This window comes from Carcharodon carcharias, chromosome 9, assembly GCF_017639515.1.
Source record: "Carcharodon carcharias isolate sCarCar2 chromosome 9, sCarCar2.pri, whole genome shotgun sequence".
Taxonomy (NCBI): Eukaryota; Metazoa; Chordata; class Chondrichthyes; order Lamniformes; family Lamnidae; genus Carcharodon; species Carcharodon carcharias.
In genome coordinates, this window is record NC_054475.1 from 144,699,640 (window position 1) to 144,987,997 (window position 288,358).

A 288,358-nucleotide genomic window follows, 5' to 3' on the forward strand; every position below is an offset into this window, starting at 1 on the left:
CTCCCTTCAGAGGGTGACCCTTGAGGGCCTCGTTGCTCCCCATGAAAACATGACTCTTTTCCTCCTGTTGACCTCTATTACTGAGGCCCCCAGCTTTGCATCCGTGAACCTCGTAGCCGTCTCTCTTCCCTGGTGCTTCATCTATGTAGCTCCTACCTGTTGCCTGTGTCAGTCAGTACAGGCAGCCAGGAGCAGCTTCCTTCCTATGAGTGTAGATCTCCTTCAGGATGGGAAGGCTGTCTTTAAGAGGATCAGGCTGACTGCAATGCCTATTATCATCACATGCTGCTTGGCGCCCTTTGGAACACTTAGGTAACCAGCAGCACAGGCTCCACATGGGCCAATGCTGCAATAATTTAAATAAGGAGGAAGCACACAGTTTGCATGCTGTCTGCCTAAACGGGAAAAGCAGTGGGCAACTTGTGTGTCGTGGCCCTACACCCAAAAATGGGCCAAATGGAATTTTTAGTCCTAGGAATATGAGGAATGAGAAAAGACAATTAAACCCAACAAGCCTGCCCCTTTTAAAGGTAAAAAGCAAAATAGAGAAAATGCTGGAAATCTGAAGTGAAAACATAAAATGCTGGAAGCACGCAGCAGGTGAGTTACCATCTGTGTCTTGCCAGCTGTTAATTGCCCTGCTGTGTCCAGCTTTTCTGTTTTGTCCCTTTTCAAACACATTGAGTAGTCAGATTAGTAGTGGATTAGTAATCACTGAGATTTTGTATGACATGGATTGCGTGGTAACAACAGCTGGAACTATGAACATTATGATGCAACTGTATTCCTGTTTAATTTACTGGGAGCTGTGCTGTGAGAATTACATTGTAGGTGGAAATGCGTCTCTAATGATGCAGAATGTGAATTAGGAGGATTGTTACGTGACACAACAGGCTCATAACATTTTATCATCAAATGCTTCAAAAGTATCCTTATAGTAACTATATGTATTGTCCCTCCCTCCTGTCAATCATCTATCATGTGATGCGATTACAGGGGTTTCGACCAATGAGCTCATTGCATGGGTAATCCTGTGGGCAGGGCTTCTGACGGATGGATTGCATCTGGCGTGCAAATACCTCTACCAGCTAATAAGGTACGCAGATGTCACATATGCGGAGGAAATCATGGAGCAGACGTTTGTAGGTTCAAAGAGGCAGAATGCAATTATTGCCACAGGAAAGGACACCTGGTTAGGTAGTGCTGAACGAAGGATAGACAAGCAGCAAAACAACAAACAAGTCTGATTGAGCTAACTGATACAGCAAAGGCTGAGGCTGCTACTACTGATGTGTATTCTCTGTATCATGTGACTGCTGTTAAATCTGCTCCCATTACAGTGACAGTGCAAGTGAATGGCAAGCAACTGCAGATGGAGGTGGATACCATTGCTTCAAACACTGTTGTTGGGGAGCACACATTCAAGTACCTCAGTGAAGGGAGTCAGCTACTGACACTAGAGCTGAGAACTTACGCTGGAGGTCAAAGACATTGCTGCTGTCCCAATGTCTGCTACAAATAACAGTCAGTCCAACTGCCTGTGATCCTTGTAAAGGGGGAGGGGCCTAGTCTTTTGTATTGAGATTGGTTGCAGAAAATAAAACTTGACTGATCAGGAATAATCAATTTGAAGTCCGATGGAATTCCAACCAGAAGGAAAGAAACAGTAAAAACTGGGAAATAAGAATACTGGTCCGAACTGGTCTTGTATACCTTAAAATGGAACACCAGTAAAAACTGAGGAATAAGTGTACTGATTCAAACTGTTTTTTTCCTCTTGGGCAGAGCTCTTGAAGAAGTATGACACCGTTTTTCAAGACAAATTGGGAAAACTGAAGGACATGCAAGCTAAAATACATATCACTCCCCAGGCAACACCACATTTCTTCAAGGCCAGACCAGTTTCTTACTCAACTAGAAGAAAAAGTGGAAGCAGAGTTGTGGAGGTTGGAAAACCTGGGAATAATTCAGCCTGTCCAGTTTTCTGAGTGGGCCGCACCCATAGTCCCAGTTGTCAAACCAGACCAGACTATACATATCTGCAGTGACTACAAACTGACAGTCAACAAAGCAGCAAAGTTGACAAATACCCCATTCCTTGAATCGGTGACTTGTACGCCAAATAAACTAACCATGAGTAGTAAAAACAAAAAAACTGCGGATGCTGGAAATCCAAAACAAAAACAGAATTACCTGGAAAAACTCAGCAGTTCTGTTGAAGGGTCATGAGGACTCGAAACGTCAACTCTTTTCTTCTCCGCCGATGCTGCCAGACCTGCTGAGTTTTTCCAGGTAATTCTGTTTTTGTTAACCATGAGTAGTGCCTATCAACAATTGGAATTAGACAGCATGTCGAAAGAATATGTGACAATTAATATCCATAGAGGCCTCTGCCAGTACACCTGATTACCTTTTCGAGTTTCATCAGCATGTGCTATTTTTCAGCGAACCATGGAGTCTCTTACAGGAACTCCCTCCCACGTGTGTTTGTGTACTTGGGTCACATTCTCATCACTGGAATGACTGAAGCTGAACATTTAGCCAACCTTGAGGAAGTGCTGAGAAGATTTATGGGATCAGGCGTGTGTTTGAAGTAAGAAAAATGCACGTTTCAAGCATCGGAGGTAACCTATCTGGGTCACAGAGTGGATGCTAAGGGGTTGCATCCTGTTGAAGACAAGGTCCAAGCAATAAAAGATGTACCATCGGCTTCTAATGTGACAGAGTTTATATCTTTCTTAGGTATATTTAATTACGACAGCTGTTTTTACCTAATCTACCCACTGTACTGGCACCACTCCACCTGTTGCTGAGGAAGCACCATCGCTGGTCATGTGGTTCACAGCAAGAAGAAGCTTTTGTGACAGCGAAGAAACTTCTTCATTCTTCATGCTTGTTGATACCCTATGACCCAGTGAAAGAGCTAGTGTTGACGTGTGATGCTTCTCCTTATGGCATAGAAGCCGTTCTACCTCATCAAATGGAGGACGAATCAGAAAGACCCATTAGCTACATGTCAAGAACACTTTCCCAAACTGAAAAGGGCTATTCTCAGTTGGAAAAAGAACGATTGTCAGTTGTATTTGGTGTCAAGAAGTTTCACCAATACCTACACGGACGACATTTTACAATTGTGTCTGACCATAAGCCACTGACAGGTATGTTCAATGAAGACAAAGCTATTCCGCCTATAGCTTCAGTGAAAATCCAATATTGGGTTTTGAAGCTATCAGCTTACGGGTACACATTCAGGTACCAGCCTGGGTCGCATACAGCCAATGCAGATGCACTTAGTTGCCTTCTGTTATGGGGTAGAATTGTCAATACACCTGTTCCACAAGAGTTAGTGTTATTGTTAAATTTCTTAAATTTCTCACCTGTATGTGCTAAACAGAACAAGAATTGAATGAACAGATACTCAGTACTGTAAAAAGTTCAAGACTTTCTTTTACAAGGATGGCCCAGAATACTTGTGCCTGATGATTTATGACCATTTTATTCCAGAAACACTGAACTAAGTTGTCAAGATGAAATTTTGCTGTGTGGTTCAAGAGTTGTGGTCCCATCACAGGGTAGAGAGTCACTCTTGGCAAACTCCACAGTGCACATCCAGGCATATCGAAGATGATAAAAACAAAAAACTGCGGATGCTGGAAATACAAAACAAAAACAGAATTACCTGGAAAAACTCAGCAGGTCTGGCAGCATCAGCGGAGAAGTAAAGAGTTGACGTTTCGAGTCCTCATGACCCCTTCACAGATGACGGTTACCGACGATCCCGAAATGAGAGCCTTGGCCATCGGCCTCGTAGAAAGTATAACGGACGCTTTACTAAATGAAAGAAAGGTTGATCAAACTGGTAAGCAGTCCAGGAACACAGTAGCTCGCCCAAAAAATGGAAGCAAGAATACGAAGGCAAAGAAAAAATGGGCAGCGAAAAAGGCACAATTTAAATCCACACAGTTGGTGAAGTTGCTGGCATGTAGCTACATTTGGTGCCAGGAATAGACAGTGACATTGAGAGCGTGGTTAAATCCTGTTCCCTTTGCTTTGCCAGCAACACCAGAAGTACCCGTTGCAGCTCCTCTTCACCCATGGGAATGGCCTGGTCGACCTTGGGTTAGATTACATATTGACTATGTAGCACCGTTTCTAGGCACCAAGTTCCTACTAATCATCGATGCACAATCAAAATGAACCATGATCCACACAGCAAGGTTTGTACATTCCATGTAGGCGACCTTGTGTACATGCATGATTTAGGAACTGCAGGAGCCATCATTTCAGAGACTGGTCCATTATCTTTTCAAGTAGAAGTCGAAGATAGAATTGTATGTAAACACATAGATCATATTCAGGCTAGAGAAGCATCCCAATAAATGACAGATCAACCGGTGACTGAGGTTTCGCTGCCAATTTCTGAAGTGTGTGAGCATCCTAGAGCTGATATTCCAGACGTATCCAACAAGTTGCTGACTACAGACCTGCCCATTTCCAACAATGTGCCTCCTGGTGCAGCTGCAGATCCTGATCATCCTGTCCAGGAACCTCCTTCGGTAGAGCAACTCCGCTCTAACTGTCTTTGCCAAGACCCTCAGAGACTTGATTTGTAATCACCGAAGACTACAAATGTTGGCTGGCTTTTCTGACATTTTTAAAAATTATATATATAAGAAACTTAAAGGTGGAGTAAGTGTAGTATCTAGGTGTATTGTCCCTGCCTCCTGGCTATCACTTATCATGTGATCCGATTACGTGGGCTTTGACCAATGAGGTCATTGGTCAATTCTGTGGTTGCGGCTTCCAATGGAGATATCGCAAGTAACATGCAAACACCTCTATATGTCTCCTTAACAAAGTTTAGCCTTTTCTTCAACAAACCTGCTGCTCCATCAAGTCATTACAATTCTTATATCTTTCTCTCTAAATTTTATATATTGAGGTCATTAATTGCCCACTTAAGGGCCTCAATTGGGGCAAGGGCAGGCATAGGCCTTGCCCGCCATCCCCTCTGTAAAATTGCAGGCAGACTAGAGGTGGGCAGGAGGGCAATTTGGGAAGTTTTACAGGCCTGCAAACCCGCCTGCTGTCAGGAGATAATGAATGGAGCCAAGCAATTGTCCAACTGGAGTAATGTTTAAATCGGAGAGAAAATTCTTCTTAAGCTACTCTCAATCATCTCCTGTTCAAAATGATGCTAAAAACAGGCCAGGAGTGGGTAGTACATTCAAGCAGTGTTCGTGACAGATTAGAACCAGAGGTGGGCTTATCTCTGGTGCCTTCTTATGTGAAATAGCTTGCCTAGTCTCACATGTGAAGAATGGTCTTTAGGGCAAGTTTAAAGTACCACAGGATGCTGGTGTCTAGTGAATAGGTCAGTGTCTTTAAGGGAGAAAATTGATGGTACACTCTCTGGAAATAAACCATCAGCAGCCTGCCAGGGTAGCAGCAACATACCCTTATGTTGGGTTTGGTTTACACTGGTGCGCTTTCCGATTTCATAATTCAAGACAATAAGCTGAATTGTATCAATGTTTGACTATCAACTTAGAATATTAGAAACAGTATTAAATTGTAGCTAATAGCTGATTTTTATTATAGCCAGAGAAAAAAAGAAGGATAGTAGACATCGCAATCACTCCCATTAGTTACAGTTTGATGCTTCGTACAGCTCCCACCCCACCATGGGACACCCTCACTTACCTGGCCCTGCATTCTGGGACTTTGAATCTGGGGTCTTGCTTGTAGCCCTAACACTGACCACTGCTGCTGCTGGAGCTGCTGGGACAACTGAGCTGCCAGCCATTCCAATTGGCCCTCAGGTTTCTGAGGCAGAAAATCCTCTCAAGTGTGGAGTGAAAGTCATGTCTCCAGTTAATTAACACTCCTTGGAGCATTAAAAGGCTGTGAGGCAGCCTCGATTGGTGGGGATGTGTTACTCACTGACTTTCTGGGTGGAGGGGCCTGCCCCAAAGCTCAGATCAAATGTGGATCAAATCTACAGTTCAGAATGTTTTCGCACCTCATGTCAGTTCTGTCTCATCTGAATTGTTTATTTTTATTTTTAGAAATTTTTTTTCAAAACTGTTATAAATTGCAGATAAAGGTCAGGACCCAATTGACAGTTATTTATCCAAAAGGTGGACCCACCTGATTAGCATATGAGCTGCTGAGATTGGGGCGTCAGTTGGAATCTGCCAACTTTCATTGTTTAGTCTCATACAAAGAATGATCACTTAGGTAAAGTATTAGAGAGAAAAATCATACAGTATTATAAGGCCAATAATGCAGCCCTTAGTATCCAAAGCACAGCTGTGGACCACCATGGGCATCACACACGGTCAGACCCTGAGCCACTACTCAGAATCTAATACAGCCAACTCCCATTGTTCATGGGGGTTCCGTTCCTATGAAATCTTGTGAAGGGTGAACTTACACATGTGCAAAGATGGCACATGCACAACGCACACTTTCTACATGGGAAAGACATGGGAAAGGTGAGAGTTCAGCATTTTAAATCATGGATGAGCAAAGTTTTGGGCCCATGAACGGAGATTTGGTCTACGTACACATTCGTGTGGGTAAACGAATTCCCAACAGAGGGGGTTGCGAATGACAGGAGTTGACTGGGTATAATGTGTTTGATAAGTGAATAGAGATTGTACATGCACCGCACAAGGCTCTTTTATCCTTATTGCTTCACAAGCTGAAGGCAAACCCAAGGAGCGCATGAACAATCTTACAGATGCTGTGTGCCAATGTGAAAGAGGTACTGCAATGCCTGTCCCATTATTTGTTTTGAATGTCAAAAAGTTTCAATATTTGCCAGCTATTCCCCAAAGTTTATCTTTTCTGTAGCAGTTCCAGAACAAGGTAATTGCCTTTATCAATGTAAGCTTCAATGTTATAAGTTCAAGGAGATCTGAGCATATACAATAGCCTCCTTAAAGCTATCCAATATCTACAACTCAGCTAATGTTGTTATTGGATGTAGCTCAATATTTGATGTTCATCATAACTCAATTTTTTTTTCCCTGTCTCATGGTATTGACTAAAAGTTAAAGTTTCTTTTAGGATTATACACATTTTTTGTTTATTCATTCATGGGGTGTGGCCATTGCTGGCTAAGCCCGTGTTTGTTGCCCATCCCGAATTGCCCTTGAGAAGGTGGTGGTGAGCTGCCTTCTTGAACTGCTTCAGTCCATGTGGTGTAGGGATACCCAGTGCTGTTAGGGGCAGATTCCAGGATTTTGACCCAGGGATAGTGAAGGAACATGAAGAGCATGATTTAGCTACTCACCATGTCGTTGTACATAACTGTCTTCATGAACATGACAAAGCATTTACCAGATGACTCCACCTCTAAGTCAGTTAACTAATTAAGACAATGGGCTGAACTTTATGTGCCCCAACAGGTGTGTTTCCTGTGGGAAGCACATAAAATTACCATCACCTTCCCATCAGCCCCAGAGCTCACCATATTAAAATGACCATTTACGGGTCAATCAGGCTTGTTATCAACCTAGGCCCAACTTTCTTCAGTTGCTTCATCATTGACCTTTGTTCCATTATAAGGTCAAAAGTGGGGAAGTTCACTGATGATTGTACAATGTTCGGCACATTCGCGACTCCTCAGATACTGAAGCAGTCTTTGTCCAAATGCAACAAGACCTGGACAATACTCTGGCTTGGGCTAATGAGTGGCAAGTAATATTTGTGTCATACAAGTGTCAGGCAATAACCATCTCCAACAAGAGAAAATCTAACCATTGCCCCTTGACATTCAATGGCATTACCATCACTGAATCCTCCACTATCAACCATTTGGAGGATTGAGCAAAAACTGAACTGGACTAGCCAAATAAATACTGTGGCTATAAGAGCAGGTCAGAGGCTAGGAATCCTGCGATGAGTAACTCATCTCCTCACTCCCCAAGGCCTGTCCACCATCTATAAGGTACAAGTCAGAAATATGATGGAATACTCTCCACTTGTTTGGATTAGTGCAGCTCCAACAACACTCAAGAAGCTTGACACCATCCAGGACAGGTCAGCCCGCTTGATTGGCACCCCATCCACAAACATTCACTCCCTCCACCGCTGACACACAATGGCAGCAGTCTGTGCCATCTACAAGATACACTGCAGGAAGTCACCAAGCTCCTGAGACAGCAATTTCCAAACCCATGGCTGCTTCCATCTAGAAGGACTGATGGAGTTGTAGGTCAACCAGATTGGCCAGCAGCTCCAGAGGGCAGGACATCTGCCCCAATGAGGGGTGGAAGTCCCACTCAGCCTTGGTCGATGAGCCCTGCAGTGCTTTATTACTGTGGGGCTGCAGGGCGTGTTGTTGGTTTCCGGGGCGGGTGGTGCATGCCATCTGCCCCTTCCCCCAACCCTTATATTATTCAGCCCAATGTTACATTTCCACAAAGCCCAGTGCTGATAGATAGTTGACCAGTTTGTTCAGAAAACAGTCTCATTTGGAAACAAAACCTTATGTAAATTATATACAACTCAGTCAGAGATCAATCCCTGATCATCCATAATCTGTAAGGCAACAGCAGTTGCTTATGTGGACTTTATAACAGATGAACCATACAAAGCCCTATTTTTGCTATTACATCATTTACAATTACATGCTTCCTGTACAACTTCCACTTTAAAATTTGAATTTATGGTTACAGTTTCATTAATTTATTAAAGTAATAGCCAAACACAGCCTACACAGGAAACCCAGCTTCTTAATTGCCACATGGCCAACTGAGTAAGTGTGTGTCACCGCTGATGCTGAATCTCCCACGCTATGTTGTATTATAATGCATTTTTTATGTTCTTAAGCTAATCCGTAAGAAAAGTTTTATGAAGTAAGTAAACCATTCACAGCAGACACAACTGGCAATTACCCCTCACTTCAATAATCACATCACTTTGAATTTATTAATTTACAAACCAGCTAAAGTACAGTATGACAATTGCACTTTGATATGTTCTTCACAATTCATATTCAGTAGGCTCTGTAGCATATATTGAATAGACTGTTCTAAATTTGCATACTCTTCCTGTATCTATGAGTTATGATTTAATAAATTTAAAAGATTGTTCCACTTCACATAATAAAATTCATAAAATATTTGGACAGGTTTCATCTTAATAAACTGAGCAGCAGATAGTCTGAATTCATTTTTATGTCATTGTGCTGAAATGGCAATGAAACTGGCATGACCCTGTGGCTATCTTTTCACTGATGTAGTTATCAATACATCACTCTGGTAAGTGCTGAGACTCTGTTACATAAATTCTCCAATTCTCCTATGTGGTGCATAGAAGCCTTCCCTTCTGCACTATGCAGAGGGTCTTGTAAATGGAAAGCATATAATAAGAATATTGGCCAGAATCTTCCACTCTGGAGTCTAAGGTGGGGGGGGGGGTGGAATTTTCCACACCCGCCCGCCTCAATGGGGCCGGAAAATCCTGGCCAAAGTTTGGTCTGGAAGTGAGAGTGATTCCCGCTATGGGACGGAATGACTGACCACACGCAATCTTGCGCTGTTCAGCTCATTACATCTGTATCCACGAGGAGTTCACTGCTAACCCTTCCTCCCTTCTTCAGCCATCCTCCGTGCAACTTATACAGCCACCACCCAGTCTCAAGCTTAGGCTGGCATTTACAGACAATCCCCAAAGAGGGCAATGCAGCGGCAACTCACCCTTATCGTTGAAGAAGTCTGCCAGATGCACACCACTTCTGTGCAGTTGTGAATGTGAACACTCTAATTTCTTGCTGGTGAGGAACTTAATTTGGAGGGGGAACTTAGTTCCGGTGAGGTGGCCTTTTAATGAACATGCAAAAGGGGATCGTGCCATTGTTTATCGGGAAGTTCTACCTGCCTTTAGCCCACCTTTAAAATCCCGAGAACTTAATTGCTAAAGTTTATCCTGCCACCGGGAAACTGATTTCTGGCCTCCCACCAAATTAAGGTTCCCTGCTCGCCAAGCTTCCCGCTGAAAGATTCCACCCGTTGGCTCTGACTTCCTCATTACCATCAGCTTTACAGCATTATTACAGCCAAAAATTGAATAAATTTGTGCTTAGTGCAATATGCAGCTTATGTGAGTTCCCTTCTCTGTTTTGATCATCCCAAGCTCCCGGAGGAATAATTTGCATTGGACTGCCACTCCCTGGAGACGCTGTGCTGAGGAATTCCCTGCTTTTACACCACATGCTGCAGTAGCAGCTTGACAGCTGTGCAGGCACGGCTGCTCCCCCAGTCACCAGATTCAGGCAAAAGTGACGGGTTTGGGAGACTTGAAAGGTTCCCCCAGGCATTGCTTCCAGTTTCAAAACTATTTCCATGGCACCTTGAAACAAAGATTAACTCAGTTGCAACCAGGACTGTCTCAGTTGCTATGAGTCCTATGACAGTCACCATTCTGTGACTGCTGCCTCCCACAGCCTCCCACAGGGATGGTGTGAACCTGCTGCTCCTCACAGATGGAAAATGGAATGTGATACTCAAGAGTTACCATCTGTCTCATTTTGCAGCGTCTGGCTTTTGGATGCTGGGTCTGGAACTTGCTGAAACGCAAATTCGGAAACCAAGAACATTTTTTTTTAAACAGAATTTATTTTACTTCTGTGTTTTATGATGTGGAGCCATTAATTATTGGGGCAGTGAAGGATTTAAATTGATTTTCATCAGTGGGACAACAAATATCAGAGGCCACATGTGCTGTGCCTGACCACATAGCGGGGTGAATCATGCCCGAAGAGGGTACCAATCGGTGCGGGGGGGTTGGGGTGGTGGAACACGACAACCTCGGGGGCTCATCTTTACCCCCAGGGTAGCTATGTTTACAAAAGGTGAGCATGAACTGGGTGGTGTTGTATGGTGTTTGACAAGTTTTAAGTAAATCTTCATAGTCTTAAGTAGGGTAACTATATGTATTTATTAACTGCAAGAACTATGTACATATATATGCAGTAAAGGGTTCAAGCTGGGAGCTGTCTCCATGCTTACTTGTGTACACGGCCCTGTCCAACATGAGACTGACCCTTAGGTGAAGGTCCTGTGTTCCCTTACATCACTGTATGAGCAGTACTGTACTCAGTCCCATGTTAACCCTATATGTGCCAGACCCTTATACTACAGGTGGACATGACATCCAGCCATTGGGCACATACCCACAGAAGAGAGAATGTAATAGCACAAACACAGGCCTTAATGGCCCTAGGCTATTCAAAGTGGCCCATGAAGCACACTTAATTTGTACCCTGTTATGACCAAAAAAACTGCTCCCTAATATCTGTTCCAATTTGAGCTCTATAAAATAAATGTATTCAAACTTCCCCAGTAACTTTATATTGAGACAAGAACTTACAATGCTTCTCTGATGGCCTCATCATTGTGTTTTTTATGGGGAAACTACTCCAGGAATGCAAATTGCACACAACAATGGCACCATTTGCCTTATTCATTCCTAAGATTGACAAGTCAATATTTACTGCCCATCTCTGATTTCCCTGAGGCAAATTAGAGTTAACCACATACTGTGGAATTATAGAATTATAGAATAATTACAGCACAGAAGGAGGCCTTTTGGCCCATTGATCCTGTGCCAGCTCTCAGCAAGAGAAATTTATCTAGTCCCACTCCCCAGCCCTTTCCCCAACCTTTCTGCAACCTTTCTCGAGCAAAGTTACATGTAGATAAGCCCAAGCTGGCATTCAGGTTCTCCCCTGAAGGCCATTAATGAAGCGTTTAAAAAAAAACATAAACCCCCAGCAGTTTCCATTGTTCTTCAATATCATAACTTGCCAGAGTGGGATTTGAGCTACCATGCCCGTGATGCTTAGAACTCAAGCCATAATCCTGCTCCTTTCCATGAGCGCAGGGAAAGGTGCCAATCTTTGTGTTAATGCCAGGCTTGAGGTTTCGTTTCATGCCTGTATCTGATTTGATACTCATATAATATGAAGCATGTGTAACAAATTTACAGTGCCTACAAAGTAGTATGTGAATGAAATAAAGATGTGGATTAAATTGCCTTGTGTAAAGGTAAAGCTTGAAGAAGTATGCATGAAAATGTATAATTGCAATGATAAACACAGTTTTGTGCAGCCACAAACACTGTTTTGTTCTAGTGTGTTTTAAATTAAATCCATGTATGAGCACCCCACAAAATGATAGCTCATGTCTTCAATCACAAGCAGCTTTGGCATTGTCAAACCCTGCTGAACTGAGGAAATTACACAGCAATCTCAAGGACATGCTTCATCTGTAAAGGCAAAAAAACCCAATAATTTTGAAAGTTTTAAAACTAAGATAATAACAAGTAGGTCACATGTAATGTCTTTTACCTATAAATTTAAAATGACAATAAGGGGTAGCCTCATTATGCCTACACCGAAACTGGCATGGCCCTGGTTCAGGCATGCTATTACACTCTTAAATTTGATATTATTTATTAAAACTTAGCATTTTTCTCCTGAAATTGCAACAAGCTATTCTTATAGATATAGCAGCATAAATTGAATTCTATGTTTGGGAAATATATAAGAGGAAAATGCATATTTTATAGAGCTTCCAGATTGTCAATAGCAGCAAGAGGGCTGTAAAAGAAAACTGGCAGAATATTACAGATAAAATAACTCCTTCGAGATAGGTAGTTTGAAATATCATGGGAAATAAGGAGAAGGCAGAGGCATTAAATTAACTCTTCACATCAGAAGACTGGACAAAGCCAACCTTCAGTGACTGTTATTCTCCAACCGGTAATGGATGGACAATTTACTACACATCTGGTATGAGGAAATTCAAAGCATTAAGTATCTACCAAGCAGATGCCCGAATGGCATAAACCCCAGAATTCTCAAAAATATGTATTGAAATAGTGGAGCCTTGGTTTAATAATTCACCTGAAGATTTGAGTATTTTCAATGAAAATCATAGAATCATAGAAAATTTACGGCACTGAAAGAGGCCACTTGGCCCATTGTGTCTATGCCAGATTAAAATTAAATCAGAAAACATATTTTTTTCTTAGGCCAGGAATTTTGGGATGGTGGCGTTTGTCTTCCCGCCATGCGAGGAGTTGTTGGAGAACGCATCCCCACCGATACTGTCTGACCCACAGTCATTTAACACTCACATAGCCCCATAGCAAACTCAAGATAGGATAAACTCAGAGGGTTAGTTTATTTGCACACACTCAAAATGTGGCCGCAGGGTTGCTACATAGCCCCCTGTACACTCAGACAGTAAGAGAGGGATAGAGAAAGAAAGATTTACAGGGCAAAGTCCACAGAGAAAAGAATCATTGTTTCACATGAGTCCAGAATCCAGAACCAAAGTCCAATGGTGTATTCCTTCACAGAGGTCGGCAGGTTGAAGACTGATGCTGGGTAATTCACTTTTCCAGTAGAGGTGACTTCCACGCTGAGATAGGCATGTCTTGTAGGCAGTGGTACAGAGGTTCCAGTAGAAACAGTATAAATGGGGTCAGGCATTCAAACCTGGGCAGTGCCCCTTTACTATGCTGCTGCTGCTATGTAGGTGGAAAGAAGACAGACTGAGCTTTGCAGCTCCACAAGGCAATATTATTGGTTCCCCCGGCTGGGATTCATGTCCTGGGACTCCCGGCTCTCCACTTAGGCTTTGATAAAGAGTGTGTATCCCTTTGCCTGGGTTCCTGAAATTATTCATAGCCCAACCATTAACGGGAAGTTGTGGGGTCCTTTGTCCTAACAGTTGAATTGGTTCCAATTGGCTAAGCCTAGCTTATGAAATGTAGATGGCCTTTTTTATAGTTCCCTTTGAAATTGGTTTCTGCAGCCCACAGAGGGTGATTGGGTCTCTTCAGAGATAACGAGGGTAAGCTTCTTCAAATCTGCCAAATAACTCCTTTTGTTCAGGATCACACAGACAAAGCTTCAGCCATTTTAAAAGGTTATTGTACAGTTTTTTTTAATTTTAGAAATTACCATGAAGATATGTATTATATATAAATATAGAGTTTGAGGCCTTAGCCTCTGACAGAACCGCTAGTTGTACTTATTAAATTTAAGAAGTCATTATGATATGATAGGATTCATTTGAGGATGCTGAGTAAAGTAAAGGTGGCCATAATCTTCCAATTCTCCTTAAATAAGGGGGTGATGCCAGAGGACTGGAGATTTGCAAATGTTTCACCCTTGCTGAATATTTCATTTGGTGGGTGCACAAGTCAGTCGGCAGTTTACCCACTGACAATTAAGAGGCCTACTAAGGCCCTTAATCAAATAATTGAATCCTATTTTTCGCTAGTGTCCAACCTTACAGTTGGCGGGCAGCCGAATCAGCCAGGCAGCCTTTGGATTTTTATGAAACCTTATTCAAGGGCAGGATGAGATTTCCAGCAGCAATTAACAAAAAATAAACATTTCTACACATCATTTTTAATATGTTCCTGTTCATGTGACTGAGTCACATGGGCGCAGATGTGTTTCTCTCACTTATAAAATCTTTATTTTTGTAGTCACAATTCTTCAGCTCCCTGAGGCAGTCCTGTGCCCTCAGGAAGCTTTCAGTGCGTGCTCCCCCTTGCATGTGCAGACTTTTGCCCTCGCCCTCCTCCTGCCCCCACCCCAGCAGCGCCGAGCTCCTCAGCGCGCCTTTCACACTGGCTGGCTGTTAATTGGCGTACTGTTTGCCGGCCACTCCCGGGCCCACCCGCTGTGCCCGCCCGACAACCAGAAAATCCTGCCCCATGAAACAAAGGGGCAAGTGGCAACATGGATATCAACTTGGCTGATTGACAGGAAACAGACAGTATTGGTGAATGTTTTTTTTGGATTGGAGGAAGGTATATGGTAGCGTTCCCCAGAGGTTAGTCCGAGGACCAAGGCTTTCCTTGATACATATTAATGACTTAGATTTGAGTGTGCAGGGCACAATTTCAAAATTTGCAGATGGCATAAAGCTTGGAAGTATAGTGAATTGTAAGGAGGATAGTGTTACGATCCTTGGCCAGGCACCCCACCCCCTCCCCCAGTGTCGGTGGGATCCGGTTAGTGCGCAATAGTGTTTTGCTTAAAGTAGTCAAATTTCAAGATTCAACACACCTGCTTTTGGAATAAAGGCACAAGATTCCATTGGTTTTGAACAAACAAAAAACAAACTTTGCTATACAATTTCAGAAGGATAAAACAAGTTACAAGAACTATCTTACACTGTAACATTCAGGGTAAGTATGAGGTACATGAGAATTAACAAATTGTGGTTGGACATACCACACTACAGAGTAAATGATAATAGCAGCCAAAATTGATTCCATGATTTCTCAACAAACCAGTGTCCCACTGAGAGTCTTCCAATCTTACTGAAACTTTGTCCTTCTCATGAAGGTGTCCAATCTCCACCTTTGAAGATCACTCCTCGGAATTCTCTCCAAAAGTCGCTCCCACTCACCTCAATGATCAGTCATCTCCTAGAGTTTTAAGCTTGCCTTCCAAGATTCCTTTCCTCTAGTTCTCTGAGCACATTCAAGCTCCACCTTCCAAGCACACTTTCAGATCTTTGACCATGCCAAGCAGAACACCACTGCTTCAAAGGGATACCTTTGCCCCGATGGCCCGCTTTACATAAAGGCTGCTCCCCGCAGCTCTTTCTTTACTTTAACTTAACTGGGACCTTTGCCTACATCTGTATCTGGCACATCCGCTGGCTGACTGCCTGAAACCGACTGCCTACGAACAATAGTTCACCGACCCTTGAACTTAGCTCGTGACCTATCATAATGCTCCAAGATGGTCTCACCCGTGTTATGAGGCAAGAAAAAAAAAATGGATTTCATGACAATAGTTATGGACTTCAAGAGGACATAGACAGACTGGTGGAATGGGCAGACAAATGGCAGATGAAATTTACTGCAGAGAAGCATGAAGTGATTCATTTTGGTAGGAAGAATGAGGAGAGGCAATATCAAATAAAGGGTATAATTTTAAATGGGGTGCAGGAACAGGGTTTTTATGTCCACAAATTGTTCAAGGTGGCAGGGGATATTGAGAAAATGGTTCAGGATTCTGGGCATTATAAACAGAAACATGGAGTGAAAAAGCAAGGAAAGTATGATCAACCTCGGAGGGATGTCAATTACGTGATTAGATTGGAGAGACTGGTGTTGTTCTCCTTAGAGAAGAGCAGGCTGAGAGGAGATTTGGTAGATTTGTTCAAAATTATCAAGGGTCTAAACAGAATAGATAGAGAAAAACTGCTCCCATTGGTGGAAGTGTCAATAAACAGAGGGTTTAAGGTGATTGGCAAAGGAACCAAAGGCAACATGTGGCAAGTGTTTATGATCAGTGAAGATAGTGTGGTGGAGGCAGGTTTGATCATGGCTTCCAAAAGAGAATTGGATAAGCACCAAAAGGGAAAGGATTTGCAGGGCGATAGTGAAAAGGTGCGGGGTGGGACTATCTAAATTGTTCTTGCAGAGAGCTGACAAAGACTCAATGGGCTGAATGGCCTCCTTCTGTTCAGTAACTTTCAATGGGTGGAAAAATGGCCAGATCATTTTTGGGTCTGGAACCTGACTCTGAATGGCACACCTGAAATTGCTCCTTATCAGTACAAACCAATTGTTATCCCACCTCCGGGCTCCCCGACCAGTTAGGGAGGGTGGGCAGGATAGTGCACCAGCCAAAAGAAGGGTTTCTGTTTAAAGGAAAATTTTACTAGCATTTGGATTTTTGCAGCTGGAGCAAACAAGAATGAAAAAGCAACCTGGGAAGGCTGCTCTCTGGGTCTCCCGCTCTTACCTGAAGGCCCTGTTATGGGATCTGAAGGGCTGCAGTGAGATGATCTTTCCCAAGAATGGGAGGAAGAGGACCACCTCTCCAATCAAGCAGACATGGATGGAAGTAACCGAGGAAACCAACAGTAAGAGTGTGCTTCCTCCAACATGGAGACAGTGCACCAAGAGGATCCAGGCCCTCAGGATGGAATGACATGTGTCACGACTGGTCCCCGGACGAGGTCCCCAATTTGTTACGACTGGGGCTGAACTGCAGTTTTGTTATGATCTTGGGTGAGGAGGAATGAGCTGGCTCCCCTCTTTATTCAAGCCCCTTGGTTGGTCGTAACAAGGTTAATTTAAAAATCCTTTCCCCATGGATACCTTTTCCCAGTCCAAATGTATTTACTTTTATTAAGAAGCCCATTTAACCAGGCTTTCTTGAGTCAAAGAAAGAGTGAGTTTATTAGTTACTAAAACCCAAGAAAAATAATAAAAACACAATACACATACACACAGATCAGAAATGAGAAGCTAAGAGTCCAAATAGAAGTTAAAAAAAATATACAAGTCAATCCTTTTCTTGTCTGCGAGGCATTGATGGCGATACATTGAGATGGGTAATTCCACTAGAGATGACCTTGGCAGATTCACAGTTAGTTGGAGACACCTAGCCTGCAGAGTAGCTGAAATGGCTGTCCTATTTCCTTTTTGATTGTAGCTTCTGTTGAGTCTTGCCTTCAGCAACAGAAAGAGAAAGAGAGACTTAGCCTGCAACTGCAACTTCTTGTTATGGTCATTCTCACAGCACACTGGTCTGCAGCTAGCTTTTTAACTCATTTTTTCCTGTGTATTCCAAGAGATGAAAAAGTGATGTCTTGCATCCATCTTGTAACTATTTCTACATTCTGAGATATCAACCGGAGATGAATTTTTGGGTGACTGCTGAGATGTGCAAATCAATCTTTTGTCTCCGCAACCGCAGATGATTAAAGTTCAGTCTTTTTCCTCTTTCTTATCTCCCTTTCAAGTGTCCCTGCTTGAAGAAGGCCAATACACCTTTCCAGGTGTGACATTCCCTGTTCTCTCAGGACCAGTTGGTCAACTAAAATCCACGTAGATATTTTACATGGTTACTTTACATTATTAGGCACCTATTTCTCTGTGTCTTTGCTTGTATTTCTTTAAAAAAACACATATCTTCCTTAAAATGTTCAATACGTCCATAAGTAACTCATGGCTGTAATCTGCTTTTCATGACACGTGAGTGGCACACTTTCAGGTGCCAAGGCCCACATTTCAATTTGTCTAGCATTCTCCTGCACAGTATTCCTCAGGACAACAGAGCTTGCAGCTCCATTCATTCTACTCTCTTCAGGCACCTCGCATCCCCATATCAACAGCCAATTCTCAGTTTATTGTCCCCTTATACTCATTTCTTACAGTCATCCTCCCCACATGGTGTCCTTCCCTCCTCTGCTCAGAAGCCGTTATGACCACTCACACCTCCCTACTTTCTCTCCTTGCAGAAGAAAGCACACAATTTGGTGAGAGACAGGAGCCGGGCAGGAGAGGGAATTGGTCCTCTCCAGTGACAGGCACCTTGTTGGCCATTTCAAATGTGCATTCACTTGCTCCACTCGGAAGGAGGTCTTCTTCTAGAAGGCTGCTGGTGTCAGCTGTGAAAATGCCATGAGAATTTGAGTCTCCTGAGATGCTGGTGCTAAGAGATGTTGAGAGCTGATCCTCTGCCTGTAAACCCTGTGTTAGGGTTCTCACCTTCTTCCAGCTGGATCTTGGTGTCCATCCCCTCTGCCTTACAGAGGGGCATACATCTGAGGCGAAAGCAGCTGGTGTTGCTGGTGCAGTTAGTGGTGCTGTAGCCTGTGCTCCTGACCCTCAGCAGAGATGGAGGTGGAGCTGTATATGCCACTCCCATCCTGTGGTGAAGGCTGGCAACAGGCAAATGCAGCTGAAGGTGAGTTGAGTTCTACAAAGGCAAAATACCTTCCAAGGAGTTGGCACTCATCTGTCAAGAAATGATTTCACCCTCTGAGAGAATAAGTGCTTTGAACAGTAGCCTCTCACTTGCCTATGGCTGGAGTTTCACTGATCAAATCCTTTCCAGCCTGTGAATTTTCCTGAAGAAACTCTTCCTGCTGTGCACTCACCTCAGTGACCCTGGTGATTTGCTGGCAGAGGTCAGGGAACATGTTCCATGGCTGGGATATCCAGCATTCAGGGCTAAATCACCTCACAATTAGTTTGTTAACAATTCAGCAACTTCTCAATAACTTACCTAACAGATTCGAGGGGATCCTAAGCTCACCTTCAAAGTCACCCCAAGGAAAGCTAGAAGAGGGTGGGATCACACTGGGATCCCAACTTGATGCTAACTTACAGGACTTTCCCATCCTGCTTTCTCCTGAATCTGCCTCCAATGGGCTGGGACAATCCTGTCTTGTGACCCTATTCCAGGATGTCATTGCCTATTGTTTCAGCAAATTCACCCAAGTGACTGTTCTTCATAATAAATGAGCATAGACATTTATTGAGTTTTGGCATTGTGCCCATTACTGCTAAGCCTGATTCTGTGTTCACCTGTCATCCACATTTTCCAGTAGTGCTCACTGGCGAGTGATCAGATTGGAAACATTGCCAATTTTTCTAAAGACAGGAGTTCTATAATACGAGATGTACAACCATGAGATGATCTTAATGGGACATTTCTAGGCACAGGACCGAACATGGCTTTGTACAGTACCAGAATTGAATTTGGTCACCTCCACATGTACTCATGACAACTCACTTCGGTTGCTCATTCAACCTATCTCCTTATAAATCTAATCCAAGAAGGTAGCCTCGAAGTCTTTTAGAGCTGATCCACTCTAACTTTAAAAAGACCATTTCATGAACACATTGCCCGAGAGCACAGCAGCCAGGCACATTCAATACTGCCAACTCCAGCATGATGCCACCACCAAACACATTTTCTGCTCAGCCCCCGTCATCATTCCGTAGGGACCGTTTGCTCTGGGACACCCTGGTCCACTCCTCCATCACCCCAACACCTCATTCCCTTCCCATGGCACCTTCCCATGCAATTGTAGAAGGTGCAACACCTGCCCCTTTACCTCCTCCTTCCTCACCATCCAAGGGCCCAAACTTTCCACTTGCACCACCTTCAATTTGGTTTACTGCATTCACTGCTCCCAATGCAGTTTCCAATGCAGACTGGGTGACCGCTTTGCGGAACACCTTCGGTCTGTCCGCAAGCATGACTCAGACCTTCCTGTTGCTTGTCATTTCAACGCATCATCCTGCTCTCATGCCCACATGTTTGTCCTTGGCCCTCTGCAATGTTCCAGTGAAGTCCAACGCAAACTGGAGGAACAGCACCTCGTCTTCCGATTAGGCACTTTACAGCCTTCCAGACTTAACATTGAGTTCAAGAACTTCAGACCATGATCTCTCTCCTCCATCTTCACCCCTTTTTTATCCCTTCGCTTAAACTTCATTTTCTTTCCACTTATTTTTATTTTTATTCATTTTTATTTTTATTCATTGTCTTATCCCCTTTTTTTATCCCATTTTCGATCCTTTTTTCCCACCCCCACGAGGGCCATCTGTTACTTGTTCATGTTATTCTTTTCAGAGTACTTACCCCTGTTCTGCTATTATCACATTCTGCTTTCTTACCTTTATGCCACTATCAGCACCTTTTTTAGCCCTTACCACTACCATTAACACTCCCTTTGTCCTTTTGTTCATGACACCTTTGTCAATCCCTCCTTTGCCCCCACCTATCGCTGGCCTTCTATCAAGCTTCACCAGCTCCACACACACACACACACACACACACACACCCCACCCCGCCCCCCCCAACAAACAAATTCAAGACCAAACTGGAAACCCAAACTCAGTCGGGATCTCTGCTATTTTGGAGCACAGGTTAAAGAACGGAGATGGTGTATTTGCTGTTATCTGTGTGCCAACTAAAGAAGAGCTGGTCTACTCAGAATGGAACTTGATGGTCATGCAGTGTAGTATCTAAACCATTTGCTAGTATTTAAAAAGAACCGGACAAGTCAGTAATTAGCTTTCTTTTTATGAGGTATTTCATGGATCCACAAAGTTATCATGAATACTAAATGGCGGTGGCATGATTCCAAGTTAATATTAGAATGTGGCGTGTTATGAAAATTGTGAATAAACAATGGATATTGGGTTCATGGCTATGGACCATTTTGTACTAAAGGCCAAGATAAACATATGGGCTAGAGATAGACTTCTGCCATCGAGATATGGAATACTTCATTCCAACCCTATTCAATACTACCTCATTGTACAAAAATAGATCCAGCTGACAACCTGGGCAGAACTTTCACACGGGCTTTGGGACCCGGACATTAGGACTAAATGCAGGTCCCAAGCCCGCACTAGCTGAAAGGTGATCAGCCGAGCAATCTACCTTGAAGTGGCCTCCTAGATGGCCACCTCCGTGCTTGCTATCCTATTAAGGATAGCATGTGGAGTCCCAATGATGAAGGCCCAATCACAGGGCCAGTAACTTTGGAATCATGACAGCTCTATTGGAGGCTGCACTTGAGCGCAAGAGTGCCTCAAGATGGAGACACCCACAGAGGTATTAATATAAATGAAAATTCTCAAGGAACCAAGCTAGTAGGACACTCAACGGACGGGTAAACCTCTCGGACAGAAGCATTTGGGCTGCAGATGCAGCCTTTCCTGTCTTGCCAGACCTGTCTTTGGAGCCTCTGGCTCTGATGGCCCCCCTCCCACCCAGCCACAGTGGGGCCATCTCCATGGAGCTGGTGGTCTCCGTACACAGCGAAGGGATCACTATGCCACCGACAAAATGTCGGCGAGGTCAGAAAATGTTCCTTAATTGGGGCTTTAAGTATGCTACAAAAACAAAATATTGCAGATGGTGAAAATCTGATAGAAAACCTGAAAATGCTGGATATGCTCAGCAGCTCAGGCTGGCAGCAAGTGATCAAAACCTGCTACATTTCTACCTTTCTTCAGTTTTGATGGAAGGTCATCGGCCTGAAACGTTAACTCTCTTTAAGTATGTTAATTGCAATGGGCAGGTGACTCGCTTCCCACCTTTGCCTCTGGGTAACTTCCCCGGCAGCAGGAATGTGTCAGGGAACCATCCCGATGCAGCACCCTGCTATTTACTCAACCTCTCCCCCACCTCTAAGCCCGCCACCGTGGGATCGCTTTCTCAGAAGGCTGAAGGATTGCAAAAGAATGAGGTGCCCTCCCACTGAAACTAGGGAATAGCAGAACTATCTGATGGGTCTTTAATTGTGTATGCAATGCTTTACTTGCTGGTCCCTGAACCTCTGGTGAAATATTTAATATTAGTAAAATGATAACTTGCAGCGTGAAGCATAAAAGTTTTAATAGAATAGCATGAACAAAGGCAAATTTAATGAAGCCCACTGCTAGACACAGCTTTCGTTTTAAAGCTCTGTAGGTTTCCTCCAAACCACAAAATGAACATTTTCTATGGGTGTCATAGACAGGAGGATAATATAGTATTAATGTATTTATTTACTATGCATAGAATTTCCTGATAATTAACTGTCACTGTAGTAACAAGATCATTATCATTAATCTTCTTGTTTGTATGTTATTACATGTCAAGGACAATGACTTTCAGAGTCTGCAGCTGCACTGTCAGCTTCTGCATAAAATCTACTCAAAACCAGAATAATGCTACAGCTCTACATCAAACAGTGTATTATATACACAGGTATCATGGAGCTATCTTAGGCTATAGGTATGAATGCAGGATTTACAAGCTAGTTATGTTTAAGATATCTCTAACTTAAGTAAAGTGAATGCTTTGGATGGGGAGATGGTGATCATACTAACTCTGATCAGAGACAGGCCCATGTGATTTGGTTATCATGGGGAAAGAAACCTAAACTGAAATGTATTGAAAATCAAGTAACAGTTTCCATATCTTGACACAGAGACATGGAGAGAGAGAAAGGGAGAGACAGCCGAAGAGAGAGAAAGAGAGAGTGAAGGAATGAGAGCGAGACGGAATGAGAAAGAGGAAGCGAGGAGGTGAAAGAAAGAGAGGGAGAGAGAGTGAGAGAGAAGCAACTATTGATGTCAAGAGCTGGAAAAGACACTTTTTGTGTTAGCAAGAAGCAGGATGCTGATGAGAGCTGGTTCTCTGTTCGAAGAGAAGAGAACATAAAAGATTGGACTTTTGGGGATTTAAGGAATAAGGAGTTGCCAAAGTAGGCCTTGCTATTGGAAGTCCGTTCTGAAATTATCAGACTGAATGGAACTATTTTCAAAGGACACCGGAAGATTCGATCTGGTGTAGCAAGAGAAGTGAGCCTGCTGGATGCTGAGAGTGCCTTGGGACTTAATTTTATATTGATAACCATCTGCCAGAAAGGTGGCATACAGTAAAAACATGTCACACAACCTATATCAAATAAACTAATTAGTTAATGCCAAAGTGCCTTTTCTTTAAGTTGCTGTATTATAGTTGCTTGTTATGTAGTGTTTGATCTATGTTGATTTTAGTTTGTTTTTTTATAGTAAAAGTCTTAAAATGTAAGATCTTGTCCTTTGGTAATTTCTATTGATTGCTAGGAAATTCATTTCTTTTTTTAAAAGTTATCAATTTCTATGGGTTTCGTACCACTATGATATTGTCGGTTGTGTGTGAATATCTATGGTAATATGAAAACCACTGGTAGGGAGTACGGATATTTATATTGTAAGTGAGACTTCCATTTAATGCAAAATGTGCAACTTTACTTGGGTGCATAGCTGCCTAATTTAGTTTCACACCAATGACGCAGTAACTGCAACCAAAGCAAAACAAATTTTAGCAGTAGGAATGGTGACTTGCATTCATATTGCATCTTTCATAAGCTCAGGACTTCCCAAACTGCTTTACAGCCAATGAAACACTTTGAATGCATAGTCACTGTTGTAAAATAGGAAACTTGGCAGACAATCTGCACCCAGCAAGGTTTTACAAAGAGCAATATGATAATGGCCAAAAAGTCTGTTTTAGCAATATCAGTTGAAGGATAGATATTAACCAGGACACTGACGAGAACTCCCCTGCTCTTCTTCAAACAGAAACATTAGATTTTTTTTGTCCATCTGACAGGTTGCTACTTTGGTTTAATGTCTCAGCTGAAAGATGGCACCTCCTACAGTGCAGGAAACCCTCAGTACTGAACTGGGGTGTCAGCCCAGAATCATAGAATCTTTACAGTGCAGAAGGAAACCATTCAGCCCATTGAGTCTGCACTGGCTGTCTGAAGGAGCATTCCACCTAGTCCCACTCCCCTGCCTTATCTCTGTAACCTTGCACATTATTTATTTTCAGATAGCAATCCAATTCCTTTTTGAATACCTCAATCGAACCTGCCTCCACCATCCTTTCAGAAAGTTCATTCCAGACGCTAATCACCCTCTGGGTGAAAACATTTTTCCTCACATCACATTTACTACTTTTGCCAATTATTTTGAATCTGTGCCACCTAGTCCTTGACGTTCTCTTGAGTGGGAACAATTTATCACTATTTACCCTGTCCATACCCCTCAGGATCTTGAATAACAATCAAGTCTCCTCTCAGCCTTCTCTTCTCCAAGGAAAAGAGTCCCAACCTTTCTAATCTATTCTCATAGCTACAGTTCCTAACCCCTGGGGGAGTCATTCTCATGAATTTCGTCTGTACTCTCTCTGATGCCTTCATATCCTTCCTCAAGTATGGCGCCCAGAACAGGATACCGTACTCCAGATGAGGCCAAACTAGTGTCTTACACAAGTTCAACATGACCTCCTTACTCTTGTACTCAATGTCCCTATTAATAAAGCCTAAGATACTATATGCTTTATTAACTGCTCTCTCAACGCGCCCTGTCATCTTCAATTGACCTATGTACATATACACCGAGGTCCCTCTGTTCCTACACCCATTTTAGAGTCTGTCCCTTTATTTTATACTGTCTCTCCATATTCTTCCTGCCAAAATGGATTGCGTCACACTTGTCTGCATTGAACTTCGTCTGCCACAAGTCTGCCCAATCCACTAACATGTCTACGTCCTTTTGAAGCTCAAGACTATCCTTATCACAGTTGACGATTCTTCATATCATCTGCAAATTTTGCAATCATGCGCTGCACACCACAGTCTAGGTCATTAATATATATCAGGAAGAGGAAGGGTTCCAACACTGACCCCTGGGGAACTACGTTACAAACCTTCCTCCAATCTTAAAAACAATCATTTATCACTAATCTCTGTTTCCTGTCATGCAGCCAATTTCTTATCCATGTGCCTACTTGTCCTTTTATTGCATGAGCTAGAATTTTGTTCACAAGTCTATTGTGTGGCACTGTATCAAATGCCTTTTGAAAATCCATATACACCGCATCAGCAGTGTTTGCCTTAACAATCTTCTCTGTTACCTTCTCAAAAAATTTCAGCAAGTTAGTTAAACATGACTTTTTCTTAATGAATCCATGCTGGCTTTTGTTAATTATTTTATTATTAAAATTTGAATTTTGTAATAATTACAGATAACTCCGAAATATTTTTCACGAGTCATTTAGTTTTTATCCATCCTTTTCCTTCAATTTTTCTCTTTATCATGCAGTTATCTAAATAGTACATGTAATAGGAAAAGGCAGATGGCAGGGGTGAAATGAAGGAAACAGAACAGTATTAGGGCCTTAAACAGGATGATTTTAAGAGTCAGGAGTTACATTGTGGGGAATTACAGGCAGAGGCCCTTATCCTATGACACAGCATACAGACTGTCAATGTGTTTGTGGTGGCAGCCTTCCATCTCATAAGACAATGGTTTGTGCGCTGGTGGTCAATACTGTGTTAAGCATTGCCTGGTGTGGCTGAGGAGCTCCACTCTAACATGGCAGTCTCTGTCGCATTTGCTGCAGAGGAAGGCAGTGGGCTGAGAAGGTGCACAATTCGCTGGCCTCTGTTCACTCTGGGCCCTCTTCTCGGTCAGCTACCTTTTCATTTCTGCTCACCTCTTCCAAACAGTCAGCTTCCAGAGATCATGGCTGTCAGCAGCTGTCTCCCAGTTGTCAGTGTCAATGTCCGCCATCTTCATATCATTTGCAGGTGTCATTGTGGTGGAGGTGTGGAAGCCTATGAGGTTGTGAATCCAGTTCACTGTACTGAAGGTCTTTGAGTAAATGGCTGTCATCCATCCAATAAACATGGCTGAGCCAGCACAGATGCTGTGGTTTAGCAATGAGTGCATGCTGATGGAATTAGCTAACACCAGGACCTCTGGGTTGGTGACCTTGTCTTGCCAAGAGGTGTTGAGGATATGTCTGAGGCAGCAAAGGTAGAAGCTATCCAGTCTTTTCTCCTGCCTAGCTTATATAGTCCAGGTCTCACCACTGTAGCAGAGTGCACTAAGGATGCAGGCTTAGTAACTCTTTCGAGTACAAACACATTTCCATCTGTTCCTATTCAGATGAAGTTACATTGTTTCATAGTTTGCCATTGTGAGATTTGAACTCTTGATCTTGGGGTTGCAAGCCCAGTACCATAACCACTTGGCTATTTAGGCCAAGCATGCAGGTTTAGTAGACTCACAGTTTGGTGTTCTCAGTCAAGGTGTTTACAGCACAGTATCACCCTATAAATAACAAACTTTGTTTTGAATACAGGTCACTTAATTGAAGCACTTAAAATGTGAGTGTGGGCAGAGTTCATTTGAATATCTTTCATTAAACATAGCTATTCAGATTTACATGAGGTGCATTGTTAGTAAATGGTAATTACTCTTTGGGGATCATTTAAGCTTTGAACATCTGTCACCTTATGAGTCATGACCTATTGTTGAGGTGGAATGCATAGGTACCATACAATTCTGTAATGGGCCAGTGTACACTGTGGTATTTATAATAGTACTTAAGGGCTAAATTAAAGCCAGATGATAGCACTTAAGCAGCTATTATACTCCAATACCTAGACAACATGGCTTTCATGTTAGAATTGTATATTTAAAAACAAACCCAATAAGAGCTGCAGAGTGGTAGCTTAATTCATTATCAAAGATCCCAGGGAAAGCATCGAGGTCCAAAATGCAGGACATTATCTAGGCAGAAAAGAAAAATTGAGCTGAATTACTGTTATTCAGGAAGAGCAAGTCAATTGAGAAGTGGGAAATCTGGTGACTTTGCCAAAGAACAACGTCTATATGTAATTTTAGCTTCAAACTATGATTTATTGCTGAATATGTTTTATAATGTTTCAGGCTTAATAATACTGAAATTTTGAGATGTTAAGTGTGGTTCATTTGGACAAAAATAAAAGACTGCACATGTGGGAAATCTGAAATTAAAACTGAAAATACTGAAAATAATCAGCAGGTCTCACAGCATCTGTAGAGAGGAGAAGAGCGAATATTTCGGGTCTGTGACCTTTCATCAGATCATTAGAACCCGTCTTGTGGCTTAATTGGATATTTGTGCCTTTTGCATGTGTCCATTCCAATCTTTGTGAAGGTCCACCAAGAAAATACCTGGCAAGATACAGGCCAGATACAAATAGCTAAACTGATTTACTTGACAAAAATCAATGATAACAGTCAGAATTGGAGGCTTGCCCAGACCAGCCTTGCTGCGTACTCAGAACCAGAGAGTTCCCAACACGATGGGTTTTATTGATTACTGAGATTAGTTGCTTATTACTTATAGGATTTGATGAAAATTAGCTTTTTAACTGCCTTTCATCTCAGTGCTTTTTTCATAAAAAGATTGTGTGAATAGATTTTCCATTAAAATACAACCCTTAAGTATAACTTTTACACCCCCCCCAAACCTTTTCTGTGGAAAAATGGTCATAAGTCACAAAGCCAGAGTGTCAATTAAACAACAGGCGGAACTAATGAATGGAATTCATTAATAATAAATAATAGAAAAGAAGCTTAAAGCCGTTATTTTATTTTTGTGTAGTCCTTCGCACTTATTGCTTCATCTCCCATGAAATATCTGGCCTCTCACTTGTGCCACACACCATATTCGGGTCTGTCTTCAGGCATTTGATCAGTTGAAAAGTAACAGCATCATTTAATGAATTTGATTGAATCGCACTAACTGGCACAGGCATCACATAATCAATATCTCAACCTTCAGAGGCTAATGTGCTTTGAAACATTGTAGCAAATGAAACCAGTGGCAAGTATTTGCCCTTGCGACATTCTTTGGATTTGTTAGAGGGAAGTAACCATTCTAAGCAAATGCCTGCTTGGGCATTTTCAGAGGTACCTGCCCTTTTCTACAAGCAAATCTTGGAGCAAAAACCACTGCAAATTTTGTGTTGAGCTCCTAAAGCATTGATCACATAAGAAATAGGAGCAGTAGTCAGCCATGTGGCCCATCAAGTCTGCTATGTCAAATTGTTGATGGACCTGAACCCATTCCTGTGTTCATTTAATGGGTGAGAATTAGACTCTGTAACAGGCTTTTTTAAGGCATTACACAGCCTCCTAATGTTGCAAAATGGCATCGGAAACGCTTATGCATGCTTCCGATGGCAAATATGTCAGATGCCATCTTGGTAAAAGAGTTTGTGCAGATGCATCTAACAGCCTTTGGCAGCACAGGCAGAGTATGACATCAATCAACGTGTGATGTTGATTTGATGCCACACTGGCATTTCTGAATGCAATGCTCCAGCCTACAACCTGTCTTAACTTTGCACTGCTGAACACTATGTTAAACAGCATGAAGGACCTTACATCTCATTTTCACACCATCACTAAGACCACCTGTTTCCAGCTCTGTAACAACACCCAACTTCATCCCTCTTTCAGCTCACCTGCTGCTGAAAATCTCATCCATGTCTTCACTCTTGACTCGCCTATTCCAATGGACTCCTGGCCAGTCTCCCACATTCTATCCGCCGTAAGCATGAGGTCACCCAAAACTCTGCTGCCCATGTCTTACCTTGAAGCAAGTCCGGTTCCCCTATCATCCCCGTGTTCGCTGACCTACATTGGCTACTGGTTAAGCAGAGTCTTTAAAATTCTCATCCTTGTTTTCAAAGCCCTCCACGACCTTGCCCCTCCATATCTCTGTAACCTCCTTCAACCCCGTTACCCTATGAGAATCTGCCCTTCTCTAATTCTGGCCTCTTGTGCATTCCCAGTTAAAATTTCTCCACCGCTGGTGGCTGTGCCTTCAGTTGCCTCGGCCCCAAGCTCTGGAATTCCCTCCCTACACCTCTCTACCTTGTTTTCCTCCTTCAAGACACACCTAAAAACTTACCTCTTTGACTAAGCTTTTGGTCATCTGACCTAATATATCCTTATGTGATTTGGTGTCATGCTTTGTTTTATAATGCTCCTTTGAAGTGCCTTGGGACATTTTATTATGTTAAAGGCACTATATAAATATTAGCTGTTGTTGTATTTAATAGGATCATAAACTACTTACAGGTTAGTCGCTGGACTATTTCTTCTGGCTGATGATGAAATTGTATGTGTTTTTAGAGGAACATGGGGATAGGGTGGAAAACGAAATTGATGTGGAAGTTCAACTGTGATCCCACTGAATGGCAGAGCAGACTTGATGGGCCACATGGCTGACTACTGCTCCTATTTCTTATGTTCTTATGTGATCAATGCTTTAGGAGCTCAACACAAAATTTGCAGTGGTTTTTGCTTCAAGATTTGCTTGTAGAAAAGGGCAGGTACCTCTGAAAATGCCCATGCAGGCATTTGCTTAGAATGGTTACTTCCCTCTAACAAATCCAAAGAATGTCGCAAGGGCAAATACTTGCCACTGGTTTCATTTGCTACAACGTTTCAAAGCACATTAGTCTCTGAAGGTTGAGATATTGATTATGTGATGCCTGTGCCAGTTAGTGCGATTCAATCAAATTCATTAAATGATGCTTTTACTTTTCAACTGATCAAATGCCTGAAGACAAACCTGAATATGGTGTGTGGCACAAGTGAGAGGCTGGATATTTCATGGGAGATGAAGCAATAAGTGCGAAGGACTACACAAAAATAAAATAACGGCTTTAAGCTTCTTTTCTACAAAATGCCGCTTTAATTTTCTTCATAGCAGTTTGCACTGGCTGGTATTGAACCAGCACAAATCAAATAAAACGCTAAGAGAAATCAGACACAAAGTTGCGGACACCCTTGTGCCCTGACATTTTCATGTTGCCTAATAAGTAAACTAATGAAATTGAATCTGTACGAGTTCTGTTCACACTGTATGGATACTGACATAAGTCTGTCTTATGATAGCGTACGCTTATCTCTTTGTGTCTTCTGGACACCTACAAAAAGAGAATGAAGAGCACAGAATCTCAGCTTGGTCAACATCCTACAGTTGGACAGGAATCAAGGCCTAGAGGCCTCTGGAGCAACAAGTCTTCCAAAAGCTACAGGTGAAGGGCAGGCAGGTTTAGAGTAAAGGACAATTGTTGCTACCACAAAGAGTTTTTCCAACATTTTCAATGCCACTTGAGGATCAGGAGAACATGCCAGGTGCAGCACTAGGCATACCTAAATCCATCTTGGTCTCCTCCTGAAGTTCCCACCATCACAGACACCAGTGTTCTGTTAATTTGATTCACTCCACATGAAATCAAGAAGCAGCTGAGGGTACTTGGATACATCGAAGGCTATGGACCCTGACAACATCCTGTTTTTTAAGTATTCGCCCTCTTCACTCAATTCATGCAGCACTATGGCAACGCCCAAAGGTTTTCTATCTTCCTAGCATTATCGGCTGCAACTTGCCCTGAAGCAGTAACACTGCAGACACCACAAAAGATTGTGCCTTGAAAATCTCTACAAATTACAGTGGTCCAAAAGAGAAGGTATGTTTACCTGCCATTTTATATGGACAATCAGTGCTCAGTATTGGGATGTGTGTGTGTTTTGGGGTGGTAGGGGTGATTTGTAAGGGAGTCTTTCCCACCTTATGAACTTCAGTGTGAGACTTGCTTTACATAACTTACATCAGAGAAGGGGGATTTGTTGCCTCTTCCTTTCTGTCAAAATAGCACCTGCAAATCGGAGGGGAAATCACTGGCAACTACCCATTCACACAGTTCCACAGAATGTACCTAGAACAACAGTGCCTGTCTCCATGCACAGAAATATAAACAAGACCATTCCTGGTTAATAGCTTATAACAGATGTCCATTCTTTTGGAATGGGGGTGCTGGATTGTATATGTCCAGATGGTAAGTGAAGTCAGGGCCTGATTTTCCAACTTGCTCTTGTTAGCAACGAACACTTGTATAATCAGATTGCTGCCTCTCTTTATTAACATTTCAGCTTATATGACAATTCATTATAAATACACATTCCCATTAACCTTCTCCCAAATATAACAGTAATGAGGCTGCAGATCTGATGGTTTGACAGCTTGGTTTCAATGTTTGAATTTCATTTTGACTACTCCCATCAGCCATGTTATGCCTGCAGTGAAGATGCAGTAAATCTGCTGATGGAGAAGAGTAGAATTGACATAACAGGCTTGATTGTTTTATTGCCAACTTAGCCTATTATGTCATGTGACCAATTTGCAGAAGGAGTTTCCCTCTTCACAGACCCTTAACATTTTTAACTAGTATAACAATTTAATAATTAAATTAAATGTTTTTTAACGTGTAAAGTTACAAAGTCATGCAATTACAACTGGTTGTAGATCAGGCTACCTGACTCACTGATGCAAGAGCGTCACCAACAGGCATTTAGTGGCACTGCAGGCTTAGTGCAACTTGAGAATAAAAAACACTTGCAAATGAGGTGGGTCATTTAACCGAAATGACCAGAAGGAAAAATCTTCAGCCTTTAAACAGATCCAATTTAGTATACATGCCTTTCCAGAATGTTGTAAATTAAAGGATTATGGGTATGTTATTTTAGATGGCTTCTCTTCCCACTCCCGCGCCATTACCTCAGACAACACAGCACCAGTTTCTACCTGTGCACTGATGATCCCCAGCTCTTCCTCACCACTAACTCGCTCAACATCTTCATTGTTGCTGAATTATCAGACTTTGCCTCTGACATCCAGTACTGGATGAGCAGAAATTTCTTCTGATTAAATATTAGGAAGACATTGTTTTCAGTTCCTGTCTCAAACACTATTCCCCAGCCACTGACTCCAATCCTCTGCTTAGCAACTGCCTGAGAAGGAGCCAGGCTATTTGCAACTTTGGTGCCATATTTGACCCTGAGATGAGCTTCTGACCACACATTCACTCCATCACTAAGACTACCCCTGTAATATCGCCTGACTTTGCTCCTACCTAAGCTCATTGGCAGCAAAACCCTCATCCATGCCTTTGTTACCAAGCTTTAGGTTATCTGCTCTAATATCTCCATATGTGGCTCTGTTTTGCTTTATTTGCTCCTTAAAGGCACTATATAAATACAATCTGTTATTGTTGATGTGATTCCTATGTAGTAACTGAAATCTATAGTGATTGCAGAAGCCAGTTTTTGGGACTAACACAATTGTTGATTTTTGTTGTCAATGATTTGTGTTTGAGCAAATTAACTGCTGCACATACTTAAGGCAGGACTGGTGGGGTACCAGCAGCATAATATCACAATATATCTTCTAAAGCTTGTGTTTTCTAGGCTCTCCAGTAGGTGGGGACGGTTGTAACCCTCTGTCAAATAATCTGACCTGCCCTTTGGGGATTATTCGGGATTAATGTGTTAAATCAGCCAAAAGTGGTCAGGTAGGCATGGGGTTTATACCACGCGGTTTATCATGAAGCCATTAGAACAACAAAGAACAAAGAAAAGTACAGCACAGGGACAGGCCCTTCGTCCCTCCAAGCCTGCGCTGATCATATTATTTAGGAGCTTTCAACATTGAGCTGAATTACTAAAAAACAGCAAGATTCAAAAGCTGGAAAATCAGCCAATTCGTCAATTCTACAAAAACTGTACTCCTGCCTTAAGTGTTCATTTGAATTTTACCCTTTCAGCACACACTGTGCATTGAAAGATATGTGTTTCACAGGTGGGGTGTTTCACATTTGATGGAACAGCCTTGTAGGTGCATGACTGGTCTTGTCTACTCCAGTCTGTGCTGCTGCAACCAAGTGGCTCCTGGATGCAGCCCTTGTATTAACTGTTTGTATTCTGGGTGCAAGGTTTTTCTTGCAGTAACCAGCTGTTCCCTGGATCTATTAATAATACCCTTGATGGATTGGACACACTTCAGTGGTTGCAGGCCTTGACTGAATTATGCCTTTGGTAAATGCTTCCTGAATTGGCTGCAGACCCCTGTGTGACTTTTGATCCCAATGACACATCGTAGTTCAGCTGACAGAAGGTCACCCTCTATAGTGAGGTCAAACCAATTGTCGCTCTTAGTATTCCAGCAGCATTCACTGCTGTCAGCTGCTTACCCCATGACTTATCAACTCTCTCCTAATAATCTGGCTCAGGACCAATAGAAAATCACTATATAAGTGATTGACAGGCTGAAGTGTGCCAGCTGCTGGTGGGAGTCAAACTCATTAAATCAACATAAAGCAAGCATCTCAATTATTATTCCTCTGCATTATTGCTACCACCGCCTCATAATTAAAACACAGGGAATCAAATTGTAAAGAGATGCTTCTCCAGCTGGATTGTTAAATAAGGACCCTAAACCTCATGACCCTTTCTTTTAAAGAAGGAGTCTCCTCAGTTGGATACTATTAAATATCAAATGATGGCAAAGTATTATTATTATTACTTCTGCCACTGTTATTTTGCTGTTGGGAATGAATGCATATGCACTGATTTGACCAGAAATTTGTACAAGTGTTAGATTTGTTCAGGACTATATTCATTTCACAGGATTTTTCTAGATACATGATGAAGTTTAATGGACAATTTCTTCAACCTGATGAGAATTGTGCCAGCCTATACAAACCACTACTTGTCTGGATTCCTGTGACAGTGAGAGCCCTGTTGACCTCACTGAAGTGATTTGATTCTGCCTTGAGCTTAGATAGTGAGTGTTGGCAGGCTTTTTAACTACAGAAAAAGTCACAGCTGAGACCACTTAAGTCCTCTCCCATACAGCCCAATATTGGGTGGGGATCATTTCTATAGTTCTTTACTTGAGAAATGTGTTCCAAAAAGAGCGGGTGCAGCTGAGCGAGATAGAGATCATAAATGTTTATCTCCTAGTTTCTAGTTCGACAGTTTTACAGCACTTTGTTTTAAGTCTGCATTTTAAAAAAAAGTTTACCTCTATGATTCATTCTTTTCTCTTGACCTGACAATGCGCAATATCTCCTATCTCAGAACAACACCCCTATTCCATCTTCCCTTTTAGATGCTTTCATGAGTTGTCAAGTGAGTTCACCAATATAACAGTACTTTGTGGCCAACTTTGTGCTGTGTGTGCATACGTACTAGGAACTGGACTTAGTTACTTGAAAACACATTTCATATAAAATTATTCTAGCTGACAGAGAATCTTGCATCCTATCAGACACTGGGCTTGAATTCAAATCTGTATTCCAGAATCATAATAAAATAGTAGGGTGTTGATTGACTTGTTGCTCATGTAGAGTGCAACTGGATCGTTGGTGTGGGGGGATAGAGTGGGCGAGGGGGTTTGGGGGAGAAGGGTGGGGCAGAGGGGGGAATGGGGGTGGAGGGGTGGTGGGGTAGTGGGGGAGATTGGGTGAAAGGGGGTGGGGGGAAGTAGGGGCGAGGCAGACATGCAGAGATACAGGAGCGGAGAGAGAAGCTTACATCACCCACCTTTGGGAAGAGCAGCCGGAGAGCTGGAGCTGTCAACTGCTCGGAACTGGCCCCCGCTGAGTTCGAAAGGAGAGTGAAAAGAAACAAATTGTGACATCACAGGAAAGAAGCAATCTGATTGGGTGGAGAAGAAGCTAGCTGTTTGGTGAGTATCTAGTAAGTGTGTAAGGTTTATTCTATTCCTAAGGTTTAGAATAAAGTAGGAACTCTACTTTTTGATAAGGTTTATTAAGTTGGGCCAACTAAAATAATTTTCTACTTGGATAAAGCAGCGAGAGTTTGGGAGATAAAACAGCGAGAGTTCAGGGGATAAAACAGCGAGAGTTCATGGATAAAACAGCGAGAGTTTGGGGATAAAACAGCGAGAGTTCGGGGATAAAACAGCGAGGGTTCGGGGGATAAAACAGCGAGAGTTCAGGAGATAAAGCAGCGAGAGTTCAGAGGAAAAAAACAAGAGTTTGGGAGATAAAACAATGAAAGTTCAGGAGGTAAAACAGTGAGAATTCAGGAGCTTTTACCTCCTGAACTATTGCTGTTTTATCCCGTGAACTCTCACTGCTTTATCCCCTGAACTCTTGCTGCTTTACCACTTGAACTCTCGCTGTTTTATCCCATGAACTCTCGCTGCTTTATCTCCTGAACTAGTGACCCAGATGAGCCCATGTGCAGGAAGTGTCACCAGCTGCACAAGCTTGAGCTCCGCGTTTCGGAGCTTGAGCAGCGGCTGGAGTCACTGAGGTGCATCCCTGAGGCAGAAAACTATGTGGACAGCGTGTTCAGAGAGGTGATCACACCGCAGGTTAGGGGCAAGCAGGGAATGGGTGACAGTCAGGCAGTCCAAGAGAAACAGGCAGGTAGTGCAGGAGATCCCACTCACTAACTGGTTTTCCATTCTGGATGTCGGTGAGAGTGATGGATCCTTGGAGGAGTGCGGCAAGAGCAAACCCGTGGCACCACAGGTAGCCCAGCTGTACAGGAAGACAAGAGGAGGGGCAGTACTGATAGGGGATTCTTTAGTTAGGGGAGCAGACAGGCATTTCTGCAGCCATCAACGTGACTCCAGGATGGTTTGTTGCCTCCCTGATGCTAAAGTCAAGGATGTCATAGAAAGGCTGCAGGACATGCTTGTGGGGGAGGGCAAACAGCTAAAGGTCGTGATCCACAATGGTACTAATGACATAGGTAGGAAGAGGGATGTGGTCCTGCAATCAGAATTTAGGGAGCTAGGTAGAAAATTAGCAAGCAAAACCTCTAAAGTAGTAATCTCTGGATTACTCCCAGTGCCATGTGCAAGTGAGCACAGAAATAGAAGGATAAGGCAGATGAATTCATGGCTGGAAAGATGGTGCAGGAGGGAGGGCTTTAGATTCCTGGGACACTGGGACTGGCTCTGGGGGAGATGGCACCTGTACAAGCCTGACGGGTTGCATCTGAACAGAATTCCTTGCGGGTCATTTTGCTAGTGCTGTTGAGAAGTGTTTAAACTAATTCAGCAGGGTTGTGGGAACCAGGAGAGAATATTAGAAATCAATACTAGGGTGCATGGAAAGCTATGAGAGGCAGATAGCACTAAAATAGAGAATAGTAAGTTAATAGATGGAGTCAGAGTAGGGGAGCAAGTAATGAAGTCTAAATCAGGGTTACACTGCATGTATGTGAATGCACAGAGTATAGTTAATAAAATTGGGGAGTTACAGGCACAGATTGCCTTGTGGGATTATGGTGTTGTGGTGATAACGGAGACCTGGTTAAGGAAGGGCAGATCTGGATGTTAAATATTCCTGGTTACAAAGTGTTCAGAAAAGTTAGGGAAGGGGAAAAAGGAGGAGGGGTGGCGTTTTTTGTTAAGGAGAGTATTGCAATACTGGAGAAAGAGGATGTGTCAGAGGATTCAAGGACAGAATCAATTTGGTTAGAGCTAAGGAATAAGAAGGATGCATTTACATTGCTCGGTGTAATAAACAGACCACCAGCTAGTGGGAAGGATATGGAGGAACAAATCTGCAAGGAAATTACAGAAAGGTGTAAACATCATAGAGTAGTTATAATGGAGGACTTTAATTAACCGTATATAGACTGGGATAGTGGTAGTGTAAGGGACAGTGAGGGATAAGTGTTCCTAGATTGTGTTCAGAAGAATTTCCTACAGCAGTATAAGTACAATCCCACAAGAAAGGAGGCACTGCTAGACCTGGTTCTTGGGAATGAGATGGGCCAAGTAGATCAAGTAACAGTGGGGGAACATTTAAGGGACAGTGATCGTTGTATCATAAGGTTTAGGATGACGGTGGAAAAAGATATTGGTCAATCCAGAGTAAGAATAATCAACTGGCAGACAGCGGACTTCAATGGGGCAAGAACAGAGCTGGGCTGGATAGACTGGAACCAAAGGTTGGTGGGAAAAATGGTAGCTGAACAATGGGCTACTTTCAAAGAGGAGATGGTTTGGGGGAGGGTGGGGAGGGGGTGGTGCGGGGTCATGGGGGGCAGTGGAGTGGAGTGGGGAGGGGAGTGATTGGGGGAGTGGGTGGGGGTGCGGAGAGGGGGGTGGTGGGGATTGGTGATGGGCTAGGGGGGCAGGAGTTAATGTCCTCAGGGCTGTAAATAGGCAGCCTTGGTGATGACTACAATGTCCAATTTGAAACTTAGATTTGGGTCAAAAATTAAATTGACAAAAATGTTGGTCAGGTCAGACAACGTCAATCTAGGATAACAGGAAGGGCAGAAAGCTGATTGAAGGAGTTAAAATAGGATGTGATGGGCATGGAACCAGGAGCATTAAGTCACTTAATGGAGTCACTTATGGAGAAAAGGAGGTTGATAATGAGAACAGCTGGTTTCAGGGTGCGCATTGTGAGAAAAGAGGATGATGACAATTGCCAAGGGCAGAGGGACAGAGCCTGAAAAGTTCCATTTATGGTGACAGACATCCAGCACTAGGTCAAGCAGAGGAAGATATGTGTTGAGGAGCCAGGACTGAAAGGAGATTGAGGGTGCAGGAGGTGGATCTTGTAGAGCAATTGGGCTTGGTGAGGTTAAGGAAGGCATAAGAGGAACACCAGAACATAGGGATTTGTTGGGATGGAGAAGAGTAGCAGGTCCATCAAGCCTGCCCCATGCCATGATAACCAGATTATTATGGCAAAACACTTCTCCTTCACACCTCCCCACGGCACACACACACGCACACACACACACACACTGACCATGATTGGCACCCCATCCACAAATGTTCACTCCCTCCACCTCAGAAGCACTGCAGCAACTCACCAAGGAGGTTGTAGAACTGGGAGCAGTGTAGTGCAGCCACAGACTGGGAAGATGCTGTAAGTGGGTGCACAGGCTCTAGGCTCCTTCAACAGCACAAACCCGCGACAGATGCATGGGAACACCACCACCTGCAAGTTCCCCTCCAAGGCACACACCATCCTGACTTGGAATATATCACTGTTCCTTCACTTTCAACAGGTCAAAATCCTGGTACTCCCTTTCCAATAGCACTGTGGGTGTATCTACACCACATGGACTGCAGCGGTTCAAGAATACAGCTCACTACCATCTTCTCAGGGGCAATTAGGGATGGGCAATAAATGTTGATCTAGCCAATGATGCCCACATCCCATGAAAGAATATTAATAAAATGAGGTCAGGGGTTGATATGGTGACAAGAGAGGGTGGATGCATTTGCCAACATAAACTCTGCTGATTTTCTGAGTGCCCATCTGCTCATTAAAAGAAATTGGAGGATCCACCAAGATCAGTGATTTAGACTTTAACTCCTCTAATGATCCTGACATAGAGAGCCTGATTTTAATTCTGTGCAAGCAGATGGGCTTTAAGTTGGCTTAAATCATGCCCAGAATCTGTGCACCCACTTACAGCATCTTCCCAGTCTGCGGCAGCACTAGACTGGTCCCTGCCTTAGCAGAAGGTTCTAAAACCTCTTTAAAATCCTTCCTTTTGAAAGCTCTTTCTCCCCCATCCCTAATGGGGGTGGTGGTGGTGGGTGCAGGTGGGAATCATGGAGTGATAAACTGCGAGGCCTAGGACTGCTCTTGACCTTAAGGGATATAATGGGAAAGAAAGTCCGGGAGTTTCCTGATTCTTCAATTCTTGACATAACGACTTCCCAGTATAGTTGCAATCTTCGGGCATGAATTCTGAACCATGGGATTCATATGTGGTTGTGTGGATCAAATGGTAGGCCTCATCTCTACTTGGCCAAGTTAAAAAGTTTACCAGAAGGTATCTGCTAATCCAGAGGTCCTTTGAGGTATGTCAAGCTGTGTGAGGGGAGCAAAAAAGAATTGCTGGAGTGATTGAAGGATAGTGAGTGGGGTGAAATTAAAACATTTTTTCCAGATTGTTGAATTTTGTGTGTTTATAATGTTACAAAAAAAATTCTGTTGGTGGTGGGAACTGTCATGTTGGTTGCAGTTAGGTTCTGGTGACATCCCTGTGAACTGTTTTCCCTTTTCAGAATAATGTCTGGTAAAAAAAATATTTTGCACAGATGGAGCTTACCATATGTGGTACAAAAATGAATTGTAAAGAGAGCAAATAAAAACCCAGTTGACATCTTTTGATGCGATTTGCTGCATAAAGCACTAAAGGGGGGAAATGTGACTGAAATAGTATAGTAAGGTGAGTAAGGTGGCCACAGTGTGGCAGAGTTGTCTCACTGAAACTCTGTTAAGCATTACAGAAGCTTGCTTCCTGCATCGCTGGCTGTAGTCCAAATCTCGCGATTTAGCGTAGCTGCAAGAATCGTGAAAAGAATGATATCATCTTGTCCTGAGGTGAACTTTCATCTTTGACCTGATTCAAACAACATTTTTTTTAATAAGCAAGCGATTGTATTCAAAAAGAATACAGGACAGTTAAAGCACCAGCTGCTTAAGTACAGAGTAAGGATGAATAATTGAACAGCAAAGCAAACACCTCCTTCCATTATCTAAACTAAGACAAATGCCACACAAAAACATGTATTCTATTTAAGGTAATGGTTTAGTCTGTAATTTTTGTCTGTATGTTCAACCGGAGTCCATTGCTGGATCAAGCATGAACAGCCTTTTCTGTTTGCAATGTGAATTATGATAAGTTTTGTAGAGGTTCAATTTGTTTTAAAATGTATAGCTTCAGAAGGGGTTGTGAATGGGAACGATACTCCCGTCGACCTGAGGACATTTTCAGCATCTACGACTGCATCACCATGTAATGCCACTTGATGGCCCTTTAAGGAGTTCTTTCTTGATTGCAAACTAATAAAATTTGACCTCATGCAGTCACTTTCACTGACGCAAGAATTCAGCAGCCAGTTTCACAAGGAGGATGATGTCATAAAGACACTGTAGTAACAGCAGTAACTTTCGCTGTTCCAAGGAGGTGCATTGCTGAGGTGACGTCAGCTTTGAGCCTGACACTCTCCCAAATGTTAGCACAATCTGCTGGGTTGCCCATGTAATGTGTGGTGCCTCCCACAGTGCTGGCAAATACAAACAGTCTGCACCACTAATCAAAGCATTGAAGGAGACCATTTGGCCCATTGTGCCTGCGCCAGCTCTTTGAAAGAGCTATCGAATTAGTTCCACTCCCTGTTCTTTCCCCATAGACCTGAAAATTTCTCCCCTTCAAGTATTTATAATCATATAGTTCTGACAGTGGTTCTTCTACCAATCCTGAGGCTAGTTCCTACAACAAGACAAACAAGACAGTGCAGACAATCTGTGGTCCCTTTGCTCCCACTGGCAGTACGTGCCTCTTAAAGTGGCTGTGGAGTTCTCATGTCTATCACAGTGCTGCACTCAAAGGCGGGGCTGTTCATCATTGGAAACACTGTAGTAGGGCCATTAAACACCCATCAGTGCCAATCACTGAACATCTCTTGTGGATCAGGGCTTTGAGCCCACAATGAACATTATCACAGTGTGTCTGGGTTAGGGACAGTGTAAATCACAACAAACAAACTACAAGTTCAATACTCATGCCAAATAACAACATTAATATTGACTAATGCCTAGTATTTGAACCCTTTTGTCTTTAATTACTCGAAACAAGTTAAATTTCTCACCAGAGTTGTACGCTAGAAAGAATCAAAATGAGTCACCAGATATAAAGATCCCTTGTAGTCTCTCCTGTTTGAACATTACTCCAAACAGACAAGGACAAAACGCTGCCCACATTAACAAAATATTTGCATACCCTTTGATTTGGTCCCAAAATAAGTGTGAGAAGACTTTCAATAAGGCTGGTGGATTATTTGAAAATCAGAGAAACGTTTACTGTGATATGTTGGCTTTAAAGTTTATAAAAGAGCATCTTGACCTCACAAAAAATCATTTTGAAGGACAAAAGATATCCATGTTAAATTCAGAATAGCAGCAGTCCTGAGATGTGTTATCACTTTTATGACAATGCTCTGTTATTCATGGGTTTTGGCTGTGAATAGTGTGTACCACTGGTCCAAATGTTTACACTCTGAATATGAATCTGTACACCATCATATGATAAAAATGTGAAGGAGGCTCCTTTGTTTGAGGTAATACAGCTACAAAAATAATGGAGAACTTGCCCTGTTGCAGTTTTACAATTTTGTCGGTAGATGGCAAAACACTCAGAGCTGATGGCAGCAGATGGACATTGGAGAGTCCCACGGTACTTAATGTTAAAAGAAATCTGTTACAAAGAGGCAGAGCTGGTTAGAAGAGTTATCAAAATTAGCGGCATGAGGGAGCTGAATTAACATCAGTCAATGCAGGACAGGCTGAATAATTGGCTTTTTAACATTCCTTCATATATTTCATATAAGCATGACAAAGCATGAAACAACAAAACGCCATTGGCCCTATTAAGCTCACTCCTTCCCCAGAACAGGGATAATTTGCTTCATTAGAGATTGTAGCTTACTGATGTAACTACGAGAGAAAGTTTTGCGAATTTTCCCTGCCTCAATACAGGTTGTGATTTTGATTGATACTTACAACTCTGTTATTCAAACCTGCTCAGTTTCTTCACACAGATAATTTTTCTGTGGTTATAACAATGCAGAACAATTGTGTATAACGATCTTTGACCACACTTGGTGCTTTAGCCTTCAAACCTATTTTGAACTAGTAATTTTCACTGCTTTTGTGCTCATGGTCCATGTTAAATAAGGAAATCCGTAAAAGCTACGTTTTGATCCACTCACTACATTTGCATCTTTAGCCTTGAATGACCTGTAGAAACACAGGAAGTACATTTTTAAAGGTCAAAATTCCAAATTTAATTGCCATGTATCCGAGTTGTAAAACAAAACATCACAGTAAGTTAGATAACTAGTTTAATTTCTCTGAACTACTTATATACAGCTGAAATGCTCTGCATTTGGCACACTTCTAGAGACAACAGTAGAATGTAGGATATAAATATGATACATGACTGAACATAAGAACACAAGAACTAGGAGCAGGAGTAGGCAATTCAACCCCTCGAACCTGCCCCGCCATTCAATACGATCATGGCTGATCTCATTTCGGCCTCAACTCCAATTTCCCGCCCACTCCCCATAACCTTTCAACCCATTATTAATTAAACATCTATCTCCTCCTTAAATTTATTCAGCGTCCCGGCATCCACTGCACTCTGAGGTAGTGAATTCCAAAGGTTCACGGTCCTTTGAGAAAAGTAATTCCTCCTCATCTCTGATTTAGATCTACCACCCCTTCGCCTAAAACTATGGCCTCTCATTCTAGAATGCCCCACAAGGGGAAATATCTGCTCCACGTCTACTTTGTCTATCTGCTTTAGCATCTTATATACCTTAATGGAATTGGTGAAACCTCTAGAGGTTAAGTATCCTTTATCCGAAACCCTCGGGGCTGATTGCTTTTCAGATTTCAGATAATTTAAGTTTTCGGAAACCGCATATGGGCCTAGGCCTACTAACATTACAATGGCTGAAGCCTAGGCTAGCTATAGTCTAAAGTAAATAAAATGGCTAGAAAAGTAAGATGTACCACTGAATAATAAATACAGGGTGCAGTCGACAAGGTTCGTGTCAGCTCAGGTCACAGACTTCCCGCACTAAAGGTCGATGAGGCTAAAAAAGTTTGGATTTTGGATGTGTTCTTGAATAGAATGCACGGTTTAGTCAAGCAATGGAAATCCACTTTGGAGCAGGTTGGAGACTTCTAAATGTTCAAGACTGTTAAATAGACAGGGGATGCAAATAAAGTGCCTGGTTAGTTTTGTTTCCCAGTCCGCATTGAGTTTGCTGACCTCAGTCTTAAGACTGTTACAGCTGACTTCAGTACCCTTGGGCTAGAAAGGCTTCAAATCAGCACAGAATTATGCTGCAGACTGTTATCCTATGATTACTGCTGAAAAACACACTTGTGGATGTCAAATGAAAATAGGTTTGAACTAGGCTGTGATGATTACCCTCACTCCACAACCTGTCACAAATGCTAACATTACCCATTTTGATTCATGTGCTTTGCAGACACCTAGGGCAGAAATTTAAAACCTGCGGTCAGGTGTGTGCCTGACCCAATCAGCGTAAAATAGCACGTGATGATGTTGGACGAGCGTCCAGATGTCATCGCACACTTGCGTGATATTTCGGTTGGCGGGCAGGCACACGAGTCAGCAATTAAGAGGCCTAGTAAGGCCATTAATGTATCAATTAAGAGCGATTTTTCACTGTCCGTCCAGCCTTATGGTTGGCAAGCAGGCGAATCGGCCAGGCGGCCTTTGGATTTTTGAGGAAACCTCATCCGAAGGTGGAATGAGGTTTCCGAGATCAATTAAAAAAAAAGTTTTGATAGCATTTTCATTATCTATATGTTCAGGTGAGTGAGTCCTTTTTGGGGACATTTTTTTACAGAATTTCATAATCTTTACTTTTGTTTTTAAAATTCTTCAGCTCCCTGAGGCAGCTGTCTGCCTTCAGGGAGCTTTCATTGCGTGCTCCCCCACATCCGCGTTGACTTCAGCGCTTGCCCTCTTCCCACCCCCACCCTGGCAGCACTGACCTTTTCAATGTGCCTTTCACGCTGGCTGATTGTCAATTGGCCAGCCAATGTGAAATTGCAATGAGGGGGCCGATTGCAGGTGGTGGCCCGTTTCCTAGCTGCTTCCAAGCCCACCCACCACACCCGCCTGACAAGCCAAAAATCCTGCCCCTAGATAATGTACTGAAGGGCTCTTGGCTGTTGGTGTCAGCTGTGACTCAGTTGGTAGTACCCTTGCATCTGAGTCACAAGGTTCTGGATTGAAGTCCTACTCCGGGGCTGAGCACAAAAATCAAGGTGGACACTTCAGTGAGCTCCCACTTCCGATAGAGATGGCAATGTCAGAGGTGCCATCTGTCGGATGAGACATTAACTGAGGCCCAATCTACTGGCTTGGGTGGATGTAAATGAACCCATAGCACTATCTTGAAGAGAAGCAGGGGAGTTATTCCAACTTTCCTGACCAATATTTATCCCTCAATCAACATCATTAAAACATTTTCTGGTCATTATCATATTGCTGTTTGTGGGAGCAAGCTGTTTGAAAATTGGCTGCCGTGTTTCCTACATTACAACAGTGACTACACTTCAAGAATACCTCATTGGCTGTAAGGTGCTTTGAGATGTTTGTTAGTTGTGAATAGTGCTATATAAATGCAATTCTTTCTTTTTTTTAATCTGTGAAGCCAAATCTCAGCAGGGTTCAGGGTGGGGGGTGGTGGGGTGGGGGTGGTGGTGCAGAAGAATAGGGGAAAAATTTGGAGGAAAAGGAATTATATCAAAGAAACAGACATTGTCAGAATGCACAAGCTCTCTCCATACCCTGGTCATTGCATATTGATTTTGAACATTGTGATTCATTGATCAGCACTTTATTTCACTAACATTTCTGTGAAGTTTAATTTGCTTTCAAAGTGGAAATCTGGAATTATCACCCTCAAAGGCTGCTCAAGTTAAGTCAATTGAAAATTCCAAAACGGAAATGGATAGATTTTTTGTTAGGCCAAGGCACTAAAGGTTACGGAACCAAGGACAGATAGATGGAGTTCAGGTACAGGTCAGCTGTGATCAAATTGAGTGGGGCACAACAGGATTGAAGGGCTGAATAGCCTACTTCTGTCCCTATGTTTCTAATTCTTTTGAATACAATGACATTACAGCAGCAACACGCCAGATCATGAGTTAGAGAGGGAATAATTCAGTGGAGAATCCATCTAAAATCAGGAGCACTGATTTATCCTAATCCTATTCTATTTTTAATTGAATAAGTTTATGCAACTTTTAAAGCTGATTTATATCAGATTTTGATGGAAAAAGGAAAGCCAGCTGAATTGGATAAATATACAGAGAAGTTGCTATTGCCTTTGATCAGAGCCATTGTCTTCTGGTGACCATTGTCAAACTCTGGTTCACTACAGGGGATTTCAGAATTTTTTTCTTTTGAGTGCTGGATTCTGCGTTTCCTCTGTTTCCTGTGATTACTGATAATCTACGTCAGAATTACTCCAAATCAGTGCTGACACAAAATCCACCACTTAACCTGCTATGTGTAATTTGCCTGATGTATTGTCAAACTGTGGTTAGCTATCAGTCAACATTGGGTCTGCTCCAACTGCCAAATTATGATATAAAGAGATCAATGTGATGTACTGGAAAGGTAATGCTGAAGCAAAAAAAAGATTTTGTACATGAGATAACATTTGCACATTAATGAAGCAACCAATTGCAGTTTTTGGGAAAGAAATGCTTTTATTATGAGTATAATTATTATTTAGGGAAGATGGTGGTGTAGTGGCATTATCACTAAACTAGTAATCCAGAGGCCCAGGCTAATGTTCTGGCAGTATGGTTCAAATCCCACCATGGCAGCTGGTGGAATTTAAATTCATTTAATAGATTTGGAATATAAAGCTGGTCTCAGTAATGGTGACCATCAATTGTCATAAAAACCCATGTGGTTCACTGATGTTTTGGGGAAAATCTGCCATCCTTACACATTCTGGCCTATATATGACTCCAGGCCCACAGCCATGTGGTTGACTCTTAACTGCTCTCTCAAATGGGCTAGCAAGCCACTCAGTTCAAGGGCAATTAGGGATGGGCAACAAATGCAAGTCTTGTTCAGCAATGCCCACATCCTATGAAAGAATTTTTGAAAATTAGGTCATATGCTTTCTGTTCAATGAAGGGAACTTGTTTCAAGTCACCTGACATTAACTCATGGTTTACTTCTTGACTGCTGTTCTGCAACCAATTGAAATGCAGGGCAAAGAAACAGCCTTTGAATCCATCGGCATGGATACTGCCATCTAAGATCTCCAATGAATTGCTGGTTAATATATGGCACCAGCAAATCATGTGCTTATTAGAAGCTAGTGATTAAAGAAAAGTAATTATATCAATGCACTCCGGCTGCTGAAGGATAATTACAGAGTTACAAACGTTTGACTTCAAGAAACATTGGAATGAAAGCAATATGAAAATTAAGGTATCTGTAATAGATAGCATATATTTTACTGATGGTTCTGGGTGGAAAAGCTGGTGTCATGGACACTGCCCACTCTCCCCTAGCTCTGGCCAAGTAAGTCTTCTCCTGCTACATAGGATCCATGATTTTCCAACTGAAGTCTACAGGTCCTCGAGGACCCATGGAATCATCACATTACAGTTGGATTTCTATCAAAAGGCATCAATAATTATAATAGATTAGTATTTCAAGCATAATGTTTTCTTTCGTCAATGTCAGTAAGGTTGCCAGAAAGATGACATATTCAGACATCAGCCTGCCTTTGGATTCCACTGCAGATTTTTTTTTATCAGGTTTACCCCCTTAGCCTTCATCTCCCCTGAGGTAGCTACAAGGTGGTGGAGTTATTTGTCCATAGCTGGGAGTTTGGTTCATGAATGCAAGGGCATGTCCACATGCTGGTGTTTAGATAGAAGGGATTCACTTTTCCTCACACTCTAAACATTTAAATTTCCAGCTTCAATTTCTTTCAATTGGGGATTTTTATATTCATCAGACTAAGGACTAGCTACTTGAGAAGCAGCTTAACCTTCATGGTTTTTTTTTTCTTTCACAAAATTTGAGCATCGCTGGCTAGGCCAGCATTTATTTTCCATTCCTATTTGCCCTTGGGAAGATGGTGGTCAGCCACTTTCTTGAATTGCTGCAGTCCATGTGGCGTATCTGCACCCACAATAACCTTAGAGAGGGAGTTCCAGGATTTTGAAAATGAAAGAATGGTGATGTAGTTCTAGTCAGGATGGTGTGTGGTTTGGAGGGAAACTTGTAAGTGGTGGTATTCCCATGCTTCTGCTGCCCTTGTCCTTTGAGGTGGCAGAGGTCATGAGTTTTGCAGGTGCTCAAAGTGACTGGCAAGTTGCTGCAGTGATTCTTTGATATGGTACACACTGCTGCTGCTGTTTGTTGGTGGTGGAGGGAGTAAATGTTTAAGATGTGCCAATCAAGCAGGCTGCTTTGTCTTAGATGTTGCCTGACTTCTTGAGTGTTATTGGAGCTGAATTCATCCAAGTAGAGAATATTCCATCATACTCTTGACTTGTGCCTTGTAGCTGGTGGAGCAGCTATGGGAGACAGGAGGTGAGTTACTCTCCACAGAATTCCCAGTCTCTGGCCTGCTGTTTTAACCACAGTATTTATATGGCTGGTCCACTTCAGTTTCTGGTCAATGCTAACTCCCAGGATATTGATGATGGCAGAATCAGCAATGGTAATGCCATTGAATGTTGAGGGCAGATGGTTAGATTCTCTGTTGTTGGACATGGCCATTGCCTGGCACTTGTGTGCACGAATGTTATTTATTACTAATCAGCTCAAGCCCGAATATTGTCCATGCCTTGCTGCATGTGAGCACAGACAGCTTCAGTGTCAGAGAAAAACAAAAACAGAATTACCTGGAAAAACTCAGCAGGTCTGGCAGCATCAGCGGAGAAGTAAAGAGTTGACGTTTCGAGTCCTCATGACCCTTCAACAGAACTGAGTTGAAGAACTGTTGAAGGGTCATGAGGACTCGAAACATCAACTCTTCTCTGCCAATGCTGCCGGACCTGCTGAGTTTTTCCAGGTAATTCTGTTTTTGTTTTGGATTTCCAGCATCTGCAGTTTTTTGTTTTTATCTCAGTGTCAGAGGAGTTGGGAGTGGTACTGCACACCTTGCTATCGTTAATGAATTTCTCCATTTCTGACATGATGGAGGGAAGGTCATTGATGAAGCAGCTGGAATGGTTGGACCTAGGTTACTTTTGCAGTGATGTTCTAGGGCTGAGATGATTGGCCTCCAACAACCATCTTCCTTTGTGCTAGGTATGATTCCCATTGACCTCAACTTTGCTAGAGCTCCTTGATGCCACATTTGATCAGATGCTGCCTTGATGTTTCGGGCAGTCACTCTTAACTCACCTCTGAAATGTAGTTATTTTGTCCATGTTGGACCAAGGCTATAATGAGGTCAGATGCTTAATTGGCACCTCTTCCACCATCTTAAACATTTACTCCCTCCACCACCAACAAACAGCAGCAGCAGTGTGTACCATATCAAAGAATCACTGCAACAACTTGCCAGTCACTTTGAGCACCTGCAAAGCCCACGACCTCTGCCACCTCAAAGGACAAAGGCAGCAGAGGCATGGGAATACCACCACTTGCAAGTTTCCCTCCAAACCACACACCATCCTGACTAGGAACTACATCACCAAAACTGAGTATCAGTGAGCACATTATTGATGCATAAGTGCCACTTGATAGCACTGTCAACCATACCTTCCATCGCTCTGCTTATATCAAGTGTAGATTGATGGGACAGTAATTGCCGGATTGGATTTGTTCTGGTTTTTTTGTGGACAGGACATACCTGGGCAATTTTCCACATTGTCAGGTAGATGCCAGTGCTGTAACTGTACTGGAACATCTTGGCCAGGGACATGGCTAGTTCTGGAGCATATGTCTTCAGTACTACTGCCGGGATGTTGTCAAGGTCCACAGCCTTTATTATTCAAAATGCCTTCAGCCATTTCTTGATATCATGTGGAATGAATCAAATTGACTGAAGATTGGCATCAGTGATGCTGGGGACCTCAAGAGGTGGCCAAAATGGTTCACTCGGTACTCTGGCTGCAGATGGCTGTAAATGTTTCAGCCTTGTCTTTTGCACTGATGTACTAGGCTTCTCTATCCTTGAGGATGGTTTTCCTCATAGACCCTCAGGATCAGACCTTTGATTTGATCCTTTGGTTGGATTGCTCAGCTCTGTCTATCACATGTTACTTTTCTAATTGGCATGCAGGCAGTCTAGTTGGCATGCACTGTAGCTTCACCAGGTTGGCACCTCATTTCAGGTATGTCTGGTGCTGCTCCTGGCATGCTCTCTTGCACTCCTTATTGAAACAGGGGTTGATCCTTTGGCCTTATGGTAATGGTGAGGAATATACCAGACCATATTCAATACAGATTGTGATCAAGTACAATTCTGCAGCAGCTGATGGCCCACTGTGCCTCATGGATGCTCAGTTTTGAGCTGCGAGATCTGTTCCGGATTGATTCCATTTAGCACAGTGCTCATGACATAGTTACATGCTAGCTACATGTAGAATCCATTAGAACAAGCATTCAGCAGATCAGGACCACCTATCCACTATGTAGAACAGTTGATGAGTTTATCTCAGTAAATTTGCACCTATAATAACAGATATGCTAATGTGCCATGCATGTAGTTCCTAGAAATTCATGTCTGGAAACATGGGTCTCTATCTGCCAATTGACCTGTCTTGAATGCACTATTTCATTAGAGAAATATTGATGTTCTTACTTATTTTGAGAATTTAATGTTTGGAACTATGGTCTTGAGCATTGACTACTTTGCTCCTTCCCTATTTAGCCCAAAACATGGCATGAGCAAAGCTCTTTCAGCCAATCAAGGCTATGCTGTCCTCTCACCATGTGCAATCTACCTTAATAACGATTATATTGAGTGTAAGTTAATGGAAAAATATCTGCTGTCACTATGTACTCAGTTAATAATGTATCTTTGAATCACTCATACCTGCCAGTTGACATCCAAGACAAAATGATACTGATAACCATTGATTCTGTTAAGTCTTCGGCCTACTACTCTTTACTAATAGACAGGCCTAAACTGGTGGTGCAGCAGTGCAGGAATAAAAGAAAAGAAAGTTTATAAAGGAAAGTTTAAAATAGCTTTTTCTTGTGATCACTAAATGGCTTTAGTCCTGTACCTTGAAACCAGTGTCTGTCTTAGTAATAGTCCCCTTTTATACTAGAGTTTATCATGAGAAATGCATCAAGTTAGATGTCTCTATTTTCTATGTGAGATTTAGAGGCAGGAAAAATTCCTTAATTAAGGTAACAAAACTCACAAAGTTACATTGCATTATTTCTGCCTCACTCTGTTAATATGATCTAGAGTGTTCATGAATTAGCTACTCCAAAATGAGGAACAAGCCAAAGGACCAATTAGTATTACTGTCAAAAGAATATTTCTTACTAATCTTTTCAGTTTTCACTGGAGAAGGTGTGTATGTTATTTGCCACTGGATTGCTTCCATTGTTCATGAATTTAAAAGCACTATTGGATAAAGAACTATTTAATTATAGGATTGAGGTTTAGGAGCTAACTATACAGGTAAATGACTAATCCACATCAAACACCTGTTATTGCAAGTAGGAGTTGTGCGTGTTAGGCATTTGGACAAGATTGAAGATTAGACATTTGGAATTGAAAGATATCCAGACTTTTAGTTTGTTATCTTTGGGGTTCGAACAGTATTTATGCATAATATTCTCTTAGGAGATTAACTAGAGTCCATAATAGGGAAAATTGTGCATGGTGTATGGAAGGAGTACAATTGAGAACAGTGACAATGTAAAGATGTAGTCCTGCAAAACACTATCCCTTCTGTTAGTTCCCTCAGGTTCTCATGGGGGAATAGGACCTCATTCTGATTGAGCTAAGTTAGCTAAGATCCACCAATTGCCTTAAATTTAAAATTCTCATCTTCATATATAAATCCTTTTCTATCTCTGTCACCTCCTCCCACCCTGCAATCCCCTCTGCAGCTCTTCATTTTTGTTAATCTAGTCTCTTGTGTCTTGTTCCATTATTGAGAGCATTCCTTCATCTCAATAGATCCACAGCCCCTAAATCCCTCCATTCCTCCAAACCCCTCTCTTTCTTTAAGGCCATCCTAAAAATGCTTCTCTTTGACTAAATGTTTGACCACCCCTCCTAATATCTCCCTTTTTGGCTTAGTGCCCATTTTTATATATTGGTTTGCATTCCCTTACGTTTGGTATGCTGTATGATGGATCTAATTAAGATCAATAGATCAGGGTATCAAGGCTTATGGAGTTGAGATACACATCAGTCATGATCTAATTGAATGGTATAACAGACTTGAGGAGCTGAATGGCCTACTCTTATTCCTATAAAGGCATTTTATAAACTTTTGTTGACCGTATCTAGGAGAACCCACATTTCTTCTTGAAAATCTAATTTCCTGTTCTCACGGTGTGTGTCAATTTTCCAATTTAAAAAATCCTATGTTCCCATTATTATGGAAAGACTATTCACTCCCTCCCACCAGTTGTGATGCTGCAGCAGCTCTGTCTCACACCTTGCAGCTGATCAATCTGCACTAAAGGAAACTGCCATAAGGCAATCAAATCTTCTTTTTGTTCTTAAATTGCTCAGATTTTGTTATTTAGCTGTAAATAGCTAATAGTATAATACAAAAATACAAATAGAACATATGACTTTTAAGAGTGGGATGAATTGCGTCTCTGCACCATGGTCCAATTATTGTTCTCTCACCCTATTTTGTCTGAATACAACACTTAAGCTTTGACTCCTTGTGAGTCACTCCATGACAAGCGCTCATATATAAATAAGGCTGAAATCACAACTGGCAATATTGAGGAATGAAAGGAAAACTAACCTTGCATTTATATAGTGTCTTTTATCACCTCAGTATGTCTCAAAACACTTCAAAGCCAATGAAGTACTCTTGAAATGTAGCCACTGTTGTAATGCAGGAAGCACAGCAGCCAATTTGCACATAGCAAACTCCTACAAAGAGCAGTGTGATGATGACCTGTTTGTAGGTGTTAGTTGAGGGATATATATTAAACAAGGAAAATTCCACTGATCTTCTTCAAAATATTGCCATTACATCTTTAGCATCCACTTCAGAGGGTAGACTGGGTCTCATTTGAAAGAGGGAACCCAACCCAGCACTACAATGAAATATTCATCCAGGTTGCTCCAGTTTCTTAAGAGGGATTTGAACCCATAATCCTCTAACTAAGAGGCAGCAGTGCTACCACTACAGTTGACACCCATATGACAATCTTACATCCACTATTTTAATGGAGCTGTTTATTCATTTGGTTTAAATGGAGCAGTGAACTATTTAAATGGTGGACAGATAAAAACTTGCAAATACATTAACGGTTCACTGCCATACAAGGGAAGTTTTAACATATGAACAAGTATGAACATATGAACAAGGAGCAGGAGTAGGCCATTCAGCCCCTCGAGCCTGCTCCATCATTTAATAAGATCATGGCTGACCTGATGGTAACCTGAAAGCTGCATCCTACTTACCCTCGATAACCTATCAGCCCCTTGCTTACCGAGAATCTATCCACGTCTGCTTTAAAAATATTCAAAGACTCTGCTTCCACCACATTTTCAGGAAGAGTTCCAAAGACTCATGACCCTCTGAGTGAAAACATTTCGTCTCATCTCTGTTTTAAATGGGTGACCCCTTATTTTTAAATAGTGACCCCTAGTTCTAGATTCTCCCGCAAGAGGAAACATCCTCTGCACATCCACCCCATCAGGATCTTTTTATATGTTTCAATCAAATCTCCTCTTACTCTTCTAAACTCCAGCAGGTGCAAGCCTAGTCTGTCCAACCTTTCCTCATAAGAAGACCCACCCATTCTAGGTGTTAGCCTGGGTAAACCTTCTCTGAACTGCTTCCAATGCATTTACATCCTATATTTAGATCTATAATCCACTGTCTATATTGCTTAAGTAATATAGTTAGATGCCCCAATCCATGACAATGGGCACGATAATCAGTGTGAGGCGACCGCTTCTGTCTCCCATCAGTCACATAATTTAGGAATGCCTGACTATGGTTCTAATGGAGCCCTTCCACCTACCACTGTAAGATTTCACAAAGCCATTCCCAGATGATCCAACACGCTTTCTACAAGAGCATTTAAGAGACCCCCAGCCTAGTGCATCAATTCCACTCAATGTACTCTCTCGTCACTGTGGCCCGCAAAGTGGTTCGAACCATATTTCCTGGTCGGAGAGTTTAAATTCCTGTTACATGTTTGATCTGAACTTTCTACAGTTTAAGAGGCCCTTGTACTGAGAGGACACAGCTGCACGCTTACATTGCTCTGCTATCTTGAGACCGATAAGAACAAAGCTGGGTTGCGCCAGACAGGGGTGACAGCTCTGTCATTCCTCTTGGGGTTTGAAATGAACGTCCGACTTTTGGTGCTTTCACGGGGCTGTCCTGGGGTATGGCCACTGTGATTGTGAGGAGTTACCACAATCCAAGTGAAAGATGACCTTGTACCGTTTGAACAGGTTGTCTCAGCTCACGGCAGAAGCATCTTCACAATGGATGGATGTAGTCCCGATTGGGGGACTCAAGAGTGTTTTAGCTCCTTCTCGTATTCTCAGTTGTGCGGAAATGATGAGATTTACTAACATTAAAGCATTTATTGTAAACCCATTCTTCTGAGGGTCTTGAGTGACTGTTATTTTGCTCCTTTGTCACGGAGAGTTAGATCAATAATCATTTCAGAGTGAGAGCAATGGCTGTTACGTCTAATTCGGTGATTTGTAACGCGGTAATTTGCATAATTCTGGAAATTACCTCAGAGAAATTACGAATTTGATTCAAATGTTGGCATTAATATTAACATTAAGATTAAACACGAAAGAACAGAACAATCGGTTTAAATGAAAATGCATACGAGGCTGGAAGAAACGATTAAACATCACAACTGCCGGAGAGGCTTATCTTATAAAAAACGTCAAAACACATTTTTAAAAGGCCGGTTAATGTTGGGCCATCTATCTAATTGTTCGGAAAAAGCACAGCACAATGAAATTCATAACATCATTCAGGAACAGATTTGTATAATATATATATATATAAAACGTGAGAATGAGTAGGGACCCCTTTTAGGGCCTCGTTGGTTGAAACTAAAAACAGAAAAATCTCCACTCCCTTTGCTGCAGCCAGAGATTTTTTTGTGAGATATTAAACAGGCAAGGAAGGAGCCCCTTTCTCTGAACGAATCAGGCATTGCTAATGCTGCTTTTTTTCCCCGAATTGTGATCATGTAAATCTTTTTTTCTCTAAAATTAAGGTGCAGAATCTTGACACGTGGTGGGGAGATGGTTTAGACAGTGGTCACACCTACATTACAATTAGTGTTTAATCGCTGCACCGCAGACTCCTTAACATTTGGTCCCCAGCCTCCCCTTTCTGCTGACTACAGGGCTCCTCCAGGGTCCCAAAGCCCATCGGCACGCTTTGGAAATTCCAGTATTCGGCAGAAGGCGAGCATGGAGTATTTGGGGTCAATATGTAAATCTGGGAGAAGGAGGGGCGGTGAATCAGTGTGGGACAGGTCCTGTCATGTTTATTTTTTTAATGTCGTAGTGTCAGCATTGCAGGAGCCACAAGACTGAGCCCCCATCAAACAAACTGGTTAGACACTAAACTCTCCACCATCCGCTTGGCGGGGGGGGGGGGAGGTGGGGGGTGGAATTACAAACCTTCCATTATCCGCATGAAATGGCACTGGGTAAACATTTTTAAATAGGGCGGGATACTGCCTCAGGTGTCTTTGGCAAAAGGCCAGTAGCCATTTCAAGAAATGCTTTCCTGTTACAGCTCGGCTTATTGGAAAAGTGAGGCGCAGTATTTGGGGCGGGCGGGACCAGAACCTGTTCACTGACTGTGATTATTCTGAATAAGGAGAACCCCTTTACTTTAAAGTGTTCAACAAAAATGATAAGACAGTATTGTCTACAGGTCACTGCAGCTGAAAGTCATTTCACATGAAGCACCTTGAAATTTTCTGAGGTATGATAAGGCCTTTCCTTCAAAAATATCAGCAACAATCCCCTCAATTAGAATCGAACCCATCAGGATTATTTTCAAACGGAAGAAATATCGTCCACCAACTGTCTCCTTCGGTTTAATTATACAATATTACGATACAACAATTAACTCAATGTACTAACTGGTAGAATTACGTCTATTTTGTGCACAGTTTTGTGTTTTAAAAAAAAACCATTTTATTCGACCCATGCGTGGCGCTGGTCCACGAAACAAGGATCCCTTGCTACACTCGGGTTGTTTCAGTGGATGACAAACTTGACTCGCACTAGGACCCGACGAATCCAACATTTCCACAGTGGTGGGTCTGGCTAGCCCGAGCGCAGACAACAAAAGCAGACTTGGATTGTCTCTTTCTCTCTGCATCCACACCCTGTCCACACAGCACATAATTTGGTGAGTTGCTCCTTTGCTTAAGTAAAAAAACGGAGGGGAAAAAAAATCGCAATCTATACCTATCTCTATATAGATATATATGCACTATTGTTGTAGCACTTTTATCGAGCTTGGGGTTGACATTCTGCAGTAAGGTATTGACTCGATGTGAATTGAGAAATGATTTATTCAGTGTCTCTGCAATTGATATATGGAGACGATAAGATTTCTCAAATTCTATTGTACAGTTCGTGTTCATTCCCAGATGCCCGGTATTTTCTCACCTTCTAAATAGCCATTCCATAGAATTTTATTGGATTATCTGATAAGAATTAACATTTCCCATTCAATCAATTGTAAATACATATTGCAGACTGGCGTTAATAGACAATAGTACGTACCTTCCCTTCAAGTAAACCGCTGCACTTTATTAATACCATTGAATATGAAAGTGTGTCTAAACGTACAGATCTTTCAATGAGCGTTGCATATTTTTTCTGTAACTATGCGATGTTTAGTAAATCGCAGTAATGCATTCCCTTTGTTAAGATGCCTTTGACAGTAACTGTTCAGGCGGCTTTTTACTGATTCATTTATCGCTCCTTTTTTAACAAGTGTTTAATATGAGCCTTCCACACGGTGTGTTTACTTACCTTTTCTTTTCAGAGCCGTTCGTGAATAATACATTTTATTGGTAAACCGTTATATCAGATTCACAGTACATAGCAGGGAGAAGCCCCTCCCCAGGAATTGTTACCTTAATGCACGGGGTCAGGATAAATTGCTGCTGGTGTTACTGCTTTCTAATTGTGACTGCGATTACACGAACAAAAGGATGGCTTTCGCGATTTTTTTTTTAAAAAGAATTGTGTTCCAAGTGTTGGGCCACTTTTGAGGATCACTTGCTGGTTTGCAGGGTTGGAGCGAGAATGACCACATTTTGCATTTTTTTTTAGTGGAGGGTGTCAGTTTGGTACTTTGTGCTACCTCCCTTAGGCAATGTCACCCACAATCAGTCCCTGGGTCTGGTTTAGCACAGGTCAGCATTTCTACACTGCCCTACCAAGTCCCCTCCATTTTCAATCTCGAAACAGCACCTCTACTGCACCAACGTGACATTGCCGCTTCTCACAACAGCTAGCCTAAGGCAAACCTGAACGAACCGCTATTACCAGATTGTGTGTTCGTAATTTTAGTGATCCTGGAGCGGGATAGGACTCATTTCTTGGCCCGGTCAGGTGTCACAAAGAAAATATTTTCTACCCATGAACATGAATTGATCCTGAAGTCATTCCCACATGAAAGCATGCCTTTGGAAGTAGAAAGTTTACATTAAAATCATGTAGTTGTTCTGACCATATTTTAAGAGGTTTAGTAGTTTTTTCGAATCATTGACTGTGGGCTATATTAGCAATTCATTGATAATGGTACTGGTCAATTTTCATTGTCTGAAGGATTATTAACAACTTGGGTTTTAATCTACTGAAAACTTAGCCAAGAATGGATGTGAGCCACCCAAACCAAGAAGGTCCCCATTCAATCTCTGATCTGTATTTTAAAAATATTTTAGCATAGCACCAATTAACATCAATGTTCCCAACCTAGAGAGGGAGAAACATCAACCAGGGTCCTCACTCTAATGTCAGTTGGAAAGTGTAAATTGGGTGAGTGGAGGAACAGGTTTTTTATGCCATCCCATTAATGTATTTGCATGCCCATTCTCTAGGCACAGATGAAGGTTGACCACTTAGATGAGGTACCAGTACAACCCATGTATCAATCTATCCCTTTAGGACAGGGGAAAAAATTTGAGGGGAATTTCAGATGACATCTACATGTATTCAATACCGATTTCCAATCCCAGTCAAAGTCCAGTGTGTTCAATACTGTATGTATGGCTCTGTTAAATGGAAGTTGGTTAAAGGAACATAGTGCATTTAGGAGTTGGATGAATCCAGAAGAGGCCAGGACTATTTTCATCACGATATTACACTAAAGCTATATACCCTGTAGGTAAGTCTAGTGCATTGACTATCAGATTATTAGATTGACTCATCAGTTCTTTGTTTTCCAAATGTATCTTTAAGCATCAGCTTGGCTCAGTATTAGCACTCTCATCTCTGAGTGACTTCAGGAGCTGAGCGGATAAACTAGGGTGACCCTTCCTTTCAATGCACAGGGGATTCAATATTGTTGGATGAAGTGCCACTAAGACTCTGTCGAGTTGTGTTGGTCTGTTCAGGTGGATGTAAAGTAAGGGATTTCTCCTGGTGACCTGGTTAATGTTCGTCTCTCAACCATCATTACAATAGGCAGATTAATGGTCATTCATATCAGCTGCAGTTTGTGGGACCATTCAAATTGGCTGCTATGTTTGCCTACATAACAATAGTGACTGGACTTCAAAGGTAATTGATCGTATAGTGTGTTGAAATGTACAGTATGCCCTTGGGACTATATGATAAATGAAAGTCCATTCATTTTCAAAGAGGATTGCTGTAATGTTCCAATTTCATGAAATGCCATTCACATGAGGGCAAATTATTCTCATGAGGAAAAAAAGCTCTTAACGGAGAGTGCAGGGCAGGGGTAAACACTAGGGATCGTGAATGTGTATCCTGGATTAAATGATAACTGATTTCTACCTGTTCAGTTTATTAATGATATGTGTATTTAAAGAATTCCATCTACTGATTTCTGTCTAGCTATTTCAGTGGTGTAGGTGCATTGTTTTGGGAGTTTTATGGTGGATAACATTGGAGGGGATGTGATTAATGTGCTTGTGGTCTGTTTACTGACTAATTATGGGTTGTTTAGTTTCCTTGGTGTCTGAAAATGGAGTCACCACACTCAAAAGATCCAGTCCCACCATAAATTCAATTTTCTGATTTCTTCTATATATTAAAAACATGTTTCAACAGAATTTTCCTATTTAATCTAAGGTCAGCCATTAATGGTTGAATCAATGAATGACCTCATCACTAAATGATCTTGCACAGGCGAAAACAAAAGAGAACTTTATTTTAATTAAAACATTTCATAAAATTAAAGGGCCTTTAGAACGTTATTAAATATAGGCTGATATAGAAGATTAACTAAAAGAGAAGTTCTCAAATGCTTTTTTTTGTGAACTTTATTTTTGTTCAGTTAGTACAGTTCTGGAGAATGGAAAGCCTTCTCCAATCAGGAATTGAGTACTGGGTATAGCACAGCTAAATGCAATGCAATGCAGAGCAAAGCTCCCTCTACTGTATCCTAACAATGTGGCTCATTAGAAATCTATTGCTCCAGTGTAATATTTCCATTTCTAACACAAGTCTCCTGTGGTCTTTGAGTAAGATTGCCAAACCTTTTTCTATGGAAAGAACATATATAGTGTGGGGATAAAGATGGTGCCAGTGATCCCTCCCCAACTTTAATGCATTTTCCCAGTGAATGAAAAACGTCCACCGAAATCAGAATTATGAACCAGCTATTGGAGAAGTGTTTTGTGCATTAGGCCATTTAGAGACCAAGGATTTTCTAGATTTTCACAAACTCTTGCTGTGTGTGAGCTTGAGCCTTATGTCTGTTGCAGGTTTGTTTGACCTTCAATTCTGACCAATTAACCGAAGTATGTTCCAAGATAAAGAGCTGGATTTTGGCCATTTTGACGAAAGGGACAAGACACGTTACTCAAAGGGTTCAAGGATGAATGGTTTACCCAGCCCCACGCACAGTGCTCATTGCAGTTTCTACCGCACCCGAACCTTGCAGGCCCTTACCACTGAGAAGAAAGCCAAGAAGGTCCGCTTCTACCGCAATGGAGATCGGTACTTCAAGGGCATTGTGTATGCAATATCTGCTGATCGCTTCCGTTCCTTTGACGCTCTACTGGCAGACCTGACCCGAACCCTGTCTGACAATGTGAACCTGCCACAGGGAGTTCGCATTATCTTTTCCATTGATGGGATTGGGAAGATTACCAGCCTTGATGAACTGGAAGAAGGTTAGTACCAGCCACCTTAGTGTAAGAGCAGAGCTCATCTCCCCTTGCATTTTTCAATGTTGTTCTCTTTGGCTACTTAAGGTGAATATTGCCGGATAACTGATGTTTGCTTACGCATAAGCATTTTATACCAGTGTAACAATGCAATCTATGAGAGGTGCTTTGAGATCTAGTCATATGATCTAATTTTGTTCAACTTTGCATAATTTAAGCACAAAATCTAGCTGCCTGACCAGCTTGAATTTAAAAGGGAGGATTTTCATAGCTTGGTTGAGTTGTAATGTTATAAAGCTTCATGGTAATAGCTGGAATTTTGACTATTCTTCTCAATCTTAGCGTTAAAACCATTCCTATCCCTACACTTATGCTTTCTTTGCACCAATGCTGAAATTCCTAATAAAGTACCAAAAATGCTATTGGGTTGCAGATTTCTGTTTGCTACAAATTCCCACTTTTGTATTGATTAGTGACATTGTTACCTAAGTATCTATATATGATGGACTTTGATTAGCAAGTTCAGCTTTCTGTACAGGGATTATAATGTATTATTATCTTTATTATTATGCATTTATCCATATTATTCACTGGCTGGGTAATCCTATACCATTTATTTTAATAACATAATTTCAACCTTGGTAGCTGCATTACCAATTTCACAGAAATTGTAAGGAGCAAGTTCCAAGGTCACCGCAATGATCCAATCTCCTTAGTGAATCACATTTGAATAAGATAGCAGGAAAAATAAGTCATCTGGTTGAATTGTATAATTCATTCCTAAAATGTTGGGCCCAGGAAAGATTTTCAAATTTGCGTTTCTTCCCATGTAGCATTGGGGTGGGATTGTGCATTTTATTTCAAATTGCTATTGTTAGGGATTCTAAAGAGCAATCCTTGACATGTTGAGAAAGGGTAAAGTGTTTAAAAGAGAGACAGTCAGTGTTAAAAGTAACCTGTCAGCCAGTTTCTCACATTTGCTTTCTGTTTCCATTATCAACAGGGCCAGAGTTGATCTGCAGTTGTGAGGATGACTTCCTTGGCTGCCTCTTGTCTGATACATTGGGAATAGAATCCTGCTATCAGCAGGGTGTGACCCCAGCATTGCATCATTTACTTGTTTGGGTGGCTAAACTGGCACTGCACACCAGCAGCAGCTGTGTAATAATTCCATTCAACATACAACTGTGCCCAACACATTCCACACCATAAGGAACTGTGTTAGCAAAAATATTAATAGCTCTTCTGGCTAAAATTAGTTTGTTAAAACTCTATGATTTAATAGTTCAAGTTACAATGAAGGGTTTCCTGGGTGTAGCAATTTTTGCTGGAGGGAGACAAATAAATTTTACTGAGTAATTGTGTCATAGATGAGCTTCTTCATTATGACTAAAGACTGGGAAGTAATCACTTCGTACTCTCAGTGGGATCAGCCTAGAGAGTGGCCATAACCTTTTTGAATTTGCTCTTGCCATTGGACAATAAAGCCACTCTTTCAGCCTTATTTGATTTGGAACTCCTGAATCAATCTTGCAGTGTAACAATACCTTGCTTGTTTAACTGTGTTTTGTGTCTTCATGGTTGTGTGCAAGCGAGGGAGCAAACAAAAAGTGAACAGAAGTGAATTGATCACTAGCAATACAAGTAGCGACATTAACGCTGACTGACTAACTGATCAGACAGTATCTGGCACCTCAGGATTCACCAAGTAATCTCTCTATCAAATCAAGTCATGTGAGTGAATAACTCCTCGATTAAGATGTGCAGGTTATTGGTACTCTCAAATTCATAAAATTATCTTATTGATTTGAGTGCTGTTTGGCGTTAACTTTGGCTTCACTTGACAATTGACTGAAGTTCACAACAAAGGCTTGGTCATCAAAAATTACAGTCCATGCAGAGATACAGACAGTGAAAAGCAATGTGACCTATACATGCCATCATGTTAGAAATGTTATTACATTTGGCATGCTCTGTAGGGAGTATTGGCCTGAACCCAAATACCACTTATTATCCAGTCTTTGAAAATATCTAATACTTTGGTACCATTTTTTTATTGGAAATATGTGTATGCTAGTTTCTCATAGATAAGAAAAAGATAAGATAAAGTAAACAGGATATGAATTTCCCTACACAACAGTGTAAGTAGTGTTAATTGGGTCTATGTGAATAGCTCATTCTACATTAATTTCAAGTTAGCAGGTTAGGATCATTGTGCAATACAGTAAGATATTTTATACATGCACAGAAATCACTATCACCATGAAAAAATAAATATGAGCTCCCTCACAAAGCGTCTATTCCCTCATCAAGACAGCCTATAAGTGCACCTCTAGCATGAGGAAAGTAGAATATAGTGATTGGGCAGGTGTTCCTGACTGAATTGTAACCAAAAGGAGAGAAATTATGGAAAATTAGTGAACCGCCCTATCTATTTCTATTCATCCTATTTAGAATAAAATTGAGAGCAGAATGTGGGTAGAGCTGATAGCTTTGTAAGCGACTATTTAATAGCATCTGTGTAAAGCTGTTTGGCCTACATTCTGCATTAACTTGTTTGGCCTTCATTCTGCATTTGCTTATTTATGCGACAGCTAACCACTTTGTTAATTATCTCATTATGAATTTATTTTCTTTGGAGACATGATTAATCTTATAGGCTTTGTTCTGCATTTAATCCTGGAAGCTATGAGTGCCTGGGCTCAAGAGTCTGAAAAGGACTGCCTTTTCATTAGGGAACTTTCCTTGCTAGCAGAGAATTTTTATATTAGTTTGCCATTGCTAAACAAGATTGATGATTATTCACATTTCACGCAGCAGTTAACAAGATTACACTTAGCCATCAGTGAAGGCTAGAAAATAAATACAGTACTTAAGGCAGTCAATTTAAAATACCTCTGGTTCTGCTCCCCTAATTGGTTAGTGGATACTTGCGCCGGCCGGTTGGATTTGAGGTTTACAGACCAGCAGATTTGATCCCTCCACTGGGCTGAATTAGCTGGGCTCAGCTGGTGTGGCAGTAGTGGCAACATAATTGGTCACAGCGCCTGTGGCCTAGAAAAGTGAGAAAGATTAGTCAGGGTTCCCATTCCTTGGCTCTGACTGTTAACCTATAGTGAAATGTGTGCACATATTTCTGGATGTTGACTGAGGGCAGAGTTGAACTTGGCTACCCTATGACTAACAATTCCTATGATTGAGTATTCTGTCACCACTAACTGTCCTAATTCAAACATGGAGAATAACCACTTAAGTAAGAAACTAGAGACCAGGCAACACCTTTACCAACAACTGTACCCCAGATGAGTTGGCATCTTTTGAGGGGGGGGTGGGTAGAACTGAAATAAAGACTTCGTAGGGTAACTGTGAATGTCATTGTGTGCCAGTAACCATGGAGGTCTAACAGCTAACATATGAAAGCTATGTAGTGTGTTTCATTCAAGAATGCAAGAGTATCAAACACCGGGTAATTTAAATTTTTTGCAGCCCTTTTTGCTGGCATCAGCTATTTTAGTTGTTGCCTCCTATATTTCCTGAATCCAGATTTGGTCTTTGCTGTTCTCATGTTTGTAAAATACTAATAAAAAACACATGAAACTGACAGATTCTGGCAAGATCTAGCCACCCTATTTAAAAATGGAATTGGTCAAGTAACAAATGAGAATAAACTTCAAAGTGGAACATATAGGCAGTAGATCATTCTGCACTCTGAAGAGGTTTTTCAGTAGACACATTGGAAGAGTCAAAGGATTAAATGAGTAATTGATATGTCCCTATGGTCGTTTGGTCAGCAATAGAATCGCTTTACAGGCATTACTATTTCAAAATGTGCGTATGTGTTTTTTAAATAACAGCTTGAATTGTTTCTCTTTTTACTCACCGCTGCACCACCCCTCCCCCAAGCTAGCATTTTCTGTTTTCTTCCCGTGCCTAGCCACTCATGTCAACTTTACCTCAGCCAGGAGAAATAGGCCATCAAAGTTTCTGGTCTCTATTACTGCTGCCATTGCTTGAGCCATTAAAGTTTTTATGGCTGATAACTTAGGATGGACAGAGTTAGCAACGCAAACTATCTTTTCTATTGCTCTTTTCAGAGGTTCTCTTTTGCTATTGGAAAAATGGGACTCACTCCATGCCTAATACAGTGGGATTGCACTATTATGAATCCATCAGTTTACAATAAGCATTTCTCCACAGTTCCCTGATGACTCAGTGCATAATGTGCACTACCAGTGTAGAACTAAACTATGTAGACCAGGAAAATCCCAGAATCAGCCCTGGTGTTCTGTATTAGTTGATCTCAGCTAGAGTGATGATAAAGTTCCTTCAGTTGGCCTCAGTAATTCTAGGGCAAGGAAGAGGAAACATACAGCTGGAATTCCTAGTTATGGTTACTGCCTGTTAATGACTGGAAGTTGCATAGGATAAGGACACAATTGGATTGGGCTGTGATATCTTCTAATGATCCTTGGACACTCGTTACCTGGAACATTTGGCTGTGACACTAGACAGTGGCTGGTCCCCATGGAACTTTAAAGTAGGACTAGTTTGGAAGGGATAAAATAAACAACAATCCCAGGGTATATAGAATAGCATAAGCATGTCTTTGGAGGGATCAGCCACTGTGGATTTCTGATGTTACCTTCTCTGACTTTCCAGCAGCCCAATAAGGATGTGCAATGTTTTTCTCTATTTGCCACTTTTTCTCAATGGCCAATGTTACGGCCACGTGAGGAGGGTAAAAATGACTCCCTTATGATACCACTCCAAGTCTGACCTTAACAGGGTTTTTGTGAATTTATAAGGATGAAGGTCTTAAAACAAAAATAAATTAAAAATCAACTCAGGTAAACATAAAAACATTTAAAAAGGTAAATTCATGCTCGACCTTCATGAGATACTCTTATACACACACATATACACACACGCAAGCATGCAGAATTACAAGCCATACAATAGGATGTTGCTCTTTTTGCTAAAAGATAAAAAAAAAAACAAGAGTTCACTGTTATAAGTCCTTTGCAGGTTTCTGTGGCCATGGCAGATTTTCCTCCATGATGATCTTGAAATTCCAGGAGTTAAAGCCCATGTAAAACTGCAATCGTCAGAGACAATTTATTTAAAAAATATAGCCCATCTTTTCTAGAGGTTGATGATTTTGCACCTGAGGTGCCTAGCGATGACAATTCACTATCTCTGTGCTGGATTTTATTAACTGTAACAGAGATTGGGTATTAACTTGGGAGAGAAAGGGCATGGGAGAGTATTACTGCCTCAATAACACGTTCTTCCAGACTCCTGTTTTAGCAGCTTGCATGCTGTATTAAAATAAATTTCAACATTGGTTATTCTAGTCACATGACCTCTCTCCCCATAATGATTCAAGAAGGTCTGAACAAACTGTTGCTATTGTCCCATGGCCATTAGCTTCTGAATGTTTCTTATCCACCTTGATGAGATAGGAAAAAGATCTTCCCATATAGATATTGTCCTGGTAGACTTTCTGTGTCTGCTTGAGAGGTAGCCTTATAGAAATGCAAATGTGAGCTCCAGTACAGTTTCAGTAAACTTTTTGAAGTAGTTCTTGGCAACAGCAGGTGACTTGTGGCAGCCATTTGTCTTTGCTTGCTTTTTAAAAAAGTCCTTTTTGAACAGTTCAATATATGTCGATGAAATTAAAGATTAATACCACCAATGCACAAGTCACATCGTTGTGACACCAGTCAAAGCGGGTAATGAGTTATATTTCAAATCAAGACTGAGGAATTGCAACTTATTACATGGCCACTTCATTGCTGGTTAGGCAAACAAACTAATCTAGACAAAAAAGTTTTCGTTTTGGCAAGAAGTTGCCCAAAGTTACGAATGGCGGAGCAGACTGGGTGGACCAGATAGTCTACTCCTGCTTCTATCTCTTATGTTCTTATGTTCTAATGCAGTATATTAAGTAGGTCTGCCCCAAAGGCACAATATAGTTCTAAATGTTAGTTAATTGAAAATGGGCACAAATGATATTTCAGTTCAGAATTCAGCTGTTAAGTATGGGGTTACATAAGGCTTTCTTCAAAGTCCCAACTGGGATCAGAAGCAAAACAGGAAGCAATTAAGTATCTGACACAGAGATATGCGCACTGAGGTCACTGGTAAAATAGCGAGATGCTTTAATAATCTCTACACCACTGAAAAGTAAATCCATTTGTATTTGGAATTTTCAGCCCTAGTCAGTATACACAGATTTCATAAACATGTTGCTGGTTGGATTTTGTGGATGGTTTCTCCCACACTACAGGTGACCTGCCAAACCATGTTGTTTGAGAAAATTGACAGTGCAAGGCAACATTTCCATCCAATAAGAAAAATATTGCAGATGCTGGAAATGTTAAATAAAACCAGAAAATGCTGAAAATTCTCAGCAGGTCTGACAGCATCAAGGACCTGAACTCTGTGTTTTTCTCTCCACAGATGCTGCTAGACTTGCTGAGTATATCAGCATTTTATGGTTTTATTTAACATTTCCATCCACATGTGTTGCAAAGAACCTGACCAAATGAATCCTGAGTTACATAAAAGTAAATTCTGATTGGCGATGAATTTCAGTGCTGATGTGATGCCTGGTTTTGGGCTGTATGTCCTAATGCCTGGTGGATCTTATCTAACGGCACGTCCCTTCGACTGTTCACAACAGGCAGAGTACTAACTTTCCTTAACCAATCCGTGCTTGCAAAACCCAGAACGTAGGCTTAGATTTTCTCCACTACAGGGAGCCTCTCTGTAGTGACAAAAATGGCAGAAGTGCCCAAAAATTGCAAGTCCTGCCCCTGAGCATGGCACTTTCCATTTTCACTGGGCAGCGATGGTGCTTCGCGTTTAATGCTTGCACATTTCAGGGAGGCAGATGGCCATTTAAATCAGCTGCCTCCACTCAAGTCAAGTTTGGTAGCCCAGGAGTGTGAAACCCGAAGTGTGAGAGTAGATCTGCTAAGGGCAGTTGCCAACTTTATGGATTCATTTGGAGAGGCAAGGTACCCCTTTGGATATAGTCCCCAGACATCTTTGGGGGAGGTGAGGTGCCTTTTGTGGGAGCTAAGGTGCCCTTTGGGGAAGGCCAGGTGCCCTCTGAGCGAGATAAGGAGCCCTTTTAGAATTGTTAAAAGTAGGCATAAGTGTGCATAAAAGTGAATAAACTCGTTAACTGTCAAACTCATTGGAACTGTCAATAGCCGTGTCAAAATCAACTATCAAAACTGTCAAAAGCAACTGTCAAGAGGACCTGTTAAAAGCATTTGTCAAAGGGGAGCAAGCTGTCAAGGCATTTAAAAACCCTGCCCTTTAAACCTTTGAAAAAAGTATCTGGGATGTTTAAAAAAATCATTGCTTGCTATTTCACTGTCTGTTGACATTAAATCTGGGGGCTGCTATTGCTGAATTACTGCTGCATGACTGATTTCACAACCATCCACTATGGCAGAAAGGTACTTACCATTTCACAGTTTGATTGACGGCTATAAATGGTTATAGATCCCTTGAAGTGGGGCTATGAATTCCAATGCTTGTTGTTATAAGGGACTCAGGGAACGTAAATGTAATAACTGCATTTTTATGAATGAGAGTGTTTATTTCAACATAGTGAAATCTGCAAAAGATACTTAGAACTTGATAGAACTTTCCTTTATCTAATTTCTGCATGAGTCTTGAGGTCTTCCCATGGTGGCTACTGGGTAAGTTGGCATGTTAGATATAAGGATAAAGGGTGGTGGATGGGGGAGGGATGGGTTGGCATGAGTTGGCACTCAGTGCCATAGGGGCCATAAAGGGTCATGGGATGGGAACAGGGACATAGGCTGACATGGAAGGTATGAAGGGGCAAGGAGACTAGGTACAGAGGCATAGGTTGGCTTGGAGGGTATAAGGGGACAGGGCAGTGTATACAGGGGCATGAGTTGGAGGCCATGAGGGGGCATGGAGGTCAGTATAGGGGCATAGGTTAGCATGGAGGGTATGAAAGGTTATGGGGGGTGGGCACAGGCATGAAGTGGCATGAGTTGACATGTATTGGGCATGGGGATTGTGTGGGGTAAGGGTTGAGAGCTGGAGGGATGTTTCATGTTTTATTGTATATTAAAACATTTTGGACATAGTGCTGGAGCCCCAAGGCAAACCTTCCAACCAGCCTATCCCCACACCCAGCATCCTCCTCACTACTCCCGAGGTTTCCCATCCCGACTTCTAATCTAGCCTGCTCCTTCCGGACTGAAAATCTGACATTCGTGCAGCCCTTTTTAAAAGTCAGGTTCACGGACCCAGGAATTCTGCCTACCCCGCACAACCAACTCACAGGTAAAAATTCAGGCATAGTGTCCAACATTAGATGTGATTCTGCAATTGGGCAAAACTCACTAAACAATCCTGATTTTCCTAAGAATTACGCTAACAATCACTTTCAGATTACAAGTCAGATTTGCAATGTGGCTCACTTCTGCATGATATGCCCTGTTCTTTGCAACCAGAAAAATCACGTCCAGGCATTGTGCCTTTTTCGACTAAACAAAAGCTTGGGGTCAACTGTTCCCTGGTGCACTCTCCACCTCTACCAATCAGAGTCTGCTTGCCAACCAATAAGCATGCTTTTCTCATACAGTATAAATTGTTGTTCCCTTGGAGATTTGATGTTCTTGTGAATCTGTCCTGATGAGTGCAAGATGAAAAGCTTTAAAAGGTCTCTTTTTTCAGCAAAACTAGAAATGCAAATTTAGGGTATTTGTATGCTGTGTTCTTTTGACCAATTGTGCAAAGTGGCCTGTGACATGATTCAGTGTGTGTTGCAAGCTTCAATAACCATTTTTATGTAGCCATACTGATTATTAGGCCTTCATTAATCCAGACCTGGTCATATCAAGTGTTAAGCTAAAACCAACAATTTAGAACATTTTTTCTAGGTTTATTTCAGTAGCAAATTTGACAATGCACTTTTCTTTCTGTTTAGGGGAGAGCTATGTTTGCTCATCACATGACATCTTCAAAAAGGTGGATTACACCAAGAATGTAAATCCCAATTGGTCTGTGAATGTCAAAGCTTCTGGTACCCAGAAAGTGCCACAGTCCCTTGCCAGTGCCAAGCACATGACTGAGGTCAAAGAAACTAAGGACTTTGTTCGCCCTAAACTAGTGACTGTTATACGGAGTGGAGTCAAGCCACGGAAAGCAGTGAGAGTTCTGCTCAACAAGAAAACAGCACACTCCTTTGAGCAAGTCCTTACTGACATCACTGAGGCCATCAAGCTGGAGACTGGGGTAGTGAAGAAGCTGTACACCTTGGATGGCAAGCAGGTGAGTCTCGCTGTTCCGTGAGCAATCAACCAGTACGAGGTGAGCTATAAAGCCTGTTATGTGTGCTGTACTGGAGAACTGAAATAGGCTGGTCAATTGGTGGATGAAAGCTGCCCTTCATTCAATTGACTGCCTTATTCTCACTTTTCCACTCAGAACATATATAGGTATGTTTTTGTTATTGTAACAGACCACTTATGTTTTTGAAAGTCTTGTAGCACTAGTCATATAAATCAGGATGTTATGAAAGCCTCTTCCTACAGATCAGTGAATGAGTGAACACCTTTAAAATCCTCTTGGATAAAGTTATCTAACTTTGTGCATGGGAAATAATGTAGTATCTGAGCCAAGAACTCCATTTATTTGAAATAACATTATGGTTACTAACATCAATTGATTACATGGGAATGTGCAGTGAAACTCTTGAAGGTATCTTTATGAATAATCATATGGGAACCTCAAAAGTTTGAAATAGTGAGGAGTTATATGAATGCATGACTCTGTCTATTAGTTTCTTAAAGGTCCAAGGTGGGGCAGATAGTCAAATTATGCATCATTTTACATACGAAAAATCAGTTGGGATGCTGTGAAACAAGTGACAGTGTCTATTGGGGCAAAGAGGCTGTTGATTAACTCCACAAAATATATAGCACTTGAGAATCTGCAGGACTGTTCACAGGAATGACCAGATACAACAAGCATATGATTGCAAAGAAATTGACCACCAATGGAGAAGATAATGCTACAGGTGAGGACAGCCCCTGATGACTACTCAATTTTGATGCATGAATTGATGCATGTTCTTAGTCTTACTTTTAATTTTAAAACTTTTTATTTAATGTGTCTATGAAGTCTTGTGCCTTGTTTCAGTTTCTCTCACATTTCTCCAAACCTTGCATCAGCTGCATCTAAAAACATGGGTGATACACTGCTTCCGGTCTCTGTGTGTATTAATCACCAGGAGACTGTAAGATCTGGTGATGGTGCAATCCCCCTCTGATGGATTATTGCATGTACACAATTTGCAAGCCTCTCAACTATTGGTCACATATGTATGGGGATAATTTAAGTTAACAGTTGTGATTAAACTGCAGACATCCAAACAGACATGAGTAACTGTTTCCACTTTATATCAGATAAACACTGCTAACTGACGTTACCAAGATATACTATTCATTACCACACTCCCGAATATAGAATCGCAGTGAGTGGAACTCATTCAGCTTTGTCCTTGACTCTACATTCAAAGTTTATATTGGGATGTGTGGTATAATTGCCAGCACTTGAGGCTATTTCAAGATAACGAGTACAATAAGAAGGGACAATGGGTTTCATAGTGGAGTTGCTTATTATATATTGCTGACCTTACATTTTTTTTGTTTGCTCATCAATTTGAAGATAAACGTTCTTCATATTTCTCACCCGGCTGTGTATCAGTTTTGGTTGAGGACCTGCTCTCAGGCCTTTACTGTTCTGACTTCATTATTGGGTACGTAGAAACAGCCCAGGGATGGCTCAGCTGAGTTTTCCTTCCCCCTATATGAGACTGGCCACCTTCCTATTGTGACATGGCTGAAATGGGGAGCTTAGTGTCATGGAGAGATCAATGCTACATATACCAAGTGTCTACGCGCCAATCAAAAATTGCTACCTGAATTTGAAGACTGGCTAAGTAGCCAGACTGGCTGTGCTATTTCCTACCAAACAGATAGTATAACTATAATGACCACGAGCAACAGAACAACCGAGAAGTTCTTCAGTATAAACCAGGTATGCCACTTCCTTTTCTTCCACATGTCGTTGGTGTCTCTTCAAATAACACACAGACCTGGGCAGGAACATTACAAAATAGCCATGCCTGCATGTCTTTACCATTGAGGGATCCTTTTGGAATAAGGAAATTCTGTAACTGAAACTTGAGAGAGATGATTTTCCTGTTTTTGTGAAATGCACATAAACATCAGAAGAGGGTCTCCTACAACTCCGGTACCTTGTTTGAAATGACTTTTTAAAGGAAGTTACCATCTTCAGTGCTGTTCATACTCTTTAACAAAATGACATGCATAAATATTGGGGAAAGGTGGCCCAAATGTTGTACCTAAATTTATAACAGCTATAGCAATTTAGACTGTGATTAAATACTGCCACAACACAAGAAGTCATCCATCCAAATCTAGGAGTGTTACAAAATGAAAAGTAGATTCAACAATTGAAGCCCTCACCATTCAGGTAGAATAAGCAATGCCTGAAACAGCTGTGATAATCAGCGGAATTCAAAGTGTTGTGCAAGATGTCACTGTTTTACAATGCCTTATTTCTCACTTGTAAGCATGTAATTTGAGGATACAGCACTATCATTACAATACCAGAGCTTTTCATTTTGACACAAATCAGTCTTTTTGCTAAAGTATATAAAATTTCTGTTTAGCAACAGAGTAGTGAGGTTATACAGAGCACATTGGATGGGTCTCTAAAATCATTGCCAGACTTTCTCACTTACAATTACAAACCTGCAGGCCTAATTTAATCACCCCTGCTCATTTTCCACTAAGTCTCCAGTAGTGGTCTGAATTGCAGAAATTATGCAAGTCCACTTATATATCTTCTAGAAAGATCTCAGCTGTTCTGAGGAGCATAAAGTTTAGTGGTAAGTTAATTAAGGACATGCTTTGTGGTACTGTCTATTATTGCTGGAAGAAATCTTTACATGAGATAGGAAAAAATATCATATGCTTCCTGTTTCTTGTAATACCATTCACATATGCTCACAGTATTAATTTTGTTTCTGCATTTGTGTATGAGTCATTCTCTGTATTTAAAAACAGAAACACTCTGAAGTTCAATGTATGCACCGGATTTTATGGTAAATGCACCATGATGTCATTGAGTCGGGTTTGCAGACAGGGACTGATTGGGAGTGTTGGTCGGTACATTTGTTATATCTCATATTTTGGGTATTTATGCATCATTACTGAGAATGATGAGTTTAATAAGAGAAAACCGGAGATTTTGAGTGCACCATTAAAATGCTCACGCCTTTGTCTGTTTGTGTTTTGCATCCACCGTTCGTGATGTATTGCATGGAGCAATGTTGTAGGACAAGCTCTTTCCACAGTCACAGCTCTGATGTTATCGGATCTCGGAGAGGTGTATGATCTCACAATTTGGGTGGAGGAAATGGTGATGAGCTGAAATGGTGCTTTAAATATAAAAACATTGCCTATGATGGATTGCAGGTACATGTGCAAACTGGAGCTTTCTTCATCTCCCACACACTTGTGGGGTGTCCCAATTGCTCACTAATATACTAATATTTAGAGTAATAGACAATAATTTTTCTTTACTGTAATTGGAGCCGTTTGGTTAAATGTTCTGTGGTGATTTTATAACACTGCAAGGAGTACTTTCAGAGGTCTCCCCAATAACAGAGTAACTGCTTTAATGGATGGGCTGAACTAATAGTTAGAACTATCCTGTGTGCAATGTCTACAGGATTAATAGCTGCTTACATGGAAAAGGCGCATTAATGTCTCATGTAGAAGGGAACATAATATACCTGAACTGTATATAGTATAAGAGTGCCATGTTAAATGATTCTTTGATGTTTTAAAGGCAACAAAAAATATTCATGCAATCATCCATTTTGTCAAGGACCCTTCAGCTGATACAAACATTTTTGCTTATAATGTTAATGAGGAACAGGTGACAGCATTTTCAGCTATGGATAGAATGCTGGCAGTTTTTCTCAGTGGAAAAACTAACTTCTCATTTTCATCAGAATACCCGGATTTCTGTTGTAAATAGCCAATGCAGTACCTGTGTGGGATGAACAGTGAGGTGTACATGCCATGGGGAGATTGTGTTGGGAGGAGGTAAGGTGGGGCTGCTGTTTGGGGAAGTTTCTCTAAAGCATAGAGGGTGGGGGGCCTTTGGTAAAATAGTACAAATGGAGCATGTATTGAATAAGTTCTTGGAAGCACCAGGAACTGGTCTTTCTCATTGAATTGAACCAAAAAGCATTTATGAATGAGCATTGTAATGTTGTGTAGCCAGACATCATAGTGCAGAAATCCCCAATTCAGTTTAGCTCATTAGTAGCACCCCAAGCTCTGAGTCAAAAGATTGTAGATTGAAACTCCTCCCCTGAACTGGAACAAATAATCTAGGGTGACAATTCATTGCAGTACTGAAGGGATTGGAGGTGCTATTTTCTGGATGAGGTCGTAGACTGAGGCCTTGTCTGCCTGTTCAGAGAATATAAAAGATCCTTTACCACTATTTGAGAAAAAGCAGTGAGTTCTCTCTGTATCCTGGCCAACATTTGTCCCTCATCAGATGCCACTGTAAACCAACTATCTGGTCATTTATGTAAATGTGCTGCTTCTGGGACTTCCTACATAAAGTGATTGTGACAGATTTGCTTACAGAACCACTGTGACTGCATATTAAAAGTAATTCATTGGCTTTGAATCACTTTAGGACATCTCAAAGAAAAGTACTGCATAAATGTAAATTTGTTTGTCCTTTCTTCACGTAGGCAGTAATTAGTCTGATTATATTTCAACAAATTAATATAAAGCTATTCTTGAGTCCATTGACTCGCCCACATTTTTCATTAGACTCAAATACTATGACAAGGTTCCAGTGCTGATGTATGATCTGTTGATTCTGTAACTCTCTTTGGCAGCCTTCTGTCTTGTGAGACAATGCTGGTCAACTGTGTTAAACACATGGTGTGGCTCAGGGGCTCCACTCTGGCAAGGCAGTCTCTGCTGCATTTGCTGTAGAGGAAGGCAGTGGGCTGAGAAGATACATGATTTGTTGGTCTGTGTTTTCTCTGGACCCTCTTCTCAGCCAGCTGAGCGTTACGTTTCTGTTCGCCTTTTCCAAAGCCCTTCCAAACAGTCAATTTGCAGAGCCATGGCTGTTGGTGTGACTGTCTCCCAGTTTTTAGTGTCTGCGATTTTCATATCTTGCCTGCAGGTGACCTTGCCCAGCAGGTCATGACCCAGTAGCCAATTCACCCTACAGAAGGACTTTGGCCATTATCTATCCAATGAATATGGTGGAGCCAGTGCAGACGTTGTTGGCATAGCAATCAGTGTGTTAGTTCCATCAGCATACACTCCACGATCTCTGGGTTGGTGACCTTGTCCTGCAAAGAGTTGCCAAAGATATGTCTGAGACAGCGAAGGTGGAAACTTTTCAACCTATTCTCCTGCTTAGCATATGTAGTCCAGGTCCCACCACTGTAGAGGAGTGTGCTGAGGTCACAGCCTTGGTAGACTCAGTCAGATTGCTGCTGTTCCACATTCTTACTCAGCTTGGACATGACAGCTGCAGCTTTTGCAATACGCATGTTGATTTCAGCATCAAGCGACAGATTGCTGGTGATTGTGGAGCCTAGATTCTGTGAATAGGGTGTATTATCATGACACCTGTTTGGCAGACCTTTTCTCTGGGGAGAAAGAAGAACTGTATTCTTTTCTTACCTTCAGTCATATGTGATGCAAATTATATTTAAATGCAGATTAAAACAACCTGAGTGGAATTTTATGGCCTCATCGTGGTGGGGGCATAGCTGTAAAATGCGGTGAGCTGTTCAAAACTCCTTTGAATTCAGTGGGACCGGAAAATCCCACCGGCGGGATGTGCTGTAAAATTCTACCCCATTTATTTGTACAGGAAAGGATAAAGAGGTGCTCTCTGTAGTGACTTATAAGTCACCTGATTCCCCATTTACTTTACCATGCTGCCATCAATGGTACTTCCAATTTTAGCTATCAGATAAGATGAAATGGCTAAGGAAAATAATGACAAACTATGCCTTTAAAATAGTTAACATAATGGCACACATATGTAGTTTTATATTGCTCAGTTGAGAAGCAATTCTTCTATGAGCTCTGCAAAGTAGAGTTGACAAATCCCCTTGGTGACATTTTCAGCTTGGTACCACTCCAAGTATTCATCATTCCCCAACAGCGCTGCTCTGCTCTTTCCCTAAATTTGTTTGGAAGCTGATGAAAATGAAATGGAGAAAGACCCAGTTTTGGTTTTGTATTAAAATGCTGCACAAAGATTCACTTCACACACCTAGTCAGTTGCTCCTAGTCCATCATTCAATAATAAATGAAGCTCATGAGGAATATTTTTCCTCATCTTCCAATTCTAAAGACAAAGTAAACATGAATACAAACTTGTTCCTCTTGCTAAAATTTTTGCTAAGAATTTCAGAGAAGGATATAACTCATACGTAGCTTGAGACAGAACCAAACAACAACTTGTATTTATCTAGTATCATTAATGTAATAAAACATCTTAAAGCAAAGAGGCATTATAAAGCAAAATATAACACTGAGCCAGATAAAGAAATATTAGTGCAGATGACCAAAAGCTTGGTTGAAGAGGTAGATTTTAGGGAGTGTCTTAAAGGAAGAAAGTGAGGTTGAGAGGCAGGTGATTTTAGGGTGGGAATTCCAGATGTTAAGGCTTTGAAAGCTGAAGGCATGATCACCAATGGTGGTGCAATAAAAATCAGGGATGCTCAAAAGGCCAGAATTTGAGGAGTGTGGATATCTCAGAGGGTTGTGGATTCGAGGAGATTAGGGTTAGGGAGGGGATTAGCCATGGAGGGAGTTGAAAACGAGCATGAAAATTTAAAAATCAAGATTTTGCTTTACCGGAGCCACTGTAGGTCAGTGGGTGAACGGACCTTGTTGTGAGTTAGGAAATGGGCAATATAGTTTTGGATGACCTTAAGCTCTGAGGAGGATGATTCATGGACCTGAACAATGCAAACCTGTTATCTCCACATAGGGATGAAGCCATGTAAAATTCAATGCCATCAAGTTTGAGTGTTGAAAGGAATTTGGCCATTTTGTAGAATGGCTTTTAAATAAAGTTAGGCTTGTGACATCAGTGATGGTAGAAAATCAAGCTAATTTAAATTAGCTTTTGAAGAGACCATTTCTTTGAGAAACAACATAGTGATGTAAGTTATGAAAGACAGGAAAATTGTGGGGATGGAGGATCTTCAAGGTACAGTACTCCCCAGCAGGTAATCCTGTCTATCTGTAGACCTCTATCAGAAGATAATGATAGTGCTCTTTCCTCTTCAGAGTCTCTCTCCACTTTTGAAAATGTTATCAAATGTTTCAGTGGATGTCTAAAATCACCTGTGCCTCACCCATGTAGACACCTTCATACCAAGTCTAGGTAGTGAATATTGATATGCTATTTCACTACTGGGGTATCACATCTTAATTTGATCCATTTACTCTATGGTGTCTACTTATGCACATTTTTTGGGAAGGATGACAAAGTATGAATCCTGTCTACAGTCTCTTCGCCACCTTTAGTCTAGGGTTACAGGGAACAATTGCAGCATCATGACTGCTACCATGGTTGTTATCACTCTGAAACAATTAAATTGGAGACCTTCCTAACTTGCATGGTTAGGCATTGCATCTGATGATGCATTTACCCATTCCACTGATTACTTTGAAGAATTTGCTAGTGTCCTATTTAAATAAGATAACTAATGAAAGATGCAGAATTAAAGAAATATTTTAAGTACAGTTTAGCCTCGAACAGAAGTAACATGGATAGAAAAATGGAGCTTAATGATTGGGAACAACCATCAGAATAGATAAGTAGCAATTATTCTGCTTGTAATGAACATTTCAATCTGTTTTATGCTACATTTGGTTAAAAGGGATAATTAGCACACAAGAAAAGAGTTTGAACCTCAATCAACACTCATAATAGATTATATGTGATTTTGGGGGGATAGTTTTACATCTATTTTTAAGTAAACTGCTTTGTTTTATTCACAGCTCGAGATGTATAACCCATCCATAGTCTGATACATTCTCCTCCATAGCTTTATATGGAATTATATTTTACTGAATGGTACAACAATCTCTGAAAGCAATAAAGGGAGAGATCTGTATAATTACTGATGTCTCTGTGGCCACGTTTTAGTATTTTGAACTATTGGCTTGGAGGCAGTCTGGGAGGAGACAACTTGCAACTCCCCTGATGTAATGTCACGTTTGGGATGTGACTAGATTATCCCTAGTCACATTATTACAGTAGCCAATTAGTGGGGAGAGGAGAGAAGAGGGTGTCAGTACACAGTGTTTGTTTGGCTGCATCTAAATAGTTGTTCAAAACGGTTGTGAGGAGTGCCTGGGAGTCACTAGTACATGTTTGGGTCATGGGATTATTCAATAGGATATGCTTCCTCTTTAGGAATTTCAAAATAATTCACTAGTTAGGTCTGGAGTGTATTAATTACCTTGAATACGGCAGTACAATTTGCTATCTCTTAAAATTACATGAGGTGGGAGCTTGGGTGATACAAATCTATGTAATGAAAATCATTAACTACCGGTGGCAGCTGTGCATCCTCGATCCTTCCTTATCATCCAAGCATTTGGTGCTGTCTCACAAACATGTTTGACCTCAAGAAGCTTTTTACTGCATGTGAGAATATGACTAGTTAACCCTGTCGGTATAATTCCTATGACTATCCCCACAAAGGGATGCCAATAAAGAGTATTCTCTTATTTAGGTGTCTCCCACCCAAGTACATAATAGTGTGTACACGCGTGTGTGTGTGTATGCATGCATGTGTGTGATGTCACACATGGAATATTAATCTCTTTACTGCAAACTATTTTTAGCCTTGTGACCCTGATGACTACCTCCACTGATTTTCTATACAGTTTTCAGAAAAAAAGCAGTAGATATAAAATATAATTGCTGTTGGTTATTTGCAATACCCTGTCTTTTAGGAATGCAGAATGAGATTAAAGACTAGATGCTGGCTGACAGTGAAATTGTACACTTGAAAGGAATATCCTTTATTTCTATGTAGGAGGCACTGGCTATCTTTACTGTGAAAACACCCTTAAGCTGTATTTAACTTAGGGTACTGGGGCTACTGGGAGCCCTGACTTTGGTGGAAGCACAGCTGCCTTCAGAAGTACTGAAACCCATCTGAAGAATTGATCTTGACCTATGGAGACAGCAGTAACTTGTTGGCAATATAAATGTGGCTACTGGGGCAAACAGGCTGGACACTTCAGTCCCTATTCGCAAGCTAGTGATTTGTTTTATTTACCTTTTATTAGTTTGTTTGAATCTTCCCAACCATGAAGAAGGTAGAGCAACCAGAACATTGTCACAAACCAGAAAATTAATGCTCCCAAAATGATTGTAATTATATGGCACTTTATCAATTGCAATGAAGCTCTCAAATCTCTTCACATAGTGAATAACTTTGAAACACTGAGATTGTTAAGTTGATGAATAATTGTCTGAAGTCAGCTGCTTTCAAGTTGTTGATGCTGTAGACCCTGACAGCCTACTTAAGTGGTCCTATATTATTAAAGCACTATTGGAGAGGGATAATAATCCTCCACTGTGAGCAAAGAATAGAGTACAGTAGTGTAATTGTTCTCACATTGATTTTATTGTGTCTGCTTCTTTTTGGTGCAACAATTATTAAATTCAGTTTTGAAGATTGCCCTCAGATTGCCTCTACCTCTCTCTGGGGTAAATGCGATAAAAGAGAGTTCTTGACATTAGGGATGCCACTTTTCACAAGAGATGCCTCCTTCCACAAGTTCACATGGGAGAGAATAGGATCAGGGCAGGTAATAGGGCCATGGTTTGACCAGATTTTCTTGATAAAAATACATTGAAAACCTTAACATTGATAAGTCGTGCACCAAATCTTGAGATGCAGAAACAAAAAGAATGGGGGGAATGTATTTTAAAGAGTTTTGGTACAGTTAAATTATGAGGACAGGTTGCTTAAATTTAGCATACATTCCCTTGAGTTAAGAAGGTTAAGAGGTAATCTAATCAATTAAATGATTCAATAGGGTAAACATAGAGAAATTATTTCCTCTGAAAAGGCTGTGGATGCTGTGTCAACTGAAATTTCCCAGACTGAGATCAATAAAGTTTGTTAGAAAAGGATATGAAGGTATATGGAACAAAGGCAAGTAAATGTGAGTTGAAGTACAGATCAGCCATAATTAAGGGGGCAAGTGGCCTGCTTCTGCTTCTATTTCATATTCCCTTTAATCTAACTGAATGGCAGAAAAGGTCCAAGAGGCTGTTTGGCCCACTCCTTTTCTTATGGGCTATAACTTCCGAGCTCCCCAGTGTCAGATTTAGGGATACCCCAAAGATGCGCTGGGGGAATCCCTCTTGGAACTTCACAGGTAAAGCTTTGCATTGCAGATTCCCAGAAGTGCCCCCTGACCCGAGGATCCAACCACCCCCCCACACCCGATGTCTGCCCAGCCGCACCTGAGGTCTGACGCCCACATCCACCATCCGAGGTCTGACCTCCAATCACCCCGACCTCTGCTGGACTGTGACGCTGGGTCTCGAGGATGGCTGCAGTGCCTGGATACAGTACAACAACAACTGGACATTATACAGTGCTGTTCATGTAGTAAAATGGCCCATGGTGTTACACAGGAGCATTCTCAAACGCCAAGCCACATAAGGATGAGCCAGGACAGGTGACCAAAAACTTGGTCGTAGCAGCTGATTTTATGAAGTGTTATAAAGGAAGAGCGAGCGAGAGCTACCTTCATTGTGATGTTTTTGAGATAGTTTTATGACTGTGTGTCAGTGTTTGAATAGAGAGCAATAAGACCTCATTTTAGAGTAGTATTAACCCTGATTTTTGGGGAAGCCCAAGTATGCCTCTCCCCTGTTCTCTCAAAGAAGTCCAGGGTGGCCTAGGTATGCAAGGGCTTATAATGCTTGGATTCTCTTCCAGTTTTTACTGTGCTCCATTTTATTATGTGCCTTTTTATCCTGCAGGCTTGAGATTTTGTTGGTTTAGCAAGTGCAGACAGTGACATGCAGTGAGTTTATCCTGTCTGATACTAAATAAATTAAATAAAACAAGATCAGCTTACAAAGATTTCCTGTGTTGAGTTCCTTTAAGATTTTTCCCTGACTGTAGTTTGTTGTAATTTGTTAATTGTACGTTTTCCATGCTGCACCATGATGAAGTGTTGACTACTTCATTGTCTCCATTCCAAAATCCTAGAATTCCTTACCTAACAACATTGTGGGAGTACCTTCACCACTCAGACTGCAGTGCTTCAAGAAGACCCATTACCACCTCTATAACAACCAGGGATGGACAGTAAATATCAGCCTTGACAGCGATACCCACATCCTGAGAAAGAATTGCAAAAAAAATTCCCTCATGCAGGACTGCATGGTCTCAGCTTTTATTAATGTTTAAAATAATTCAACAGGTTACAGATTTATGCCTTGTGTATTTGGAGTGGATTCTTGGCATTGAAAGCTGTGTTTTAACTATACTTTAGCAGTTTTCTTCTGGTTAACTGTCTTTCAGATTTTGCACCTAAGTGCTTTGGATAGTTTTCTCTCACCGTTTTGAATAAACATTTTCATTGCTTGGTCACATATAAGACAATACTGAATATATAGGGGTTTTAATGACTTTGCCAAGAAACAGCTGATCCCCATTGTAAGCGGTTTCAACACCATTGTTCAGCAATTCGGGCAAGACAGTAAGAATTCCCCCTAAAGCTTTCAGTGACCATTATTAATCCTTGAATGGCACATAAACTACAATCTCTAGGCCATAAATCTAAAATGAACAGGCTCTGTTTTGAACAATGTGCAAAATTGACCTTTAGTTAGTAAGTAGGGAAATGTCTACGAGGAGCCAGCATTGTGAGAAGACTCAGGCCAATGAGACCGCATTACTCTGCTCTTAAGATCTTTACTTTTTATGCCTGTGGACTCTCCTAGGCTCTTCTTTGTTTAGAAACATGGGTTTTAGTAATATACCGATTACATTAATAATATTTCATTGAAAGGTTATGTTTCTCCCTCTACAGACCTGTGTAGGCATTATAACACTTAACAACAAGCTAATTTGACAGTGATTCATATTATAAATACTGCAGGAGACCCAGTCTTTGAGAAGCAACAATAGTCCTGTGATTGGATTATGTTTGCCAGATCTCTGGCTATGATGTTCATGTGTATTCTGTACATTGTTGACAACTTTCAGGCCAAAGATTTTGTCTAAATTGTCTGTCTTAGAGCAGAGATCCCACAGAGTCTACCTCAGGCTGGCAATGTTCATTATGCTGGACTCCTTTATCTCCACCGATGATTCATTCCTGGATACATAGTATGGCCAACAAATACATTTATTCCAGGGGCAGAGACTACAACAATCAGTCCGAAGAATATTCAGTTGTTAAACGTTTGCTGGCAAAACTAAAGTTAAAAAAGTCACATGAATTTTTGTGATCAAATTGTCATGTCTAGCAGTTATTTTCTCTGGTGGATTTCTTATTGTTTTCTCTTCACAAGACAGTGCTGTGGTATGGCTCGTTGGGTCCCTGTACACTTTTGTACATACTCTAGGGAATTTTAGTTGATTTCAAATAGGATCGTGGTAAAGCTATCAAACCAGTGCATGTTGCATGACCTGAATATTTTTAAAAATAATCGCATTTATATAGAATCTTTTACAACCTTAGGATGCCCCAAAGCCCTTTACAGCCAATAAGATGTAATAACTTGGTAATAGGAAATGGGGCAACCAATTGGCATAGCAACACCCAACAAACAGAAATATGGTAATGAGCATATAATCTGCTTCCGTGGTGTTGGTTAAAGGGTAAACATTATCCAGGAATTCAGAGAGAACTTCCTTACTCTGATTCAAAGTAGTGCCATGGGACCTTTTTATGTCCAATTGAAATCCCAGGCAAGATCTTGGTTTCATGTCTCACTGAAAGATGAATTTAAGTGAATACCATCTTTGCCCATCTGCCACTGCTGTGTTTTAGTTCCAATTTTATGGCCACTTTCTTTTTTGAGCAACAATTGAGCTAGTGCCACTGCATCTGCACAGAATACCACCTAGTGAGGTGTTCTTATTTCTTTGCTGCAACTGATAAAGAAGCTGATTAGCAATGTAATTTGCTGCCACAGGCAGGCTCACTAATCAGTTTGTACAGGCAGCAGAGTAGCTTTGCAGTGCAGGCATAATTGACTACCCACCTCCAGCTCCCACCTTCACAACCACCCCAGGGGGAGACCCATGAGTTGCAACATTAAAATAGCAAGTAGTACTGCTGTAAAATCTGCTTTGCCAGATTAATGGAGCAGATTTCATAGCAAGCCAAGGCACTTAACACCAGCTTCTGTTTGATGTAGTTCTGTGGTATATTAACTTGGCCATGCTTTCATTGCATGAACCATACAAAAGAAGGGCTTCCTGTTCCCATTTTTTCAGAACCAAAATCAAGAGCAGAGGTGAATTCATGCCAAAAATGGGAACAGTTGGAGGGAGGGAGTGCTGCAGTTTACAGCGACCTGTCACTGAATCATCCTGGAGAATTCAAGCAATGGTGTATCTCTTTGTCTAAGCTTCCTCATGGGAAGACCTGGAAAACAGGCGTTGACTAAGCCAAGTATAAGGCATTGAACTTGGACTTTTTGAACATTAAAGTGTTTGGCGCATTGAAAGCTGGCATGTGTAAATCCTTCCACCATGCCGAAAGCAGATACCCATCCTGTAGCTGATGAGCAAATGCTTGGGATGTTGGAAACCATTGTCTGGAGGTTAGGTAGTGAATACAGGCTCGCATATCCAGGACTGGGTAACAATCATACTGCAGTTGCAGATAAACAAGTAGCCACTTCTGAAATAAAAGCAAAAAACTGCAGATGCTGGAAATCCAAAACAAAAACAGAAACAGAAATACCTGGAAAAACTCAGCAGGTCTGGCAGCATCGGTGGAGGAGAGCACAGTTGCCGTTTTGAGTCCTCATGACTTGTTGAAGGGTCATGAGGACTCGAAACGTCAACTGTGCTCTCCTCCGCCGATGCTGCCAGACCTGCTGAGTTTTTCTAGGTATTTCTGTTTTTGTTTTGTAGCCACTTCTGAGGTTCTACACACCCAGCTGGTAGAGGAGAGTATAATGGAGTATTCTGTGTGTTCACTTTGTGGTCAGGAGGATGCTGACAGTGCTTTCAAATAATTTATGTTGAGCCATGCAGCTTACCCTGCCTTTCATGAGGAGCTCCTGGTACCTTCTGTCTATCTAAAATCCATGTTTGTAGTTGTCTAGCAGCCAACCAGTAACTAAGTTCCAGGGGCAGAGGAGCAACTGTCTCTTTGGGTTTAAGGACTCCCAAGATGACAATTCAGAATCAAGTTGATCTTTTGCAGAAAACTATAATTGGCCTCCTGAGGTAAGTGAATCAGTAGTGCTCGAGAACACTGACCAGCCGGCCTAGGGAATCTGGAGAGGTAGATCTGTCACTGGGGGCTGGGGTACTCCCTGCTTGGCTCCAGCAAATGATGTGATACCTAAATGCTCCTGGCCAGACATACAAAGGAAACCTTTCTAGTACTTTGTGCAGAGAGGCTGAGCAATACCCCAGAACACACTTGTGGATCCCCAAGTTATGCCTGAACTCAGGATTCTGGTTAATAGATGGCCATTCTTCATAGGCAAAGAGAAAGTCCTCCTTTAGAATTGAGAAAAAATTGAAAAAGGCTAGAAAACTGAAGTAAAAATTGAAAATGGTGTAACTTAAAAAAAAAAAATTCTTTCATTGGATTTGGGTGTCACTGTCTAAGCCAGCATTTATTGCCCATCCCTAAATGCCCCTGAGATGCAAGTATGCAATTAAAAAGAAGGTGCTTGCATATCTATTGCACCTTCATGACATCAGGATGGTGCTTTGCAGCCAGTGAAGTGCTTTTGAAGTATCGTCACAGTTATAATGTAGGAAATGTGGCAGCCAGTTTGTGCACAGCAAGCTCCCATAAACGTCAATGTGATATTGACCAGATAATGTTATTTTTTCCGTGATGTTGTTTGAGGGCTAAATAGGTCCTTTAGCATCTGTAGAAAGAAGGAATAGGTTATTGAAGTTTCAGCTTCTGATGAAGAGCACGCATGCATCTCTCTTTCATTTTGCAGATGGTGACTGGCCCCCTGTGCATTTCCAGCATTTTCTGGTGAGACATTTTAAATAAAACCAGCTTAGTGAGAAATGTGAAACACAAGTTTTCATTCAAAAAGATGCCAGAAAACTCTTGGGTTAGTGTAACTGGGGATTGTGGATTTAATTTGTTGGCAGTAGCCCATCTTTGAAACAGAATGGATCTGTGTCTTTCCCTGTAATGATACAAAATATCAGAACTTCACTGGTTCACCTTTAATGCTTTGAAGGTGTTCAAAATATTTTTGAACTGTATAAAATCACTTCCATGAATGATAGCTCTCGTTGAACATTTTGTCAAGCTTCTTTTATAAATAAGCTTGAACTCCAGCCTTTCAAATTAACTCCTTTTCACTTGTTTAGCACTTGCAAAAGGAATTTGCTGCACATTTCCTTTACATTATGTTTAGAGTCATAGAATTGTAAGTACGGAAGGGGGGGCATTCACCCACCATGCCGGCATTAGCTCTCTAACAACCATCCATTTACCATAATTTCATTCCACTGCCCTTCCGCATAATCATTTTACAATTTTTTTTACAAAAATAATGGTGTGCTTCTTTCATTATTTCTGCTAAAGCTTTTAATGTAACAATTCCCTGCATTAAAAACCTTCCTAAGGCCTCCATTCAATCTTTTGATGACTAGAGCATAAATTTAAGAAATTCAATCAGGAGAAATAATTCTCTCCTATTAACCTTACTGAACACCTCATAGGGCAGAATTTTATATTTGGCATGCGGGGGCAGGCCCAACACACTGGAACGTAAAATGACGCGCGGTGACATCGGGCGTGTGTCCTGACGCCATTGCACTGTCTCACGATAATTTGTCCAGTGGGTGCGCTCCAGAGGCAGCTGCATGCCTGCCAATAATTAAAAGGCCTATTAAGGCCATTAATGAGCTAATTAATTTCAAATTTAAGCTGCCTGTCCAACCTAACGGAAACTGTTTCCTGAAGCTATTACAACTGAAATAAAAACTTTATTTGAAAAATGAAAGCATGTCCCATCACAGTCACATGAGGGGACATGTTTCATTAAAATTTTACTGTATTTATTTATTTTCTTAACGATCTCTTCAATCTCCCTGAGGCATCTCTGAGGCAGCTCCACGACTACTCCTGCCGAGCCCGCCCAACCAATGAAAAATCTTGGCCATAATTTTGAGCAACTCCATCAAGCTTTCTCTTAAAATCCTTGTTCTCGTTTTCAGTTTCTCCAGCCTCTCCTTATAACCAAAGCGTGGTGTCATGTTAGTCAATCTCTTCTTTATCCACTCCATGACCTTAGGAACTTTCTGTAAAATAACCTGCTGAAAATTGGATGCAAGGTTCTAATTTCAGCCTCTATGTCTCTGTTTGCAAAACCTAGGTTCCATATGTTTCTCCATTGTCATCAACTTGTTTTTCTAATTTTAATGATTTGTGTCTCTGAACACCTATTTTTCTTCACTTCTATATTTTTCAAACTTTCGCCGCTTAGTAAATAGTCTCTTTCCTTGTTCTTACACTCAAAATTTATCACTTCTCATTTCTCTGTGTTAAATTATACTCGGCATCTCTCTGCCCAGTCCTCCTCACAGTTAATTGTGCTTGCTATTTCTATGTCATCTGCAGATTTTATCGACAAGACTCCTATAAAGCACTTTTCAAACCCCTTTTGAAAATCCATATACGTGGTATCTACTGCATTTTCTTTATCAACATACTCAGCTATTTTTCAATGAATTTTGTTAGATATGACTTTTCTTTGATGAATTTGTACTGTCCTTGGTTAGCCAATGTTTTTTTTAAGTAACTTTTTTTTAATCCCTTTTTAATGTCCTTTTGAAGTTTACATGCGAGGTTAGGTTGAATAGTCCATAGTTACTAGGTCCCCAAAGTCTCTGTTCAGATAAATTTTTCTGCAGTTTGTATGAATACATAGCACTGAAAGTTTAATAAATACATTTATAAATTGTTTATTTTTATTCAAAAGAATCCAATTGCAAACATTTGAAGGAAACACATTAGTTACTAAATTATTCAACAACCATTAAAATGTACAGTGCCTCAGCATTGCTTAAAGTTTTGTAAAATACATTTTACAAACCCCTGAGTATTGAACAGTACTCTTGGTGAATGTTGCTCTGTTGAAAGTGCTCTCTGCTACAATCACGTTCTATAATGCTGATTATGAAATCAGATATTAAATTATGTACAGATCAAAGACCACATGTGCTGCAGTAGATATACAGCTATATTAAAATTAAGTTGCTTCCTTTGAAAGGAATTTTGATTTCTGCAGAGACTCTCGACATTGCTGTGATTCACTTTGAAGGTCCTTTTCTGATCTAGGCAGCGTTAAACAGTTAAAATGTTCTTGCCCTCTGGAGGGGAGGGGAGGTGAGCATCAATATCCATTTAGTGCAGGGAGGTGACCAACAAAGTAAATAAATGCTTAACAATATTGCCAAAACAGTAGGATGCAAGTCAGAGAAGAGAATCGAGCCCAGGAAGATTCCTAGAGAAGAACTAATAGACTGCTCCCTGGTTAAGGGAAACTGATCTATGCATTAAGTCTACAGAAGCAAGGTCATTTTTGATCTGAAGGGAGGTGATGGAGAGGATTCCTTGTAAAGTGTATAAGATGTTAAATTAGTACAGTAAAGGTAAATCCAAGGTAGTACATCTTGCTGATGATTGCACAATGTTCAGCGCCATTCGCGACTCCTCAAATACTGAAACAGTCCATGCCCAAATGCAGCAAGACCCGGACAATATCCAGGCTTGGGCTGACAAGTGGCAAGGAACGTTTGCACCACACAAGTGTCAGGAAATTCTCTCCAGCAAGAGAGAATCCAATCATTACCCCTGGTGTTCAATGGCATTACCATTACTGAATCCGCCACTATCAACATCCTGGCAGTTACGATTGACCAGAAACTGAACTGGACTAGCCATATGAATACTGTGGCTACAAGAGCAGGTCAGAGGCTAGGAATCGTGTGATGAGTAACTCACCTCCTGGCTCCCCAAAGCCTGTGCACCATCTACAAGGCACAAGTCAGGAGTGTGATGGAATACTCTCCACTTGCCTGGATGAGTGCAGCTCCCACAACACTGAAGAAGCTTGACACCATCCAGGACAAAGCAGCCCACTTGATTAGCACCACACCCACAACCATTCACTCCCTCCACCATCGACGCATAGTAGTAGCAGTGTGTACCACCTACAAGATGCACTGCAGGAATTCGCCAAGGCTGATTAGCCAACACCTTCCAACCACTACCATCTAGAAGAACAAGGGCAACAGAAAGATGGGAACACCACCACCTGGAAGTTCCCCTCAAGTCACTCACAATCCTGACTTGGAAATATATTGCCGTTCTTTCAATGTCATTGGGTCAAAATCCTGGAACTCCCTTCCTAACAGCACTGTGGGTGTACCTACACCACATGGACTACAGTGGTTCAAGGACGCAGCTCACCACCACCTTCTTTAGGGCAGCTCGGGATGGCAATAAATGCTGGCCCAGCCAACAATGCCCACATCCCAATAATGAATTAAAAAAAAAGTACTTAAGCCATGTCCCTTGCTTGTCCTTTGAGACAAAGATGACCATGCTCATCAACTCAGGTATTTGGTAGGGTTCTGGTAGGTGCATAGGTGACTGCTAAGATCCATACCCAGAAGGTTCTCCTGCAAATAGAACAAGATACCACAGCCAATTGTGTTTTGGATGAGTTGCTGGCTTGAGATTTCCTCTCCTTGCGTTTTCTCTCTGCCTCTGATACGTGCTTGCTTTTGAAGGAAGCCACACCATTTTTTATTTGGTTGTGGTAAGTGCAGCGATCCTGGGCAAGCTTCCTCCAGGACTTGAAGTCGATATCAAAACTCCTAAGTGAAGTTTTCAGAGTGTCCTTGTAGCACTTCCTTTGACTGGCATGAGAACATGTCCCAGACTCGAGCTCTCCATAGAAGATTCACTTTGGTAAGCGAGTGTCAGGCATTCTGGCTACATGACCAGACCAACTCAGTTGTGACCATCTCAATATGGTGGATGTCTGGAATGCCAGCTCAGGTAATCACCTTAGTGTTTGATATTTTGTCCTGCCATCTGATCTTCTGAGGTCATAATTAAGTTGGAAGAGCCAAATTAAGCTGCTTCATGCATTTTGTATTGAACTAGAACAGGATAAGCTGCTAATGGCGACCATATCATCCAATTTGGCTGTGGACCTACTACAACACACTTGCATTCTCTTGCTGAATAAAACCTTCAGATTTCCTCCTGTGAAGGAAGATTGAATGAGTTTGCATTCATGTAGAACATCCCAAGTACTTCACAATGCAATAGCTTGAAATTCTAATCACTGTTATAATGTAGGCAAATGTGGCAGCCAATTTGTACACCAACAGGCCCTACAAACAGCGAAGATTTTGATTCAGGATAAATATTGCCTGGCACAACAGAAAAGCACCCCAGTACTTGAATAGTGTTGTGGGATCGTGTACCATTCGAGAGTTCGGGCAGAGACTCAATTTAATGGCCGGAATTTTCCTGATCCCTTGGAGGAGGCTTTTCAGGGAAGTATCAGAAAACCCATTCAGGACAAATTTCCAACCCTTTCCTGCCTCCAGGCAAGTTTTCCAGGAGCAGGCTGCCACCTGAATGATAGCTTACACTATGGAGCTGTGCAATCAGTCTGTCCAATTAAGGCTCCAGTCAAGAGCCGTTATCCCACATCTATAAAAATTTCCTGTTTCAGATGGGCCCCTCACTGAGTCTGGAGCATGGCAACTACATGGTGATAGCCTCCTGGAGGTAGGTTGGAGGGCCATTTATGTCAAATCCCCAATGATGGAACCGCAAGGCTGAAATGAATCAAGTGTCTGGACAATTTCTGGGTCCCAACCCTGCTGGTCATCCCAACCCAAATGTCTGCAATGGCATCACAATCTCTCAGGAGCCAGACAATTAAGAGGCCGCCTCCACATTCACCGTAGCTGGGGCCACAGTCAATCCAATGGAGGGGACCTCTACATACTGATGGTGCAGCAGCTCTAGGCTCTTTCTTTCTTTTTAAAAATATTTCACAGCCATTTTGAGGCTACCATGTGCTTCCCTACCGGCTTCAGCAACCCCACCTCGCTCTCTCTGTAGGGATGCCGGCCGTTCAGCGTGACAGGCCATCTCATCAGACTTCCTGCTTCACAATCCTGCCTACTATCCTTAATTGGACAGTGATTGCAGAGGTGGTTTCTTTAATTGTTTGACTCTTGTAAGATTGTGGTGCTATGCGGACATTTGGCACCAGCTGGTTTGGGGCCCAGAAATGTCCAGACACTTGAATCTTCCCAACACAGGAATCAATCTACCCAACATCTCAGTCCAAGGACATGACTTTCAACAGATCAGCACTCCCTCAGTACTGTCTAGGTTATGGGCTGGATTTAATGGTAATAGCAGGGTCTCACCACTGGACCTGCTGTGCTACTAATGGTGGCCACCCATCCATAGGAGTTGCTGGCCATACATGAAGGCCGGCAGCTCAGCAGTGCCATCAAAAGAGGTGGATGTTGATGTGACTGAACCTGGAGGAAGAGAGCGCAGCAATGGATGTGCACCCTCACAGTCAGGTATATGGGGCCTCCGGGCCCTGGGCCCAGTCAGACAGGACTTAGCGAGGGGGGGAGTGAGGTGGGGTTGGTAAGGGCAATTGGCGCTGCTGCCACAGGGGCGTCTGTTGCCCTGGGGGGTAAGGGGTGTGGGCTCCATAATGCCCAAAATGGAGGTCCACACTCCATCCTGTAGCATGTCAGGAAGTCACTAAGGTTTCCCTGGCAGACTTCACACATGGTAGAGACCTCCTCCATCAGCACACACACACACACACACACACACACACACCCCCACCCCCCCCAAAATAAAATGGCAGTGGAGATACAGAGTCCCTTAATTGGCCACTTAAGTAGCTCAATTAGGCTCTGGGCGGGAAAGCTGTTTGCCACTTTTCCCACCGCTGACAAAATGGCATGCCCCTAGTGCCTTCCCATGTTGCCTGCATTCTCACCCCTCAGCTGATCCAAAAGGCTGGTACATTCCAGCCCTAATGTGCTCAAATCTCACTTTCTGTAAATTTCGCTTTTGAAGCTTAATTTATACTTTCAGACTTATAGTTTGGAATGGGATGGAGTCGAGTTTTCAAGATCAAATATATTGAAATGCACAGTATTGGAAAGCTCCACATGCTGAGCTCTTTAGCTTGACTGTGCCAGCAAAGGCAGGGTGGCAGCATGGAGACCCAGTGCTTTCAAGGTGGTGGTTGAGTCTTGAAGAGCTTCTGCATTGACAGAAGGGTACAAGTAGGTCACCTATCTGTTATCCCTTAGCCAGGAGCGGTGCATGGCATAGAAAGGCAAAAGGGTAGGGGAAGAAACAAATAACTGAACAATGAGTGACAGCTCATATAAATATAAGTCTGAATGGGGTTATCCAAATGTAAGATGCACCCTTCCTCTAATAATAAAGCCAGAATCTGAATCAGAATTTGCACAATTTGATATCTTTTAATGTTACCATTTTTCCCCCTTTTCCAATCTTCTCACTTTCTCTGTGGAAGGTTATGATTTCCCCTGGGCTGTTGAATGAGGAGTGCTGCTACACCTGATTGGAGCCCCTTCCTGTCTGTGTCGAGCATTCAGGAGTAAGCCGTGTTCAGTGTAGGTCACTCAATGACAATCAGGATTGATCTTTTTACTGATCTCTCTTGCTTTTTTGGGTCATTACAGCTAAAGTGTACCCCCATCACTGCCCCTGCTATGCTCAGCTAACTCAACACAAAGTGGCAATTGAGCCTAGCTCACTCGTACGCCACATGGCACATTTTCTTTACCCAGTAAGAATACTGATGTGCTTAAATTCGGTCCATGGCTTTTGCACAGCTTGTGTTATGTTAAAGAGTAATGGTGAAGTAATGAAAATTACCCCCCTTTCCCCCAGTTAAACCACAGGGATGTCTAGGATAAACTTGCATTACATCATTTTATTTGTGTGTCTTGAGACAATGGAGGAGTGATCTGGATATTCCGGGAAACGGAAATCATTCCTTCCTTTTTAGTCACCCTGACCAAATAGCCAAAATTCTCTGCAGCTGCTCCTATTGGATGACAGTGTTTTTGCCACCAAAGCAAACAGCTAGCTGCTAAAATCAGGAGAAGGGACCTAGATTGATCAGTTGAAGTTTTGCTGTGGCTTTTACGTTTGTCACTGGGAGGTGAGGGTGAGGAAATGAGTATTTCACACCTGCCGCCATGTTCTGAAATACAGCTGTGCTCATTCTTTCATAATTACTTATTCCATTCATTAACAGAATGCCTTTTCTTGGCTTCAGCCTCTTACTCAGAATGGTTCTTTTCCTTATCTTTTTGGCTTTGAGTACTGATGGTTTTGTTCTTGCAATCAGCTGGTTCAATTGTTACCACTGAATATCAATAAGTTGCTGAAAGTGACTATGTTAAGCTCTGTTGAAGAAGAGCTTTATAACATGCTATTTAAAAGAAGTGTGACTGAAAGATGGGAAGTGGACTGAATTTTTTTAAATCACTCCAGATAATCTTATAACTGTTTCTTGAAGATTTCCCCAGGTTCTAGCTCCTGGAGCCAATTTGGCTATATTTCAAGCATGGTATTGCTGTGCTGAACAGCACTTTTAACAAGAGATGTGTTTTGATGCATTTTCATTTTGACAGGATGGAGACAGACAGGGCCCTCCCTTGCTGTCTCATTCGCTTAACACTCTGTGTCACTTTCACTTCCCTGCACCGCCACCCACCTCCCCACCCAAACTTCCATCTCCTGCTCTGATTTTTTTTTTCACTGAATGCAGGCTGTCAGCTTGTTACTAGGAGACAGCATCTGCAGCACAAAGAGCTCAAACTGAGTAAGGTCAATAATGTCAGCCTTGCTAGCAGTATATGTGTGTGTGTGTGTGTGTGTGTGTGTGTGTGTCTATGAATGCATGCAACCCTCTCCTTCCCTCTGCACCCTTCCAAAATTAAAAATATTTGTAATCAAAAGTTGAAAAGACTCACTTTGCACTCTGGGAACATTTGAAAATAATTACTTGAAGAAAAGGTATTTTAAGACCCTCACCTCCACCCCTCCCCACCCCTGCCATGCCATTATTCCTGCCGATCCTGTAGTTTATATTATTTTTGAGGCTGAAATGTGTAAGTAATTGAATCCAGTCGCATGACTGAAAGTGTGAATTATGTTCCAGCAGGGTTACTGACTAACTCTAACATATGTTATTGTTCATTCAAATTTGAGATATACTTGATTTGAGTTGTAGGGCAAATGTCATGGTAAATTGAGAATCGCAGATTGGTTCATTTAAAACTCATTTGTCCAGTAGCTGAATTTTGGTACAGTTCAGAATAGGTCTATCTTGTTGATGGAGACATTGACATATAGAATCATAGATGTTTGCAATGCAGAAAGAGGGCCATTTGGCAAAACATGCCTGAGCAATCTCTTTGCTTCATCAAACTAATCCAACTGCCCTGCTCTCTCCATAGTCATTCCTCCATGGTATTCACTACCAATGGCTCCATAATAGATTTAATCTTCAAATTAACTAAGGGACTTCTTTCTGACATAAATAAGTTCCATTCAGTAAATCTTTAGAACTGTTTTTATGCCCAGTGGGTAATACTAAAGGGATATTTTTGTGATAACCAGCTGTATGTCAGTTTAGCTTCATTGGTAGCAATTACCTCAGGTAATTATGGGTTCAAGCCCATTCTAAAGGGCTGAATTTTTAATTTAAGGTGACATTCTAGTATTGTAGTCCTGCTTTGCTTGCGAGGGTCTTCTAAGACTGATTGTGTTTGTTGCTTCTGGTAGTTTGGACATACTTGACACTGTTCAAGGAGACTCTTGGTCAGCATTCCTCTTCTATAACACCAAAAAACAGGTGGGCAGCTTCTTATCTTTATAGGGTGGCTGCAAGAGCAGGTCAGAGGCAAGGAATTGTGTGACGAATAACTCACCTCCTGACTCCCCAAAGCCTGTCCACCATCTACAAGGAGTCTGATGGAATACTCACCACTTGCCTGGATGAGTGCAGTTCCCACAACATTCAAGAAGCTGGATACTATCCAGGACAAAGCAGTCTGCTTGATTGGCACCACATCCACAAACATTAATTGCCTCCACTGCAGAGTAGCAGCAGTGTGTACCATCTACAAAGTGCACTGCAGGAATTCACCAAGGCTTCTTAGACAGCACCTTCCAAACCCACGATCGCTACCACCTAGAAGAACAAGGGCAGCAGATAGATAGGAACACCGCCACCTGGAAGTTCCCCTCCAAACCACTCACCATCCTGAATTGGAGATATATCGCATTTCCTTCATTGTCGCTGGATCAAAATCCAGGAACTCCCTTCCTAACACCACACGGACTGCAGCAGTTTAAGAAGGCAGCTCACCACCATCTTCTCCAGGGCAATTAGGGATGGGTAATAAATGCTGGCCCAGCCATTGAAGCCCACATCCTGTGAAAGAATAACAGAAAAGAAAAAAAAATTATGGGACAATGCCAAAATAGCTGTTGCTTTTGCTTGTGTACAATCTGCCACACTTCAAAGCAATTTGACGTGAAATGGCACATTATAATTTTGCCCCAAATTTTCAGTCCTCTTTAATGTACCTTTATGAAAAAAGGCCTTTTTTCATGTAATTTGAAACTTGGGCTGGTTCTACCATTGACCAGTCAGGCAATCAATCCACCAGTCAGTATATGTGTTTAATGCTTCTTTTATATATAATTGAAAACTAAAGAGCATAAAGCCAAGAATTCCACTTCATAATCTTGTGGGCTACTAACCTTTGGGAAAATAGTCCCGTGGGAAGTGTTGAATCTGCCAGTTCACCCCTGTGGTACTGGATGGAGTGGAGAATGCTTCTCCAGTTACTTATATATTGAAAGCAATATTGATTACCCAGTCATAAAATATGATGTACTATACAGCAATACTTAATACCATCTGAAAATAAGGTTTCCCGCTATTAATAAGGCAAACTTAGCGCACCAAAGCAGAAGATCCTTTTTACAGAAATTGATTTTTTTTTCAATTTAACCATGCTTATTAAAGCAAAACAATTCTTGTTGATTTGAAATGACCTTAATCATTAAGGCTTAATGCAAGTCAGTAATGAAAGCAAACATGATGGACGAAACATAATAGTTCCATCAGCATTTGAAGGAGAAAACATAGCTTAACATTTTCATCTGTAGCAAAATTATTCTGTTGGAGGATTTTTACCTGAAATATCAGACAGATCTGGTGTATTTCCAGCATTTGTAGCTTCTTTCTCCCTTTCCAGAGATTCAGTTGTATGTCAGATATTTGTGTGAATATTCATTGATAATTTATTGCAGTGCTAAAAGTAAGAGAGGAGGATAACTACCAGTCCTATCTGTCAACAACCATCACCAGTTTCCTTTCTCACCATTTTGGAAGATGACCCAAACTACATTAATGGTTTGCAATCATGTGCAACATTAAATGGAGAAAGGACTTTGGTTTAGGGCACGTTGTTTGATTCATCTGCCAGTTTTATTTTCAGGGTCATGAGTAAAGATCATGCAAGCTTGCCGGAAAAGAAGGGATTGAGAAGTGACCTTGTAGAGACATACACGAGGTCCTTGTTTGCAGTTGCTCGATTTGAGGATGATGTTGACTCAGGGTCGTGAATTTCTGCCTTGGGTCATCACATGATTGAACAGGCCGATTCTCAACCCGCAGATCTTTGGGTGCATGGGGCAGGCCGTCCCATGAGGTAGTGGGATCTGGAGTGCAGGATTTACTTCCTTTTTATCTCTGCCACTGCTCTGCCTCATCATTAAGACTTTGGGATTCAAAGCATGATGCAGTTTGATGGACAGATTGTTGCCATTCTAAATGCTTGGTAGCAAGCTTCTCCCAGGGCAGGATTTTCCCACCCCGTTGGCGGGGGGGGATGTTGAAGGGTGGGCACGCACAGGCGCGCTTCCGATTGGCGCCCCCTATTGGGAGTGTGGCGCCATTTTATGTGGGTGGGCCCAGCGTGATGTCCGCAGGGAAGGGCTATGCGCTCCCTGTGCGGGCGGGAGGTGGAGGGGAATCCCAAAATTGAGAGTGCACTCTTTCGCGCATGCGCACAAAAGAGTGCACTCATCTCCCTGAGGCTAAATGCTGCCTCAGGGAGATCGGCTGTTCTGTGACAAATGTGAAAAAGAGAAAAAAAATTCCTGACATGTCCCCTCATATGACACTGTCACATGAGTTGGGACATGTCCATAATTTTTACAAAAACTTTAATAAAATTTCTTAAAACCTACAAGAAACCTCATCCTGCCCGTGGATGAGGTTTCATGCTTTTTCTAATTCCTGTCGGGGTTCCTGGCTGACCTGCCAACCTTGAGGTTGGATGGGCAGGTCCTTTAATTACTTAATTGACTCTGTCAATGGCCTCAATTGGCCAATGACAGGTCGGCGGGTGTGCAGCTGATTTTGCTGCGCCCCCGCCTACCTGAAAATTTAAATGAGGCACGGTAATGTTGGGAATTCTACCCGACGTCACCGCGCATCAGTGAGCAGGCCCCGCCCCCACTTGCTGATGGCAAAATCCTGCCCCCAGTCATTAATGTCAAAGCTGATGCGCTTCAAGAAGAGCTTCAGAGTGTCTTCAAAGTGCGTTCTTTGCCCTCCCCTGGAATGTTGGCCAAATGAGAGTTGAGAAAACAGGACCAGACAGGGAAGACACTTTCTGGCCATTCAGACACAGGCCATTGAAGTTGATTTTTCAGGAGTTTTGCCTGAATGCCTGTGGAGCTGGCTTCAAGAAGGACACCAGCGTTTGTTTGACTCGTTCCCTGCTGAATCCAGAGGATGCAACATAGGTATTGCTGATAGAATTTGTCTAGCACTCTCATGTGCCATTGATACACAGTTCAGGTCTCACTGCAGGACAGGAGTGTGGGACAACAACTGTTCCGTACATTTTGTTGACTTGGAGAGGTCTTTGTTGTTAAACACTCACTGTCATAGTTTGTAGAAGGCTGTGCCAGCCCAGCTGATCCACTACTGGATCTCTTTGTCAGTGCTGGCCTTCTGAGAGAGGTGGCTGCCAAGGTATGGGAAGTGTCAATGTATTCCAGAGTCACTCTTTCAATATATATGGGAGGTGGAATATTTGGCTGACCAAGTATGGGTGGATGTATGAGTTTTGTTTTGGCAACATTCAAGGAAGGCCAAGTTGCTCGTATGCAAAGTTGACGAGATCGACTTGTAAGTCTGTTGCAGAGTGGGCAATGATACTGTTGTCATCCGCAAACTTTCAATCATGTATATTCATGATGGCCAGTTTAGCTTTGCCACAGAAGCGGTTGAGGTTAAAGAGTTTTCCATATAGATGGTACTTAATGCTGACACCAGAGGCAGTTGATCTTTGATGAGATGAATAGCCTCTGCCAGGTAGCTTGTGAATAGTAAGGAGGCTATCACACAGCCTTGCTTGACCCCAGTCTGGGTTTTGAAGGGGACTGATTCAGGTCCCCCCACTCAAGACAGTTTCAGTCATATCATCATGAAGCAGTTGTAGGATTATGATGAAGTTTCTTGGACATCCAAATCTTTGAAGCACAATCCACAGAGCCTCACGATTGATAAGAGGTAGGTTGTCTAGAATAGGCAGATCCAGACAACAATTTGAAACTAGACAGAGACACCAGTGCAAGCAAAAGAAAAGCAAATTTAAAACTAATTTCAGGAAGCTCTTCACATAATGAGCGATCAAAAAATAGAATAGACTTGCTGATGGGGAAATGGTGCAACCTTTGTGAATGGAGTTGAGGGTTATATGACTTCATTGTTTTGCAATTACCTTGCTGAAATGATGTACGGTTGGTTTACTGTTCTTCACTGCTAGCATATGTAAAAAAAGGAACTTGTATTTTTATAGTGTAACAACACACTCCATGGTACTTCACAGGAGCATTATAAAGCAAAATTTGATTCCAAGTCACATCGGGAGATATTACGTCAGACGGCTAAAAGCTTGGTCAAAGAGGTAGGTTTTAAGGAGTGTCTCAAAGGAGAAAGGAGAGCTAAAGAGGCAGGAAGTTTTGTGAGAATTTTCCAGAGTTTAGGGCACAGGCAGTTGAAGGTATGCATGGCCACCAGTGATGGAGCAATATTAGATATTTGTGTGAATGTTTATTGGAAATAACCTATTACATTGCCAAATGATAGAGAAAGGAATAATTGTGTCCCCACACCATCATCAGTTTCCTGTCTCACCATTTTAGAAGATAATCTAAACTAATGGATTGCAACCATTAGCAATATTTGGTACAGAAAATGTTTATTGTACTATCACTCATTTAGTTAACCAGCTAAAAAGCCAACAGTTCATCTCAGTTTGGAAGCATACAGTAAAATATAATTCGCACCAATCATGCTGACAGCATGATAAAATGGCAGATCATTCCTATGGGATTTTGCAGCCTGATGTAGTGACATTTCCTTTAACACAGCTAATGCATACCAAAAAATTGCACTGAATTTTCAAAATGAATTCTCAGGGTAACCACTCAAATATTTCAAAGTAAAACTGTTCTAAAAGAATTACAATCTACAGTATTTTAATTTGGCAGTAAATATGAGGGTTGTACACTGATGGTTTGAACTTCCATTATTTAGATTGTATCCTGTAATGATTGTGGCAAATTATTGTAGCTTGATGAGGGTTTTGCTTTCATCTACTGTAGCTGATGATGAGAGCTTTATAGGAAGTGGTACCTTTCTTGCCAGTTAACTCTTGTCACGGTTTCTCATTGCCTGTTTCTTGTTGCCCTCAGTGGCTCATCGAGTGTCCTGCTATGGACCAGTGCATGTAACATTGCAGTGTTGAACTTCAAAGTGACTTGCAAGTTCAGAATAATTCCAATTTCCAATGGAAATTTCCAAGCTTTATTTGTATTGTTAATGCCACTTTGCTGATGCTAAACATTGCTGGTCTTGGCCAAAATTAATTTAGTGCTGCTGAGGAAACTCAGTTGAGGGCTTTACTTATGTTGGAACCGATGTGTGTGGTACATAACATTGTAGGATGTGAGTTGGCACTGGGAAATCAGCCATATCAGTGTGTGGAAGCACTGAAGGAAGGCCAGATGCAAGCCCATGAAGGGGAAGAAGAGAAAATGAGAAGGATTTAGCTTTTGCTACTCTTGAGCAACTCCTAAAACCCAGTTTCATGAACAGCACTGACAAATGCCTCAGAGCAGGTTGGCACTCACCCTCACAGCTGAGGAACCCATTGCACAGACGAACCATTACTCTTCTAAAAAAAAAACACCCTTAGAAGATGGATTTTGCTGCCTATATATATAGAAATATACCTCTTTTTTTTAAATGAAAGGTTATTCTCTATTACCATTCTTGTTAGTTATTGAGCCCTTCCCCTCCTCTAGAGCTACAAACAGTCCCATAATACTTGGATGATATTTGAGGCCCAATGCCCGTAAGTTGGAGGCATTTCTCTCCTAAGAAAGTTTGGTTTGTTAACCCTCAATTTACTGTCTTTGGCCAAGGTTGAAGCTAATTGATGTTCTAAATTGATAGGAGTAGATGACGGGTTAGTGAGAGTACAGTCATGGGGCTTGTGGCATCAGTGGCCAGCTGTTTTAAGCAATACATACTTTTAGCTAGTTTTGAACCAATTGTATCAGCAGTGACTTGTAGGAACTGGCATTGGAAGAATCTGATACCATTTCATTGGTTCAAATGAAAAAGGCCAAACAACTGACAGTGTTATGCCCATCCCTGTGTAGCAGGAAAAGACAGGCCACCTGCTTCCAAACATCAACCAATGTCACTGGGATTGTGTGGCTTACATACCTACAATTCGCAAATAGTCATCATCTCAGTCAGGACTACAATTCCCCCCACAAAGAGAGGGAAGTACTCGCCCACAAATAGGGAAGATTGAAGCAAGACTTGCTGAATGATTTCATCGATGTGCAATGAAAATAAATCCCGAGGGGAACTTTGGTTAGATCGTGCTTGGCCATTGGGTGTAGCATTAAATTATCAGTTTGAGTGTGTTTTTATTTTTGTTCGATATTTATCACTCAGTTGTTATTTGTAATACGCTACACTTGACGTGAGCATCAGAATTAATGCCTGAATAGGAAAAGCTTTAAGGTGGATTGAAACTAGAAGTTTAATAATTTTACATTGGTTCTCAGTTGACTGAAGCCCGCAATCTGTAATCTAATTCACTCAGGAACTGTTATGTTTTAATGATAATTGTCAACAAGTCTGAAATTATGCCCCAATCATTAATCTTTGAATTTGAAGGCTATTGGTTGTTCAAGTTGGGGAGGACACTGAAGATCATAGAGTTGTAGGCCAAATGAAAATAACAAAACCACTCAAAAAATGGAAACCAGTATCGAGGAGTGATTTTAAAGGTTGTAATGTAGCCACAGCTCTTCAGGTAACAGTGAATTAACTGTTAGAGTTTTGGTCTTATGGTTCCATGTTGTCATCTTGATCCTGTGATTTAACTTATTGCTTTGTCGTTCTTTCCAGGTATCCATTGTTCTTCATTTATAAACCTTGATACTTTGGGTAGAGGAACAATAATGTATTCAAGAATTAATTTGATACTGGCGGGTAGCATACTATATTGTTTTAGTAATTTTCAACACTGTGGATAATGCTTTCTTTCTCTTCACTTCAAAGTTTCTTATTACAGCAATCATATTGGTGGCTGTAATGTGATCTTATGCCTACTGCCAACCCAGTGGAGATTGAGATTTTCTTTCTGAATAGCCTGTCCCAGAACATTACCTGCCTGAGCGCTCCCTAAATGTTGCTGACTGTTCCCCTTTAAATTTGTGTTGAGTGCAACACATGAATTGGGTTGTGGTATAATAATAAATACCTCTTGTATTGGTGGTCTATGCATGAGCCGAGTCTAATTGAAAACAATGAAAGCATTAATTATTGCCATTAAATTGAGCTGTCACCTCAATACTGTTCAGACAGAAAGTGCATTATCATTAAAATGCCTTAAGGGAGAGATAATTGCCACAGCAAAAGAATGAGCACTGTTAAAAATACGTAAATTATTCGTTAAAGCATTATGTGGTATATGTGCTGTGGCATATCAAATGCTTCAGCATTGTTTGAGCAGCTGTTTCGTTGACCAGACTTTGGAAATGTATAATATGGAATAACGAGAGAAACCATTGAACATCTATTTAAATGGCAGAAGAAATAAGTAACTATTTGAACTAACAGTTTTTATTCTTAGGATAAAACCATTAATAGACATTGGATTCAAGCAGGCTTCACCATGGGGTGGTGATGGAATGGGGAACCTCCCAGGATTTCAGTGTTTTATCCAAAAGACCACACTTTTGCAAGCACATTAATCAATGTCATGCCTGCTAGCAAGGGGTTGATTTTGGCTGTCACATTGACAGGTTTGTAGTAGATTACGTCCTCCCTTCTTAAGAACGCAGTTGCTATTTTCTGCTAAACACCAAGACCCTGATCAGCGTATTCTTTAAAATGGCATTCAGTCAATCTATGTCAAAATAAATGCTGGTTGGTGGATCCTCTTTTTGAAACATCAGGTGGAATTTAACATTCCTGACCCGGATCCCGCCCACTGGTTGGAGAACCACTGGGAAATTTCTGTTGGGGAGGCCATTGGCCAGTGTCAGGCCTTCCTTGGGATTTAGGGCCCCTGTGATGGAAATCCTGCTTGCTCAAAGCTGCCAGCCAATCAGAGGCCGGCAGCTGTCCATTGTCAGCAGTGCCTTCGGGAGCAATGGCTGCTACTAGTAGTGCCGCAGGAACATCACCAGGGATCATCGCTGGATCCCTGGACTCAGGTGAGTGAGGGCATGATAAGGGTTTTGGGGAGGGGCTCGCAGGAGTGGGGGAGCATGAGGCCGAAGGCAAGGGCAGGGGTGTGGTTTTCAGTGGCCACCCTGCTTTTGAATGCTGGGTCCCTCGATTGGGCATTGGTTGTCTGACAATGAGGGACTACCTCTGCCTCAGCAGGCCGCTGGCAAATCCAAAAGGGTTTGCTGGGTGGTCTTGAGGCATAGGAGAGTAGTGCAACTCCCATTTGAACCCTGAACCACCACTAAATTTCAGTGGCCTCTGGGATAATTGGTGTCAATTGGCTCATCAAACAGTCTATAGGCATTGATGATACAAAATTTGGAAGCATTGCAATTGCAGATGCTACAGAACTTGGAAGCATTGTAAACTGTGAGGGGGACAGTGTGGAACATAAAACGGACATAGGCAAGTCGGTGGAGTGAGCAGATAGGCGGCACATGAACTTCAATGTGGAGAAGTGTGAGGTGATTTATTTTGGTAGGAAGAACATGGAGAGACAATATAAAATAAGGAGTATAAACCTAACGGGTGTGCAGGAGCAGAGGAACCTGGATGTATATGTGTATAAGTCATTAAAGGTGACAGGACAGGTGGATCAAGCAGCGAACAAAGCATACCGTATCCTGGGCTTTATTAATAGGGGCACAGAGTACCAGAGTAAGGAGGTCATGCTGAACTTGTATAGGACACTACGAAGACCTCAGCTGGAGTATTATGTACAGTTCCGAGCATCACACTTTAGGAAGTATGTGAGCGCATTAGAGAATGTGCAGAAGTTTACAAAAGTGGCTCCAGGGCTGAGGAACTTCAGTTATAAAGATAGATTGGAGAAACTGGGACTGTTCCCCTTGGAGAGGAGAAGGTCAAGAGAAGATTTGATAGAGGTGTTCAAAATCATGAGGGGACTGGGCAGAGTAGATAGGGAGAAACTGTTCCTGCTCACCAATGGATTGAGAATGAGGGGGCACAGATTTAAAGTGATTTGCAAAAGAAGCAAATGCGGTATGAGAAAACTTTTTTTTTCGTACAGCGAGTGGTTCAGGTTTGGAATGTACTGCCTGGAAATGTGGTGCAGACAGGTTCAATGGAGGCATTCAAGAGGGCATTAGATAATTATTTAAATAGAAACAACATGCAGAGGGAAAAGGCAGGAGAATGGCACTAAGTCTATGCTTATTCGGAGAGCTGGAGCAGACACAATGGGCTGAATAGCCGTCTTCTGTACCATACCAATTCTGTGATTCTGAGAGTCTGCAAGTGGGTGGGTTTCCCCTTCCTGCCTACAACTTCATTGCGGAATGTTTTCCCACTGCCAGGAGACTGGCATGTTGTCGTCTTCCACAAGTAAGTGGGCCTGGCTGCCATGTTTCCTGGCACGATGGGCTGGATTAAATTACCTCCGTAATCTTTATAAACCAGTATTTGAATGGCCTGCCTAGAAATTTCTGCAATGTTGTCCAGATACCATGACCACAATGTTCATGGTCCTGGCAAGAAGCATGGCAACAGGACAGTTGGGATGGGGCTCAATTCCACCTGGTCACTTTGGCAAATGTAGCCAGAAATGCCAGAGCTCATGCAAGTTCAGCCTTACTTGTCCTGAGCACGGGTATACCTGAATGCTAGGATCAGCTCATAACAGATGTGGGGTGCGTGGCAACCTGAAATGCTGGTTTCCAACAGCAATCAGAAAGTTGGTTTTAAATTCATCTTAAATTTTGAATTCTCTTGAGCCAGAGTGAATGGAGTCCCACTTGCAAACTTATGGTTTCCCTCCAATGGGACAAACATCACCAGGTTATGCAATAAAAAGTATGGGTTGCACTAGTCACCTCCTGGCCGCCAGTTAGATACCCCAACCCCAGGATTTGGGATGGCATTGGAACCATAGCTGGCTGACAACAGGATGACCCATCCCACTGCATCTTCAGCAATGGAGCAGGGCTACTGGAAATTGTTGGGCCTAAAGTTCTTACTTTTTTTCTGAAATACATGCCCGTCCCATCCCACCTCCACTGCCCCAAGGCCAACCTTGCTCTATTACCTTCTCTGAAATGAACACATTATTAAAGCTTTCAACAAGTAATTCACTTGCCCCACCAAAGCAAGCACCAAAATTCAATTTATAAATTCATCCCTGTTTGCTCTACCCAGTCAGAATTGGGCAAAGGTGCATCTTAGTGTGCATCTACAGTACTAGTTTAGCCCTGATATTGAATGGTATCACTATTGCTCCAATGAAACACTTTTATATGGTTAAAAACCTGGTTTGAAGGTCAGAGTGCTCCAGTGTGGAGTGGAACTTTCCTTTCCGACGAGCGTCACTCTACTTCTCTGTGGTGTCAGATTGGTTTCAAGTTGCATTTGCCTCAGTGTGAAACCACTGCAGTCATAATATAAAAGAACATTTAACCATCATGGTCTTAAGAAGAGTTCATCTGTCTCATATACTGCTTGATTTGAAAGTTCTATCTCATGAGATTAAATACCCTTCAACTCTCTGAAAAAGTTTGAGCTTTTCGCCATGTATATTAATGATTTGGAAGAAGGAATAGAGAGCTGTCTACCCAAGTTTGCAGATGATACCGAGTGAGGAGATACAGTTAGTTGTATCAATGGTAGAAAGAAGTTACAAAAGAAAATGGTCAGATTTAAGTGAGTGGGCAGAGCTATGGTGGATGGAATTCAAAGGGAACTGTGCGGTCATCCACTTTGGACCTGAGAGAGGTAAATTGGATTGTTTTCTTGGTAGTGGGAGACTAGGAGCTGTGGAAGTGTAAGTCACTAAATGCCAGCGCCCAGGTAAATATTGGCTTTCATTTCAAGGAGATTGAAATTCATAAATGAGGAAGTGATGCTTCAGTTGTGTTGTTCGTCCTTTGAAGTAAAGATGACCGTGTCCACTATCTGGGGTGCTTGGTAGGGTTCTGGTGGGGTATGTGCGTGACTGCTAAGCCCCATGCCTGGAAGATTCTGCGGCAATCAGGACAGGATACAGCAAACAATTGAGCTTTGGACGGGCTGCTGACTCAGGATTTCCTCTCCTTGCATTTTTCGCCTATCTCTGATATGCACTTGCTTTCCAAGGAGGCCACACCTTTTTTTATTTTAATGTGCCAGGTGTAGCAACCCTGGATGAGCTTCTCACAGGACTCATGATCGATATATAAACTCCGAAGTGAAGCCTTCAGAGTGTCCGTGGAGCACTTCTTTTTGACTGCCATGAGGCTCAAAAGATCTGCATAAAAGATTTGAAATAAAAACAGGAACAAACCAGCAGATCTAGTGGCATCTATGGAGACCGAAACAGAGTTAACGTTTTGATTCAGCTCTGCTGATGTCAGCCCTGCTCTGAAGAAGAGTCGTAAGGACTGGAAACCTGGAAACACTAACTCTGTTTCTCTCCACAGATGCTGCCAGACCTGTTGATTTCTTCCAGCATTTTCTGTTTTTATTTCATGTTTTCAGTAACTGCAGTATTATACTTTTGCTTCTATAGAAGACTTGCTTTGGTAAGCGAGTGTCAGGCCAGGCCAATTAAGGCTTGCCCAGTAGCGCTACCTGTGCGGCTAGGGGAGAAGGGAGAGTCGGGGCCTGCGCTCTTTCGCACATGCGCGCCTCGTTTTGCGGAGCTGCCTCCGGGAGATTAATTTCATAAAACATTGGAAAAAGTAAAGTAAAATTACACAGACATGTCCCCTCACATGACATTGTCACATGAGCTGGGACATGTTTATGAATTATGATAAAATATTTTATTTAATTAATAAACCCTTCATGAAACCTCATCCTGCCCTTGGATGAGGTTCAATGAAAAATACGAAGGCCGCCTGGGCTCTTCCAACCTTAAGGTTGGATGGGAAGCCCTGACAAGTACTTTAATTAATTCACTAATGGCCTTAACAGGCCTTTGACAGTTTGGCGGGCGCACAGCCAACTCCGGTGTGCACCTGCCGAACTGAAGATTAGAATGATGCGCGGTGACATTAGGACGCACGTCCGACGTCACCGCGAGTCATTTTACCTGTCTGCATGTGGGGCCCACCCCTCGCACACTAAACAGAAGATTCTGCCCAAAGAGCCTTAAGCAGATCCCATCTGGTCTACTGCACTCAGGTTTTGGCACTTCTCCTCAGAAACGATATATTGGCCTCGGAGGGTGTACAGTGCAGATTCACCAAAATAGCACCAGGACTTAAAGAGTTAAAATATGTATATATTAGGCTAGTGTTACTTTGATTTCAGAAGGTCAATGGATGATCTAATTCAACTGTTTAAAATGGTGAAGAGATTCAATAGGGTAGTTACAAAAAATTGTTTTCTTTAATGGGGGATATCCAAACAAGAGAGTATTATTTAAAATTAGAGCCAGGCTATTGAGGAGTAAAATCAGGAAGCACTTGTTGAAACAAAAGGTAGTAGAAATCTGGGATTTGCTCCCCCAAAAGGCATTGGTCTACGGAAATTTTCAAAACTGGGTGTGATAGTTTTTTGTTGGATAAGAAGGGCCTCAAGAGATATGGTAATTAAATGGTAGAACAAACTCTGGGGCTGAATGGCCCACTTCTGTTCTTTTTAAAAGAGAGGGGCTTTTCTAAAGCAAAATGTATGATTTACCAAATAATGTAGGGTTTACAGGATCCAATGTGTAATGCTGAATGAACCCCTCCCCCTCACAGTTTTGCTTCAGTTTTTAAAATTGTTTTAATAATAAACAAAATGCATCTAAACTCACAATCCTCATACCAATCATCTGGTACTGCTCGGGGTTTCACACCAGAACTGCCTTCAGGGTCTTTTGTCTTGGTTCATTTATCTTCAGCTTGGCTGGGCAACTATAAAACCGTAGGAGCGTTATGAAAAGAGTAATTGCGGGCGCTTGTGGCCCTGCCAACATGATACAATATGCAGCACTACTCTTGCAAACATATAATGGTGTTTTAGCAGTTTAAGATTATTCTCTTAATATCAAACAGATAGGAAATTTGTCAATGAGCTGTGATCAGGCTCTGTTTGATTTCCCAGCCACCGCACACTCCCATACCCCAAACCATCACCCCCACCCCTCAAAACATTGTGAATAAGTTGTGCTGCTTGCTTGGTGTAGCCCAAGCATTATGTATACATGCGGGGGTGTGCTATCTCAAACCAGGAATTGGCTGCTTTGTAATTGGGGACATGCTTGATTGCAGGGTAGCAATTAAACCATGTGAGGCAGTTCAGCCAAATTATGAATCATTACTCTTTGTGAAACTGCAACAAAAAACTACAATTGATCCTTAAGAGGCTCACTGTGTGACCTTTGTGCAAATGCAGATACCGCACCAGTTGAAACGAGTCCTAACTGAATACGGTAAGATGATGTCAGGACTGTCTGAATACAGGGGATGGATCAGTGGGGAATTGGCAAATTTCTCTCCCAACTGTGACTAATTCTGCCGCCACTCTGCTCAAGTTTGGTTTTGGAATCTGATCTTTAGAATTCAGAAATCCTGATCATGGAGCAGAGCAAGGGATCCCTGGCCAATATTCGCACTGTGTGACTAATGAAGTAACAGGCAGACCAGCATGTATGCTGCCTAATTTTGTTAAGACCAAAGCCAGATATGATGGGAAAGGCACAAAACAATGGGTTGATGGAACCCTGCTTCCTGTTTTGTGATTTACTTTGCTAATAGTGGAAATTCATCAAAATGTTAATTGCCTGACTCTGCATCTTCAGTCAGAGCAATAAGTAACAACAAAATGACATTTATTTAATAAAAGCAGACTTTTGCATTAAACAAAATTCCAGTCATCCCACAGAAGCACTAGATCATCGATTCCAAAACCAACTGAGTGGTATACCTACATGTAGTTAGGTTTGCGCATTCTTTATGGTTCTGAGCAAGCTTCCAATGGGAAAAAGCAGGCATTTTGTTAAGTATTATTTGGGTAGAATTCAATTTCCCAAATGATTCTGAACCATTTGCACTGAGTAGGTGGAGCTGGTTGACCCAAATTTGGCAAGGGATTTATCAGGACTTTGGTCCACAAGTCAGTACCGAGTATTTTGTGGCATTTTCACAGCTAACCATATAGAAATATTTTAATGCAAAAAGGAGATAGGAATGGAATAACAGAAGACATCTTTAGATACCCTGTGATCTTATGGAACATGGAAAAGTCAACTGCAAAATGAGCTTGGTCAGATTTGATAAGCAGGTACTGTAATGGTAGATTGATATGCGGTTTTATGCCTTTAGGGATTAAGGAATTGGTTGATAACTGTTTTTCTGTGGTTATAAACCATTTTGATGACTCCTAATGGTATAAGTTGTACCGTGCTGCTTTGAAGGAGTGAGATGTGCCGAATGACCTAAGTGTTTTCTCTAATTTTTAAGCCTGTACTCCTATGCTCATTGTTCAAGTTACTTTACTTTTTACTTCAATCTTATCAATACTATCATAATTATAAAGAATTGTACCAAACTTTGCCTTATAATTTTCCTCAGTGAAAATTAAATTACTGAGCCTCACTGAACCTTTCTTCATAACTTATCTCCCATAAAACCTAGAATTATCTTGGTCACTCTTGGCTGAATTTTTTCTGATGCATCTGTTTCATTTTTGAAGTATGCTAAGCTAAACTGCACATTTCACTCCAGAACTGGCCTCATTATTGATCTATAAAGTATCAGTATGACTTATTCTGATTTGTAAACCAATCCTCCTCAGCTGCACCCCATAACTCAATTGACATATTGAAAGTGACTTTGTATTGACCAGATGTCTTCGGTACATACTGAGTATTCTGTCCCAAATTCTTTTCTCTATCATCCTTTGCCAATGGGGGCTCTTTTCAAGTTAGGAACAGGCAACAGAAAAGATGTTTCTATGTGTATTACTGTACATTTATCCAGATTAAAGCCTATCTTCTATATTTCAGTATACCTATACACTGTAATTGCTTCAGTCTCTCTGCGTATTGGCCAAGCTTCAATCTACTCAATGCTTACCCACATGGCTTTGAGTGATCAACAAATTTCATATGAATGTAGCCATCGTTGACAAATATCATGACTGACAGGAGACCCAGAATAGTTGCTTGTGAACATGATTAGTTACTTTTTGCATAACAATGCAATTTTCATTTTTTAATAATCAAATTCTGTCCTCTGATAAGCCAATTCTCAATCTTTTTGGACATTTTACCATCAAATCTAGGAATCCTATCTTTCCAAATCAAATTTTGCATGGGCAGTGTTGTTAAATTTTTGGGATGTAATTTTTTTTTAGTAATTAGCCATAGGCATCTCTCTCCATTAGAGAGAGACAATTGGTTACATATAGTTCGCGAGGCACCACTCCACAAGCTTGGGGAAAGGCAAGGAGGCAGACCTTTGTGAATTTTTAGGATGAGCAGACTGATTAACACCGTTTTCTTTGCAGTTTTGAGGGACAGCCCCCATTACTCTGAATAAATAGTGAATCTCAGCTGGGTTAGCCAAGGGGGGCACTTCTCCCGTAGGTTAGGGAGTAGGAAAATGAGCTAGGGTTCATGCTCTTGATTGCTGTTCAATCTCCTTTGTATGTTTGCATGTCAGGGAAGAACAGGCTCAGTGAAAAGATATTGGATAATATACTGGAGGGCAGGCAAGATGTGATTTTTCAGCCTCCCAGCCCAAATTTAATACCCTTACCATTGCCCTCATTAAGATCAGTCAACTCCGCATAGATCAAGGTTAAAACCCAGGATCTTCCTCATCTAGATAAAAAGAGAAAAACGAAAATGCTTTGAACCTGAAATAAATAGAAAAGACTGGAAATAGGCATATGTCAACATGTGTAAGGAGAAGAGACAGGTTAGTTATTTGGGTACTGACTTTACATCCGAGTCACCACACAGTTATTCCTGCTGTTTTAAGAAAGGCCACATACTGAAAAAATTAAACTTTATTTCCATTTAACGGAAGTTGGTAGCCCTGTTATGTATTTCCAGCATTCCCTGCTTCATCTTCCTCGTTTGTGTGATTGAGTACTACAGTTGTTGGAGTATTTACTTAATGAGCAGTGAAGGGCAATGGGGAAAAAATGACTTCTGCAAGATAAGTGTGGAACTTGGCAGGATTTTTAGTGAAAATAAATGGTGTGATTGCCCAAAAGAGAGCCAAGTTGTAGTTTCGGTGGATTTTAGGGGAGTTGAAGGGTGGGAATAAAACTCAAAGTGGAGAACAACTCTAACTCAGAAATGGGAAGCCAATTCCTACGGAGACCCCTGAAGGATTTTACACATTGCGTAGATGAGCCATACATATGTGGTGGCAAGTTTGATGCCTGGTCTATTCTGATTTTAGCTGATCTCAAGCATAGAAGCACTAGGTATTCTACAGTTGGCCTCGATACCTGATGGCTAGAGTGGGAAAAATCAGGCATGGGTCCCATAGTTGATTATTGTGCAGAAACCTTTGCTGGACCTGTATGCATGTGGATATTGAATGAAGGCAGACTAGGCTTAACTGTGATGTCCAGTTTCCCCCTTCTCCATCTTGAGTGAAAATTCTGGTCATCCTAGCACTCAGACTTAAAGACCTGAAGATGACTATAGCCTGTCTAGTGGTGTCCAGAAAGGAGCCGATGCTTTTAAGAGGAAGGGGGAATTAAATTGCCAAGAAAAGCAACTTTTAGAAGCAGCTTTCCCACCTACTTAGGAAAGTACCTGTGGCAGGAAGAGAACAATAGATGGGATGAAAGACCTATTTTCAAATATTGACTGACTTGCTGTGTGTTTTAAGTTTACAAAAGTGAGATATCTGTACTCCTCCAATTGTAGCCTCTTAAGCATTCCCAATTTTAATTGTTCCACCATTGGCCACTATGCTTTCTGCTGCCTGGGCCCTAAGCTCTGGAATTCCCTCCCTAAACCTCTCTGCCTCTCTACTTCTATTTGCCTCTTTAAGACAGCCCCTAAAATCTACCTATTTTGTCTGCCTCAATACCTCCTTATGAAGCTCAGTGTTAAACTTTATTTGATAATGCTCCTGTGAAGCACCTTAGGAGGTTTTACTATATTGAAGGTGCTATATTAACAGAAGTTATTGATGTTATTGATATTTACTAGCCTCTGGAAGTTGCACATATATATGTAGGAATATTATTGACAGATTTACTCCATGGTACAGATGTGTCCTTGGCTTTTAGCTTTATTCATAGTACAGCAGCTCACATTTTTAAGCCTTAGGGTGATATTTGTGTATTTGTTTAACAGACTGCACTCAGCATTGGAATATTGTTCAAAGCACAGATTTCAGTGATTTCTTGAGGATCAGTTCTCGCCTGTCTCCTCTCGGCCTAACTCGGGCACAGTTCCGTGGGCGTCCTCTATACCGCAAAGTGCTGGCCACTGTACATCCATGGTTTGATAACTTGCTGACAGTCCCTATCAGGACTTACACACAAATAAGTGCTGACCTAGAGTACAGTTCCATGGGCATCTTCTATACCACACTGCAATACCACTACACTTTAGAAAGACAATATTAACATAAAGGTAAGAATAATGGGGTTTGATTGGGCCTTGGCACTGACAGATTTTTTATATTTTTTCATCCATGGGAATATCAATTTCCAGTAGTAATTTTGGCTGACAACTTCTTTATAGAAATAAAAGGCTTAGTAGACCCTTCACCTATTTCCTGCTGCCATTTCTGAATGCAGGAGCGGTAGTTTTCTGAATGTTAGTTGAAAACCCCATTTACTTTTGTAATGACCAATTTTCAGAATTAAAGTAGGGTATTTCTGCAATTTATTTTTCAATAAATATTAAAGAAGATTAGGCTTTGACTCCTGTAATATAATAGGTTTGTTTGTATCTTTTGAAATAAAATGAGCTCATCGGTTCATTGAATTTCCTGAGTCTCCAGTACAGATGATTAGAGCAACGTATTTTACACTTTAGTCTGTCACTTTTGTGTGAAAATTCAATTAATGGAATTGAAACGTGTAGATTTGTACATCCAGTCAAGTGGAGAGAATGCTAATATTATATTGATGATATTAAGTCCTGATTCCAGTATTCCAACCTTGGGATGAACATATTTAATTCATTTATTTCCAAGAGGAAGAACTGTAGCTATGAGGAAAGATTGAAGAGGTTGGGACTGTTTTCCTTGGAGAAAAGAAGACTGAGGGGAGACTTGTTAGAGGCATTCAAGATGCAGAGTAAATAATGAGAAATTGTTCCCACCCAGGGGAACATCAAGAACTAGAGGGCACAGATTCAAAATGATTGGCAAAAGGAGAAAAAGTGATGAGGAAAAATATTTTCACCCAGAAGGGGTTGGAGTCTGGAACGAACTTCCTGAGGGTGGTGGAGGCAGGTTTGATCGAGGTGTTCAAAAGGGAATTGGATGGCCATCTGAAAAAAGAGAATGTGCAAGGTTATGGGGATAAGGCAGGAGAGTGGGACTTGGTAGAATGTTCTTTCAGAAAGCCAGTGCAGGCTCGATGGGCTGAATGGCCTCCATCCGCACCATAAAGATTCTGTGAAAACCCTTTTAAGGAGCTGTTTGTGGTGCTGAAAATGTGATTTATTATAGCTGTTTGCTTGGATGATATTGACTCTGAGAAGTAATTGCTTTTTTTGATCAATTTGATATGAGCTCACTATAGATTCTATTAGTCATATAAGAGATGTGATGTGAGGAAGGAACGGTGATCAATGTCACTGCTTTCATATTCTCACCTTTTGATGAATTGTATGGCATACAATTTATCCTACCGTCTGCCAGGAACAAGGCCCAATTAAACCCCAATATTCTTACCTTAATGATAATATTGTCTTTTTAAGGTGTAGTGGTGTTGCAGATGGGGAGCTTGGGGTTTGGCAGCAATATGGGGAGTGGGGGGTGGGGTGCTGTGGGGGAGACATGCAACATTTTTCGTAAATTCACAAATCTAGAAACACTGTGGTCAGGAAGTAGGACTATCCTCAGCATTAGGGATGGTATTGAGGAGGGTACTGGCATCCAGAGCACAGGGATGATGGGGATGGGGTGGTGGCAGGGGTTCCTAGACTGTGTCATTGATAGGGGTGAATTGAATGTCGACTTGTATTGGGGAACACTGAAAGAAAGTGATCTAACTAGATTTGGGGCATGTGTCAATGTGGATGTGTCCAAAGGTCCTAGAACTGGCAGGAGTGCTTCTGGGAGAATAGAGAGGGGGTCCTGCAGTATGGGGGATAGCTACAATACCTGGAAATCCTGGAAAGGAGGCTGCAGTGTCTGGAATCACCAAGGCACAATTATTGAGCTTCTCTTGGGGGTGGATTATAGTGGAGAATGGTGGAATGTGATGGGCTGTAGGGTCAGTGTAGAGATAGTCTAACAGGGCTTATGGAGTTTGGGATTGGAGAGGTAGTTGGATTAGCACTGGGAAAATGGCCCACTTTTTATAGTATTCAGGCTCGTGGCACTCTAAAGTGGGCAGACTCTTCCATAAATATTCTGCAGGTTTGGTCCGAAACTTAACTGGACCAGCTATATAAATAGTGTGGCTACAAGAGCAGGTCAGAGACGGGGAATTCTGCAGAGAGTAACTCATCTCCTGACTCGTCAAAGCTTGTCCACCATCTACAAGGCACAAATCCAGAAATTAGAGCCATCCAGAACAAAGCACTCCATCCCCCATCGTAAGTGTTCACTCTACCCACCACCCAACCCACAGTGGCAGCAATGTGTACCATCTACAAGATGCACTGCAGCAAGTTGCCAAGGTTCCTTCAACAGCACCTTCCTAACCTGCAACCTCTACCACCTTGACAGATGGGAACACCATCACCTGCCATTTCCCCTCGAAGCCACATAACATCCTGACTTGGAGCTATATCATCATGTAGCACCATATGGACTGCAACTGTTCATGAAGGTGGCTCATCATCATCTTCTCAAGGGAAATTAGGGCTGGCAACAATGTTGGCCTTGCCAGAGATGCTCACAGTCCATTCCTAAATAAAAAATGGCAAGTATGATTAATGGGTTAGTTTGAGTGTGAAGGACAAACATGATTACAGTAAGTAAATGGTTTCATACAGAAGCTATTTTATTCAGTTTTTAAAACCTGCATGTCATTACAAAGAAATGAATGTATAAAGATAAATAACTTACTAATAACTCACTGAGTTATCACAGCCAACCAGAAGATTAAAGTGTCTCCTTTTGTGTCTCCTTTTAACTGATTCTCAGCATAAATGTTTATTGCCCATTGTTGCCCTCAATGTTAAATTTGTTTAAGGTGACACAGTGTGTGGTTGGAGCTCTACAACATATTTTAATAATGCTTCTTTCCAGTGCTATACTTGATTGAAAGAAAGAAATGCATTTATGTAGTATCTTTCACAACCACCAGACATCCTCAAGTGCTTTACAGCCAATCAAGTATTTTTGAAGTATAGGGTGGAATTGTCTCAGATTTGCACATTGCCGTAAGGGCAGGAAATAGGACGTTTTACCCGCTGGCCACAATGACGGGTTTTTGCACCATATCATCTCAGTCTCACCTCATGAATCATGCATTCCCAGGAAACATCATTTTCACAGCCACCTGACTGCTTTCTCACACCGGGCACCATATTTAAAGTGCAACCATGCGCACACCTCTCAGTGTTTCCATCCCAAGACTGTTGCATAGAAGACATGGCCCCGAAAGGCAAGAAGACTGCAGGCCCCTGATTCAGTGATGCATCCCTGGGATGCTTTCTGGTTACTGGTGGAACCTGCCACGATGTCCTCCACCCTGCTCTGGCCGCAGGAGGCCCCTCAGTGTCACCACTCTGGCTTGGAAGGCGATGGCAGTGGTGAAGGGGTTCACTATCCTGCACAGAAAGAGGATGAATTATTTCATCTGTGCTGCCTGCATAAGGCAACCATTTCATCACTCTAAATTCACACACAGAAGCCCATCACACGTTCACTGGCATCTCACTCATTGCCAGCTCAAGGGACATCAGCACTCAGTCTCTCACACACACCCTCACATCTATCTGGCCTCATCTCCTCTGGAGACTGCCTCCTCAGCCCTCACCCTCTTGAGGCCACTTGCACAGATCAACATGTGTCCCCACACACACCCTGGGATGCCCCCCTTCCCCAGTAATGCCCTATCCCTGCAGCCTCTTTCCTTGCCTGAGGCCAATTCTCCCCTTTCCCCAAGAAAGCTTTAGCCCTGCAGCCATTGAAAAGTCACCCCCACCTTGCAGCTGGTCTCGTAAGTAGAGACTTGCCCATGAGCCCCTCTAAAAGTGATGTGGTGCTGCCTGCGGAGCCTGGCACTGATGACCATCAGTGCTGCCTGAAGCAAGGTAGGCAAACAAGCCTCAAAGTCCCGAGGGAAGTGCAGCTCACCAAGTGCATGTCGCTTATGTTTAGTTGTGAAACATGTCAGCGTGCAATCACTCCGAAGTGCCCTGATGATCCAGTGTAGGGGGGATGATTCTGGTAAGCAGGGTTTATAATGATATGCAGCTGTATTACGATGAAGTTCCCATTATCCAGTGACAGGGAAGGCAGCCTGCAATTAACCGGTGGAGTGGATGATCGCAAACCGATTTTTGGCCTTCCCGCCATATTGTTTGCTCGCCAATCTGCATGGAAAATTCTGCCCATAGTCACTGTTCTAATGTAGGAAGCGTGACAACCAATTTGCACCCAGCAAGCTCCAACAAACTGAAATGTGATGATATGCAGAATGACATTGACTGAGAGATAAATATTGGACAGGAGGCTGGGGATAATGCCCCTGCTCTTCTTCGGAATAGTGCCACAGGATCATTTGCATCTACTTGAGAGGGCAGAGAGGCCCTCGGTTTAACATCTCATCCAAAAGACAGCACCACCAACAGTGCAGCACACCATCAGTATTACACTGGAGTGTCAAGCTAGATAGTCCCCTGGCCTGCGACTTGAATGCATAACTTTCTGACTCAGAGGTGAGAGTGCTACCAATGAAGGGATGCTGTACCCATACTGGTCAGATCTTCTTGGTTCCGCAGGAGTGGGCTTCAAGGCGAGATTGGGAAGTTTTTCAGAGAAATACGCAATGGGCTAGTGGCCCAACATGTTCACCCCTCGAGGCCGTCTTCCTGGAGGGGATTCTGCACTAGCAGAAGTTACCTGCCCACCAGTGACAGGATGCTAGTGTTCATCATTGAATGTCCATTTATGTGCTGATTGTCATGCTGCCGCGATTTGAGAGCGAAGGTGACTAATGTGGCTGGCCTTAGTGAGCTTTCGAGGGCCCCTGTTTCTACCCCCTCAACAGAGCCTTGGCCATCAGTGGACCACAGCTGCTGCTGCCAGCCATCCTGTAGAGGGGTTTCCCCTCTCCCTGGGGTGGTCTCGCAGCTGTGACCCTCATTTGTTTTATTAAAGGTCAAACCTCTTCAGAGGGTGCATCAAGATGGGAGGCGCTATTGTGTTCTTCTTTCGGTGATAGTGTCTACCTCTCTTGGTGGGGCTGCCAACTATTCAAAGATGTGGGCGCTCTTAATTAGACAGTGGACCTAGAGACAGCATTGAATTAGCTGCCTTTGGGAAGATCTTCCAGGCAGGTGCCCTCACAGTCAGTCAGAGTGGGGGGTCCCGACTCCAACTCATCCTAAGAGCCGAAGATTCTTCCCATTGATTGATTGATTGAGAGTAATGAAATCATTTGTCCCTGATCAGGAAAATGGGCTTGAATGACAGGCTGTATAGGTATGTACTTTAGTCAAAATAACAGTTATTATAAAGCTCGAAAGAATTCCTAATCCCTCTTTGAAAACTGACAGGAAGAATGACATGATGGAAAGAAAAGAAAAACGGCGAATATCAATATCAAATTAGAAAAGTGTTAGAAAGTTTGGAGCTTTCAGAGGGTTTATGCCCAAGTGACCCTGAGTTGAAAACCAATTTTTAAAAATTGGTAATCTATGTACTACCATGGTTTCTGAACTTTTTTGTTCAGGTTTTGCTGCTTTGCCCATCAGTTTTTCCCTACTGCTGCCGACTAACACCATCAATCAGCTGAAGTTGCCTGTGCAGTGTTAACTTACAGCCCAGGAAGATTTGAGGGACCTGCAGCAGTTTCTAGTAGCATTCCTGCCTCTGGTGGAATAGCAATACAGCTAGTGTTGAGGTGGTTCTCTGCTCTTTGAGTGGCTTTATTTATATTACAGTGTCTTCTCTTTGACATGATATAACTTATTCACTTTCAGTGCTGCTTAATCAACTTGCTGCGATGGGTCAGCTTGATTTTGTTTGAACATGTTGTCTGATGCTGCACAAATTAAGCGTAACAGTATGAAAAAAGCATGCAGTTTAATTTTAACACATGTCCTTTCTTATTCCATGGTTCATTGCTTGCTTACATATCCCATGTTTTGTCATTGTCTAGTTCCTGTTTCAGGAACTGATATAGTTTGGCAAGGATAGTCAGCAATCAAGCACGGTTGTTACCTGTGCAGTCCAGCCCATAGCATCCTAATGAGCTGAATGCTTGTTACCTGAGTTATTGCAGTAATGGTAGGGGAGTTTGGTATTTGTTGATCTGTTCTGTTGTATTTTCTAGGAGATGTTGAATTGCGTTCACTACCAATTTTATAAGCCAAAGGGACCAGATCAATGGAACTTAAACGTAAATTGTTTTGAGCTCTACAGAAAGACTGGTGCCATGTTATTAGCAGAAGTACCATCATTCTGAGTGCATCAGGTGTATTACTATGTGGTAACATTTACATTGTTGTAGGCTGCTTACAGCGCTTGAACTGATCAAAGCAAGTGCTGGGGTGTACTCGTGATTTGGCATGGACACCTGTGCAATAAGAAGATGCAATTTCATGGCTGAAATTTACTCACATTTTAATGTTCAGGAGGAATGTTGAGCAAAGACATTTGGTTAGCGGTGTGAGTCATGGTCATTGTGGAACCTCATCGTGATCTTCCAGTTTAAAATAGCATCAGTAGGGCCTGAGACCAACTTCCAAGTAATGGCATGCAATGAGGATCAGTGAACAGAATCACAGTGCAGAAGAGGCCCTTCAGCCCATCGAGACTGCACTGACACGTGAGAAACACCTGACCTACTTACCTAATCCTATTTACCAGCACTTGGCCCATAGCCTTGAATGTTATGACATACCAAGTGCTCATCCAGGTACTTTTTAAAGGATGTGAAGCAAACCGCCTCCACCACCCTCCCAGGCAGTGCATTCCAGACCGTCATCAACCTTTGGATAAAAAAGTTTTTCCTCACATCCCCCCTAAACCTCCTGCCCCTCACCTTGAACTTATGTCCCCTCGTGACTGACCCTTCGACAAAGGGGAACAGCTGCCCCCTATCCACCCTATCCATGCTCCTCATAATCTTGTACAGCTCGATCAGGTCGCCCCTGGGTCTTCTCTGCTCCAACGAAAACAACCCAAGTGTATCCAATGTCTCTTCGTAACTTAAATGTTTCATCCCAAGCAACATCCTGGTGAATTTCCCCCTCCAGTGCAATCACATCCTTCCTAAAATGTGGCGATCAGAACAGCACACAGTACTCCAGCTGTGGTCTCACAAAGGTGATATACAACTCCCAACATGACCTCCCTACTTTTGTAATCTATGCCTCGATTGATAAAGGCAAGTGTCCTATATGCCTTTTTCACCACCCCACTAACATGCCCCTCTGCCTTCAGAGATCTATGGACACACACGCCAAAGTCCCTTTGTTCCTCATAACTTCCTAGTGTCATGCCACTCATTGAATGCTTCCTTGTCAAATTACTCCTTCCAAAGTGTATCACCTCACACAGGTTGGATTATGATTGTTTTCATTTGGGGAGTGGCAAGGAGTAAGAAAAGCCTAAGCTGAATGTGTTGAGTCAAGTAATATAATGTAAATTAACTCTCTTCAGTTCCTTACTTGCTAACAATTTCACATAATGGTGTTCGTTCTGCAGTGAATTCTATCTAGATTTAACTCCAGTGTGAACGTTTTAGTGTAAATGCCTTATTTCAGGAAGGATAGATTACCTTGAAAACCACCCATTTGGAAATATCTGGATTTTCTATTTGACTGCATCCTCTGGGTTTGCATGGCAGTGCTGATACCAGTTCTTTGTAATTAGTTCATAGATGTTATTTCAAAATGCATCAGAGCGTAAAAAGCGATGGAACTGGGTTCACTCTTTAGCCCTTTAGTTTCCCTTCATGGGCAAGAATAGTCATAACTTTTAAACTGCAGTGGTTATTTGTTGCACTTAGCTTTGAGCTTCAGCAGCTCTGTCTAAAGACCTAGCAAAAAAAAAACATTTGCAACCCTAAGGGATCAATTGACTCAAGCATTAAACTAGCAGACTGGCAAACTGCAACAGCAAAAGCTGTATAGCTGCCATTTGGGATTTGGATGCTCCATTAGCTGGGCATATTTCTAGGAGTCATGAAAGAAAGGTCAGTTTTACTGAACATGTTACTGCAAATGGTCGTATACTAAGCAGAAGTAGGGCACAAAGACTTTATAACTTAAGTGTTTAAAGGCTAACTGGGGCCAAAATTAGGGACCAGCTACAAACTCTGCTGGGAACTTGATAGGCCTGGAACAGGAATAGCCTCCACCTGCCCTTTACTCATGCATCCATATCAGAGGGAATGAGGACTCTCAATGCTGAATTTCTATACCCTGGCCAGTTAAAACTGGTTGCAACAATGCAAACTGGTACATTGAGGGAAAAGAAGTGTACTGGCCTCTACACTGGCACAGTTGGGCCCCCGCTGGTTACCATGTTAGGGACTGAGCCTGAAGCTGATGAATACCTTTTTGAAAGAAAGAGAAAGGTCCTCTTCCAAAAGTCGGGGTGTCCCAGGTGTGCACTGCAGATGTCAAAGGTTTGCTTTCTGTGGCCCTTCCCTCTGCCTTGTAAGCAACTGTTTTCTGGGCCTTAACTCTTGTCAGATTATCAAGTGTAAACAGTTATTGAACTTTTGATTGAAATACATGACTTTACCAGCTCAGATGTGTCTAATACGGGTATCTGGTGCTCAATATTTTATTTTGGGAAATCAGGTATCTGGCACATATGGAAACACTTCACCATTATTTAAGGGGCTCCAAACCAAGCGACAGAGTTTCTGTTGTGCCTAATTTGTGGTATATTCTCTCCACACAGGGAAACACTCCATAACCCTAGAGTTTAGATGGCATTTAGCAAAGCCTAGAATTAGGGACCCTTCTAAATGTTTGCAATGACTGTGCTGGAGTTTAGTTAATTAACTTTGTGCAGCCAGCTTCACTACTCCCAAGGGCAGTGTCATTGAATATATTCAAGGCTGAGTAGGACAGACTTTTCATCTATCAGGGAGTGAAGTCTTATAGGGAGCAGGCAGTAAAGTGGAGTTAAAACCACACTCAGATCAGCCATGATCTTACTGAATGGCAGACAAGGGGCCAAATGGCCTACACCTGCTCCTATTTCTTAAGTTCTTATCAGAGCAGAATGAAGCTTTCCATTGATAACCCAACTGGGACTAGTCTACCAATTAGGATAGTACTATCCTGGAAGCCAAATTATTAATGATGCCCTGGAGTGCAGCAGACCTGTCTTGCTCAGGTATCAAAGTAATATATCTGGATGTATAGAGGTAACCTGCTGTGAACTTTAATTACAATGCATGTTATCACCATTGTCTACCCAATCAACCACAAATTAGATTTATAGATAGCCTTTGCCTAATAAAACACCCCATGCACATCACAGGAGCATGTTCACAAAAAGACACATCACACCTTCTTCTTCCTTGGAAAAACTCAGCAGGTCTGGCAGCATTGGCGGAGAAGAAAAGAGTTGACGTTTCGAGTCCTCATGATCCTTCAACAGAACTTGAGTGAATCCAAGAAAGGGGTGAACTATAAGCTGGTTTAAGGTGTGTGGTGGTGGGGGGTGGGGTTGGGTGGGGGGAGAGAAGTGGATGGGGTTGGTGTGGTTGTAGAGACAAATAAGCAGTGTTTGTCCCTACAACCACACCAACCCCCTCCACTTCTCTCCCCCAACCCAAACACCCCACCCCCCGCCACACACACACACCTTAAACCAGCTTATATTTCACCCCTTTCTTGGATTCACTCAAGTTCTGTCGAAGGATCATGAGGACTCGAAACGTCAACTCTCTTCTTCTCCGCCGATGCTGCCAGACCTGCTGAGTTTTTCCAGGTAATTCTGTTTTTGTTTTGGATTTCCAGCATCCGCAGTTTTTTTGTTTTTACACTTTCTTCCTTCCCAGGAAGCAGAATCATCCCAATAACAACTTGCATTTGTAATGTAGAAAAGTACCTCAAGGCACTTCAAAGAGGTGAATTCAGTTGAAAAAAAACCAAGATGAATTTGAACCCTTGCTGCATGGACAGTAAACATTAGAGGCCTGAAAAATCCTGCATGATCCTCAGCTTACATATATTTATATATATATAAAACTTCTTTAGCCAGAGAGTGGTGAATCTATGGAATTCATTGCCACAGAAGACTGGGGAGGCCAGGTCATTGATTGTAGTTAAGACCGAGATAGATAGGTTCTTGATTGGTAAGGGGATCAAAGGTTACAGGGAGAAGGCGGGAGAATGGGGTTGAGAAACTTATCAGCCATGATTGAATGGTGGAGTAGATTAGATGAGCCAAATGGCCCAATTTTTGCTCCTATGTCTTATGGTCTTATGTCACTGTAAGATGTGTGAATGCAGTATCGCCATTTTCTTGACCAAAGTACAGTCACACCCTACCACACTAGGTAGTCATTTTGACTTTGTCTGATAATCTAAAATGAGCATTATTAGATCAGTTGCCCATTGTACATCATTCCAAATTTTTTAAAGTCAATGGAAATATAAATCAGTACAGATGTATTATGGGCAGCTGATCCAGTATTATTCATTTTACACTCTCGCCAAAGGTCAAATTGACCTCTATTGATTGGTATTAACACCAGCAGAACATATGGAGCTTGTACTCTTGATAGTCAACAAACCACGGATATACAGATCCATAGGAACGTAGGAACAGGATTAGGCCATCTAGCCCCTTAAGCTTGTTTTGCCATTCAATGAGATCATGGCTGATCTGTGATTTAACTTTATACAGTTCATAAACTATGGTTATGGAAATAACTGGTTTTATGAGCCAGTGGACCTTTTCTCTTTGCATGCTTTCCTATGCACCATGCTGGAATTGACCATCCATGGAGGTGAGTAATTAGCTGCGACTTCGTTAGAGATGTCTTCATGGAGACGGGTTATTCAGAAAACAACCTTTTTGTTTTACATTTGTCTGTGTTCATGGGCAGAAATTTTTGCTTGGCAGCTGGGTGCGTGCCCGACCCACTTGAGTGTGAAATGACACGTGTTGATGTCAGCCAAGCATGCCGCCATCAATGCGCAGTTGTGCGATAATTCGGTCGGTAGGCATGCGCCGGAGCCAGCAGCATGCCGTCAACAATTAAAAGGCCTGTTAAGACCATTAAGTTATCAATTAAATTAATTTTTTCTCTGCCATCCAATCTAACAGTTGACGGGCAGGTGGTGGCCTTTGCATTTTTTTGGAAACCTCATCCACAGGCAAGATGAGATTTCCAAAAACAAACAAAAATAAAATAAAACCTTTTAATTTTTCATTAGTAACAAGATCCTGCTCATTTGACAGAGCCACATGAGAGGACATGTTTTATTACATTTTTTATTATTTTTATTTTTTTAAAATAACTCTTCATCTCCCTGAGGCAGCTCTGTGCCTCAGGGAGATTATAAAATGCTCACTCGCACGCATGAGCAAAGTTCACACTTGACTGGCTTGTCCTCCTACCCCTGCCTGGACAGGCAGCGCTACGGCTTGCACTTCACGCTGGGTGGGCCTTAATTGGCTCGCCAGCGTGAAATCGCGGTGTGGTGCCAATCGCGGGCAGCAGTCGGATTCCTGACCGCTGAGCCCCCTCGCCAAGAGCAAATTTCTACCCCATACTCCTGTGATCCCTGCAGAGACTGAGAACATTTTAAAAAAATATTGAATTTTCAATGACTGACTGAAAGGATCACATGAAAAGATTTCAAGTTTAAAAACTTTTACTGTAACAAACTAAAAGCAATAATATGTAAACAATATTCAGTAGGCAATTTATTATATAAACTACAGAAAAAAAAATTCCCATTTAGCTTTAACACGACTGAAAATCTCCCACTATGGTTATCCTTTACACTGTCCCTTAAGTCATTCTGCAGGAACCAGTCTAAAGCTGATCTTAGCTCCCGATGGCTTGCTTCATTTTTCAGTTTCCAGCTGGATAACTTCTAATCCCAGAACTGACTTTAACTGCGGGTATTACATCCTCTAGCCCAAGCTAGGTGAATCTTCCAGCCTCCTTTAAATCCTCATGAACTCCGTCACTTCAACCTGAGCATAAGCTCCCATCTACATTTTGTGTGATGACCCATAGAGTCAGCATTTTCTCTGCTTCAGGTGCAGAACTGGTTTCCTCTATTTCCTGCTCTCTGCCTCGCAGATTGTTGCAGACTGACTTTTATCTGTGAAGGTTCAGTGATATTTTGGGGGACCCGATACGACAATAGCTTTCATGGCAGTGTGAATCATATGGGTTTTTTTATCCAGGTGGAAATGCTAACTAGCTATCTTCTAGATCCCCAATGCCATTCTGTCTCAGAAATAAAAAGACAGTTTAAAGTATAACTGTTTATAAAACCTGACATTCCTAACACTTCTCTCTGAGTCTTGGAGATTAAGTCTATCCACAGTCAGTAGAGTTGCTTTTGCCCATGTCCAAAGGTGTGAACACCTTGCACTTTCTTCCCAGTAAGTCAACCTGGGCATCTCTTCACACAGCAACCAAGCCATCCAGGCATATTGTTGGCAGAATATACCATATTGTCAATATACTACATTACCTTAAATTAAAGAGAGGGTCCCAAAATACAAAAGCCTTGTAAACTTTGTATTCATAATGATATACAGCTTTACTTTACAAACCATTCCTTTCCTTTCCCCTCTTAGGCCGGGATTTTCCGTGCCTGCCAGTGTTGGGCATGTTTGGTGGCATGAACGGACAATATGGCGAGAAGGGCAAAGATCGGTCAGTTTGCAATCATTCTCTCAGCCCACCCACCGACGGTGGGTCACCTATCCCGCCATCGGATGTCAGGAACCTCATACATTAGCATATCATTATAAGGCCAGCCCGCCGGATTCATCCCCTCCCCGCCCCCACTGGATTGTCCGTGGCCATCTGTTTCACAACAGCATATATAAGGCGTGCACTTGGTGAGCTGCTCTTTGCTTGGGGCTTCAAGGTTTGTTTGCCTACCTTGGTTCAGTCAGCACTCACGGTCATCAGCGCAGGTTTCACAGACAGCACCACATCCCTTTTAGGGGGGCTCACGGGTAGGTCTCTGCCTACCAGATCAACCATATATGGATGGTTTTTCAATGGCTGCAGGGCAAGGCCTTGCTTGGGGAAGGGAGAGAAGTGGCCTCAGGCAAGGGAAGAGGCTGCAGGATGAGAGCTATACTGGCGAAGGAGGGTAACACAGGGTGTGGGGGAATATGTTGATCTGTGCAAGTGGCCTCAAGATAGTGAGGGCTGAGGAGGCAGTCTCCAGAGGAGATGAGACCAGATGGAGATATGAGGTTGTGTGTAAGAATGGGTGGTGATGCCCCTTGAGCTGGCAGTGAGTGAGATGCCAGTGAATGTGTGATGGGCTTGAGTGTGAGTTCAGAGTGATGAGATGGTTGCCGTACCCTGGCTGCATGGATGAGATCATTCATCCTCTTTCTGCACTTGATGGCCAACCTCTTCTATGCAACATTGGCACTGATCACCACTGCCGTCGCCTACCAAGCTGGAGTGGTAATGTAGCTGCTCTTCCTGCGGCCAGGGGCGAGGGTAGAGGATATCACAATGGGCCTCCACAGCATCCAAAAGGCACTCGAGGGCTCAGTCGTCTTGCCTTTCGGGGCCATGTCGTCTTTGCTGCAATCCTGGGCTGGAAGCACTGAGTGTGGTTGTACTTTAAATGTGGTACCTGGCGTGATGAAGTGGTGAGGTGATGGCTCAACAAGCAAATCAGAGCCCAGCCGCCATCAAAACGGCGTGTATCCTGGGAATGTATAAGTAATGTGGCAGGTTTGGGACGAAAAGCTGCCATTGCAGCAAGCGGGTAAAACGTTTGTTTACCCGACCACTATTGCACTTAGTTTGCAAAATTAGATCAAAATCAGCTCATAAAGATTTTATTTTTGTTTTCCATTTCAAGAACACTCTGCAAGAGGAGGTATAGCATTAGACCATGAGTGATGATCTTTTCAATTATTTTGGTGAAATTATTGATGTTTCTCTTTATGTACACTTGCATCTACAATTTAGCCAAATTACTTGAGATTGCCTGCCCCTTCTTGCCTCATTCAAAATATTTGTACTGTTTTCCAGGGAAGATGTTTTAGGCTGAAGGTCCATTATTGGAACTTTGGCAGATTAATGTAGAGCAGTGTGTAGAGGATTTTGAGTAAGCTGATGGACTATTATTTAATGACTTCATTTGATGACCTGGATAAGTGACAAGTATGATAATTGTGATGTCTTAACAATAATAATGGAGGTGAATTTTAATCAAATAGCACACTTGATTTACAATGAGAAAGCACCACAGAGGTCAAAAGGTGCTGTAATTCATGACTAACATGGAATTTTGAGGTCTTTATGTCATAGCTAGGCAGCTGAGTAAACAGCAAGATTTTGTCTTTTTGACTTAAATACTTAATATTTTTATGATCCCAGCTGATACTACCGGACAAGCCAGATCCCAGGTTGGAACCTGGCTTGATAGATCCTAACTTTTATTTTTTGTTTAGAAACGTGGAGAGTGGCTACTGAACGCATTCACAGGAGTCTGCTGATGAACTTTTAACAAAAGAATAAAACATTTATTAAACAAGATGAACTATATTACAACACTCCTTCACCCACAACTATACCTTTACAGATATATACAGATTCGAAAGGATAATACAAGTTACAAAAGCTATCTTAGACTCTAATGTTCGTACACAGTCTATGTAAACCAATAGGTGACTTGTGGTCAGACACACCCCACTCTGTAACTAAATGACAGATGCCACCTCAAACAAATGCTAAGCATCCCTTATCAACTCCCTCTGGAGGCTTGTCACACTGTGAGCCAAGTGGTCTCACTGAACTCTCTCTTTCACATGAGGGTTTCCAAGCTCCACTCTTGATGTCCTCGCTTTGGAATCTTCTCCCAAATGACACTTTCTCTCAGAGAAGTCTTCCACAAGGGTTCACCTCCAGGGTTTCGAACTCTCCTTCCTATGTTCCTCTCTCTAGATCATCATGGGCATTCAAGCTTCTTTCCATGCACGCTTTCTCGGATTCAGCCATGCCAACAGAATACCTCTGCTTCACATGTCCATTGTAAAGAGTTACAGACTTTCAGCTGTCCTCTTGGATCTTCTGGCTTCTTGTAAGCCTATTTTTGCTTTAAGTCTGCATTGTGCAGCTTTCTCCCTTTAAACTTGGGATTCTTTCTCTGCTCGTCACTTTAACTTTACTAAACAGGATCTTGTTCCAAATTCCCATCTTTGTCCTTTGACTTGACTTAAAGGGCTTCTTGGACCTTTCTCTTTTTCCTTTAGGACCTGCTCCCTGCAATTCCCGTACCCAGTACACTCCTGACACCTTGGTATTTCCCTTGAGATCAGAACTCAGTTGACATTCACTGTTACTTTAGCTTTAGAGCAACTCATCTAAGATTCTATTCCTCAGCAGTCTGCTAGTATGTCAGCTAGAGACTTAAACTGCTCCCTCCAACTTAGAGCAGAATGACTAACTGAACTCAAACTACTTTTCTGTTTCTCTGTCTACCTGTGTGGGCCTCCTGTTGCTAGGCAACAGCCCAGTTTTTTTCTACCTTGTGTTTGTTTTAACTTCCCTGAAAGAGGTGTAAACCTAATTAAAATGCGGGCATCTTTAAAAGTGAAACTAAACCTCAAGTTCTCCCTTTCTTAACACACAAATAGAGAAATACAAATTAAACTTAAACTTAAAGCTAAACTCATTCCTAACACCCACAAATACCCATATAGCTTACTTAAGCTAACTCTAGTTCCTAACAATATGGATGTGTGGGAAAATCAGCCACATATAGCTACTAAACTATGCATGTAGAGCAGAGTTTAATCATGAAATGGGAGTCATGCCTGCTGGCTAGAGAGCCAGCAAAAGCCTTGCATCGCTTCCTTTAGGGAAGGCCTGCCATACTAGGTGATAGTCAGGCACTTAAATGGCCAGCAGCAGGCCTTCCCAGGGGTCAAGAACCCAGAGGGTGGGAATCCTGCACCCCAAGAGCTGTCAGAGAATAAGAAGCTGGCAGCTCCTCATTACCATCAGTGCCAACAGGGGAGTGGTGGTAGCTGACAGTAATGCAGGATTAGTGAGGGATCCAGGCCACAGGTGAGTAAGGTCTGGGTGGGTGTCACGGAGAGGGGCTTAGCTGACTGGAGTTGGGGGCAGAGGGTATGGAAGGAAGGGCAGGTGGTAGATCTCGGTGGATTTCCACCCCTCGCTCTCTTTCTCTCCCCCCCCCACCAAAAACGTATCCTTGATCCTGGGGAAAGCCCACCTCTGGCCACTTAAGTGGCTGACTGGCAGGCTTTCCCCAAAAGAAGTGACATTGTGCTTTTGTTGGCTCTCCAAATAGCGGGTGAGACTCTTGTCACCTGGATTAAACTCCATCATTTTATTACAAAATTCATGTACAGTGTGACTGAATTGAAACCACCTCTCTTGGCATAAGATTTACCAATGGCTATAGTTGTGGGAAAATTATGGCTCTTCTGTCTGAGTCTTAATTCTATTTGCCCTATTCAGGAAAAGAAATCACACTGTCGCATTCTCAAATTGATCTCCCCAACCACTGCAGTACCCTCTACTGATACTGCAGCACTGCCGAGCCAATCAGAACTGTCGTCTATGTGCACTGCAGCATTGCCTAATCAATTATTCTTCATTATAGTCTAGTCCAATACCCTTATGCCTGCCTAGTCTTTTATTTCCTTCTACCTTCCCCCCCCCTCCCATTTCTTCTCATAACTTCACTTAGCCTCCATTTTTGATTTAGTTTCACCCCCATTCCTGTGATCCTGTCTTCCCTCATTCTCTCCCAGCCCAAACATCAGGTGGTCTAGTTGAACCCTGTTAAGGCCGGGAAGTTGAGGTTCCTACAGACTTTTTTTAATCTTAGGATTTGGATTGGAGGGCCATTAATCATATTGTTCCACTTCTACCAAAGCATTCAGAGCACTGGGTCATTTTAATACATATACACTTTAATTTGCTCTGTCCTCCAGGCATCATCTGTTTTATGGTGTTGCTCTATCACTTCAGCATCTTTCATAATTATACACACTTGACAACATTGATATATACAGGAATCAACACTTTTTTCTTGTTGCCTTGGGAACAACCTGTTTCCTGTATGCTTTTAAACCACTTGCAGAAAGTAAGATGCCTATGGATAGGGAAATATTGTAATTTCAGCTTTTTTTAGAATCCTATAATTTAATAGTGCATTGACTTGGCAGCAATTGTGTTAAAAGCATCAGAAATTGTCTAACGTGGTTGTAGTGGAGAACTTTTCCCATATTTGACTACTGTCTGATGCAGCATTCAAGCATGCTGTGCTTCTGGACCACAGGCAAAAGACAATTTAATTATCAACAATGATTGCGCAGCCACAACAGAACAAATTTACCTAGTTGAAGCCTTCAGTGTGGGCTACGTGAAATTTGCATAAAAGATGAGGAAGAATGGAAAGGTCAAAAAGCTGTTAATTTTCATACTTATTTATGCATAGCCGAACGCTACCATAAAGATATATGTAAATCTACAAAATTTGGAAGAAGTGATAGATGCAAAAAGCTTACGCAGCCTCAGAAAAGCTGACAAGTCAAAAAGAAAACTATACACAAGTGGAAAATGCTTTTAGTAAAGGCCTATGACCAAGACCACTGCTACAAGGTGATTGAACAATTTGCATTTCATTCTATTGTAACTGAATTTCAGGATTTTTATTTGTGTTTTGAGGATCGCATTCTGAAATCCAGGTTAGATTGCAGCGCAAACTGAAATGCAGCAGCCTCACATCGCCACACTGGAAAATAAGTAGTTTAGCTTGGTGGGCCAGGGAAGCTCTCCTGCACCTCTGGACCCACGAGGAATGCTGGAAAGGCACTTAACTGCTAGATCCAGCAATCCTTATCTCCCTTTAGTTGTTATGATTCCTGAGGCCTGACAGGTATCAAATTTAAAATGGGAGTAAAATCTGCAGGTCACTGGCTCATTTGGAGTAGATTGATTGCCTGCTTCATTCCATCTCTCTTAAACTGAAAATGGATGAGTATGAGGTGGTTTGAGTTTGGATTTGTGATTTCTTAACATTTTAATATTCCGCCTGACCCAAATCTGCCCAATTTGTGGGTGAAAGGGATAAACTACCCCTTATTCTCAAGCTAAACCAAACTCTTCACAACTTAGTGTCCTATTTGACCCCACCCTGAGCTTATGTCCCCGTGGCCTCTTCATCACAAAGACTGACTACCTCCAGCTCCATAATATTGTTTCCCCTAATTTCATTCATTTTTTAAGCTCCTATGAAGCACCTTTTGATATTCTGCTACATGAAAGATACTATATGATATAAAATATATAATATAGATATGTTTTAGTTTTTCTTATTTATTTTTTATTTTTTTATCCTTGTTAATTTATATTCTCCCTACTTTAAAAATGGTTATTTTTCTGCCAGTAATATAAACAGAAAGCAAATCAAGGACCTGTAATTGAAATATTTATTATATGATGATGTGATGTTGCAGTACATTGACACTTATTCTACTGTTAAATAAATAATTATGTCCAGTAAGTCTGTGATATGTGTTTTCTATTTATTACTGATATTGTACAATCTATATGAGATCTTACTTGAGATCTGGTCTATAAATTTTATATATATGTCTACATGTAGGGTAGGATCTGAAGATTATCAAGCTATACCTCACATATCCTGCCCTTATTTTCATGCAGAACTGCAAGTGAAGATTAACACCTCATAATGCATTGCATACTATTTCTTCTGTGCATCTGCTGAAACATCACACATACACAGAGGAGATAACTCTCAAATTGTTGGGCCTACGTTCTTGGCAATGTACTGGTATGTATATGCTGTTGCCAAGTCCTGTTTTGCTCCCTACCAGCTCTGTAATAGTCCCATCAGTCCTGATATGTAAAGCCTGGCTCTGCTGACTTGTTTGTCGCAGACTATTCTAAATAGGAGGCTTCCACCACAGAGACACTAATCTTTTTTATGTTTTCAATCCTAAGTGTTGTCAATGAATTGCTTTCCATCAGCCTCAAGAGGATCACATAAATGGTTTATCTACTTCTTAAAAATTTCTCTAATACCATCTGATTGGATTCAGTAATCAGAAATTTTCAGACGTTTCCATTTCAACTGTTATCACAAAATGCTAACCCTAATTCCTAATTGGGGTCCTAAAACTAACCTTAATATGGTGAATTTGGCTGAAGGAAGCGGTGCAGAGGCTGCCGTTTTCAGAGGATCAAAGTTTTTAACCGCACATTTAGCTTTAGTGTTAAGTTACTCATTTCACAATGTTCAGCATACGCCAACAATGACTGACACGCAACTCCCATGGTCTTTTTTCCCCTTCATGGATCACATTTCTACAGCTTTATTCTCCTTCTTTGCCTCACCCTGGTGAAAAGGAACTGATGTCCCTTCTGTCTTGCCCTATTTCAGAACTGGGTTCAAAACTTTTCGAAGGCCCAGCCAGTTTTGCTGCTAAACAACACAGACTGAGAAAACCCCACATTTGATTCCTGCTGTGCATTGGGTTGGCTGAATTATTGAAGATGGTAATTGAGTGCCACAGTTATCCTCAATGCCCTTGAGGGAGAAACAACCCATTGACTGCATCTCAAAATGAGCACACAAAGATGTCAGTTGAGAACAGTGTGGGACTCAGCACTGCATCTCACCACTGCCCCCCAGCCATGATTGAATAGCCTTCCCTCATTCAATCTCGGTGTTCAAACATAAACAGCAGCTACCTGGTTGAGGTGCTGGTTGGTATCTTTGGCACACTGTCCATCATGAGTGTGGCCTACAGGAAGAGAGGAGTGTAAAATGGAAAATTACATGTACAAAATACAATTTCTGAGGTTAAGGCAATTTTGCTCCTGCAATTCTGGGCTTTTTCTGGGTTATTGGAGAGTGAGCAAGCAGAGGAAAACTATGGAAATATAGTATAGTAAACATTCCTACATAAAAATGATGCATGCCACATAAAATGAGCTATATTGTACACAAATTCACTAGAGAACAACTTTAAAATTTGCTTCCTAAAATGCTTCATGTTGCTGATATTTGGAACTTAAATACAAATTTCCAAGGATTTATCTTGTTAATAAACTAGAGCACTGCTTCTTTATTCTGCCCTGCTAAGCTCATAGCGTGCCTTGCTTCAGATCATGCTGTGCACCCCGTAGTAAAACGGCAGAAGCCAGGCTGTGAGCATGTGCCAATGACAGATGGTGACGTGAAGGTGTGAAATTGGTCATAAATAGAGGGGGAGAGCCAAGCTGGAGTACAGCCAGTGGAGGTACAATGAGTGGCACAAGATGGGCAGTTGCACTGGATTGAAGACACGTGAACAATTTGTGCAGTATTTATGAACCACTCACGGGGCCAGATGAATAATCAGCAGAGAAACCCCATGGGCTTGTAGATAATTGTGGGGAAATGACAAAATATGTAATTAATTAAGTGCCATAATCAGCTTTAAACTGTGTAATAGTTTAAAATAAATCCTTTTTTTTTTCTTACTATGTAAATTAGAGAACTATACAACATGGGCAGAGAAAATATTACCACACTCTCGTAAGAAGTATCTGTGATTAGGTACCAGTGATATTTTTTAAAAGAAAAAAAATCAATTGACTTATTGGGCTATAAAAGTACTTCTTAAAGTTTTTTAAGCTGAAAACCAGCAAGAGTTATAAATCAGCAAGAGTTATAAATCATACAGATTATTTGCAAAGTGAAGGAAGCGTAATTTCAGTTGCAATTCTAGACTGGTGGGATGTATCAGCAATGCATTATAACTTACAATATCTTAACATGCACAAGGAAATGAATAGGAAAGCAATTTGAATCCCTGTCGAGAACAAATTATTCTTGATTTGAATGTAACAGCGGTCTGTATGAGACAATGTTCAGTGCCCTAACTAAACTATGCTCCTAACAAGTTATTATAGAATCTCGTATCTCATTATCAGTTAACAATTCTCATTTTCATTTGTCCTTCTATGTTTTTTCCCACTAAATATTCTTGTCATTTGCAAAATCTTCTGGATGTTGTTACTGGGCATAACAACAAATGAGTTAAAAAGGCATCTGTTTTTATGCATAAAACAAATCTTAATTTGAGTTTAAAATATGTCATTTATTCGAAATTAACTATTATTTTATCAATAAATTAGCAAATGAACGTTCACCAGAATGATGCACCCATTATGAGCAATAAAACACAATAATGTTGCTGTTTATTGCAGGATAAAACCCATGGTAATACCATTAGATGTTAATGTTGTTTAATCTCAGTTTATTGGCTGTACCAGCCATTAATCCTTTTTTTCTGTTATTAGATCTGACTGCAGGATTGTAACTATGACGTAAAACGAAGGGTTATCTGACTTAATTTATCAATAATTCCAAGAGGTTTTGCCATGCCAACGTTCACATGATGTTGTGTGGTTTGTGGGAAGACCATTGCATTAAAGTCCCCACAGGAGTTTGATTAACAACATAAACTCTTTCATTACAGCAAGATAACAATTGGTGTTGAATTAGATTTTTGCCACCTTTTTGCCAAAGCGCAGTAGGACCCACAGACTTAGTGATGACTTGCAGTTGTTGCCCAGGCAACCATCTTGCCTCTCAGGAATTTGTAGTACCTGGTTGCCTTTTTTTAAAAATGTTGTTCTGGATCTACTTGGAAGCGTTGCACAGTGGAAACTATTAAGAATGCAGTACATTATGTCCACAGCAAACCCAGTAAAAAGAATGAAATGAGAAAAGTTAATCAAGTCTTCTGCCTTCAAAACCAATGTACATTCTACTCTATCATGGTCACTAGTGGCCCTCTGGGGGCTATAATGCAATGGTCTTCCCACCAACCACACAACAATATGTGAACATTGGCACTGCAAAATATCTTCAATTATTGATAAATTAAATCAGATAACCCATAGTTTTATCTCAGTTACAATCCTGTGGTCAGATCAAATAAAAACAAAAGGGATTAATAGTTGGTACAGCCAAAATATTAATCACCCAAAGTAAAATTATGTATAAAATGTATAGTTCTTGATTCTTAATGGTGATGATGCAGGACAACAGAATATTCACGCAGTCTCACATTTTCACAATTCACCCTTGGTTTTCTGATCTCTACAGAGAACAACTTCTCTACCCCAACTTCCCCAGTAGAATACAAATACAATCTTTGTCCCACTTGGTGATCGGATTCTTCATCTATCTCTGTAACATATTCCCAAATCACATTCCCAAACAGATATTTATCTAGTCCCCAGTTCAATATTCACAAAACTGCAGAAAGAAAAAGTTATTCTAATCACTAGTCTTCATTTCTGATCTCTGTCTTCTGGCTTTGTTCTATTTATACAACATTAAGTTAAAAGTCTTTGTATTTAAAAACCTGGTTGATGTCCTCCCAACTTTTCTCTAATGAAAAGATCTGCTCTGAGTGTATCCTCTTAACTTAAAACATTCCTAGTGGGCTGGATTTTATGGGGCACAGAGGTCCCAGCCCATTCTGGCGGGTTGCCCTATAGTCATTTAATGGCCGTTACATTGTTAAGTGGTTTACAGCAGGACTTCTGCCCCCATCTGGGCAGGAGGTCATGTCTCTTGTCCCAGCAGTGCCACTGGGAATGGTGGGTACTCTTGGCACTGCATCCAGTCTCCAACGATGAGGAACCATGGAAGTGGAGTTATAGGTAAGTGGGGGTGGTTTCCAGAGGGGCCAGCCGAGAAGGCCCCAGCAAGGGAGGAAAGGATGTGATGGTGGGGTAGATAGGCCAGGGTGGAAGGGGAACCGAGGGGGGAGGTAAAACCTTGGATGGGGAAAACTCCAATGGGTCCAAGAGACTTGTTAAGGAGGACCCTGCCCTTGCTTGTTACCAGCCTGCAAATTGAATGCTGCTAGGCTAGACGTTTAGCATGGGCCTTTCCCACTGCAGGTTAAATCCCAGGGGCGGCAAGATGAGGCCCCTAAATGGCCATTAAATGGCCTACAGGCGGACGGGCAGGCATCCTGACTGTTGGTCAAGTTACGGTGGGCGCAGGAGTAGGCATTGGGCACAACATCAATGTCATTTTAAGGGCACCCCCGCCTGCAAATCCCCCCCTCCCCCCTCTGGGTGGTGAGGCAGGGGGGTGGTGGTGCTGTAAAATCCAGCTCTATATTACTCCTCTGATGAACTAGTTTTTTAAAGAGATAAAAAGTTGCATAGAATTTCAAATGTGGCCTTATCATTGCAGAGTGCAAAGAATATCTTGATTGACTCAAACTGAAATTCCCTTGAGAGCTATTTTTTGGTCCCTTTTATTTTAATTGGGTACTTTTAGTGCTTGATCAATCATATCCAGACAATTGCACCTCTTCTGCCTTTGCTAATGGGCATCATTTTAGTATCTACATGTGTTTGCTATTCATCTGCCATTCCTTGTCCCAGCTGTATAACTGATCCAAATGCTTTTAAATGTTGTTTGTTTCCCATTATTTCTCACCTTGTCACATAGTTTGATATGAGCAGCAAATTTTATGATATAACAAGATATGTTCCCCAACAAACCAGTAAACAAGTGAACAGTTGGGAACCTCAGGCAGAGAACAAATTATTGTAGAATTCCACAGACAGCTTTTTCTATTTATCATTACCTTCTGTTTCCTATTGTTGAGCTATTTTTCAGTGTAGCTTACTAATGCCCTTAATTCTATGATATTTAACTGACGTATTGGTAACTTTACATTACAACTAGCTAAATAGACATGTATTAGCTAAGACTGATTTATCACTATAACAGCATTTGGTAAGATCCATTAGAAGGCATGAAATAATGATCACTCAGTAAGATTGTAAAATAGATCCAGGCGCAAACAGACTTCCACTAAACCTAATGGCTTCTGGGAAAAATAAAAGAAAATTGCTAAATTAAAACTAATCCCCTGACCTGTTCATTTCAGCATGTATACAAAACGATTGGCAGGTAGGGTTGTTGGGAATGAACATTGGAGTTGAGCAAAGAGGGTACGGAAGCAGAGTTACTTCTTGTCTAATGGGGTAGGAATTTCCCACATGCTTCAGGACCCCAACGTCAGGACCAACTGAGGGTCCCAAGCCTGCATTTTTTTGGGAGCCAGATCGGCAGAGCTATTCCCCTAATTGGCTGACTCCGAGGTTGCCTTCATACTAAGGAAATGAGCGGGCTCCCAATCCTGCCAGCCCAATCAGAAAGCCAACAGCTTTAAAGCCTGGGCAATCCTACTGGGAGAAGTGGGCATTGCCAAGGCAGGTAGGAAACTTCAAGGTGCCTCAACATGGAGGCAAAAGAATAATTATTTAAGAGGGGGGAAGGCTCTTTGGATCGGAAAGGGAACCCTCTGATTGGATCGTTGGGGCTGCAGGTGTGGCCTTTGACTCTCCCTTTTTGGGGGATGGTGGCTCTGTCTGTGATAGCCCCCAGACAACCACAAGAAGGCAGCGTCCATTAAGCTGGTGTTCTTCCTATGTGGCAGGGGGTGGGCTACTTCACCAACAAGCCTCTAATTGGGCCTCTAATTATGTAAATTGGCTGCCATCTCCGTGGTGCAGTTAGTTGATCGGCATTCCTGCCCACCCTTGGGAAACTTCCCCAGTGGCCGGAATGTGCCAGGGAGCCATTCTGAAGCAGTTTCTCACTATTTTCCCAGTGCTGCTGCCTACAAGCCCATCATCCCTGGGCCAGGCAAATTCAGTCCTATGGTCTGTTGCCTCATTGTTACAATTGGATAGTATATAGTGCATTCTGTCATTTTTATGGTATTGTATAAGCCCCCTTTCACAGCTGCTAGCTGCTAACATTTTCAAAATGCACTCTTTAGTGTATTCAGCCTGGGCTCTATCTTGATTGAAGGCCTGACAGTCCAGGGCAATATAGCATACTGTGCTTGTGTACAAGTAAGCTGACTTTGCCACATAATACAAGGTCAGCACATTTCCATAATTTTGTGGCACCCTAGGAAAGTTTCTCATGACATGCACGGAGTGCCAGAATGGCGATTATGAAGGCCATAAGACATCGCTGTGCTGCTGGCTGCCTTTTGTGCAAACATATTATCAACTCCATTGTATATTCAATTGGTGCAACAACTGTCAAGTGGTCTTGTATCATGACCAATGCTACAAATTTACCCGGCATTATTAACATTTTCACGTTGGTAAATGACGGTTAGCGGCTTGCCCCAGGGATCACTGCTTGGACCATTTATATGATTGATTTGAGTCTGGGCAGAGGAGGAATATAGATGTTAATGGCATGTGACATGGTATGTATCCTTAAGTAACAATGCCCCACAAGGACATGGAAGTCAAAATAGTATTTCTTTACGGATTTATTGTTCTAATGTTTCAATATAACTTTGTTTTGTCTTTGCCCATATCCTCTCCTACTGATTCTTTTTTTGTCCTCAATTAGTCATCTCTTTATTTCCAGTCAAAGTAACCGGTAGTCTATGTGCACTCAATCAGATAAATGGTAACTTGACAAATTCAGAAAGCAAAGACAAGGAAGTCTCTATGGAGCCAGGCGGTGGACGGTGGCAGCAGTCACACCACTTAACCTTTTGCCGTGACTCGGATTTGAACCGAGCTTGCGACGACCACAACGCAGAGTACTAACCAATATACGATCACAGCGCCACACATTATTGCTTCTGTTGTTGCTAAAGGAATTAACTATCAGAGAAGTGTTTAATTGGCCTATAATCCATTACTGCCTATTTTATGCATCTGACCAGGATACATTTCTATCCATTATACTGTCCTCCTTAGATAATCAAACTAGGTGTGGTAGAGCAATTATTTGATTCTATATATTCTTCCTAAAGAAGATGTGTTTGAAGTTTTTTTTATAAGTTCTTTATTTCCCCCTGCACTGGGACAGTCACTTTCATAAAGTTTAGAGCCTCCTGGTTTATCGTAGAAATGCTCAGTGTGAATTCTGCCCTTATAGTTCTGGATGCTGCTCCTGGACTACCTTTGGCACACCTCTCATCAAGTATTTCAATGAATATCTGGGAGACGCTACATTCCTGAATGCATTTTCCGGCTCTGTTCGGTTGCTTGTATTGATTTGTGAAAGTCAGTCATTTTGAGTAGTGCTGAACTTGCCCTGCGAGAGAGAGACACTGAAGTTTCACCTCGATCTTCTTTGCATATACATATGCGATTCTTTCTAAAGTTCCAAAAATGAAGAAACATGGGAGAACTGCTTGTATTGGGAACAGAGGAACAGAATTCTGGCGCTTGCTCAAAACATGAGTGGTTGGTGACTATGCCATTGCAGCTTTTTGGATTTCAGTAAAGTAGCTCTTATTATGGGTTTCATTTTGTCACAGTTGAAGTATTTCTGCTGGCAATAATGTGCTGACAACAAAGTGAAGGCTTGGAAAGAGCAATCTTTGAATAAACTGGGGGGTGGTGGGGAGTATGGGGTTGAGATAGAACAATGATCCTGCGTATCTTTTAGAAAGGATACCTAAATTCTGCTATTAAACTGAAGGGATTAAGATCAGGAGCAGAGACTATACGCTGACCGGAGAAAACCTCTTCTGATCCATCATTTCAGTAAAATGCAGAGTGCAACACAAACTCACTGATCCACTCAGGCTAGTATCAGGCTCGACTGACTGATCCGTCAGCAGAATTTGGTAGTAGATCACTGTCTCAGTGCTTAATTTTGAGCCCTGCTAAAGATTACCAACAAAGGCATGAGGTCTTTGTTGCCTTGTTGCAGCTGCTGGTGTGGAAATGCTGCTGTATGTGTTAGTCATGAGGTGGGGGTGGGGGTGCTGGTGGGTGGGTACATACTGAAGCACTTTGTTCGGGGCAAAACATTGGAGTTGTACCAACTGGGTCGGTTAGACCCCCAAGAGTTTTCATTGCTGACTAATGCTGTGACTGCAGAGACTCCATACACACACACACTCACTCACTCAATGTAATCAGATTTCTGGCTGTATGCCCAGCCCTCTGCAAACCTCTCTGGTGTGGTGCTCAATCAAAGCACCATCTTTGTTTTGAAGTCCCCCCCACCAACCCCCCCGCCCTTTATGGATAAAGGAATCCTTCCTTGAATACTTGCAGCTGATTGCAAATAACTGATGACCGAAACCAGGAAATTATCGATATCAAGGCCCTGTTCAGCTATGGGTGTTTGTTTAACCTCTGCGAGCCATGGTAGCGATCTTTCTAAATGAAAAGCATATTGCCTCCTCAGCTTCTCAGGAAAAACATGCTGGACTAAACATTCAAAGTTGCTTCCTATAGGAACACGGATACCTTATTTTAAAATTCAGATCATGTATTCACTGCAGCTGTTTTACATAAAAGATTTATATTTTCTTGCTGCAATCAATAATTTCATTTCCTTACCCGGTTCTGTGATTTAACTAAATGGGATTGTTGCTGGTGGAATGATGATCCTTCGGGAATCAATGGCACATGAGGTCATTGAGGTCAAAATTTATTTCTTTAGAGGATAACTGTCATGATATTTCAGTATAACTTAGTTTTTTGTCCATTTCCTCTCCCCCTCCCAAATCCGTCTGGCTCTACAGCCACTCACCATTACCTCTTCCAAATAATCATTCTTAATGTGCGAGTGCCAGGAGATTACTGATCTGGTCTTTATCTGCACATAAGCACTTTCCAGTAGAGAGAATCGGGTAATAATCGGGCAGGAGCGTGGCAGAATTTTCCTGTCCTTAGCCCAAGATTGCTGAGGCCAGTTGTAAGTGCATAAACCACTTCCCCAGCTGAAATCTAACAACACAAACCAGGGATTGTGGTCTGTATGGCTTTAATACCATACCACAGTGCAATTATCCACAAGCAACTGGGGCAGTTCAGATGGAATATACTGCTGACAGGGCTTTGAATGGTCCAGTGAACTTGGATTTACCAATATCTTAACTAATAGTAGGAATTTTACTTCAGTTTTTTCAGTGAGGCTCAAAAGATCCGATGAAGTATATAGATTGTGATGGGAAGTAAAGCTCAAATAGTGTGAGAGTTTGAACTTGTAATGTACTGCTTCAGATGGAGGTTCAGTTAGGTATGGAGATCCTGTGAGATGTTTCTATATTGGGCTTGCTGTTGCTAAATGGATGCTGGAATGCAGGTCTGGAGATTGTAGTCAATAAAATAGTAAAATTAGAATGCATGGGATTGGGGGAAATATACTAGTATAGATTGAGAATTGGTTAACAAACAGAAAGCAGAGAGTAGGAATGAACAGGTCATTCTCAGGATGGCAGGCTGTTACTAGTAGGGTACTGCAAGGATCAGTGCTGGGGCAGAGCTGTTCACAACCTATATACAAGATTTGGATGTGGAGGCCAATTGTAATATTTCCAAATTTGCTGATGACACCAAACTGGGTGGGAACATAAGCTGTGAGGAGGATGCAAGGAGGCTTTAAGAGTACTTGGATGGGCTATGTGGATGGGCTAGAACATGGCAGATGGAATATAATGTGAATAAGTGTGAAGTTATTCACTTTGGTAGAAAAAACAGAAAGGCAGAATATTTCTTCAATGATGAGAGGTTGAGAAATGCAGGTGTCCAAAGGGACCTGGGTGTCCTTGTTCTTGAGTCATTAAAAGTTAGCATGCAGGTGTAGCAAGCAATGAGGAAGACAAATAGTATGTTGGCCTTCATCGCAAGGGGAATTGAGTACAGGAGTAAAGATGTCTTGCTGCAAAACATAGAGCCATGTTGAGACCTCACCTGGAGTATTGTGTACAGTTTTGGTCTCCTTATCGAAGGAGGAATATACTTACCATAAAGGGAGTGCAGTGGAGGTTCACCAGACTAATCCCTGGGATGGTGGGATTGTTTTATGAGGAGTGACTGAGGAGACTGGCTCTGCATTCCCTTGAGTTCTGAAGAATGTGGGGTAACCTCATTGAAACTTACAAAATTCTTACAGGGCATGACAGGGTAGATGTAGATATGATGGTTCCCTGGCTGGTGAGCCTAAAACCAGGGGACATTATCGCAGGATAAGGGGTTGGCCATTTAAGACAGAGGAATTTCTTCACTCAGAGGGTGGTGAATCTTTGGAACTCTCTACCCCAGAGAGCTGTGAAAGCTCAATTATTAAGCATGTTCAAAACAGAAATCAATAGCTTTCTGGAGACTAATGACATCAAGGGAGATGGAGGTAGCGCAGGAAAGTGTTATTGAGGTAGCTGATCAACCATAATCTAATTGAATGGCAGAGCAGGCTTGACGGGCTGAATGGCCAACTCCTGTTCTTATGTTCCTTTGTCAGTGGGCAGCACTGCTCAAACTTGAAGTTATCTTTGAGGAATGTTTAACGAAAATGTCTTCACACAGCAGTCCTTGCAGCAGTTTTGTAATGCAAAAGCCAGTGCAGGCATGGTTCAGAATTAGTGCAGGTAACAACATGGTTTTGTCTGTTTTTGGAGAGGGGCTCTCAGTGTTGAGCTTTGTTTTCACAAAGCTAGGAGATATTGCTGCTGGGAAATTGAACAATTTTCCACTTTTTCGATTAATTGTCAGCATCAAGCATTCCAGCTAGGGATAGAGTAGCATTAGGCTAAAGCTTTTTTTTTAACTTAACTTCCGAATCCATTGGGACAGAGTTCACCATCGCTTGCTGAACAGATTTGACATGCCAGGATCCACTTCTACAAAGCATTTTTTCTCTGCACCGTCAGTAACCACTGGAGACAACTTTGAGAAATGCTTGTCCTGATTACAGCTGTCTTTTTATGCACGCTGTCATACCGCTAAATATTACAGTTGATCATCCCTCACTGCACCATCTCCATTTCCCACACTGTGGTTTCTGAATGTAGAATTATAGGTTTTGGTACTGAGGACCTGTCAGGGTTGATGCTGACTCAAACTTATTTCACCTACTATCCTTCCTACCAGCAAAAAGAGGGTGCTTTCCACCTAGGCTGGATCCCAATCCAGGAAACAGTAGATTTGTAGCCTACGATGCCACTTAATTTTCCAAAGACGCTGGGCTCGTGTGACAAAGCTGGTTTGTTGACATTCATTTTGTAGAGCATTCACTTTACTGAATAAACACAACAGCCTCTCCGGTATATTATTTTATTACTGTTTTCAATCACTGCCTTTTTTTTTCGCAGTAACAAAATAATTTTTTTACTCTTTGATCTGTGGAAGAAAATATTGCCTTTGGGGAAAGAACTATGAAATGCCTTTTTTATTTCTGCCCAGTCATCTTTACAAATAAGATTTTAGCAAACATTTTAGGCTAGACATTAAATCATTTGTGGTAATATTAAATGGCGTTGATATCTTTGTGAACTAGCTTTGTTGTGAACTGATTTTGTGATATATTGCTTCTTCCAGTGAAAAGCAGAGATGCAGGAGGAACATGCTGTTAAAGTGCTGCCACAAATGTAATGATATAAATTTTTACATAATGCAGACATCTTTCCTGTAATACCCATAATATCCAGGGAGCTCAGTAAAAATTGTACTCTCTTTTTATGAGAATCCTCTATTGTCCCATACATCATGTAATGTTGGGCTGTTTAAGCCTGAAGATCAGCCAAAATGACTGCGTTTCTGTTTCCAAGTTACTCCTCCTTGATTTAAGTCAGCTTTGAGAACTCCTAGAACAGGCACTTTGTGGGCGGAACTGTCTCAAATTTGCAGGAAGTGCAGTAGTGGGTGTGAAAGAAGTTATTTTACCCACCGGCTGCACTGGTGGGTTTTTGCAGCGTATTGTCCCATTCCTGGCATGCCCCACCTCACTCAATAATGCATTCACAGGAAATGCTCCAGATTGCTGGGAGGCAGGCTCGGATTTGGCCACCATCCGTGACCTCAGCGCCACTTCGCTCCAAGCACCGTATTTAAAGCGCACCAGAGCGCAGACTACTTCATGTCTTCAGAACAGGACTGCTCCAGGCACCAAATGGTCCCGAAAGCAAAGAAGATGGCAGGTACCATTCTGGGGCGTCTGCTGTACGCAGTGGAAGGCTGCCTCGATGTCCTCTACCCCCCACTCTGGCTGCAGGAGGTCACCAGAGTCACCAAACCGGACTGGAAGGCAGTGGCAGTGACAGTCAGCACCACCAGAGCACAGGGGAGGTCAGCCAGCCAGCGCAGGAGGAAGGTGAAGGCTGTCATCTGTTCCGCCAGGGTAAGTCAATCACCTCATCACTCTGAACTCACCCACTCTTTAAACCCATCACACATCTACAGGGATCTCACACCTCAAGGGACAACACCACTAACTCTCATGCACGCTCTCACATTTCCGTCAGGCTGATATCCTCTGGAGCTCACATTCTCATCCCATCTATGACTCCGCTCGCCACACAAACATTCCACTCAGTGCCATGCATCCTGCTCACGCTCTCACCATCTGTTTTCATGCAGGAGAAGCTGGCTCACAACAGCAGGGAGAGTTCCCAGACCAGACGTGGAGTGGTCCACAGTAGGCCCCTCACTCACTTTGAGGAGCGTTCCATTGCATTGAATGGTGAGGACATGGATCGCGCCTGCAGTGACAGTGAGGTTGGCAGCGACCACCCACGAGAGGATCATCTCTCTCTCAACGCATTGTGAGTTCTCTCTCTCCTGCTTTTGACTCTGCTGCCATGCACTAATTATCTCCACTTTGGTTCACAGGGAGCTCTGCTGAGAAACCGATGCTCTCAGTCCCTGAGCTCGATCCACCTCCAGCCAAGAGGACACTTTCTCCATTAAAAAGCTGGAAATAAGCAGCCTGGAAGACCCGTCACAGTGCTTACCCACACCCTCCACCAGCGCAGACACACACACCTTGGTGGGACCTAGATCTAGAGCGGGCTCGGATTCGCGATCTGGTAGTCAACACACGGACACATGTCTGCAGCAGGAGGAGGCACTTGGAGGACTGCTGGGGAAGAGGCATCTGACAGATCCAAGTCAGATAATGAGCTTCTGGATTCGGCCTTCCAACTCATCCTGGAGAGTCAGCAGAAGGTGTGGGAACATCACACAGAGCTGGTGGAAGCCTCAACAGAGAGGCACTTGAATTGGAGGAGTGTGTCCACCTGCTCTCTGATGAAGTGGTGCCCACATGTGCATGTACGGAGGTCTCCATGGGAAGGATGATGGACGTAATGGAGACCCTGATCCAGCAGAATGTGGAGATGCGCTCAGGCCTGCACTCCATTGTGGGAGCCGTGGGTGAGTTCCTGTAATGGTAACAGGAGAGGGAAACGGGACACCCATTCAGGTGCTCCTTCCCCTCAAGGACTCAGGCTGGGGCACTTGGGCACCCGAAGGAAGGAGCTTTGGCAGCTGGACATCACTGGGTCATTCACTCAGGAATCTCAGAGGTTGTTCGCTCCCTCTGAGTCCCCTTTGCCTGTGACCCCCTTAACCTCATCCTCTGTCACCGCAGAGGGAGCATCTGGCCTACAGATGGACAGCCAAAGCAAGCCGGGGCCCTCAAGGTCTCGGCTCTCCAGGGGATGTATGCCAAAGTCATCAGAGGCAACAGAGCCAACCATTGCACAGACTGTCTCTAGCTCTACTGCAGATGTCAGGGCATAACTTACAAGCAGTGGTAGGCCTAGAAAAGTTAAGAAATCCTGATCACAAGTGGTTGTATGGGTAAACACATTTTGTCACTTTATAATCTGAAAATATATCTGCTTTCACCAAATAATGTGTGAAGTTGTCTTTCCGCTTCATTGACAGGCCCTGCAGCAGCACCCCCCCCCCCCAAACCACCGTGTCTGATGGGGCCTTTCGGAGACTCGTGCAAGCATTCTCCCACGAGCCTTCATCCATCAGAGTCAATTCAATGTCCCAAGCATTTTCAATGCTGCCTACTGGGGTTATTTTTCATTTGTCCATCTGAGCTGACCTGCATCTCTGCCCGCCCTCTGACCACACTCCCATGCAGCGCCCGTGTCCATCCAAAACAAGGCTCCGCTTGCTTTCGATTTTGACAATCTTGGTAGTAGTGAAGTATACTGTTAGCTGCTCCATCCTTTCCCTATCCCAGTCACCCATATCCTATCCCCCATCACTGTTGACACCACCCCCCACCACTGGATTCACCTTTCACCCCTCCACCATCACCTACCAACCTGAACCCTTTCCAGGATATCCAGGTGAACATGCGTGTTCCCTATCTTCCTAAGCATCCCACCCCCATCCACTTTGACCTCCCAGCCAGACCATCTCCTTCCCACCCCCAGGGACCATATCTGCCTCCGAGTCCCCACCTTCGCCACCCCTTCTACTGTTACCGATGCACCGTCACCCTACCAGCTCCCCCTGCCGCCTGCTGCCTCTCATACTCACCATTTCCTCCTATCACACCCACCTTGAGTTTGTCCCCAGGAGGCAGTCATTGGCTCCACCGACCCCCCCCCCCCCCCCCCCCCCGACCCTTGCTCCTTCCTTCACCTTGCCCTTGCTCCCCCGCAGACGCCGCCTCTCTTCCCTCCTCCCCCTCCCCTACTGGACACTTTCTTCTCCCAGTCAAACCTAGACCTCCCTCTCCCACTTGCAGCTAGATCTTCCTCTTCCCCTCCCCCACCCCCCACCCCAATCATCCATAGCAGCCCATGGCCAAGACCGTGTTGTTCCGAAGCATCAACAGAGACCTCCCACCTTCCGAGAACTGTTTCGCGGTGGAGCCAAGTCCATGAGGATCCACCCAGCATGCAATGCACGTGTTCCTCCAGGGTCCGGTAGCTGTAGGGCTCCATCTGTACGTCACACTTGTCCAGACTGGCAAAAAAGTAAATCTGGCATGGTTGGGGGGGATGGGGGGGTGATAATTCTGGCTGGGCCTTACTTTGCATCCCTTTCATGCTGGCCTCCAGTGGGATTCACGTTCCGCCATGGCGGACACCATTGGATGATTCCACTGTGATTTAACACCGACGTGAAACCTATTTCTGCCCCTCACGCCAAATTGGCCCCCCTAACCGCCAAGACGCCGGACGCCAGTGGGACCAGACAATTCCACGCCATGGGTTTAATGTTTCCACAACTCTGTTTCTGCCAACAAGTCCAAACTCCAGCTTTAGCAGGTAGTCACTGCTGCTGTACTAGTTGAATATGATATCACCTTTAAAACGGCATTTGTGGTTATGTAATTGAATAGCTGGGACATACATACACAGAGGTCCCAGGTTTGATCCCTGCTCTGAAGCTGACTTTGGATGCAGCAGCAGCAGGGGCACTGTGATTGGCCTCAGAGTGCTTAGATCGGGGTGAAAAAACCTGCACAGTGCCCAATCTTAAGAGTATATGTATGAATATTTAATGAGTACTGGTCTGGGTCCTCTGTGATGTTTGCCCATGGTTGAATAGCCTGTCAGCACATGGGCTTGAATTTTCGTAAAGATGGAGAGCCTCTCCCCAATCACGAAGATGGCTGCGGAGGTCTGGATCCAGAAGACCTGCCCCCAAACACGGCATCTACCGTTTTTGTTGGGTCGGGGTGGGGGACTTTGGGAGGGAGGGAGGTTCTAAATTGCACATCCATGGTTCACGGAGCCTGGAATTGTCCCGACTCTCCATTCCTGACCTGGGAGCAAAAATTCAGGCCTTGTTACCAAAACTGACATTAATAATTGTCAGTCATGTGAAACAGATGCTTGAGGAGTTGTATATTAGCAAGTTCTTTAACTCATGCGGAGTCCACCAAATAAACTCAATTAACAAAATGAGGGACAAAATAAACACAGCCCCTAAATTAGGGAACTACAAAACCAAAGACAAAATTTAAAGGAAACTTACAAACATCAAATCAAGATGTGATTAAGTAGCAAGTTCTTTAGGGGAAGGGAAATAAAAAGGAGACAATTGACAAAATGGGAGAGAGAAATGCACATAGTAGCCCAAATCTGGAAGTCCAGCCCCTTAGCCTGGCTCCTGCTATTTTTGCAGGGGTGGGGTATGAATGGGGTTGGGTTCTAAATTGCATATCCGTGGGTCATGGAGGCAGCTGTCCATATAAATCAGCAGCTGCCTCTACTCATAGGTGTCTGATATCTGAAGTGTGCAGCGTAGGCCTGGTACGAACGAGTCTGAACCTTGTGGATTAGTTTGGATAGACAGGGTACCATTTCAGTGAGGTAAGGTACCCCTTTGGATATGTTCCTAGGACAACTTTGGAAGAGGTCAGGTGTCCCTTGATGGATGAATGGTAGCCTTTCAGAGAAGTAAGGTGCTCCTTTGGGAAAGGTAATCACATGCTTTGGGAGAGCTCAGGTGTCCTTTGGGATTGTTAAAATTAGTCATGAATGTGTGTAAAAAGTGCATCAACTCATTGGAGCTGTCAAAGAACTGTCAAAGTGGTCAAAGAACTGTCAGAACTCCTTAGAACTGTCAAAGCTATCAAGAGACTCAACTCTCCTGGTCTTTAATTTTTTTTAAAAAAATGTGTGGAACTTTAAAATAATTTCTGCTTTTTCACCTTCTGTTGACACAAGAATAGAAATGTTTCTTTTCACATGCGATTAGTTGAAGGAATCTCAATGCAATGAATGATTTTTTGATCATGAGAATGTTTTTGTGAAGTGATGTCATCATTAGACACTATTTTATGTCAGCATGGCTCCTGAGTTTTCCCCGTGGTGGACATTAGATGAGTTGGCATGGAGAGTGTAAGGGCAAAGGTTGGTGAATGTCGGGGGGGGGGGGGGCTTCTTTAGCATGAGTTGGCACAATGTTGGCAGAGGGGCTATAAAGCGCAAGGGGATGAGAGTGGGGGACATGGGTTGGCATAGGGTCCATGGGGGTTTCTAGAGCGGCAGATAATGACATGGAGGTATGAGGGGCCATGAGGAACAGGTGGCATGATGGGTGTGGGGACATATGGGGGTGCTACAGGGGCACGAGTTGGGATGGGTTGGCATGGATGGGGCAAGGAGAGTGTGTGCGGGTTGAGGGGGGTTGATGGGTAACCGCTGAAGGGCTGTTTTTTTTTCAATCTTTCACACAGTGCCAGGCAGAGAGGCAGGACTTCCAGTCAGCCTGCCTCTGCACTCCTTCTGGGGGAGGTAGGTCTGACTTCTAATCTAGCCCAGCACCCCTCCAGGACAAAACTCCCAAATTCCGGGCGAGTTTTAGCCCGGTTGAGCTAGCGGAGCTGGAAAATGACCCAACTCTGCACTCCCAACTCGGGAGCGAAAATCTGGGCCTATGGGTGGAATTTTACAGCAGCCGGATTTTACGTTCCCGCTGAAGTCGATGGATTTTAGAATGGCTTGTGGGGGCGGGGCCATAAAATTCTGTGACCTTTTTCAAGGCCTTGACAGCCTTTTCAAAGTATGTTTCCACATGTTTGGTTAGAATATGCCTGAGGCTTAACCAGTTATTTATAAAGGTTTATCAAAATGTCTTTGTTTTTGTATGCTATCCATTTACTTATAAATCCAAGGATCCCCTCAGCTTTAATCGCCTTTTAATCTCCTCTCACAACTCCAAAGATTTGTGTATGTGAACCTGAATGCCTCTCTGTTCCTGCACCCCTTTAGAATGGCACCATTTAATCAAATTTATTTATGCATTTTGGAAGGAAAAATTATAACTTTACACCTTCCTGTGTTAAATTTTATTTTATTTTACTTTTTATCCTTTCACAGGATGTGGGTGTCGCTGGCTAGACCAGCATTTGTTGCCCACTCCTAATCGCCTTTGAGGAGGTGGTGGTGGGTCGCCTTCTCGAACTGCTACAGCCCATGTGGTATAGGTACACCCACCGTGCCATTTCGGAGGGAGTGATTTTGACCCAGCAACAGTGTAGGAACAGCAATATATTTCCAAGTCAGGATGGTGCATGACTTGGAGGGGAACTTGCAGGTGGTGGTGTTCTCGAGCATCTGCTGCCCTTGTCCTTCTGGGTGGTAGAGGCCATGGTTTAGGAAGGTACTGTTGAAGGAGCCTTGGTGAGTTGCTGCAGTATGTCTTGTAGATGGTACTCAATGCTGGTGGAGGGAGTGAATGTTTGTGAATGGGGTGTCAATCAAGCAGGCTGCTTTGCCCTGGAACGTGTCGAGCTTATTGAGTGTTGTGGGAGCTGCACTCATCTAGGCAAGTGGTGAGCATTTACCACCTGTATGCCCATTTCATCAGGCTGTGTCTTCCTGAACATAGCCCAAGGCTTTGAACATTTAATTGCTTCATGCTCAATTCACATACTGTCAGCACTGCTGTTCTCCAGAGCTCTTCTCTAACTAAAACTAATAGAGGTTTCAGAGGATAAAAGGTCAAGAAGGGGTTGGTCTGGGGCTGTTATTTTTCATAGTGCATAAATAAATATGGTCAGGCATCATTCTTGTCTGTAGAACCTGTGTGGGTACAAATATTTACATATGCAAATGTGTCTGTATGGTGTCATTCACAATTTTGCATCATTATAATCAAAGGCTGATGGGAAATTTTAATTTATTGCTGTGGCTAAACTAGGCAATTTCTTTTTTAAAACCATCATTAAGATGTTTGTTGGCCAGACAATCTCAGCCTTCAGTGTTTAAGCTGACCAGCTGGCAAAATTGCATGTCTAGAGTTGCAAACTATAAGAAGATGTCTGAAGATGTGAAAGATACATATGTAACTGTGAAGCAGTTCAGGCCTGCATGCAGCAAGACCTTGACAACATTCAGGCCTGAGCTAATAAACAGCAAGTAGCATCCATGCCATACAAGTGTCAGGCAATGACCATCCCCAACAAGAGAGAACCTAACCATCCCTCATTAACATTCAACAGCATTATCATCACTGACACCCCTAACATTCACAACTTGGGGGGGTTACCATTGACCAGAAACTTAACATCACCTATCATATAAATATTGTGGCTACAAGAGGAGGTCAAAGGCTAGGAATTCTGCAACATGTAAATCACCTGGCTCCCTGAAGTCTGCCCACCATCTACAAGGCACAAATCAGGAGTGTGATGGAATACACTCTACTTTCCTGAATGAGTGCAGCTCCAACAACACTTAGAAGCTCAACAAAGCAGCCTGCTTGATCCACCAACTCAAACATTTACTCCCTCCATCACTGGCAGCAACTTGTCAAGCCTCCTTCAACAGCACCTTCCAAGCCTGTGATTTCTGCCACTAGAAGGACAAGGGAAATAGACATATGAGAACACCACCACCTGCAAATTCCCTTACAAGTAACACACAATCTTGACTTGGAATTATGTTGCTGCAACCTTCATCGTCGCTGGATTAAAAATCTGGAACCCTCTTCCTAGCAACACTGTGGTGTACCTGCACCAGATGGACTGCAGTAGTTCAAGAAGGTGGCTCACCGCCCCAAAAACCTGACCTGGTCACTAATATCCCTTTAGGGAAGGAAATCTACTGCCCTTACCTGGTCTGGCCTACATGCGACTCCAGACCCACAATGTGATTGACTCTTAAATGCCCTGTCATCAAGGGCAATAAATGCTGACCTAACCAGTGATACCCATATCCCATGAATGAATAAAAAAAATCACCACCTTCTTGAGGGCAATTAGGGACAGGTAACAAATGATGCCTACATGCCATGTACAAATTTTTAAAAAGTTAGCTTTTATGCTATGTGTACAGAGGAAGGACTTTTGATCTCATTAATGTGACTGTTAACATCTTATCCGCCCTGATAGAGAATAAACGTTATCTCGCTATTATACTCTCTGAACACAATTATCAGGAAATGCTTGGCCACAAGGCTAGCTAGTGTTGGAAATGCCAAGTTTTACTCTAGGAAATTTTCTGTCGTTGACTGTACCATTGTACTGAAGGAAGTTTACTTCACATCTAAATCAGAGTTTTCTTGGCATGGGGATGTATGATGAGCCCCAGTGTTGACTGTGGAGAGATATTCCATACGTGTTACTTACACCCCTCATCTTGCTAAGCATAAATATCAACCATCATATTAAAATCATTTTTTTAAAAAAGAGAATTCTTTTTCTGTATTTCAATAACTAACAATGTCGTGATATAGTTAGAAATAATCATGTTTACTGAGCTGCTTGCATTTTGATTTGTAGGTGTAAATCAGGAGCGCAAACTTGTCATCGTTGCTTGAGTCGCTAAACCAAGTTACTAAAAATGGTACCTGTAGGATGATTTTTTTTTTGTCTGAAGCACAGTGTACAAGCTCTCCTCCAAATCTGATGTAACTCAATCCAGAGAGGTAGATGCAAATTAACAGAGCCCTAGTTTAGTCTAAATGTTTAACACCTAAATGTGCTAGTGTTTAAGTAGTTAAGTTTTCTGCTGCCTTCCCCAGCAAGGACCTCCTCATCTACGAGGGAACTGGCCTGCAGGGTCACCTATAGTTAAGTTGGGAGAATGCTGGCCCTCAGTGACAGATTCAGAAAGAGGAGTCATGAGGACTCGGAACGTCAACTGTGCTCTCCTCCGCCGATGCTGCCAGACCTGCTGAGTTTTTCCAGGTATTTCTGTTTCTGTTTTTGTTTTGGATTTCCAGCATCTGCAGTTTTTTGCTTTTATCTCAGCATTTAATCAAGTACTTCAGAGAGTAACATGGGCAAATCTGTTAATGAGCAAACCAACAGAGGATTAGTGGGAAGTCTGCAACAAAAGAATTTAATGTGATGCAGAACCAGAATGTACCCCAAAGGGGTAGGAGCTCTTCTTGCCAAGATAAGGCAACCTTGGACAAATAAAGAGATAATAGACACTGTAAAGCTAAAAGAAAAAGTCTACAAAGATGCAAAAAATAGTCAGATTGCGATAAATGGGAAGATACAAAGAGCAGCAAAGAGTGACATAATAGATAGCAAGAGCTACAAAATGGGAGGGTGAATAAAAGCTTGCCAGGAACATCAGAATCAATATAAACGTTTTTGCAATTTCATTTAAAAAAAAGGGCTGGTTGGAAGCAACATCAGTCGCTTTAAAACTGGTATTGCTGGTATTATCGGTGAAAACAAGGGAAGGGCGGACATGCTGAATACTCACTTTGCACCAGGACTTACCATAGAGAAAGAGGTCTGGCTACCAGACGGCCCAGGTAACTAATATTGGATCAGATTCCTGGACTCAATCAAATTAATATAAGAAAAATAACGGTAATGAAGAAAATAATGGCATTAAAGAGTGACAAATCTCCAGGACTAGATAGTTTCCATCCCAGGGTTTTAAAGGTATTCGGGTAAGAACATTGCAGATGCCATAGTTATAATCTTCTCAAGTTCTTTTGATTCAGAGAACCCTGCCTTTAGATTAAAAATGCATGTCCCTCTGCTGTTTAAGAAAAATGATGGGGGTATACCAAGGAGCTATAGACCAGTTAGCCACCATCTGGTGTTGTGAAGTTATTAGAGTCTATAATTAAAAATAGGGTGACTGAACATCTTGGAAATTTTCAGCAGATCAAAGAGAGCCAGCATTGATTTGTAAAGAGTATGTTATTCCTGATAAAGCTGCTTGAATTTTTTGAAGCGGTAACTAAAGTAGTGGACAGGGGAATGTCTGTAGATATTATTAACATAGACTTCCAGAAGGCGTTTAATAAAAGCCCTCATAAGAGATTGTTATCTACAGTTGAAGCTCAAAAAATTGGAGGTAAATTACTGACCTGGTGAGGAAATTGGTTTCACAGAGGAAACAGAGTAGGAATATAACAAATGCAAAAGAACTTCATAATAGGACAAAAGGGCAAGATAAGTATTTTAGGCCATTTCTGGGCAGTTTTTCTTAAATTTTTCTGTGTATTTTAATATTGCTGGCATTTAGGCTTTCATGAGCCAGTGTTATTTTTCTGTGTCCAACAGGAATCCTGTGAATTGGTCTGTTCATAGGAGGAAAACCTACAGGGAGATGCCAGAAAACTAGACTACCTGCTAAATGTTTTGTACCTTTCTACCGGCTGCTTCACTTTGGCAGACATACTGTTGGTTGAGGCTACAAATGCATTGCTCTCATCTACATACCTGGTCATCTCTTCAAAAAATTCAATCAAATTGGTCAGACATGACCTCCCCGTAACAAAACCATGCTGACTGTCCTTGATTAATCCCTGACTCTCTAAATGTAGATTAATTTTGTCCCTCAGAATTGTTTCCAATAGTTTCCCCATCACTGAGGTTAGACTGACTAACCTGTAGTTCCCTGGTTTATCCCTTCCTGCCTTCTTGAATAACGGTACCAAATTGGCTGTCCTCCAGTCCTCTGGCACCTCTCCTGTGGCCAGAGAGGTATTGAAAATTATTGCCAGCACCCCTGCTTTGTCCTCCCTTGCCTCACTCAACTGCCTGGGATACATTTCAACCGGGCCTGGAGACTTATCTACTTTTAAACCTGCCAGACTACTTAGAACCTCCCCCCTTTCTATGCTAATTTCTTTAATTATATCACAGTCCTTCTGCCTGATTTCCATACCCATGTCGTCACTCTCACTTGTGAACACTGACACAAAGTGTTCATTTAGAACCCTACCTATGTCTTCCAGCTCCACACATACATTAGCACTATAGTCCTTAATGGGCCCCACTCTTTCCCTAGTTATCCTCTTACTCTTAATGTACTTGTAAAATAACTTTGGATTTTCCTTTATTTTACCTGCCAATGTTTCTTCATGCCCCCTTTTTGCTCTCCTAATTTCCTTTTTAATCTCCCTCCTACACATTCTATACTTCTCCAGGACCTCCGCTGTTTTGAGCCCTCAGTATCTTCCATAAACCTCCCTTTTTCTCTTTATCCAATCCTGTATATCCCTCGACATCCAGGGTTCCCTGGGTCCATTGGTCCCACCCTTTATCTTTACTGGAGTATGTTGGCCCTGTAATCTCCCTATTTCCTTCTTGAATGAGTCCCACCGCTCTGACACAGATTTCCCTGAAAGTAGCTGCTCCCACTCCACTCTGGCCAAATCATATCTGACCTTATTAAAATCAGCCTTCCCCCAATTTAGAATTCTGATTTCTGGCCCATCTGGTCCTTTTCCATAACAATCTTGAATCTAACGGAGTTATGATCACTATCTGCAAAATGGTCCCCCACTGATACCTCTACCACTTGCCTGGCTTCATTCCCTAAAATTAAGTCCAGGACCTTGTCTCTTGTAGGACTCTTTTGTAGGACCTTCTACGTACTGGCTTAAGAAGCTCTCTTAGATGCATTTTTAAGAATTCCACTCCCTCTAAACTTATCACACTATGACTAACCTGGTTAATGTTGGGGAAGTTGAAATCCAAATGCTATTCTGCAAATGACAGTTGATGCGAGATCAGTTGCTAAATTTAAAACTGAGATTGGCAGATTTTTGTTAACCAGAAGTATTAAAGGATATGGGAGAAAGGCCCAGTTGGATTGCAAATTAGCCATAATCTCATTGAATGGAGGGACGTGCTCTAGGAATTAAATGGTCTTTTCCTGTTCCTATGTTCACCCTTTCAGGTTGCATTATTAAGCCCAACTGGCTGGTCAGTCAGTGCCCTGGAGTATTGGTTGGTTCACATGTTGGATTATAGAATCAGCCACAAAAGGTTTACAAACTTCTATTGAACGGGCTGATCTGAATCTAAAATGACCTCAGTTATCTACCATACCCCCGTCCTCATGAGGATAGTTTTTTAATTTACAAATTCAAGCTTTTATTCTGAACCAAACATGTTACCAATTAATTAATTTGCCTTTCCTATTTAATTAATGAAAAAGTGAAAAATAATATGAAAATCTCTTACTAGGTAGAAATCAGTTCTTTCTGTTTGCAATTGCTGGATCTGGGGTCAATGCTGGAAACTCTGTCTGAAGCAGTCAGTATTTACACTGAAAGATGTGAAGGATGTTTGATATCTTCAAGGTGATTTCCTGCTTGAGAGTGTGCAGGGCACCAAGCCCAGCCCACCCTCAGGAAATCTTGCGCCTGTATTTTGTTAGAAGTGAATATAACAAAGGCAAAATGACTTCACAATAGGACAAAGGGCAAGATAAGTATTTTAGGCCATTTCTGGGCAGTTTTTCTTAATTTTTTTGTGTATTTTAATATTGCTGGCATTTAGGCTTTCATGAACCAGTTGTCCTCCAGTGTTATTTTTCTGTGTCCAACAGGAATCCTGTGAATTAGCCTGTTCAAGGGAGGAAAACCTACAGGGAGATGCCAGACAAGCTATACTACCTGCTAGATGCTTCGTACCTTTCTACCGACCACTTCACTTTGGCAGACATACTGTTGGTGCAGGCTACTTTTCACCAGAGGTAGCTGCACAGCAGAGTCTCTATGGTGACTAAATGTTCTGCTGGATGTTTTGTTAGAAACGCCCCAGCCATAGCATCTGGTGGTTTGTGTTGTGCTGTGTGACAGAAGATATGGCAGCACTGCCTGATTGGCTGCACCTGCCAAGTTGTCACCAACCACTTCTGCAGGTCCCAACACACCTACCTGACAATTCCTTTGGGGAGCTGACATCTTGGAGTCTAGGTCAGCAGAACAGTGGTCTATATGCCAACAGGACATTTATAGCTGCCATGCAGTGTAGGGTAGTGACCATAAAGGACAGCTTGGCTTAGAACCCGGCTCTACCTCTTTGTAATCATACCTCAGTGCTGACTTACGAGCATGGAACTGGCGATTGACACAGACGAAGGCAAGTACCTGTGCAAGTAATTTATACATCACCACCACTTCAGCCTTCATTAAGCAGGCTTCTCCTGTCACATATAATCAGAAGCCTGACCACATGTAGACTTTCCTTCTCCTTTGTTTTGGCTGTCTGTCTCTTATTCTGCTTCCCCATCAGGCTGAACCTTGGCTTCCAGAGATGCCTTTTGAGGCTTTTGGAGTTTTTAGTCCCCCTTTTGTAACTTTCTCTTTTTTAATTGTCCGCATTCCTTTTAATTTGCCTTCATGGAATTTTCCGCTCCTGCCACTAGTCTGCTCTCTAGACTCATTTGAGTCTGCACCAGATGCTGTGAACAATTATGTAAATCAGCTTGAATTCAAGCACCGAGAGCTATTACGTCTTGACCTTCTAGACACAATATGTACCAGTTCTTAACCACTTACATTGTAGAAGAAAATTAGTACTTATGTCTGAACATTTGAAGAGTAGGTTTACTGAATCCTCTCAGCACTAGCAAGTTTCAAAAAAAAAAATCATGAATAATAGACCCACAATTTTCAAATATGTGCTAGTAGTGGGTGAGGTACTTTACCACAGGCAAGGACTTGAAAAATCGACCCTTTCATGCCGTTTTTTAAATCATTAATTCAGTACTTTTTTTCTCTCATTGACAAAACTGGCATTTGAGTGAAGAGGTTGTTGATGCAACATTGAAAAGTTCACTGTCAGTAACTAAAGGTTTTTGGGTTTTTGGGAAGGGCTTTGCTGAATAAACCTGTGGATAAAACCGAGTTGGTTTACTCAGGGCCTTGCTGTTAAAATCTATGGGCCCTACCTTCCACATAACTGGCCAATGGAAGAGAAGGGAGAATCAATAAATCTCTTTCTTTGTGCTGCAACTGCAGCTAAGCACTGGAATTGACACAGAGAAGCCAGAGCCAAAGGTTTACTCAGCGAAATTCTTTGAGAATTGGGTAAAATAATGTTTTACTGATATAGATACAAGTTGTTGTTGGTAGAGTGGGGAAAACAAATTTTAGGGTTCAGATGCCACAAATCCAATTGCAAAGAGTCAGGTGGAGGAGGTACAGCATTAGGAGGAATGTGACGACCTGCGCATCCCATAAGCAGGCTTGATGTGCCAGACAGGGAGGAGGCAGCTGTCAGCATATAGTCCTGAACATGGTGATGCTACTTGTCAGATCTCGACAATGCACCTGCCAGGGAGGTTTAGGATCATTAGAATTTTATTCAGCGGGTTATCAACTGACACACTTACTCTTTCCACAAGTGAATCACTTAGAAGGCCTAAACACCTGAAACATAGGACTCAAACCGAGCATTGTTGACTTAAGCTAGTAACATTTACAATAATGCAATAAATGAAATAAACTACTGCACTTCATTTGATTGTTATGTTGAGTATTTATTTGTCACTGGTTATACAGATAGTGTCTTAAATCTGGCTATCCGAAAACCAGAGTTGTCCGAAAATTGGACATGTTTATAAGATGCCATGCATCAATTTTAATTGTTATTAAATGACTAAATTAACTTAATGGCGCAACTTGGCTAGGTGGTGTATTGGTGCGGTGGCGTGCTGGACTAGTTATCAGCTTCACGCATCGGTCTCTCCCGTGCTCTGAGCAACCCTTGATCCCACCTGACCTGGCTTGGTCCGATCTGCTGACCTGATCTGGTCTATCAGCCTCTTAACTACCTTTTCATTTTTTTTTTTCACATGTTATTTCTTCACTATTACGTATTCTTTTTTCAAAGTTTGATAAAAAATAAATTTATTTACTTTATTTCATTTGTGTCCTATTGAATTAAGGTTTGGATTTTTTCTCAGAAAACCAAAAAGATCCAAAATCCCACATGGACTTTGTCCCGAGGTTGCTGGATATAAGACACTGTACCTGTAACACAACAGAATGACATCACAATGGCAGCAGATATTATTTGAAGAACTAAGCATGAAAGTGTAGGTCAAGGTGATTTGGCCTAATTAATTGACAAAGGTGGTTTGTCTCTTTAACAAATGGTGTGGATCTGGTACTCTTTGAAAGGCATTTGGAATTTCTGCCCAGACTGCAGCGCTCTACCACTGATGATTATTACATGGAACTTGAAGTACGGAAATAGGCCAGTGGTTATATTCCATGCGATTCTCTCCCCTCTCTTAATTACCTCATTCATCCTTCCTCTTACATGTAATTAAGCCTTCCGTTAACTGTGTCAATTTTATCTGCTTACAACTCCATGTGGCAGTGAATTCCACATTCTTAACAGTGTCTCCTTATTAACACTTTACTTTGCTTTGGCTTTGCCACCTGCTGTACTAATTACTGACCTGCACGTTAAGACATGTTTACGGGGTAATGTTATGGAATATGTGATACAGAAGAGGTTTCTTCTGGAGACCCAGACAGGTGGCTGTACTGTAATGCAGCGCTGTCTCTGATTCCACACAAATAGAATCTGCTTTGAGATACCTGTGATAATTTTGAGATTATAACTTAACTTTTACTTTCATCTGTGGTTATGCCTATCGGTCTGAAAACATGTTGCATAATGTGAGATTGGGCTCCCTGGAGCCACCCTTCCATTCTTCATTTGTCTTCAAATAAAAATGGCACAGATATTTTGCTTAAAATGAGGGCAATCTGTAAGCTTTCGCAGAAGCAATCGTTGATCTACATGATTCCTTGCTGGTGGTCACTTATCATGTCTTGGTTACATTTTTAATTTATTTGGATTGTATGGGACACATCTTTGTATAAGGGGGCCCAAGTAGCAACATAGGTGAAATTAATGCATGTCTAAGCCAGCGATCTGACAGATTTGTGTTGCCGCTCCCTGGGCTTTTGGTCAGTGGCATAGGAATTTATTGGCCTTTCTGAAAGTACCAGTTGTGACTGAGTTGATAAATCTGTGAATAGCAAATTAACCAAAACTGCAGATGCTATCAGGCCTAAATTGGTAAGTGCCTAACACATACAAAGTGAGGGCCATGCTTACTTTGAAGGTTACTGGCAGAGCTGTATGGAAGGAGGTGATGCAGGTCTATCATAGATTCCCTGATAAACATATCTCTGTACATCTCTGCTGCTGTTTCAGACATTTGTTACATTGTATGGATACCTTGCTATCTGGCAGTGTGGTGGGATATGAGGATATTCTATCTGATATCACGAACTACTTTTTTCTACTAGTAGAATGCAGTCTCCATAACCCACACAACTTAGAGAATGAAAAGAAAATGAAACAAATCATGTTTAAATAATGAGATTGGTTTTCTCACTACAGCCCCTCCAGTAATCTCTGTTCCACCAGAGAGATTAATTCATCACAACAATGCGTTACTGCAGCAGAATAGGATACCTCCCTCTAAAGTCTAATCTTCCCTGTCAATCACTGTTCTACACAAATTAAGCATAGTAGGACTCAAAGTAAAACAATTGTTTGGCAGCAATTTCATTAGATTTGGGAAATATTGGTAAGTGGGCTCTATACCACACTCCTCATATGGCTGGAGCCCCAGTACGTTTGTTGTCAGTCTAATGCTTTATGCAACAGCAATGTCTATGCTCTGGATTCCAAGCTGCTACATTATGCCAAACATACATAACAGTTATAACATCTCCGGAATATTTATTTTTATTACAAGAAATCTACATCATCAGCTAGCTCAATGTCTTTTTGGATAAATGTAATTCTCAATTGATCATAAGAATTCAGAGCAGGACTAGGCCATTCGGCCCCTCCAACCTGCTGTGCCATTTGATAAGATTATGGCTGATCTGATTTCTACTTTACTGTCTACCACCTTTGACTCCCTTGTCAGTCAAAAATTTATCTAACTCAGCCTTAAAAAATGTTCAATGACCCAGCCTCCACTGCTCTTTGGGGTATAGCATTCCACAGACTAGAGATCTTCCGAGAGATAAGAATATTTCCTTATCTCTGTCCTAAATGGGAGGCCCCTTATTTTTAAACTGTGTCCCTTATTTCTAGCCTCTCCCATTAGGGTAAAAAATCCTATCAGCATCCACCGTGTCATGTCCCCTCATATGTTCCAATAAAATCACCTCTCATTCTTCTAAACTCCAATGGATGCAGGTCCAACCTGTCCAACCTTTCCTCATAAAACAACCCCTTCACCCAGAAATCAGTTGAGTGAACCTTATCTGCACTGCTTCTAATGCAATTATATCCTTTCTTAAATAAGGAGACCAAAACTGTACACAGTACTCCAGATGTGGTCTCACCAATGCTCTGTACAGCTGTAGCAAAACTTGGTATTTTCATATCCCATTCCCCTTGCAATAAAGAACAACATCCCATTTTCCTTCTTAATCACTTACTGTGCCTGCATAATAACTTTTTGTAAATAATGTACCAGGACACCCAGAACCCACAGAGCTCTGCAATCTCTCTCCGTTTAAATAATTTGCTGTTTTTCTGTTCTTCCTGCCAATGTGGACAAGTTCACATTTTCCCACATTATACTGCCAAATTTTTGCCCATTCACTTAACCTATCTATATTTCTTTGCAGACTCCTTTGCCCCCCTCACAACTTAACTCTCCTACCTATCTTTATGCCATCAGCAAATTTAGCAACCATACATTTGTTGCTTTCATCTAACTCATTGATATAGATTGTAAATAGTTAAGGCTCCAGGACTGTTCCCTGTGGCACTCCACTCATCCACATCTTGCCAACCCAAAAAAGACCCAGTTATCTCTACTCTTTGTTTCCTGTTACCTAACCAATCCTCTGTCCATGCTAATATGTTACCCATTACACCATGAGCTCATATTTTGTGTAGTAACTTTTACTGTGACAACTTGTCAAATACCTTTTTGAAATCCAAGTACACCACATTGAAAGGTTTCTCTTTATCCATGTTGCTGTTACTTCTCAAAGAACCCTAATAAACTGGTCATACACGATATACTTTTCACAAAACCATGTTGACTCTGCCTGATTTCATTAAGATTTTTGAAGTTTCCTCCTCTAACCTCAATAGCATTTTACCGATCAGATGTTAAGCTATCAGGCCTGAAGTTCTTGCTTTCTGCCTCCATCCTTTCTTGAATAGAGGCGTTACATTAACTATTTTCCAACCTGATGGGACCTGTCCAGGTTCTAGAGAATTTAGGAAAATTAAATCCAATGCATCTACTATCAGTAGCCATTTCCTTTAAGACCTGGGGACTTGTCAACCTTTAGTTGTAGTGATTTTCTTCTTAACCTTTCCCTGGTGATTGTAATTGTATTAAGTTCCTCCATTTCACCAGTTATTTCTGGGATGTTATTTGTGCCTTCTACAGTGAAGACAGACAACATATCTGTTCAATACATTTGCCATTTCCTTATTTCCCATTATTAAAACCACAGGCTAACTCTCTTGAGGACCAACACTCACTCTAGTTGCTCTTCTCCTTCTAAAAACCAGTAGAAACTCTTACTACCTATTCTTATATTTCTAGCTAGCTTTCTCTCACACTCTACTTTCTCCCTCCTCATTTTTTCAATTTTTCTTTGCTTGTTTTTATATTCTGTCCAATCTTCTGACCTGCCACTAATCTTCGCAGAGTTGTATGCTCTTTCTTTCAATCTGATGCTATCTTCATTCTCACTGGAATGTATCTTTGCTGAGTGTTATGAACTATCTCTTCGTTCCAATGCATCTCCACTGACCTACCTTTTAAACTAATTTCCCAGTAATTAGCCAGCCCTGTCTTCATACCCTTATAATTGCTTTTCGAGCTGGACTGACCAGGGAGGGCTCAGGTTTGGTTCCCAGTCTGTGATGTGTTAGCTAACTTCATGTGGGACAGCAGTAGAGAGTCCGCAATCAGCTTCTGAACCAGCTACGGGAATCCATGTTTTATGTGATATCCTGTGTTCCTTTCTGGGATATGCACACGTTAACATTGGATGATGTTGGGATCAGGGTCTGCTGTGATGTGCCAACTTGAGTCAGGCAAAGGAAGGGAGAAAATTTTGGCCAAAAAGAAATTCCGATATTTAAAAAAAAATAGACATTCCAATGATTACCTCATATAGGAAGGCTTCAGGCTGTATTCTGGCTATATTTATCTAGCTCTTATATGTTATATTATTGCTTAGATGCTGTGGATAAAGCTTGGCACTGAATGTACCAAAGCAACATTGAAAACTAATCCCAAAATACAGCTCAGTAATAATCTCTCATCAAAGCAGATTACTGTGGAAAGTGAAACAAAGGTAATATTTTGAGCGACTGGGAAAATAAGGCCAATTATGACATTTTCTATCAATTTTGTCTGTACTATCTGCCTCAATCTCTTGTCAGGACAATTGTGAGTAGCGGGTACTTAGACTTTACAGAGTCATGGCTGATCTCTTCTAGTAAAGCTATGATCAGGAAAATAAATTTGAAGAAATAAAAGGTCAGATCACATGGGAAGAGCGAATTAAAACTTAAGATGGATAAACCTTTGACCAGTAGCTGTTTTGAGATGCTTAGGATGATGATTTTCATTGAAATTGTCATGACTGGAATATAAGAATAAGGAAGAGATGCTTCTGTTGTACAGGGCCTTGGTCAGAGCCCATTTGGAATACTGTAGTCAATTTTGGACACCAACCTTTAGGAAAGATATGTGGGTCTTGGGGGAGGCAGAACAGAGATTCACCGGAATGATACTAGGGCTGAAAGAGTTAAATTATGAAAACAGTTTATATAAGCTTGGCTTGCATTCACTTAAGTTTAGATGACTGAAGAGTGATCTGGTCAAAGTGTTTAAAATGATAAATGAACCAGTAGATTAGGAAGAGAGAATGTTTCCTTTAGTTGGACAATCCAGATCAAGGATGTATAGACTTAAAATTAGAGGTCGAACATTTAGGAGTGAAAGTGAGAAGCACTTTTTCACCCACAGGGTAGTGAAAATCTGAAACTATGGCCTGGATTTTCGCAAGGAAGGAGACCCTCTCTATAGTTGCAAAAAATGATCTAGGAGGCTGAAATCTGGCAGTCCCGCCCATGAATACATCACCTACCATTTTTGCAGGGGCGGGAATTAGGCTTGGTTGGGATTTGCACATGCACCTTTTACAGAAGCAGCTACCTGTATAAAACAGCCTTCAGTCATGTCTGATTTCCATTAGCCAGGAGTAGGAAATGCAACATGTGTGATTAGACCTGGTAAAAGCTGGTCTAAACTTTTCATAGTCCTTAGTAGAGGTGGGGTACTCATTTGGAGAGGTAGGATACCCCTTTGTAGATGTTCCTGGAAAACCTTTGGGAGAGGCAGGTGTTCCTTGGGATTTGTTAAAAGTGGACAAAAATGTGTGTAAAAAGTGCATAAACTCATTGGAACTATCAAGACAGCTGTCAAAAGCAACTGTCAAAAATATCAAAAGGAACTATCAAAAGCAAATGTTAAAAGCCTCAGTCAAGCTGGCAAAGCATTTAGAACTCCTGCCCTTTAATTCTTTGAAAATACTGTGAGGAGTGTTTTTAAAAAACCATTGCTTGCTATTTCGCTCTAACTGTTGACATAAGCCCTAGGGTTTCCTAGATTAGCGCTGCATGACTGATTTCACAGCTTTCCATTATCACAGTCGGGTGCCTGCCATTCCATAGTTTGATTGACAGCTACAATTTTTGAAGTGGGACTATAATTCCAATGTTTGTATTTTTAAGGGATTAAGCACTTGAATGAAAAGGATTATGTAGTGGAAGGAATGTAAATGTAGTGAATGTTATTTATGAATGAGAGTGTTTTTTAAAAGTGAAGTCTGCAATAGTCACTTGGAACTTTGTTTTATTTAATCTCTACTTGGTAAGGGCAAAGGATGGTGGGTGGGGTGCAAGGTTTGTCATGAGTTGGCATTAAGTTGGCATGGGGGCTAAACAGGGTCATGGGCTGTGGGTAAAGGGCATAGGTTGGCATAAGGGCTATGGGGGGCCATAGTGGGTAGAATGCATGAGGTGACATGTGTTGGCATGGATAGGGCATGGGGAATGTGTGGGGTGATGGGGAACTGTGTGGATAAATCTTGGACAAACTGCTGGTGCGCTGAGTCAGACCTTCCACTCAGCCTGCCTCTGCACCCGGCAGTCTCCACACTATTTCCGAGTTGCTCACCATGGCACTCATTTTCACCTGCCCTCCTTGGACCAAAAATCTGGCATTTGGGGCCACTTTTATTGATGTTAGGGTGGTGAAGCCAGGAATTTCCCCGTCTCTGTGCGCTCAACATGAGAGCGAGAATTCTGGCCTATCTCTCCAAGAAGGCTGTAATGCTTGCGAAAATTGAAATGTTCAAAACTAAGATTGATGGATTTTTGTTAGTTGAGGGTATTAAGGAATATGGAGTAAAGGTGAGCAATTGGAGTTGAGATACAGATCAGCCATGAACTAATTGAATGACAGAACAAGTTCACGGATTTAATGGCTTACTCTTGTTCCAATGTTCCTGCGATACACCAGTGTCAAGACCATTTTTCAAACCTCCAAGTCCACAAAATTGGAAAAGAACAAGCTAGTGAAATAGGGCTGAGTTGCCTGGACTTCATGCATTGAATTTGGATAGCCTGATGTGGCTGATTGTAACTTTCAGATAAGATAAAACGAAATGTCTCTAACTATACACAACACTAGTCATCCATTTCTATCTTAACTGAACTCTTAACATTTTTATTCCCCCTTGATTGAGGAAGCTCAATCTTTCTTGCAGGAGTGTACCAGTGCACAATCTGTACTTCTGACTGAAGGATAAGAATCTAGGTCAGGTCCTTCAACTCTTGACTTCAATTTCCTGCAATGGCCTAAGTTGTTGCTATTTGACTGAACCATCAAAACGTTGAAAAAAAAATCTGTTTGTTGAAATGCCAAGTACTTATTTCTGTGTTTTGTTAAAGATACATTTTTTTTAAATGCCTGGATTAAAAACTTGCATCATGTATTGAATTATGAAAGCCTGAAGTCACTTAACTGATCAAAAGGGTCTGATTGCTGCCGGTTTTCTCTCTGACTAGTAACAGAACAGTGAGGTCCTGTTTTATTAAGGTGACTTCAATCAAATGCAGTTGCATTAATTTAAGTATGGAAGAATAGCATGAAGTAATTAGTTACTGGACTCTGATAAGCGAAGGCCATTAGTTCTGCCACAGGCTGATCAGGGCTCATGGGCCCTTTAAGAAACCCCCCTCAAACACCCTTTAAAGCCGCTGGAGTGGGAGGAGACTTTCCTCAGCCTGGTGAACCAAAGGATTGAAAGTGGCTGGGAACTGAAGAGCTCAAAGATGTATGTTGTGAGCTTTCTTTGTTTCATTTGCATTAAAAGGTTTTTGGAACTGGGCTTGATCAAGAATTCCCTTGTTAAAAAAAGATAGTAGGACCTTGTAATATATTTTTTAACATGATTTCCAGTACTTAACGATTAATAGTAAGGATTGAACAGGAAACATGACAAACAATTAATTGTAGCAATCATAATACAGTTAAATGGGATCTATTTTTACAGGTGAGATTGCTAAAATCAGTCTGTTGTTCTGAATCCAACATGCCTCGGTCTGATGATAGTGATTCCAGACAGGCTTATTTGATGCACAAAAATCCAGGCTAAGCTATTAATGGCCCAGATTTTCTAAATCACATTGATTTTGCCAGTGGAAACTTATACTGTAATATTCTGCAGCACTCATTTGCTTATATTCAGCTTTAACCTGGCATAGAGGAAGCACAAATCTAGTGGCACTAATAGAGGTAATAGTGAGTGGGCTGCTGTCTACTGCCCTGGCAGCTCATTCTCAGACCCTCTTGCCTCTGCAACTCCACTTTCTCCCCTATTAAGCAGAACAGGAGTATGCCCATTGGGAAGCTCATTCCAGCTGCTTAGTGATTCTAAACATTCATGGAGGAAAGCAATCATCAGAAAAATCTTGGGTGCAATGAAACTGACAATACTTCAGTTGAGTGTAGGGTAGGACTTGGTTAGAATTTTTTTTTCACCAGAAAGTAAAGCAAATCCTCACACTAAGAACATACGATTTCAAGCTATAAATATCTGCCAATGCTTTACTAATGTAAATCAGGCAATTCATGTTCACCGGCCTTTTGCGAAGGAGAGGAGCTCCTTTAAGCAACAGAGGATTTCACAAGATGTCTTTCGGAAGTGCTGCAAATGATCATGTAAATAAATGGCCCAAAGCTGCCCTTGTGCTATAGTTATCCTGAGTGTTTCCAGGAAATTCTCTGAAATTGGAATGGCAGAATCTATTTTGAAACCACTCTTTCAAAAAAATAAAATGTAGATGCATTATTCAAACAGGGTGTGGGTTTTTTGAATAAAATTATCAATGTTGACTAACTACCAGCTGACTCTTGTTCCCATAAGTGTTGGTGGAGCCAGATAGAATCCCAATCTGTGGTTTCTTCAACCAGGTCTGAACGCCCCACCACCTGCCCCTTTAGACACAGTTTTGTGGTGAAAAGACCCTTTGATAAGAAAAGCTTGAATTAGTTAAAAGACTGTGTTTACCCTTCATGTATGACTAGCTTGTCTGCTGCTTGAGGTGAAAAAGGCAGCCAGCGTACAGATCTCTCCCTCCAGGGAATTGCATGAGTCAGTGCCATGAGTGATACTGTAAATGCAATTATTCATTCAACGTGCTGATCTGTCTGTGACCTGCTTTCAAATGAATGCACATTTTTACTACGACAGTGTCTCTATAGAATGGTGTGGACTCAATGTTTAGACTTTTGGTGTCCTTTTTAAAAAACATTGCCAGGATTTGAAAACTTGCATCATGTAAAGAAAGAGTTTGCATTTACATTGTGTTTAATCCCTGTTGTCAGACACATTTTCATCAATGGAGCACTTTTGAAGTGTATTATTATTGTTATGCTGATGAACTCAGCAGACAACCTGTGCAAAGACACATCTCACAGATAACAAATGAATGGTTAGATGCTTTTATTTCTTTTAAATTGCTACCTTGCATTAGTGGTTCAGTCTGTGATATGGCTTGAACTCAATCGTCTGATTTGGATATCAGTGCTACAAACTGAGCCAGGCTAATACTCGTAATGGGTTCCAAATGGTTACAGCCATTCACCTGACAGATGAGGGTCTAAAGATTGCTGGGGACTTTTAAATAAGTTTTTGGTTTCACTGCTGGGGACTGCTGAATTGCTGAACCACCTGCTGTGAAAAGATTTTGGAGCTGTTACATTACTAGCCTGGAACATTCACTCTTCAGTTACTGTGATTAGTAGCACAGCATGAATATTTAGAAAATGTGTAAAATAGCTTTTCCTGCACAACTACTATTGGTGATGTATTAAATATGACCTCATTTCATTTGCTGGTATAAAGTTTTTCAGTTTGAGTTTATCAAATGCTTTTCAGTGACAACAATGCTCCTCGTCGGTCTCTATACTGAGGAATGAAAAGGAGAACTCGTCAAGACATTACTTGCTCTTGGCTTAAAGTTTAACTGAGCAGCAAAAAAAATTAAGCATTGTGTAGAGGATGATGGATGAATTCAAATCACATCAAGGTTTCAGGTGATTGAGAAGTGAGAAAAGCTTGCAATCAGACTGCCCCTTCTCCCAGATTAGGATTATCTATAAATTTCACTAATTTAAATTCAGTCTCTAATGTTAAATTCCTGATAACCAGTTGGTGAAGGATGAAACCAAAGTCAGTCTTTACTCAGTTTAGGTTTATTCACTGTGAAACATTACAAGTATGTATCTCCCAACTCAACTTAAACAATGCCCTCCACCTGCATATAGTGAACCACAATTAAAATACAATTAACATCTAAATCTGGTCTATTTGATATAGTCATATCCAGCATCAATTCCTTGGGAATTCCACTCAGTACATTTCCCATTGCTTGACGTCGCTTGCTGCTTCCTCAATTTTAGCTAATAGTTATGTCTCCAAGTTTTTATCTAGAACACCTTACTGTCTTAAACTTGCATAGTTTTGAATTTAATTGAATGTTTCCTAGGAGTCCAGTGATACTACAACAACAACTAATATTTATATAGCACCTTTGACATAATAAATATCACAAGGTGCTTCACAGGGGCATTATAAAATAGAATAGGGCACCGAGCTGATACTACACCTGATATATGCCATTAGGGTTTCTCATTGACATTGACTCTTTTAGGACATGGTTAGTGTATCAATAACAACTGACAAAACACAGCTCAACCAGGTTCCCTCCTGCTCTCCTAGCACTGCTCCTCCTGAAATCAGTGGTTAACACACAGGATAGAGCACTCTCTTCTGTCTATTCCTAGCACTAATGGCCAGGATTACTGCTTCCACATACCATAGGCAGAAGTTTCCACCCCCAATCCTTTGTGCATACAAAGGCAGCAATCCTGACCATTAGCACAGTGAGAGCTCTAGGAGAAGGATGGGATCTATCTAGTGCATTAGTCCCAGATTCAAAAAGAGCAGGGAGGGGTGAAATGGACCTCAGGCAGAGAGGGAAAAATAGAGTTAGTGTGGTAATAGATGGTGAGAGGGTCAGGGACCTGGATGATGTGGACAAGGAGGAAGTCAGAATAGATGTCATTGATTGAGGGGGGGAGAGGAGAAGCGATAACAATGGGAAAAGGATTGATAGTGGATTGCAGTGAAAAAATGGAGAGAAGATAGCATAAAGGGGAAAGAAGGCAATCAAAGGTGAAAGGGAAGAGGCTAAACCTGGGAATGATGCTTTGAGTGTTGGGGGTTTGTGGAGTTTGTGGTTAAGAGGAGTAGCTAGAAGCAGCACTGATTGAGTGATGCTTGGGATAGGGTGGAAAAAGTTGTACATTTATTAAATGTGGAGGGAGAAAATACCTCAAGGGATGTAGGAGGAGTTTGGCAAACCAGAGGAATTATATCATCTTCAAATAGGGAGCTGAAAAAAAATAACCAACTTAACTGCTTGGAGAGGGAGAATGATACCTCTAAAAATTGGGAGAGCTGGAAAAGCGTGTCTCTGCGAAAGGCTGAGGAACTGGATGAGGTGCAATGTCCCTATGAACTAAAGGTGGCGGGATGAATTGACTGTGGGAAAGGGATTTGAGTGATGGCCTGTTTACTCATTGAAAATGCAATTACCGATTTATTCTTAGTCTTTACCACGAATAGGTTTTAATTTACAAATAAGTTTTCAAATAAAAACAATCCATAGTTTGTAATGTGAGAATTAAACATTTTTAGATGGTACATTGCCTTGGGACAACCCCCTTGGAACACCAATTTTGTGCTGTCAACATTTGGATTTTTCCTACCAGGCCTTCATGTGTTTGCTTTTTTTTTCACCAATACTGGGAAAGGAATGTGTAGAGCTATACTTAAGGCAAGAGGCCCTTGTAGTTACTTGTTTTTGTTTCGGGGCATTCTTCAATTATCAGGTTTTTGGGCTGTAACAGATTCTTTGGGTTGTGTAAGCTCTTTCTGAAGTTGTCGAGCAGCCTTTGTTAGTTTACTAGATTGGCACTTGTGTACATCATGGTGCATTTCAATACCTTCATGTAAGATCACTTCCTTAAAAAAGTCAAGGAGTATAGTCAGGCAGTAACTGCCCCTTCTGAAACTCCTTTGTCCTCTACTTAGTAACTGTTTTTCATATAGATACCCTTCCACTTTGATCCCAGTGGTGTATCAGTAACTGGCAAAATAATAGAATCAATCATTAGTGGATCCATTTTCTTGAAAATATGTACTATATTGGCTTTTTTCCTGCTTGCTGTCTTTTCCCTTCGTCTCTTGTGAAGTGCTTTGGGATGTTATCTATTATCATTTGAGTGGCTGACACAAGGGAGAATTTATGCTTGTGGAGGAATCCACGGTTTCTGATCTTGAGATAAGTAGACATATGTAATGTGAAGAGGGAGGATAAAGTGGATAAAATACCTTAGTCAATTTGGGTGGAAAAGTTACTCTCAATTAGAATTTGAAAGTAAAAGGCATAAAATGTTTTAATGTGAATGAAAACATTCCTGCTATAAGCACTTTTCAACTTTGATTTGCCCAAGGAATCCTAAATGTACACTGTACAATGTTGTACCTAGCTCCTGCTGAATGCCAGACTATTTTTTTTTTGAGTTTAGTCTTTAAAGTCTGGACATATTCAAAATCTGCAAGTGTTTAAAGTGTTGATCTTTACAATTAATAATGATTAAACATGAATTTTTGGAGCAACAGATACTAAGTGCAGGACAAGTGCATTCTACACGTCAGCCCATAAATCCATCATAGACAATGCCAATGATCCATCACTGACATATGTGGAGATTGGTGAGCAGAGAAGAAGCAGCTTTACATTTCATTTCTCAAGCCAGTTCCAGTTGCACGATTAGACTTACAGACCAAATTAAATTAGATATTAGGGAAAATCAGTTAAGACGTGCAGGGAATAGCGAATAAACTTCATGTTTTAATTACAGATTTACAATTAGGCTTGAGTTGCATTAAAGTGATAAAAGAATCTAATTGTGCAGGATGCTGCACTAATACAATCCATGTTTTAATTTCAGCTTTATAATGAGGTTTAGAGATCATGTGGTAGTAATCGGATAACACTCAACTGAACAATGCAAAACGGTCGCTTTTCGAGGTCTCAGACCTACAATTTTATTTTTAAGACAATTTGTCTCAGCTGCAAGAGAGTAAATATGTTTCAGGATATGGCAAGAATGTTTTTAAATTGTATGCATACATTATGGTTTATTAAGCCAATGAATTGGATACAAGGTCAAGGTAAGTGGTTTAACCTTCATCTACCACTGACCTCCACTACCAGTTCACCATCACACACACTCGCACGAAGTCAAAATTACCCCTGATGAGGTTTGGCGTCAGAGACTCAGGGCATTTTAACCCATTGGGCCTCATTTAAACTCTACCTGCTGACATCGCCTATCCGAGCAGAGTGTCAGAGGAAAGCATTGAAAATTTACACAACTTTGGCCACCCAGACGAGGTAAATGGCAGGATTGGCTGATAGGCTTCCCGCAATGCTATCATGGTAGGGGAGTCCTAAGATTTTCTTATACGGCCCATAGGAACTCTCCCAGTCTTCCTGGCTCCACAAAGAAAGCAATAAAAATCTTAAGTTTAACTTTGTTGGCCCAATCCACTTTGCTGATCGCCGCATCAGGGTACAATATACATATGTTAAAAAGCAACCTCCTGGCTTTGGACAGGTATCCTTGCTGCTAGATCAGTGAGGAAGGATAAAGTAATGACAGGTCAGCTCCCTGTGGCTGTAGCCCATGCAAATGACCTAGGGATTTTAACTGTCCACATGCTCAGTTTCCATCAAGGGAATAGGGTTAAAATTGCTCACTGGATTTTCATGGGCAGAATTTTAAAGCAATTTTTAAGCAAATTGAAAACATTGACTTGGAAGATTGTATAGGTGATGGTATAGGCACGACCAAATGAATTTTTAAAACACTCTTACAGACCAAACCCAGAACTAAGAAGTAAAATGAGTTTAGTCAGTAGCCTTCAGAGTTCTAGGCCTAGAAATTAGGCTGCAGAGCACTGGTTTTTTAAAGTGATTGATGGCCTCCTAAGTCCCCAAAACGTTAAGCTCGAAGAGCGTGCCCACTTCTGGTGTCGTCCGGCATATCAGGTAAGGACCAGTGAGGTGTCCTTTACCTCTGCCTGAGGATTTAAACTCTTTGAATGTACAAATAAGAGGTTTAATGGCTGCTGAAGGAAAGGTTGGTTTTGCTTGAGACAGCAAGCACCATTACAAAATCAAAATGCTGTAGATATGGAAATCTGAAATAAAAACAGAAAATGCTGGAAATACTGAGCTGGTCAGGCAGTACCTGTCAAAAAAAAAGTCCACAGATGCTGCCTGACCTGCTCAGTATTTCCAGCATTTTCTGTTTTTATTCCAGCGGGCACTGTTGCTGGCTACGTTCAGGGAAAACACAGAATGACTGCAACAAAAAAAGGTAAATTACTTACCTGAATGTGGAGTGGGAAGGAGCATTCCTGCTTCCCCCAGTTCCACACTAAATCTCACAGCTGTTCACTGCTGCTCCCAGTGTTTCAGGATCATGGATCGTAGTGTTGCCAACTTTGGATCTATTTCTGGAGCTTTCATCATGTAAACTCTTGCCACCAATTGACTCGCTCCTGCCATTATGTGCTTGACAAGTCCATCCTCAGAGTGCACTAACTCCCAACTGCCCTTCTTCCGAAGCAAACCTGCAGGCTCACCGGGGTCCCTCGACTCGGCCCTGAAATCCCTCAGCCAAGGTGTGTATCCAACAGGCTGCTGTTGAGCATTGCTATTCCTCCTTCACCTGTTGAGGCCAACACTTGGCTATGCGCCACAGCGACCCAAACTTCTTCCACGTAATGTCTTACCTTCTCCCACACTACCGTGTAGTCCAATACCTGGGGCCCCTCAGACCCTATCATTCATGCACAAGCTAAGTATCCCACATGAGGAGCTCCAACTTTCCTCACAGTTGGATAAGTTAACAGGGTTTAGAAAATCAACTTCCAATGAAATCAACATCACATTGATTTTCACCATTCTTTTTAAGATAATAAACTGGAAAGTGCTTTGTTTTAAAATGGGGTTGACATTTTAAATCCATAGCATGAACACTCAGTCCTTGGGATTGCCGGTAGAAACTTGTCACGACAAATTAAGGGCTGAAGCTGAAGGATTGAGAAAGATTGACTAGGTTGCAACACTCACAGCTTCAGATTTAAATAAAGCAGACAGTTTTCCACCAGCAGGGCCTTGGCTTCATTTCAACTCTGGGCCAGTTGTGACAGCTGCTGTGGCCCAAAATGATTAACTGGATTGGTTTACCGTTCAATTTATAGGATGATCTCAGCTCTTCTTTTTCTTTTCCCCCCACTTCCTTGACTAATGAAGCAAAGATAGAAGAGTGTTAGCAGACATAACAATAGGTTCATTTATTAGCATATTACAACATCCTTTTACTACGAATGAAGGTGACCTACTTCGGCTAACAATTTTTCACTTGAGCTTCAATTTATCATTTTGTTCTATTGAGAATTTAATTTACAGCCAACTGTAATGTTTAATTGTCTCTGTGACAGGTATTTCACTTATTTGCATAGTGTGGGAGCCTTTACTACAGTAGCTGATAGAAAACTAATTTCATTTGTACATCATTGTCCCTGCATTAAGAAATATCACTAAGACTGAATACACAATGCAGAGATAGGTAAAGGCATGAATTTCTGCCTCTGTTCTTCGTGCACTAGTTGAGCATTTAATTCCTTCTCAAAATGGCTATTTTGTTCTGGGTTTTTAAAAAAATCATTGTACTGCACTGCATCACAAGCAATTTAATGTAAAACTGTCGAATGTGTGACACTTTACAGCATTTTCTAATCCAGCAAAAATAAGATTCAAAGCTGAATTGAAAGGGAAGATGGCTCCTAATTTTACAATATTAGATCTGAGTTCTCATTTGACTAAGCTACAGGAAATGGAAAATGTTCCTCAGAGAGATTGGCTTGGAGCACTCTTGGCTGTCCGCTGTAAATTTAGGTGCAGGAGCAGCTCTTGAAGGACAGCAGCTCCATTGTGAACTCTATACGCACCCTGTCAATCCCCTCCTGCCATCGTTCAGCTGTAGCCCGGGTTCATCCTGGACCTCGGGTGGGTGCATTACCTGCAGCAGCCACCACCTCCTTGGTGGCACTGCCGAGAAAGGCACAAATTCAGCAGGCCTTCCCAAAAGCAAACATGGGGCTCTTTCTTGCTTGCTCTCTAGCTAGCTGCTGTTGCCTACATTTAATTTTGCCCATTCATTTAGGTCAAAACATTTTCGGTGGGACCGTTTTAACTTATGTGTAGTTGTACTGATAGACTGCAGCAGTTCAAGAAGGCAGCTCACCATCACCTTCTCAAGGGCAATTGGGGATGGGCAGCAAATGCTGGCCATGCCAGTGATGCTCATGTCTCATTAAAGAATAAACAAAAAGGGTTATACTAATGTTTTCCTCAGATCACTCTGTTACCTGCATCTTTTAAGGGCAAAGCACTTCCATGTTGTTATGGAAGCCCATAGGGTTACCATGACAGCTCACCCTGCTGGTATGGCAGTTCCTGGCCCACTGTTGAAAGCAGTCTCCAGGAAATAACATCATTTCTGACTCTGCTCGCTAGAAGAGCCTTAGGAGTGCTAATGCATTGCCTCAGGAGAGTGGCCTTGGCTTCATGGGGGAGGCACTTGCTGCCCTCAGGGCAACAGAATGCATGCTTCCCTGCTAGACTTTCCACCCACACTCTGGTACTATTCAGCTAGCTGGGCCCGGACTGCTTCATACATGCTGGATGCTGCAGTCAGCATCTGAGCTCTCTATGCAAGAACTACTCCAGGACATCTTCAAGGCCATCTAAAATGTTCTCAAGGAATTTCAGCAGCTGGGATCGCCCACTGAATATCTGCTTAGGAAGATACTACAAAGATGGTCCGTAATAGCCCAGTCGGTGGAAGCATTGTTTAAGCATGCCTATAATAAACTTGGTGTACCAGACAGGTTTCTTTACTTGAAAGTTAACTTTATTTACAGAGCTCTTGAAGAAGCTACATGCTTGAACCAGGTCCATGACTAGAAAGTTCCGCCCCTAAGATTACCTGCACTTTGGGCTGAATCGTCAGTACAATCATGTGATCCCTAAAGCAGTAGGAAAGATTTTACTTACAATTACTACATTCCTCTGTCTTTATTTTACATTCCTTATTTACAAGAATATCATAATTCATGACATATACATATATACGCAGGTCATGTGATTATAGATTAGGTTTCTGAGGTGGTTTTCTAATTCAGTGAGAGTGATGTAGCTCTACAACTTGGGATTCTGCCACTGGATCGATATGATCAGGAACTGCAGCATCAGCGACATCCTTAGACAATGGCAGTTCAGAATTATTTAATTCAACAGAGACATCTGGTATGCCTATCCTATATCGACCTGGCACATCAGGGATTAAAGGTTTGACATCAATTTCAGGTGGAATCCTTGATTGTTGGAGGGTTTCTCTACTTCTTAGATGATCCACATGTTTTAGAACAATCCAATTTTCCACTTCAACTTGGTATGATAAAGGTCCAGTTTCAGAGACAATTATACCAGGAACCCAACTAGGTCCATTTCCAAAATTGCACACGAAAACTATCTTGCCCATAGTAAATTTTCAAGCTTTGCTGTGAATATCATGATTCACTTTCCAACTACTCTGGTTCTTCTCTACCTTTCCTCTAAGTTTGAAAACACCAGACTCAACCTTGTATGAAGGCAATGTTTCTTCAGTAATTTGGACAGCGTTGAACCTGTAGTTGCATGAGGAGTCATGCGGTAGTTGAGAAGAAATCGCCAAATTCGTGTTTCTAACATTCCTTCAGATAACTTCTTCATTCCAGTTTTAAAAGTGTGCACTGCTCTTTCTGCTAACCCATTGGATGAGGGATGATATGGTGCTTTTTTAATATGTTTAATCCCATTTAAACTCATGAATCTCTGGAATTCCGTACTAGTGAAAGCAGGACCATTATCCGAACAATGACTTCTGTTAGGCCATGTACACTAAAACATTGGTGTAGCTTTTCAATAGTTGCACATGATGTCGGTGATCTAATTTCATACACATTCATCCACTTAGAATGTGCATCGATGATCAATAAAAACATGGTATCTAAGAATGGACCTACATAATCTATATGTAGACTAACCCAGGGTCAATCAGGCCACTCCCACGGATGCAGTGGAGCTGAAACGGGCAACTTCTGTTGTTGCTGACACTGGAGACAGTGGGCAGGATTTTCCATTCGGCATGCACGTGCACGCCGGAAGTTTAAAAGACGCATGATGATGTCAGTCGAAGTCGCGCGATACTTCATTTGGCAGGCGTGCGCCAGAATCGGCTGTTCACCCGCTGATAATTGAAAGGCCTATTAAGGCCATTGACCAGGTAATTAAACAGAATTTTACATTGCCCGTCCAACCTATGGTTGGTGGGCAGGCGAAAAGGCCAAGCGGGATGAGGTTTCCTAAAGCGTTTATAAACTAAATGAAAACTTTCTTTGAAAAATAAAAACATGCCCCATCTCATGTGATACAGTCACATGAGAGGACATGTTTCATTAAATTTTTAATGTATTTGTTTATTTTTTTTTAAAGCGCTTCAATCTCCCTAAGCGGCGCTGGACCCGACTCTCCCTCCTCTCCCTGCCTGCACAGGTAGCGCTCGCTACCGCTTGCGATCCACGCTGGGCGGGCCTTAATTGGCCTGCCCATTGAAATTGCAGTGCAGAGCCGATCGCGGATGAGGTCGGCTCCACGACCGCTCCTACCGAGCCCATTCAACCAATGTAAAATCCTGGCCAGTGTTTAGCCATTTTTTCTACATCACTGTCTATACTTGTCCACCAGATATAGCTTCGTGCATGCATCTTCATCTTTAAAATGCCTGGATGTACACTGTGACGCTCTATCAAAAGTGGTTCTCTTTTTTGCGAAGGGACGCGACTCTTGCTCCACACAATAGGATTCCATCTTGACAACATTTTATGAGCTTAGAATGGCTTTGTTTTTGCAGAGACTGGTGCAGTCGACCATCCTTGCAATACCTGTTCTTGGACTTTTGATAAAATTGGATCCTAGTTTGTCCAGTTCTTTATTTGCTTCGCACAGATTGGTGAGGAGCCCAGGAAATTCAACACAAGTACAACTTCTTATGGTACTGGAGCATGGTTAATGCTACCTGCCAATGGAAGATGACTGAGGGTGTTGGCATTTGCTATATGTACACCCAGACAGTGCATAAAAGTGTATTCATATGCCGACAAAATCAAGGCCCATCATTGAATTCTGGCTGAGGCTATCAGTGGAATTGCTTTATCTTCACTAAATGAACCCATAAATGGCTTGTGATCCGTCGCTATGGTGAAATGTCGACCATGCAAGTATTGATGGAATTTCTTAACTCCAAATATTACGGATAAGTCTTTTTCTAGTTGCGAGTATCTCTTCTCGGCTGCAGAGAGAGTTCTGGATACATATCCTGTTGGCCTTTCAGGTTTGATTTCTGCCTTTTCTTCTTGAGTTTGCCAGTGTTTTGTCTCGTCCTTCATTTTGATTTCACAGTCGGCCAAATTTCTCTCTGGTAAAATCTTAACTTGGTTCAGTTCGGCAGTTGAGCTACTATGGTTTCGCTACCCACTCGCATCTTGGAAAGTTCCATGACAATTCCTTCTAATGTCTCTTTTGTCTCAATCAACTGATTCTTCAGCTCTTCTGTCTCCTTTTTGTATCTCTTGGCTTCCTCCTGGTACATTGTCAAGTTCTTTTCTGCCAACTGTTTCTTCAGTTGGTTCAGAGTGGCACTGTATTTGTTTAGCTTCTTTTCACGATTTTCCCGGGGAACCAACTCTGACCTGAGGGATCCTTGCATCCTGCTTAGGTCCTTCACTTCTCCTATCTCATTCCAAAATACACGGTCATATTCCCTTAGCAACTCAGGATTGCTTCCTGTTCTAACTTGAAAAATTTCTGACCAGTTGAGCTTAATTTCTTTTAACCAATCATGGCCCAGAAGACTAGGTACTTCACCTGTTTCAATAATCACTGGAAGCTGGGCTGTCTGTTGCCTGTAGGATACAGGCACAGAGGAGATGTGTTTCACCTGTATTGCCTCTCCACTGCACTACTTCAGCTGAACTGTGGCTTGCTCCAGGTTCAGTGGCTGGGTACATCACTTAAGTATTTAAATGTATGTTCTCCCACCACTGGGGTCAAGGCTCCCATGTCTACCTCCACGACTAGAGGCTTCCCATTCACTTGAAGGGTGATGCTGATTGGTTCAGTTTTTACTGCTTTGACATTGTATAGGGAATAGATATCAGTATCAGCAGCTTCTGGTTCAGTTATATTGTGCGCTTCAGTCATCTTGGTCTGCTGTCTGATTGGCTGTCTTGATTTCGCCCTGCATTGCTTTTTAACATGCCCTTTTTTGTGACAGTAGTGGCATTCTGCTCTTTAAATCTGCAGGTTTCTGGTGCATGGTTAGCCCCACATTGGTAACAAATTAATTTCTGTGTCGCTCATGAGATGCTTCCAGTGTTCCTTTTTGTTTTTCGAGCAGTAGAGACTGTTTCCCTCTTTGCTGTTGTCTCCCTGGTTTTGACGCCATGCCTGGTAGCAGGTTCCCGTCCCAACTGAAGAACGGCGCCATGTTGCACACTCTGCATAGCCTGCAAGTCCCTTTCAGCACTCTCCATTGCTAGCGCTGTTTCCATGGCGCGCTTCAAATCAATATTAACTTCTGCGAGTAAACAGTGCGGGGCCCTTACTCTGGAGTTGAACTTAAATCTTTCCACAATCACCAATGGCTTAGGCTGAAAATGTGCCATCACAAGATCTAGCAGCTCATTAAAATATTTAGAAATGGGCACGTTCGGGGCCATCAGGCTACAGATGAGGTTATATGTCTTGCTCCCGCAGACATTTAGAAGAATAGCTTTCTCATTCTCCTCCACTCTTATTGCATTCGCCACGAAATAGAAACCTAGGCGCTCTATATACTGGCTCCAGTCTTCCATAGGTAAGTCATACAGGTCAATTCTGCTGAAGAGTGGCATGACTGGGTGAGTATACCTTTCTTCCTTTCCTTAAGAATTAATGTACTCACATTCAGGAGGCGAGGCGCAGCGTCAGAGCTATTTATCCTCCTCGCCTATTGTAATAAACTTGATGTACTGGACAGGTTTCTTTCTTGAAACAATTAACTTTATTTACAGAGCTCTTGAAGAAGCTACATGCTTGAACCAGGTCCATGACTAGATTCTTCGTCTCATCCGACGCCTCAACAAGAAACTTTTTCTCTTTCTCTCAAGTGCTAAGGAACGCAAGCTCCAACAACTCATCGACACCAACACCCATCTAGGACCCTCCACCCCTGCCTGTCCCTCCGTCCCCACCCCATCTTCCAATCCCAGCCCCAGCCGTGTATTCACTATACCCCCTGACCTTCCCCTCTCCGATGCTGAACGTTCAGTGCTCAGCAAAGGACTTAGTTTCATACCCTTACGCCCTCACCTCAATGAATTTCGGGCTCGGCATGATGCTGAAATCTTCTTCCGCCGTCTTCGTCTCCGGGCTCACTTCTTTGGGCAGGAGTCCTCTCCCTGTTCAACGGATCTTTTCACCCACCTCCAATATTCTCCCTCCACCTGGACCCCTCCCTCTGGATTCTTACCTTCTCTTGATCTTTTCATTGAGAACTGTCGGCGCGACATTAGTCGTCTCAATTTCTCTGCTCCTCTCACCTATTCTAATCTCTCTCTCTCTCTGAACTTACTACACTCCATTCTCTCAGGTCCAACCCTGACATTGTCATCAAACCCGCTGACAAGGGTGGTGCTGTTGTTGTCTGGCGCACTGACCTCTACCTCTCGGAGGCTGACCGTCAACTCGCAGACACTTCCTCCTACCTCTCCCTGGACCATGACCCCACCACTGAACATCAAGCCATTGTTTCTAGGACTGTCACTGACCTCATTTCCTCTGGGGATCTTCCTCCCAGAGCTTCCAGCCTGATAGTCGCCCAACCTCTGATGGCCTGCTTCTACCTCCTACCCAAAATCCACAAACAGAATTGTCCTGGTAGACCGATCATCTCAGCTTGCTCCTGCCCCACAGAACTCATTTCTCGTTATCTTGACTCCCTTCTCTCATCCCTTGTCCAGTCCCTTCCCACCTACATCCGTGATTTCTCTGTCACATCAACAATTTCCAGTTCCCTGGCCCCAACCGCTTCCTCGTTACCATGGACGTCCAATCCCTCTACACCTCCATCCCCCACCAGGATGGTCTGAGGGCCCTTAGCTTCTTCCTCGAACAGAGGCCCAAATAATTCCAATCCACCACTACTTCCTCCGTCTGGCTGAACTTGTTCTCACACTGAACAATTTCTCCTTCAATTCCTCTCACTTCCTCCAAATAAAAGGTGTGGCTGCGGGTACCTGCATGGGCCCCAGCTATGCCTGTCTCTTTATGGGGTATGTGGAACATTGCTTGTTCCAGTCCTACTCTGGCCCCCTTCCACAACTCTTTCTCCGGTACATCGATGATTACTTCGGTGCTGCTTCATGCTCTCGTCAGGACTTGAAAAAGTTTATTAATTTTGCTTCCAATCTCCAACCCTCCATCATTTTCACGTGGTCCATCTCTGACACTTCCCTTCCCTTCCTTGACCTCTCTGTCTCAATCTCTGGTGATAGACTGTCCACCAATATCCATTACAAACCTACCGACTCCCACAGCAACCTCGACTACAGCTCCTCACACCTCGCTTCCTGTAAGGACTCCATCCGTTCTCTCAGCTCCTTCGCCTCCGTCGCATCTGTTCCGATGATGCTACCTTCAAAAACAGTTCCTCTGACATGTCCTCCTTCTTCCTTAACCGAGGTTTTCCACCAACGGTCGTTGACAGGGCCCTCAACCGTGTCCGGCCCATCTCCCGCGCATCCGCCCTCACACCTTCTCCTCCCTCCCAGAAACATGATAGGGTCCCCCTTGTCCTCACTTATCACCCCACCAGCCTCCGCATTCAAAAGATCATCCTCCACCATTTCCGCCAACTCCAGCATGATGCCACCACCAAACGCATCTTCCCTTCACCCCCCCCATCGGAATTCCGTAGGGATCATTCCCTCCGGGGCACCCTGGTCCACTCCTCCATCACCCCCTACTCCTCAACCCCCTCCTATGGCACCACCCCATGCCCACGCAAAAGATGCAACACCTGCCCCTTCACTTCCTCTCTCCTCACCGTCCAAGGGCCCAAACACTCCTTTCAAGTGAAGCAGCATTTCACTTGCATTTCCCCCAACTTAGTCTACTGCATTCGTTGCTCCCAATGTGGTCTCCTCTACAAACGTAAACTGGGTGACCGCTTTGCAGAACACCTGTGATCTGTCCGCAAGAATGACGCAAACCTCCCTGTCGCTTGCCATTTTAACACTCCACCCTGCTCTCTTGCCCACATGTCTGTCCTTGGCTTGCTGCATTGTTCCAGTGAAGCCCAACGCAAACTGGAGGAACAATACCTCATCTTCCGACTAGGCACTTTACAGCCTTCCGGACTGAATATTGAATTCAACAACTTTAGGTCTTGAGCTCCCTCCTCCATCCCCACCCCCTTTCTGTTTCTTCCCCCTTCCTTTTGTTTTTTCCAATAAATTATATAGATTTTTCTTTTCCCACTTATTTCCATTATTTTTAAATCTTTTATGCTCCCCCCCATCCCCACTAGAGCTATACCTTGAGTGCCCTACCATCCATTCTTAATTAGCGCATTCGTTTAGATAATATCACCAACTTTAACACCTATGTGTTCTTTTGTTCTGCTGTCTGTGCCATCTTTTGATGATCTGCTTCAATCTCTGCTTGTTTGTCCCTACAACCACACCAACCCCCTCCACTTGTCTCCCCCCACCCAAACACCACCCCCCCCAAACACCTTAAACCAGCTTATATTTCACCCCTTTCTTGGATTCACTCAAGTTCTGTCGAAGGGTCATGAGGACTCGAAACGTCAACTCTTTTCTTCTCTGCCGATGCTGCCAGACCTGCTGAGTTTTTCCAGGTAATTCTGTTTTTGTTTTCCATGACTAGAAAGTTTGCCCCTAAGATTGCCTGTGCTTAAGGCTTATTCGCCAATACAATCACACAATTCCCTATAACAGTAGAAAAGGTTTTACTAATAATCACTACAAAGCCAATTTGTTTGCTCTATGATGTTCCTTGTGGTGACATCGTGGCTGTTGCTGAGGGCATGCTCTGTAGCTGGAGTCATTAACATGGCTCAGCAAGAAGTATGTGTGCGCTCCTGCTTGATAGTGGGGGCCTAGTAATCCTCTTAGTAGCTAAAGAATGGACACTACGCTGCTGAGCTTATAGGCCCAAGTTTCTGCTCAGTTAGTGTGGTGAGCATTTGGGCACCACAGTTGACCTCAACATTCTCAGGATAAGGATGGCATATAGGTCAGTGTTTGTGTTTCTGATAACAATCTGGTGACCATGCTGGAAAATAATTGTGTTTCAAATGAGGATAAAATTAGACTCAGCTGTGATGTGCCTCACAATTGAATTGCCTCCCAACACTTCATCTCTTAGACCAACAACATATTAAGAACAGGTGTTTAAATGAGGTGATGGAAACATGTTAATGCCCAAGCACTATAGCCCATATGTGAGAGTCTTCAGGGGTCTGCATGGGGAAGAAGAAAAAGAACAAAACTTGTTTTTAATTAGCAAATGTTAAGCTTGTATGAAAAAAATGTAGAAAATCTCCGCACAACAAAGTTGAGCAAAATGACATAACAAAGACCTCAATATGTGCCCTTAACCTAGAACAATTCCACAAATTTTTTTTTAAGTGGCCAGTTGTGTGTGTGCGTGTGGTGTGCACGTGCTTGTGTGTGCGCTTGTGACTGCAATACAGAGAGAGAGAATGGGAAACAGATGTGCAATGATTACAACTGAATCAGCAATGACAGGAACCAGCGTGCTGCGGGGTTCGTCAGGAATATCCGTTTCCTATTTCCACTGCCAGGGTGGATGCAGGAGACATAAAATAATGGGATGCTATGGGTGGAGTTAGACTCAGAGGTGAAGTGGTTTCTAAATGTCTGTTGACCTTTTAGATGGAATTACAGCATTTAACAGCAATTCTCCTGTTACTTCTCATAATAACTACAGATGAAAATAGTAGAGATTAGTGGCTGGTTGGGAATGATTATGAAGGCCATAATCTTGTTGAAGAATTAAGCTCAGGTCATGAGCCAAAGGCCCACAATTCCATTCCTTTCCTCCCCTGAAAGTATTTTATACCTTCAAGGACAGTGTTGGTCTTTGGTACCTTGCCCAAGAGCTATTGATTTATATGAAGGTCGCTTAAGAGTGTCAGCAGGCTATTTGGCAGCAAAAGGCATCACAGCTGACCAGACTTTGTGCTCAACCAATAATCAATTATGTGTATGGACAGCAGGGTCTTTGAATAGCAAGCAAGAGTGGGAAAGCTTGCTGATTTTTTTTCTCTCCTAACCTGGGACTGCTGAGGCCAACTGTAGTGCCTCAATGAGGCATGAATAATAAGCATCCGGAGACTGACTGACTGACATCCATGGATGCATGTTCCATGAAGATGATCTTTGGGAGAGAAGATTACTAAGAAAAGAGAGGCCATACTATCCTTGCTTGTACACTGCCGGGTGATCTGTTCAGTGCATTTACTCGTGGAAAGCCTAAAAAATCTACACAGCATCATTGACAGCACCTTAAATATAATTCAGTTTTTTGTAGTTACACAGATATGTTTTACTGTATGCCAGATATTTTGTGCTGTGATAGCAGATGGGACTGTGGAGGAAAAATTGAGTTTCTGGCAGGGGTGGATTTTCAAGGTGTGACTATGCATCACCCATTAAATGAAGTTGGGTCTTGAATAGCATGAGTAACAGCTACACCAGAAAAACACACACCAGTTATAGGTAAGCAGTACCACAGACACTTTGCTCTATTCATTCAAACTACTTTAGATGATGTTTTGTCAAATTGACTTGAGTTGAATCTCTGGCAACATGATGCCATCTTAAATTTCTGTGTCAGATTTTTAGACTGTGTTCCCAAAAGTGGTTAGCAATTTCTTATAATTTTTAAGTGCTGTAATATGATTTAGTTTTTGTTACCGATCACATTAAAAATTACGGCCATCTGGTCTGACTCTCTATTTTGTACAGGGAGGTCATTTTCTTTTCTCCAAGAATAGTTTAGCTTTTAATGCTGTTGTCCTAAGTCCTGATCTTAGCCAGCTGTTTTCCTTTTTTTAAAAGGGGTTAGAAATGAAGTGTATCTATATATCTTGTTTTAAAATTCTTTGCATTCTTCAAGCTTAAGAAAGAAAGAGACAAATATAGAAAGATTTTCACAGGCGTGAAAGAACTGAGCATTCTGATTGACTCAACTCGGGTTGAGAACCAGAGGGCACAGTTTTAAAGTATTTTGCAAAAGAAGCAAATGCGAGGTGAGAAAAAGCTTTTCACACAGCGAGTAGTTGGGGTTTGGATTGGAATGCACTGCCTGGAAGTGTGTTGAAGGCAGGTTTAATTGAGGCATTCAAGAGGGCATTGGATGATTATTTAAATAGAAACAACGTGCATGGGTTATGGGGAAAAGGCAGGAGACTGGCACTAAGTTAAAATGCTCAGAGAGCCAGTGCAGACACGATGGGCTGAATGGCCTCCTTCTCCATCATAACAATTCTGTGATTCATTCTTACCGTCTGTGTCTCTCATCCTGTGCTTTCTTGTTCCCCGACACCAATCCAAGTTTTGGATAACAAAACATTGGCACATATTTTTATAGCATCTGCTTTTCATTACTATCAGAATTTTGTTTAATGCAGTGAGCAAGACTGAACTGTAATGAACAGGACTGAGCTAAGTCTACAGAATGTTGATTAACTTCTTTGCTCTGGTGCAGAATTTTCCATTTATGTTGGAAGCAGCAACCAAACATTGATTTTTGCTGAATTGTCAGTTAGTGGCCAGAGGGCAGACTTGCCATCCAGTTAAGGACAGCAGGCAGACTTTCAAAGCTGGAGGGCCAAATAGGAGGCTTTCCAGCACTGAAGGAACTGGAGCCTTCTGTTGTAGGTAAGGGGGAGAGAGAGAGAGGGTACATCCACCTTCAGGTGCCCTCTCAGCATGTCTAAAATATTTGAAATAAAAAAACGGCCAAAGCTTCCGGACCACCCACCACTGTAGAAGGGTAACCCCTCCACGGCTGTGGCCAGGGAGTGAGCAGGGGGGGCCTCAAAGTCATATTGGAGTGCTGGCTTCCCCAGTCTTCCACCGAGAGGCTGCCTCTAAGCAGCTGCTGTGCCCCCAATACCACAGGAGGCCCACAGGCTGACTGGAAAATCCTCGTCAGCCTCTGATCAGTGGTCTCAATTGGCCTTTTAATCAACTTAACAAGCTAACCGCCGCTTGTGTTCTGTGCCCAATCTTCCCCGGGGATGGGATGGTGCTGGCAAACTGCCACATTGTTCAGCGGTGCGAAATCGTGTCCCCATCAGCCTCTGAAAATCTTGCCCCTGATGTGCGGTCACAATGTCCAAGAAATTGTACCTGATGAAGCAAAAATGTTGGACTCTGAAACAAAATTGAGAAAGATTTGCAGACTCTTAAGTATGGGGTAAACGTTTGAAACCACACCCACAGTGCAATCCTCAGTAAATAGCTCCTATATTTTTCATTGGATAATCCTTCAACCTATGCCCTTTGTACTTAAAGAAAAACGATCCAAAAGAAATAAATTTCTCCATGCAATGCCAGTAAAGCACTTTTGTAAGGAATGAGTTCTAATGTACAGTACTGCGAAGGTTTATTCTTTTATATTTTAAAATCATAACTATTATACACCAAATCCACAAATATTAAAAGCATATCAACTTCAAGAGAAAATTATATACAAATTACATAATCCAATAACAGTATTTGATGAAGAACAGGAATTTCCCTGAATAGCATATTTCCTGCAAACAAAAAATATCAAAAAGCAGCAGCCTTGTGAATCTTTTATCGGCATATTTTTCTCTTGCCCTTGACTTGAATCAACATTAAATGTCAATATAAGGTGGAGGATTGTGATTTATGCTTACATCTTTCACACCGGAGTTCAAATCCTTTAATAACCTGGAGATATACATTCATCTGAGCACTGAGAGACATCGTACTTGTAAATATTCCCTTTGCACAGTATTTCTGTTGAAATTGTAAATGGGTGCTGAGCACATTTATCATGGAATAATTCTTCACAAACACGTTGCTGATATTGCAAATAGTAAGCCAGAGGAAGCCTCCTAAATTAAGTTACTCTGCATGATCTGATGCCCTTCACTATTGCAATAAGATTTTCACTTTGAATTTCAATCCCATGACATAATTGGTACATTATTGGAACTAATTTTCAATATTAACACAAGTGGCTACTTCACTGGTGGTGAATTTGGGTTGTCCCTGTTGTAGGTTGGTGCCAGATACTTGCACTACTGTCCTGGATTCATGAAAAATGTTATATAAATACAAGCTTTTCCCTTCTTTCATGGGGAAGAAATTAAGAAAAAGACACAATTTTTGATAACAGTTTAATTTTAAGACGTCCTGATGACTAGAATCTATTTTAAAGCTGAACAGGACATTGAAGCATTACTCAGTTGGAAGATCAGTGATATGGGTCAAAGTGCATAGCTATACAGTTAGCAGTGCATGGTGCTGTTATGCAGTGAGTGAAAGGCAGGCGAGTTGGAGCTCCTATTAACCCTTTGAGCACTAAATGTTCTTTGCACATTTCAAAATAAATAGTTTTAAAAATCTTAGGTGATTGCTTCACAAACTAGTACTGAATCTTGGAATTAGAGAAATGTTTACAATAGTTCCGAATTTTCAAAGTTCTTTGAAAAGAGTTAATGATGAGCTTGACTCTGGAAACAACCTTAATGGTCTTTTTTCCATACTATAGATCCTTTACTTCCAGCTCATGCAGCTAGCCCTTGTACAACTTTGACTCTGGGATGCCCTTGAATTTCCAATTTCACATATTGAGATCTTTGGAGTGCAAGATATCACTAGTTCAGACTCCTACAATTTCCTCATCTGTTATTTGAATATTTAAAATGCAAATTAATTCCCTGTCACAGGTTTTTATTTTATATAGTACTGCACTGTAGAACTGAACAGCATTAATTTGGCTCTCTCCTTGTGCCTGATTCTTTTAATTTTATTTGCATAAAATCAATGTAGGTTTTTGTATTGTGTGTTATTTGAAGAGCAACTTGCAATTGATTTACATATATTGAGCAATCCTGAGGCTTTCACTTGAAGTCATTGTACAACCAGTCAGTGCGACTCTTCATTAATTTTCATTTTGTTTTGAATACACCTCCATGGTTACTGAAAATCATTTTTATGATATGGAAACTAATACTATTTTGGTGCATGTAGCTGACACAACCAGATCACAAGAACTAGGCAGCCAGTTTCAAAGGCCCCAATATTTAAGCGGAAGCAGGGTGAAGGGGAATGGCTGGGGAACATTCCTGCTCCTCCTGGCCCACCAGGAGTGCTATAAAACACATTTACCTTGTGGAGCTGGCATTCCTTCCACTGCCAAGTTTCTAACCCTTGAGATGTGAAAATTTAAATCAGTATCCCAATATAAATGCGTTAATGAAGGGCTTGAAAAACACTCCCATAAAAGTGATAGGCCAGGGGCAATTGCTCTTTTTGACTATTTTTAACCAGCTCTCCCCTGATCCACTCCCACATGGGGGTAGGGTGGGGTTGATTTGAGACCACAATGAGGTTTTTTTGTGTGAATCAATTCCCTTCTTCAGTTCTGTTTTTACTCATTTGTTTGTCTTCTTCAATGACTCCTTCAAAATATTTCAAAATTAGAGACCTGCCTACACTTTGGCTTGATGATAATCCATTTTTCAGATGCTTATACAAGGTAGCTGCTTGGGTTACTCTTTTTAGGGTGAGTATTTGGTTTAAGGATACCGTAATTAGAATATATAAATCCTCCTGAACTCTGGTGTGGTGCTCTTCACCCTGTGCCACCAATTCCACACACACTACATCCCTCCAAGGCAATGTCAGAAAATCGCCTAACGCTGGAGAGCCGGTGAGAGCCCTGTATCACCTCTTTTCGGGAATTAAGTGCTGATCAGGCACTTAACTGGGCAGTGGTGGGACATCCCGAGGATCAAAGACCTGTTGGGGTTGTGGGGGGCGGGGGGGGGTAGAATGGTTGGTGGCAGAAGTCCTGCCCATTGAGAACTGCTGGCCAATCAGAGGTGAACAGCTCATTATTGATCAGCAGCACCACTAGGGAGGTGGTGGCTGCTCCTGGTACTACATCCATCCGAGGTGCAAGATTGCTATGGACCCAGGCACAGGGGAGTGATGGCGGGAGGGATTCACGGTCTGGGGTTCGTGGTGTAGGAGTAGGGATGGGAGCTCAATAGCAAGGGCAGGTGACGGTAGCTCTCGTCAGGCTCCAACCAGCCCCCCTCCCCACCCCCCTGCTTTCCAATATGTCCCTCAATCAGGCACTGAGTACCTTTGAATGAGGGATTCTGCCCCCGGGAGCCCACAAGCAGCGCCGGCAGAGTTTACTGGTCGGATTTAATTCATGGCGAGTCCCCTGTCCACTGCTGGGAGGTCAGGCAGGGTGAAGCTCTTAACTGGACATTAATTGCCCACTGAAGAGCCTCGATTGGCAGCGGGGAAGGCCATCACCAAGTCTCCCTGCCATAGAGCTAACCGGGGTAATAGTGGGAAGGCGGCGGGCTCCTTGCCTGCCACCCTCCCGCCTGATTAAATGCCCCTCTGCCACCGAACTCACTATGGGGAAGAGCATTAAATCCCTCCCCCATTATGTGGAAACCCTGACTTGTTTCTGTTCATAGTCAACAAATGCCGACTCCATGGGTGAAATCTTCCCATCCTGCCTGCAGTGGGAATCTTGGCGGGCAGGGAAAGCTCATTTGGCACGAGGCCAAAAACCAGTTTCCCAGTGGCGGATGAGCTTTAGCAATTAAGTTCTCAGGACTGTGAAGGCAGATTAATGGCGGGTCTCGCTTCCCGATGTACAATGTCGAGAATTCCTTTTGCCTGCATGAGCATCTCATGTATGGTCATTAAAAGGCCATCTCACCAGAATTAAGTTGCCCCTCCAACTGAAGTTCCCCGCCAGCGAGAAATTAGAATGTTCACTTTTACGACAGCGCGTAAGGGGCGTGCACCTGGCACGGTAGACTTCTTCCATGATTAACGGCGAGTTGCCGCTGCGTTGGCCTCTTTGGGGAGTGTCTGTAAGTACCAGCCCATGCTTGAGACCAGATGGTGGCAGTGCAAGTTGCATGGAGGAAGAACGAGGAAGAGTGGAGCAGTGGCAGGGCAAAGGGGGAAGGGGTAGTGCAGGGTGTCCAGGTGCCCGTTAAATATGGCGCCCAGACTGTTGACCCCATGAGGTTATGGTGACTTCCTGCCCACCTCCACCACGAGATTCACTGTGCTCCACACGGAAACATTAGATAATGAGCTGACCAGTGCAAGATTGCATATGGTCAGCCATCCCACCCTGCTCCCCACCCCACCACCACCGCAGCCCCCCGCCCCCCCCCCCCCCCCCCCCACCCATCCACCACCCATCCACTCCTTCTACTACTAAGCTGAAATTTTCCAACCCCATTGGCATCATGTGTCATGGTGGGCTGGTGGTTCGGGGGGGGGTGGTGTGCGGGGGGGCAATATGGCGAGTAGACCAAAGCTTGGTTTTACGCCATCATGAAACCAGTTTGCGATCGTCCGCTCTGGATGTCAATGGCGGGCCACATTTCTTGTCGCCACATGTGAGGAACGTCATTTTAATACGGTTGCATCTCATTATAAGTCCTGCTCACCAGAATCATCCCCCATGTCAAATGTACCACCCATGTTGGTGTGACTTCAGAAGGGCCTGCATCACAACTGCCTTTAAAAGCCGTGCGCCTGGTGATCTGAATTTTGAGGGGAACTCAGAGGTGAGTGCACACAAGCTTGCGCAGAGCTCTCGAGCATTGCTCCTGGGACATCAAGAAAGAGGTGCTGCACGTTCGTAGGGGGCACAGGCAAGTTGCTTTTTCCCAGCTGGCCTTCAGTATGGTGCTGGAACAAGGGCTCCAGCTCGGGTCAGACCTTTGGGGGAGGTGGTGGGGGGGAAAAGCAGCACATTCTGAAGGAAGTACTCGAGCACATGCCGGGAGGGTTGGGGGTTAGGAAGGGAAGCTGCCACACACTTGGAAAAGCTTGTGAAAAGTGAGCATTCTCCCATAGCTGAGACTGTTCAGCTGCAGCTCCATTGACATGCTTAGAATTAGGCTTCTGGAGCTATTTGGCCCACTCAAGCCACGCAAAAGCACTAAATGCTCCAGAACTTTTCAACCCTGGGGCGCAGACTGCAAAATGTGTGTTTGAGGGGGAAGAAGAGCAGTTGGCCGACATGGCAAATAGTACAATCACCTTGCGAAAGGTGGCCATGGTGCAGTCACTGGTGGAGTTGATCACAGCCCCTTGCAATGTATTTATTAAAGTTTGGACCAGTATCCATTATGGTTCAAGCTAACAGCGCAGCTTTGCAATGTGGGATAGGAGAATGCCTGAGTTGAGTGTACAGTATGCGGTCCAGTGGCTGAAGCTGCTGCCAATCGGTCAAGTGGAGTGTGGCAGAGGTGGGTGGGGTTTGGACAGCCATGAAGCACACTATACACTGGCCATCCAAGTGGTGGACAGCACTCTCCTGCATGCGTGAAGGGGCCTTCAGACTTAACCAGGAGAAGTTCTTAGTACACCTATGCTAACAGACGCTCTGCAGGAGGAGGACATCAGGATCATGGAGCCTAGTGATTTAGCGGTATGCCTCATGGCTCACAGAGACCAGAGAAGAAGAAGAGGAGAGCGGCGGAGGCGCCTGGCTCAGCCAAGGGAGGAGCACCTCTCTCAAGTTGAAGGGCAGCAAGGCCTGCTGTACACGCAGCTGAAGATCCATAGCCAACTGTCACTCGTAAGTACCTCGCTAGACACAGGGTCTATAGACGACACCTATCATTCCTGAAGATGACCAAGAACCAGTGTCGCCGAAGATTGCGCATGTTTAGGGCACTGGTCGGTCACATCTGCCAGCTGCTGCAGGATTTGGCACCACGGGGACATGAAGGGCATCCACCGTCAGTGGCCGTGAGTTTGACTGCAGCGTTCAATCTTTACACTGGTGGCTCCACAGGTGCCATTGACTGCACTCACCTGGCGCTTAGATCTCCATGGCAACAAGCTGTCAACTATGTCAACCACAAGGGCTTCCAATCGCTGAATGTTCAGCTGTTGTGCGACCACCACAAATGCACTCTACGAGTCTGTGCATGATTCCAATGGAGCGCCAATGGCTCCTACATCCATGGCATGTCTCAGATCCCAGATATCTTGCAGGGTCCATAGAGGCTGCAGAGTTGGCTCCTTGAGGGCAAGGGCTACCCACAGAGGATGTAGCTGATGATGCCCGTGCAGCCGCCTCAGACTGCAGCAGAGCGACAGTGCAATGAAGCTCATGCTGAGACCTGGACTTTGGTGGAGCAAATGATAGGCATTTTGTAAATGACGTTCTGGTGTCTTAACAGGTCCAGTGGAGCCCTGCAGTACAGTCCCCAGAGGGTGACGTGCATCATCATCACTTGTTGCACTCTCCACAGCCTGGCGCTGCAACGAGTGGAGGACCTGGCTGAGGAGGAGGAGGAAGGGCTGCATTCCTCCTCCACTGAGAAAGACATCGCAGGAGCTGAGGGTGATGAGGTCCTAGAAGGTGAGTATGCCAGCGATGAGGTCATCACACTGGCCAGGCGAGGCTGGTGCGCTCAGGAAACCCTCACAGCCACAAGCTTCATGGAGGATGATGAAGAGATGCAGTGAGCATAGTCCTGACATCCTCACCTTGCATCTGTGAACGTCTGACTCCTGTGTGACTGATGGCAGTGCACATACCCTCAGTGCTCAGGCTCACATCTTGGAGATGCAGCGGAGGCCCTAATAGTCCCTACATTCCAGGAAGATGATGACAACCGTGCAGTGAGGACACTCCATAGATCTTCACATAGCCTCTGTGATTGTCTGACTGAGGGCAACTCATTTGCGCTCTGTGATCAGGGTCATATCATAGAGACGCAGCCATGAAACTTTAAATGCACCTGAACCTTTATCAGCCTTTAGCACCTGACCCCTCCAGGAACACAGAGTTCCCGGTCACAGATGCTGACAAGATGGGGCCCAGCCCTACCTCAAAGGTGCTGATAGCACACAGAGAGAATGATGGAACTCTGTGACACCTGCCCACAACATTCTGGCAGCAATGACAAGCACCGTCAAGGTGCAGGCATCAGTAATGTGTCCAGGGAGTTTGGTCTGAAGGTTGCACACAGCGCAGAGGCCCTGGACTGAGACACTTAGCATTATCTTGTGCAGGAACCAAGGTTTCACATCTGAGCAACACAAACACTGCTCATTATACCAAGGAGCCATAGGCAAGGAGACAATCTTGAGCGTTTATTTACAATAGTGAGCATTAAGTACAAATGATTATCATCTGTACCCAGGCTGTGCAACTAAATCTTCTTAACTTTCCTAACCCTGTCTCTACATCTTGGTGCTCCCCTGACATCCACAGCGGAAAGCCTGCTGATTGCTACACACTGTCTGTGATGACTTTGGTGGGTGTCCTCTGGAGGCCCGAGACCTGGAAGGCCCCAGCCTGCTTTCGGGGTCCTGCTGTGTGGCTGCGGCACCCTCCTTGGCCTGTGGAGCTGGAGCTGCTGGGGTCACAGGAAGCAGGGATTCAGATGGGCTGGACACTCCCAGAGTCACCTGGGTGGATGGCCCTGGGTGTGCATCTGCTGATCCTCCTCCCTTTGGATGTTGAAGGGCCCCTGTCTGAGTCCTTGAGGAGAAGGGTTAGCTGGTGTGAGATCAAGCTGCGCCACACCCCTCTTGTTTTGACACTGTTGGAGGCCAACTATGGGGTCAGTGATGGAGTTCAGCCTGCACAGCAATGCAGGAACAATGTCCTGGACCAAGATCTCCATGGCAGCCTCCATCTTACCAGTGTTGACCTTGGTGCGTTGGCATGTAGGTGCTATCTCCTCAGACTGAAGGCGGATGGATTCCTCTATTGCAATGAGGAGTGCAGTGGACATCCCTTCCAGATGTTCCCGAGCTTACGTTTCCAGCTGCAGTAACTGAAGTATGACTGAGCTCAGAAGCTCATCATCTGACTCAGACTCAGCACATTTCCAGCTCCAGCAGTCCTCCGAGTGCTGGAAACCTGGGAAGTCCCTGCCACTACCTGCTATGGATCAGACAGTGCATTGTGCTCACCAGATCGTGACCTCCCTAAGACTACTCAAGAACTAGGTCCCACTGAGTTGTGTGTCTCTGTGCTGGTGGAGGGTGTGGGTGAATGCTGAGATGGGTCTCCAATGAGGGTGTCATCAGATTCAAGGGACATCACCATTTACTCTCTCTCACACACCTTCATCTGCCCTGTGGATCGTTTCTTCATGCCCTCCATGGCACCACTCACCACCCACACAGCATGGTTGTCTGATGAATGTTGCACTGCTGGATCCTCACTTGGTTGAGCACCACCGAGCTCATCGTCAGCATAGGAACGGTCCAGATCATCGCCGGCCAGCTAGATGTTTGTTTTCAAAGTCTGTGAGGGCCTTGATGTCGGGCATTCCTCCACCAGTCTGCGACCTTTCCCTTTTGTTCTGTGCCAGCTTGTCCTGCATGAATGCAGATGGAGAGAGTGTAAGCAGAATGCCTGCCAGGCCAGTTGAGAAGGATGCCTAGTATGTGTGGGTCAATGACGTCACGGTGGGCCTCCACTACATCCAGTAGGTGTCGCTAAATTTAGGGGCAGCATGTTTCCTCCCTTTGGCAGCCATGACTTTGCAGCAGCTTCTGGTCCCTTAGAGAATGCTAGCTCTGTGCAGGGGTACTCTTCAAATATGGCATCTGACTACTGAAGGCCTGAGGTGACCAGGGAGCGGGCGAATCAGAGGCTGCTCTGCCGGCGATCTGCCGTGTTTCCCAGGAATGCATTATTAATGAGGCGGGACACGCCTAGAATGGGACAATACGGCGCAAAAACCCACCATTGAGCAAATTCTGGAAGATTCCGCCCTTAGACTCCAGAATGGAAGACTCCGGCCCACAATTCTCACTGCACAGAAGTAAAAACTCTGTTGCTTTCTGCATCTTGGTTAGAATGTTATAGTATAGAAACAGGTCAAGTGTGTGGCAAGTTGCCTTCTCCTTGTGTAAAAGAAAGCAGATCTGGGAAGTATTTTGAGGTTTGTTCAGTTTCCTTCTGTGGTTGAGGATTATTTACGCAAGTTTTCTTTCGGAAATTTTAATTGCTGAGCTAGGATTCATAATCGAGTATATTGTACATAGTCTGTGGAAGGAGTATGCTTGGATTAAATTAATTTTTCTTTGTTTTTTTTTAATACATTAATAAACTGTTATTTGGTTTCTGCAGGTGTCATGTCTACAGGATTTTTTTGGTGATGATGATGTTTTCATTGCTTGTGGTCCAGAAAAGTTCCGATATGCCCAAGATGACTTTTCACTGGATGAAAATGGTAAGTATCTATGGATTCAGATTATGGCTATTGTATGAAGCAATACCAGTACTTTTGGCACTTTGACTTTGTGTTTGAAACCAGCCCCAGTTAGTTGAAATAAAATGTCTCACTTAATGAAGACTAGCAGAAGTGAAATGATTTCTAGCTAATATGGGATGTCAGTGCTCTGTGGAAAAATGTTGAATTTTGCATCAATTGAACATTATACATACACACACACACACAGACATATGCACGCACACACATACACACACACACGTACGCGCACATGTGCACACGTACATGCACACATGCACAGGCGCGTGTGCATGCATGCACACACATTTGGCAGGAAAGTGGTTTTGTTACTTAGACAATGCATTTAAATTATTTGGGTGCAGCCTCTTAAGCAAACTCAGGTGGTATGAATTAAGCAAAAATATCACAAGCGAGTTGCAGAGCAGTGTCCCTCCCCAATAAATTTCCTTTACCGAACCTCCAGTATATGACCCTTCTCAAGACAACACAAATTCTTTACCCGCTTTGCTCTAACTTAATGAAAATTCACCAAGTAACTAGAATAAGCCAATCAGAAGCTTGAAAATTCATGTTGTCATCTCTTCTGATGTAAAGTCCGTGAGCTCTGCACGCTTATACTTCTCCACCTCGCCGTGCCTTCTGTCAGCAGTCACCTTTTTAATTCACACTTTAAAATGTCTGAAGTCCTCTTGCTGCTGACCCAGCCAATGCAGACCAACTTGGAGATGGGAGAAGGGCTGTCTGCCTCAACACTGAATCTTCGGCATCGAGTGCAAATCCTGTGAAATTGGTCCAGTAAGTATTACTTCTTAAGTAACTGATAACTCCTGTGTGTTTAATGTCTACCTTTGCAGTGACTTCCTAGTTCCAAAGTCATCCCAGTTCTTTCAAACCCTGATCATGGTCAATTGGCCCTGTCATCTCCCCACTGCACCTTTTCTGCCGTCTGCTTCCTTGGATCATCATAATCATCATGTTTTGCATTGTCCGTTAGTTTTACTGTAATTTCATTATTGCCAAGAGACCTCCTTGGCATGTCATTTTGCCATTTTAAGTCCTCATCAATAATCTAATCATGAATTAAGGATTGTTACCCAAGGATCTGGGGCGGAGTAATCAAGAGGAGGTGGACATTGCCGGGGAGCTGATGTGCTCCACACTGACCCGTCCTGCAGCCTCACAGTGCTGCAGGGCAGACTAACCAGGGCTGCGAGTTGGGGGCGGATGTCCCGCTCTCTGGAGCTGTCCCGTCGGAAGGTGGCAGCGGCAGCTGCTGGGATTACAGGAGAAGAGGAATATCAAGGCCAATGGGATCTTCTCAGCAGATCTGACAGCATCTGAGGAGTCATACGGACTCGAATGCTGTCAGACCTGCGGAGTTTTTCCAGCTATTTTTGTTTTTGTTTCAGATTTCCAGCATCTGCAGTATTTTGCTTTTACCTATGGGATCTTGGGCAGGGAGGGTTTGGGTACGTTGAGGGGAGGGCTGTGGTTGATTTAAGGGAGGGAGCTGTTGGGAAGGAAGGGGGAGTTCAACCTAAGGGGAGGCACCTCGCGATCAGCAAAGGGCAGCCTCTGAAGAGCGACTCCTCGCCACAACCCCCCTTCCTTCTGTTTAAATATTTAAGTTTAAAAATCGGGCTTCTGCTTTTGTCCAGCTACCCAAGCCAAGTGTTTTATGGTGTGGGCAGTGTATTATGAGGGTCAATTGGCTTGATAACAATTGGCTTGGCCCTGAAATATTCATTTAAATATGGGGGGAGTGGTGTACCAATTTTGGCACGTGCCTGCCCATGTATTATGGGGGAGAAACTCAACAGGTCTGACAGCATCTGTGGAGAGGAAGACAGAGTTAATATTTCAAGTCCGTATGGCTCTTCATCAGAAGTAGAGAGAAATACAAATGAGGTGAAATATAAGCTGATTGAGGGGGTGGGACAGGTGGAGCTGGATAGAGGGCCAGTGATAGGTGGAGGCAAAGAAGGGATTGCCAAAGATGTCATAGTCAAAAGGACAAAGGGGTGTTGACGGTGGTGATATTAACTAAATGATGTGCTACCCAAACCCTCTGGCATAGGCACATAAAATTTAGCCCCTGGTCTTTAATTCATATGGTTTGGATTTATTTTACCTTCCACAGCACATCCCCCCAGCCCCCATAGTCTCTATAACCTCCTTTGAGAAACGAATCTCATGATGTAAAGCTTCCCTTCCCAGAACTTCTGAATTGTTTCAGCATTAGTTGAAGGCTCTGTTTTAGTCATCATGTTGATAGATCTTTTCTCTCTAATGATTCAGGTAAGTTTAATAATGTGTACTTACCTCTTCAATAATCAAAGTGCAAAAGGTACCTTCTGCCATGATATGTAAGGTTTCCAATTAAAAACATCATTTCAGTTTTCTGCACACTCGGCATCCTGCAATCATTTTATATAACATTTCACCTCAAGAAATAGTCTTCAAAAATATACCTGCATTCAAGCAGAGAGAGAATAAGGTAAATCTGATGATGGCTTTCCCAAAAGCAACATATATGTTACGCTTCCAGTAAGCTCCTCCTCCCATTTAGGAGATTATTATGTTAACTTTTTGCCAATTGAGTATAGCTGAAAAGAGAGACATGTTGAAGCTTTTTGTCTTGCACTCATCAGGACACTTCATGTAATAATTTCCTTACATGTCTTAATGGACTCCATCCTGCACTCAAATTCACCTTGTGAAATGGAACAGTCAAATGAACATCTCTTCCTTGACGTATTAGTTGAGAAATCTGCCAGGGGTTCTCTACCATGGTCTACCACAAGCCTACTTTCACCGGTCAATATATGCATTGGGATTCTTCCAGTTCCACGTACTATAAGATTGGTCTTATTGGGCCGGGTCCATTTGCTCACCATGCAAGCTTGATGCTGAAATAGGGCGCATCAAAGACATCCTGCAGGATAATGGCTACTCTGACCAGATCATTTTGTGCTGTATATCATGCAAACTCATGAATGGGCCTAATTTTCGACACTGAAAATTGCCCAATTTACCTCCTGGAAGGGCAAGGTATCTCAAAAATTTGAGGAACAGGTGAAGCTAGCAGTTTCATGCTGCTACTATGCGGTAGCAACACGAGTGGTATTCACCACTTAAAGGATGCTACTGTCCAGCCAAAAAGACGTTCTGCCTATCACACAAATGAGAAGTGTGGTATATGAATTTCAATGCCAGTGTGATGTTAAGTATGTAGGCCGTACGTCCCAGAGTCTGGCGGATTGCATCAGACAGTTTGTCCCAGCAACTGTTTGTGACAGGCAGGGTACAGATCGTACCCAACCAACCAGTGCTTGTAAAACTCAAAATACAGTGTCCAACATTAGATGTGATTCTGCGATTGGACAATATTTGCTAAATAATCTTCAGTGTGCTAAGAATTACGCTAACAACCAATTTAAGATTGCCAGTTGGGCTCATAGTGTAGCACATTTGAGTGTACTGGAAGCTACATATATTAATACACAGGGCCTGGTTCTTTACAGACAGAAAGAACATCTACATACATTGCGCCTGTTTCAGCTAAACAAAATAAATAACAGCCATTCACGGACTCATTCCTCAGGGCAATGTCCCAGCCCAAGTTGCGACAGGCAGGGTGCAGACGGTTCCCAACCAGCCCGTGCTTGCAAAACTCAAAACACAGTGTCCAATATTGGATGTGATTCCGCGATTGGACAACATTTGCTAAATAATTTTCAGTGCAATAAGAACTACGCTGACAACCAATTTAAGATTATCAGTTGGGCTCATAGTGTGTGGCGCATTTGAGTGTACCAGAAGCTAAATATATTAATACACAGGGCCCTGTTCTTTACAGACAGAAAGGACATGTACACACATTGCACCTGTTTCAGCTAAACAAAATAAGTGACAGCCATTGGCTGACTCATTCTTCAGGGCAATGACTTGACCAATCAGGGTCCGGCTGCCTGGTTTGAATTTCAAACAATGATTAGCAGTTAACTGTCAGTCACCATCAATGGTGCATTCTCCATGGCAACGCCTCTACCAATCAGTGTCCACTTGCCAACCCATCAGCGTTGTCTTCACACACAGTATAAATTGCTATTTTCCAATTATATTGGTATTCTTGTGAAGTGTCCTGATGAGTGCAAGACGAAAAGCTTTGACATATCTCTTCTTTCAGCAATGCTCAAGTTCTGCACTACCAAGCAACTATTTTTGCTAATTTATTTTTCTCTGTAACCCCTTTCTCTCCACTGAAAGTACTGATTACTTGTCTATGGTTGCTCAAGTGCCACTGCCTTGCTAAAGTGACCTTTATTCACTTGAGTCTTGATATTGAATGTTAGCAGGCTGTTTAACTGTGGGATCTTTGCAATCCTACAGTCCACACCTATGCACTCCAGGAGGGGCCATTTGATAGTGATAAGCATTGGGGTCCAATGGAAAGCTTTCTTCTAACTAATCTGGTGGAATTGTGAAGAGTTTCATGTTCCTACCATTGCCCAAATTTATATCAACTGTCTCAGGTTGGGTTTGAACCTGAACTTCCTTGTCTGTCTTGTTAGTAATGCTCAGCTATTTATTGGAGGTGACAAAGGAATGGACAAGGGGGTTTTGACAGCAGATGACTCCAGTGGTGGCAAAGATGGATGGTGTTACAGAGTTGGAATTAGACAGTCTTTGGGGTGGAGAGAATAGTGAGTCAGAAGCTCAGTTTGAGTAAGTGAAACACCAAGGTTGAGAACATCAGATTCAACCTGGGATATTGGCCTTGGAGAGGGATGCAATTGGTAATAGGGGAGATGGTGGCGTAGTGGTAATGTTGCTGGACTAGTAAGAAAGAGACTCAGGCTAATGACCTGGTGACATGGGTTAATTTGAATTAGTTAATTAATTTGGAATATAAAGCTAGTCTCAGTAATATTGAGTGAAACTATCATCGATTGTTATAAAAACCCATCTGGTTCACTAATGCAGTTTAGGGAAGGAAATCTGCCATCCTTACCTGATCTGGCCTACATGCGACTCCAGACTCTCAGCAATGTGGTTGACTCTGAGCTTCCCTCTGAAGTAGCCTAGCAAGCCATTCAGTTCAAGGGCAATTAGGGATGGGCAACAAATGCTGGCCTTGCCAGCGATGTCCATATCCCTGAAAGAATAAAGAAAAAAAATAAGGGTACAGAGTTTTTGGCATACAATGTCTACCGTTGCCATATGTCATAGTAACATGATTTGAGTGAGTCCTATTTCAGATTGTATAATGGTGTGTCAACACTAGTTACTTCAATAAAAGATAATTTGGCCTTCAAGATTATCTTAACTGTATCACAATGTGCACAGAGATTTTGAATTATGGTTCTCTGCAGAAAGACCTGTTCCAGATCAGATTAGATAGAGAATTTGAGTATAGGTAGGAAGGGAGAAGAGTCATTGGTGTGAAAGAGGTAGTTAGAGGGCAATGGGAATATGGGTGAGAACTTACTGCTGATTGGTCAGGCTTTTTGTTCATAATACATCAGTAAATGTTAGCATTCTTGCTGCTGATTGGTGGACTGTGTAGAATGGATGGTAGTGTGTTTCTTGGGTAAGGTAGACAGATGACACTGATGAGAAGGCCTCTGTCTTGGGGAATGGTGTAGAGATGGTAGATCTCCATAGCTTCCCTGACATGTCTTGTATGCCAATGTGCAATGGATGAGATAAGTTCAGAGTTGGACCATTGGATGTGGTGGTTATTAAGGTGAGCGTGTTTGACAATAATGTTGAGGCCTATCAGTTCTTCCAAGGAAACCTTTTAAGGTAACAGCTGTTCTTTTCAGAGCAAAATGTTATATGGTGTAACTGTGAATTTGTCTTCCTCACTGTTACTACTATCATCATGAAAATCTTCAAACAACTTTTAATCTCCTACTTTTGATGTTCATGCTATTGAGGGTGTTTATTCACTAAAATTGTCTAAGCTTGATCTTTTTCAAGCTCTTGACTTCCACAGGTTGGACAGGAGAATTGATGAAACCAGCTCTAACAGCAATGATATATGGCTCTATTTTCTTTTTACTTAAAATATTTATATCCCTGGGGCTCGTTAAGTGGAAAAACAGTTAAGCTGATCCATGGATAAACAAACCAGTCTCTGCAAAGACTTGACTGAAGTACCATTATTTTTCCACCTCCTCATCTTCATATGTTGTCCAGCAGATTTTACTTCAGGAATGTCCTCCATTCACCACACAACCTATTTGTTGTTTTTTTGAAATGGTTATGATCTCCAGCTCTCAAGAGCTTGCTGCTTCTTGACATCCTCATCCTTCTGTTTCATTTAGGGAGGAAGCCATTCCGCGGCACACAGAAATAGGATTCCATGATTAAGGAAAGGGACCACAGGTATCAGGCCCAGAACAAGTGAGCCTTCTGTCCATCTTCTGCCTCCTGTAGCCTGCAACTGATCACTTTTCCAATTTTTGCTGCATTTGTTTGAGAGTCCAAAAGGGGGGGTCCTTTCACTTTTATGTGTGCTTTCAACTTTTCTGTTACCTGTTAATAGCTTTGTTTAACATATTTTAAATAAATGTTCTTTGGTCACATGTTTCAGTGTGTTCTTTGGCTTACAGATCTCCATAATTTTAACATATAAGAAAGCACAAGTCAGCGTCCTTTATTCCAGCCAATGGTGCAATGTTTTAAGCTTCTGACTCGGCAATTCTAATCACCTGAGGAATTTCTTGAACTAATGTTTCTTAAATACTACTTTGCTGAAATTTGCTCTAGAACTTTATTTAATGACATTTTCAATGGTCAACACAATTGTTTTTTTTAACTCTCTTTTACATTACATTTAATTCATATTGCTGTTAATCATTTGCTATTCTTCTCTGCTTTAATCTATCTGAGCTGGTAGTATACACAGACCTAATGCACATGCCCTTTGATTGAGTTTTTAACTCATTCAAAACACACCCACTTACAGAAGGTAAAAATCTGGCCCTAACTGTCAGTTATTCTCTGAGTTTATTGGTGCTATCATCACCTTGTGTCAACTTTAAGCAAAAGACACATTTGTTTTTCCAAGTCGAGCCTTGTTTGATACTGGGACAATAAATAACATGGAGAGAATCTGTGCTACTTAACCAGTAGTGACTCCATTAGTATCAATATTTATTTAGCAACATCTGCTCCTTAGATAAACAGAAGGTAGTTTCTACAAATGAAAACCTCAAGTCAGAAATCCAAATAATGTCAAACAGTTCATTTGCAAAACTCATCCAAATGGAATCAGATTTGTTAGGTAGTGTCCTCTGGGTATGGTACTGTAGTTTGCCTGAGCATCCTGGGTTACGGGTTGGTGGTGGAGGTTGGAATCGACTTAGATTCAGACCTCATTGTTGTCTAGCGCACCTTGTTGGAAAGTGCATAAATTAGATGCTGAATGAGGACAGCTTTCAGTTTTAATGTCCTCCAAAGTCAAATGGCCTGCCGGCATAAACTGTCTCGACCCACACATAAAAACTAGCCATTTTGGGCAAGGCACTGGACAACTCCAGTTAAGAGTCAGCACCTTCAGCATTGGAAGAGACATCATTTGCGGGAGGATGTGGCTGTCTTTAAAACCCTTGGCACAGTTGCCCCATTTCCCAGGTTCTGTTCTCCCTCATTCAGTGAGTTTCTCCAAAATAGGAGGCAAATTTGATAGGAAGAATATCATGTAATGCTCCTCACATATCATTGTCAGCAGAGTGGAAAGTCAGATGATTATTCTCAGAGATTATAGAATCCTGTAACTTCACTAATATTTTGAATTTAAACTGTGAGCGAGAAGCAACATTATTCTGCAGAAATTATTATAAGCTTGATTTTTGCAGCTTTTGTAGAAGCAAAGGAGTGGAATTTCCTTGGAGCTAAGGAAACCCTATTTACTTGTGTAAAATGGAGTTTCTGACAGTTCTGATGAAGTCACTGCGGCTGAATGGAAGCAGTTCTGTAGAAATCTCCAGGCAAACATTCCATGACAAGTTTAACATATTTGAAGGATTACTTTCACATGTCATGTTTCTAGACATTATGAACTGATGCATCTTTAACCCTTGGCTTACTGCTTTGGAACAAGTGTTACCAGGCTGGAAAGTTGACTTAAAAATGTATTACGACTATAGCCTTTTATTACTTAAGTTCCAGGTAGGATATATAATTTAACATTGTTAGTTTATCTGTTTCATTTTTTTTACAGCAATACTGTAATAATCTCCATATATCTTTCTTTGGACTCAAATATATAATTATCAGAATTGCACACTCATATGTAAACCTAACCAATTGGGGAAATTCTTTGAGCAAATTGCAATGGACAGCCAATTTTTCCTCTGAGTACGAAGCTGTGTTTTCTGTCCAAACATTTTTCACACCTACAAAAACATTTTGGAACCTGTTTGCAACTCCAAATATGCAAGATATTAAAACTGAAGATAAAATTTAAGCGGAATAGTTCTTCTATTACCTACTCTTCACATTATTTAATTACAATGACTGATTACTCAATGCTCACTTATATAAGCAAATTGGACAGCTGCAGCAGTTTTCTTGCTAAGAATACAAAGTATTAATGCAACCTTTGATGCAAAATAGTATAGAACCCAATCCCACAAAATAACACAACGAACCTGATTGCACTGAAAGTGTCGGTCTGTTGAAACATCAAGCATCCATAATTCTTCGGGTAAGGTAACGATGGATGTCATCTTTGGTGATTTAAGTACACACAGATCACTGATTACAAAATGAGGAAATAGGTCAGAAGAGACCCATGATAACTAAATGTAGTAAGAAGTTACATAACTAGGTTTAGAGCCCTTTTTGATGGAAAGTATAACTGAGCCAGACAAAAGTTTACAATTAAATTTTTACTGTACTATCTTGTGTAATAGAGTAGGCAAACTCGATAGACCAACTTAGATTTGATTTTAAAGTCCCATTCACGTACCCTGCATATGTGATCATAAACATTACTTTTATTTATTATCTGCTACACACAATAGATGAGGTTATTATACACTGGAAGTGATGTACAGGGCTTGGCACTAGCCCAAAATATTCATGTTGACTTAGAATGCCAATACAGGTCGAGTATCCTTTATCCGTAAATCCAAAAACTGATCACATCCAAAAAAGGTGCTTTTTAACCTCTTCAACTTTTAGCACGGGAAGTCTGTGACCCAAGTCGACATGATGTGAGCTGACACGAACCTTGCCGACTGCACCAACCTTTATTGTCCAGTGTTATATCTTACTTTTCTAGCCATTTTATTTACTTTAGACTATAGCTAGCCTAGGCTTAGGCCTTTGTAATGTAAGTAGGCCTAGGCCTATATGCAGTATCCAAAAATCAAAATTATCTGAAATCCAGAACGCAATCAGCCCCGAGGGTTTCAGATAAAGGACACTCGACCTGTATGTCCAAAAGGTAATGAGAATGCAGGAAGCAAACTGAGGGGCCCACTTGCTGCAAATCAAAGACTATTATTTACTGAATACTCATTTTTATAGAGTGACGAGCACTTTAAAGAGTACCAATGAATGTTTTCTCTAATTGTATAGTTATATTTTATAAATTAAAATGATGAAAATTAAACTACTTGGGAAACCAGCTCAGCCATTTCTAACCCAAAAATTAATCTAGACCCCTATCTTAGTGACTTGATTTTAAGTAAGGATTTGCCCTAAAGGGCTTAATATTTCAATTACAGAATGAGTAGTAGAACATCAACCTTCTAAATTGCCATACATCCTGGTGTGCTACTTTACAATTACATTGGTAATAAAAGTACAGTACCACCTCAAAGTTACATGCTACTCAGGACATAACCATGGGGGGTTCTGTGAAATGAGTCTCAATTAGTTTTGGAGCCACAGTTTTAGAAAGTGGGACAGCACAGACTCTCTTTGTGGAGGCGCTGTTTTTTGATAAATTTTAATTTCTAGGACTCATTAACAATACGCTAAATTTCAGGAATGAAAAATTTGAGTAAAGAAGCAATTATTTTTACAGAGAACTATCTGGGACTGAAATTTTAATTCAGGACTAGATAAAAATAAAAACAGAATTTTTAAAGCCGTGGAAATATAGTGTAAAGTAATATTTTAATTATAATATGTTAAAACAGTAAGATTGAAACTGAGGTTATCAGAACAGAGTTGAGAGAGAATTATTCCCCCAGAGAGCAAAGGAGGATTTTAAAAAAAATAACTAGAGAAAATGGCTCAGAAGTTTGCCAGGTGTTATGATCTGTTAATTGTCTGATTAAAGCTTTTGTACTCTCCAAGAGGTGCGCAGAAGTCGGACGCTGGGAGGTTTTGATGTTGGTAAGTAAAGGATTCACTGGTGACAGATTTTCAGCAGCAGAAATGTTTACAATGTTGTGGGATGAACATATGAAGAAAAGCTGATTACAGAAGAGAGCTCATTGAAATAAAGTTGAGTGCAGAAATCATTAGATACAATGACATAGCTGTACCTTTTTCAATTTTTTGTTCTGAAATGTGAATATACAGCAGCAACATTATATTTAACATTTCTAAGTGCACTGTACAACTCTGACTAGATAATTTCAGAGTTTATTCTCTTTCTTTTGTGTTATTTAGTTGCTCTCCCGTGACTTTTTTTAATTGTTGCTATATCTCTTCAAAGGATGCCAGTGTCTCTCTCTCTCTCTCGCTGTTGCCTTTTAAAAAATCAATCACTGGTGTTTCTGTTTTCAATGGCCCTTACTGCCTTATTTTCTTTCAAACGCTGCTGTGACCTCTTGTCTGAATTTGGCTGCTATTCTTCCTTGCTTCCTTTTGCTACCCTTTCCTACTTCTATTGCATTTTGAATTGAAATAATAATGTGCTTTGCTCTCTCTTCTTGTCTTGTTTAATTATAGACAAAGTGCAGATACAGCTGTTGCCTGGGTACTTCAGTTAAGACTCTTGGCGTGACTTCTGCACTCTGAATGCATCTATTGCTTTGATTAGCCATATTTGGAAATATAAAGATAAGGCAGAATAATTTTTAAACTAGAAAGAGGTGATGACAGATATTCAATAAAGCATAAACATGGTAAATGTTTGCTGCAATTACAAATTGCAAGTTACCACCTAAGATCATAAGAAATAGGACCAGGAATAGGCCATTCAACCCCTCGAGCCTGCTCCACCATTCAATAAGATAATGGCTGACCTGGTTGAGGTCTTAACTCCACTTTGTTGCCTGCCCCTCATAACTCTTGACTCCATTGATCTACTGTTAGTTTACTTTCCTGCAATATACATCACAGGAGCTGAGGGTTCAAAAGCCAACAGATAGTAACCAGCTCATAGATTCTACCGTTCCTTCTTTTAAAATACATCAAACATGAAGCTGAAAGGGGCAATTGGATTCAATACATTTCTTGATTGCTTATATATATATATATATATATATATATATTTTATCTAAAAAAAATTCAATGCAGTTTAGCTTGTTTCTAATCCTATTAGCCCCAGGCATAACATCTCAAACAGATTGTCTGAACTTCATGCACCAGCGACTAAACATTTCAAAATGCTGTTTTCTGATGATTTGCCAGTAATACTCTACCGATTGCAAAATGTAGTTCATATCAAGGTCAGACAGTTTTATTTCAGTCTAACAGTCATTTAGTTCCTCAGCTCTTAGCCTATTTTGTAAGGAGCACTGAAGTATACAGCAGTCCCTCATTATAGCAACCTCTGATTATACCACAATCTCTGTTGCAACATATATTGTTTATAGCTGCCTCTTTAATAGAGAAACCACATAAAACACCCTCGCTATAACATGTTCCCCAGTGCAGTTCTCTTTTTAATGCTCTGCAAAATGCCCTCACAGAGAGAATCTGGTTTACAGTGTTTCTAATAAGAAACAGGTGAGCTAATCTTTTCCCAAATAAAATGTATGTTGGATAATGGTTTGAGTGGAGATTTAACAGGTAAGGCACATCAATGTTAACATTTGATGAATAATTGCACACATTTGCTAGAGAAAAGTTCATTACATTATGTTCTTTGTTTTCTTCATCTTCCACTTCTTTTCTGAAAGAGTTGGCTCCTTGCTGGACTCTAGTTCAATAGGTTCTGGTTTCTTCAAGTATTTCACCCAATTGGCCAATAGCCATGTATGAGTCTTGGCAGACAGTGTAGCCAATGTTAGCACATGCAACCTTCCAGTGGATGTTGCTGAATAGGGATCTTGAGCAGGAATATGAGGTGATTATACCCTCCATAATTCAGAAGTCTTGTTGTTAATTGTTGCTCCCGATCAACACAAATTGAACCTGGGGCCTTCCTAGTCTATGTTGCTCAACTACTCATGAAATAAATTAGTTGTTGAATTTAAAATAAATCATGAGAAAAAAATCCTCCCTATTCCCTTTCAGTAGAATATACTTCAATGTACCTTATAGAAAACAAAGCTCATTATTAAGCCTTGAACAGTTCTCCATTTTACAGCAATGCCACTGCACTCCTTGCCAATGAGAGATGTGCTTGCTTTTGGTAAGACATCCCATTTCCAATGTCATTCCCTTACCAGGCAAATCATGGCAGGTTAATATTGGATGGCCACTAGCGATACATCACAGAGTCAGAGAGTTGTTACAGCAGGGAAGAAGGCTATTTGGCCCATCTTGTTTGAACTGGCTGTCTGAATGAGAGATGCACCTAGTGCCTTTGCCCCTGCCTTCTCCCTGTAATTCTGCACATTTTTCTTTAAAATCATAAACCACAATCTCATGGTTACCAGAGTTGCATCCCAGATGGATCTTTCACTTTGACAATGAAAAACTCTTCCCTCAAATGTAAAATTGAATGAAAATGAAGGGCAGAGCAAGGAAGACAAGCAGACATGGACACGGGCTAAATGACAAAAGCAAGTAAGGAGATGGGCCTAAAAAATATACCCTACAAAATGGGAGAACTGTAGGGATCACCCAAACAGGGCAACTGATTCACTTTTTATTGAAGGTTAGAATCCCAAACAATATTGTTTGCTTTAAAGCCACTCTCCATATTTGCAGCAAGGAATGATGAAATGTAATCAGATTTCAGCCTGATAGGATAGATGTATTTCCACTTGGTGGTGAGGGTGGAGTTCAAAACCTGTGCCCATAAACATAAGACAGTCACTAATCAATCAAAGAGAGAATTCAGGACAAACTTCTTTACCCTAAGATTGATAAGAATGTAGAGCTCACTGCCACATGGAGTAGTTGGGGTGCATAGCCTAGGTGCATTAAAGGATAGCTGGTTAAGCATGAGGAAGAAAGGAGTAGGATATGCTGATATTGTTAGATGAAGATGAGTGGGAGGAGAATAGTGTGGGGCATAAACATTGGCATGGACCAATTGTGCTGTATGACCTGCTTTGTGCTATAGAGTAAAAAAAAGTGAATAGCACACTCTCTCAGCTTTACTAACATCTCACAGGCAAGTGGGCCACAAGTGCAGCCCAGAGAAGTAGCAAGTTTGTCAAGGCTAAAAGATAAAGAAGTTTGCAGTTGTTCTTTGGGCTGTGTTATGATTACCACTGTTTAGTAATGGAAATAGGAAAGATTACTCTCTCCAGAATCATTTATTAAAATGTCTTTATCCTGACATTGAGGTTTTTATTGTACCAAGTTTTTACTAACAAGCTTTAAAAAAATATATAAAATTAAATAATACATGGTAAAGTGTGGTGGCATCACACTAATTGATAAGCATTCATGATTTGCCTTTAGCTTTCAAACAGTGACTCAAAACCAGAGACAACGTACGATTTAGTGTGAAATTTTTTAACCATTAACAAACAGTACACACGATCAATTCGGCCAAAAACTCTTATTTTGATAATCAACGTATGAACTTTTGTACACACCAGAAAGAGTTCCAGACAACAACACTGTATGGGATAGAGTTCCCCATACAAGTTTCTGCCTCCAATCCTTTCTTTCAATTAGTGTCATCACCTGGAAATCAGAAGTTCAGGTGTAGAATTAATAATTGCCTTTTGAATGACAGTTCATGAAACAGGCACTTGGCCATGGGAAGGCTGTGGGCTTGAGATCCCAGAAGAAGATTTTCCAGGCCATAGTGTGCTCTTGGCCATACCTGGGTCAGTCAAATGGCCTCCTCACAGTCATTTATGGCTATACCTTACTTTGCAATTTATCTATTATAGAAAAACGATCCTGATCATCTCATGGCAAAGATCCAGTTAATACTTGCTCTAGGAATTGAGTCTCAACTGGAACTTATTTTAACAACTTCTGCTATAAATGAGACTTGGCAAGATGCATCTCAATTCTCAAACAGTACCTTCAATGCATAAACTTTATTGAGTTGTAATATAGAAAATCACAACATGAGTGGTTAAGATATTCCAGGGGATCAAATGAGTAGTCAGGAAGTAAATCAGATTGGGAATCATTAATTGTCGTTTATTATTATTTGTGAGGCTATTATTAAATGTGACTCTTTTCTACTTTAAAAACAGAATGCCGCGTGGTGAAAACAAACCCTGGTGGTAAATCAGCTAATGCCTCACAAAGGTCAACAGGCAAGAGCTCTGGAGCTTCACGTCGTAGTAAGTCTCCTGCCGACTCTGGTAAGCGGAACCTGTTGGAACTTTAAAGGCCTGAGGGTTTGTCACAACACAGAATAAAAATTGACAAGTGATTGTCCAATCCAACATGAATTAGAACATGGAGGAACGTCCTTCTACTTCCAGATATATGCATCTCAATTCCTATAGCAGGCAAAGTAAAGTGTGTGAATAAATCATGCCACCATTATAACATGTTCAGATGCAGCTTACAAAATAGAGATTCCTTCTGAATATTATTATTCACGATTGAAAAGTTTTCTTTGTAATACATCTCTTGTTTACTTAATGTTTTTATACAGCTTCCCTGGTAAAGCCTTGTAGGGGGTAGGGAGACATGGCCTAGTGCATGTGTGAAGTTCCACTATATGGCAGTGTTTAAAGCATAACTTTGATAGTGGGGTAATGACAATGTCAGTATTCTTCTGACTGGGCTGGGTTCGGCTATTATCTAATGTCCATCAATGCTAAATTTAAAAATGATAATATTGATTACAATCTTGAATGCTTTAATGAATGACCAGACATAGTAGCAGTATCTCAGAAAAGAGGTAGGGCCTGAAATTATATGGGGCTTCTCCGTAACATTGGCGAGAGCCTTGGAGAAACCATATGGGATTTCAGAGCCACAGCTATCATTTAATAATCGACGTGGCACTGGCAAAATTACTTAAGTCATATCAAACGAATGACCTACATTTGTAATTGTAGGTTTTACTCTTCAGTTTTTTTGAGTGTAAATTTAAATCAGCTTATACCCAGAGTGTCCTTATGCAACAGAAAATTAGGTGAGAAAAGAAAGCAAAAGACCAAAAACTCTATGTCCCAAAGCGCTTTACAGCCAATGAAATATTTTTGAAGTGGAGTCACTGTTGTAGGAAATGCAGCAGCCAATTTCTGCACAGCAAGGTCTCACAAACAGCAATACGATAATCAGGTAATTGCAATTTGAGAGGAAAAAGCTGGAATCATATGTAATGGCATTACAGCTGAATAAAGGCAACTACAGAGGCATGAGGGAGGAGCTGGCCAGAATTGACTGGGAGATGAGCCTAGCAGGAAAGACTGTGGAACAGCAATGGCAGGAGATTCTGGGAGTAATTTGGGAGGCACAGCAAAAATTCATCCCTAGGAGGAAGAAGCATGCTAAAGAGAGGATGAGGCAACCATGGCTGACAAGGGAAGTCAGGGACAGCATAAAAGCTAAAGAGAAAGCATACAATGCGGCGAAGAGCAGTGGGAAACCAGGGGATTGGGAAACCTACAAAGACCAACAGAGGACAACTAAAAAGGAAATAAGAAGGGAGAAGATTAAATATGAGGGTAAACTAGTCAGTAATATAAAAGAAGATTGCAAGAGTTTTTTTAGATATACAAAGGGTAAGAGAGAGGCAAAAGTGGACATTGGGCCACTGGAAAATGACGCTGGAGAAGTAGTAGTGGGGAACAAAGAAATGGTGGAGGAACTGAATAGGTACCTTGCGTCAGTCTTCACGTTGGAAGACACGAATAACATCCCCAAAATTCAAGAGAGTCAGGGGGGCAGAGGTGAGTATGGTGGCCATTACCAAGGACAAGGTGCTAGGAAAACTGAAAGGTCTGAAGGTGGATAAATCACCTGGGCCAGATGGATTACACCCCAGAGTTCTGAAGGAGGTAGCTGAAGAGATACTGGAGACATTAGCAGTGATCTTTCAGGAATCACTGGAGTCAGGAAGGGTCCCAGAGGACTGGAAAATCGCTAATTTAACTCCCATGTTTAAGAAGGGAGTGAGGCAAAAGACGGGAAATTACAGGCCAATTAGCCTGACCTCGGTCGTTGGTAAGATTTTAGAGTCCATTATTAAGGATGAGATCTCAGAAAACCTGGAAGTGCATGATAAAATAGGGCAAAGTCAGCATGGTTTCATCAAGAGGAGGTCATGCCTGACAAATCTGTTAGAATTCTTTGAGGAGGTAACGAGTAGGTTAGACAAAGGAGAGCCAATGGATGTTATCTACTTGGACTTCCAGAAGGCCTTTGACAAGGTGCCGCATAGGAGGCTGCTCAGTAAGATAAGAGCCCATGGTGTTAGAGGCAAGGTACTAACATGGATAGAAGATTGGCAATCTGGCAGGAGGCAGAGAGTGGGGATAAGGGGGTCCTTCTCAGGATGGCGGCCGGTAACTAGTGGAGTTCCGCAGGGGTCAGTGTTGGGACCACAACTTTTCACTTTATACATTAATGATCTAGATGAAGGAACTGAGGGCATCCTGGTTAAGTTTGCAGATGACAGAAAGATAGGTGGAGGGACAGGTAGTATTGAGGAGGCGGGGAGGCTGCAGAAGGCTTTGGACAGTTTAGGAGAATGGGCAAAGAAGTGGCAGATGGAATACAACGTGGGGAAGTGTGAGGTCATGCACTTTGGTAGGAAGAATAGAGGCATAGACTATTTTCTAAATGGGGAGAGAATTCAGAAATCTGGAGTGCAATGGGACTTGGGAGTCCTAGTCCAGGATTCTCTTAAGGTTAACTTGCAGGTTGCGTCAACAGTCAGGAAGGCAAATGCAATGTTGGCATTTATTTCGAGAGGACTAGAATATAAAAGCAGGGATGTGCTGCTGAGGCTTTATAAGGCTCTAGTCAGACCACATTTAGAATATTGTGAGCAATTTTGGGCCCCGTATCTCAGGAAGGATGTGCTGGCCCTGGAGAGGGTCCAGAGGAGGTTCATCAGAACAATCCTAGGAATGAAAGGCTTAACATATGAGGAACGTGTGAGGACTCTGGGTCTATACTCAATGGAGTTTAAAAGGATAAGGGGAGATCTGATTGAAACTTACAGAATACTGAAAGGGCTGGATAGAGTGGACATGGGGAAGATGTTTCCATTAGTAGGAGAGACTAGGACCCAAGGGCACAGCCTCAGAGTAGAGAGAACAGAGATGAGGAGAAACTTCTTTAGCCAGAGAGTGGTGAATCTATGGAATTCATTGCCACAGAAGGCTGTGGAGGCCAGGTCATTGAGTGCATTTAAGACCGAGATAGATAGATTCTTGATTGGTAAGGGGATCAAAGGTTACGTGGAGAATGGGGTTGAGAAACTTATCAACCATGATTGAATGGCGGAGCAGACTAGATGGGCCGAATGGCCTAATTTCTGCTCCTATGTCAAATGGTCTTAGGTGATCTGTTTTAGTGATGCTGGTTCAGAAATAAAAATTGGAGAGGATGCCTGGAGAATAGTACCATGATACCTTCTATATTAATATGAGAAGGCAGAGTCCATTTAATGTCTCATCTGAAAGACGTCACCTCCAAAAGTACATCACTCCCTCAGTAATGAACTGAGGTGTTGGCCTAGATTTTGAGCTCAAGTCCCTGAAGCAGGACTTCAGCCTCCAATCTTCTGATTCGGTGGTGAGAGTGAGTCACAGCTAATACAAAAAATGGGGAATGCTCTCCTGGCTTCCAACAAATTATACTACAAATTGAATTGATAGAAGTTCCATATTTAACAGGTGAAATGAGCACTCAGTAGTTCTACTGGCGTGCAAAAACCCCACTCCCCCATCCCCCCCAAACCCACTAAACTATTAAATAACTAAGGGAATTTATCATAAACATTGGCAAAATGGTTGGGGTCCAGCCTAATGGTCTAGTTTCAACATATAATCATACATTTTTTCTCAACTGCAGTGCCAGCAAATCGCTTTTAGAAGTACAAGCTATGCCTATTAGCCCTAAACATGTAAAATAAACAGGAGAAATACACGCGCAAACAAATCACATACCCAGTGATGTAAATGGCAATTAAGTCTTCATTTAATTTAGAAAAATGAGAGAAGCATTACCCTGTAACAGCTGGCCTGACTGAAAACTATCTTAAAACTCAACCATATGATTTGACCTTCAAGGCCCCCTGTTCTACACTAATTGTTTTTCACTTCACTTGAAGTCTTCCCATCCTTGGCTTTTAGTCAGTACACTCAAATTCCTGAGATTAAATTGGAGAATAGAGCTCTGTTCCTACACCCTTTGCATTAATGTTCTAAGGATCTCACGACCATCCAGGCCAGCCAATTGGCTTTTTAGCTTCATTTGATTGGACCTTTCAGATTTTCTTGTACAGTAATGACTTTTTAGAAAGTGGTTGCAGCTTACACTGTTAAAACGTATATAATTAGCTATAAACATGCACAAGCAGGACAAACTGTGGCTGCTGTAGATTTCTGGGACTGAAGCTAACTTAACGGACTAACTGCACAGTTATAATGGAATGTAGATTGAATAAAGGCAGTTAAGTTATTCTGAGAGTTTCATGCTGAGCGTGATAGAGTCTGTTTTGCTGGAGCAAAGTCAAAAAAACATTTTCAAGTTTCGTGGGTTGATTTAATTAAACATTAGTAATCCTCGTCCAAGTTTCTCTGAATATAAATGTACATCTGGCACTAAAAGTCAATAGAAATGTGTAATTAAGGATTGAGAGTTTCCAAAGGTTGGAAATAACACGTGCGTTCTGTCTCCTCTGTTATTGCATTTCCTAATTAGCTGGCATTTGATCTTGTGCAGGAACCTCAATGCTGGCCCTAAAGTAAACATGCAGCATCTCCTGTTAAATCAAATCACTGGCTTTGCAGAGAAAACCTGGATTCAGTTGCAGGAGATGGCCTTACTCTAACCATTTTCTAATTGAATCTGACCTCGGAAGCTCAGAATTTTGATTGTTGAATGACAGCCACTGCACTGTAATTTTATGCTCTGATATCGGCAGTTTCAAAGACAAAGACAAAGGAATTCGTTTATGCATGAACCAGTAGCAATTTCAGAACTGATAAGGGCTTGTCAGTCTCCTCCCAGAAGCAGACACTGTTCCTTTGAGCCATTAGCTGAGGAAATGTTCAATACCAGCAGATGTTCTTCAGTTGTGCCAGTTGAATTTTTAAGCTTGCAGATATTCTTGCTATAAAGTAGGTTTTGTAACTGATTATTAATTACTTTTCCCCAATATTTTTAGCTGTGCATATCGAGTATGTTTAAGCTGTAAACAAATTAGTGACTGCCTTTGTTCTTGCAATAACAAAATTGTTCATAGGCATGAACAACATCCATACAAAATACTCAGTTTAGCCTCAGTTTAGGAATCCAAAAATGACATTGAGCAAGCAAGCTAGTTGGAGCAAGGCACTGTACTACCTTCATCTTAAACAGACTCTCATAATTTTGTAATCTTAAAGAAACACAAGCCCATCATGGTATATTAAACACATACTACTTGCAGATGGCTCTTACACAGTTCTGTACATTTTTAAATTCATTCATGGGATGTGGGCGTCACTAACGAGGCCAGCATTTGTTGACCATCTCTATTTGTCCTTTAAGAGGTGGTGGTGAGCTGCCCTCATGAACAGGTACAGCCTGAGTGGTGAAAGAATTCCCACAATGCTGTTATGGAGGAGTTCCAGGATTTTGACCCAGCGATGAAGGAGTGGTGATATATTTCCAAATCAGGATGCTGTGTAACTGGGAGGTGGTGGTGTTCCCAGGTGCCTGCTGCCCTTAGGTGGTATAGGTTGCAAGTTTGCGAAATGCTGTCAAAGAAGCCTTGGTGAGTTGCTGCAAAGCATCTTGTATTTGGTAAATACTGCTGGCACAGTGCGCCCACCATGAAGGGAGTGAATATTTAAAGTGGTGGATGGAATATCAATCAAACAGGCTGCCTTGTCCTGGATGGTATTGAACTTCTTGAGTGCTGTTGGAGTTGCACTCATCCAGGCAAGTAAAGAGTATTCCATCACGCTCCTAACTTGTGATTTGCAGATGGTGGAAAGGCTTTGGGGAATCAAGAGGTGAGTCACCCAGAAAAACCAGCTTCTGACTTTGTAGCCATGGTATTTATGTAGCTGGTCCAGTTAGATTTCAGTTCAATGGTGATCCCCAGGATGCCGATGGCAAGCGATTCAGCAATGTTAATGCCATTGAGTGTCAAGGCCAGATGATTAGATTCTTTAGATGGTCATTTTCTGGCACTTTAGTGGCATGAATGTTACTCACCACTTATCAGCCCAAGACTAACTGTAGGCCAGTTCTTGCTGCATGACTGCTTCATAACTGACCATAGTAATCATCAGCAAGGAGGGAAGATCACTGATGAAAGCAAAATACTGAGGATGCTGGAAATCTGAAACAAAAACAAAAATACCTAGAAAAACTCAGCAGGTCTGACAGCATCTCCGGAGAGGAATACAGTTGACATTTCGAGTCCGTATGACTCTTCATCAGAACTAAGGAAATAGAGAAATGAAGTGAAAAGATCACTGAAGAAGCAGTTGAAGAAAGGTGGGTCTAGAACACTCCCCTGAGGAACTCCTGCAGCGATGTTCTGGAGCCAAGATGAATGATCTCCAACAACAGCAACCTTCTTCCTTTATTCTAGGTATGACTCCAATCAGTGGAGAGTTTGCCCCTGGCTCCCACTGACTTCAATTTTACTGTAGCTCTTTTGCCCATGTTTGGGCAACACTTCATATTGCCAAGGCATACCTCATTCCTCTGGAATTAGGTGGAGTAGGGAGATTAAGTCAGGGATCCTGTCCTCCCATCTCTTTTTCTCTCTTAGACAAAACAACTGAAGCTGTCCTTGCATACTGATCTTGAGGTCACCATTATAATTACTTCTCTGTTAATATGATCACACCGCACATAATAGGTTAGAACGCTGTATCTAACTTGACAGTTTCATGGTTGAATTTTTCAACCAAAGCTCTTGTCTATTTAATAAAACACAAATCACCATATAATTGGAGTGATAAATCACTTGTACATAATTTGTCCTTTAATTATATAGTTACCGTTTGGCATAACCTATAAAAGATATTTGCAGCTTTCCTATATTGGAAAGATCTAAAAACACCCCCAAAATAATTTGTATATGGGGTTTTGCAGTAAATGTTTTCCTTTTTTTTAACCTTGAACTTTCGCCCAATCAGTCTGAATTTTTAGCAATTTACAGAATAAAGATTTTTCAAGCTGAAGGGTGAGGGGAAAAGTCCAATGTGGCATCCAACTCCAATAAATTCTAGGCCAATAAGAATATCATGAAGCATAAATTGACTATAGAAGAAATGACCTTTTGTTAGTGTACAACCTATTCTATTATGAACTCCATCTACTTATTAAAACACCTCGGGAAATGCTAACTGACTCCCAAAAATAATTGAGCAAAAATCTACACCCGCACCCCCTATGCACCTTTATTACTGAAACCTAGCCAACTGCTTACCACAAGTAATGTTTAGATGGTCCCAGCAGTTGTGGGATATTTAATAAAGCATTTCTTTTATATTCAACATTGGGATGTGGGCATCATTGACAGGACAGCATTTATTACCCATTGCTGCTTGCACTTTAGAAAGTGGTTATCAGCCTTCTGCGCAAACAGGCAAACTCTGTATAGTGGACATGCTCCCCTGGTGTTGTTAGGGAGTGGGGAGGGGGGGTGGTTCCAGAATTTTGAAGCTGAGATGATGAAGAAACACTGATGTATGTCCAAGTGAGGATGTTGTGTGGCTTGGAGGTGAACTTGGAGGTGATGGTGTTCCCGCACATCTTCTGCCTTCGTCCTTCTCGATGGTGGGGATCATGTGTTTGGGAAGTTCTGCCAAAGAAGCCTTGGTGAGTTGCTGCAGTGAATCTGTAGATAGGACGCACTGCAGCCATGGTAGGCCAATGGTAGAGGGGATGTGTATTTAAGCTGGTGGATTCCTGTTCCCATAAGTTTCAATGCTATTCCTAACCAGATATTTAACCAATTTATTTGGAGGAATTAATAATACAGCATCAAAACTTTTCCAGGGAGCTTTCCACAGATCCACTGCTCTGAGGGAAAAACAAAATTTCATCTGATATCCAGTCTCACTTGAAGCTTGCTAGCTTTCATCTTGTATCCTTCAGTTTTGCACTCAGTCCAACTTCAGTACTTTGCTTATGTTAACATTTATTGTGTATCCTGGCATTGCAAGATTTGGTCATGTATGTTCCCGTGGCAGAAAATGGCACCCCTTAGGCTGCCTCAGCTTTTGCCACACCTCTCTGATAGAGACTCTGCTTTCAATGATTTGGGAGAATTCTATTTTTCTATCATTAGTGTGCCCAGGTCAGTTTATTTTAAAAAGTAAGTTTGCACGTATATAATGTGTTATTCTCATTCTGGACTTCACATACAATTAATTTGAATAGAAGTCACTGTTACTATGTAGTCAAACAAGGCAGTTCTGCATTCCTTTCTACTTTTTGTACCTTTTACCTGCATCAAGCTCTTCCATTTCAGCTGAGGTGCCGAGTGAGGTTGTGTTTGAAGTACCTTAACTTCAACCTGCTTGGTGTTAATAATAACACTACCCCAACTGCAATAACACAGCATTTCACCACAGCAGCCCATCTTATGGTTTCTCTAATATTTGCCTATTTTGGAAGAAGCATTGAGGCAGCAAGAGTACAGAATGTACTCTTGGTGTGGGACTTTAATGTATATCACCATGAGTGACGTGGTAGTACTGCTCCTACTGAACTAGCTGAATTCAGAAGGACATCTGCCACATTGGGCCTGAGGCAGGCTGTGAGGGATCCAACAAAAAGGAAAAATCTACTAGACCAATCTGGACGTCACAGATGCATCTGTCCATGATAGTATAGGTGGGAGTAACCACCCCACAGTCCTTGTGAAGGTGAAGTCCATTTTCACACTGAATACCTTCCATCGTGTTGTGGGGCACTACCGCTGTGCAAAACGGTATAGATTCAGAATAGATTTAGCAGCTCAAAACTGGGGTCCATAAGGTCCTGTGGCCTGTCAGCAGCAGCAGAATTGTATTCAACTGGAATCTGTAACCTCATGGCCTAGCATATGCCTTAGTCTACCATTACCATCAAACCAAGGGATCTCCCTGACTCAATGAAGAATGCAGGAAGGCATGCCAGGATAAGGACCAGGCACACCTAAAAATGAGGTTTCAACCTGGTGAAGTTACAGCACAGGACTACTTGCATGCTAAATAGTGGAAGCAGCATGCAGGGCTAAGAAATCTCATAGCCAATGGATTAGATCAAAGCTCTGCAGAGGTTGGGAATTCTGTGCTGAGCTCCTCATCTCCTGACTCCCCAAACCTATCCACCATCTAAAGGCACAAGTCAGGAATGTGATGGATTATCCTTCACTTGCCGATGACTCAAGAAGCTCAGCACCATTCAGGACAAAGCAGCACCTAATCCACCAACTTACACATTCATTCCCTCCACCACTGACGTACTGTGACAGCAGTATGTGCTATATACAAAATGCACTGCAGCAACTCACCAAGGCTCCTTTGACAGCACCTTGCAAACCTGTGACCCCTACTACCTAGAAGGACAAGGGTAGCAGATGCATGGGAACACTACCAGCTGGAAGCTCCCCTCCAAGCCACACGTCATCCTGACTTGGAACTATATCACTGTTCCTTCACTGTCACGCAATCAAAATCCTGGAATTCCCTTCCCAGCAGCACTGGGTGTACCTGCACCACACAGACTGCTGCGGTTCAAGAAAATGGTTTGCCGCCACCTTCTCAAGGGCAATTAGGGATGGGCAACAAACGGGGCCTTGTCAGCAACACCCACATCCCATGAAAGAATAAGTGATGTGGAACAGTGGTGAATTATGGACAGTCGTATCATATATACTTTGGGGCCCAGTTGCAATAGTCAAAGCCATTTTACATATGGCCATCAGAAAGAGGAGACTTCCACATCACTTTGGAGTGGGTTGATGAACAGCTTTCATAGATGAGCGTTCTCTTGTTTCTCCTCTTCTGAATGTCACGCAAGCTCTTCAAGGCTGAATTGTATGGTAGTTCTGTCCTCAGGCAGCTCTAATTGTAGGTGGGTGAACTCACTGCCTGCTTTTCCTTGGATGTCAATCCTAGAGCTGTTACCAATTTAAAAAATTCACTTCCAATCATATATAAACTCTGTGTGCACTGAAAATAATTTCACCCCCAGTATTGTTCCCCTTTCAGAACACAATGACTTTTTTGATAATTTTGCAAAGCAAAACATGGTTTCCATTAAATGTTACTTAATTATACCCTGCTAAAATTTTACAATGGACATTATAAGTGTAATTTGTTGGTGTTTCATACAAAATGTCTTGCTGTTAATGCACAGTGGAGGAAATGAAAAATTTCTGAAGTTGATTAGTTTGCAGGAAAGCTGCTGACATTCTCAAATGTCTGGCTTGTTTGGTTTTCCCTCTTCCCTTGAAAGCTCTTTTTCACGCTGGGATACACTTTTAAATGCATTGGCAGGCCTTTCATAGCTCATTCAATCTTCATGTGTTACCCTGGAAACTTGAATGTTGGGCTTTTCAACTGTGGCAGGCACCTCACTCCACTCTGATGCTGTCCCCATCAAAAGCTCTCACGCATGAACTTCCCAGATGGGGAGGTCACTGGATAGGATTGGCAATGTTAGTCTGTCATGATGCAAAATGGTATATATAGCCTAGCAGCCTGAGGATCCGTTATACTGATGTACTGTGATTCGGAGCTGCTGATAGTCCCACAGCTAGCGTGTATATTAATTCAAAGTCCCAAGAATCCGTTGTGAGCAGTTACATATTTATGGCAAACTTTTATGTTAATTTGTATGTATAAGACAATATTTTAAAACTGAAACCTTAACAATTGGTTAGTTTACAATTTGATCTCTATATTGCACTTTGATATTTGCATTAAGTTGAAGGTTGTTATTTGGAGCACATGATGAGAGGCAGTTCCCTTATCACATAACCATTACATCAATGTGATGTAAGGATACTCACCATCTTCGGTTAACAAGGAGAATGACCTAAGAATTCCATATCCTGGGGAAAAGATGATGTTGGAGGAGGGAAGCACTAGGAAAGAAACAAATTCCACCTGGTAGATATGAGCTGGATTTTCACGGTGTCAGGGAAACTCTGGACCTATAAAAATGGCAACTGGGACCCGATTCTAGGATTCCCGGCCCTGTTCCTGACTTCCCCAGTTTTCACCAGCACAGGATAAGGGTCCGTGCTGGTGCAGGCCACAAGCCCACATCCTGCACTCCCAACCTGGCCGGTTCCATTACGAGGATAGGCATCTCCTAGCCTTCTGCAAATTTCATGCAGTTGGGTCAGTTTTTTCCATGACTTGTTGTTCATAGATCACAGAGGAATTATGAACCATAGTGTGGATGAGGGAACCATTTGAAAGGTAAGTTTAAAGGGTCTTACCAATGCTCCCTTGCCAACTTATGGCCCTCCACCCACACCTCCATGTCCCCTTATACCCTCCATGTGAACCTAAGCCTCCCTACCCATCCTCTGGCCCCTCTTACCCTCCATTCCAACCTATGCCCCTCCACCCACATCCCATGGCCCCTCCTACCCTCTTTGCCAGGATAATGGCACTTCCATGACAATTCAACCAATGTACACTCCATACAGAGCCACTGAACCAGAGAGTAGCAAACGCATGAGTGAGAAAGATATTTTTAAAAATAGTCATTAATTCATAACTTTCTTTAAAAACAATAGATCACAGAAAAAGAACTGTCAGTCAACCAAACCTCATTATACATTCTTGGCTAAGAGCCCTGGCATCCATTAGTCTGTTGAAACAGCTGTGCCCCAGGGAAAACATTGCCTGAGTGACAGCATTTTCTCTAGGATTTATTCTGTCTATTGCAAAATGTTTATTTACATAACATATATAGGTGTTAAATGCTGGCAGTTTCAACTATTGATACTTTAAAGAGTCTGGATGATTGACACTTTGTTAGGGCTGTAGTAAAAGCAATATTTTTTAATAAAGTAGAAAGTCATGAATGAATGACTGGTTTGTAAAATATTTTTCACACATGCTGTTGTTGCTATAAGTTCAGTGGTTCTATACAGAGAGCATACTGGATGAATGGGCATGTAAAGGCCATAGGTTGATCTGGAGGGTATGAGGAGCCATGGTGGATGGGTGGAGGGACATAGGTTGGCATGGAGAGTATGAAATCCGTGGAGGGTGGGTGGAGGGACGTAGGTTGGCTTAATGGGTATAAGGGGCCATGGGGGTTGGGGAGGCATGGGTTGGCCTGGGTGGGGCATGGGAAGGGGTGGGGCTCAGGGGATGTGAGGGGTGAGGGCTAGAGGTCTGTTTTATTGTTTTATTGATGTTATTATAACTGGGACAAAGACCCAGAGCACCAAAGTGGGTATTTTAAACATACCGCCTCAGCACCTGGCAGCCCCTGTGTCTGCCTTGGAACTCTTTCCAGGAATGGTGCGCCCAACTCGAACACACACCTGCATCCACCCCTCACCAGCGGAATGAAAGTCCCATGATTGCAAGCCCTTTCTCCTCAGATGGATGAGCTGAGCCAAACCAGGAAATTTCCCGCTTCCCGCCTCTTGGATGAAAATCCAGCTCCATGTGTTCTGTTGAAAAATGCATGATCTAGACCATTCCATCCTCCTTTCTGAGAGGATACCATAGAAGTTCGAAAGCAGAAGAGATTTAAATAGTGGGAAAATCAAGGCATTGAATTTAGTTTTTGAAAAACTCTTCAGTAGTCTGAACTGAGCTAGTATGGCCTACCAGGATCATGTTATCAGCCCTCTACAAGTTGCCTGTTGTATGTGCTTTCAGCTAATGGAACCTCTAGCAGCCAGCTCTCCACTCCCAGGTCTAACAAGTCTCCAGTCTCAACACCCATTTCTACACCAACCAGCCCAGGCTGTCTTCGCAAGCACAAGGTAAGTCATTATTATACCCCTCTCTTACTCTATTAGAATGAAGTGAATTACTTATATCTATTTGAGTCTCCAAAACTATGATGCTCCATTATGAGGGATCTTCCTATTTTGTTCTTTAAATATGTAGACTTTTGGCAAATAGAAATTTAATGCAGATCTGTGATTATTATCTTCCATTAGCATAGCAAGGACTTAAGCAACTTTCTGCCTGAAAATTGCCACTGGTAGATGCATTTAATGAGAAGGGAAAACTCTTCAGCACTCTTTTAACCATTTTTCAAATACTATGAATCAGCTCAGTTACCCTCATGTCATAGGCTAGAACCAGGGAGAAACTACTGAAGCTTTCAGTGGGAGTCGATTACTTTCCAAAGATCACTCAAAAACCTCGCATACAGATTTAAAAATGGGATAGTTTAAAAGTGAAATCTGTGAATTAATTAGAATGATTCATTATTTAGTTTACATGCAAAAGAAAATAACTTGTGCACTAATATAAATCTCCTTAACCCCTTCCTCGGACATCTCAAAGCACCTCTCACACATTTATTTTCAAAGTGCAATTGGTGTTATGTCGGCAATCATGGCAGCCATTTTGAACACAGCAAACTGCCACAAATAATAATAACTGAACTAGCTGGTTAATCATTTTTTGTGATATTTGCTGAGAAAAGAAAACAAAAAATCTGGCCACGCCTTTTGAGTGAAGTTCGATATGCCTGCCAATGGAAGGAAGAGAATTGAATTTAAAACCAATGCAATCCATTCTTTCTCATGCCCAATGGCTGGTTACACAGTAGTGTTCACATAATCCTGGGACTAAGCTGTTTTCAAAAGTGAAACTCAAAGGCTATCATTTCCTACTGGTTTTTCAGATGTTAAAAAGGAGTCAGAAGTTTATAAGCAGCTGCCAATCTACAGGGGAACAATTACACTGCAACTTCAGATTGTTTATACCAGGATTTAGTTTCTAATGGACCTTGCAGCATTACAGGGATGGCCATGTTATGCTCAACTCTGCCTTAGCAGCGGAATAATAAGCCATCTGTTACCTGGAGCTGGTTTTTATAGGCCACCTGTGGGTCGGAAAGTGGATGGGTGGACCTGTAAAACACGGTGCCATGCCATTGGTGACGTAATGGCAGCCAGTAAACATGATCCTATGAGTGGCAGGGAAGGCGTCAGGTGAGCTACCCCCTCATGGCTCAATTGAAGCCCTTAAGTGGGAAGGAGAGGCCTGTATCCAATGTTTAACCTGACAGATTTGTACCTGCAGGCTGGTGACTAGTGAAGGTGGGTGGGGGAGGTGGGGTGGTGGTGGTGGGTGGTGCCTTCTCTCGGGCCCGCGACACCAATAGGAGTCCCCTCCCCAGTTTCCTTTCCCCAGCTCTGTCCAACACACCCCGCCCAAACCTTCGCTGGGACTTGCCAGCCTGGCCCCAACGAGATCCTGGACTAATCTGGGTTCCAGGGCGTCCATGGCTGCTCTTCCTCCCAGGTCTCCTGCAGTATTGCTATGTGGCCATCACTCCCAGTGGCATTGCCAGTACTGCAAGAGCTGACAGCCTCCAATTGGCTGGCAGCTCTATGAGGTGGGGCAACCTCCTGGAGGTGAGTGGAAGTCTTACCTCATAATACTTAAAGGTCCATGGGCTGTAAAAGTGGAGGGCGACTCATCTGTGATGTTTACACTGGGATGCAGGGCTCCTGCCCTCATCGTATAATCCAACTTCTGCGCAATGCTACCGTCCTTACAAAGCAACATGTCTTCTATGAGCAACATCAAGAACTCCCCAGCAGCTGAAACAAAAATGCTGCCGAAATAAACTTTAAAATCTTTATCTCTCTCCAAAGCATTTATTAATTTTAAATAAAAATCAGTACTGATGAGACTAGGGAACTGACTTTAAGGGCATCTCAATTGCGGGGAAGCTGGATTTTCCCCAGTAGAAATAGTCATTATCACAGGTTGCTGCCTGGGGAGAGTTACTGAATCTGACAGCATAAGGGTGTTAGATTAACATCAGCAGAAATACAACCATTAACACAGCAGGGTGTATATAAATTATAATTTCAAGTGTACATCTCTCTACACCGCTCCCACTGTGAAAATAACTTTCTTACTATTTGTGGAATATTGCATACTGAATTCTTTCTTTGAAGAGAAATGCTGCATATTTTGAAATGTTTCAGTCCTGGAAACATAAAATCAATGCATAAAAAGACACCGAACTGAAAATAAAATAAATAAGGTCTGGAACAAAGAAAATATAAGAAGGAAAATGGTTAGTGAGATTTATGGATTTACCACTGGGGGCCAAACCGAAGAAATGAAGAAATTAATTGCTTGCACATTTTACAAATAGATATTTGAAGAATAAAATTCAACTGAGCTACTTACAGATTAGTATAGGGCTAATGAGCAATTAACTTGCACCCAGATTAAGAGTAGGCAATACTCACCAGGTCATGGCACCATCTGTGGAGAGAAAAACAGAGATCACAGAAATAAAAATCAGGGGAGATGCAAATTTGGCATTTATCACACAAAGTCAAAATCACCCCCAGTGAAGCTTTCGTAAATATTTTTGTGTAAACCATATCTAAAGTCTTGTTTCTCCCCCACTTTCCCACTGCAGGACTTGTATCTGCCACTTTCCCTGGATGACTCGGACTCACTGGGTGACTCGATGTAAACCAGCAGAGTGAGGGAGGGCTGGAATTCTCCATCTGAACCAGTGAGACTTGGAAAAGAAATTCTGCCCAGTGTGCAGAGGTTATTAATCTTGGTGCTCACAAATTGCCAAGTGACACCAAAAAAAAAAAAAAAAATTGCCCTGTTTTTAACAGTTTGTCCTTCTCATGAGAAACCTAGTATCTTGGAATATCACTGCCTTTTTCTAAACATCAGATATGAAGCACTGTGAGAATATTTCATAATAACACAAGCAGGTCTCTTGTACATCACTTGTTCTTTGAAACTTATAGTCCCTGGTTTTGTTTCTTATTAATGGTGCTGTGTGATTTTCCATTTCTCTTTGATATTTGATGTGCAGTTATTATATGCTTCATTTATAAATCTGTTTTTAGTTATTAAAGACCTCTGCCAGTTTTTTCTTTTTTAAGAAAATCCTCTGCTGCGCAGACATGTTTAACATCTGATTTGTTTAAAAAAGGAGGGATAGAAAAAAAAACTCCAAAAAAATCATTAAATAAGACTCAAACATTTAGTTTAAAATTAAAATAACATTGATTTGAGAATGGGGAAGTAATTTGAGAAAAAAACAGCTTAATAAGACTAAGACATTAATTTTCTAAAATTAAATTTGATCACATTTGTTTCATACTTTTTTTAGTAACAAAATGATTCTGATTCTTGCTTTATATGACATTTTGAATGGATAGAACTATTTAGGATTAGAGTGAGACAGCAAATTTACATTTTACTAATAAGAACAAGGTGTTCTTGCGCTTTTTCATTTGTGAATGTGTTCACTGTGCAATTATCCAAACCAGTTTATAAGTACTGAATAGCATTAATAGATTACTTGTAAAACATGGTGGTGAAGGTTTTTCTTCGAAGACAGATTTGATAGGGAAAAGGGAACATTGACTTGCCACTGGATTAGGATTAGTTTGGAATAGACTTGCCATGCATGAGACTTATCTTGTGCTCTTTCTTGATTTATAATGGATAATTACAGCCTTGTTTGATTTGGAGTGGCACTTAGCTTGCAGCCTGATGTTGCTCTGATGTGGACTTCAAATCTCAATACTCTGTGATTTCTTTCATTTCACTAGCCGAGCCTGGAAGGTCCAAAATGAATATTCTCCATGTCGTTGTCCGGCTGCGGAATATCTTAAAATGCTGTCTGCTTTTTGTTTTATGCACCCCTCCCAATCAACAAAGAAAGGCTCTGTACTAACATGGGTTTCCCAGTGCTGTGAATTCCACCCCGTTTAACATTACAGGTTGGATCCTGTAGCATCAGCTAGGCAGTCCTGTGCTTGGCAATTGTTTGAATATTGTGGCTGCACTCCACCATTAGCCGGAAAAAAATAGTGGCTGAAATGGATTGCTTGATAGAAGTAATGTTGCAAGTCAACATATTGTCTACTGATAGTATAACTAGACGACAATCCTTTACCAGGGATATCAATGTGCCACAGTAAAAAAACTATTGCCAGCTGGCATTTCAAAGCATCTATCATTTAATACCTCTCCAAAATGAAGTAGTATTGTTACAAAAAAAATTGTCAATTAAAATAATGCAGAGTGGGATGGTGGGTAGGGTAGAGCAAATGCAGTTAGGTTTATAATTGGTAAACTTTGACCTCTCATTGTTCCTTAAACACTTGGATCTTGCATAATTTTCTGGCCATTCCTGAATCTGTCAACATTCTTTATCTGTTCAAATGTTAGTTCAAATCACCAAACCCAGTTTAATAATTCAGGAAGTTGCCATGCATGTTATTTTGAGAAGATTACGGGGGCTATCATCACATTTTTTTTGCAGAATTTTAATGGCACAGATGGAGGCCTTTCAGCCCATTGTGTCAGCACCGGCTCTCCAAATGAGCATTGTGACCTAGTGCCATTGCCCTGCCTTTTCCCCGTACCCCTGCACATTGTTTCCATTCAAATAATCATCTAATGCCCTCTTGAATGCCTCGATTGAACCAGCCTCCGCCACACTTCCAGGCAGAAAGAGGGTAATTCCTCATATACATAATGTCTGAAAAAGTCTACGCTACTACATAATTAAAGAAATATTCTTTAAGACTTGTGTTGCATCTATAGTTAACCCCACAAGGATGAAGGATTTTGAGTCATGAATATCCTGCAGAATGACATCTGAGCTCTCGGGTTTCAGAAGTATATCAATGGTGTTCTTCAGTCAGTGACAGAAAGCAGCTTTCTTCTCCTTTGCTTTTTTGAGGGGTGGGAATAAGGAAACTAACTTTTCCATGGCAGAAAAGCCAAAAGGAGGAATTCAGTGGAGTCCGGGTATCATACCTTGGCTCCTCTGCTCTCTGGTACTTAGCCTTAGTACTACAATATGCTAGGCAAACACACTGGGCTGGATTCTCCTTGCGGGCTTTAGGACTCCTCTTTAGGCTGAAATGGGGGTCAGAAGCCCATGTTGTGTCAGAAACAGTCACTTGTCATGATTTTCCCCAGGTTGGCCAATTGTAATGGCCAGAGGCTTGCCCTCCGAATATCTGGAGGATCAATCAGAGGCCTTTCAGCTTGAAAGGAGTATCAGGCTGCAATGAAAAGTAAATAAGTGAGAGGGTGCTTCAAAATGGAGGCATCTCTCTCCATCTTTTTCAAAGTTTAAATTTTTTAAAATGGTGTTTTGGAGATGGAGGGGTTGTCTGTGGCTTCTGCAGCTTGCAGACAGGCAGGGAAGGCCTCTAGGCCTGCCTGGAGAGCTGGTCCCCTGCTCTCACTGCCGGGAGGCCAAAACCTGCCCAGTAAACTGACCCCTGCTGCCTCCAGGAACCAGGAGGCCAATTGGTTGCATGATATTTGCATTGTTTTTGGGAGGCAGATTTGCCACTGCACACTTCATTGGTTTATGAACCACCCATTATCATACTCCACAGAAATATTGTAGCCAACAATATGGAGCACAGTGAACAAAACACAACGGATTTTAGAAATTTCACCTTTATTTTTTAAAAAAAAAACTCTCATTTAAATCTCCTCATATTTTTCTGTTTCCTAGCATGTCCAATCAACATACTCCTTTTCTTTTTTTCTTGTTTGGTAACTGACTGACAGATGATGCACTCCTGGTATAAGTTCCTTCTTTCAATATCTCCCAGAACAGAGCTTCCATTACAGATTGATCTGCTTTCCAATAAGCTGAGGGTGGCACTTTCGCACATTTTAATGAGCAGGATGATGCCTGTCTGCAGTCCTCAAGAGGTTAATTCAAAAAAGATGAATACAGACTCAGTCACAGAGTAGGGTGGTGCAAATTAATCCATGTTATTCCAAATGCTGTTTTAAGTTCCCAGTTTCTATTCCTCGGTCCAGTCTCTCTAATTTCAGTCTTTGGTATCATTTGAACTCTATGGCCAACTTTACAGTTTAAAATGTGACAATATATTCCATTAATAAAGGGAGGAAAAGTCATGAAGGAGACTATTCCCAACAGTCCCCCACCCCCACCCCAAGCCTCTACAGAACAGCATCTGTATCAATTGAGGAGAAACCTGGAGCTCAGATCTTTCCATTCTTCTACCAGGAAGAAAGTATAAAGACAAGGAATGCCTGTAAATAAATTGTTAGGAAGTTGTGGGTTGGGTTGGGAGAAAGAGGTGGTAGGATAACAATTAAAAAAAATGTTTGTCAAAATGAGCTGAAGCCACATCAGATTAATTCTCAGTCAAACAGGTTAAGTGCCACTCCATAAAAAGTAAACATAGTGTAAGATTAAGATTTGGTCAAAGCAGCAGTGTACGTTATTCAAACAGTGTCTTTCATGCACAGGCTACCTGTAAGACATAACAATGGTACTTGGTGCAGATGGCCCACTTGTAATTTAATTAATTTCAGTGCTCAAGGTACACATCGAAGAAAAGGCTGTGGCCCTTAATCAAACAAACTCTACCTGAGTGCTTACTTAAAACAAAATCTAACATTAACCTGTGTATTTTAACAGTATTATTGGTCATTATATTGTGGAGTTGCTTCTGCTGGAAATGGGACCACAGCTGCTCTGGATTGATCCTGTTCACGTTGTGGGATGAACCGAGAGCACCTTGAAGTAACTGAGCGTGTGCAAAGTTGAGCACGAGCAGTTATTCACAAGTCTCTATTGCATGGGGCTTTCCCAAGAAAGTACAGGCCAGCAATCCGATCGGAATATTACTGGCTGTTATTGGCAGCGTGAGCTGCAGCCACAACAGAAAAATTCACTGTAAATAAGTGGCTGCCACTGGTGGCCCTTTGCCTTTAGAGAGAGAAAGTGAGAGCTCATCATGAGGCAGTGTTTTGTGCCCCAGGGAAGGTGAGTGAAACCACTTCATGAGGTGATGCTCTGTCTGCTTGCAGCAAAGAATTAAATGACCTCACGAGGCAGTGCCTCTAGAGGCAAGTGCACTGTCTGGTTTGTTACAGCACTGCCTCTGTGAACTGCACCGTTGGTAAATGACAAGAATTCAGATTGATAGTAATGCTAATCAGCAGTATTTATTTAACAACGAACCCTCCAAAAATACCATTACCTAAGATCATGCGTGTATTACATTGGTATCTTTTATTTTTCATTGAATATTGTAACAATGGTGGCGGCTGATTTGTGAGTTTATTTTGAAATGCAACAAAGGCTCACAAAAACACTGAAGCCAGCCTCAGATTTGTATATCTGGTAAAAGACCAGCCTAAAAGGAAAACTGGCATAAACACTCAAAATGTTACAGATTGAGACCTTTTTACAAAGGATTAAAAAGGACCATTATAATAGACTGAAGCATTGCCTGTTATGTGCTGCATTCATTTTTCTTTTATCCGTGCACGTCATGGGCAGTGCAACCTGGAACTGTTAGCATTCCCATGGAAACAGATGGACTGTTTTCGTCGCCATGCAACAGGAGCCAGCCAGGGATAAGTGGCACTATTCCCATAATTGGCTGCTAGTGTACGAGGCAGCTGAGGTGAATGTAAAGGAGCAGAAAGCTGAAGCAAAGTTAGTTCTGGATATGAGTCACCAGCAGAACTTGAGGCTGGAAATAAATTGGCAAGACTGACATTGGTTAGAACTGCTGACAAATACAACATACATTGGATCAGCATTGAGTCTGGTTAATGCTGATTATAGGATTACAATTGTAGCTTTTTTGAAACTAGAGAAAGGTATTGCTGAACAACACCACTGTCCTCTCTCATTATCATATCAGCCTAGACTGTATATGCCAATTTTGGCTTTGCTATTAGTGTATTTATATCCCATCCTCATGAATTAAAATATAGCAATCTGGAGACTCAGTGATGTAGTGTGTTTTACCCCTGAGTTCTAATCCAACCCAAGCTAATGTGATGAAAGCCTCTTCTCTGGGCTGGTTATGAATTGTCTCACATGAAATAATTTTCGGTCCAGTTCCAGGTAACATAAACTTATCCCCAAACTGGCAGATTGATCCTAAACTGTCAATTTTATTCAGAAGATCAACGAGGTTGGCTGCTGCACTAAATTCACGTTAGTAAAGCTGTAGGTGTTCTTCAGAGGTTTGCATTAATGCAGCTTGTTAGGGCAATGGGATTGAGCTTTACTCTGCATTTCACAGCACTGAATCTGCCCTAGCACCAGCTGATGCTCACACTGGATGCCAGAAGTGAAAATCTGTTTCTGAGCACTAGCCTCACCTTGGATAGCGCACATAGAAAATAAGTTTGTAATTTGTAAGTATGCATAGTAACTCAGCAAGTCCCTTTGAGAGCTATGTTACAGAGATTGTGATCTTTAATACTATGGAAACCTTAAACAGCCTGGCTCTTTACATATCACTGGATGTAAGCGGATACATAATTAATTGAAAATCTGATATTTCCTCTGAGAAAAAATATTTTTGGTCATTGGAACAATATTGTCTTTTTGGGGTTGTCCACATGCTGTGCAAGATTTTAACTGGTTCAAAACCCAACCACTTGCACAGAGTTAAAAGCAGGCTTACGTACAATTCTGGTGCCTTCCTGATCTTAACCTTGTCTTTGGATGAAGCTGGCAAGGAGCAGCCAGGATAATCCTGAAGGTTTCATCAATTTTGGTGCTGTTGCTCATTTACTGGTTAGCAGGTTTCAAGGTGGCACCATTGGAAGCCTGGAAGCAGATTGCCTGCCCGTCCACCTATTAATTAGGTGTCTCACTGAATCATACCTCAACAGCACTCATATTTATCCCATAAATGGAAATAGTTGGACTTATAAGCATGCCTGAAAATCTTGTACTCTGAACAGGAATTTTTTTGGCACTTAACTGTAGATAATTATCCAATAAATATGCCATAAAGTCAGAAACTGTTGATCTTAAATAAAATTAAAATTAAGTTTTGAATATACCTCATCATCCAGGAAGAGCTTGGAGTGAACTGATAGCACAAAAAGTGATCAGAAACAAAGTTTAAAAGCTACATTACGATATTCAAACAGCAATAGTTTACATTGTTTTCTGAACTCCTTGGAAGCTTATTACCCTTTGGTTTCTATGTAATCATTCCTAACTATCAGCCATTCTCTTTGCTGCCACTCTCAAACACTTACCTTTCTCTGTGGAAACACCCCAAGGTGTTCCCAGGTACCTACTGTGCTGTTTAATTACTCCCAGGTACATGGTGTTCTCTATGTAATCATTTTCAGGCGCCACCCATTGTCAATGTAGTTATTCCTGTCTTATAACTTAAGGTACTTTTTGGCTGTTACTGACCCATTAGTTTTGGGATCCAGTCAGCAGTTAGTGAGCAGTGGTATGTAACAGTAATACAGTTCTCCGCAAATCTATTGTCAGAAAATTAACCAGAACATCAATGCAATCCATAGGATTTATAAAAACCAAAATTTGCTTTTGAAAGAAATGCCTGCCATCAAGTTGAATATATAATGGAACTAAGGGAAAGAGATGTTTCTTTTAAAACATTAATTTCTGAATAGTTTGCTTGCTTGTTTTTTCTACTACATCAGTGCTATCATGCTTGAACCATGTGCATGTTTTCAGCCATTTTTGCTATCTGTGGTGAAAAGTCAGTTTGCTATTTTTGCTGCCTTTTTTTGTGAAATTCTAAATGTACATAAAATGTTTATTATTATTGACTTTTTAAACTTCTAGTGAGTAGGTGTAGTGGGAACTCTGTAATGTAGTTTTGCAAAAGTGCACACCAGTAGAGATTTAATGATAGAAGTGTTTGCTTGTTCGGCTAGGTGAGGACTTAAGGATCCATTTTCCATTTGGCTTTGAGGTTACTATGCAGTGATTTCAGTTTCTCTTTTGTGGCAGGTCTGACTTTCCTTCACCGGCCTCTGTCATTGAATTCATTTCTATACATCCCTCAAAAATAGAACTTAAAACGTTGATATTGTGAGCTATTGTAAGAGAATTTGTTCCTTTTTTAGCACTGTTTTTGAATGACTAGATACAGCTGTTGAAAATCGTACCCAGAATGTTATTCAGTTTCTTTCTTAAAAGTGCATCGATCTTACTGTTCGAGATTATGGATTCTCGCATATGAGGCCAAATCGTTCCATTTCTATCAGATTACTGTGAAAGAGAAACTATCAGTTTGCTTTGTAACTTCATTTCTAACACTTGTAGTTTGAATTTGTATTCATTTAAATGTACATTTGCAAGATGTGTGTAATTTAAAAAAAATACATTTGATGGAAATCTTATTGCTGTGTGTGTGTGGCTTATTTACTCTTCAATGCAGTAAGGCTAAAGTACAATATTCAAACATAACACGACCATTATTTTCCCCCTTCATTTTTGGTATTTGCGTGGCATGCTTTAGCTACATGTAAAATGGGAAGGACCTATTTCCAGGTTTTATACCAATTTCAAATAGTCATAGAGACAAATGAGAAGAGTTAGAACTGACTGCCGTGTCTTTCTGTATCTGTTAAGTTGCGTGGAATAACCTTCCATTGTATCTATCTCGTGACTGCCACTCCAGACTTCTTGACCTTCCAGTAGAGAAATGCTTCGTCGTTTCCCTATATTGACAAGCTGAGGTCAAGAGCCCAGCAGCTGGGGGCCTGCTGGCACAAAGCCACGTCCCACTATGCTGTGGCATTAAACTCAGCTGAATGAAGGTGCTTTGCCACCCTAGCATTAGTTTACCAATCAATATGACTGACAGCATCAAATACCTAACATCTTCTAGAGAAGCAACAGTTCTCTGGCAAGGGTCAAGGGAGGATTACAAACCAAAGGGGAATTAATATGTATCTTTCCTTGTGAAAGTTTGTGCTAATCATTTTTGTTTGTGGAAAGAAAATTGTTCTGTCTTATTCTCAACATGGCATTGTAGCCTCAGCTACAAATGGCAAAATTACGGGCAGAATTTTCTGCCTGTCGGCTCAATTAAGGCCCGCCCAGCATGACCTCTGGCAGGAAGCACTATACGTATCCTGTGCGGGCGGGGAAGGGATTCCCCAAAAGTGAAAGTTCGCTCTTTCGCGCGTGCGCACGAAAGAGTGCATATGTCCCTGAGGCTAAGTGCTGCTTAAGGGAGATCACTGACACGTTTAAAAATATTAAAAGTAGAAAAAAAAAATTCCTTAATGTGTCCCCCTCATGTGACAATGTCACACGAGATGGGACATGTTCACAATTTACATAATAAGTTTATTAAACTTTTTTAAACTCTACATGAAACCTCATCCCGCCGGTGGATGAGGTTTTTTGTTTTTTTCTATTGCCCGCCGGGGCTCCTGGCCTGCCCGCCAACCTTAAGGTTGGATGGGCAGGTCCTTTAATTGTATAATTGATCCTGTCAGTGGCCTCAACTGGCCATTGACAGGTCGGTGGGCACACAGCTGATTTTGCTGCGCCCCCGCCTTCCTGAAAATTTAAATGAGCAGGGATGACATCGGGGGTTCCTCCCAAAATCATCCCATGTCATCTTACACGTCGGTGAGCAGGCCCCCGCCTCCCTGCTCGCTGACAGCAAAATTCTGCCCAATGTTTTTCAACATCATATTGTGTGGTTGTAGATAAATTTGGAATAACTAAGTAAATAGCATTAATGAACATTAATAGGTAAGTTATGTTTCAGTTTCTACCAAGTATATATTTCCCTAAATCACTTTTACGAATTGAGATTAAACCTGGATGAAATCATTTATTGAATCATGATTCATCCACATAAGCTTTTAAAAGGACATCATCTTCATGAAGAAATGTCAAAATATATTCATTCTTTTACAAATTAGTAACAGTGCTGTAAATTGCTTCAGGGCATGCCATTTTTATATTATCATTCTGAAAATGAATTGCTGCTCTCCTCCATCATATCTCTGCATACATTTTAGAAATAAAATATAATACAAAAAAGAATATTTCATAAGCGATATTTCTACCTTAAAGGGTTATTCTTGCTGTCTTGAGAGAATCCTGCAAGAACCAAGCATCATTAAATGGCATTGTGCATTTGTGTGGAGCCTCGGCCTACCATAACTCATCATTTAGTTAATTATTTTAAACAAAAAGGTTGTACAAAAGATAAAACATCAGCACTTCAACTGAAGAAGGAAAAGAAAATCTCTCTCAATTCTAATATTTCCTCTGCTTAATGAACGACCATGATATTTCTGAAACAGTCAGTGAACCACCCAAAAGGCCAATTAGGATGGAAGAACTGCAAGAGACAATATTTTGTATTGGCCAAAAGCAGAGAAGTGGATGGTGCAGTGGGCATTCCATCTTTTTTCTTTAGAGACCTACTTTTGAGTTCTGCCCAGACTGACAGGATAAAAGCCTCTTCTCCACTGAATGTAGAAGTATAACAGAAAGCTAGCTGGATTTCAGCCCAATCTCTAGTGACCTCAGATCCACAGCACACAAAATGTAATATAACCCAAACATATTGTACGTCATCTTCCTCAACCATGTACTGCTAGTTCATACTCACTGTTAATACGCCCTTTGTCAGTCTCAAGGATGACTAGATCTACAACAGGTTGTGAAGTGGATGTGTATACGCTACAGCTTATCCGTGGGAAGAAGGTGAGATAACTAATTTTCAATGTTGCAAAATCAGGGCATTTAGTTTGGGGGAAGAAAAAGAAGCTGAGCTGAGGTCAGGAGAGGGGAACTTAATTTGATGGAGAATGGGAGGCTGATGATTGCTTTGAAACCTTGTCAAGTACAGGTGATCGATCCCTTGGTGAAAACAGAGACACTGCTGGAGACAAAATGGAATCTGTACAAGGAATCAGAAAATTGAAAATGTAACCATTAAAATTTAGAAGTGATCAAATTAGCTTAAAGCAGAACTTGACTACCTTGAAATATATTTACCAGGACAGAGACAACAAAACTAAGATAATTGTGGTAAAGTGGAGCGCTATGTATCTTTAAGAGAATGTAGTTAGTTGACCATGTGAGCGTATTGACCAATTGCTACACAATGCGGGCTTCTTGGGTAACTGTAAGACTAGAGCTGGAGGTAATTAAAGAAGTACACTTTGTGTTAGTGTTCTGTTCTTAGTTCTAATAACCCACCAGTATTTGTTCTGTTCATTGGTCTCTCTGCTTGTATTGTTTCAAGCACCATCTAATGTGTTAATATCAAGGGTGCAGCTAGCGTTCGCTGGACAAAGCGAACCTGCTAACCAAAAACATAAAACTGGCGACAAGGATAAACTGGATCAATTGATGGCAATCAAGAAAGCTGTGGTAAGCCAGCCACGTTACTTCACCATTACCTTGAAGCTGTTTGAAAGCGCAGTCTCCTTAGTCATTGAGTATGCCACAGTTTGGGCATCTTGAACCATTCAACACCGTTTCCAATGACTGGTCTCATTACGTCAAATGCCTAGTGTTCTTCTTTACCGCTAATAACATTGCGGGGGAGGACAAGAAGAGGGCGATTCTTTTGTCCACATGCGGGAACAAAACGTATGAGCTGATCCGCAGCTTCATGTCACCAAACATCTCCATTGTGAAGACTTTCGATGAGTTAGTAAACATTTTAAGAAACCACCTGAAGCCAAAGCTCTCAGTCACTATGCAGCTTTTTAAATTCAATTCGAGGAATAGGCTTCCAGGAGAAACAATTGCTGGCTATAAAGCTGCTTTAAAGGAATTAACGGAATATCGTGAGTTCAGAACTTCAATTAATGACATGTTGAGAGACCGACTGATATGTGGAATCGGGGACGATGTTATTCAAAAGCAATTGCTGTCTGAAGCTAATCTAGACTCCAGTAAGACATTAGAATTGGCAACAGCCATGGAGAGCGCTGTTAGAGACTCGGAGGCAATAAAAGATACACAAGATGGTGCCGTCCATCTTGTAGGGCAGGAAGGACCAGTAACAAAAGGCACAAAAATGTTGGACTCTGCAGAAAGGCGGGGAATGCCCACTATGTACAGACCATTGAAGAACAACAGTACTACAGTATTAATGAGAGAAATGCATCTAGGCAGCCTGCAGCTGGTCGACAGTTCAGAAATATCGAATGCTTTTTCTGCCATTGCAATGGTCACATAATATGGCACTGTAAAGATAGACTGAGGCAGCATTTTAAAAACAAAGGTAGAAATCGCGAAATCTGTCTCATTGAAGAACAAGAGGAAGCAGAATCTGACATCTATTCAATATACAAACTGAAAGTGGGTAGAACTGAGCCAATGCAGGTGGTCATTAGAGACAATGAGAAACCCATCAAGGTGGAGGTCAATACTTGGGCATCAATTTCTGTCATAGGAGAACATACGTTCAGATAATAAAGGTGTCCATCCTTTAAGTTTGGAAGAATAAGACGCAAAATTAAAAACATATACGGGTGAAGAAATAAGAGTGAAAGAGATATGTCAAGTGCAGGTGCAGTATGGGGATCAGTCTGCAAATGTACCCCTTATAATAGTAGCTGGGGCGGGCCCCAGTTTAATTGGTTGCAACTGGCTCAAAAAGATTAAATTGCAATGGGCTGAGATTTTTCAAATCAGAACAAGAAACTCGCAGGAATTATTACAAAAGTATGCTTCCATTTTCATTAACGAGCTAGGAAGGATTTGTGGGCTACAAGCCAAAATCCATGTAGACTCGAAAACAACCCCCAGATTTATCAGAGTCAGACCAGTCCCTTATGCTCTACGGTACAAGGTCAAGACCGAGATAAACAGGCTGGAAAGGTTGGGTATCTTACAACCATTGCAAATTTCCAAGTGGGCGGCACCTATAGTACCCATACTGAAGCCAGACCAAAGTGTTCGCTGATGCGGTGACTATAAATTAACTGTAAACAGGCCAAATTTGATAGACACCTGATACCGAAGATTGATGAATTATATTTGAAATTGGCAGGGGACATCACATATTCAAAACTCGACATGAGCCACTCCTACCAGCAGGTAGAGTTGGAAGAAGGGTCTAAGGAATTTCATGACCATCAATACACATTGAGGATTGTATCAATATACTCAACAACCCTTTGGGGTCTCATCAGCATGTGCTATTTTCCAGCATACCACGGAAAGTCTGTTTCAGGGGCTGTCCCATGCCATTGCATATCTGGATGAAGTCTTAGTCATTGGACAAACTAATGAAGAACACTTAGCTAATTTGGAGGAGGTGCTGAAATGCTTCTCACAAGTGGGGGGTGCGCTTGAAACGAGAAAAATGGCTTTTCCAAGCCAAAGAGGTAATTTATTTGGGCCATAAGGTTGACGCGTAGGGCCTGCATCCCGTGGAAGGCTACTTGCAAGGCACTTGTACCAAGAAACACTACAGATCTAAAGGTTTTCTTAGGCATGATAAACCACTATGGACTATTTCTCCCAATTCTATCAACCATACTGGCTCCATTATACACATTGCTTAAGAAAAACCATAAATGGATTTGGCAATTGGCAAGCTCCGCACCAGGAGGCATTTCTGAAGGTAAAGCAGTTGTTAACGTCATTGGCCCTGCTGGTCCACTTTGACCCATTGCCTTATGGAGTAGGGGCTGTACTTTCACATCGGATGGTGGAACAAGCCATTTAACGACCCATTGGTTGTACATGTCGCACGCTCAGTGCTGCAGAGCGATATTCTCAAATTGAGACGGAGGGCTTGTCTGTTGTGTTTGGTGTTTGGAAATTCTAGCAATACCTCCACAGTCGCCATTTTCACATTATATCCGACCACAAGCCTCTGCTGGGATTATTTGGAGAGGATAAGGTGATACCCCCCATCGCATCTGCTTGCATCCAGAGGTGGGCACTGATATTGGCTGCTTACGAATACCCTTTTATTCTCCGATCGAGAAGCCATATCGCACATGCTGATGCGCTGAGCCCCCCACCCACTGCCAGATAACAACGTGAAGGTTCCAATTCCCCAGGAACTTGTCTTAATGCTAAATTTTTTTGGATTCCTCCCCTGTCCAGGCTAAACAAATCCATGAGTGGACAAGCCAGGATCCACTTTTACCTCATGCCTGGGAGCAGGTCTTGAATGGATGGTCAGATGAGCCTGATGACATGTAGCCCTATTTCAATCTCAGGTATGAGCTCACCTACCAGGATGGCATATTGCTGTGGGGAACAAGATTATCTTGAGAGGGTGAAGGCCATTACTGGCCGAATTACATAGTGCTCACCTGGCATTAGTAGGATGAAGATGCTCATGTGCAGCTACTTGTGGTGGCCAGGGATGGTCGCAGACATCGAAACCCTATTCAAAAGTTCTCTTCAATGCCAGCAGATATAAAAGCTACCACCACCCCCGCCCCCACCACCCCCAGCTCCATTGCATCCCTGGGAATGGGAATGACTGGGACGGCCATGGGTGCATCTCCACATCAACTACATGGGGCCCTTCTTGGGCACAGTGTTCCTTTTACTAATAGACACCCACTCCAAGTGGATGGATGTCTACGAAGTCCGGTCACCCATGTCTGCTGTCATCATAGACCGTTTGCACCAGAGTTTTACAGTGCACGGGTTACCGGAGATGCTTATGTCAGACAACAGAATTGCATTTCCCAGCAGGGAGTTCCATATGTTTACAACCCTCAACAGGATAACTCATATCAAAACCTCGCCTTACCACCCCAACTCTAATGGTTTGGATGAGTGGGCGGTCCAAACTTTTAAGTCTGGGATGAAAAAGCTAGATGGGGATTCTATCAGCACCAGATTGTCATGGTTCCTGTTCGTATACTGGACGACGCCACACACGACCGCCGGTATTGCTCCCGCTGAATTACTAATGAAGAGATGTCTCCATATCTGTCTAACTCTTATCATGCTGAATTTAGGGAGTTGGGTGGAGAGTAACCAAGAGGCCCAGAAGGCTAGACATGAAAGAAATTTCATGGTGGGAGACACAGTTCTCACGAAGAACTTTAGAGACGGGAACAAAAGCAGAAAATGCTGGAAAAAACTCAGCAGGTCTGGCAGCATCTGTGGATAGAAAATCAGGGTTAACATTTTGAGTCCGTGTAACACTTCTTCAGAGCTGGGCCCAATTGGCTTTTAGGCGAAGTGAATGCTGTGACAGGACCTCTCTCCTACAATGTATTGGTAAACAGTGGAATAATTAAATGACACATGGATCATCTCCGGAGAAGAGAGACAGCTCCAAAAGAAGGAATATCATCATCATTTGTGTTGAAGCCTGCACTACACGTGGAAGAAATGTCACATGATTCGGAAGTACCGGTGGGACCTGTTGGACCCAAGAGGGTTGAAAACACAAACTTGCCCACTTCCATCGAAGAGCCTGATGGACAATTGACCCCTGAGGAGTGGGTCTCAGAAAAACCAGCCAAGGTCGTTGAGCTACGATGCTCAACCCATCCGAGGAAGACTCGTGAGAGACTTGACTTGTAAATTGTTATTCATGTAAACAAATGGAATGTTGTGAAGCTTGTCAATTGTACTTTCAAGTAAAGGGGGAGGGGTGTGGTAAAGTGGAGTGCTATGTACCTTTAAGAGAACGTAGTTAGTTGACCATGTGACTGAATTGACCAATCGCTATACAGTGCGGGTTTCTTGGGTAACTAAGTCAAGAACTGAAGGTGATTGAAGAAGCATGCGTGGTGTTACTGTTCTGTTCTTAGTCCCAATAAAACACCAGTGATTGTTTAGTTAATTGGTCTCTCTGCCTGTATTGTTTCAAGCACCATCCAATGAGTTAATATCAAGGGCGTAGCTAGCGTTTGCCGGACAAAGCAAACCTGATAACCAAAAACATCAAAATAATGAAAGTGATCACTTACACTAAATACTAGCTGGGTCCAGAGGGAGTGGGTTGGAGTAGAGCAGGGCCCAGAGCATGGAAACAGTAAGGTGGTCAGGGAGCTAAAATCACAGGGGAATTATTATAGCACTTACCCATTTGCTATGTTTCTGGGGCTTGCTGGAGAGACTGAAGGTAAAGTTAGCAGGGAGCTGCCATGTTAGTTGTCTTCTTAATATAAGTGGGCTGCACATTTTCCAATCATACAGTGATACATTGTACCGAAAACAATCAAAAAGACTAATGGAACGCTGGCCTTTATATCTACAGGACTAGCATACAAGAAAGTAGGAGTCATGCTTCAGCTATTCAAAGCTGTAGTTAGACCACACTTGGAACACTGTGAGCAGTTCTGGGCATCATATCTTAGAAAGGATAAGTTGGCCTCGAAGGGAGTGAAGCATAGATTTACCAGAATGATACCTGAACTTCAGGAGTTAAATTACGAGGAGAGATTACACAAACTGGGGTTGTATTCCTGGAATTTCCCTTTTTATTTATCTTTTTTTATTATTCATTTACAGGCTGTGGGCATTGCTGGCTAGACCAGCATTTATTGCTCATCCCTAATTGCCCTTAGGTGGTGGTGAGCTGCCTTCTTGAACTGCTGCAGTGGTGTGGGTACACCCAATATGCTGTTAGGGAGGGCATTCCATGATTTTCACCCAGTGACAGTGAAGGAACAGTGATATATTTCAAATCAGGGTGGTGAGTGGCTTGGAGGGGAACTTCCAGGCTGTGTGTTCCCATTTATCTGTTGCCTTTTAGGTGGCAACCGTCCTGGGTTTGGAAGTTGCTGACAAAGGAGCCTTGGTGAATTTCTACGGTGCATCTTGCAGATGGTACAGGCTGCTGCAACTGTGCTTCGGTGGTGGAGGGAGTGAATGTTTGTGGATGTGATGCCAATCAAAGAATACTGCTTTGTCCTGGATGGTGTCCAGCTTCTTTAGTGCTGTGGGAACTGCACTCATCCAGGCAAGCGGTGAGTATTCCATCACACTCCTGAATTGTGCCTTGTAGATGGTGGACAGGCTTTGAGAGAAACTATTTCCATTAGTTGAGGAGTCTAGGATGGGGTGGGGTGGAGTTGGTGGGGGGGTGGAGGGGGGAGTTGGTGGGGAGTGGGGGCATGGTCTAAAAATTAAAGTCAGAAGAGAAATTATGAAACACTTCTACAAATAAAGGGGAGCAGAGGTTTGGAACTCTCTTCTGAAAACCACAATTGATGCCTGATCAATTATTAAGTTTAAATCTGTGATTGATAGGTTTCCTTAATCAAAGCTTTTAAATGATACGCAGCAAAGGTAGGTATATGGAGTTAGGTTGCAGGTCAGCCATGATCTCACTGAATGACAGAACAGGCTCCAGGGCCTACTTCAGTTCCTATGTGACAGATATAAAACTTTTTATTAATAGATTATTTAAGACAATTTGCTCACTTATATTCAATTGCACCAAGTGTCAACCTTCAGGACAAAATTGGTGTGAGAAGTATGCCTTAATTTCTCAGATGGAATCCTCCATTGCAGAAGTCAGTTTTCATTACAAAGCAACAAACCAACAGCAATAGTGCAATCAGCTTCTGTGTGCTCACCTATCACAAGCAGAGTCTTTAATTAAATCAGAAAAGCACAGAGTGAGATAGATTTCCCTGTGGGCTTTGGGACACCAACATCACGATCAAATAGAGGTCACAAGCCTGCACTTGCTGGCAGCACGTTCACTGGCACAATTTTTCCAAAGGTGGCCTCCTAATTGACTACCTCCCCATTTGCTATCTTAATAAGGAGGGCAAGTGGGCTCCTGATGCTGCCAATCAGAGGTGAGGCTGGTGCTGCTAGAGCAGGTCAGAATGCAAGGGTTGCTTAACAGAGGTGCCCGGCCTGCATACAAATAAGGCACAGGTAGGATGGCGGGGAAACCCCTCTGATAGACCAGGCTCAGCTCTGATTGAGGCCTTCCATGCCCACGGCACTGTTATTGGCTCTGAAGCATTCGCCCCCCACCTCCCCTCCCCACCCCACCTACCACCACCCCAGCCTGTTGCAAGCAGGCAGCCTCTAAGTGCAGCAAGGAGCTGCTCTGCTGGTGGTAAAATGTGTGAAGCCACAAAATGGCCTCCAATTGGGACCTTAATCACCTTAATTGACCATCCATCTCCATGGTGCAGGCAACCAATCCGGCTCCCAGACTGCCCTGGAAAACATCCATAGTGGCGGGAATGCATTAGGGAGCCATCCCAATGTGGCTGTCTCCTATTTAGGAACCCCCTCCCACCCCACCCCCACCTTCTATCTTCATATCGTCAGGAAAATCCAGCCCAGTATGTTGGGGAAAATTAGACATTTGGGAGTCTTGCCTCTAACTTTTGTGGATAAGGGAACATTTAGGTTGACCTTTCTGTGAGGAAATTGAATGGAAGGGATCAAGTCCATGAGGAGTAGGTTGCACATATCTTGTTTATTGTTGTGGACAGGGCAGCGGTAGGTAGTATGGTTCCCCCGGTTCCACCTATTGACTGACCAGAGAAAGACGTGTTTTAAATGAAAAGTGTTTGAACCCCTTTAGTACTGTAACTCTCAAGTATAGACAAAAGACAGATTTTCTCACTAGTTTTTAAAAAAGAATAAATGTTTATTTTTCAATGCCTGAATGTCTTCAATGCCCGAATAGCACCCACAAGCACAAAGACACACACACACACAAACATAGACAAGAAAGGGTGATTACAAAGAGGTAGTATACAGTAGGTCTTAAAAGTGGGGGAAAAAAATCACTGTTCCACTTGATTCTCTTCAGATACAAGCTTGAAACATTACAGGGCTGATGATGCCTTTTGGTTCGCTGAAGAAATGGAGGTTGGAATTTACAAACAGCAGATTCACAGTGGATCACTGCTTGCAACAACATGTTTCTGGCTTCAGTCCAGTCAAGGTGGACATACATACGAAATAGGAGCAGGAGTAGGCCATACAGCCCCTTGAGCCTGCTCTGCCATTCAATAAGATCATGGCTGATCTGTCTGTGTTTCAAATTCCATATTCCCATATACCTCTGATAACCTTTAATTCCCTTGCCTAACAAGTAGTGAAGATCTGTTTTAGTTCTTCAAATTGGTAGGTAAATGTCCCCAATTTTTTGCCTGCTGGTAGATTTTAGGCAGGATCCTTCCTTTGCTGTTTTGGATCTGTTCCCTCCTTGTCTCCCAGACTGAGGCTGCTCTCACAATGTATGTTAATAGATGTTCCTTATCACAACCTGGTTTCTGTCAGGCCACAATAGTATCTGCTTCAACACAAAAACAAAAATACCTGGAAAAACTCAGCAGGTCTGACAGCATCTGCGGAGAGGAACACAGTTATCATTTCGAGTCCGTATGACTCTTCAACAGAATTAAGGGAAAATAGAAAAGAAGTGAGATATAAGCTGGTTTAAAGGGAGGGGGGTGGTTGGGACGGTAGAGCTGGATAGAGGGCCAGTGATAGGTGGAGATAGCCAAAAGAGGTCATAGACAAAAGGACAAAGAGGTGTTGAAGCTGGTTATATTATCTAAGGAATGTGATAATAAAGGTACAGATAGCCCTAGTGGGGCTGGGGTGGGAGGAAGGGATCGAAATAGGCTAAAAGGCAGAGATAAAACAATGGATGGAAATACATTTAAAAATAATGGAAATAGGTGGGAAAAGAAAAATCTATATAAATTATTGGAAAAAAGGGGGATCGAAAAGGGGTTGGGAATGGAGGAGAGAGTTCATGATCTAAATTTGTTGAACTCAATATTCAGTCCAGAAGGCTGTAAAGTGCCTAGTCAGAAGATGAGGTGCTATTCCTCCAGTTTGCGTTGAGCTTCACTGGAACAATGCAGCAGGCCTAGGACGGACATGTGGGCAATGAGAGCAGGGTGGAGTGTTGAAATGGCAAGCGACAGGGAGGTCTGGGCCATGCTTGCGGACAGACTGAAGGTGTTCCGCAAAGCAGTCACCCAGTCTGCGTTTGGTCTTTCCAATGTAGAGGCAACTGCATTGGGAGCAGCGAATGAGGTAGACTAAATTGAGGGAAGTGCAAGTCAAATGCTGCTTCACTTGAAAGGAGTGTTTGGGCCCTTGGATGATGAGGAGGGGAGAAGTAAAGGGTGTTGCATCTCCTGCAGTTGCATGGGAAGGTGCCGTGGGAGGGGGTTGAGGTGTAGGGGGTGATGGACGAGTGGACCAGGGTGTCCCGGAGGGAACGGTCCCTGTGGAATGCCACCTCATCTTTCAACTAGGCACTTTACAGCCTTCCGGACTGAATATTGAGTTCAACAATTTTAGATCATGAACTCTCTCCTCCACCCCCACCCCCTTTCCGATCCCCCTTTTTTCCAATAATTTATATAGATTTTTCTTTTCCCACCTATTTTCATTATTTTAAAATGTATTTCCATCCATTGTTTTATCTCTGCCTTTTAGCCTATTTCGATCCCTTACTCCCACCCCACCCCCACTAGGGCTATCTGTACCTTTATTACCACATTCCTTAGATAATATCATCAGCTTCAACGCCTCTTTGTCCTTTTGTCTATGACATCTTTTGGCTACCTCCACCAATCACCGGTCCTCTATCCAGCTCTACCTGTCCCACCCCCCTTAAACCAGCTTTTATTTCACCTCTTTTCTATTTTTCCTTCGTTCTGTTGAAGAGTCATACGGACTCGAAACGTTAACTGTGCTCCTCTCCGCAGCTGCTGTCAGACCTGCTGAGTTTTTCCAGGTATTTTTGTTTTTGTTTTGGATTTCCAGCATCCGCAGTTTTTTTGCTTTTATCTCAGTATCTGTTTCCATTGTTTAAACAATTGGACTCTAGCGATTTGGGATTTGACACAAAATAGTGTTTGCATTTCACCCATGTGTGATATAATTGATTTCTCATCACACCCATTCCACAACCAAGAAGTCTGCAAGAACATTGTGAACTAACTTCTGCAGTTACTTGGACATTAAATCCACAAGGTTTATTGCCTTTTGATGACGTCTCAGTGAAATGTTCCGAAAGGATGTTTGTATTTTAATTTTCTGTCTAGATAAGCAGGTAACATCCAGGCCTGTGCAGTCCCATGTATATTGACAGAAAAGAAAAGAGGCCACCTGACATCTCAACGCCATTTTTATCAAAGCATATTGTCCATTCTCCATTTTGCTTTTAAAAATAAAATGTCCATTTTCCCTAAATCCATGATAATAGCTGTGTGGATGTGATAGTATGCATAGCAACCTGAAAAAGTGCCAAAAACAGGCCAACAGCTTCAAAAAGGCAGTTAATTAAAAAATATCCCTGAATGTAGGCCTGAAGTTTGGTTACACTGATGGCGCAGTGAAACACAGGCTTCTCTTAATTGCAGGTATGTTCAAAATTAAAAATGACCAACATACAAAAATGACAGACGTGAAAAGACCAGCTGGTCCATCAAGTCGGCCGCACTTTCATGATGGCTAGCGTCATCCCGACCCCACCCCATTGCAGTTATGTGATCTCCCAGGAGAGGTAAGAAATAACTGGGGAAGAAACACTGGAAATTTTTTCTCAGACGCCCTCGATTGTTCAAATCCAGTTCAGGTGATCGCATGGACCAAGTATTTCTTATCTGTTAAGTGACTTACCTTCTAAATGATGAAATATCTGCCCCAGTTATGATCCAGTCCAGCTCCCTTTTTCAGGCAATGCAGAGAGTTTAATAAATTCTGCAGAACAGACTTGCAGCTGGGTCTGCTGTGACAGAGTCATTCTGTGTAATGGCTGTCCCATCAGCTTATGCTGATATGGAACCGGTATTGTATGAAAATTTAGACATGAAATAAAAGCTTTGTTTTGGCAAAAAGGCATTAAGATGACCTTCACCTTTGGTTCACTTGAAAACTACACATTTAAGTCACTATGACAACCAAGCACTCCTGAGCCAGAGCTTCATATTTTATCCTGTCTGACAGTGAGGGGAAAACCACCCAAAACAACTCTGGAATCCTGCATTGACATTTTTAATCCCTTGCCTTAATAGATTTTGATTTTTTCTATAGATTTCTTTCTTATAATAAGCAATTTGTTGTTTAGGTTGAAATCTCTCAGTGTGGTGTTTTTCTCCCTTAGGAGACAGCAGGCATATAGGATAAGCATTAATAAAAGGGGTGATAGTTAACCCTGAGTGCACTACATTCCATTCACTACATGTTTAACGTTCAATTTTTCATGAGGCTTAATTATGGATGGGACCTTTTGCAAGGAGCACAATTAATGTTGGGAGCAAGCCTGAATGAAGTAGTTAGGAAGATATGACTCCCCAGTCAAGCTGATTTATTTTTAGCAATTATGTAAATCCTCACGTAATAAAGAAACAAAGGTATGTTTTTACGGATGTAATTAGTGGTGACAATTTATGACCCTTGTATGACATTGTCAGCAGTAAATCTGAACTACAAAGTAAGTGCTGCAAATCCTCACTTCCCCATGTGGATTTAGTTTGGAATCAATAATTCGCTATCTCCTCTCCTTGCCTAAGTAGCAGTGGATAGCTGCAAATTTATTCCATAAACACATTTGTAAAACATATGCACACAGGGCATCTCATGGTGACTGCCAAGTATTATGGCATGTATTCTTTTTAAGAAAGCTACTTCCATTGCATTTATTTATGAATTTGAGTACCAATAGAAGCATAATGCAGCTCCCTACAAATGAGATCACAATTACACACTTGCCATCTCAGCAAGAAAAAATTATAATACCTGGGTAAATCCTGATAAAGGAACAGTTACATTTATTTAGCTCCTTTCATGACCTTAGGATGTATCAAAGCACTTTTGAAGTGTAGTCACTGTTGCAATGTGGCATAGTGGTATTGTCACTAGACTAGTAATCCAGGGACCTGGGTTTCAATCCCACCATGGCAGATGGTGAAATTTGAATTTAAAAAAAAGCCTGGAATTAAAAGTCTAATGATGACCATGAAACCATTGTCAATTATTGTAAAAGCCTATCTGGTTCACTAATGTCCTTGAGGGTAGGAAATCTGCCATCCTTACTTGGTCTGGCCTACATGTGACTCCAGACACACAGCAATGTGGTTGACTCTTAATTGCCCTCTGAAATGGCCTAGAAAGCCACTCAGTTCTCAAGGGCAATTAAGAATGGGCAATAAATGCTGGCTTAGCCCCTGTCCTGTGAACGAATAACAAAAAATGGCAGCCAATTTGCACAAGCAAACTCTCACAAACAGCAATGTGATAATGATGAGATAATCTGTTTTTGTGATGTTGATTTAGGGATGAATATTGGCCAGGCCACTGGGGAACTCCCCTGCTCTTCTTTGAAAAAGTGCCACAGGATATTTTACATCCACCTGAGAGGATAGCCATAGCCTCAGTTTAACATCTCATCTAAAAGATAGCACATCTGATAGTGCTGCACTCCTTCAGTACTGCATTAGAGTGTCAGCCTTGATTTTTGTACTGAAGTCTCAGAAGTGGGACTTGAACCCACAACTCTCTGACCCAGAATGAGCCAACGTTGAGGGCAAGTATATTAGTGGCTCTTGACATAACAACACAGCACAGGTTTTTCAGGGCAATTGGCCTGTTCTTGTGCTATAATGTTCTGTGATTCTAGCTAATATTTACGTGGAGAGATTCTTGTCCTTTTTTAAAAATAATATTGAGAAAGTACTGACTAATGCAACGATATTGTTCTATGGCTACTCTTGACTACATGTGAATCCAGACAAAGCATTTAGGCCATCAGTGGGACACTGATCAATCACAGCCAAGTTGTCCTTGAGAAACAGTGAAGAGCTATGGGAACTAAGGCCGACTGCAGATTCAAATTAGCAAAATTGCAAATGCAAGTTGTTGTTGAGATTCAGAATCAACCCTAATACTTCAACTGTGGTCTAAGGTCTTGCAGAATTTCAACATTACTTTTTTACTTATGTATTCTAGGTCTCCAGATACAAAACACTGCCTTTTTAGATGGACTTATACTGTTCCTTCAGTATTGCTTGTATATGTGCTTTGAGGTTCCCTTGCTTGTATACAGAGTTTAAAATCTTACCATTTAAGGTCCATTTTCTTTCCTAACCCTAGATCCAAAATGCATTACTATATATTTTCTCTGGACAATCCATGGTACTTCTAAAAGACAAAATTATTTGTGTCAGGCACAAACCACAGCAATGAACTCATCACACAAGGGACTATGACCAAATACTGAATGGTTCTGCAGCTATTGCAAATCATTTCATCTTACTATAAAAAAAATGAATAATAGCACTACTTATTATTGTTAAAAGATAAATGATATAACATTTTGTTTCAAATTCTCAGCCTTAATTTTGACACTGTTTTCTGCTGTATTGGTTTTTTTTCTGATTATACTGTCAGGCCCTGAACTGATATTTTTCTGAACAAAGAACTTATATTGTAACCTAAGATTTCCATAAAAGCATCAGATAAGAAAATACAAAACTGGTATCTTGATCAGGAAACAAATCATCAAAGTGAGGAATATAAACTCAGTTCCTCTGGTAGCTCTTGGTTTCAGCTTGTTAAAGAAACTAGGAGCAGGATTAGGCCATTTGGCCCTTTGAGCATGCACGCCATTCCATATGATCATGGCTGATCCTCTATCTTGACACCAAATTCCCGCTTTCTCTCCATACCCCTTGATACCCCTAATATCCAAAAAATTATCAATTTCTTCCCTGAATATACGCAGTGACCTGGCCTCCACAGCCTTCTGTGGTAGAGAATTCCACAGGTTGACCACCTCCTGAGTGAAGAAATATTTCCTCATCTCAGTTCTATGTGGCCTGCCCCATATCCTAAGATTGTGGCCCCTGGCTCTAGACTCCCCAACCAGGGGAAACATCCTCCCTGCATCTAGTCTGTCTAGACCTGTATGAATTTTATATGTTTCAATCAGATCCCCTCTCATTCTTCTAAACTCTAGCGAATACAGGCCCAGTCGAACCAATCTCCCCTCATACAACAGTCCTGCCAACCCCGGTATCAGCCTAGTGAACCTTCGCTGCACTCCCTCAATGGCAAGTGTATCCTTTCTTAGGTAGCGAGACCAAAACTGCACGCAATACTCCAGGTGTGGTCTCACCAAGGCCTTGTATAACTGCAGTAAGACATCCCTACTTCTGAACTCAAATCCTCTCGCAATAAAGGCCAACATACCATCTGCCTTCCATATTGCTTGCTGCACCGGCCTGCTTACTTACATTGACTGGTGTACAAGGACACCCAGATCCCTTTGTACATCCACATTTCCCAATATATTACCATTTAAATAATACTCTGCCTTTCTGTTTTTCAGACCGAAGTGCATAACTGCACATTTATCCATGTTTTACTGCATCTGCCATATGTTTGCCCACACACACACAACTTGCTTAAATTGCCCTGAAGCCTCCTTTGCATCCTCCTCACAACTCACAACCCCACCCAGTTTTGTGTCAACAGTAAACTTGGAAATATTGCGTTTGGTTCCCTCATCCAAGTCATTTATATATATCGTGAATAGCTGGGGCCCATGTACTGATCCCTGCGGTACACCACTAATCACCGTCTGCCATCCAGAAAAAGACCCATTTATTCTCACTCTCTGTTTCCTGTCTGCCAACCAATTCTCAATCCACGCCAGTATATTACCCCTGATCCCATGTGCTTTAATTTTGCCCACTAGCCTCTTGTGTGCGACCTTATCAAAAGCCTTCTTGAAATCCAAATACACCACATCCACTGGTTCTCTCTTATCTATTCCATTAGTTACACCCTCAAAAACCTCCAGTAGATTAGTTAAGCATTATTTCCCTTTCATAAACCCGTGCTGATTTTGCCTAATCCCATTAATGCTTTCCAAGTGTTCTCTTACCATGCCTTTTATAATAGACTCTAACATTTTCCTCACTCCTGATGTTAGGCTAACTGGTCTGTAATTTTCTGTTTTGTTTCTCCCTCTGTTTTTAAATAGCGGGGTTACATTTTCCACCCTCCAATCTGTAGGAAATGTTCCAGAGTCTATAGAATTTTGGAAGATGACCACCAATGCATCCAATATTTCCAAGGCCACTTCCTTTAGTATTCTGGGGTGTAGATTATCAGGTCCTGGGGAGTTTTCAGCCTTTAACCCCATTAATTTCTCTGGCACTTTTTTTTAAATACTTATTTTCTTCAATTCCTCCATCTCACTCGACCCTTGGTTCCCTAACATTTCTGGGAAATTATTTGTGTCCTCTTTTGTGAAGACAGAACCAAAATATGTGTTCAATTCTTCAGCCATTTCTTTGATCCCCATTATAATTTCCCCCATTTCTGACTGTAAGGGACCTACATTTGTTTTTGCTAATCTTTATCTCTTCACATATTTACGGAAGCTTTTAAAGTCAGTTTTTATGTTCCCTGAAAGTTTACTCTCATACTCCATCTTCCCCTTCTTGATCAATCTTTTTGTCCACTTTTGCTGAATTCTAAACTGTTCCCAATCCTCAGGCTTACTGCTTTTCCTGCCAATTTTATATCTCTCCTCTTTGGATCTAACACTATCCCTAATTTCTTTTGTAATCCATGGTTGAGCCACCTTTCCTGTTTTATTTTTGTGCCAGACAGGCATGAATAATAGTTGTAATTCATACATATGCCCCTTAAACATTAGCCATTGCCTATCCACCGTCAACACTTTTAGTAAGGTTCCCCAATCCATCATTGCCAACTCATACTTCATACTCCTGTAGTTCTCTTTATTTAGATTCAGGACCCTAGTTTCAGATTCAACTTTTTCACTCTCCATCTTAATGGAAAATTCTATCATTTTATGGTCACTCTTCCCCAAGAGCACAACAAGATTGTTAATTAATCCTTTCTCATTGCACAATGCCCAGTCTAGGATAGCCTGGTCTCTAGTTGGTTCCTCAGTGCATTGGTTTAAAATACCATCATGTACATACTCCAGGAAATCCTCCTCCACAGTATTATTGCTAGTTTGGTTTGTCCAATCTATATGTAGATTAAAGTCACCCATGATTACAGTTGTACCTTTATTGCATGCATCTCTAATTTCCTGTTTAATGCCCTCCCTTACATCTCCGTTACTGTTTGGGAGCCTATAGATAACCCTCACCAATATTTTCTGCCCCTTGGTGTTTCTTATCTCCACCCAAACAGATTCCACATCGTGATTTTCTGAGCTAATATCCTTCCTCAATATTGCATTGATTTCCTCCTTTACTGACATTGCTACCCCACCTCCTTTCCCTATTTGTCTGTCCTTCCTAAATATTGAATACAGCTGAATGATCAGTTCCCATCCTTGGTGACCCTGCAGCCATGCCTCCGTAATTGTAACTATATCATAACCGTTTATGTCTATTTGCGTTGATAATTCATCTACCTTATTGTGAATGCTCCATGTATTAAGATGCAATGCCTTTAGACTTGTCTTTTTAACCTTGTTAGTCATCTTAGCTTTATTTTGCATTATGACCACATATGTTTTTTGCCCTTGTTTTTTCTGCCTGCCACTTTTGCATCTTACTTTTCTGTCCTTCGTTTCTATCCTTGTTTCCCCCTCCTCTGTCTCTCTGCTCAGGCTCCTATCCCCCTGCCATTCTAGTTTAAGCCCTTCTTGACAGCTCCAGCAAACATGTGAGTTCCCAGGTTGGAGGGGTGGGATTTCTTTTCTTTTTGGATGTCATAAAAGCCATTTGGGTTTTTTTTTAAGTGATTGATTCCCAGTGTTTCCTCTCCTCTCAATCTATCCTCCAGTGTTTTCTCTGTTGCTATTCCCCAGTGGCTTTCAGCATCTCTCCTTTTCTCCCCCACAATTCCCAGCATCTTCCTCCGCCAACTCAAATTTGAACATGATAGCCTTATTTCTTTACAGGATCTAGGTTTTCACTGTAAGTGCTGTACATTCCTTTCTATCGTCCATTATATATAAAAGAAAGTTTTTCTGTTTGCACTTCTTCAATCTTTTTGTTTATGGTGAAGGGAGAGGGAAAATAATGATAAATCATTTTAATTTACCCCTTCTGTGCTACCATTCCGAACAATTGAGGGGATTACTTCTGATTAGCATTCCTCCTTGTTCACCATCCTTCATTGATGCTATCAGTTTGCAGGCTGACAAAGTTGGGGGATGGGGAAATTTGCAGTAAAGCCATTCTATAAATATACCAATTTCCAATGTCAGACATGAGGAATCGCCAAAGGTAGGATGCACAAAGCACAGGATAAGACAACTTTAATAAATGATTACACCTTTCAAGTAGCTGTATGCATAATGAAAATCTCTGAACCGATCCTTCAGTGATGCTCATATTCTTCCTGCACAATCAATGCTAGAAATAATTTCTTCCATTGGCTTTTCTGATTAAAATGTCAATTTAAACTAATACATATAACCAGCTGCACCAGTTTTGTGTATACAAATCCCAGGTTGAACTAGAGAACGGTGTTGACCTAAGAATAAATCCTGCAAGTGAAGGATGGTTAGATATGGATAAATGAACAATGCTCTGTATAAACCAAATGCTGACATTAATGTGTCAGCCTTGGCTCTGTGGCAGCGCTGTCACCAGAAGGTTCAAGCTCCACAGAAAACAGACACATGGGGCAGGATTTTGCCCTTGGTGGGTGTGCTCAGTTGGGGGCAGGCGGGATTGGCTCCACACCGCGATTTCACGCTGGTGGGCCAATTAAAGCCCGCCCTGCGTGGATCGTGAGTGGCAGCGCTGAGTGTTGCTTGTGCTGGTGGGGGAGGAGGGGGAGCCAGGTCTAGCGTGCAGTTCCATGCAAATGAGCTCTTCAATCTCCCTGAGGCAGCTCCATGTCTCAGGGAGATTGAACCGCTTTTTAAAAAAATTAATAAAGACAGTAAAATTTAAAACATGTCCCCTCATGTGACTCTGTCGCATCAGAGGGGATACGTTTTTAATTCCAAAATAAAGTGTTTATTTAATGTTTATTTGCTTTAGGAAACCTCAACCTGCTTGTGGATAAGGTTTCCTAAAAATTGCAAAGGCTGCTTGGCCTTTTTGCCTACCCACCAACCATAAGGTTGGACAGGCAGTGTAAATTTGAATTTAATTAGCTTGTTAGTGGCCTTAATTGGCCTTTTAATTAACGGCGGGTGTGCAGCTGACTCCGGCGCATGCCTGCCGAACAAAATATCGCGCGTCATTTTACACTCGGGCGTTTCGAACGCACACCCGCTCGCTGAGCGTAATATTCTGCCCATAATCTAATGATACGTCATCGCAGTCATGAGAGAGTGCTGCACTGTCAGAGGTGTCATCATTGAGAAGGAATATTAAACCCAGGTTTCTCTCTACACTCTCAAGTGGATATAAAAGACTCAATAGCATTAATCAAAGTACAGCAGAGGGGTTCAAGTTATCTCTCAACCAATATCACTAAATCAGGGTATCTGGCCATTCCAGATTCATTTAGTCTGCAATCATGACCTTGAGCTTCTTGTCACCTGTCATTTCAATTCTCCACCTTGCACTCACACTGACCTCTCTGTCCTCAGCCTCCTGCAGTGTTCCAATGAAGCTCAATGTTAGCTCAAGAAACAGCACCTCATCTTTCAATTAAGCACTTTACAGTCTTTCATACTCAACATTGAGTTCAACAACTTCAGACTGTAAGCTTTACCACCATTTTGTTTCCTTTTCTGTGCAGCTATCAGTTTTTGTTTTGTTTTTTTCCTTATTTCTGCTTTCTTCCACCCTATCACAGACCTGTCCTTTTGTTATTTTCCCATCCTTTCTCCTTTCACTTGCTTAAAACCGATTATATTTCTAACTTTTCCCAATTTAGACAGAAGGTCATTAACTTGAAATGATGGGCCAAATTTTCATTCTTGGGGTAATGGAGATGGGGAATGCCAGCCCATACATGAAGGGCAGAGCCCTGGACATCAGGAGGCCAGAGGAGAGGGATGGGAGGTCCAAAGGAGAAGGACACACTACCCTGAGCAAAAGATCAACAAGCTGAGGTGAAGAGACGTGCAGATGACTAAGAACCAGTGGTGAAGGAGACTGTGACTCTCTAGGCATCTGTACCCTCATCAGTGTGGATCCTTGTGGCATCTCACAAGGAGCTTCACATCGGTGCATCACCCAGGCAACAGATGCCCTCTTTGCTAAGATTGGACAGCACATCAGATTCACAACTGATGTGGCTTCACAAGCTTAGAGGACACTGGGTATGGTGCCTGGACCAGTCAGGTGGTCTCAGTCACTAGGGTTGTTTGCTGCTTTCTCCACAACATGGCCCTCCAGGGAGTTAAGGCCTTTGAGGATATTGAGTCCCTTTGGACAGCTCACTGGGGAGAAGCAGGAGCAGGAGATACGAGAGGAGGATGAATTGCAGGTGGAGGGGGATGATGCTGAACAAAGAGCTAACCCTGCTGCGTGATGAAGTGGCCTCCTCCAGCCACCCTCCAGGAAGATGACCTCCCTCCATTCCTCATGGGTGCCAGGCCTCCAGCTTCCCTGGACCACCTCAGGTCCCTGTGATGCAGTGGCAGGCTTTGGCACAAACTCTATCTCTAAGGCTGTGGTGGATTTAAAGTCAGTGGGGCCCTGTGCCCAGCTTCATTTTCGGGCCCTCCCAATGGCCGAAGCCAAGAAAATACACAAATTGCTCAGTGCTTCTTCACTTGTGAAAACATGCCTATGTGAATAATTGCCTTGTTGACATCTAAGCTTACTGGGGAAAAGTATTGGGGAAAGAGGGAGCTATTCCGTTCGGATGGGCTCCACTTGAATCAGGCTGGGACCAGTGTCCTGGTGAATCACATAACTAGGGTTGTAGATAGGGCTTTAAACTAAATAGTTGGGGGGGGGGGGTTTCAGTTGCATGGAAATATAACAAATCAAAGCTTAAGGAGGGAGTAAGAGTGCAGGTTAGTGATGAGGCTGATTGTTACCAAAAAGTGAAAGGAAGAGACAGAGTGTGTGAACATCATATTGCACCAAAGAATCATATAAAAGTAGGGAAAATTGACAATAGGGCAAACTTAAAGGCTTTGTATCTGAATGCACGTAGCATTCGGAATGAATCTAATGAGTTAACAGCGCAGATATGATTTGGTGGTGATTACTGAGACATGGTTACACAGAGAACAGGTTTGGGAGTTGAATATCCAAGGGTACTCAGTGTTTCGGAAGGATAGGCAGGAAGGAAAAGTAGGTGGTATAGCATTGTTTGTAAAGGAAGAGATCAGTGCTATAGCGAGGAATGATATAGGCGCTGGAGAGCAAGACATAGAGTCAGTCTGGGTAGAAATAAGAAATTGCAAGGGAAAGAAGTCCCTGGTGGGAGCAATCTATAGATCCCCAGAGAGTAGTTCAGCAGTAGAGCACAATATAAACCAGGAAATACTGGGAGCATGTAAGAATGGCATGGCAATAATCATGGGTGATTTTGATATGCATATGGACTGGACTAATCATATTGGCAAGGGTAGCCTTGAGGGAGAGTTCATAGAGTGTATTAGAGATTGTTTCTTGGAGCAATATGTTGTGGAACCAACCATGGAGCTATTCTGGATTTGGCTTTGTGTAATGAGATGGGATTAACTAATGATCTCAGAGTAAAGGATCTTCGAGGGAAGAATGACCATAGCATGCTAGAATTTCAAGTTCAGTTTCAGAGCGAGAAACTTGAGTCCCACATTAGTGTTCTGGAGTTAAACAAAGGTAACTACATAGGCATGAGGGCAGATTTGGCCCTAGTGGACTGGGCAGGAAGACTACAAGGTAGGACAGTTGATGAACAGTGGCAGATATTTAAGGAGATATTCAATTCCTCCCAAGTAAAAGATATTCCAAAGAGGAAGAAAGATGGAAGAGGGGGAAAAAGCATCCATGGCTAAGCAAGGAAGTTAAAGATAACATAAAGGCAAAAACTAAGGCATACCAAATTGCAAAGGTCAGTGGCAGACTGGAAGATTGGGAAACTTTTAAAGATCAACAAAGGGTTACTAAAAAAATAATAAAAAGAGCAAAGGTAAATTATGAAAGAAAACTAGCAGAAAATGTAAAAACTGATAGCAAAAGCTTCTACAAGTATATAAAAGGAGAGTAGCTAAAGTGAATGTTGGTCTCTTGGAGGATGAGACTGGGGAGTGAATAGTAGGGAACGCAGAAATGGCAGAGACGCTTAATCAATCTTTTGCCTCAGTTTTCATGATGAAGGACACTAGTACCACCCCAATAGTAACAGGTAGTGCAGAGGGTATAGAGAAGGAGGAACTTAGAACAGTCACCATCGTTAGAGAAAAAGTATTGAGCAAACTATTGGGATTAAAGGGTGACAAGTCCCCAGGACCTGATAGCCTACATCCCAGGTTCTTAAAGGAAGTGGCAGTGGAGATAGTGGATGCATTGGTAATAATCTTCCAAAATTCCCTGGGTTCTGGAAAAGTTCCAGTGGATTGGAAAAATGATAATATAACACGCTTACTCAAAAAAAAGGGGGGGGGGGGGTGCGTGGGGGGGCGGTGGTGGAGGCAGAAAGTAGGAAACTCTAGACCAGTTAGTTTAACATCTGTCGATGGGTAATTGTTGGAATCCACTAATAAGGAATTAATAATGGAGCATTTGGAAAGTCAAAATGCAATCCATCAGAGTCAGCATGGTTTTATGAAGAGTAAATCATGTTTGACTAACTTGCTAGAAATCTTTGAAGATGTGACAAGCAAAGTGGATAATGGGGATCCTGTAGATGTAGTATACCTGGACTTCCAGAAGGCCTTTGATAAGGTGCCGCACAAAAGGTTAATACACAAGATAAGATCACACGGAGTTAGGGGTAATATATTAGCTTGGATAGAGGATTTGCTAATCAACAGGAAGCAGAAAGTTGGGATAAATGGGTCTTTTTCTGGATAGCAAGCTGTAACTAGTGGGGTGCCACAGGGTTCTGTCCTTGGGCCCCAGCTATTTACAATCTATATTAATGACTTGGATTCAGGGATAGAAGGTACTATAGCTAAATTTGCAGATGACACCAAAATAGGTGGGAAAGAAAGTTGAAATGAAGAAATAAGAAATTTACAAATGGATATGGATGGGTTAGGTGAATGGGCCAAGATTTGGCAGATGGAGTTTAACATGGATAAGTGTGAGGTTATCCATTTTGGTCAGAAGAATAAAATGGTGACTTATTATTTAAATGGAGAAAATCTTCAGAATGCTTCAGTGCAGAAGGATATGCGTGTCCTCGTGCATGAATCGCTGAAAGCTAGTATGCAGGTACAGCAGGTAATAAGGAAGGCAAATGGAATTTTGGCATTCATTGCTAAAGGAATAGAGTATAAAAATAGGGAAGTGTTGTTGCAACTGTACAAAGCATTGGTGAGACTGCACCTGGAGTACTGTGCACAGTTTTGGTCTCCTTACTTGAGGAAGGATGTAGTTGCACTGAAGGCAGTTCAGAAGAGGTTCACAAGTTTGATTCCAGAAATGTGGGGCTTGTCTTATGAGGAGAGATTGAGCAGTTTAGGCCTATACTCGCTAGAGTTTAGAAGGATAAGAGGAGATCTAATTGAGGTATATAAGATGCTAAAGGGGATAGACAAAGTAGACGTGGAGCAGATGTTTTCCCTTGTGGGGCATTTTAGAATGAGAGGCCATAGTTTTAGGCTAAGGGGTGGTAGATTTAAATCAGAGATGAGGAGGAATTACTTTTCTCAAAGGGTCATGAATCTATGGAATTCACTACCTCAGAGTGCAGTGGATGCTGGGACACTGAATATATTTAAGGAGGAGATAGACAGATTTTTAATTAGTAACGGGTTGAAAGGTTATGGGGAGAGGGCGGGAAATTGGAGTTGAGGCCGAAATGAGATCAGCCATGATCGTATTGAATGGTGGGGCAGGCTCGAGGGGCTGAATTGCCTACTCCTGCTCCTAGTTCTTATGTTCTTACCTCTTGTCTGAATGCGAGATGGTAAATATTGTGACATGAGGTGAGCAAACATGGCACTTGTTGTTATGACACTAGATGGAAGAATCAACTGATGACATCACTGCAGCACAGACAGCTCCAAGGCAGCAAGGCTAAATTATTGCAGAAAACTGGTACCACAGGCATCTGAAAATGCCTTATTTTTTCACAGTTTATTTTATATGAGCTTTTTGTGATCTATAAGGAGATTTAAAAAAACTATGTGGCTATGCATATAGAAGCATTTTAAATGGTCAAGCCTTTTGTTAGATAATTTTAATTAAATGTTGTAGGCGACTTGTACAGCTAGTAAAATCATTGCCTAACAACTCTTTCTTTTAAAGATTCATCAGTCAGGAGGGGATGTATTGTGGTATTGTCACTGCACTGGTAATCTAGAGACTTAGCATAATGCTCTGGGGATCTGGGTTCAAATCCCACCATGGCAGATAGTGGAATTTGGATCCAATAAAAATCTGGAATTAAACGTCTAATGATAAACATGAAAACATTATCATAAAAACACATCTGGTTCACTAATTCCCTTTAAGGAAGGAAATCTGCTGTCCTCACTTGGTCTGGCCTACATATGACTCCAGATCTACAGTAATGTGGCTGATTGTTAAAAGGCCCAGCAAGCCATACAGTTGTATCAAGTGGCTAAATAGTCACAAAAATAGAATGAAAGCAGATGGACCATCCAGCCTTGATCTAAGCACCAGAGATGGCAATGGCCAACCCTGCAAATTCCTCTTTATTAGCATCTGAGGTTAACTAACAAGTGAGGACAGCAGATTTCCTTCCAAGGGCTTGACCATTCAAAGTGCTTCTATATACATAGTATAGATCATAAAAAGTGCATATAAAATAAACTGTGAAAAAATAAGGCATTTTCAGATGCCTGTGGTACCAGTTTTCTGTAATAATTTAGCCAAAATTGAGAGAGCTGTTTCACAGATTAATCAAGCAACAGCCTAACATAATCATACTCACAGAATTGTACCTTACAGATCATGTTCCAGATACCACCACCACCGTCACCATCCCTGGGTATGTCCTGTCCCACCGGCAGGACAGGCCCAGCAGAGGTGGTATGCAGTCGGAGGGAGTTGCCCTCGGTGTCCTCAACATCAACTCCAGACCCTATGAAGTCTCATGGCATCCGAACAAACATGGCCAAGGAAACCTCCTGCTGATTACCACGTACAACCCTCCCTCAGCTGATGAATCAGTGCTCTCCATGTTGAACACCATTTGGAGGAAGCACTGAGGGTGACAAGGGTGCAGAATGTTTTCTGAGTAGGGGGCTTCAATGTCTATCACCAAGAGTGGCTTGGTAGCACCACCACAGGCCAAGCTGGCAGAGTCCTAAAGGGCATAGCTGCTAGACAGGGTCTGCGGTAGGTGTGAAGGAACCAACAAGAGGAAACAACATACTTGACCTCATCATTACCAATTTGCCTGCCACAGATGCATCTATCCATGACAGTATCAGTAGGAGTGACCACCGCACAGTTCTTGTGGAGGTGACGTCCTATCTTGACATTGAGGATACCCTCCATCGCGTTGTGTGGCACTACCACCATGCGAAATGGGATAGATTTCAAACAGATCTAGCAACTCGATAGGCACTCGGTCATTCGCAGCAGCAGAATTGTTCTCAACCACAGCCTGTAACCTCATGGCTTGGCATATCCCCCACTGTACTATTACCACAAGGCAGGAGACCAATCCTTGTTTAATGAAGAGTGCAGGAGGGCATGCCAGGAGCAGTACCAGGCATACCTAAAAATGAGATGTCAACCTGTTGAAGCTACAACACAGGACTACTTATGTGCCAAACAGCATAAGCAGCAAATGATAGACAGAACTAAGTGATTTCACAACCAATGGATCAGATCTAAGCTCTGCGGTCCAGCCACATCCAGTCGTGAATGGTAGAGGGCAATTAAACAACTCACTGGAAGACGGGGCTCCACAAATACCCCCATCCTTAATGATGGATAAGCCCAGCACATCAGTGCAAAAGATAAGGCTGAAGCAGTCGCAACAATCTTCAGCCGGAAGTTCCAAGCAGATGATCCATTTCGGCCTCTTCTGGAGGTCCCCAGCATCACAGATGCCAGTCTTCAGCCAATTCGATTCACTCCACATGATAGCAAGAAACAGCTGAAGGCACTGGATACTGCAAAGGCTCTGGGCCCTGACAACATTCTGGCGATAGCACCGAAGACTTGTGCTCCAGAACTTGCCACGCCCCTAGCCAAGCTGTTCCAGCACAGCTACAACACTGGCATCTACCCGGCAATGTAGAAAATTACCCATGTATGCCCGGTACACAGAAAAAGGACAAATCCAACTTGGCCAATTACTGCTCCATCAGTCTACTCTCGACCATCAGTAATGGAAAGGGTCATCAACAGTGTTATCAAGTGGCACTTGCTAAGCAATAGCTTGCTCACTGGCACTCAGTTTGGGTTCTGCCAGGGTCACTCAGCTTCTGACCTCATTACAGCCTTGGTTCAAACATGGATAAAAGAGCTGAACTCTAGAGGTGAGATGAGAATCACTGCTCTTGACATCAAAGCCACATTTGACCGAGTGTGGCATCAAGGAGCCCTAGCAAAACTGGAGTCAATGGGGATCAGGGGGAAAACTCTCCGTTGGTTGGAATCATACCTAGCACAAATGTTGTTGGAAGTCAATCATCTCAGTTTCAGGACATCACTGCAGGAGTTCCTCAGGGTAGTGTCCTAGGCCCAACCATCTTTAGCTGCTTCATCAATGACCTTCCTTCCATCATAAGGTCAGAAGTGGGGGTGTTTGCTAATGACACACAATGTTCAGCACTATTCACGACTCCTCAGACACTGAAGCAGCCCATGTCCAAATGCAGCAAGATCTGGACAATATCCAGGCTTGGGCTGACAAGTGGTAAGTAACATTCACACCACACAAGTGCCAGGCAATGACCATCTCCAACAAGAAAGAATCTAACCATCCCTTTGACATTCAATGGCATTACCAGCACTGAATCCCCCACTATCAACATCCTGGGGTTACCATTGACCAGAAACTGAACTGAACTAGCCATATAAATACAGTGGCTACAAGAGCAGTTCAAAGGCTAATAATCTTGCAGCCAAGTAATTCACCTCCTGACTCCCCAAAGACTGTCCCCCATCTACAAGGTACAAGTCAGGTGTGTGATGGAATACTCTCCCCCTGCCTGGATGAGTGCAGCTCCAACAACATCCAAGAAGCTCAACACCATCCAGGACAAAGCAGCCCACTTGATTGGCACCCCTCCCACAAACATTCACTCCCTCCACCACCAATGTACTGTAGCAGCCATGTGTACCATCTACAAGATGCACTGCAGAAACTCAACTCAGGCAGTACCTTCCAAACCTATGATCACTACCATCTAGAAGGATAAGGGCAGCAGACACATGGAAACACCACCACCTGGAAGTTCCCCTCCAAGCCATTCACCAGCCTGACTTGGAAATACATTGCTGTTCCTTCACTGTCGCTGGGTCAAAACGCTGGAACTCCCTCCCTAACAGCACTGTAGGTATACCTTCACCACATGGACTGCAGCGGTTCAAGAAGGCAACTCACCACCACCTTCTCAAGTGCAATTACAGATGGGCAATAAATGCTGGCCCAGCCAGTTTTGCCCACATCCCATAAATGAATAAAGAAAAAATTACAATTAGGATTTATTAGGAATGAGCCTGTGCAGGAGCAAATACACCAATGAACAAGATACATAGGCTGCCATTCACTACATTTCACAGATTCTCATTTAGTTTGAAAAATAAAAGTTAACTTTGAAGAAATCAAAAAAGGTGTTGGCATAAAATCACGTGAACAGATTCCAGTGAGCCTAAGTTCAATTTCAGGTGGCTTTGACTGGTAGAATTCTGGGTCCTTGTCCTAGGAACTTGGTTGAGGTAATTGAAGCTGCAGCAAAAGTATTCTTGTGTTCTGGGAATTAGTCCACTTTGTAGGCCAAAAACAGGATTCTTTCTGGAGACCAATCTTGGAGAGAGATGGTCGCCAGAAGCAGGCTGTTATCACATGGAGTACTGCTTCTCTTCAGAGGTTAAAACAGAGACTGAAGATGGAATTTGAAAGCTGTATAGTTAAAGTAATTCAAACAGCTCAAGTCTTGGTCATGTGAAAGGATGGTTTCGGGTTGAGCGATTCAGCTCTTCAGCCATTCAGGCCCTCTTGGTAAACCCATTGTGATTTGAGCAGGTAACTTTAGAGCCATTAGCATCATGTTCGAGATGATCAGTCCCAAATAGCTCTGCCTTTGTTCAGAGCTATAAGAACATAAGACCACAAGATGTCGGAGCAGAAGCAGGCCATTCAGCCCATTGAGTCTGCTCCATCATTCAATGAGATCATGGTTGATCTGATAATCCTCAAATCCACTTTCCTGCCTTTTCCCAATAACCCTTGATTCCCTTACTGATTAAAAATCTGCCTACCTCAACCTTCAATATACTTAACGACCATGCCTCTATAGCCCTTTGCGGTAAAGAATTCCAGATTCACTACTCTCTGAGAGAAGAAATTCTTCCTCATCTCTGTCTAAATGGGCGACCTTTTATGCAGTGATTATGCCCTCTGGTCCTAGACTCTCCCACAAGGGGAAACAACCTTCAGCATCTACCCTGTCAAGCCTCCTAAGAATCTTATATGTTTCAATAAGGTCACTTCTCATTCTTCTAAACTCCAGTGAATACAGGCCCAACCTACTCAACCTCCCCTCATAAGAAAATCCCTCCATACCATTGCTGGCTGGTGCAGACATATCATTTATGAACCCTTTGTGTTAGCTTAGCTGGAATCTTTAAACAATACAAGTCATATTCCAGGAGGATGAAGAGTTAACCTTTTGTCCATTGGAACAGCTTAGAATCTTCCGGAACTACCAACATGTGACCAGTTACAGCCATTTTATCAGCTCAGCAATTGTCCATTTTGAAAAACACATTTAAACAAGAGATTGTGGAAGAGAAACAAATTTTTAAGGTTCTTTTTCCTTGATGCCTTGTTGGCATGGAAATTTAGATACCTTTTTTTCTACACCTCTTCTTTATAAAATCGTCAATTATGTCATTGTAAGTAATATCTTGTAAAGAGACATTTTCAATTGACAATATTGTCGAACTTGTCAAATGTTCCCCATTCTATTTCGCAAATAATTTTTAATTCATTTCAATACAGAAACATTTGCGACAGGGATTGTTAAAAATATTTTCGGAATGGTTTCTACATTTGGAAAAGTTGTCTGCAAACCGTCATGTACAAGTCTATCCAAATCAACTGGTGATCTCGAAGAACAGACTTCATCATTTTCGATAACATAAATGAAATGTGTCATTTCATCTTCAAAAAGTATGTGTCTATGTCCTCCCAGTAGAATTCACTTAATTTCTCACTGTAGTGGCTTTTAGCATCTTCATCCATACTTCTAACAAAAAGCACACAAAATAAATCAACTGTTTTCTTTATAGATTCACCTCTACCCTGCAATTGCATGTTATTGTATCACAAATAACATTGACGATCTCAACAATGATCTTCTCTTTCCCTTTTAAAATGATTTGTTTCATTGAAAAATAACTTTCTGCTGTTTTACACTTCTCATAAGAGGAGCCTATATTTTTTGTTAATGTTAGGGCCTCTGTTTCCACCGACAAACTCCCACGACAAAACTTTTAACAGAGCCTAACAATTGTGCTTCATTCAACAAATTTGTATCAACCTTCTGCAGCAATTCGCTGATGGCATGAATTCTTTGAAGTAAACTGTTCCGTAAGAGAGTAAAAACAACAATATCGTCCTTTGCAAACTTTTATATTAAGGGTCCTGCTTCAGTTTTCACATGCAGTTTTCTGAATTTCATGTGGCTCTGTCTAATAAGGTTTCCTTTATATCATCATAGCTCATTTTCAAAGTCAAAACAGTATCTGCGTGAGCAGACCACCTGGTGTCACAAATTCTTTTGACTGTCAAATATTTCTCATTTGCCTGTTGCAAGCGTGATTGTAGCACACTCCACCAATGCCATGAAACAAAAAAAAAGACATATACACGTTTTGAACAAAGTCAAAAAAATGTCTAGCTCCCTCACAAGGTTCAGCTACAGTATTGCAGATTAAATGGAACATGGTATGAGTAAAGCAGAGGGGCCTGCATTATTCAGTCTTGACTGTAGACCTGAATATTTTCCTGCCATGTTTGCAGCATTATCAAAGCTCTGCCCACAGCAATTTTTGATGTCCAAACCTAAATTTTCACTGATTTCCAAAGCAGTCATCTCTAGACATTCAGAAGGGTGGGATTTTAGCAGGGATAAAACAAAGAAATCGCCCAACAACTTCACCATCGCTGGTCACATATCTTAAAATTCATGTTAATTGGTCTGCATGACTCACACCTGATGTTGAATCGACTACTATGGAAAAGTACTTGAAATCCTTAACTTCATCAGTGAATTGGTTTCTGAGCTGCTCTGCCATCATAGTGATGAATTCATTGTAGGTTTGGTGCACTAAAAAGTTGGTGTCCCCTGAGCCAGAATGCTGATAACTTTTCAAATGCTCTTTGAGAAAATCGCCAAATTCTCTAAGATATTCAAGGCAGGCTAAAAAATTACCTTTTCGATTTGACAATGATGACTCATTGTGTCCTCTTAGAGGTAGCCCCAAAGAAGATAGCGGTTTGACTGTGGCAACGTCCCATCTCAGCACTTTCCTCCAATAAAAACGCTCCTTTTCAAACTGAGCCGATAACACAGAATCAATTTTTTCAGATAATTTACACCTTTGAATGAATTTACACATAGCATTAATATGAGCTTTGGAAGTTTCATGATCAGCCATACCTCTTGCAACGTTTCTCCAATTAGAGTGCCTGTCGATGAATGTTCGTTTTCCTTTATTATAGTTAGGGAATAATTTACAAACATAATAGTAGAACATTTTAGTGGTTTCTGAAAATAATCAACCAATTTCTCATTTCTGTCGTCCTGTTTTTCTTCATCCTCAGAAAATTGGACTCGTGAAGACCTCTAAATTACTTCCAACTTCCAAACACACACTCTTCTCTCAAATTTTCCATATTACCTATGTTTTTTGGTTTATTTACTAAGAAATATTCTATCATATCCCATGAAACAGATTTTGGCCATAACACCATATCTTCAGGGTACATTTCTTCCCTTACTTTGACAAAATCACCAATATTTTGTAGTTTCAGGGTCACTTCAGAGTCCACTTGTTCAACTTTTGCAGTCGTTGTGGTATCTCCACAATTCAGCAAGTGGTCAGATAATTTACATCTTTCCTCATCCATACTTTTTGATGAATGTCCACTATTCAATACTTCAAGCTTTTTAAAATAAGATGACAAACTGTCTTTTCTCCTTAGCTTCGTCTTCTTGCTTCACCTTCATTTTTTTTGTGTTTTTGACTGCCAGACTCATATTGTCACTTCATATTACTAAAAAGCTGACCTTGATTTTAAGCAGATTAACAATATCTGACAGAGCAGGGTTTCACACAGTCAATCCCCTCCTTTTATCAGGCGGCTCTGCAAAACTGGGATTTATCTTTTAACTATGAAGCTGAGATTCTGATCATGGATTTCCTACAACACTCTCTCTCCCCCTGCCAACCCCCCTCATACACTCTTCCACCCTTCTCATTCACACACTCTCTCTCCCCCCACCACCCTCATATTCTCTCTCCCCATCATCCTCACACTCTCTCTCCCTCTCACCTTGCCTGGGGTGTGCCGCCCCTCTTGTGGTCGGTCTGCTGCTTCGCCTGGGGTCTGCTACGTTACCTGGGGTCCACTACCTCACCAGGGGCCTGCTGCCTCACCTGGGATCCAATGCTCCCTCACCTGGGATTCGCTGCTTCACCTGGAGTCCCCTTCTTCCTGCTGTCTCACCTGTGGTCCGTTGCCTTGCCTGGGACCCGCTGCCTCGTGTGGGGTCCGTCCGCTGCCTCACCTGGTGTCTGTCTGCTGCCTCGCCCGGGGTCCACTGCCTTGACTGGGATCTGCTGTCTCACCTAACATCTGTCCGCTGCCTTGCCTGGGACTTGGTGCCTCCCCTGGGGTCTGCTGCCTCTCCTGGGGTCCACTGCGCTGCCTCATCTGGAATTTGGTGCCTTGCCTGGGGCCTGCTGCGCTGCCTCGCCTGGGGGACTTAGTGTCCCGCCTAGGGTCCACAGAACTGCCTCGCCTGGGGCTCGCTGCCTCTCCTAGGGCTTGGTGCCTCACCTGAGGTAGGCTGCGCTGGGTCTTTCTGCCTTGCCTGGGGTATGACCGCTGCTTTGCCTGGGGCTCGCTGCCTCTCCTAGCGCTTGCTGCCTCACCTGGGGCTTGCTTATCCAGTTTGAACTTTCCTTCTTCAAAACTTTCCCTCCCACTCTTTGCTGCTTGTCCAATCACAGGCTGGTTTCTCGCTACATTTGCTGCTAACTAGTGAGGAATCAGCCCGTGATTGGATGAGCAGCGTTATTGCATTTTTCAAAGATCAGAGAGTCGCTTGAATACCCAATGGTTTGGCAGACCACATACCAGTCTGCTTGAAGGTGTTGGAGCAGTGCTCCAGCGGGCCTTGGCACTCTCCTGTATTTGGAGGACCCCCTGTCGTTTGGGGCCCTGTGCCACAAGCATAGTGTCTTTCGTTGTAAAGCTGCCCTTGCCCTCCTGACAATCAGCAGCAGTGATGGCTACCTTGAGTGTGTGAAATCCACCTCTATTCCTACCCTGCTAGCTTTGATTGGAGAGGTAACCGGTCTCCATCTCAATTAAAGGCATACCCCCCACCCCCAGAAAATCCAAAAATCAGTCAGTTTCCCACCAGGGATGAGTTTCTGACACAAAAACTTGTTTCCTGTCATTGTGGTGAAAACCCAGCACTAGATCTCTCAGATTTGAAGAGAAGCTCATAGAATGAAACTTAATTTAATTCAAGAAAAGAAACCTGGGAGGTGAGTTATCTATGCCCCTGATTTATTTAAACAGCTACTTTGCATGAGTGGGTTGAGACCTTCCCATAGCTTTTAATGCAAGTTACGTTCACTTTCTATAGGAACTATATGATTTTGTAGTAATTATAAAGAAATGCTTGTTCAATTAAATTCAAACTCCAAAAAAATATGTTAAATTATGCTAAATTAGTCAATAGTAACTGAGTGAAAAGAAAACTTTTGTTATGCCTTCCAGCTATACTTTGTGTAGCCTTCCCTAAGCTGGATAATAACACATAAAAAAGCCAGGCCTGTAAATATGGCTTGCTTCCTAGAATGATAATTATCACATGAGTTTTCCATGATAGCTGTATAGGCTGTTTCTATTTGCTGCAGACAATATCAGAAAATGCTGGAATTAAACAGCAGGTCCACAACATCAGAGAAGAAAATAAATGCAATTACTGGCGGAGGCCCCTCATCAAGCACATCCACTCGAGCCGTCCACCTATCCTTTCTGTCTCCAGTTACTGACAGATTCTGTGTATTTCTAGCATTCTCTTCTTTCACATTAGATTTTCAGCAACTACAGATTCTCTTTTTATTCATTGCCAGGAGTTATAGCCTTAATCTTGCAAGAAAACTGCTTCCGTTTCTTCTTGATCCTCCTACTCACAGTTGGATCTTAATTATAAACCTTGTCCTAACAAAGATGCTAAATGATACGTCTGTGCAATGTTGGAAGACGAACACTTGGGTGCCTGTTTCAATTGAGCTACAGACCATTCATTGTGTCTGTATTCACAAGTGCCTTCTTGTGTCTGCATTTATAAATGCAAATCATTGCAAATCTTTTCTTTGACAAAAGGATTTTTTTTCCTCTGGTTTCAACTGTGACATTGGCAGGAAATGATGAACAGAGACATTTCACTTTTCCCTCAGGGAAGTAGGGCTACTTCTTCTTCAGTTCTCTGCCCAAAGACAGGTCTGACCTGCAGTGCAACGATGTCCACCGCAGCCAGGGCAAGGAGGCAGGTCCTGAATTCACCCCAGCCAGAACAGGGATCAAATCCCATGCTGTTGGCACCAATTTAATCCACAGCAGCCATCCAACCAACTGAGCCAAGCAACCAGCCCCTCCCCCTCCCCTGCCCCTCGCCAGGGGAGGCAGGCATCAGCTGGCCAAGATCAATTCTAGCTATTTTCATTTCTGGGAACGTTGCCCCATTTGCTACCCGAAACGTCTCAGATCTAATGCCCAGTTGTACTGAGCTTGTACTGCTTTCAGAAGAAGGCAGCAGTAAATTGGCTTAAGCACCCCTGGAATATGATCAGGAACTGTCAGCCATGGTCCCTAATGCTTTGTTCAGTGGCTAGTTGCCAACCCTGTTCTTGTCCACAACCTATACCTGCAGGTGCGAACTTATAACAGGGATTGTGATGGGAAATTATAACATTCCCCTTCCAACCCTCCCCCTTTTGCCTAAACCTGAGTGGTATTGCTGGCCATGTTGGGATCATCTGACTTGTTAAAGACCCAGTGATTCCTGTTATGGACATTGGCTGATGAGGTAAGTAGGTTTCATTAAGGCATGACATTGAGGTGTCACTGTGGCTCAGTTGGTAGTATTCTTGCCACTTGCTGAAAACTGTGGCTCAGTCTGAGTCACAAGGCTGTGGGTTCAAGCCCCATTTGAAAGCTTTGAATAGAAAAATGCAGGCTGATACTCCCATGCAGAACAGAGGGAGGGCTGCACTGTCGGAGGTGCTGTCTTTCAGACAAGATGTTAAACTGAGGGCCTATCTTTCTTCTCAGGTGAACGTAAAAGATCCCAAGCCATTATTTTGAAGAACAGGGGAGATACCCCTAGTGTCCTGGCCAATATTCATCCTTCAATCACCATAACTAAAGCAGATTATTTAGTCATTATCATATTGCTTTTTGTGGCAGCTTGCTGTGCAAAAATTGGCTGCTGTCTTTCCAACATGACAACAGTGGCTACACTAAAAAAAGGCTTAATTGGCTGTAAAGTGCTTTGGGATGACCAGAGATTGTTAAAGGAGATGCTTATGCAGAACGTTCTTATTTTAAATGTCCCTTGGTTAAATAGCCTTGAGACAATTTGATAGAAATTCCAAGAAGTTGCTGCCATCGTTTGCTTTGAGGTGAGTGCAGCATTCAGAGCCTGCCCACGGCAGCGATGCTCTGGGCTGTCAGCAATGACAAAGCTGCAGTGTCAGGGCAGGACTGGTGGGGATATCTGGTTGGGCTCCTCATGGTGGATGCCTGAGGTGTGCAATAGGGCAGCTCATGGTGGGTGCAATGGGTGTGCAGTAGGGCAGTTCACGGTGGGTGTTGCAATTCTCCTGGAGGAGAGCAGACAGGATGTGCTTTGGGTCTCAGGCAGGACTGCACACAAAAACAGAGACCAGCATGGCAAACGGGGACAGGGGTGGGGATGGGGGTGGTGTGGTGGTGGGGCAAGGGGGAATTGATAGTGTGGGTGACTGGTGCAGGAGAGGGTGGTCTTTGTTGAGTGAAGGGATGCTGGGAAAGAAAGACAGGCATGGAAAGGGATGAACACAGACTCTAGAGCAGGAAAGTGGAGAGGGGGTTAGTGTGGCTCAAGAGGGACAGGTTGCACAGAGACTCATGGAGAGGATGAGGGAGGGAAACAATGTTGTGGTCAGTACTGAAGGAACAATAGAGCTGAGCGACAGATAGTCATAATCCAGGGACTGAGGCCAAAGGGTCACTTTATGAGATTAAATGCAGTCCTGGGGCTCTGTTGTCCACAAAGTTGAGGTGAGAGATTAAAGGCAGTCCTGGGGCTCTGTTGTCCACATATTTGGGGTGAGAGAATAAAGGCAGTTCTGGGGTTCTGTTGTCCAAATAGTTGGGCTGAGATATTAAAGACATTCCTGTGCATCATGGGCCATTCTACAGGGCTATGCATGGCACACACATCATGATCCTGCTCCAGGGAGGTGTAAGGCCATTGTACTCAATGGGAATCAGCCACAGCTTGGTGCGCAGGGCATGGTCATTCTCTCACACTTGGTGGTGATGGGGGTGACTATCTTGGTATTGGGTTGCAGGTAGGATGATCATGGTCAGGGGGACACCTAAGCATGTAAATGGGGAAAAGGTAATAAAGGGGGGCAGACTTGAAGCTCTCTTCGTGGGGGGCACCTCTGTATACTACCGTGTACTTACGATCAGTAGGGATGAGTCCATATGGGGCATGGGGTCTTCAACAGTGAAGGACGCAGGGGGAAGGGTAGGAATGTCCAGAACAATAATTATGAGATCAAGGGCTACTGGTGGAGGCTACAGAATAACCGGAGGGAGGTCAATCCGCACATCATAGGGTTCTATAGTGATTGGGGAGAGACACGAACAGTAACAGGGGAGGCTCAAACCTGGTCTCAAAGTAGAAATGCAGCACCACCATCTTGAGACCCCAGTTTCAAATCGAAACTGGAAAAATTTCTCCATGTGAGGGGCCTGAGTCAGTATGGGTGGAGCTCATGGCTGGGCTTAGGGGCCTTTATGGGGGAGCAGCCTCATACTTTTTAGATTCCCAACATGGAGGTGAAATCTCACTGGATGGAACTCATGAACACTTTATTGAGAATGTAGATTTGGGACCACTGACATATGGTATGCTTTAACCCGAGTCATTGGTGTCACATTTAAGAAGATCAGCATGAGCATTTAAAGAAAGGAATGTAAGAAGGGAAGATGCAGCCAACCATTAATGGAGTACAGCTGCTGGATATCTGCAAGACGATCACTGAAACCCTGAAAAGTGCATTGTCCAATTGGCATGTTTCATGGGCCAAAGGGCATCCATTCATTCCAAAAGTACAAGTTATCAGTAAACCAACTCAGGCATCATGTGAGTGCCTTCAGTGAGGGTGAACTGGATGAGGATGGCTGTGCTCAAGCCTTTCCAACCTCATCGGAATTGAGATGTGTAGTTGCTGGAGAGGCTCCTTAGGCACCTCGATCTGTGAGGTGGTGCCTCAACTACAAGGCTGGAACAGGGAAAGGCGAGTAGCGCAGATGCATCTCTAGGGCATGACAGTAGCTTTCTACTGCAGTGGGAGGTCTACTACAGTTGGGCATTTCTCATTAATCTCTCTATAAATAGGAAGAAGGGGAATTGCAGGATGGAGGCTGTACTCAGTGCTACGTTTCTTTATGGCAGTGCTCCGATTGATGAGGAGAAGAAGGGCCCATCGCCACCTGGCTCAACTTCGAGAGGAGCCCCAGCCTGAGGCCCTTGATTCAAGGAAGCCTCAAGAAGAACCAAAGGATGAGAAGGTCAGACACATCTCAAGGAGGAGACTAGCATGACCATGAGTCTGCTCAAAGACGCCTTTTCTATTTGAAGATGAGTGAGGGACAGTGCTGTGCATGTGTACGCTTGTCAATATATGTGGTGGCTCATATCTGCCACATTGTGTGAGAGGATGTGATGCTGTATGGACTGGGCGGCCATACTCTGCCAGTGCTCCTGAAGATTACTGACAGACTCAATTTTTTTGCAAGCAGCTCGTCCCAGGGATCCACAAGGGACCCATATGGCATCTCCCAGTCCTCAACACATAAATGTATCAAGGAGGTGATGGATGCCCTCTACAGTAAGGCTCATCATTATGTGAAGTTCACATTGAATGATGCCAGCCAGGCTGCTCTGGCGTTTGCAGCTATCTCAGGCTTCCCTAGAGTGCAATCGATAGTACATGTCTCTTTCAGAGCTCCGTGGCAGCCACCCCTGCTTTTCATTAACAGGAAACGGTTCCACTCTCTGAATGTTCAGCTGTTGTGCTATCATCAGAAGCAGATCATGCACATTTGTGCCATGTACCCTGAGAGTTCCCATGACTCCTATATCCTTATTTACTCCCAGATGCCTCAGATATTCAAGAGGCTGCAGAACCTACAAGGTTGGCTGCTGAGTAATAAGGGATATCTGCTGAAAAGATAGCTCATGACACCCGTGCATCATCCGCAAAGGGCTTCGGAGGAGAGATACAATGTGGCACATTGTGTGAAAAGATCCATCATTGAGCAGACGACTGGCATCCTGAAGATGTCCTTCCAATATCTGGACCACTCAGATGGGGCTCTGCAGCATTCTTCAAAGAGGATGTCCTGCATATGTCATGCAGGGTTGCACCCTGCACAACCTGAAGCTTCAAAGGGGATATCAATTGTCAGATGGAAATATGGAGAGGCTGAGAACCTCTTGGATGATGAGGACCTGGAAAAGCAGGAACACAAAGAGGCCGATGAAGGTCACCTTCCTCATGATGATGCCCTTTAAGCGGCACGACGTGGAAGAGGTGCCCATGACTCATTGTTATCCACAAGATTCCAGTGGGGTAAAGTCCAGGCAAGGGAAACCAAGCGCATATCTCCTGTCCCTTTCTGCCATGTTAGTGCTTGGAAAGGCCTTTACAAGCAGTGAAATTGGGAGCAAGGTCTCATACAGCCTTGGACCTGCAACCCTCATGTATCACCAGGTTCTACTCCTTGGAAAGGTCAGCAGCTAAAGCTGTGTGTAGCCGCTCTGGGAAGTGGGACGCAGCTCTTCAGTGGAAACCCTGCATCCACTGGACTTGATGTCGCCGTGGCCACCTGAATGAGACACTTCTTGCGGTGACAGAGATACGCACATGGTTGGAGAGACCATAATGGCTGCAGGTCTTCTGCTTTGGCACAAACAATTATGACAGCTCATTGTCGATGAGACACTATTACTGGTAACCCTCCAAGGCACATGAGGATGCATGACGCCATGGCGTCTTGTGAGGAATAAAAGTTCTACACTCAAAGTGCAGACATTTTCAAGGAAGAGCTGGACTCATCTCTCTGACATTACAGATGTGGTGAATCACTAACATGCCTGCTAAACATTACATGGATCTAAGGTGCACAAAGGCAGCATTCACGGAGTGGGAGCTTGGGTCACCCTCGCAATAAGAGAGCACATAGAGGCATAGGCATGACACATTCAAATGATGAGACCATTGTCATAAGCAGCAAATGTATTTACAAAGATGCATTACATAGAGAGTGACTGAATACCGTGCCTCTATAGTGAAATCAACATCTCTTAATTTTTCTAACCCTACTGTTATGTCTAGGTGCATCCCCGCTATCCACAGCAGAGGTGGAGCAGCCTGCTGATTGCCTGTGATGACTTTGGCGGGCATCCTCTGAAGGCCCAAGTCCTGGAGGGCCCCAGCCTCTTTTGGATCTCCTGCTGTGGGACAGGTGGACCCTCCTTGGCCTGTGGAGCTGGAGGTAATGGGGCCACAGGCAGAGGGGATTGGGATCAGCTGGATATTCTCGAAGTCACCTGAGTAGATGGCCCTGGGGTGTCCAGCTGATGCTCCTCATCCCTGTGGGTGCTCGAGGGCCCCTGCATGACTCCTTGAGGAGAAAGGGCACTGGGAGTGAGGTCAAGGTACCATGCCTCCCTCTTGCCTAGACACTGATGGATCCCATCTATGCCTAGAGCAATGGAGTGCAGGAGTAAGTGCAAATCCGGCAGAACCAGCTGAACCAAGGTCTCCAAGATGGCCACCATCCTTCTCATGGAGACCTTGAGTTGCTCACTTGTTGGGGCCACGACAGCAGACAGAACACGGGTGGTCATTTCCAGAGGCTCGTCATCTGACTCAGACACAGCAGGTCCATGTTCTCCAGCAGTCCTCCGAGTGCTAGAGACCTGGGCTGTCAATGCTTCCGATTGTTGCGGACACATGTCAGTGAGGTGTTCCCCAGAATGTGACCCTGAGCCTAATCTAGATGTGTCCTCACCAGGGTTTGTGTCTCTGTGCTGGTGGAGGGTCCAGGTGATGGATCATCTGCAAATGGATTATCATCATACTCCTTGGAGGTGGCCTGGGGGCTGGGGCTTATGTTGGATGTGTTGGTTTATCTGGACCTACTGCTAGCAGTAGGAGATAAAAGATATTTAGTTCATGAACAGGCTGAACACAACATTGCATGCCACTTGCTGTGAATGTCAGGATGTGATCAACTCATGGAGGGCTCAACCATATGGCTTGCTGGGAGAGGCCGCTCTCACCTTCACCATAGGAGTGATCTCTGTCCTTACCCATCAATTCAGCAGCAGCCTCCTCGAATTTGGAGAGCCCCTGAATGTTGGTCATCCCTCCTCCAGTCTGGGATCTCTCCTTCTTGTTGTGGACAAGCTTGAGCTGAAGATGCTATTTGTGCAGGATGATGGATGAGATGTTGGTGAATAGGGTTTCAATGACCCTCCCTCTCTAATATTGTGTGAGATCCCTGAACTGTGTGATGCTTTGTGTGCATGACGCCATTATGAGAGTGTGAGATTGGAGTGAGCTGAAGGTTGACTCACCCTGGGGATGAGATCATTCATTCTCTTCCCGCACTGGATGGCATTTCTCTGGTGGTTGCCCACAGAGCTGACCTCCTTTGTGACCACCTCCCAGACTGATGAGGTGAGGTTGGAAGGCCTCCTGGATCTATCCCTGGGAAAAAGAGCCTTCCAATCATAGTCATAGAGTCATAGAGTTATACAGCACAGAAAAAGGCCCTTCGGCCCATCATGTCCATGCCAGCCATCAAGCACCTATTTGAATCCCATTTTCCAGTACTCGGCCTGTAGCCCTGTATGCTATGGCATTTCAAATGCTCATCTAAATACTTCTTAAATGTTGTGAGAGTTCATGCCTCTACCACCCCCTCAGGCAGTGTGTTCCAGATTCCAACCACCCTCTGGGTGAAAAAAGCTTTCTTCAAATCCCCTCTAAACCTCCTGCCCCTTACCTTAAACCCTGGACACTGATTATTAGTGCATCCATGGAGCTGTGGCTGAACCTTGGCGCACTCTACTTGTTCCTTGGGACCATCTGCAGAACTTTTGACCACACAGCTGGGCTACAGACAGTAACGTGCATGTTCAGGTGCACTTAAATGTGGCGCCAGGAACTTCAATCCCATGAGGTGACGGCAGGTGGAAGAATCAGTGCCCACCCCGCCACATGATTCAGCGAGCAGTTTGCCTAGGCAATATTAATGAGGTTTCAAGTGGAAGATCGGGAATAAGAACCTGACCCACTGATCAGCAGGAAACTCACTGCTAATCCCACTCACCAACGCAATTAGTCTCCAGAGTGGAAAATTCCACCCATAGACTTTTTTATGCTGTCCACATGTGTCACAGAGCAGGCTGCTCCTACTGTTGCAGGTCCAATAACTTTCCGTAGAATCAGCTTATTTTACTGGGTGTAAATTTGTGTGATATGAAAGGTATATCTTTTCATTTTTGCATAAATTTGGGTGCTCATTGGTTATCGGGCATTGGTCTTTTGCATTGGGCACATATGTAATTAGCTTAGATAACCAAAGCATGAAAGTTATGAAATAGAAACAAAAATGCTGGAAAGGCCCAACAGGTCAGGCAGCATCTGTGGAGAAAGAGAGTTAACGGTTCAGGTTGAGATGACCTTTCATCTCAAGGAAGGATACGAATGAAAGAGTTTTTAAGCCAGTAGAAGAGGGGAGAGGGCAGGAAGAACATATCACAGAATCACAGAATTATTACGGTATAGGAGGCCATTCAGCCCATCATGTCTGCACTGGCTCTCTGAGCATTTTAACTTAGTGCCAATTTGCTGCCTTTTTCCCGTAACCCTGCACATTGGTTTTATCTAAATAATCATCCAATACCCTCTTGAATGCCTCAATTGAACCTGCCTCCACCACACTTCCAGGCAGTGCATTCCAAACCCTAACCACTCGCTGTGTGAAAAAGATTTTTCTCAATTCACATTTGCTTCTTTAGCAAAACATTTTAAAACCGTGCTCTCTGATTCTTGATAGTTTACGAGCGGGAACAGTTTCTCCCTATCTACTCTGTCCAGACCCCTCATAATTTTGAAAACTTCTATCAAGTCTCCTCTCAGCCTTCTCATCTCCAAGGAAAACAGTCCCAACTTCTCCAATCTTTCCTTATAACTGAAGAGTCTCATCCCTGGAACCATTCTCGTAAACCTCTTCTGCACTCTGTCCAATGCGTTCAGACTTCCTATAGTGTAGTACCCAGAACTGTACATAATACTCCAGCTGAGGTCTAACCAGTATCTTATATAAGTCCATCATAACCTCCCTGCTCTTATACTCTACGCCCCTCTTAATGAAGCCTAGAATACAGCATGTTTTAGAAACAGCTCTCTCTAGCTGCCCTGCAACCTTTAATGACTCATGTACATATAGAGCAAGGTCTCTCTGCTCCTGCACACCCTTAGAATAGTGTCCTTTATTTCATACTGTCTCTCCATGTTCTTTGTACTAAAGTGTATCATCTCATGCTTCTCCGCATTGGACTTCATCTGCCACCTATCTGCCCACTCCACCAATGTCTCTATGCCCTTTTGAAGTTCTACACTGTCCTCCTCACAGTTTAAAATTCTCCCAAGTGTTGTGTTATCCGCAAACTTTGAAATTGTCCCCTGCACTCCAAGATCTAGATCATTTATGTATATTAGGAAAAGCAAAGGTCCCAATACCAATCCCTGGGGAAGTCCACTACAAACCTTCTTCCAGCCCAAAAAACACCCATTAACAATTATTCTCTGTTTCCTATCCCTCAGCCAATTTTGTATTCACATTGCTACTGTCCTTTTAATTCCATGACCTATAAGTTTCCTCGCAAGTCTGTTGTGTGGCACTGTATCGAATGCCTTTTGGAAGTCCATATACACCACATCAATGGCCTTGCCCTCATCAACCGTCTCTGTTATCTTTTCAAAAAGCTCCAGCAAGTTAGTTCCACACGATTTTCCTTTAACAAATCCATGCTAACTCTTCCGAATCAATCCACATTTTTCCATGTGACTACTAATTCTATCCTGAATAATTGTTTCTAGAAGTTTCCCCATCACCGAAGTTAAACTGGCTGGTCTGTAATTGCAGGGCAGAACTTTACAAACTTTTTTGAACAGAGGCATAATGTTTATAATTCTCCAGTCCTCCGGCACCTCCCCGAATCCAAGGAACATTGAAAGATTATTGACAGTGCCTCTACATTTTCCGCTCTCACTTCTTTCAATATTCTTGGAGCATCTCATCTGGTCGGGATGCCTTATCAACTTTACGTACCGACAGCTTATCCGATACCTCCTCCTTATCAATTTAAACACTTCTAGTAACTGAGTTTCCTCCTCTGTCACCATGGCCTGGCCAGCACCTGTCTCATAGATAAAGACAGATGCAAGGTATTCATTTAACACCTCAGCCCTGCCTCTTGCCTCTATGTGTAAATCTCCTTTCTGTTCCCTAATTGACCCTACTGCTCTTTTTACCACCCCTTTACTATTGATGTGCTTATAGAATAGTTTGGGATTTCCTTTTATGTTAGCTGCCAGTCTTTTACCATAATCTCTCCTTGCTTCTCGTATTTCTTTTTTAACATCCCTTCTGAATCTTCTGTATTCAGTTTGGTTCTCAACTGTATTTGCTACACAAGACCTGTCGTAAGCACACTTTTTCTTCTTTAACTTAATTCCTATCTCCTTTGTCACCCAGGGAGCTCTGAATTTGTTTGTCCCACCCTTTCCTTTTGAGGGAACAGGCCTTAACTGTGCCCAAACCATCTCCTCTTTGAAAGTAGCCCATTGTTCAGCTACTGTTTTTCCCTCCAACTTTTGGTTCCAGTCTATCCGGCCCAGCTCCGTTCTTGCTCCATTGAAGTCCGGTCTGTGCCAGTTGATTATTCTTACTCTGGATTGACCAATGTCATCTTTCATCCTCATCCTAAACTTTATGATACAATGATCACTGTCCCCTAAATGTTCCCCCACTTGATCTACTTGGCCCATCTCATTCCCAAGAACCAGGTCTAGCAGTGCTTCCTTTCTAGTTGGACTGGACACATACTGCTGTAGGAAATTCTCCTGAACTACAATCTAGGAACACTTGTCCCTCACTGCCCTTTACATTATCACTATCCCAGTCTATACACAGGTAATTAAAGTCCTCCATTATAACCACTCTATGATGTTTAAACCTCTCTGTAATTTCCTTGCAGATTTGTTCCTCTATATCCTTACCACCAGCTGTAATTGCACCCTTCTTATTCCTTAGCTCTAGCCAAATCAATTCTGTCCTTGAATCATCTAACACATCCTCTTTCTCCAGCACTGCAATATTCTCCTTAGCCAAAAACGCCACCCCCTCCTCCTTTTTTCCCCTTCCTATCTTTCCTGTAACCAGGAATATTTAACACCCAGACCTACCCTTTCTTAAGCCAGGTTTCCTTTAATCATCACAACATCATAATCCCACAAGACAGCCTGCACCTGTGACTCCCCAATTTTATTAACTAGACTCTGTGCATTCACATACATGTAGTGTATCCCTGATCTAGACTTCATTGCTTGCTCCCTTACTCCGACTCCATCTATTAATTTACTATTCTCTATTTTAATGCTATCTGCCTCTCCCAGCTTTCCATGCACCCTGGTATTGCTTTCTAATATTCTCTCCTGGTTCTCACGCCCCTGCTGAATTAATTTAAACCCTTCTGAGCAGCACTAGCAAAATGACCCACAAGGAACTTAGTCCCGGCTCTGTTCAGAAGCAACCCGTCAGGCTTGTGCAGGTGCCATCTCCCCCAGAGCCAGTCTCAGTGTCACAGGGATCTAAAGCCCTCCCTCCTGCACTATCTTTCCAGCCACACTTTCAGCTGCCTTATCCTCCTATTTCTGTACTCACTGGCACATGGCACTGGGAGTAATTCGGAGATTACTATTTTAGAGGTCTTGCTTGCTAATTCTCTGCCTAGCTCCCTAAATTCCGATTGCAGGACCACATCCTCCTTCCTACCTATATTGTTAGTACCAGTGTGGACCACGGCCTCTGGCTGTTTGCCCTCCACATGAATATCCTGCAGCCTTTCTGTGACATCCTTGACCCTAGCACCAGGGAGGCAACAAACCATCCTGGAGTCACGTTGATGGCTGCAGAAACGCCTATCTGCTCCCCTAACTAAAGAATCCCCTATCGATACTGCCCCTCCTCTCATCTTCCTGTACAGCTGGGCTACCCATGGTGCCACGGGTTTGCTCTTGCTGCACTCCTCCAAGGATCCATTGCCCTCACCAATATTCAGAATAGAAAACCGGTTAGTGAGTGGGATCTCTTGGGACTCCTGCACTACCTGCCCGTTTCTCTTGCAGTCTGGCAGTCACCCATTCCCTACCTGCCTACTTGCCCCTAACTTGCAGTGTGACCACCTCTCTGAACATGCTATCCACATAGTTCTCTGCCTACGAGTGCACCTCAGTGACTCCAGCCAGTGCTCAAGCTCTGAAACACGGAAAACAGAAGGTCTGTGATAGGGAAGATTAAATAATCAAAGGTTTTATGATGCAACAACCAAAGGGAGTGGTAATCGGTATAGTAAAGAAGCAAAGGTTGTGCCCAAGTGAGGTGCGGATGGCTACATAAAAACTGGCTGAATGCAACATGAAGGGACAAATAAGAAAGAAGAGAAGACCAGCCCAGCAAAACAAAAAGGAGAAGAAAAATCACATGGAATAAAATGGAGGTTATGATCTAAAGTTGTGGAACTTGATGTTGAGTCCAGAAGGCTGTTGAGTACCGAGTCGAAAGACAAAGGTGCTGTTCCCCGAGCTTACATTGAGCTTCACTGGACCATTGTAGCTGACCAAGGACAGAAAGGTCAGCTTGGCAACAAGGTGGAGAATTAAAATGGCAAACAACTGGAAGCTCAGGGTCATCCTTGCCTTTTATGACCTTAGGACATTCCAAAGCAGTACAAAGCCAATGATGTACTTTTGGAGCGTAGCCCCTACTGTGATATAGAGAATGCGGATGCCCATTTGTGCACAGCAAGGTCCCACAAACAGCAATGAAATAATGACCAGATAATCTGCTTTAGTGATGTTAATAGAGGAATAAATGTTGACCAGGACATCATTAAGTTACTGTGATGCCAACAAAACATTATTTAATCTGTTAGTTGAATAGGATAAGGAAAAACTTGAAAATTGTGTTAACTTCTACATATGTGATCTTTCAATAGACTTTTGCAAGGAGTAAATTACTAATGTAAGCATACTATTTTTCTCCTGTCTCTTCATTTTCTGCTAATTTCCTCCTCTTTTCAGTCAACATTAACTCCTGTTGAGGCTCAGTTCTACACTTCCCAGCTGCTTTCCAATATCTCACACAAGTGTCCATTGTGTGAACCTTGACATTGAAGACTGATGGGCTATTCAAACTAACTTATTCTCACTTGATGTCATGCACACTTTGAGCAGGGTTCACCCATGGTGATCAGGAACAGAAGACTTCAATAAAGACCGCTAGAGAAGAGAAAGAGGCTCAAGAACTTGAGGAACACTAAAGGATCATTGTGCCAATGATTAATGACAGTTCGCCTACAGATTGCATCAACATGGAGTCTCTCCAGCTAATGCAGCACCTGAGGAAGTGATAAACCACTAGAAAGAAAACTTCTCCTCAGCATTTTATTAAAATCTCCAGAATACCAATGCAATATTATTGATTAATTCCTGATCATTTCACCAATAAAAAATTCTTCTGGCCATTTTACAAAAAACACACAAACGAGTAGGAGTTTGGACGACTCTCCATACATGCATTCATGGAATGGTTACAGCACAGAAGGAGGCTATTCAGTCTCTCAGGTCCTTTCCAGCTCTCTCTGCAAGAGCCATTTTGCTAGTACCGCTCCCCAACCTTTCCTTGTAGCCTTGCAATTTTTTTCTCTTCAGGTCTTATCCAATTTCTTTTTGAACCTGCCTCCATCGCACTCTCAGGTAATACATTCTGGTTCCTAACTATTTGCTGTATAAGAACATTTTTCCTCATGTCACTTTTGGCTCTTTTGATAATCATCTTAAATCTGTGTCCTCTGTTTCTCCACCCATCCATTCTCTCACCCTTAGCTTTTCCAACTGTAGCAATTATGGTTTTATTTAGTTTGTAATGTACCTTTAAGAATAATACTTGTTAGGCAAGATCACATGGTCTGTGGTAATCAATAGGAGTCAGTGTGGAGATAGAGTGGGAGTTGAAAGCACATGTGTAGTTGCTGCTGAGTATATTGTAAATAAACTTAATGTCACCACACAAGAAGTTTCTGCAGATCAACTCTATTATTAATAGCACAACTTGGTCACCCTGCAACAAACTGGCAAAGAGGATAAAACAGGATTTAACAGAAGATAGCAAGTTTTAAAAAAAATTGGCACTGTACCTCGTCCAGTGATTGTAAGTAGCAAGCTCCGTTAGAATTGAAAAAGTTACCCCCTCTGAAAATGCCACAATTTTGGAGAATTGATCCTTTTGAACCTGTCACAGGCGATTGGTCTCAATACATAGAATGCCTTGTGGCCTTTTTTCAAACAAATGAGATTATGGGGGACGAGAAGAGGTGAGCAATCCTCTTGAGTACTTGTGGGAGCAAAACCTACAGTCTGATTCAAAGTTTGACGGCACCCAGTGCCCCAGATTTGAAGATGGTCGACCTAGTGAAAGGTCAGTTTCAACCAAAGCCCTCAGTAATGATGCAGAGGTTCAGGTTTAATTAGCAAAACAGAGCCCCAGGTGAGACAATTGCGTACTATGTGGCAAATTTGAAGTAGCTAATGGAATGTTGTGAGTTTGGTATGACCCTGAACGACATGCTCAGAGATCGTTTAGTGTGTGGTGTGAAAGGGGCCAGTATTCAGAAAAGATTATTGTCTGAAGTGAATCTGGATTTCAAGAAGACGCTAGAGAAAGTGTTGACCATAGAAAGCACAGTAAGAGATTCAAAAGCATACAGGGTGTGCAAAATGATGCCGTCCTCCACGTCAGGCAGGAAACCTCAGCCAAAAGAGGTGTGAAAAAGTGAAACTCTGTGGAGAAGCGGGAAACAGCCCCTGCCAGCCGAAGAATAAAGAATAATAACTTAGCAGTGAAATTGAAGAATAATTTTTATAGAGGTGGAAACAATCAGTCTTTTTACGATTGGCAGTTTAAAAAAATCAAATGCTACTATTGTCATAGATATGGACATATGATGAAGGAAAGATTTGCAATGTAGAAGAGTCCGAAGCAACAAATTCAGACATTTACTCGTTGTTTAATCTGAAAGTTGGAAAGATAGAGCCAATATTCGTCACAGTGAAAGTAAATGAAAAATCTATTAGAATGGAAGTGGACACAGGAGCTTCCACTACAGTAAATTGGGGGACATACCTTTGGATATTTGAATAATTGTGAACATCAATTAAGTTGATAAGAAACAGATGCCAAGCTGAAAACATATACGGCTGAAGACATTCAAGTAAAAGGCATAAACAGAGTAACTGTCCATTATGGAAGCCAATTGGCAAAGCTACCAGTGTTAGTATTGAAAGCAGAGAACCAAGCCTTCTAGGGCAAAATTGGTTAAGGGAAATCAACATTGATTGGCCACTGGGATTCCAAAGGAAAGCTGGAAGTGTTCCAGTTTTGAAAAAGGAGTGTGTAAGGACTCAACAACCTGAAGAAATGATGGTTGTCTTAGCCAAAACCTGGTAGAACAGCAGAAGGAACTCGAAGGGACCCTGCTTGATGACAGAGTTCGAGACGAGGTGACCAACCTTCAAAGGAAATAAAAAAACCTTCTGAAAGACCTTCACACACTACAAGATTCCCTCTGGTCAAAGTTTGTATGCTGGAAAAGTATGAAGAGAATTAGAAAGAATTCAGCATTTCTCTGAACAAACTGAAGAATGAGTTGGCAGAGAACACACAACAATGCTCATTTTTCCAGGAGGCAACAAACAAATACAAAAAAAGAGATGCAAGAATTGAAGAATCAGCTAAATGAAGCCAAAGAGGCTTTGGAAGCAAAAGGCGTAGAATTTTCCAAGAAGCAGACAGGTAATGAAATTTTGGGAGACTCAGACATTGAGTTCAAATAAGTCGATCTTGCATCTGAGAGAAGCCTGACCAACAGTGAAGTCAAAAAGAAAGTTGAGATTAAAGTCTGCGCTAGAAAGAAGAAGGCACTTAGAAAGAAGATACAGAAATACCAATAGGGCTTTAATTCTGGTAACACACGATTACACTTTCATACATAGGCCTGGCAAACAAAATTGCAAATGCTGATGCCCTTAGTCGTTTGCCTTTACAAGAAAATGTTGAGCATGTCCCAATTCCACAGAAACTCGTTTTACTGTTAAATTTCTTAGATTCCTCGCTGGTATGTGGCCAACAGATCAGAGACTGGACAAGCCGGGACCTAGTCTTATCTCAATTACAAGAACAAGTGCGACATGATTGGCCACAGGAGCCACAGGGAAGGTAGCCACTTTTAGTTGAACTACACAGTGCCCATCCAGGAATTCCCTGAATGAGGACCATAGACACACAGCTATTTATGGATGGCGAAATAGGGAATTTAGTAAAACTCTGTTTGCGATGTCAGCAACTGCAGAAGTTGCCAGTGACAGCTCTGTTACACCCAAGGGAGTGGCCAGGTAGATCCTGGGTGTGGTTACACATTGACTATGTTGGACCTTTCCTGTGAACAATGTTTCTGCTCATTGTCGATGCCCATTCAAAATGGTTGGACGTATATGAGGTGAAGTCAACAACGTTGGCCACTACAATTGGGAAACTATGTCAGAGTTTTGCCATTCATGGACTAACAGAAGTAGTCCTCTTCAAAAATGGCACGGCATTTACGATTGCTGAGTTTCAACGGTTTATCAGTCTCAACGGTATCATTTATGTGAAAACTGCACCGTACCACCCTTCCTCAAATGGACAGGACAAAAGGGCGGTTCAAACGTTCAAGGCAGGCATGAGAAAGCTAACTGGTGATTCCTTGGCAACTAAACTAATATGCTTTCTCTTTCATTACAGGACTACCCCTCACACAACAACAGGTGTCACACCTGCCTAGTTATTGTAGAAACGCCGTCTCAGGACGAGATTGAGCTTAATAATGCTGAATTTAGAGGGGAAGGTGGAAAGAAGTCAAGGAAGCCAGGGAACTAGACACGATTGGCATAGTTGTGAGTGGACATTTACCATGGGAGGGCTGTTATACGTGAAAAACTTTGGGGAAGGACCAACGTGGTTACCGAGTGAAATAATTGTGGTGACTGGTCCTCTATCTTACCATGTGGAGGTGGAAAGCTGGATCACCCGTAAACATGTGCATCATTTAAGGAAGAGAGAGACACATTACCAAGATTTGGTTCCACCAGTGATCATGACCAGGCCTATGTTTCTAGTTGAGGATACTCAATCAGGACTGACATGTCTGATATTCCTGTAAGAGTTGAGGATATAGAACTGCAAGTGCTCACTGAAGCACCTGATGCTCAGGCAACTCCGGGAAAAGGAAGTTCCTGATAAAGAATCTGAAGTTGTGGAGCTGCGACAATCCAAACGTACCAGGAAACTACCTGAAAGACTGAACTTGTAAATTCCTTACCCGGTGTAAATATTATGTTGTCTTTAAAAATATGTACTTGTAAATATAATATGTATAGCCAAGTTAAAGGGGGAGGAATCTAGTAATTATGGTTTTATTTAGTTTGTAATGTACCTTTAAGAATAATACTTGTTAGGCAAGATCACATGAGCTGTAGAAACCAATAGGAGTCAGTGTAGAGGTAGAGTGGAAGTTGAAAGCACACATGTAGTGGCTGCTGAGTATATTGTAAATAAATTTAGGGCAGGATTTTCAGGTCATTGGGCGGGAGCGGCGGGCGGACCTGGGAGCGGCTGGGAAACGGTCCGCAGCCCGTGATTGGCCCCCAAAGGCGATTTCACTCCGGCTGGCAAATTAACGGCCAGCCAGCATGAGAGGCACGCTGAGAATCTCAGCGCTGCTGGGATGAGGCAGGAGGAGGGTGAGTGCTGACATCAGTGTGGGTGCGAGGGAGCACACAATGGAAGCTCCCTGAAGTCAGAGAGCTGCCTCAGGGAGCGGAGAATATAAAACCTTTGAATAAAGATGTAGAAAATGTGAAAATAATGTACCAACATTGCACTCACTCACATGAACATAGACATAATAAAAATTCTATCAAAACATTTAAAAAAAAATTATGCTGGAAACCTCATCCCGCCCATGGATGAGGTTTCCTCAAAAATGCAAAGGGTGACTGACCAATTTGCCCGCCCACCAACTGTAAGATTGGACGGCCAGCAAAAATTACAATTAATTAATTGATTAATGGCCTTAATAGGCCTCTTAATTGTCGGTGGGCATGCTACCGAATCTTGCGTGTGCCTGCTGACTGAAATATTAACCGAGTGCATGATGACTTTGGGACGCTCGCCCAATGTCATCACGTGCTATTTTACGCCTGATCGGGTTGGGCACATGCCCGCCCATGAGACATAAAATCCTGCCCTTAATGTTTCCGCCCAAGAAGTTTCTGCAGATCAACTCTATCATGAATAGCACATCTTGGCCACCCTACAATAACATCCTTCCTAAAGCGTGGTGCCCAGAATTGGATGCAATACTCCAGTTGAAGACAAACAAGTGGTTTTTAAAGATTCACCATGGCCTCCTTACTTTTGCACTCTGTGCCTCTATTTATAAAACCCAGGATTCCGTATGTCTGACCACTTTTCTCAACCTGCCCTACCCTGTGAAATGATTTGTGTACGTATAGTTCCAGTTCTCTCTGTTCCTGCACCCTCTTTAGAATTGTACCTTATATCTAATATTGCCTCTCCTCATTCTTCTGACCACAATGTATCATTTTGCACCACTCCGCATTAAATTTCATCTGCCACGTGTCCACCAATTCTAGCAGCCCGTCTACGTCCTCCTCAAGACTATCTGCCTTACAGTTCACTATAATTCCAAGTTTTGTGTCATCTACAAATTTTGAATCTAAGTTCCACTCTGCAAGTGTTCTGCCTGAAAGCAGATCCTCGGTTGATTGTTTGCTGATGCTTTGTCCTCAGCTTTTTCCTTGACCGATTTTCTCAGTGGTGGTTTGCCATTGCCTTCCACTGTCAGGGTCAGGGGGAGGAAGCAGCCTCTACTTCAGCTGGAATGGGAATTGAACATGTACAGTTGGCATTATTCAGAACCACAAGTTAGCCATTTAAGCTAACCGAGCCCCCAAGCTATTAATATGTCCCAAGAAAAGCAATGTTCCATAAACTTGAGATCATCCAAATCTCAACTGCCAATGTCTTGACTCACAACAAGCCCCATTCCCCTATCACCCCTGTGCTTGCTGACTTACATTGGCTCCTGATCAAACAAAATTTAGCTTTAAAATTCTCATCCTTGTTTTCAAATCCCTCTATGGCTTTTCCCCTCCTGATCTCTAATCTCCTGCAGCCCATCTGAAATACCTGTGCTCCTCTAATCTGACCTCTTGTGCATTCCTGGTTTTAATTGCTCTACTGTCGGTGACATTGCCTTCAGTTGCTTCAGCCCCATGCTCTGGAAGTCCTTCCATATACCTCCGCCTCTCTACCTCACTTTCCTCCTTTAAGACACTCCTTAAAAACTACCTGTTTGACCAATCTTTTGGTCATCTGACATAATATCTCCTTATGTGGCTCAGTGTCATACTTTGTTTTATAATGCTCCTGTGAAGCACCATGGGATATTTCATTGCAGTAAAGGTGCTTTATAGATATAAGTTCAATAGGAATATGTTTAAGCCTTGCACCACTGTTGAATTACCCAGTAAACTTGGGGTTCCCCAAGTTCCCCATTGCTTTCACCATGGCAGCCCTTAGCCAGTGTCAACTTGCCAACCAATCATCACGCTTTTCTCCTGTAGTATAAATTGTTGTGATTGCTTAAAACTTGGCTTCTTGCGTTTGTCATCAGGAGTGCAAGATGAAAAGTTTTGGCAACACGTCTCTCTTTTCAGCAATATTGAAGTCCTCTACTACCAAGAGACTGTCGGTAAATATAAATTGCTGATTTTGTTGTAGTAGTGATCCTTGGGAAATCCCTTTGTAAATCTTCCTCCAGTCCAAAAAGACAATCATTCACCACTACTCTCTGCTCCCTGTTACTCAGCCAATTTTGTATCCATGCCAACACTGTCCCTTTTAGTCCTTGGGCTTCAACTTTGCTGACAAGCTTATTATTTGGCACTTTATCAAACACCTTTTGGAATTCAATATACATCATATTAACTATCTCTAACTTTCCCACTAGTTGGTAGCCTATAGAACATAATTTGTACCTCTATGGTTTGGTAGCTCTAACCAAATTGAAAATTGTGAGCAGATGACTGGCAAGGCTCCCCACCAGTATGACATGTTCTTAAAATCAGCCCTTTGGTGTTTCGCAAATTATGGCTTGGATTTATTAATTGCAATGTTCAGGTGAATGCATTACCCCCTTTTGCAGTCAGGTTATCTAGGCCTATGTGATCAATTATATTTGTTCTTTAATCTGTAATGCTGCCTGAGCTTTACTGGATTTGCTCTTGTGTGGCTCTTCTGTGGCTACAGTTTAAGTTAAACAATTTGCATGTATTTACACTATCCATTACTTTCAGTATTTCAGTATTTTAAAGATCTAGATCATGCTTTTTTTGGAATGCTTTTAAAATACTTACCTGAAATGCTCCTTTGCCTTCTAAAAATATTCAGCAACCATGAAACTACAGATCAGGAGGAATTATGCATGCACTCAATTAACTTTAAAATAGGAGGGAATATTTTTTACTGAAGCGATCACCCAAGCAGCAGGGGGTAAGCCTGAATCATCTCAAGAGGTTACTGTCGTCCAGCATGATTCTACATCCTCACTATCCCAGCTACATCTGGCCCATTGCGCCAGAACCTGTAGCATTGGATATAGTGTGATCTGCTGCTGGGTCACCTCATGACTAGAGGTAAAGGATCACCTCCATCCTAACAGGCCGATTCTGACACCCAGAAGCAACCACTTGCTCCAGGCACTGAGGAGTGCCTCACAGGAGCACAGCATTAAATATTATAACACACAAAACATAATCTGTCACTAAAGTGAAGCACTGGGGCAAAGAAACATGAAACACATACTAATTATCTTTAGGGATTAAGTTTAGTTAGGTTTTAAGTATAATGATGTGCAGCCCAACTAGTGCATTTGAACTCCACTCAGGCCTCCTCCCGTCTTTCCTTATCCAACTCTATTAGCATTACCCTTTAACTCATGTTAGACTAGCTTCCCATTAACTACCATTCACCTCAACTACTCTCTGTGGCAGTGAACTCCAAATTTTCTCCACTTTCTGAGTAAAAGTGTTTCCTATAAATTTCTATTTGACTTCTAGTGGCCATCTCAAATTGATGACCTCCAGTTTTCCTCCTCCTCAAAAGTGGAAACTCGCTTTAAGTATTCTGTCAAAGCTTTTCAAAATATTAAAAATCACTATTGGGCACCCCCTCAGCCTTTTCTTTTCACGAGAAAAGAGATCCAGCCTGTTCATTCCTTCCTGACAGGTGTAAACTTGCATTTCTGGTGCCATTCTTGTGTCTCCTTCCTGTACCCTCTCCAGCACCTCTGTGTATTTTTTATAATATGGCCACAAGAATTGTACACACAACACCAAGTGTGGTCCAAGCAAAGTTTGATACAAGTGTAGCATAACTTCTTTATTTTTCAATTCTATCTCTCTAAAAATAAATCCTTGCGCTGTGTTTGAATTTTATGGTCTTATTGACCTGCACACAACTTTCAGTGATTTCTGCATTTGTACTCCCAGGTCCCTTTCTTTCTCAACTCCATTTAGATTCCTACTTTCTCAGTAACACGCAACCTCCTTATTTTTTTACCAAAACACAGTATTTTGCATTTATTTATATTGAAATTTATTTGCCAATTATATGCCCACTCTTCAAGTTTGTTAATGTCTTCTTGTAATTTGTTGCAACCCTTCTCAATATTGACTATCCCCCACCCCAATTTGGTGCCATTGTTAAATTCCAAAACTGCTCCTGATTCCAGTGTCAAAATTTTCATATAGATTGTGAACAGCAATGGTCCCAGCACTGACCCTTGTAGGAACCTACTTCCACCTTCTGCCTCTCTGAATAACTATCCTTTATCCATATCTTCTGCTGTCTTGAAGCCAATAGCTCTCCATTCTGCTACTTGTCCCCTGATACCGCATGTTCTGACCTTATTCATTAATTTATTATGTGACATCTTTATCAAATGCTGTCTGAAAATCTAGACAAATTATATCTATTGCATTACCCTTGTCTCTTTTCTCGGTTACCTCTTCAAAGAATTTAATGAGATTTGAAATCCATGTTAAATATTCATTGTTATACTTTTTGGTTTCTTGGGTGTTTTCATATTTTTTTCTCTTAGTAGGGATGCCATTCTTTTCTTTCAACTGATAATGCATTGGGACACTGAGTGAAGGAAACATCTATTCAATCACTCACCCACCACCATTCATCCACTCACCACCATTCATGCACTCACCCACCATCATTCATCCACTCACAACCATTCACTACCATTCACCCTTGCACAACCACTCACCCACTCACCACCATTCACCCACTCACAACCATTCACCCACTCACCACCATTCACCCACCCACCACCATTCACCCACTCATCCACCACCATTCACCCAATCACCACCATTCATCCACTCACCCACCATCATTTACCCACTAACTCACCACCATTCGCCCACTCATCTACCACCATTCACCCACTCACTACCATCATTCACCCACTTATCACCATTCACCCGCTCACCCACAGCCATTCACCTACTCGCCAACATTTACCCACTCACTCACTCACCAACAAACACCTACTTGCCGCCCTTCACCCACTCGCCACCATCCACCCATTCACCAACATTCACTCATTCGCATTCAAACTGGACATTTAAACTTACCATATGACAACTAGTGTCATTAAAAGGGGATGTGTCTTGTGTCTGCTATGATCCAATGTAGTTCTCTGAGGAATGCTGCTCTCCGCATTTTTGCAACAGCTGGGTTTGAAATTTCCTGGTAGAAATGCAGAGCAGCATCGGATCAGGTGAATTTCCGGATGCAGCAGCAATCTGATGATAATTTCTTCTCCTTGGAAAATCCAGGCCAATGTACCGTAAAGTAGTCTCGGACTGTTCAGGTTTTGAAGGACAATTTACTTATGCCTGCTGTGCATTTAATACTGATTGTGCTGACTGCTTCTGTCTATCTTTGCTTACCTGCTATTTATAGCTGTCTCAATATTACCAAGAGCCAAAGGTGAACAGGATAGACTTGGGGCCGGGTTTTGTCATCCCGCTGCAGGGTAAACCTGTGTTAGATGGTGAGAAAGAGGTGGGAGAACAGAATTCTGAAATTACAATCTCATTCCCATTAGCCACCATTTTCACTGGTGTGGGAAATGTGGTTTGTTGCCACCCGATGCATACAAAAACTGAAGTCAGGACTGCCCTATTGCTGCCTACTTCAATGTTATATTTCGTGGCGCTTGGAATTTTCAGTGCAGCAAGTGAATTGCTGAAGCCTGTGTAAACCATAGATAAAAACAAAAAAAACTGCGCATGCTGGAAATCCAAAATGAAATCCATTCTGTTGAAGGGTCATGAGGACTCGAAACGTCAACTCTTTTCTTCTCCGCGGATGCTGCCAGATCTGCTGAGTTTTTCCATGTTATTCTGATTTTGTCCTGTGTAAACCATGTCAGGTCAGAGAGGTCATAAACCATTGGGAAAACCTCTGGAGTCAGGAGCCTTTTGAGAAGTAAATTTAAAAGTTGTTGTCATAATTAAGTGTTGTATGATAATTTAAGTATGATCTTAATTAAGTGATTAATGATAGGGCTTTGTTCTTAGAAGGTAGGTAAGCATTAAATTGACCAGCATTGCGAAAGTGTTCAAAAACAATAGAGTACATTATCCACTGGATAAAGTGCTTTTCTGCAATTGACAGTATTGAGATTCAGATTTCAATGTGAAACTTTGACCCTGTTCTTTAATCTTGACATTGATTCACAGCACAGCCAAACGAGCCCTGAAACAATGGAACAGATGGCTACCTTCTTTGATTGACAGCCC

General features: G+C 42.3%; 1 protein-coding gene across 2 annotated transcripts; it reads left to right on the forward strand.

Moving 5' to 3' along the window:
• Nucleotides 1-55,076: 55,076 nt before the first annotated feature.
• On the forward strand, nucleotides 55,077-223,849 carry LOC121281781 (neuronal migration protein doublecortin-like). 2 transcript variants are annotated; one of them, XM_041194764.1, is made up of 8 exons: nucleotides 55,077-55,163; nucleotides 58,720-59,130; nucleotides 68,108-68,451; nucleotides 191,741-191,843; nucleotides 202,188-202,226; nucleotides 206,396-206,506; nucleotides 219,182-219,288; nucleotides 221,928-223,849. In XM_041194764.1, the coding sequence occupies exons 2-8, from the start codon at nucleotides 58,758-58,760 to the stop codon at nucleotides 221,982-221,984; spliced, it is 1,134 nt and encodes a 377-aa protein (XP_041050698.1). In that variant the 5' UTR covers nucleotides 55,077-55,163; nucleotides 58,720-58,757; the 3' UTR covers nucleotides 221,985-223,849. The 2 variants fall into 2 exon arrangements, with proteins under 2 accessions (XP_041050698.1, XP_041050699.1); XM_041194765.1 differs by lacking the exons at nucleotides 202,188-202,226; nucleotides 206,396-206,506; nucleotides 219,182-219,288; nucleotides 221,928-223,849 and adding an exon at nucleotides 198,197-198,457.
• Nucleotides 223,850-288,358: the final 64,509 nt, after the last annotated feature.

Bases quoted from the DNA above. Each gene is read 5' to 3' on its own strand.
- LOC121281781 (XM_041194764.1), top strand. From the start codon at position 58,758: ATGTTCCAAGATAAAGAGCTGGATTTTGGCCATTTTGACGAAAGGGAC. The intron at 206,507-219,181 runs GTAAGCGGAACC...ATGTGCTTTCAG, and splicing joins TAAGTCTCCTGCCGACTCTG to CTAATGGAACCTCTAGCAGC. The intron at 219,289-221,927 runs GTAAGTCATTAT...TTCCCACTGCAG, and splicing joins GCTGTCTTCGCAAGCACAAG to GACTTGTATCTGCCACTTTC.